This window comes from Rousettus aegyptiacus, unplaced genomic scaffold (genome assembly GCF_014176215.1).
Source record: "Rousettus aegyptiacus isolate mRouAeg1 unplaced genomic scaffold, mRouAeg1.p scaffold_m13_p_5, whole genome shotgun sequence".
Taxonomy (NCBI): domain Eukaryota; kingdom Metazoa; phylum Chordata; class Mammalia; order Chiroptera; family Pteropodidae; genus Rousettus; species Rousettus aegyptiacus.
The window spans coordinates 86,779,219-87,067,576 of NW_023416308.1; the positions used below are offsets into that span (position 1 = coordinate 86,779,219).

At 41.2% G+C, this 288,358-nt stretch overlaps 3 protein-coding genes and 2 pseudogenes across 3 annotated transcripts; 3 read left to right on the forward strand and 2 right to left on the reverse strand.

The window, feature by feature from the left end:
* Positions 1–4,309: 4,309 nt before the first annotated feature.
* Positions 4,310–23,237, reverse strand: LOC107508019 (calcitonin receptor-stimulating peptide 3-like). The gene is made up of 6 exons (XM_016139499.1): positions 23,230–23,237; positions 22,358–22,452; positions 21,468–21,599; positions 7,021–7,176; positions 5,946–6,003; positions 4,310–4,420 (listed from the first exon to the last, which is right to left on the reverse strand). Exons 2-6 carry the CDS (start codon positions 22,441–22,443, stop codon positions 4,310–4,312), a joined length of 543 nt encoding a protein of 180 aa, XP_015994985.1. The 5' UTR covers positions 22,444–22,452; positions 23,230–23,237.
* A 60,926-nt stretch (positions 23,238–84,163) lies between these two features.
* LOC107508021 (calcitonin gene-related peptide 1) lies at positions 84,164–89,025 on the forward strand. Its single transcript, XM_036221640.1, is given in 6 exon segments — positions 84,164–84,226; positions 84,228–84,350; positions 85,437–85,531; positions 85,781–85,918; positions 87,952–88,136; positions 88,715–89,025. Coding segments are annotated over 5 exon segments (579 nt in total). The 3' UTR covers positions 88,112–88,136; positions 88,715–89,025.
* A 9,861-nt stretch (positions 89,026–98,886) lies between these two features.
* On the reverse strand, positions 98,887–99,607 carry LOC107508018 (annotated as a pseudogene).
* An 11,789-nt stretch (positions 99,608–111,396) lies between these two features.
* On the forward strand, positions 111,397–224,300 carry INSC (INSC spindle orientation adaptor protein). The gene is made up of 13 exons (XM_016139568.2): positions 111,397–111,463; positions 141,484–141,584; positions 163,027–163,372; positions 164,690–164,742; positions 165,906–166,029; positions 177,378–177,491; positions 183,770–183,895; positions 200,866–201,037; positions 203,795–203,973; positions 212,386–212,452; positions 216,569–216,724; positions 218,217–218,293; positions 223,651–224,300. The coding sequence occupies exons 2-13, from the start codon at positions 141,529–141,531 to the stop codon at positions 223,777–223,779; spliced, it is 1,599 nt and encodes a 532-aa protein (XP_015995054.2). The 5' UTR covers positions 111,397–111,463; positions 141,484–141,528; the 3' UTR covers positions 223,780–224,300.
* Positions 192,492–192,610, forward strand: LOC118603368 (annotated as a pseudogene).
* Positions 224,301–288,358: the final 64,058 nt, after the last annotated feature.

Genomic DNA, 288,358 nt, shown 5'->3' on the forward strand with positions numbered 1-288,358 from the left:
CAGTCATGCAGGCATTGGGAGATTGAATTCTAGGCCAGAGAAAATTGTAAGTGCAAAGGCCCTGAGGAGACTAGGAGTGAAGCAAGGAATGGGTTAGTTGGCAAGAAATAAAATCAGAGAAATAATGTGGGGTCAAATCATGTAGTGCCTTTTTGGCTACCATAAGGACTTTGACTTTTACTCTGAGTTAGATGCGGAGACTGTGGAAGGTTTTAAGGAGAAGATAGATATGATATGACTTATATTTTAAAAGGATCACTTTAGAATTGTCTATACAGTGAAAATAATAGAAGTAGGGAGATGCATTGGGAGATTGTTGTAATAGTCCAGGTAAAACATGATGGAGACTTGGACCAGGATAGAATTAGTGGATATGGGGGAAAGTGATCAAATATTAGTAATCAAAAAAAAAAAAAAAAAGAGAGAGAGAGAGAAAGAGAAAGAAAATAAGCAATGTATTTTAATAATTCAACTTAGAAATCTGGAAAGGGACCAGCTAAACTAACTTTTCAACAATCACCTGGGAAAAGAGAATAATTCAGTGGGCGGGAAAGAAATTAGTGAATTAAAAACAGAAAGATAGTAGAATGGAAAAATAAATACTAAAGCTCATGTTTGAAAAATCCAATAAAATAGAAATTTCTGGTAGAGAGTGAAGAAAAGAAAGAGGGAAAATATAGATTCACTACATCCAGAGTGAAAAAGAAGATATAACCTCGAATATCATATTTTAAATTATAATGAAAAAGTACAATTTGCTAATGCATGTAAAAAAATTAAAATAAGTTTCACAAAAGTACATGTAAGTCAAGAATAGACAGAATAAAAGAAATAGAATATAGTAGAATAGAATAACCATAGCAGAAATAGAAAAATGTTAAGAATTGTTATAAAAGGAACTCTGTGGGACAGTTTTACAGGTGAATTATGTAAAGTTTTAGGCACAGATAGTTTCCATGCTATTCACACTGATCTAAAACAGAAAAAATTAAAAGTTTGCCAACTTATTTGATAACATTGGCATAATTCTAATAGTAAACAACAATAATAATACAAAATCTTAAATAAAACACAAGTATATTGAATTTGAAAGTATATTTAAATACATATTCTTTTACCAAGTAGAACTTGTCAAGAAGCAGTATAGTGATTTAAGAGAGCAGACTGGAGCCAGGTAGCCAGGTTTCTATCTTGAGACGAATCTGATAGCTGTATGGCTTTGTTCAACCAATTTAATCTTTTTGTATCTCAGTGTCCTCATCCATTATATGGGTGTAGTCTCTGTATGATGGTTGTAAAGATTAAAAGAGTTAATTCTGAGAAGCATTTATTACAGTGCCTAGAATGCTGTAAGCACTCAAAAATATTAATTGTTATTATTAGTTTCTATGTTTGGAAATCTATTGTTTGTATTAGTAAGATAAGAAGAAAAGCCATTAGATAATCTTGCTAGATAGCAAAGATATTCTTATAAAATTTAATTTTTATTTCTGACTAAAAAAATCTTAGTATACAATAAGAAGAAACATACTTTCTTAAGATGATAAAGAAGCTCCAACTGAAATCAAAAGCCTATTAAAGATGTCTATTATTACTATTTTTTCTCAATGTTGTCAAGAAGTTCTTAATACAAAGCACAAAAATATGAAATAAAATTGACTATTATTTACACATGGTACAATTGTGTACCTGAGAACTCAGTGCCAATCAAAATTCAAACAGGATTTTTAAAAAATTGATGATTATTCTAACTTTCTTCTGGAAGAATAATTTTGTGAAAATTGTTAGGAGCATTTTGTAAAAGAGATATGAAGTGACTTTGCCCCACTGATAATTAAACTGCATTACTGGGGCATAGACATATCAATAGAGGGGGAAAAAAAGACCAGAAGAGGATAGGTCAGCATTTGTTAGGATAATGTTTCAAGTTAATGTGGGATGTGTTGGTTCATTTAATAAATGATTGGAGGAAAAGTAGGAAAATCTTACTATTAATAAAATCTATCATTCGTTTGTAAACATTATATTGTTTCTGAAATCTATTATATTTTCAGGAGGTATTTGTAGAGCCAAGTTTGGACCACACATTTTGGAGGTGGTTGTTAAGAAGGGTATATTAATTCTATAACAAGAATTCTTGATATACATACTTCTCCCAGCAGTTCTGTCAGTTTTTAACCTAATTTGAGGACATGTTTTTAGCTGCATATGTGTCCATGATAAATATATCTTCTTGACATTTTGTTCCTTTACCCATTACATGACACTTTTCCTTTTCAATTAGGTTTTATTTTGGTGTTGATTTCTATTTTGATTATATGTTATAAAGTTACTTCAACTTATTTTTGTTCATATTTGTCTTATATCTTTTAGTACCCATTTCTCTAAACCAATTCTGAATCCTTTTATTTAAAAGTTTTCTCTTGTAGAAAAAAAACATTGCTGGATGCTTTAAAAAATGCAAACTGATAGCCTTCGTATGTTTATTGGTGACTTAATTAATTTACAATTATTTTAAAGCTTTATGAGCATTTACTACTGCCATCTTTTCTCAAATAGTGCATTCACAGCATCGTAGGGGTCTTTTTCTTCCTACTTTCCATTGACCAGATTCTCTTCGATATTTAAAGTTAATTTATTTGTACTTAATTTTATGGTCGTTGCTGTAACATAAGACACACATATTTATGACATTTATTCCTGCTGAACATGAATACAATGACTGTCCATACATACCAACTTCCAGGCTTAGAAATGATACCTAAGAAAACAAAACCTTGGAAGATCCTGCCTACATACCTCTCTTCTAGATCTCATTCCCATCCCTCAAAGTTAATCACCTTTTTGAATGTGCTGTTTATTCTCCTTACACGCGGCTATATATTTTTTCTACATATGTAAATATCCCTAAATAACAGTAGGTAACATTATTCATGTTTTAAAATTAATGCAAGTTGTGTCATCAGTGTATATACCATGCAAATTGTTTTATTTTAACTCAACATTATATGTAAGATTTATACAGGTTGTTACACACATTCGTACACATTCTTATGTAATATGTAGTATGTATTCATTATAGAAATTACACAATATATATAGCTAAGGTATATTTTCTAGTTCAGCAGCAGGAGACTGGAACCGAAACAAAATGAACATTTCTTAAGATAATATTAAGGACACAAAGTGTAAATGAATTCATAAAAAGAAATGAGTAAATATGATAAATTGACCATTGAGCAAGTCAATTTAGAGCCCAACATCTCAATAAGAGAAAACACAAGCTGTATAGCAAAAATAATTCCATCACCTAAAGCCCCTGTACTAGGCTGCGCTGGAACTGTAAGAGTACCACAGGCTGGCTGGCTTAAGCAGCAGAAATTTATTTTCTCTCAGTTCTGGATGTTGGAAGCACAAGATCAAAAGTCCCATAGTGTTAGTGTGTAGTAAAGTCATTTCCTGTCCTGTAAAAGGCTTTCTGCTTACCATGTCCTCAATAGCCTCTTCTAGTATGTGCCTTTCCTCTCATTCTCCACCTCCTATGGCTCCTCCTTTTACAAACTCATCTAACCTTAGTTACCTCCCTAAAGGTCCTATAGCCCTACATAGTCACATAGGGGGCTAAGGCTTCAGAACACGAATTTTAGGGAGACACATCCACTCTATAACATTCCCAAATCATATATACCATTTAGCTATTGCCACAACATTGTTACGTAAAAAGAACCTCAAAATCTCAAACACATTTATTTATTTTTCTTGCTCATGGGTATGTGATAGGGATAAAGATGATCTGAGCTGGTGTTGGCTGCATATGGATCCAGGCTGCAGGTCAGGCTTAGGTACACAAGTCTCATTTTGGAACCTGGGCTAAAAGGTCAAAGGACACCTGAGGCATGTTCTTTTCAGGGTGATGGCCAAAGCTCAAGCATACAAACTCAACCACATAATATACCTTTCAAGCTGCAGCTTGTGCCAGGTCTACCAATCCAAATCACATCACTTGGCCAGTCCCCAAAACAAAGTGGCAGGGATGTCAGGTAGCTACAGCATGTGTAAGCATATACAATACTCCAGACTAAAATTGTCTTCCTGTTATTTCCCCTCCAGATTTGAATTCACCCACCTGGCCATAGATACCACTCCTAGAGAGCACCCTGCCAGGCTGTTTTTTTTTTTTTTTTTTTTTTATTGCAGGAGAAGAAGAAAAGCTGGTTATCTTACTCCAGAGAAGGAGAAATGTGAGGGTGAGAAGACTGGTCAAACTGAATCTATAGTCCTTGTGGAGGCCTTGAGGTAGGAAACAGAGTCACCGATAACCGGTGGCCATCCCAGAAGTCTTCAGGTATTTGAGCGATTCATTATCCAGGTGATGCAACTCCTGGAGATGAAGGTCCTTGGGCAACTCAACCTGAAGAATCTTAGGCCAAGAGGGAATCTGAGAGTTGACCACAAACATAAAAGAGAAAGAACTTCATTCATTCAATAAATATTTATTGAGTGCTATCTCATACCAGTCATACTGTTTTGTCTGTGGGGCATTCTGCAGTTATGAAACAGTCATATCCCTCCCTGTTCATGTGGAACTTACATTGTTTATAGGTTGGGGTACAAACCTTATACCAAATAAAGGAAATTACATATATATATATATATATATATATATATATATATATATATATATGTATGAAAAGAGGTAAAAAGTGGCAACGAGAAAAAAATAAAGCAAGAAGAGGTTTAGGGTGTGTTGAGAGGGTGGGGTACACATTCAGAAAGATGTCCAGGGTAGGTGACATTTCATTAAAGATCTGGGGAAAATGGGGCCACGGGTGGGAGCATTTTGTACAGAGGTACAGAACCAGCATGTGCAAGCACTTGAAAGGGTTGTGCTGGGGGATAGGGGATGATGAATAGTAATAAGGCCAGTGTGTGGGAGAGCAGAAGAGGCCAGGCAGGTAATGGGGCAGGCGGTGAGAAGAGAGGAAGGGAAGATCAGCTCGGACCTTGTGAGCCATTGCAGTGCTCCGGGTATTTACTGTGATAGGCGATGGGTCAATGCAGTACTTTGTGCATAAGGGACACATGGTCTGATCTACTTTTTAGGCAAATGTTGGGCTCCAGTGTGGAGTCCAGACTGAATGAGAGCAGGGGTCATAATTCTATGTGCTCCTGAGGAAATAATTGGGGTCAATGGATGGAAGGGGCTGCTCTTTCTAATCAAACAATCCCAGTTAATTCACTGCGTAACAGTGAAACTGACTGCCCGGGAACCCTGGGAGTTACAGGCAGCAGCTGGTCACTGGCAGTGCCAGCAGATGCCAGGGACGTTGATGCTGGGAAATTCCTACTTTGAATAAGGCGTTATAGCCAATGACACCTCAGATTTCTTCCAATACCAAGCGTCTGACTCCCCAGCATGCATCACTTCAGTCACCCCCCTGTGAGAATATAACTCCACAAATGCACAGAGTTTGGACTGTTCTGCTCATTGCTTTCTTTCTCGTGCCTCACATAGTGTCGTGAACATAGCAGGCATTCGGTATTTGTTAAATGTATGAATGTTTTCGTTAACTTACTATAGGACTTTGAGCAATGTACTTTTCTTCTCTCCATGTCGGAGCGTGAAAAGTTGGCTTGGATGGCATGTGATTACCTTTATAGGTCTGACTGTCTGTGATCCCATTTCAAAATCTAAGCCATCGTTTCTAAGAGGTTTTGCAGGCTATGAGTGTATGGAGGGTGTTTACCGGGAGGAAAGGGAGGCATGGGTAAGGGCAAATCTGAGTTCAGGAGAAGTGAACAGATAACCTTTGGAGCTGGGAGCCTGGGGATCTGAAATAAATGTGAACTGTCTCTTTGAGATGCACCATGTTCTGATTGCGATAGGGGATATTTACTAGAATCTGAGGGTACAGGATCCTGGGGACCCATCTCCAGCATGTTGCCTTTGCCTCGTCCGAGTCAGCCTGGTCAACAAAGTGTTCACAGATCCCTGTGGCTCTCCTGGGAAAAACAGCACAAATAGCAGCAGGGATTCCTTTTCAGTTGTATCAACTTAAATTTTTTATCGTTATATAGCTCATGGATGATGAAATTTCTTTAAAGAAATGGTTCCATTTGTCCACAGACACCCAGGAGGCAGAAAGGTCATGTTTCCCTGAGGTTTAGCAAAATTGCCAACATCAACAGGTTGTCTGATAGGGCCCAGATTTGTTACCAGATATGCCATTAAACATACTGTCCCAATTAGTGAATACGGAATAAATATAAAAACGATCCACACTAGGTAAATGCAATAGCTTTATTATTCATCTAGCTTTAATTTAGTTTAAAGAAAGAACTATTTCAATATTAAGCAGCATGCATACATATGTATCTTCCATGCTTTTCTCTAAGTTGCTTTTATTGTCAATTAAAAGTAGAGTTCAGCTTCATGGCGATCTAGGAGAAAAAAAAACAACAGCTAAAATTTAGTTACTTATCAATTGTGAGGCTATTGACATAATATCTCATTTACTCTTTACATTACTACTAGCAGAGAGGTACTATTATTGCCCTTGATTTACAGATGGGGAAAGTGAGGCTCAGAGAGAGTATCTGGTCCACGGCCATATCAGTAGCAGAGGGCAAACACAGTTCTTGACCCCAAGTATATGCTCTGAACTCAGATGTATAGTCCAAAGGGTAGGGTCATTACCTTTCAAACACAAATGCTAAAATCATCACAATCATAACTGCAGGGACCAGTGTTTTAAATAAACAGGATCTATATTTTCTGGCAGATGATCTCAGTGTCACAAGGAGACACTGGAAAAACAGAAATGAATCCAAATTCTGAGGGTTTCAGCTATTGGGACTCTGTCCTTTTCCAGACACTGGAGTGGGCACCTTCCCTGGTGGACATTTTTTTACAATATGGGCCCAGGAAAAGTTAGAGTGTGGACTACACCCCTGCAAACCATCCTCCCATCCCACAGTCCAAGGGCAGTCACCTTCCTACAGCAGTCTTTAGCTGCTCACTTCTCATCATCCCTGCGGCGACGGCCAAAGGAATTGGGGCCTAGTTTGATGGGCAGGAAGCCTTGCTTCAATAAACTCCCATATTTGCTCAGCATATCTACCAGGTTATTGGTCACACAGGTGGCAGTGTTGCAGGCTCTCTTCTGGGTAGTGATGCTGATTAATAGGATGGAGAAAAAGAGAGGAACTGTCAATGAGAGGTTGAAGCCCTGGGGGAGGAGAGCCCACCCCATGGGACCATCATGGTAAAATTATTGCTCTAAGAGGGGCCAATTAACCGTATGTCTTTCACATCAACACAAGTATCACAGCAGAAAAATCATAGACTATTAGGGAAAAAGGCATTATCACTTCCCATAAATATTCCGATCAGTGTCCCATAACCCAAAGGTGGTTCTGGTGACTGGCCATGGGACATAAAGCTATAACAGTCCATCTTTCCTGTATAAATAAACTAAAAACCAATGAAAGCTTATGACTGGAAAGAATTAAGGTGTCACATCCAAGACCATTCTTAAGTACCTAGAAGTTACATCTCATTCATGGGCAACAAGCGCTTCTTAGGAAAAATAAAATTACTATCTTATTTGGAAGAGGATGAGTGTTTGCATTATCAAGAACCAGAGGCTCTTATGTGATGCTTAGCACATACCTGTTCTTGCTCTTGAAGTTGGTCACAAGGACCACCCACCATGCCCTGTGTCCAGCTACCCTGGAGCTAAGGATATATCTAAGCACAGATTCCTGAATCCATGAAGCCTGGGACATGGACCAGAGCTTTTTAAAAATCACAGCTCAATGCTTTTTAGAAATACACCTTTTTCCCCCAATGGCAAGCACATTCAGAAATGCTGTGGAGCTCTGCTGTGAAATCCTCAGACACACTCAGGACATGGAAGGAGGGCATGCCCTGTTCTGGGCAGGGGCAGAGCCTTACCTGGAGTCCTGATTCTCCCGGTTGCCCAACACCTTCTTGATGAATTTCATGAAGGATGAGTTGTTCTCCTTAAGGGGTTGATTAGTATCCAGAGCGGTCTCCTTGGTCCGTAAGTCCGAGCTGGGGAAGGGAAGGAAACCAGATAGAGGCTCTGAGCTACTGCCTACTCCCACCCTGGGGTAAACAGCCAGGTATCCTGGTTTCTGCCACTTCCCTTGAGGATGTAAAATGATAAAACTTACAAGTAGTACTGAAGTTAAAAGGGTTTCAGTTTAATAAATATAGTCTGTACTAGAGTAAGATTAACAGATCACATATCAGATTTAATAACTACAACTATATTAGCAAAATAGGTTCCAGAACTGAATGCAATTCATTTCTGAGATATTTTGGAATTAGGTAAATGGGCTTGCTAAATACATAAAAGTTTGGTAAAAAAGCAACAAAAGCATTCTGTGAGACCCAATGAGCAATGTGAAATTTAAAGTAAAGAATATTATATAACATTAGTGTTTTTCAATTAAGTGCTACACATCTTTATATCAGAAAAAGATATGCACACCCCTGTCTGTCCCCCAGCCAGTGTTAAACATTCAACAGAACACAATTCAGGGCACAGAACAGTATGATCCCGGATATTGGGAGGCGAGTGCACCCCTGGAAAGGCTGTTTTACCGGAATGGCGCTGCCTGGAGGATGCCCATGTGGTACAGGGCCAGGAAGCCAAGTGCCAGGAAGGGGGAGAACTTCCAGAAGCCCATCATGCCTGCAAGGGAAAAATCAGGGCATCATTTACACCATTTGAAGTGATATGAACCCACAGGCCTGGACTCTGATCCTGCTTTTCTGCAACTAACTCCCTGGCCCAGTGGTTTCAGGCTGGTCACTTCATTTCCTTTTACCATCTCCCCCACCCATCCAGCCTCTAGCACCACCACCCCTATCAGTGAAATGGACTGCTGGAAGATCCAGTGAGCCTGCAGCTTGCCTGGTTTAGCATAAGTGGAGGAGTAGTTCTAGAACAACCCCAACAATAAAGAGGTCTCAGTCCACAGACCCCTTCCTGCCAACCCAACCCATCGACTGTCTCATAACTTGTTGACCAGATCTCCATTGAAGACAGTAACCAAATGGCCCCTCATCACAGCTGCTCTCATAAGGTAACCCAGAGCTGTACTCTGGCACTCTCGCTCGCCCCTCTGGGTGAGGGAGGAGGACGGGGAGGGAGAGGGAGAAGGTGAGGGGAGGGAAGGGGAGAACGTAGATGAAGAGAGAATATCTCTGTGGTTGGAGTCTCTGAGAAGCTGAAGACCAAATTCTACTGCTCCGCACTTTGGCAAAGAGTCTCCTGTAAGAATAAAGCTTAGCAGAGTGTTAAATACGGACTCAGGACTTAAACTGGGGTTGCGGTGGGGTGGGGTGGAGGAAGCTCCCAGAACTCACAACTGGGGCTTGCATTTAATGGCTGCCAACCGTAGGTCTTTGTGCCTATTTACCACCCACTTACTCTGGGAATGGTTCCGAACCAATTTCCAGGGACCGCTTAGGCAAGGTACCAAATCCGTGAGCGCACAGTCTGCAGAAAGTTACTCCTGCGTCCTGCTCTACCCGGGATACCTAGGGAGCTCCAGCAACAGAAATCATAGGTCTAAGCTCGCATGCAGCAAAGAAAAGGAGAGACCTGAGCCTGGCTTTGCCCGGGAAGAGTGCAACAGGGAGTCCCCCAAGTGAACTGTCCCGCGTTACCTGGGATGGGAGACTGAGATGGATCAGAGACTAATAAACATGGTGTGATGAAGCGACCCAGACAGAAGTGGACAGAGACTCTAAGACTGTCAGCGAGATCAACTAAGAGTAATGGAGAGAGGCTGTGGAGGGAGGGGAGGGAGAGGAGAAGAGGGAGAGATAAACAGAATCACCCAGCTAAGCAGGAGTCTCAGGGGCTTACCTGGCAGCAGGTAGCAGGTGGCTTGGAGCTGAGGCAGTGGCTGCAGCGGCAGTGTTCCTGTCAGGCAAGAACACTGTGGAAGTGGCTCCGATTCCTCCCAGCACCAGCAGCTCTTCTTATTCCCGCTGCCGTGGGTCTAGGGTGGCCCAGGAGCTCCAGGCAACCAATGAGAAGAAAGATCCGGTGCCTTGGCTGGATTGTGTCACTCACTTACGTCCAGAACCTGTAGGATGCAGAAAGATCATCCCACACGTATTTGCATTGAGGTCATTAATGGAACGGGGCGGGAGGAGTGGTGGGGACCAAGAGGAATACCCATGAACTGAGCAGGATCTTGAGGACTATTTGACGTCAAAGTAAATTATATCTGTTCAGTTATATTCCATTTTGAAGGTTTTAGACATGTGCCTCACTCCATCCCCAGCCAGCCGCATGGTCTTGTAGGGAAGGGTCCAGGATCACAGGGACTTTTGACTCCCCCCAGTCTGACTCTAGACCCCCAGGCAAGTGAGGCTTGGAGAATTAATGTGTAGCAAGCAATGCGGATTCTGTGCCCAAGAAGGGTATCTACTTCAGGCAGCTGGAATCACCCACAGAGGAGCAAGGCTCATTGTGGGAAGCAAGAGTTGGAGCTGGGAGCAAGAACTTTGCCAAACTGAACACAATTCCAGCTGTGCCAATTTCAGGCAGTAGGATTATGGGCAAATAACTTCACAGTGCCTCAATGTACTCATCTTTAAAATGGGGACCGTATTTCCCTCCTGAAGGAATGTCGAGATTAGTAATTTGCCTGGCCCCTGGCAAGGTAGAGATCCGAAAGAGCTTCCTAGTCCACTTAGGGGATTCGTTACCATCTTGATCCATACTTTAGGATTCTCCGACTTGTGTGGCAGCCTAGACTCCCAACTGCATAGTACATCCAGTTGGGAGTCTAGGCTGCCACACAGGTGCCTCCCCTGCTTCCGGTAGCTATTGGTCAAGATGTCCCATTGGAGTGCGCTTGCGGACCTGCGGCCACATCCCCCGCACTTCAGTTCTCCGATGGAGAGCAGGGCTGCATTGACGGAGCTGAAGAGTCCCTGCAGAGACTATGCTCACAGTCACTTCCAGTCATACTCGTCCACACGCATAAACTCATTACTGTCTCCAGACACGTGCCCACTCCCCAGAGCACAGGCACTCGCAAACCAGCACTGGCGCGCATGGGCATATGCCTGGGTTCACTCTGAATCGCGGCCCCAGCGTGCCTCCCCGTCTCTCGTGTGGTCACATCTACATACCAGCGTGCCGGTTGCCTGTTCCCATCACACCTGTTCTCACTGTCAAGAATAAGCGTGCTCTGTGCTGCATGACACTCAATTATACATCTCCTCGACCGTGTTCCACCCTGCACGACCTGTTTCAGGACCCCTCAGTCTGAGCTTTCCGCTCCAAGCTTGCCTGGAAGATCCCACGTGCCGACTTGGTGCCCTCAGCCCGTAGAGGGTGAAGAAGCTTCTCACTGTTTCCAGGATCTGCGGGTCTGAGCGCGCAGCGAGCACAGCAGAAGTATCAGGGGACTGTGAGGAGCAGGCAAAGACCCCAGCTAGCTGATTCTCCGAGAGAGAGAGAGAGAGAGAGAGAGAGAGAGAGAGAGAGAGAGAGAGAGAGAGAAACAGCCTCCCGCCTGCCCCCGCGTATCCCGAATGACCCGACTCAGGGGGCGGCACTCGAATTCTCAGTCTCCAGAAGCCTCAACTGCCTCGCATCACATCGCTCCCCTTCTAGGTTGGCGGCCTCCCTACTCAGGGTTGCCTGACTTCCAAGATGCCCTTATTCAACTTTCCTTTTAAACTTGTGGGGCGCCTCTTCCACAAGCGAATAAAGACTTGAGATGAGAACTGGGTGTGTAAAACTCGCTCTCCGCAGGCACACTGGCAAGGCGGCGGGGGAACCCCGGGAATGGAAGAACTGCAGGTGCCCGTCAAGTACACAGGCAGGGGAGCCACGAGAAGCAAGAAACCAACAGAGCTCAGAACGGTGGCTCCTGAGCGCCGTGTGTCCTGGAGCCTCAAATCGGATGAACTCTGCTGAGACCCAGTTCCGGGTTTTGGAACTCAGCAGTTTGGGTCCCGAGCCCTGACCCAAAGCTTTCCGTGCAGAGTTGCAGGGTCAAATTGTAAAAGGAGGCAGGCATAGTGGATACTCTGTCGTGTAGAAATTGAACACTGCCACTTGAGGCTCTTGTAGGTGAGTCTCCTCTCAGGTGCCAAGTACCTTTGAGGAAATACTTCCACTTTCAAAATGAGATGTCTAACATATGAACCCCCTGAAATCGTTTGTAAGTATATGTGTTTGTAAATTGCATTTTCCTGGCCAGAACCATAGCTTTCACCAGCACAATGATGACTGCAAAATGGTTAAACAATGACTTCTCTAGAATCCAATTTCACAGACTTGTCACTTTGTGGACTCAGATGTCTACCCCTGATAGCCAGGTGTGCCTTGATCCTTCAAAGTCAACGTTTATTCCCCACTCCGAAATATTTGGTGCTTACAAACTATGGTCGAAATATTTGGTGCTTACAAACTATGGTCGAGTAAAGCATCAATCAGGGTTTGCCCTGAGAAGGTGCAGAGTAGCCTCCAGCAATTGTAAGCTTTACTTTAAAGGTCTCCCCAGATAGGGAGGGACTGAGAGGAACTCATTCATTAAGCAAGCACTCAGAATTTGTAAAACTGCTTCCTGCTGATTTAGGATCTGGTTCTTTGAGAAGGTTAAAAAAAAATGACAAAACCCTGGCTAGACTCACTAAAGAAAAAAGAGAAAGGACACAAATAAACAAAATCAGGAATGAAAGAGGGGGAAATTATGACTGACATTGCAGATACACAAAGGATCATACAAGAATACTATGAAAAAGTATATAACATCAATTTAACAACCTAGTAGAAATGGACCAGTTTTTAGAAAGATACAACCTTCCCAAACTGAATCAAGAGGAAATAGAAAATCTAAATAGACTGATCAGCAGTATGGAAATTGAATCTTCAAAAACCTACCAAAAAGTCAAAGTCCAGGACCAGATGGCTTCACCAGTGAATTATACCAAACATTCAAAGAAGATCTAATACCTATTCTCCTCAAACTCTTGCACTGAATTGAAGAGGAGGCACCACTTCCTAACTCATTTTATGAGGCCAATTTACCAAAACCTGGTAAAGATAACACAGAAAAAGAAAACTACAGACCAATATCTCTCATGACCATTATACAAAAATCCTAAATAAGATACTACCAAGCCAAATATAGCAACATGTTAAAAAGATTATTATAAAAATAAAAAAGAGAGATTATTCATTCTGGGCTTCATTCCAGGAATACAGGGATGGTTCAACATACACAAATCGATTAATGTGATATACCACATAAACGAATTAAAAAATAAGAATCATATGATCATATCGATAGATGTAGAAAAGCCTTTGACACAATACACCATCCATTTATGATCGAAGCAGTTAACAAAATCAGTACAGAAGGAAAGGCCATATGGCATAACCTCAGCTAACATTATACTTAATGGTGAAAAACTAAAATCATTTCCTCTAAGATTAGGAACAAGACAAGGTTGTCCACTATCACCACTGTTATCCAATGTAAAACTGGAGGTCCTAGGAAGTGTAATCAGGCAAGAGAAAGCTATAAAATGCATCCAAATAGGAAACGAAGAAGTCAAATTGTCACGATTTATGGATGACATGATTCTCTATATGGAAAACCCTAAAGACTCCACAAGAACACTATTAGAAACAATAAGCAAATACAGTAAAGTTTCTGGATACCATATCAATGTTAAAAATTGCATCGCATTTCTATACTCTAATAAGGAAGCATCAGAAAAAGAAGTGGGGAAAATAATTCCTTTTGCAATTGTAGCAAAAAGAATAAAATACCTAGGAATAACTTTAACGAAACTCCTGAAGGACCTATATAATGAAAACTACAAGACCCTATTAAAAGAAATCGAAGAAGAGACAAAGAAATGGAAAGATATTCTGTGCTCTTGGATTGGAAGAATCAACATAGTTAAAACGACCATATTACCTAAAACATTTACAAATTTAATGCAATCCCCATCAAAATCCCGTCAGCATTTTTTAAAGAAATAGAACAAAAAATTATCAGATTTGTATGGAAGCACAAAAGACCTGTAATTGCTACAGCCATCATGAGGAAAAAGAACGAGGCTGGAGGCACCACTCTGCCCGACTTCAAATTATACTACAAAGTGAAAGTAATCAAAACAGTATGGTACTGGTAGAAAACAGGCACACGGACCAGTATGGAGGTTCCTCCAAAAACTAAGTAGTGATCTACCATATGATCCAATGATCCTTATATTGGGTATTTATCCCAAAGACTTGAAAACTTATATCCAAAAGGATATTTGCACATCGATGTTCATAGCAGCATTATTTACAGTGACCAGGACATGGAAGCAACCGAAGTGTCCTACGATAGATGATTGGCTAAAGAAGCTGTGGTACATATATATGATGGAATATTACTCAGCCATAAGAAGAGATGAAACACTGCTATTTGTGACAACATGGATGGACCCTGAGATACTCATGCTAAGCAAAATAATCCAGAGAGAAAAGATTGAAAATCACATGATATCACTTATATGGAGTATATAGAAGCAACAAATGAACAGGATAGCTACTCATGGACATGGACAATTGACTAGTGGTTACTAGAAGGTAGGGGGGTGGGGAAGGAGGGAAGAAGTGGGGAAGGTGGGAAAGGGAGTAAATATAGGAGGTTTGGGGCAGGGCGAAGTGGGTAAAGGGCATCAAATACATGGTAGCCAAAGGAAACTGGACTTGGGTGGTATTACACAATATAATAAATAGATATCAAATTATAATGTACACCTGAAAATTATACAACTGTATTAACCAATGTTACCCCAATAAACTTAATTTAAAAAAATAAGAAAGAAAAATAAAATAAAGAAATCAAGGGGGAGAAAAAAAAACAGAAATAAAACATAGTAACAACTATATTCCTATCAATAAGTACCTTAAATGAAAAAGAATTAAGTGTCCCAACCAAAAGATAGAATGGCTGATAAGATAAGAAAATAAGAGCCCTACATACAAAAAGGAAGGAGATGGAAAAAGATATTGCTTTGAATGATCTAGAAGGTATTTTAGTCAGACACAGAATGATAAACACTGTATGATTTCACTTATATGTGGAATCTAAGGAATAAAAAGAACAGACTAATGAAAAACAGACTCACAAATATAGTGGACAATTTGGTGACAGGCATGGGGGAGGTGAGGTTGGGGGGTGGAAGAATGGGGAGAAGAGTAAAAGAAGCCCGAATTAGTAGCTGATGGATGGCCCTGGGGATGGGGAGCATGGCATAGGGAATGCAGTTAACATTACTACGCTGGCTAGGGGGAGGGTCAGGGGAGGGAGGAGGCAATGAGGGGAGCGTTTTACGAACTACAAAGATGTCTAATCAATGTACTGTATACTTGAAACTAATTAAATAATTATTTAAAAAGAAAGAAAGAAAAAATTCTCTTTAAAAAAGATTCGAAACCTTCGTAGAGATGCTTATATACCCCTTTTCATGGGATGTCCTTCCCACCTCCTCAATATATATCTTTATATATATATAATACTTAGCAATGTTATGTATGTTTTAAAATTAATATAAGTGATACAATCTGGTCTATATACTCTGCAGTTTGCTTTGTTTAATATTCAACATTATATGTGAGATCTATACAACTTAATACCTAACCTATATTTATATTCACCATTGTGTAGTCTATTGTATATCAGTTCTAGAAATAAAATGTGATCGATTTATCTAAGGTATATTATTCCAGTTCAGCAGCTAGAGACTGGAACTGAAACAAAATGACCATTCCTGAAGGTGATCTTAAGGAGACAAAATGAAAATGAATTTGTAAAACAAAGAAAAGTAAATTTGATAAACTGACCATTGAACAAATTAATTTAGAGCCCAACATCTCAATAAGAGAAAAAACAAGTGTATAGTAAAAATAATTCCATCAACTAAAGCCCCTGTACTAGGCTGCGCTGGAACTGTAACAGAGTACCACAGGCTGGCTGGCTTAAGCAACAAAAGTTTATTTTCTCTCAGTTCTGGATTTGGAAGCACTAGATCAAAAACCCATAGTGTTAATGTGTAGTAAAGTCTTTTCCTGTCCTATAAAAGGCTTTTCTGCTTGCATGGAGAGAGAAAGAGATCTTTGGGATCTCTTCCTTTTTTTTTATAAGGACATCAGTCCTATCATATTATGGCCCTACCTTTTACAACCTCATCTAACTTCAGTTACCTCCCTAAAGGGCCTATATCCCAACATAGTCACATTGGGGGTTAAGGCTTCAGTACATGAATTTTAGGGAGACATTTGCACTGTATAACACTCCAAAATCGTATATACCATTTAGCTATTGCCACAACAGTGTTACGTGAAAAGAACCTCAAAATCTCAAACACATTTATTTATTTTTCTTGCTCATGGGTATGTGATAGGGATGAGGATGATCTGAGCTGGTGCTGGCTGCACGTGGATCCAGGCTGCAGATCAGATTTAGGTCCACAGGTCTCATTTCGGAACCCGGGCTAAAAGGGCAGAGGACACCTGAGGCATGTTCTTTTCAGGGTGATGGCTGAAGCTCAAGCCCACAAACCCAGTAATCACATAAACGCATTTCACGCCTCGACTTGTGCCACGTCTACCAAAATCCCAAATCACATCACTTTCCCAATCCTCAAAACAAAAGGGCAGGGATGTCAGGTAGCTACAGCATGTGTAAGCATATATAATACTACCATGCCATAGTGAAGAATCGGAAGCAATAATTCAGTCGGCCACAGCATATATTCTCGAGCTCTGTTTGGCCTGAGTTTTAAATGGCATTAAAAGTCTTTCTTTTGCTGCAGTGAGCCAAGTGGGTTGTGCATGAAGCCTGATGCTGCAGCCACACCAAAATTTGGTCTCTCCATGTTGTGCTTTGATTGCCTATGTACTCCTTACATCAGTTCTTGGGACTCTGAGACGGTGCACCCTACTTGTGTTTTGACGGTTCAAACTGATCATACTCTTTCACTCTTGGAGCTCTGAGTCCATTGAGAACTAACCAGAATTCTGATGAGAATTCAATACAGTATTAGCTCTCTAATTGGTGAAGCTTCCTTGGACTCCAGACCAAAATAGTCTTCCTGTTATTTCCCCTCCTGATTAGAATTCACCCACCTGGCCATAGATACCACTCCTAGAGAGCACCCTGCCAGGCTGTTTTGTTTACTACAGGAGAAGAAGAAAAGCTGGTTATCTTACCCCAGAGGAGGAGAAATGTGGGAGTGAGAAGACTGGTCAAATTGAATCTATAGTCCTTGTGGAGGCCTTGAGGTAGGAAACAGAGTCACTGATAACTGGCGGCCATCCCAGAAGTCTTCAGGTATTTGAGCGATTCATTATCCAGGTGAGGCAACTCCTAGAGATGAAGGTCCTTGGGCAACTCAACCTGAAGAATCTTAGACCAAGAGGGAACCTGAGAGTTGACCACAAACATAAAAGAAAAAAGGATTTCATTCATTTGATAAATATTTATTGAGTGCTATCTCATACCAGTCATACTGTTTTGTCTGTAGGGCATTCCGCAGTTATAAAATAGTCATATCCCTTCCTATTCATGTGGAACTTGCATTGATTATAGGATGGGGTACAAACTTTATACTAAATAAAGGAAATATATATATATGTGTGTGTGTGTGTGTGTACACACACACACACACACACACACATATATGATAGAAGGTAAAAAGTGGCAATGAGAAAAAAATAAAGCAAGAAGAGGAGGTTTAGGGTGTGTTGGCAGGGTGGGGTACACATTCAGAAAGATGTCCAGGGTAGGTGACATTTGAGTAAACATCTGTGGAAAATGGGGCCACAGGTAGGAGCATTTTGTACAGAGGTACAGAACCAGCATGTGCAAGCACTTGAAAGGGTTGTGCTGGGGGATAGGGGATGATGAATAGTAATAAGGCCAGTGTGTGGGAGAGCAGAAGAGGCCAGGCAGGTAATGGGGCAGGCGGTGAGAAGAGAGGAAGGGAAGATCAGCTCGGACCTTGAGCCATTGCAGTGCTCCGGGTATTTACTGTGATAGGCGATGGGTCAATGTAGTACTTTGTGCATAAGGGACACATGGTCTGATCTACTTTTTAGGCAAACGTTGGGCTCCAGTATGGAGTCCAGACTGAATGAGAGCAGGGGTCATAATTCTATGTGCTCCTGAGGAAATAATTGGGGTCAATGGATGGAAGGGGCTGCTCTTTCTAATTAATCAATCCCAGTTAAATCACTGTGTAACAGTGAAACTGACTGCCCGGGAACCCTGGGAGTTACAGGCAGCAGCTGGTCACTGGCAGTGCCAGCAGATGCCAGGGACGTTGATGCTGGGAAATTCCTACTTTGAATAAGGCGTTATAGCCAATGACACCTCAGATTTCTTCCAATACCAAGCGTCTGACTCCCCAGCATGCATCACTTCAGTCACCCCCCGTGAGAATATAACTCCACAAATGCACAGAGTTTGGACTGTTCTGCTCATTGCTTTCTTTCTCGTGGCTCACATAGTGTCGTGAACATAGCAGGCATTCGGTATTTGTTAAATGTATGAATGTTTTCATTAACTTACTATAGGACTTTGAGCAATGTACTTTTCTTCTCTCCATGTCGGAGCATGAAAAGTTGGCTTGGATGGCATGTGATTACCTTTATAGGTCTGACAGTCTGTGATCCCATTTCAAAATCTAAGCCATCGTTTCTAAGAGGTTTTGCAGGCTATGAGTGTATGGAGGGTGTTTACCGGGAGGAAAGGCAGGCATGGGTAAGGGCAAATCTGAGTTCAGGAGAAGTGAACAGATAACCTTTGGAGCTGGGAACCTGGGGATCTAAAATAAATGTGAACTGTCTCTTTGAGATGCACAGAGTTCTGATTGCAATAGGGGATATTTACTAGAATCTGAGGGTACAGGATCCTGGGGACCCATCTCCAGCATGTTGCCTTTGCCTCGTCCGAGTCAGCCTGGTCAACAAAGCCTTCAGAGATCCCTGAGGCTCTCCTGGGAAAAACAGCATAAATAGCAGCAGGGATTCCTTTTCAGTTGTATCAACTTAAATTTTTTATCTTGATAAAGCTCACAAATGATGACATTTCTTTAAAGAAAGGGTTCCGTTGAGGCACAGCATCACCATGTGACCACAGACACCCAGGAGGCAGAAATGTCATGTTTCCCTGAGGTTTAGCAAAATTGCCAACATCAACAGGTTGGCTGATGGGGCCCAGATTTGCTGCCAGATAAACCAATGAGACACGCTCTCACAGTTATTGAATACGGAATAAAATATAAAAACGATCCACACTAGGTAAATGCAATAGCTTTATTATTCATCTAGCTTTAATTCAGTTTAAAGAAAGAACTATTTCAATATTAAGCAGCATGCATACATATATATCTTCTATGCTTTTTTCTACGTTGCTTTTATTGTCAATTAATAGTAGAGTTCAGCCTCATGGTGATCTAGGAGAAAAAACAACAGCCAAAATTTAATTACTTATCAATTGTGAGGCTATTGACATCTATTGTCTCATTTACTCTTTACATTAATACAAGCTGGTAGGTACTATTATTACCCTCGATTTACAGATGGGGAACTTGAGGCTCAGAGAGAGTATCTGGTCCATGGTCATATCAATAGCAGAGGGCAAACACAGTTCTTGACCCTAAGTGCATGCTCTGAACTCAGTTGTACATGACATCTTTATGTATAGTCCAAAGGGTAGTGTCATTACCTTTTAAACACAAATGCTAAAATCATCATAATCATAACTGCAGGGACCAGTGTTTTAAATAAACAGGATCTATATTTTCCGGCAGATGATCTCAGTGTCACAAGGAGACACTGGAAAAACAGAAATGAATCCAAATTCTGAGGGTTTCAGCTATTGGGACTCTGTCCTTTTCCAGACACTGGAGTGGGCACCTTCCCCGGTGGACATTTTTATAATATGGGCCCATGGTGGGTTAAAGTGTGTACTACACCCCTGCAAACCATCCTCCCATCCCACAGTCCAAGGGCAGTCACCTTCCTACAGCAGTCTTTAGCTGCTCACTCCTCATCATCCCTGCGGCGGCGACGGCCGTAGGGAGTGTGGCCTATGCCGGTGGGCATGAAGTCGTACTTCCATTTACCCCCACGTTCGCGCAGCTTGTCTGCTAGCTTATTGGTCACACAGGTGCCAGTGTCGCAGCCTATCTTCCGGGTATTGGTGCTGATTAAGAGGATGGAGAAAAAGAGAGGACCTGTCAATGAGAGGTTGAGGGCCTGGGGGCAGGAGAGCCCACCCCATGGGACCATCATGGTAAAATTATTGCTCTAAGAGGGGCCAATTAACCGTATGTCTTTCACATCAACACAAGTATCACAGCAGAAAAATCATAGACCATTAGGGAAAAAGGCATTATCACTTCCCATAAATATTCCAATCAGTGTCAGATAACCCAAAGGTGGTTCTGGTGACTGGCCATGGGACATAAAGCTATAACAGTCCATCTTTCCTGTATAAATAAACTAAAAACCAATGAAAGCTTATAAGACTGGAAAGAATTAAGGTGCCACATCCAAGACCATTCTTAAGTACCTAGAAGTTACATCTCATTCATGGGCAACAAGCGCTTCTTAGGAAAAATAAAATTACTATCTTATTTGGAAGAGGATGAGAGTTTGGATCATTAAGAACCAGAGGTTCTTATGTGCTGCTTAGCACATACCTGTTCTTGTTCCTTGAGGCTGGTTAAGGACCACCCACCATGCCCTGTGTCCAGCTATCCTGGAGCTAAGGCTACTTCTGAATTCATAAAGCCTGGTGTGTAGACCAGAGCAATAACCACCACCACGGCTCAGTTCTTTTCAGAAATACATCTTTATTCTCCCATGACAAGGCATCTTGGGGAATGTCAGTATATTGGTTGTGATATCTCTCCAAGCCACTGGCCATGACCCAATTGCAGTATGAGAGAATGTGTGAAACTTGTAGTGGTTCTACATGTATGTGCCAGACACTTATGTACTCATATTACTTCACTTAGATCTGAAATTGTCCAGGCTGCAGGGAAATGACATGACAGATGGTGACATACTTCCGTGGGCATTTACACACAAGGTTATACCTGTGACGAGTCACTTAGAGCTGGGGCAGGATGGGCAGGCAAGAAGGTGGCTCACACATCACAACAGCTTTCAAAATTGGATTTTTTATTTGTGATATAACTATAGTCTCTCCATCTGACCCTCTGTCTTCGGGGGAGCCTCAGACCTGTTGGGCCCCAGATCAGGGTGAACAGTGATAGCCTGCTGATCACCTATCTAGTTGTATTCTCTCTACCTCTCAGGATATATCTGCCTGGACATGAGTAGAGGGAGGGAGAGGATACCCTCTGCTGAGCAGGTACAGAGCCTCACCTGAATCTCCCTGTCTCCTGCTCCAGCTCATGGATCTTTTTCTGCGCATAGTCCCTCACCATTGCAGCCAGTAGGAGGCACAATTCCTTCTCAGTGAGCGAAGCAGAATCGAGGTGGCGAGACGAAATAGCCCTAGGGAGAGGAAGCAAACCCAATACAGGCTCTGAGTCTCTGCCTACCCCATCCTCAGGATAAGCAGCCAGGTTTCCTCATTCCTGCCACTTCCCCTGAGGATGTGGCCACATCTTCAATCGGTGGATAGAACATGAGGCCAGTGTCTTTCCCAAAATGTTACTTGGCCAGGAGTAAGGCTCTTTTCAGATCATGAATTGCTTTGCTGGAACTGGATCATACAGGCTTGTCAAGGCTTATGGTGAGATTTTCAGGAATTTTATGTGGTCTGTGTAAGAGCCATTATTAAAAATTAAATGATAAAACATAATTTGAATCAGAAAAATGACCCAGTCCAACAAATATAAATTGTATAAGGGTGAGAAACTACATGAATCGGTCATACATTAGAATTATTAATAACAAATTTATTGGCAAAGTAGTTAGCTGATTGGATGCAATTTATTTCTCAAATTATAGTTGAATTAGATAAATAGGTTGCCTTTGGATACAAATGTATCCATAAAAGGCAACGAAAGCATTCTGTGAGGCTCAAAGAGGTATATGAAACAATAAAGAGCATTGTGTATCTTATTTCTATTTGTAAATTGTGTGCAACACATCTTCATATCATAAAAACTTATCTGCAGGCTTACATACATACGGTTTTTTCCCAAAGAGTGGCTGTTAAATATTCAGTACATCATAATTTAGAGCACAGAATTGTTTGATTTCAAACACAGTGGGAAGAGATTGTGCTCCTGGCAGGGCTGTCTTACCTGAATGGTGCTGCCTGGAGGACACCTGCCTGGTACAAAACCAAGATACCAAGAGCCAGAAAAGGGGAGTACTTCCAGAAGCCCATAATGTTGATCTGCAAGGAAAAAATTACGTCGCCCGTCCAGGAGTAATACATCCTAGGTCTCCGTTGAGGACAGTCTTGGATCACCCTGTCACAACAGCGTTTTCCTATAACGCGACTCTGAGTGCGGGCTTTTTTTTTGCTCATACTTAGTGGCGCTGTAGGGAAAGGTAGGTAGAGAGGGAATGTCTCTGTGGATGAAATCGATGAGACACTGAAGAACCCAATACAGCTCCATCCTTTATCAAAGAGACCCCTGCAGAAACAAGCTTAGCAGAGTCTTAAATTGAGACCCAAGACTTAAACAGGGAAAAAAAATTCCCAGAACCCACAAATGGGGTTTATGTTTAAGGCTGCCTGCCCAAAGTCGTTGAGGCAGATTGCGAAACAATTTCTGGGAGACCACTAGGCAAGACACCAAATTCGTGAGCGCACAGTCTGCAGAAAGCTACTCCTGCATCCTGTTCCGTGCACGATGCCTAGGGATCTCCAGCGTCAGAAATTGTAGCTCTAAGCAGCAAGAGACAGAGACTGAAGCCCGGCTTTGCACAGGAAGAGGGGATCAGGGTGACCCCGGACTGAGACTGTTCAGGGTTACCTGGAGTAGCAGTCCGGGATGAAGAGCAGACTGACAGAGACGGCGAGTGAAGAGCCCCAGACAGAAGTGGACAGAGACTCTAAAGATTGTCAAGGAGATCGGCTGAGAGAGTAAGGGAGAGAGAGAGATGGCGGGGAGGAGAGCGAGAGATAAGAAGAATCACCCAGCTAAGCAAGAGTCTTGGGGCTTACCTGGCAGCAGGTAGCAGGTGGCTTGGAGCTGAGGCAGTGGCTGCAGCGGCAGTGTTCCTGTCAGGCAAGAACACTGTGGAAGTGGCTCCGATTCCTCCCAGCACCAGCAGCTCTTCTTATTCCCGCTGCTGTGGGTCTAGGGTGGCCCAGGAGCTCCAGGCAACCAATGAGAAGAAAGATCCGGTGCCTTGGCTGGATTGTGTCACTCACTTACGTCCAGAACCTGTAGGATGCAGAAAGATCATCCCATTCGTATTTGCATTGAGGTCATTAATGGAACGGGGCGGGGGGGAGTGGTGGGGACCAAGAGGAACACCCATGAACTGAGCAGGATCTTGAGGACAATTTGACATCGTAGTAAATTTTACCTGTTCAGTTTCATTCGGTTTTGAAGGTTTTAAATATGTACCTCACTCCATCCCCAGCCAGCCGCATGGTCGTGTAGGGAAGGGTCCAGGATCGCAGGGACTTTTGACTCCCCCAAGTCTGACTCTAGACCCCCATGCAAGTGAGGCTTGGAGGATTAACGTGTAGCAAGCAATGCTGATTCTGTGCCCAAGAAGGGTGTCTACTTTAGGCAGCTGGAATCACCCACAGAGGAGCATAGCTCGTTACGGGAAGCAAGAGATGCAGCTGGGAGCAAGAACTTTGTCAAATTGGTCTCGATTCCATCTGTACCAATTCCAAGCGGTAGGATTATGAACAAATAACTTCTCAGTGTCTTAGTATAAAGGTGACCCTAAACACGGGTTTGAACTACGCAGGTCCAATTATGCTTGGAATTTTTTCAATTGATCCCGCGAAGTTCAGTTGTACTCTTCGGTATAATTGACCGTGGTTCAACTGACCTGCGCAGTGTATGCATGCGCGCAGTTCGAACCCGTGTTGTTCAAGCGGCGACTCCAAGGTTGGGAATCTGAATGTGCGTAGGGCCGACTGTAGTTATACATGGAGTTTTAACCGCGTAGGAGGTCGGCACCCCTAATCGCCGTGCTGTTCAAGGGTCAAACGTACTCATCTTTGAAATGTGAACCATATTCCCATCTTGAAGGAATGACATGATTAGTAGTCATATACTACCTACCCCCCGCCCCGCCCTCAGGCAGATTGGGATGTGGAAGAACTTCCTGGACCATGTAGAAGTTCCTTAAGATCGCGATCCATACTAAAGGATTTCCCATCTTGTGTGGCTGCCTGGACGCGAGCTGGGTGGTCTGTCACGTGGGTAGAAAGAGACAATGATCCGCTAAGTCACATAGGGAAGGAGCGAAGCATAGATGCTTAGCCAGATTCCTAGCAGCCCCTAAGCCCTCTCCTTTTCTACCCTGCCATCCATCACCTTTTACATAGCTGCCTGCTGGAGCTCTATGCCCAACTGTCACTGCTTCCGGTAGCTGTTTGCCAAGGTGTCCCAACGGCGTGCAATTCTGGACCTGTACCTTCATCTACCGCACTACAGTTCTCCACTAGAGAGCAGGGTAGGCTTGATGGAGATCGAAAGTCCCTACAGAGACGAAAACGCAGCCACTTCTAGTCTTACTCTTCCATACAAACTTGTTAATTGCCCACTCCCCCAAAGCACAAGCACTCGCAAAACCATACTGGCACACAAGGACATTCGAACAGGTTCATAACAAATCGCACCCAAAAAGTGTGCTTCGGTGCCTCTCATGCGGCCATATCCACAAACCGGCGTGACGGTGACCTGTTTGCATCATACCTGTCCTCACTCTCAAGAATAAGCGTGCTCCATGACACCCGATTATGCAGCACTTCGACCCTCTCAACCGGTTTTAGGACTCTTAAGCCTGAGCTTTCCGCTCCGAGCTTGCCTGGAAGGTTCCATCTCCTGGCTTGGGAACTCAGCGGGTCGAATGCAGAGAAAGCAGCTTCTCACTATCCCCAAGATCTCTGGGACTTAGCGTGCAGCACGCGAGCCACAGCACCTTGTACAGAGGGTCCCAATGCGGCGAGCACAGCAGAAGGATCAGGGGGCTGTGGGATTCAAGCATGGACCCCAGCTAGGTGGTTCTCCCAGGTGGAAAGAAATTAGCCCCGCATGCGCCGTAAGTGACCCGACCCACCAGTCCTCACCCCAGTCCTCAGTCTCCAGAAGCCTCAGCATGTCCTAGGACTCATCTGCCTTACATTGCTTCCCTTTCTAGGCTGTTGGCTTCCTTGTTCAGGGACACCTAACTTCCAAGATGCCTTTACTCAACCTTCTTAGTAACTCGTGTAGCGCCATTGCCACAGGGAATAACAGCTTGAAGCTAAGGAACTGGGTGTGTGCAACTTGCTCTCCGCAGGGCAGACTGGCAGGGCAGCAGGGACCCAGAAATGGAAGAACTGCTTGATGGAGCACAGGTGTGCATCGGATAAAGAGCAGGGAAAGGCAAGTGAAGCAAAGGGCAGGGCTCAGGATGGTGAACTTGGGGTTCAGTTGTCCTATAGCCTGGAAACACACAGCTGCTGTTGAGACCCACATCCCTAGCTTCAGATCTCAGCACTTTGGGTTCTGAGCCCTGACCCAGGCTTTTTGTGCAGAGTTGCAGGGCCAAATTGGCAAAGGCAGCATACTAGGTACATTGTGGCATAGATATTGAGCTTGGCCACTTGAGGCTGTTGTAGGCAAGTCTTTGCTCTCAGGTGCCAAATACTAGAGATTTCTAACATGTGAACCTTCTGAAATCATTTGTAGGGGTGTGTGTCTGTAGATTGAATTTTCCTGAGGGAAGAATATTGTCTTTCACCAGTGTAATAAAGACAGCAAATGGTTGAGAAATGACTATTCTGTAAGTCAATTTCCTGACCATATCCCTTGAGGGGCTCAACTCTACCCTTGACAGCCTTCAGCTTTCGAAGCCAACATTCATCCCTCGCTCTGAAATCTTTGGTGGTTACAAACCAAGGGCTGGTGGTGTGGGGCAGGAGAATCTGGGTCCGCCCCCAAAAGGTGCTAGGGTGGCCCCTCTGCAATTTTAAAGTTTATTTTAAATGTCAGTCTCTCCAGATAGGGACGGAATGAGATTAACTCATCCCTCACGCTCTTTTAATTTGTAAGAACTTTCTCAAGTTGGGGGGGGGGGAGGGCGTGAGGAGATTTTAAAAATTCTTTTCTTTGGCACTTAGCACCATATCTGGAACACTAGTACACACTCGGGCAATATTTGTTGAATGAGTGGAAATTAATTAATTGTGGCACATTTACCAGCCCATGCCACTATTTCAAGGCTCTAAGTCCAGGATGCAGAAAATCTGCACCTAGTTAGGTAAAGCAGCATTCTGCTTGGATTCAGAAATTATAAGCACAAACATTTCAGTGAGACTCCTCCCATTGTACTTAGCACAGCAAGGTTGGTCTCCTGATAGAAGTTTCCAGAAATGAGACAGGAAAACAAGGGTAACCGGAGAGCTCTTCTGAAAGACTAGGGTCTCCTGGTGTGAAATACAAAACCATTCCTCTGAACCCATCCCTAATTTACTGAGTTAACTCAAGGATGTTTAGACCTTGGCATGTGTAGATTATTTAGATCGCTTCCAGCTATCTCAGAAACTTCTCTGAATTTCAGTACTTGAAACAGAGCATGATCTAGTGATATTCACCAAGGACAATATGAATTTTAAAATAGTACTTGATTTATTTGGCCCTTGATTTCACAACTGTTCAACCTGGAAATTCGTGTCAGTTGTAAACAATTTAGTTTAAAAAAATGTTTTCAACATTTTGATAAACTCTAACTGTAATATTTATTTCCATTCTTTTAAGTTAGATTTCTGTGTTTTTTTAAATTTAAAATTTTTTTTAAAGATAATTTATCTGAGTGTTCCAGTGTCCCATATCTGGCTGAAAATTCTTATGTAAGTTTCAATGCAATTAAGTGTTACACCTAAAGACTTACTCCTTCAATTCTATACAATTTGTGCGTGATATAGACTCAAGAAAAACAACAAATCTACAAATAAAACAACTGTAGTATCAGTAACAACAACAACATAAATCCATTCTCTTCTGCCTAGGGGAAATTTGGAGCTGTTAAATTAACTGGAGAATTTCAACCGAAAATTGATTCTGCTGTGTTTCACATGTGACTTTAGAAGTCATAATAAATAAAAACAAAATGGACTAAAAAAAAATTCAGCAACTCTCCCAGGACTCTCCAAAGAGGTGAGGACCTAAAGGGCAAATTGCTGCCCCCCAAGGTTGGAAAAACAGGTGAATATAGAAAATAATGGTTTATGGAAGCAGACACTTACGAGGGCAGACCTTACCTGGAACCAGTGGCAGAGTAGGAAAATCTGAATAATGTAACTGATTAATTCCTCAAGCTCAGTATGGACAACTCTGAAAATTAAAAATTCCTGGGGCACCTAGTCAAAGTTGAGGGCTAGAGGAGGATATATTATAAGAGATTTATTTATTTATTTATTTTACCTCCGCAAGCTCTTCCATGTTCTTATAGTAAATATGAAGGGAAAATCCAGCAGGGGGAGGAGAAAAGGAACCATTTTGAAATAGACCAGAGGATTCTGCTTTTCTTAATAAGGCCAGCCCTCAGGAGAAACTAGTTAACCAGAGCCTAACCTGCTGGGGTATTAATTATCAGAGCCTAACAGACCTGGGGTAAGGAAAATTCCCACTTTTATCCAGTTCTAGCCTTCCAAGTAGGAGAAAGGAACTCTCTAATTTTAGCACACTCTAGCCACCTAAGGTGGGAGGAAAAAAAACAAGAAACACTTGTGAAGTTTACAGTCCAGACTCATACACTCATTGAAGACTGAGGCCTTCGATGGGCTTATTAATATGCTGAACACAGCTGAGGAAAGAATCTCCGAGCTTGAGGATTTTTCAATATAAACTTCTAAAACTGAAAAGCAAACAGAACAAAGACTGAAAAAAATATATCCCAACAGAACAGAATATTCAAGGACTGTGGGACAACTATGAAAGGTGTAAGGTGCATAATGGGAATAACAGAAGGAGAAGAGAGAAAAGAATAGAGAAAATATTTGAAATGATAATGACTGAGAATTTCACCAAATTACTGTCAGATATCAAGCTGCAGATTCTGGAAGCTCAGAGAACACCAGTCAGGATTAATGCCAAAAAATGACAACTAGGCACATCACTTTTTAAATGTATAAAACAAGGAAAAAGAAATATTCTGAAAGAAACTCAAAGAAAAAACACTTTTCCTATAGAGAAACAAAGATAAGAATTATATCCAAATTCCTGGAGACCATGTAAGCAAGAAAAAACTGGGATGAAATATTTAAAGTGTTGAGAGAAAAAAAAATTCACTAACCTAAAATTCTGTACATTGTGAAATTATTCTTCAAACAGGAAAGAAAAATACTGTCTTAGACAAGCAAATGTTAAGAGAATTTGTTGCCCAGTAGATATGCCTTGCCAGAAATGTTTTTTAAAAAGTTCTTTACAGAGAAGAAAAGTAATAAGGTCAGCAACTTGGATCTACATAAAGCAGAGAAAAGCATCAAAGAAAATAAAATAGAAAATTTTATTTTTTAGATTTTTAATTGATCCAACAGATAATAATTTGTTCAAAATAATAATAGTAGTGATATATTCAATAATGTATACTTATGTATAGCATGTATCTATATATAAATGCTTAGGTATGATATATATAAATAAAATGAATGACAGAAATGATATGTAGGACAGGAGGGAGGAATTCAGATTATTTTGTTACTTTAAAGTACTCATACTACCCATGAAGTGATGTAGTGTTATTTGAAAGTGGACTTGGATTAGTTGTAAATGTATATTGAAAATTCTAGGGCAGCCACTAAAATGATTTAAAAAAGAGATAACCAATGTGCTAAGTAAGGAGAGAAAATGAAATTATATAAAATGCTCAATTAAAACTACAAAAGGCAGAAGAAGAGTGGAAGACAAAATAAGAAACAAGAACAAGTGCAAAAAATAGAAATGGTCACAGATATGGTAGATATTAATCTAACTATATCAATAATCACTTTGAATGTCCATGGTTTAAGTGCATCAGTTAGTAGAGAGAGATTATTAGAGTGAATAAAAAATCAAGACCCAAGTATTTCCTGTCTGCAAGAAATTCTCTTTAAATATAAAGACACATACAGATTAAAAGTAAATGGATGGAAAAAATATTTACCATGCTAACACTAATTGAAAGAAAGAAGGAGTAGCTATAATAATTTCAGACAGAGCAAACATCAAAGCAAAAAAAATTATCAGGGATAAAAAAGGGCGTTACGTAATGATAAAGGTATCACTTGTAAAAAGGACATACTCCTTAATGTGTATGTACTTAATCACAGAATGTCAAAATACATGAGGCAAAAACTTATAGAACTGCAAGGAGAAATAGATGAATCCACTATCATAACTGGAGACTTCAACACCCCTTTATCAGAAATGTACAAACCCAGCAGGTAGAAAATCAGCAAGAACATAGTTGAACTCAACAATAGCATCAATCAACTGGATATAATTGACAACTATAGACTCCCACATCATCCAACAGCAACAGAATACACATTCTTCTCCAGCCCACATGAAACATTCACCAAGATTGACCACGTTTTGGCCATAAAACACACCTTAACAAATTTAAAAGAATAGAAATTATATAATATTTGCTCTCAGACCATAATGAAATCAAACTATAAATCAGGAACAGATAGATATTGGAAAATTCCAAAATACATGGACATTAAACAATACACTTTTATGTAACACGTGGGTCAATGAAGAAATCATAAGAGAAGCTTAAAAATATGTTGAGCTAAATGAAGTGAGAGCACACCTTATCAAAACGCAACTATATGACATTTTGAAAAAGACAAAACTAGGGAGAAAATAAAAATAATGAGTGATTTCCAGGGGCAAGGGTGGAAGGAGGGATGAATAAATGGGGAAAAGGATTTTTAAAGCAGCAAAAATACTGTTTGATACTTTACGATAGATACATGTCACTACACATTTGTATAAATGCATAGCATATACGACAGCACGAATGAACCCTAAGGTCAACTATGAACCTTAGGTGATTATGATATCTCAGCATAGGCTCATCAATTGCAACAAATGTACCGCTCTGGCAGTACATTTGTCGATCCTGGGGGAAGCTATGCCTGTGTGAATGCAGGGAGAATTTGGCAAAGCTCTGTACCTTTCTCTCAATTTTGCCGTTACCTTGAAAATTCTCTAAAAAAACAGTCTTGAAAAAATATATTGTATTTTGTAAAAGGGGCAGAAATCAAAAATTTCCATCAGGGATATTACTGATGAACTGTGGGAAGAGATGTGAAGCTTCTGAATCATTTCCCTAAAACATGTTTAGAGTTTAATAAAGCCCCTGCAGGGGAAGGAGGGCAGAATTGGCTGCCAAAGACAGGCAAGAAGTGAAACCTGCTGGGGATTTTGCTGAGATCTTTAAACAGGTGGATCTCCATAAACATTAGAGGAATAGAATATCAATGTTTTGTTAATAACCTAGGTATAAAATTATCTGAAAGATGTTTCATGTGAAGTTAGTATGAAAATTTATATATAAAGCAAAGCAAAAACAATATATATTACAACTATTGAGTTCCAGCTATATGCCAGTCACTACATATATAGTATCTCTCATAATCCTAACAGTTTAATAAAATGGGTATTATCTTTGTTATATAGGCAAGGAAATAAGGAATTTGCCTTAACTTAATTAGGTTTTCCATGTGCCTTTGAGGGTCTGAGATACCTGAACGTGGCTTATCTCTCTGGCTACAACTGGTAAAACGTCTGGTCCCTTGGCATTGACTCAGAGGGAGACATGGGCATCTCTGCCTGCTTCAGGGCTAATGTGATTTGTAGTGGGAGGCTTGATGACCAGGTATAAGTAATTTACAATGCCTAGCCCAATCTTTGGAAGATTGGCAATATTGTAGCAAGAAAATAAATGTTGGTGCTGCCATTTAAGATAGGTCAATTGCTAAAAACAAACAAACAAACCTATTCATAGCAACATTCATAAAATAACAATTTTAAGGACTTCAATTCAGTGTTCAAACAAACACAAATCCAAATGACTACACTTCTTGTATTTTGCATTATTTGTTGTTTCACCTTGTCTGAAATTGTGGTTTATTTTGTAGAGTGTTTCACTTTGCCAGTGAATGGGTGGGGCAGGGGGGAGAGGGGTTATTGGAAAGAGTGCTGGGAGTCAAGACATAGGGTTCTAATTCCTAGCCCTAACACGAAGGGTGTGGCTTTGAGGAACTCATTTGGACCTTTATTTCCACATTGTCAAACAAATCTATTGAATTGAGAGGTCTGACATTCCTTTCTAATTCTGATATTCTACAAATATGTGCTGTAAACTTTATGCAGAGTTCACAATACTTTTTAGGTCACTATTTGACTTCCTCCACTTACTATCCAGTGCAATCTCTCCACCTCCAGGTCCTCCATTAAATCACATACTCAAAGTTCCTTTTGCTATGTAAAAGTAATACATTCACAGTTTCCAAGGGAGCCCTCCCGAATATGACTCATGTGGCTGTGTGCATTCACTCCTCAGGCAGACTGTGTCTAGAAATCACGAAATATTATGTATAAGATGTTCTTCTCTTACCAAATTTCAGTTTATCAAGTGTCCTTCAATATTTCCATTCAGATATGCTACAGAAAAAGGGAGCTACTGAGCCAACTGGTGTCACATTTGATGAAACTCCAGTAGGGGTAGGGAAAGCCATCCTTTACCATCACATAACTCCAGGCCTTGGTAGGTGATTATGATGCTACTAAACCCTAAAGTGGGTGCTTGGACTTTGAGCTCTGTGCCTTAAATGCCCCTATTCGACTCCTTTGACAATAATGAAACAGCAAGGCTTTTAATTAAGTAAGCACTAGAATAAAACCCACCCGAAAAAGCCTACTTTATTTTTTGTTTAGCCTGTATCCAGTATTTAGAGACTGCACTGAGGTTGAGCAGGCAATAAGGAATTGTTAAAACATGTGGGAGTGCACTTGAGTTCTGGAACTTTCCACCTCCCCAAGCCTGGGGAAACTTCCTGGTGTGTTTCTAATCCCAAGAGCATGTGATGGTTATTCACACTCTGGCTTATGGGGCTCTGATGTACAATTTTCTGCCCCCTCACTGGGACATAACAGTTGCCTTTAGAGCCTAGAATCAAGGACAGACACATCAGTGGATTTTAGGTCAGACAAGGAATAAGAAAGGCATTTATGGCAGAAGGAAGGAAAGGGATTTCGTGTCCCTGGATTTTCCTGGCCTCTCATTCTTGGAAAATGAGAGGCCCTAACTGACTTTCCTGCAGAGTGGAGTTGACTTGCCCTGAGGCCTGCTCTTCCCATTCCATAAGCACCTTCTTTGCTGTAGGTGCCAGGAGAAGTTCCTTGCAAAGTCCAGGGGCCATTTTAGGGTGTCTTCAGCTGTCAGGGAAAGAACTGGGTGTGATGAAGGAGGCTGGTCACTCTGAGAGGTAGATGGACTCAGCCGGCAACGTCAAGGAATTACTCCATGGGTTCCTCTTAGATGATTAAAATTCTCCCTTGGCTCAAACTCACAGTTATCCAGAACTCCTCTTCTCTCCTGGCTGAGAACAGTGTTCCTTGAAGAAGAGGGATAGAAATAGGAATCTTGCCACTGCACCAGAAAGCTGCTTACAGAGACGACTCCTTTAGGGCACTGTCTGGGAATCAAAAGGTGCATTTAAGGGGATTTCCTCTATAACTGGAGTCTACCTGGGATTGGGAAGAGTATGGCCTTGGGGTCTTATGCAACTGGATTTGAATCTTGGTTCTATTGACCACTTACTGTTCTTGAGAGGATAATAACCCCCCTGAGCCAGAGTTCCTCAACTAGTAAAATGGGGATTATAAAAACTACCTGGCAGGAGTAGAGATACTTTATATTAAAGACCAGACACATTGCCTGGTATAGAGCAGATACTTAAGAGTAGTGGCTATTACTGTTATTATTATAACAAAAGCTTATCCCTTCAAGTTCCAAATTATATTAGCTTAATATAGTACATTAAATGAAATCATGACACATTCCTCTGTTTTCTTAGAAGCAGGCTATCTATGTCTTTAAATCTCTAAGTAAAATCAGTTGTCAAGGCTACAACAGGATGAATCTGCCTCCTCCAAACCTCGGAGATCTGCGGCTAGCCATGTTGCAGCGTCACTGCCCAGCAGGATTAATGACAAATTATATTAAACACCTACACATTGTCTGGCATGGAATAGGCATTGTTCCTATACTCCTACACTCTTTAAAAACAATATAGTGAATGTAATTTTAATCTTTTCTTGAAGATTCATTGACACTATTATAAAAATATTACTTAGTGTGTTGGCATAAATATAATGCTGTTCTCAATAGCCCAAAACTAGATAATATCACACTTTCTTTTTGAGGTCCAATTCTAAATAATGTAGTGGTTGTTCTGTTTTATATCTTCTCACCAGATTGTCAACTATTACTTCTTGCTGGTGTCTTTGTAACTCTCTTTTGCAACAATCCACCTACTCCCATGCAGAATGATGTGGGAACAACAGGCCACCGAGTGCATAGACATTGAATGTAAACCTATACAAACTGGTCGAGAACTATAGACAGGGTAATTTAGGAAAGCTACTAAACTAATCTATACTCAAGAGAATCGAAACGAAACTTGTTAGAATTATGTGTAAACACAGAGCACATAGATAAGAGTGAGCATTTATGAGTCATGGTCAGGAACTTCATGGTCTTTTATAACAATGACTTCAACTAACTTGTGCTCAGAGAAACACTGAAAATAGTCAAACAAGTTAGAGCTAAGCATTAATGAAGAGCCACAAACATTGAGTGGGAACAGTGACGGTCACTATGGCAGTAGTGCATTGTTGTGACACGTATTTCAGTTATGCAGAGGCAATTTTTTTGGTCTTTCTTCTCAGCCTTGTTTGGTTGAAGAGAGAACTGCAGGAAGGGATGCCTGACGAATGGGTATTTTCATAGCTTCTTTCAGGAGGCAAGTCATGGTGGAGACAAAGTGCGTGATATGGTAAGGGCTCAATGATCCAGGCAGGCTGTGATCTTGTGAGGATTGTCTCCCTGGATAATAGGACTCTGAGGACAAGAATATATTTCCAGAAAAATATATAGTTGGTCCTTGGAGCTTTCAAACGTAGGGAGCCCACAAGACACTTCCACCTGATGCTGCCTCTCGATATGAGTCCTGCAGGGTAATTCCCAAAGGGCAAGAAAGAGGCTCTCTCTTGAGCACTGCAGTACTGTTCTCTATTGAAATTGTTGCCATTCTGCACACAGACATGTCAGAGCCATGAACGGGTATTGACATCTCTCCAGGCACTCATTCCAGCCTTCATAACAAAGAGGGGATCCCTGCCATGCAACGGTGAAATCCTTCACTTTCTGTTCCACCAAGCTCCCTGTTGTGATCAAATCCATAGACAAACAACATTGATTTTTTTCTGTCACCCTAAGAGTAAATACAGTGAGTAATTTCTCTTTGCTGAGCAGCAAAAGACCATGATAAATGGTGACAGGGAACAGCCCTGTGTTCTGAGAGACTTTTAGTGATTCCTGAGGACCCTCACTGGCTATCCCCGGGGGGTTGTGGGGATGGGGGAGGAGCCATCTCATCAGTGCTCTTAGTTAAATTGGTTGAGTCATGGATCTGGCTCTCCTTTGCCAATGTAACCAGGGGAAGAATGCCAACAAAGTAATGCTCTTTAATTCAAATGAACTGGAGATTACTTACAGAATAGAACTAAATCTTTTTTGAAATTAAAAAATGATCCGACCAAGGATCCTCTCCAGATGGATGACTGTGGCTAGATTAGAGTCTACTTACATGGATTTCAGGCAAATATGACCTCAGGATTATTCTTTTTGGATCATCTCCCACCTCCCACTGTCTCTCTCTTCACCTAAGGTCCGATCTGAATTATGTTCTCATGGGAATTTTCTAGTCGCCTTACCCTAGGCTATTATTTGCCATTTTAACAAAGTCTCGAAAAAGGCCTTTTCTTGGAATATCAAGCAGCTTGACAAAGTGAAGAAATCTTCATTTGATATTATTGTGTAGAGCTCTGTTATTATATAAGCCTCTATAATTAATTGTCACCCAGACAATTGACTATATTAATTCATGAACATAAATAATTTGAGCTCAATCAGCTTAATGAATCTAGCTTTATTAGTAGGAATGTGTTGCTGAAGATGTCTAAATCTCACTGAAACCATAGTCTGAAAACCCAGGAAAAGTTGACACCTCCTAGTGGTCAAAATATCAAAGACAAAAGTAGATATATGTCTTCTTTTGTTTAGGATGCTTTAATAGAATACCATAGTCTGAGTGGCTTATAAACTATAGAATTTATTTCTCACTATTCTGGAGGCTGAGATGTCCAAGATCAAGGCACTGGCAGATTTGATGTCTCGTGAGAGCCCACTTGCTGGTTCATAGGTGACTGTCTTCTCACATGACAGAAGAGGCAAAGGAGCTCTCTGGGGCCTCTTATATAAGACACTAATTCCACTCATGAGAGCTCTACCCTCATGACCTATTCACCTCCCAAAGTATCCACCTCTAATACCAACACATTGGAGATTGGGTTTAAACATACGAATTTTGGAAGGACATAAACATTCAAATTAAGCAGCATAGACCTATGGGAAAATAAGAACAAAACCAGTTGGGTAATCACGGGCTATGCCTAGCATCCCAGTGGAGCTATTAATACCACGTCTTTCAGTCTTAGAAAGATACTAGTATGGACAATGTCTCAGTCCATTCATGCTGTTACAACAAAATATCACAGACTGGGTAGCTTATCATCAACAGAAATTTATTTCTCACATTTTTGGAGTCTGGAAGTTCAAGATCAAGATGCCAGCATAGTTGAGTAAGAACTCGTTTCCTGGGTAACAGAGGACTGTTTGTGTCTTCACATGATGGAATAAGCCAGGGATCTCCCTGGATCCTCTTTATAATTCCATCCATGAAGTCCCCATCCTCATGACTTAAGTATATTCCAAAGGCCCCCGCCAACTACTATTATTACATTGCACATTAGAATGTCAGCATATGAATTTGGGGAGGAGTGGGACACAAACATTTTAGATCATAGCAGACAAAAATTTCTATTATTGCCTAATATACCATTATCTGTCTAATGTATATGGTCAATTAGTAGAAACTCTGTGAAGGTATCATCATTAGACGAGGCCTAGAACTATAGAAGATAGAAAGGATAGACTGCATTGGAGATGGAAGGAGGAGAGAAGACAGACCCCATAAGTAGATAAAGTTGCTGATATATAATCCCTTTCTTTAGTCCCTATGCAACAGATCACACCTCTGACATCTGACTTATGAGAGGTGTGTAAAACGTTTGAATGAGAGTGTATCATTTGTTAAGATACATACATTGTTAACATTATTCAGACTTTACCAAGTGTAATTTCTTAGCTGTTGGGAATAAAGAAATGAACAAGAAACGGATTCTGCCCTCAGGAAATACTAGAGCTACCTCAGCATGTATTAACAAGCCCTCCTCAACTTCGGGGTAATTTTCATAAGCCCCAATTACAGGAAAACCTGACTCAAATCATTTCCCTTAAGCACTCTATCATATATTCAGAAATTTTTTTTTTGAACTTTTGATATATTTATAAAAGCAAAAGAATCTCAAGATGAAATGGAAAAGTTTCAGGAGATTATCTAGAACTTTTTCTGTCCAATGAACTTAAAATTTTCTGTATCAATATAAATGTTCTGTACTTGTACTATCCGATGCTGTAGACACTGGCCACATGTAGTTATTAAACACTTGACATTGGCTAGTAGGACAACTGAGCAATTGGTTTTTAAATGTTATTAAATTTAAATATAAATTGTCACATAACTAGCAGGTACCATTTTAGACAGCACAGATTCTAGACCTTTTTTGCTTTGACTGAAATAGTCAAAGTTTGAGCTAATTTTTTGTTCTTTTCACTTGATGTTTGGCACTGTAGGGATATATAACATATATCCTAAATTAAAGTGGGTCAATAACAGGAAATGGTAATTCACCAATCTCCATAGTCTATGGTAGAATCTATCTATTTATTCACTCAGTCGAAAGAGATTTATTGAGCATTACTGTGTGCTGGGCACAGTGATGGGATATGATGTACGTGGACTTGCCCCTGAGGAATCACAGGGTCTTAGGATAAATAATTCATCAGCACTGGTTATAGCATCATTTGGTGCCTGTGTTGGTATATTTTTTCCTAATCTCCTTCCCTTTCTCAGATACCAAATCTGATGTATCAGAAACTTCTGGCTGCTTAAGCCTTAAAGTAAACAGAGTTCAGGCAATATCTCTGTATTGTAAAAAGAAGACTTCTAATGTCCTGATGTGACTGAGAATATAGAGTATTTAATTTCCTGTCCAGTAATGAAAAATATTGAGAAGCTCATGCAGGAGAGAGTAAGAGACATATCTTGTGCAGATTAAACTCACTGGTTAGGTGTTATTTACAGAAATAAGTAAAAAAATTTCAAGAATATGACAGGGATTTTATCTGTTTTCTAATACCTGTATTTTGGAAGAAGATGTGATGATACTCCAGAGAGCACAGCAATTTGCCCTCTGGAGCCATCAGACATTGTAGATGTGATTATTTAGGACTACTTAAATATGGTCATATATCTATACCTTTCTGGTCAATCACAATTTCTGGTTATTCTTTTTTAAAAAGGTTTGTTGTTGTTATTCATACATATATATATGTAACTCATGTGTCTCAAAGTTATCCAGCCTCTTGGGGTCATTTTTTAATTTAATATAAAAATAAAAATGACTTAAGCTTTTATTCTATATAACAGGATGTTCTAATTTTAACATGCCCTTCCTTTTTAGTTTAACTTCATTTAATTCATTTTTTCGTATTCCATAATCATGTTCCTTAAAAGGATTAGTAAAGGAGAAAGAAGCAATCACATCAACACAAATCCACCTGAACAGGAGGATTTTGTTAATTTTTTTTAACGGGTTCATTTTACATATACTTCTTTTAATCTTGCTCTTCTCACTTAACAATACTTAATAGTAATTCTTCCAAGTCACCTGGGAAAACATCCAATTCATTATTTTTTAAGGTTGGATAATATTCTATAGCAGAGGTTCTCGAAGTTAATAATACCTTTACTGGGTCAGTAATCCCCACTCCCAGCCCCCAAGGGCACCCACAGGACAAAAGAAAGGAGTTACACTTCTACTTATGAAATAGTTAGGTCTTTACAACTTAAAGTATTTATGTTCCAGCAATTTAGCAGCCATTAGAAATAACAATACATGTAAATTGGAAGAAAATGTAGCATTTTTATTTAATTCTAAAACAATCACAATTATTAATAGTTTACATGTGACTTTGGGTATTGCACAACTTTTCAAATTTTGAAATCAGATCAGACATCACTACCTTCAGAGTCATTGCCCATTCCACATTGATGTGTGTGTGCGTGTGTGTGTGTGTGTGCGCGCGCGCGCGCGCGCGCATGTGCGTGATATTTTATATCACAGAAAGTGCCAACTTCTTAAGATATAACATTGGTAAAAGGAAAAGAACATGATCTAATTATTGAAACTAGCAATTACCTCACGCTGTAAGTAGTTTATGCAATGTCCGACAGATGTCAAGTATTAATGTTTTTGAGAAAATTTTAAGAATCTCATGGTGCCCCTGTGAGTTTGCTGCAGTGTTCCAGGCCCCATCTGTAGGCAATTTGAGAAATATAGATCTATGGTATGGATGTTTAAATATTTTAAACTCTTAAATAATTAAATCTTAAAAGCAAAAATAATATGGAATACTTGAGTTTTAGCTGTATCTGTCCTGTTCATGCAACATCTAATTTATAGGTAATGTTGTTTGGATCTCCTTTTATTTCCTTAGCTTTAAGATTTCTATTTTCCTTTCTATTCTGCTACTTTATTTTTCATTTAGTCTGTGTACTCTTGTTTTAGCAAATTCATGTTTACTGAGTAGTTCTAATTTGTTTCTATATCTCAAGCTTTGTTCCTTTTTTTCAGATTGGATTCTTTGACAGTTCTTGCTTACTTTCTGGATTGTTTATTTTCTTTGAGTGAATTCTTCTGGGTATCTCTCTCACAATATTTGAGAATTTTCTTCCTCTTGACTGACATTTAAATATTTCTTTCCATCACTTTTCTGAAGCCTATTCATCCCTTGAGTCTTGACCTAGATGTTAGTTAGTTAAAGAAGATTTCTTTTATTTTCCAACGTAAATTGGTCTCCACTGTTATTCTTTCTCCCAGAAGTCTGATCTTCCCCCTAATATCATTTATTAGAATGTATGATTTTGACCATGATTTGAAAAAGAAAGCACCTTACAATTTTGAAGTAATTTCCTCCCTTCCCACAGAAGGTCTATTAGTGCCCTCAAAGTTTTTTTTTTAATTATTTATTTATTTATTTATTTATTTATTTATTTACTCATTAGTAGTATCAACCTTGTAACCAGCTTGTTACCTGTTGAATAAAAAATAATTACTGTGAAATTTTCAACTAATCTTAAGAAAAAGTAGCTGCTTTATAAACCACACAGATGACACAGCTTGTTTAGAGCATGATTAAATGTCTAGGTCATTGGAAGGTTATTAATTCTGATGGCTTCTTTGCTTAATCCTTTTAATTAAAGCTCTTACCAAGCTAAATGATCACCTCAATACCACTTAACTAAAGAGTGTTCTCAAAGCATCACAAAAAAGATCAAAAGGATAAAGACTGATGGATAAAACAAACGCATGTGTATATGTAGGTATATAACTATTTTTTTAATTTTGTGCTTATTGTCATTAGCACAGCTTAAGAGTTGTGGACCAGATAAAGCATGATAAAAATTTACATGCTTGAGGAAAAGACATTAAAATATCTTTAATGATATATCTCGAGCCAACAGAAAAGAATTTGAAGACTAAATGCCAGATTCAATCAGGCAGAAAAATGATTATTTGACTCCAACTTAGATAAAACGTTTCAAAATACCACCTACCAAAACTGACTCACTATAAAAGAGCTGTACATATCTGAGGAAAAATACAATTATTTTGGAAGCAAAGAATATCTTTTATTTACTATGATTCATTCTTCTTAGAGCAGCGTAAAAACTTTTGTGACGCAAAAAGTGTTATTTGAAATATTTGGTGCTAGTATTGAGAAAGTAAATGTCTAAAGATTGTATTAAAAAAATCTATGGCGAGTCAATGAATTTCCAGTTATCTGTTTTCAACAAAATCGAAAAAGGATCTAATCAAGATGCTATCTTACAGATCATTACAAATATTTTTGAAGCTAGATTGCTAGGTACTTTCTGGCATTTAACTTAGAAGTAGTTCAAAGAATTGTGATACTGCTGCGACAAAATTTCTTCCATTCCCACTCATTTTTTAGACGTGTCTAAACTTCAAAAATTGAAATAGAATCACTGCTGAGCATTTTTACATTTTAGTAAAAAGTAAGAATGGTTCATAGATACTGGAACCGATGAAAAAATATCCTATCCATATTGTTAAGAGATTCATTTCCAGTAAAAATTTACTTTTACATTTAATAATTTTTTAAAATGTAACAAATTTATAATGTTTAATGAATTCTATTGCTAATAATATTTATAATGACAATTTATTTTAGAAGAAAATTTTATACTAAGAGTATTATAGATGCAGGAAATAAAAAATATATTCATCTCTTTTTTTCAGAGAATATAATGGGCAAATAAAAGACACAGGTATAAAATGTAATGCGTTAGGATAAAATTCAAGCAAAGAACAATGTAACATTTCTGATAGTTAAAGAAGAGTCTGTTCTCTTATTTTTTAAAATAGATGATGTCTTTATACATTGCTGTGGTATCTAGATTCCAATGGCTATATTTAAAAGAGCAATTTAATAGCTTAAAATGTCAATATTTATGATCTACTGGAAAATACATATTTTACAACTATTTATACTTATGAGAAACATTTTAGATATGACCTAAAGAGGGTAGTGAGCAAAACTTTGACAATCATTAAATTAAGCTATATGGATGTGTAATACTTAGCTTGAAATTTCTAATCTGAAAAAGAAGACATAATTATACCAAATTTATAGGACACGCCTGTTAAGTGTAAATGCAAAAGTCCTAGCATGGAATAAACTCTCAATAAATATTTGTTCTGGTCCTTCTCATTGGGAAAGACTGGCGTGCGCCCAGCTCCAGGTCCAATGAAAGGGGCTGTATGTCAGCAGATCTGAGAGGGGTACGGCATAGGCAGAGAATCTAAGAAACAAAGGGACTTATCTGAGTGCCAAATTTAGTGGAGGACCATAACAAGAGACAGAGCAACATTCCGCCCTTCATATACATTCTATGTGTCTGGTGCTGTGTGTTAAACCCATTTCAATTGTTATTTATTTAATCTTACAAAGAAATCTATGCGGATTTTATTATTATTTTTTAAATATCTATCTCCATACTGCAGGCGAGAAAACAGAGCCTGTGGGGCATGAGTAATTTGTCCAAAGTGAGGCAACTAGCAAGTTTCTGAGAGGGAAATCAAATCCGGGTGTTTGTCTTCAGACTTAGTCCTGCCTGACTTTAAATCCATGTGCTTAGTTTCTGCTGTACACGCTCCTTCCTGAAAAGGCCATACAATAGAAGACCACGAGATTGGCCCTCACGATTCCCTGCTTCGGCCTCTGATTCTAGGATATCAGACTTTAGACTGGAGAAGAGAAGGGAAAAAATAAAAATACAGATTTTATCTTTTTTATGTTGGAATACGAGTGAAAAGATAATCAATAAATTCTGTTTTTTTTCCTCCACCTTGTTAGAAAAATATCTCCATAATTTCTAAAACAGAAAGAAAACTAGAGCAGGGTAGCAAAAGATATTACATGCAATCAATCAGCAGTTCTGCTGGCTCTAAATTCCAAAATAAATCCAGGACCACTTCTCTTCACATCCTCAGCTGCCACCCTGATCTGCACCAGCTCAGTCTCAAACCTGAATAATGACAATAGTGTCCCAACTGGGTTTCCTGATTCCACTCATACCCCCTACCCCAACACACGTAGTCTACTTGCAAACACAGAGTGATCCTATAAAAACGTAAATCATATTATGTTGTTCTTCTATTTAAAATCTTTGAGTGGAAGTCACAGTCTTTAAAAGGGCTTGAAGGCCTTACATGATTTTATTCCTGATATCTCTCTAACTCTCACCTCAGGACCTGCTCCCTTGCTCACTTAGCTCAGCCAGCCATCTTGAAGTTTCTCAAGCATGCAAGGCATACTCCCATCTCAGGACATTTGTGCTTCCCCTCTCCCTGCCCAGAAAGCTCTTTCTCCAAATCTCTGTATGACTCCTTCCATCACCTTCTTCAGTCTTTGCTGAAATGAAACTTTGTCAGTGAGACCTTCCCTGACCCACTATAAATATTTAAATTGTAAGTGCAATTTATTTTCCCTTTATTTTTTTCATAATACTCATCAACACCTGACATCCCACATGTTTTACTTTTTTATTTATCTTCCTCCTCTAGCATATAAAATGGTAGAAATCATTGTGAGTTTTGTTTACTGTAATATGCCCAGAATACACCTAGAATAGTGTCCGACATGTGATAGGTGTTCAACAGATGGGCTGATTGTATTGAATGTGTGAATAAATATAAGGAAAATAATTCAAAGGAAAAATAAAGAACGATCTTTATGAACCAAGTAGAGATTTATGGGATGGATACAGCAACAAAAATGTGGCCAAATGACAGTCTTTAATGAGTATGTTTGAAGGGTAATAATAAATCAATTTCATCTTGGAAAAAGTCTTCCAGTGCTTTTCAAACTCTGCTTTGTGGAAAACATTGGCTCAGGTAGATGTTAATTCATGTTTCATGAGGATTCTGTAGTCAAATAAGCTTGGAAAAATTCTAAGTACCACATCTGTTCTTAGAAATCATAATGACATTAGTATATTAAAGACTGGAAAAATCTAAATCAAAATGTAATCTTAAGTTTTGTTAAAAGGGAGGAGGCAAACTTAATATGCAGAATGCTTTTTTCTTCATCTTTAAACATTTTCCACATAATATTAGCTTGTGAATATCTATTATTTAGGCACACATCAATTCTCTGTCCTTAGTGACATCTTGCTAAATGGACTGCGTTTCAGCAGAGTGACATCAGCAAGACAGTGGAATTGTGACCTCCTGACTTTCCTGCCTCTCATCGAACATACAGCTCCACATGGATGACTTTCCTCTGAGAGAAACTCAAAAACTAGTTGAGTGACTCCTATACAATGGGTGACAGAAAATACCCCCGTGGAAGTGGGCAGGAAAGCTGAGACTCATGCAATAAACCCCTCACTCTTACAATTGTTAGAGAACCTTCCAGCCCCAGTTTCTCCTTGAGTGAAGGGTTTAGATCACAGGTCTACTGCTCTGACTTTTATCTCGGAGAAGCAATGGGGCTCACCATTCATGAGTTCCCAAGAATTACATTTAGCAAAGAGGTGGTTTTTAAGTGGGTGTGGACGGTTGCTCGGAGGACCAACCTATAAGGAGCCTAAAACATCCACAGACGATTGGAAATTTGGTGCTATTCATTGTTTCCCACTACCAAATGAAAATTGTGGAATGTGCATTGTTCCCACTCATGCTGAAGTAGATAGTGCCCCCTAGTGGAATTTAAAAAATGCCTTTCTTGCTGGTTTCGACCTACTATAACTGCACTTGCTACTTAATTTTAATTTCCTATAAATTAAATACAATTTCAGATTTCATTTCTAAGTTTCACCAGTCACATTAGTCATGCGGCCAATGGTGATTGTACTGGACAGCATAGATATAGAACATTTCCATCATTGGATGTCACGTGATATAGGCAGTGCCACTAAGCCTGAGCCAACATCTGACATGCCCCAAGTCTATTGTCCTGGCCAGCTGAAATTTCCAAACCACTAAAATACATGGCATTGTGCTTTTTACCAGGAATAAGTGATTTATTTTGTTGTCTAGTTTTTCATGTCTTTAAAATATCTCTGTAGTAGTCAGTTTCAGGAAATCACAATTTCAAACATTCTAACTTTAAATAAGCAAAATGTTACAAATAAGTTTTTGGCATAAATAAACGAACTACTTTTTAACTAGAATAAAAATTCTACTCCCACTAAATAATACCAAACAATTTTTAAGTCTTGAAGCACTATTACATTTTTAGCTTCTGTGTGTTCTCCATCTTATCCCTTTCTGTTTGGTGTCTATCTTCCTCAATGACAGGAAAAATTAGGATGCTTTACTGAGGTTTCAGGCTTTTATCATTTCCAGGAATCCAAGTTATTCACTAAAGCTGTTTGGAAAGCATGTTTTGTCATAGACGATCCATGGCATTTCCCCTGCCCAAAAGCTGAGTAAGCAGCACAAGAAAATCAATGAGGATTCACAAATATTTGTCTTATTTATGCTGGTGATGATCACACCTGTAGAAGAAACAATAGGTAGGCAGTCACCCATGCCCTAGAAATTCTCATTAATTAAAAATCTTTTATTTACTGTTGTACATTCTTTTTTGAATCCTGGTCATTATCCTTTGCATACACTTCCTTCAAAATCAACCTCAAATCTTCCCTCTCTTGTAATAAAAAAAATATTAAAAGTGGAGTCACTTTTTCCTTAAAGTGTCTCGCTGACTGAGGTATATTTTTCATGCTTATGTTAAATTACATTTTTCCACTGCATCAATTCATTCTATTTCTACCATAAATCACAGCATGCAAAATATTCCCAACAATGTATAGTCACATAATTATGTATTTTACATATTAAATCTTTTACAAAATACTTTTTCTATACATATTCATTAATCTAACAATTTTTCTCCTATTTTAAAGTAATATTATTTCCTCTTGACCAGCACTTTGAAAACTGATATTTTTTGATCAGGCCTTGGGGAAAATGAACACAAATAGAGGCTTGAGAAAAAAAATTATCACTTAATAAATCAAACATTAAGACAAATAAATGTAACATTTTGCAGTTTGGTCTCCAAAAGCTATCTGTACATAATTGCAGAAATGTCCAGAGAGTTATGGCTCTGTAGATGCTTTTGTGGAAAATATTTAGTAGTTTTAATTACTCTTGATTTTAAGATATGTCAACAATGTTTCAGTGTAGTAGATGTCAGCGAGGGTGACTATCTGACTATCTTCTTTCTGAGAACAACAGTAATACACAAGGCTAGACCTATGATGGTCATGTCTGAAACAGATTAATTTCAGCCAAAATAAATTACTTGCAGCCAACTGGCCCTGGTGGCTCCTGATAAAGACTGGCTGGCCATCGTCTGTTTCTAGGATTTGTCACCTGGAACTATGGGAAAAGACTTAGTAGTTTCTGTTACTGAGGTGTGAGATAGGGCACCTCTTAGTACCTATATTTCCTGGCTCTACAGCCCTGGGAAAATTCAGTCCAGAAGGAACTAGTTTTTGTTCTAGTTGTCCCGCAGCACTATTTGTCTTTTCTGTGTGGTTAAATAAGATTTGTAATCTCAGTTATTGTTCTCTGTACAAACTTCTTTTCAAATCCTTTCCTTTACTTTTATCCTTAAGAATCCCTTATATTTTCAATAAATCTTTTTTTTACTTAATCTCACTTCACCTGACTTCCTATCATCTGCAACTAAAGTTGAGACCAAAAGCTGTTTTCAAAAGAACTAATTCTATCTTAGTATAGAATATTATTATAAGTATTTAAGACAAGATAGATAATACTCGCATTTTATTCTAAACTGTAGCATTATATCATCGATGGTGAAGATATTCAAAGTTACATCATATGAAAGAAGGTCAAAAAAATTGGAAATTTAATTTAAGGAATGGGAGACTCCTCTGGGACAATAATAGCCTGATATATGGCTATTAGAATTTATTTTATACTATTTCAAAGGACCTTAAATTATCAAAAATTTATCATGATTTCCATGCTTAAATCTTGTCTTTAGAATACTTCCCAAGTGGTTTATATCTGACATATTTTTGACACGTCCATGGATTCAACAGTTATTATTCAACAAATAGACACTGTGTACCCACTAAGCGCTGACTGCTGTACTAGAAATTTGTGTTGTTGCAATGAGGAGAGATTTGTCTCTGCTCTCATGACAGCAATGGTCTCACCGAGAATTTAAACATTCCGTTTGAAACATTCCATTGTTAGACAATTCAGACAATTCTCTTTGGGACCAATGGAAAGAAATTGTGGGAATATGAGGTTCACTTGATTTGTTTGAAAATGGCTAGATATGAATGAGAGTAGATATTTTGATAACTTTCCAGTTCTGAGACTATATGAGAATAAGGACACTCCATGGTTCCAGTAGTTTCTGATTTTTCGGCTGCAGACCCCAAAGAAGCCAAGAAATTATCTCACAGAGTTCAGGGGTCCAAATGTGCTTCAATAATGATTTTAAATGGAATAAATATTATCGTCACTACTGTTATGTAAGTAGCCGTTGAAGTTTGAAATTTCATTAATTCAAGCATTCGTCCATTAAATATGTTTCATTGGCCCAGTAGGTCTCAGGGACTGTGCTAAAAGCTGGGGGAAAAAACGAACAAAAAATATTCGGAAAGACTGGGAATCACTGTTTCATGCTAACTGCAATACTCAGCTTTAATTACTGTATGCTTTCATCAGAAAAACAGATGGCAAATCCATTATTCTGTAGGCTTTTTTTTTTTTTTTTTTTTTTTTGTGAAGGGAGCAGCCTGGACTTTTACATGCAAAGTTAATATGCAAGTTATTGGATATAAACAAGTTTTGTGATTCAGGACAATTTAAAAATTAAAGAATTTTATCCTGACCTGCGTTTGTGAAGAAAATTTAATTTGACTAAAAGTCGCATTATTTTGTTATGTTCACACACACACACACATACATTTTTTTTTTATGGCAGTTAATTTAAAATGAAACAGACCTGTTCAAAAATAATGAGATGTTTGTTCCATATTAATAGTACTAGAACAGACCACAGAAAAGAATATGTTAAAAGCTCCAGTAACCTTAGAATCCTGTGGTTGCTAATAATTTCAAGAGACTGTAATCCTAGAACATACAGTATCAACATGAGAAAAGGGAAGATTGAGCCCCATTCTTTGCCCCTTCTTTTATACAGTGTTAATAGGTAACAGCAATACTATAGTTAGAGACTCGGTAGCCAAATTATATCCTAAAATTAAAATAGTTAAAACTCATGAATGCTGTTTTTTTAGTGCCATACAGTGGACATAATAGCAATGCCTTCTTCTAGCATTCCCAGTTATACTGATAAAATCAAAATCTAATAGATAATAACTACGCAGTTAGGTTAAAAGACAAAATGTCTTCTAGGCTATAAACAAATAAATAAGCACTCAAGGGTATTAATATACTTAAAAGAAGATTGTATCAAAAGAATGGAGAGGGTCGGCACAAAATAAACATGGAGTCAAAAAAAAAAAAAATAAAGATTTCGGTTCCATTTATCCAGGACTGACTAGGAAGTGAAGAGAGAATGACTCTGAGGAAACACTAAAACTGGAGAAAAACCAAAATGTTCATTACTTTTATATCTATTGTGGGATAGAGATTTTTTAATTAGCTTTTATCATGACTTGAATGAAATCTCTCTCTTATTTATCTCTGTGCTTGCCAAGTAATTTTTAATTTCTAAATTTGCCTCTTGATTAACTAGCTGCCAAGAAGCAGATACAAGTATCTTATTCACAGTTGCAGTGTACCCTCCACTGTAAATTAATATATTTTCATGGAGTTAGAAGATCTGATCAGTGCCTCATAGCTGTTGTTTTTACTCTAAATTTTTAAATTTGACCTTCTGGCTTCCATAGCATTTATTGAGAATTTGAGGTCCACCAGCTTGGATTTATGGATAAAATCAATTTAGGAAAGGAAACCACTACCCTAAATGATAATGCTATCTCATGAGACTGCCTAAACAACTAGTTCTTAACTCCAAATAAATTCTCTCCCACCAACCTTCAAAATGGTATTTTGACCTAACCCTAAGTCAGATCGTTGGGAAAGTGAAAGAATAGTCTCTCTTGTTAGTTGATTGCCAAAAACAAAACAAAAACTAAAAAAAGTTCTCTTTGTCTTGATTTGTAGTTTTATCTCCACTCCACCTATGAAAATCTAATTCTGAACTATTATCTATCTATGCATAGATGATTCAATAAAGTATGCATCTCATTGAGAAGAATTGTATTTCTGCCTTATAGATGCCGCTCAAAAACTCCCAGATTTCAAACATTTATCTTTAGTGAACTGTAGGAATTTTGTTGTTAACACTCTAAGTGGTTTGATAAGGTGAATTAGGAGCAATTAGGAACAATAAGTAAAAATATTTTGAGGATCTTTCTCAGGCTTAACCTCATTGCAAATCTGACTTAAATTGTATGATTACAACAGATTATCTATAAACTAAAGTCCGGCTGTGATGACGTATGTTGGATCTAATGATACATCTGTAAAAAAAAACTTTTAATTTTAAACAATATACAGGACGAGGAATGCAGTAGAGTGGGTTGCATGAATCAAGAAACTTAGGGGTGTTCTTTTTGTTGAATGTTTGATGTATGACATGAAGGAAAGTTAAAGGCATAAAAAATTCTAACAGTAAGAAGCTCAGGTATCTCACTATGTCTAGGTAAGATTAAAATGATAATAACCCACTGATTAAACATTCAGAAGAAAACCATGTTATTCAGTAGAAAAACTAATTTCCTGGAATTGAAATTATTGTCAAATATCTTTTCTTTAATGGATTTCATTTTCAAAGGTGAAAAAGGTTCTTTGTTTGTTTCTGATTATAAAAGTAATGGGACTGATGGGAAAGATGGTGGTATAAGTGCGCATTTATCCGTGCATAATATTTACTGAAAGGAAGCAAAAGAACCAACAAAGAAAAAGAAAACTTCATTAATGCTGAAACTAGAGCAGGTTTCATCTTCATAATACAATGTCTGGATAAAAGATGCCAAGGGCAGACACTTGATCCCCTTGCTCAAAAGCACAGTGGGCTCGGCTGTGGAAAGTGGGCAGAGATGGTGCAGAAGAATCCCAGTGGTACTTTTTCGCTAGAGGAGAAGATACCAGTGGTATGAGTAGATTGCAAGAAAAATGGCGCACATCTTTTTGTGGAGTGGAAGGGATGCTGGAAAGCAAACTGCATGGCTAAATTGTACCATTCTATTTCTCTGACCTAACATCCTAAGCAGTAGAGATCTATAGATAAACTGTTATTGGAGCTGATCAGGAGTAATAGTATTGACTCATAAAATTAAGTGTGCACTAATGATTAAAGAGAAATTTCAATATTTAAAATAGATTCTATATCAGAAGTAGTAAAGTAAGTGCAAATTTGAAGGAGTGCCCCCACCTCCCTGGAATGCTGAATAACACAAAATGGATGACAATGAAAGATTTTTAGTAAATTCAGAAAGAAAATGCAGTCAAATTTCCCAGACTACAATTGTACATAGTCACAGCTCCCTACGCATCCATTCACCCATTTACCACAGAAACCTAAGAAGTAGAAGAGAGAATATTTACTGTAAAATCTATCTCTTTAGTTCTAGTGCTAATGAAAATATGAAAATAATGTTTGAGTAAATATGCTCGAGGAAGGGAAGTCAAGGAGATTCTTTCCATACTAATCTGGAACAAATATTAGGCTTACATTTATAAGATACATGTGCAGGAAAACACCTCCATGCCAATAAACATTTTAAAGCAAAAATGATTAAGGGGACATTTTATTCAACAGATGGATGAAAATAACATTCTAGAATATTTACTCTAGGAAACAAAAAATTTTAACTGTAACCATTTTGTGCTTTCAAGGAAGTTAAAACAGATTCAATTAGGACATTTTACAATAGAGTAAAATGAAAATGCTACTAGAAAACTAAGGTAAGAAAAAAAGGAAGAAAAAGATAATCTTCTAGACATCAATAATATTATACCAATGTTAATTTACTATTTTTGATGTTTATGTAAGTGGTTAACATACATAAATGATAAACAATGTGTCTAGAACACTGAGATAGAGTAGGTACTCAATAAATATTTGTGGAATGAATGAATCGATTTCACCCATAGTTGTGTGACATAGTGGTATGAAGTGATCATTAGAATTATGCAGAAAGCTACTTAAAAATACAGGAATCTAGGTTCCCCCTCATCTCAATTAGAGTCTCTGAGAAAATGACAGTTGATAACACAATAGTACTGAAAGGCTTCAACACTTCTTAGCCCATAGAAGATCTTAATCATAAAATTAACAAGCTTAATCTAATATAGTGATTTTTCTTACATTTTTAAAACTGCGGAATTTTTTTCTTCGAATAAATTTTATATAGATTCTCAAGAATTAAGAGAGGCAGTTCTGATACTTGTTATGTGGCTATCGATTTAGCAAATGCATTCTTTTCATAAGTAAAGAGCATCAGAACCAGTTTTCATTCATTTAAGATGAACAATAGTTTACATTTTTGAACATGCTCTATGGTCTGTACCTGCCCTCTGTAGTAGCCTGAAGGTATCTGAGCATCTGGACATTCTGCAGACATCAAATTGGTTTGCTCTCTTTGTGACATCATGGTATTTGGCCCTGATAAGCATATGTGCTCCAGAGGTAAGAGATAAAACTCTATAAACATCCAAAGGGGTGCCACACTGATAAAGTTTTTAAAGTCTAATGATCTGATACAAACTTTGGTATCAGACAAAATTGGATTGAGTTCATGTTCCATTATTTGCTAGCTGAGCATCTTTGAAAAAGTTCCTAACCTTATAAGTCCAAGGAAAGTTTAAATGATTCAGTTTATGAAGAATTTAGAGTGGTGCCTGGCGTATGTTTAATTAATGTACATGATATTATTATTACTCATTTTAGGGACCAGAATCTTGACTGCAATTGTTATTTGGGTCCAGCCAGTCCAGAAATCTATTTATAATAATGTATGGTAGCGTTCGTTAACTCAGAATTCTGAATAATAAAAAAGACTAAACTGAGAATATCTGAGCTCACATTATGGAAAGGGAAACTGGAGTGAGTTTAATTACATGGATGACTTCAGGATGATTTATTATTTATTGTTTATTATTATTTTAAATTTAATTTATTATCACCCATGCATCTTATCAGGAAGGATGGAGCATTGACTTTTCTCTTCTTTCCTACTTTCTCCTCATAGCAGGAGGGAATTATCTGATGGATGTAACTTCGGAGAATTATAATGACAGTCTGACTACTTTAATAGGGGCAGGGTCATTGCAACAAAAAGTGGGTTTGTCTCTCTTGCACTCTTGGGCTCCTTGCAAATAAAGAGTCAGCTTGTGGAAAGGATGCTGAGCCCTGCCTGAGGAAGGCAGACCAGGTTTCTACTCTCTGGGTTTTGGCTTCCTCATCTGTGCCTGGGCAGTTGAGTTAGTTTAATCTTTCATCTCCAATTTTGGAAAAATGTTTATTTTGGCCTCTGATCCAAACCACTTTCTCCGATATTTTTTAAAAGGTTGATTGATATTTTGACTTAACTCAAACGTTAATTTATGACAATGGTTACTATAAAATGAGATTCTGATATTCATTTCCATTATTTTAGCTGTTGATTGATTGATCATTCATTTATTTATTCACCTATTCATACATTCATTCTGAATATTTATTACTCAATATATATTGAATTTTTATTATGTGTCAAAAACTCAGGTAGGCACTGTAGCTACAAAGTACACAAAACAGACTAAAATCCCCTCCTTAATGAGATTTATATTCTAGTAGAGAAATCAGACCATAAGAATATAAATAAATAAAACATAGACGTGTATAAAATAAAATATAGGTGGTATTGAAAAAAAATAAAGTAGGAAAAAGGCTAGGACATGTTAAGTGGGATGGAGTTGAATTTTGGATTGGGTAGCCAGGGAAGATGTCATTGAAACGGTAAAGAACAGAAGGAAGTAAAAGAGGAAAGCCTGAGACTACCTGAGGGGAGGGTCATGATATACACTGGCCAGAGATAAGAGTGCGAGGAGGTTATCTGAGTGGTTGGTTAGAACTTTGATACTATGAGTGCAAGGGGGAGACTTTGAAGGGTTTTGAGCAGAGGAATGATATGATATGTCCTACATGTTAATAGTGCACAGAATAGGCAAAATTTCTCCCTCTTCACAAAATTTACATTTAAGTAGAGGAGGCAGACAATAACAAAATAAGTAAGATCTATGGAATAAAAGGTGATAAGTGCTATTAAGGAAGAATATGGCAGGGAAAGAGGACAGTATGGCCACAGTATTGAGAATAGAATGTTTGGGGCCCTGGAGAGGGTATGAAAGTGGATGTAGGGAGACAAGTTAGAGGTTGTCACAGTCATCAGGTCAGGAGATGGTGAGAGTGGGCGGGAGTAGCGTGGTAGCAGTGGAGGTGGTAGGAAGAACATGGCAGATTCAGGAAATATTTAGTAGGAAGAGCCAACCAGCATTTGTTGATAGATTGGATATGTGATGTGAGATGAAGAAAATTAATAAGGACTACAAGGATTTTTTTGGTTGAACAACTAAAAAAATGGAGCTACCATTAACTAAGATGGGGAAGACTACGGAGGTTTGGGAGAACTTTGGGAGCTCATTTTAAACCTGTTATATTTGCAGCATGCACGAGAGGTTGAGGGAGCCATCTGGCCTTAAGATACAAAAGTTGGCATGGAACTTTTCTTTCCAGGTCATGCTTCTCTTGAACCATACTTTCTCACTGAGAGGCAGTGAAGAGCATTGAGTTTGCCGTTTGATAACCTGGGCTTGAGTCCGGGTTCAAGACTCACTAACTCTGTGCTCTTGGGCAATTATTTAACTTCTCTAAGGCTCAATTTTGACATCAGTAAAAGTGAAAATAATTGTTTAATTCATAAAATTGTTGTATGAAATGAGTTCATCCCTCTCACGACCTTGGTGGTGTGCCTGATATGAAGTAAATATTCAAAACAAAAAATTTTAAAAGTTATAACAGCAGTAGCTAACACTTACATAGCACTTTATGCCAGGCACTCTTCTAAAAACTTTATGTATATTAACTCATTTTGTCACTTATAAAACCCTAGGAGACAGACACTATTACCTCATAATAGCATGCAGGTGGAAGCTAGAAGGTTCAATTTCAGACTCTCTGGCTCCAGAGTCCATGCATTCTGGTGTCTCAGAATTCTCAGAACATGTTAGCTATGGGTATTATTTCCTTGGGTTTTTCTTTCCTTGTGTTCGGGCATCCATTCTTAATCTGCTCATGAACCTGTTCGAAGTTCACTTAGAGTCCAGTATTTGTCAATTTTACTTCTAAGTACTGTTACCTCCAATATACTTTGCAAAGTATAAATTCTAATTGCCCTAGAAATGACCTATCTCTCTACTTGCCAGGTCCTGCTGTTTCCTGTCCTTTAATTTGAGCACTTTGTCTTCTGTATCTGGCTGATCAGCATTCTGCCCTTGCAGTAGCAACAGAGGGATTCAGCTCTGTCTCCTTCAGTGGGAAGAGTTGATTCGTGGTTGAGATGCCATCTCCCATGGCTGCTGCCACTTGGGGGCATTCTTGTTTTACCATTTCATGTTCCTTCTTACATGCACAATAGTCGCATAGCTAAATGGCAACTCAAGTATTTGGGTTTACTTTTGTCACACCACACACATCATATATAGTACATATTATTTCTAACAGATACTTACAAGATCCTTATCCAGAATCTTATCAGATAAAATATGATATTTTAATAATTTAGAATTTTTTTATAATTTGTAATGTATATTTTATCTTCACTTATTCCTTATGTGATGCCTTTTTCTTCTTTATGTACAGCTGAGTTACTGACTATATCATTTTCCTTGTCTCTAAAGAACTTCTTTTAACATTTCTTGTAGGGCAGATCCATGGGCAACAAATTTGCTCAATATTTCTTTGAGAAGGTCTTTATACCCCCTTCACTTTTGGAGGGTAATTTTGTAGGGTACAGAACTCTAGGTGGTTGAGTTTTTTTTCTCTCAACACTTTAAATGTTTCATCCCATTCTCTTGTTTGCATGGTTCCTGAGAAGTCGAATGTAATTCTTATTTTTGTTCTTCTATAGGTAACATGTCTTTTCCTTTTGACTTCTTTCAGAAAAAAAAGTTTATCTTTGATTTTTCTTTGGTTTGAAAGGATATGCTTAGGTGTAGGGTCCCCTTTCCTCCACTCCCCACCTCCTCCCGTTTATTGTGCTTAATGTTCTCTGAGATTCCTGGATCTGCAGTTTGGTGTCTGATATTAATTTTGAAAAATTTTCAGTCATTATTCTTTCAAATATTTCTTCTGCTCCTTTCTCCCTTTCTTATCCTCTTGGTATTCCCATCAGGTATATGTTATACCTTTCGTACTCGTCACATGGTCCTTGAATATTCTCTTTTGTTTTTTTCCAGTCTTCGTTCTCTTTGCTTTTCAGTTTTGGAGATTTCTGTTGACATATCCTCAAGCTCTGAGAATTTTTCCTCAGCTTCGAACATGTCCAAGTTCATTAAAGGCATTCTTCATTTTGTTAATTGAGTGTTTGATTGCTAGCATTTCTTTTGGTTCTTAGGACTTCCACCTCTTTGCTTATGTCGCCCGCCTGTTTTTGCATTCTGTCTACTTTATCCAGTAGAGCCCTTAACATATTAGTCATAGCTGTTTTAAATTTTCAGTCTGATAATTCCAAAATCCTTCCATATCTGCTTCTGATGCTTGCTCTATTTATAGTGTTTTTGTCTTTTAGTATGCCTTGTAATTTTTTATGATAACAGAACATGATGTACTGTAAAAGGAATGGCTGTAAACAGGTCTTAAGTAATGTGGTGGTGAGTGTGAAGGAAGAGAAAGTGTTTTATAGCCCTAGAATTAGGTCTCAAACTCTTAGTGAGCCTGCTTCTCTGGACTATGAACTGCACAAGTGTTTCTCAGTTTTTTCATTCCCCCTTATATAGAAGAGGGTGATTGGAGAGAAAGGCTAGTGCTGACTGTAGTCAAGAGTTTCCCTTCCTCTGGGTCAGTTAAATTCTTTTTGTTTTTAATTAATTTTTTTTTTTACGGTGACATTGGTTAATTAAATCCAATAAGTTTCATTTTAACAGTAAAGCATATATATATTTACACTGTTCACTTCCCATAGTTAGATTTCTTTTTGTCACCAGATATTTCTGATAATACTCTAGCATATTAGGCTCTGGTTAACTAGTTTCTCCTGAGGGCAGGCTTTAAGAAAAACAAAATGATCTGGGGAAATGAAATGGTTCCTTTCCCCCTCCCCTTTCCAGAAGCACAAGGGGATTTTTCTTAAATATTTACTGTGAGAGCCTGAAAGAGCTCCTGGAGGTAAGTCTCACAAAATTCTTCCCTCACTTCCCCCATGGCTGGGTCCCCCTGGAGTTTTAAACTTTCAGAGTCGTCCATATGGAGCCTTCAGGAAGACATCAGTTACGGTTAAGGTTTTCCTCTCCCTGGCATTTGTTCCCAAGGTGGTTTCCTTTCTGAGTCTCTTCTGGTAAGCCATGACTCCCTATACTCACCTACCTGTCTCTCTGTTAGAGGCAGCAATTTGCCCTGTTTCTTTACTTGTTTTATGTATCCTACAGAAGTTGTTGATTTTCAGTCTGTTAAGATTTTTACTTAGTAGGATAAAGTGGCAACTTCCAAGCTCCTGATATGCTGAACTGGAAACCAGAAGTGGCAATCAGTAACTTTTAATCATGTGAAGATTCTAAATATTTAGACTTAATCATAGTTTATGCACAATAACAAAGCAATGACTTTAATATGTATTTCTAAAAATATTGAACTCTACTTTTTATAAGGAAAACTCCATATTACATAGTTAATTGAGAGTAAAAGTCTATTCTTCCAACTCTGTAAAAAAATGATACAAACTATAGGTTAGCAAACTATGGTTCATTGGCCAAATGCAATTGCCTGCTGCTTGTTTCTCTATGATTTGTGAGCTAAGAATTCCTTTCATTTTTAGATCGTTGAAAAAAATCAAAAGATGAGTGGATTTTGTGATGCATGAAAATTATATGTAATGCAAATTGCAATGTTTATGATTAAAATTTTTCCGAAACACAGCCAAACTGTTTACATGTTGTGGATGGCTGCCTTCACACTATAATGACACAGTTGACTAGTTGTGACGAAGACTGTATAGTTTGTAAAGCCTAAAATATCACTACCTGTCCTTTGCAGAGAAAGTCTGTCAACTCCTGAAATAACTAATAAGCCAGGGATGCCACAGGTATCCTTGGTAAGGCCAGAGTCCTAAGTCACCTGGTTGGGGTTTGTTTGCAGAGTCATCATTTGACTTTGGATGCTGACTGCAATCAGAGGAGACAGTCAGAGAAAAACATTCAGCCTAATCCCATATAATACTCCATTCTTAACTTAATATGCATTTCTTTTGAAAACAAGATGGGTCTTATCAATTGTTGTTTCAAAAACAAAACTGACATTAAATGCAGAATTGTGTGTTTTTGTTTTTGTTTTTAATTTTTTATTTATTTAATTTATTTCTTTATGCCTACAGCACCTGGTCATCCTAGGTAGTCTCCCATCCAAGTACTAACCAGACCCAACCCTACTTAGCTTCCGAGATCAGACTGGATTGGGCTTGCTCCGAATGGCATGGCTGTAGATCAGAATTGTGTTTTGAAAGCCTAAGTAAAAGAGGATTTTTTTCCAGAATAAAATTTATTTTGTTATTTATTTTTCTCATTATAAAAATATATATTTAGTGTAAAAGTTATAAGAACATAAGGAAGTGTAATATAAAAACCAAAATCATCTAAAATCCTACCTCTCAAAAATAACCACAATTTGACCTCTGTTTGTCTTGTGGCTCAAGAGAAAGAGCTGATATTTATTTTTCAGCTTATCAAAGGAGATGGCTCACTTCCCTACCCTAAAAGGGAGCTCACTGACTGCATGTGGTCAAGGGTTAGTTGAACTCTGTGAGGCTCCAGTCACTGAGACTCAGGTGGGAAGCCAGTAGGCCTGGCTGCTGTCTAGACCTCAGGCAGGTCAGTTAATATCAGGGATAACAGCAGAAAAATGCTCTACAGAAAGCATTGCATATGTATTCATTCATGTAACCATTCAATTAACTGGTTAGTGACTAGTCGCATATTAGTTTCCTATTGCTGCTGTAACAAATGACCTCAAAGTTAATGGCTTAAAACAATACAAATTTATTCTTTTACAATTTTGGTGATCAGAAGTCTAAAACCAAGGTGTCGGAAGGGCTGTGTTTCTTCTGGAAGCTTCAGGAAAGAATCTGTTTCCATGCCTTTTCTAGTTTCCAGAGGTCAGGTGTATTCCTTGACTATGGCCTCTTTCTCCATGGTCAAAGCACATCACTCCAACATCTGGTTTCATGGTCATGTCTCTTTTATTTTTTCACTGTTTCTCAATATCTTGCCTCCTTCTTATAAGAACTGTTGCGATTACACTAGGCCTACCCAGACAACCCAGGATAATCTCTCTACCTCAAGATCATCAATTTAATGACACTTGCAAAATCCCTTTTGCCATGTAAGGTAACATATTCACAAGGATTAGAATATGGATGTCTTTGGGAGACCATTATTCTGTCTACCACAGTATGTGAATACCTGCTTCATTTCTGATACTAAACTGGGCTCCAGGAAGTCAGAGATAAATGAACATGGCCCCTCTCCCTTGAATAGCTGAATTCCAGATCAGAAGAAGGAGCTTGAGTGAAGAAAAGGCACAGAAGAGGAAAGTGAATAGTGTGTTTGAGAAATGATGATCAATTCAGCATTTGGGAAATTTTGTATGTTAGTGCTCTTTGCCTGAAGTATTTGATACCAACTTGATTGAATTTAAACAGAAGTGTTTTTTTAAAAAGGATGTAGAATGACATATGAAACCCAAGGTCAAAAGTGCAGCTGGGCAACAGGAAGGCCTGGCTAGAAGCTGGAAAGTAGATAGAAACCCATGCAGTTTCTCTTCATGTATCTACTCCTGGTGTCCAGTCTATCTGTCTAAAATACCTTGCCATAGCTCTAGAACTTTGCTTTTTTTTTTTTTTTTAAATACATTCACCTCTTTGCACTATTACAAATTCTTAGGAAAGAGTCCAGTTTACAGTTGACTTTTGGGCCAATTCACTCTGACCTCACTAATATCACAGAGTGATATCACAGAGAAACTCTCTAAAAAGTCTTCACCTTGAGGTTTGAATATCATATTACATTGCCATGTAATGATTTTTTCCTTCTCAAGGGAAGGCAGGTCATTAATTTATTATCGTGCTTCTCAGATTATGGAAGGCCTAAAGTCATAGGACAAATGTCACTGCACACATTATAAAATATATAATTGCTCTGAGAGAAAATAATGTATCCTAATTTTATTCCTTTGTTTAGGAATTCTGCTAGCTCATCTTATTGTACATATATATGTCTCCCTAATCCAGTGGTTCCCAACTGGGGAAATTTTTATAAAATATTCATGTCCATACTCCTCCCAAGAGCAATCAAATCAGAATCTAAGGTGGGAGTAGACATCTCTGTTTAAAAAAAAAAAAATGCCCTGGATGAAATGAGTAAATGTAACAACTGCTTAAACCAAATAGGTCTGTAGTTTGGTTAATGGTATTGTACTGATGTCAGCTTCCTGGTTTGCTCATTGGGGAAAGCTGAGGAGGGGTACAAGGGAGCTCTCTGTACTAGTTTTACAACTTCTTGTAAGTTTAAAATTATTTAAAAATAAAAATTGAAAAACCAAAACAAATGAAAAACAAAGAACCTCCTCTCTCCTCAAATAGTTATCAGTCTGACAAAGTTATTTTCAAAAGTATTATAAACAACAACATGCTCTAGGTGACGATGAGGAAGACTGATAGTGTCTGCCTTAATACATTTAGAGGAAATGTTTTTCTTTGTGTATGGTCAAAGCGGATTCCCCTAATGAGGACTTCAACCAAATAAGGTTTCAAAGGGATTAAATTTAAGAGAGTATAAGGGTGGAATTTACTTTCTGCTTTCAATATCAGGGGATGTAACAAATGGTCAAAGCACCTCTTTTATGGGGTTGTAGAAATGACTCAGAAATGCCCTATATAGATCCTGGGCCATAGGCTTCAGATACCCCACCCATTGTTATTTGTCCCCAACACGAATGAACAATCCAGCTTAGAGCTCACAGGCTGCTCGAATAACTGACATTTTCTGTCTCCAGGCAGTGTGCTGAATGTTAATAAGTGATACAGATTATACTTAATATGGAGTAACAGGGCACGTGAAACCCTCTGCTCTGTTTTTTTAGTCTTAGTGTTCTAAGATTTCCATCTCAAAGCAATTTAACAAATCAAAGAGTAATCAAGCTTGGAAAAAAGGAGTCATACTCAATCTGGGGGTAATTCTCAAATAAAAGGAAATTTTTTGGGTGAAAGAGACATTTAAGAAAGTTATTTTGAACTTGAAAAGTAATAATTTTCATTTCTAATAGAGCTATAGATATTAGAAGGGTTCTTTTTGTATTAGATTTCAGCCTTTATAAGCCAGACGTAGGTACAACTATTTAAGTGCCTTAGCAGTCTTTTTGTTATAAGTGACAGAGTATAAAAGGGGAGGGGGAGGTGGAGATTTATTGATTAACTGAGAATTTGAAGGCATTCTTGCCTTCAGGTATGGCTAGATTCGGGTTTGAAGCAATGTCATTGGATTGACTCTGTTTCTCTACTTAACTCTGCTTTCTTCTACATTAGCTCCTTTCTCAGTAAAGTTTTCCTAGTGTGGCAAGTATATATGCCGGTAACACCAGGTATACATTTTCCTTTCAGCTAATGATCCCCAAAGAAAAGAGCAATGTGTTCCTATTGGCTTCAGGCAAACTCTCAGGAGTGGCTCTCATTGTCCTGGCTTACATCACATGTTCATCTCTGAAGCAATCACTGTTTGAAGAGGGATGGGAATGCCTATTGGTCAGGCCTGAGTTATATGCCTACTCCATAACCAAGGTGTGAGGTCGGCTTCTCCAAAATACACATGGACTGAAAATGGAGCAGAAATGGTTCTCCAAAGAGCTGCTGGTCATACAGAAGGTGACAGTTCCCATTGGAAGAGGCTCATCTGTGGGGATTGGCTGTAACATTAGATATTAGTAAGTGAGTGTGGCAGGGAAGTGATGGTGGATGCCCTGGGTGACTAATAGGTCTTATTTGTGAACATTCATGAGAAACTTCCCACCCCAGATTCACAGCAACTTCCCTTGCCCCTAAAATTTTTTGGAGGCAAGAGAAGTTGTCTATTTTTTGGAGGCAAGAGAAGTTGTTTATTAGCATATGAAGAGCCTGAGAGGCATGATTTGCTTGGGTGAAATAATAAATATAAATCAAAGTGGAAATTCAAAGTCAGACGTTGTATAGCTGGGCCTACAAGGGAATCGATTTGCATTAAAAAAATTCATTTTTAATGTTTGCCTATCTTGTGCAGTTTCTTTTATCTTCTATACACTACTGTTTGGGAAGAGGGAAGCTGGTTTCTCATGGTGGAGAGTGGCAAGTTAGTGGGGGAAGAGAAGGAGGGAATGTGGATGGAAGCTGGAGAGAAGAGGAGCAGAGAAATGATGTGTATTTAGATCTAATTGAACTGTTGGGTTCATGAATGTTTATGAATAAGTGTTACACAGCAATAAAAAGTTTTAAGATGTTGGTCTTTAGTTTGTTTGTTCATCCTTAATAGTTTTCCCATGAATCGTCCATAGGCGGAAATGTTTCCACACATTTGAAAAAGCACCCCAAACAAGCATCATGTGCTACTGCAGTTGAGATAACGATGAGAAGGGATTCTTGGAGAGCTCAACTTTTGAGAGGCAGGCAGAAAGCCAAAACTGCAATTTGGTCTCAAAAATAGGATGTCAACAGCATATGTTATACCATATGCTATACCATGCTGAAAACATTTGAATAACTTAGAAGACTTTAGGAGTTTCTAGATAGATGATCTTTTAGGAATTTACATAGATGGTCTTTTGAGATAAATGTAGGGACCTATTGCATTCTCTTTCTAGGATCGATTACGGAATCAACATTTTGAAGAAGGATCAAGCGACTCTTTCTAGCACTATTTGATGGGTTTTCTCGGGCACTGAAATAGATCCATTTCACCCCCAAAATGTCCTCCACCCTTTTAATAGGGTTCTTTTCAAGCATTTCCAGGTCAGTAGGTGGAGGAAGAAGCTTATTTTCTGGGAAGATTTTGTTAGTAGAGCTAGGGTAATTCTGGGATTTAATGGATCCTTTTTAGTACATATTCCGTTGGCTACTTATTTAATGTTTTAAATCTTTGGTTGATTTAAGAAACAGCTGAATTTGGTAAAAAGAGAATAGAAATGGAATAGAAGGATGAGAGTTCCTTTCTTGGTCTTACCATATACTAGATGCATATCTTTGGAAAGTTAGTTAATGCCTTAAAGCCTGGATAGTCTAAGCTGTAAAATAGTATAGTAATACCTACTGCGGAGGCTTGCTTTGAATATTAAAGTAAGTAAAGAGACCTGCAAAGTGCCTGGAACATTTTAGGAAACAAACATGGACAAAACCTGTTATGAGATCATAGAAACAGTAATCTAACATTTAGCTGTAGCACAGATTCCCACAGGTCTATCTGTGGCTTGGTCTTTTTGATGAATTTCCACAGACCCAGTGATTTACTATATGAAGCCCCTGAGAACTGCGAGCTCAAAGAGGCTTTCAGGAAATATATCCACCACAGGATTTTAGTAGCCTGTACATTGTCCCAAATCTATTTAGTCAGGGTTAAAGATGCTGGATCATCAATCTGAATATAAATACATACTTCTTTTTTAAAACCCTACAGTCAAATTACAAATTATGACCTATAAATGAACCCAGGGCATTTATACTTCTTCTTGGAAGATTTCCAAGATGCCATTAAAGAGACTTACAGTTATTGGTGAATTTAAGCATTACCCTCCCCTGACTCACCATGCCACAGTATAGTGGTTAAGAATTGATTGGCTTGCTCTAGATGAGCCATTGAAAAATACTGCAGAAACCACTCAGGGAAGGTGGATATAATAATGTGTGCGATCTTATTATAGATGGCATTTGTCTTAGTCTGTTCAGGCTGCCATAACAAAATACCATAAACTAGGTGGTTTAAACAATAGAAGTTTATTTCTCACAGTTCTGAAGGCTGAGAGGTCTAAGATCTAGTTGCTGGCAAAGTAAATTTCATTTTGAAGCCTCTTCTCTTGACTTGTCAGTAGTCACAGTCTTGCCATGTGCTCACATGGCCTCCTCTTAGTTTGGAGAGAGAGAAGAACAGAGAGCAAACACTGGTCTCTCATAGAGAAATTAAGCCCATCCTAAAGGCTCCACCCTCATCATCTCATCTAAACTGAATTATCTCCCTAAGTCCCCACCTCCAAAACCATGACATTAGGGGTTAAGGCTTCAACATATGAGCTTGGGGTGGTGGGGACACAAACATTTAGTCTTAATAGCATTTATTAGTATCAAGAGTTGTGTAAAAATATGGTCATAAATCCAAAAGACACATAACTTCTTGAACTTGTTCATCCCTCCACTGCAAAATTAGCTGATTATCTCATTAAGTCATCTTTCCTCTCTCCCAACCTAAGTAATTTTAAAACCTCGTCTACTTTGTACCCAGGGAATTATTTTAGAATTTACCTATTAACCACAAGTTACTCATCACCACGTATTGTGGTTTTGACTGACAATATTACCATAGTTTTTTGGGGAAAGGAAACATAATAATTTTGTAATAAATAAATATTTTTGTTAATAAATATAAATTTTGCAACATGTTTGAAGTTGTGTCTTGTAGGATTATCCCACATGAAATCTATAAAAATGAAAACTGGAAGATAAGAATTTATCAGTATTGGTTCAGCATTCTCCAAGGGACACAAACACTATCTAGCAGAGGATTTTGATCAAAGAAGTAACTTTCATATAGAGCAGGATCTTACCAGGTTTTGCCAGTGAAGAGACGAAATATCCCTGTTGGCCATTAAATTTATTGTGCTTCATTTTTTTCTGCTCATTTACTGAGAAAGATCCTAATAACTAATTTAGTTCTTCAGGTAACTTAATGAGGAAAGTTGTCCAGAAAGTGATAACTATACTTAAATAAATTTAAAAAAAATTCTGGACCTTAGAGGAAGGTATATCTTTCATTGTAAATTATATACATCAGCTTTTGGTGAGTTCTATTCATGGAGCTCCATTCATGGAGTTAGTTCTCCAAGCCTGGTCAACTCTGGGTACACTGAAATTTTTTTTTTTTTTGAGGTTTTAGATTTTAAAGTGTAGAATTAGAGCTTGGATATAGAGATTACACCAAGATACTGACCACAGTGAGACCTTGCTTGAATTACCAGTATATCCATGTCTCTACTATCTTCTCACTTGCCAAATCTGAATGGGCATGCCAATTGTCACCTATGCCAGCTATTGTGTTATCTTCATACATACAGGGAGTTATCTCCCCTTCACAAGCTCATAGAACAGCTCTTCCCCAAATGCTGCATATTTGGCAGCATATGCAGTAACTGTGCCAGAATGCTGTAGGGCATGAGTAGAATTATATTTTCAGGATCTCTGATCATTTCTTCATATGCAACATCCCACCTACTCAAAGAGTCTACACAACAGCTTGGTCTTAATGAGACATATTTTACATCAAGAATCAGCGAAAGTTTTCGGAAGCTTTAAAAAAGTCTGAAAACAGTTGTGTATCCATCCTTTGAGTGCAAAGGGATACCTAATCGAGTTACAACACTGTGCCCAACAGGCCTGTCTCACCAAGCACAGTTTTACAGCACTTGAGGTTAGAAACTGTTCTGGAAGAACACTCTGGCTAAAAACTTTGAGGCAAGTTTAGTAAAAGGTGTTTTCATTTATTCACATTGCCAATTAGACATCCTGGTAGTTTTCTAGCCACTAAACCATTTACAGATATTCTTGATTGGCTCTTTTTTTCCTAGGTCTTTTCACACTTTTTCCTATTTTGTTAACAGGATCTTGCTGTAGGTATAGTATCTGTAACTCTTCAGGGTACAGGTTCCATTGAACTGTATGCATTAATATAATCTTCCAACTTTAAACAGACCTTTGTCCTTATAACAGCTGTTTCTATGAATATTTCATTAGTGAATGTTTACTAGTAGCACTTCTGAGTCTCATTTTATTTTGAACAACCTTACTGTCTTCTATTGTTACTAGATTTAAATATTTTTTCTTTTAAAACTCTGGCCAGAGACCATCTTTCAGATATGCTAGGAATTTATAGGGGTAACTTCTATAGATTTTCTCTAAGTTGAGATGTCAATGATGTCCAGTCTGAGTATTATTGACATAAAATAACTCTATAGAAACAATAATTCTTCAAATAATGGGATAGTGAAGTGTTTAAAGCACAAAAAGGTAGAATTCAAGGATCTATCTTCCAAATAGACAATATCCGGGGTGACCAAAATATCCTTAAATACAAGCATATTGACTGAAGCCCCAGATCTCAGGTTGCTCACTGTACTCTCCCTAAAATGTCAAGCTGAAGTCCATCATGGTATTAACATCATCTGCTATCTGGTGATAAATGCCCATCCTGTTGAGAACTAGAGAGTCCTCTGAATACTTACATATTTCTGCTTATGAAATTGTTCAGTAGGTATATTCAGATCTTTGATCCAAATGCTCACATAGCCTTTATGACATATTACTATAAATTTCTCTGCGGTTTGATGTCAATCAACCCATACCCTTCAGTTTTTGTCATGGAACCCATTGTTCTTCTGACAGTTCAGATATCTCCTTGTGGTTCCCCAGGATTTTATGAGCTCCACAGTAGATCCTAAGGTTGTGGAGACAGAAAGCACAAGTGGGTCGCTGAAAGTAATGGCAAGAGGTACCAATCTTATTTCTACTTCTTAGCTGAATTTCCTAGCTAATGAGGACACAGCACAACATATAAATTGTTGGCTTGATACATATGTTGCATCCTGGAGGACAACATCCAACTAGGCAGAATATTCCTGAGATGGTACCTTATCTGAGTCTTTGACAAGTCATTCCACCATTTCATAAATTGAATACTTCCGGGTATGGGTACATGGAAAGCCAACTGTTGCATTTTCTTTGAGGTAACATGGATATCTTGGTCCCAAGCAATGTTGTGTGGAACACAATATCTATAGATAAGAAATTCTTAAGTCCATGAGAAGAGATGGTGAGTGGTAAAAGACAATTCATATCCATAGTATGTATCAATTTTGGTAAGGACAAATAGCTATTCCCTCTAGGGTATATGAGGTAGTCTCTGGATCCTAAAACAGATTAACCCCATAAGATTATACTAGTAAAGTGAAGCAGCCATTTGCTAATCTCAATACCCAATATCTTGCTGTTTTGCATCTCAGTTAACCACTGGTAAAAGAAAGCCTCAGTAACTGTGATGGTCTGTATGCAAGGGGTCATCACCACCCTGCTTACCACCTCCATGAAGTACCTATTGCTTTCTGATTAATAAATAAATAATCAAATACCAAATCCCATTGTAAGGTCTGTTTTCCCAGGGCCACTGCTGAATCTATCTTTGCATAGTTTCCCTAGAAAACAGGATCTGAAGCAAAAACTTACATCTTAACATGTTAGAGGAACTTTTAATTCCAAGAAAGTAGAAATGAAGGAAAATAGGAAGTGAGGCAAGGGAAGGAGGGAAATACAGAGGGATGTATTACTGAGCTGGCTACCTCCTCAAAGATAACAAGCTGATCACTTGGCTTCATAAGATGTCTTCAGAGAGGCCAAATAAGCTCTTATTGTACCTTTGAAGCAGTCTGTGGTGCAGGGACTGGCGGGAGGTTGGGGAGGAAGAGGGAAAGGGGAATAAATTTATTTGCTTTCACCTTCTTCTCTCAGTGGTTAAGCCCATCCCAGGAGACATTATTTCTGTACTTCTGGGTTGCATTGCCTCATCTCTCCAGGCAGCCTTTGGGGAAGCAGAGCTTCTGTTGGTCCCTTCTCAATCAGCCTTATGTCTGGGTCCACTTGATCTGTGTGTGTGTGAAGGAGAGAAGCAGCTTCAGTGACCTGCTCTGTGACCATAGGACCTGTGTTACGCTGTGGTTGAGGGTGGGTACAAACAATGTGAAGCGGGTGTGGTAATAAGAGTCTGGGATAATACATAAACTGAGTCTGGTACTGGTATGGTCAGAAAATAGAGATTTGCCTCAAACCTATACTCCAGTAAACTCTTCTTTGCCTGGAAAATTCCACAGGAGTAATCAAGAATACATTTGCAGCATGAATTCTCATAAAACATTTATATTTCTTGCTTTCTCTAAGGCATCTAGCAAAGTGCCTGCCACATAAAAGACTCTAGGCAATTTGGCTTTAGAAGCCTTGTAGTTCTTGCAAACCCATCTTTAACGTCTGGTGGACCCAGCAAAAAAATTACCACATTAGTCTATGGAATTAGCTTTTCACAGAGCATACATACCAGGCAAGAAAGTAAAAACAGCAACAACAAAACCCGAACACTGTTTCTGACATTTAACTTAATTACCTGCTTTATCTCTATAACTTAAATCTCAACCTACTGGAAATGAATTTTAACCTTTTTGAAAAACTTTATTATTCTTTTTCTTTGAACATATAGGTATTTAAACTATTTTTCCTAGTTAAGACAGGATGTTTGAATTATGTCTTTTTATAATTCAAAGCTGTTTAATTTTGAATTTAAAACAGTCAGGAATACCAACTAGCTCAGATTATATGTTCAGTAAGTACATTTACATTTTCTTTGTGGGGAAGAATGGGGGTTGGGGGATGGTATAAGGTAAGAGGCAATCCAAAGAGGACTAGAGATACATTGATATATTTTTCAAATTAATTTTTAGGGTTTTTTAAAAAAAATTTTAAATCCGGAAATCCTCTATTACAATTAATTAACATATTAAGATTATTTGCCAGCATTGATAAGTTAGTTTTTTCAATCGATATTTTAGGTGCTTGAATTATAGTTTTGTGACATTTACCCCACACCAGTAAGTTATATTTTTTTGAGAATTCATATATCAATATAAAAACAACAATCATTGAGATGGTTTAGTTAAAAGTGTCAATTATATGCAATAATTCTTATTAAATAAAGATCTTCACTATTTTTTCGGAGTTGAAGATATATATGGATATATAAGGGGATGCCTGCCTAGTCTGCTCAATTAGAACACTAGTGCAAGAAGTAAGACCTCATTTCATTCTGTTCCATTCAGATATTACTGGTAAACAACATTTAAAAGGTTTTTAAAAATATTTTTTTCTTAATAAAAACAACAAAATTTTATTTGTCAGGAAAACCTAAATAAATGAAAATGGGAGCTATTTAGAATTTGCTTACATGTTTATTTTATATGTGTGTGTGTGTTATATACTAAATGTAGTTTATAAGATAAATAACATATTCTATATATTTTTGATATTATCTTAGGTGACAAATACTATTTAGGCACTTCTACAGGGTGTATTGAGGCTAATTATCAATACACTCTCATCAGGGGATTGGTGAAGCCATTGACCAGAATTGTAAAAATTGCACATTATTTCTGATCTTTGTTTGGACCTCCTTGTATTCCTTTTCAGGTTAGAAAACTTCATCCCATGTCCTATGCCTTAGACTGATCCCCTAATCCCTCAACTGCCTATTTCTTGGTACTATTGCTAACCTCTGTCTGTCTGCAATTGCTCAAAGTTCCATCCCTGATGCAGAGAGTTTATCAGCAACAAATTTATGCAGTACAGGAGATGAGACTTTGGATGTTCTCCACTCAACTGTCTGACACATATGTCCTTTGCTATGTGCCACCACTGCGGGGGGGGGGTGTTTTTATAATTTTTCTATTCAACATGTATTTATTAAGCGTCCACTTTATGCCAGGGTTTGTGATAGGTGCTGAGAATGCAGAGAAGAGTGAGAAATTCCTAAAACCTACCCTCTCAGGCCTTATACTTTAATAAATGTATGGATAATGAAAATAAGGAGTTACAATAGTGAATGCTGGGATAGGGGAACCATATGGTGCCTTTGGATTAAATAACAGGAAGGGGGAATCATGGCTGGCTTTATTGCAGAAGGACATGTGATATATGAAGGAAGAATGTGAAGGAGTGAACTAGATGTGGAGCATTTTATAGTTCTCAGAGACTTAAGTAATTAAAGTTAGGTTAAGTGTTGCATGAAAGAAGCTCCTTTATTTAAGGTTGTCCCTGTCACTTAATAAAACCCAGTTTAAGTGCCAGCCTCCATGTCAGATGAGTCTGATTTTTGTTTGTTATTTACATAAAAATTAATCACTACTTTCAAAATCAGCAAATATTTATTAAGTGCTTGCTATACTCCAGAGACTTTTTACGAACTTGGTTCACATTGGAAAAACAGGGAAGGATCCTTGCCTGGAGATCTCATATTCTAACTGGGTGGGAGGGGGACAGATAATAAACAATAAGCATTATAAATAAATAAATTACATGATATGTTAGAAAGTGGTGTTATGCAGAAAGAAAAAGTGTAGACAGTTTAAGAAAAATACGTGGCATGGGGACAAAAATTTCTACTTTTTATGTTTAATTTTTGTTAGATGATCTTGGGTTTGTATCCTAGATTTTACAGTGATTATTCTTTTACAGGGCTTTTAGTTGTAGACAACAAAATTCACTAACTCATTTAAGTGGAAAAGTGTTTGTTAACAGAGATTAGGTAGGTTAAAGAAACTTTGCAAAGGCCAAGGAACCAAGCTGGGTTACTACACAGCTAAGAATACAACATCTTGGAGAAATGCTCAAGCACACACCAGGACAATTCTAGGGGATTCCCACTGCCTCTATTGCTGCTGCACCTTTGACATGGGGGACCAGCAGCTGAACCACCACATAGCTGCTCCAAAAGAGATGTGTGCTTCAACCAGGTACAATCTCTGTGCAGAGTAGCTCCTCCTGTCACTTCTGCTTCGGAGTGTTGCTTGTGAGAATGTAGACTGCACATGGAGCCCAGTTTCAAGGGGATCTGTGTGATGTAGTTTCTAATTTTCAAGCCTCTATGACACTGAGTGTTATATCAGAAAAAAATTGAAGCGAATATTGAATGAGCCAATTTTCTTTATATGTCACAGCTAGTTATTAGTCATGTGACCTTGGAAAAATTGCTTTATCTTTCTTAGCCTTTTTTCTCATCTGTAATGTGGGACCGGTAATGAGACATATCTTATAAGGTTTTGAAAATTAGTAAAATAGATAACAAATGCTGTGAAGATGAACACAATAGATAAATGCTACTAGTGCTTTGCTTAGTTGTATGAAATTGTGAAATAAATGTTGTCTTCTATTGTAGCTATTATTATTACGTGACCCTACCTCATACAAACTGCATGCCCTGGGAAATAACTAATCCAGTCTGTCTTTGGGCTTTGCTGTTGAAATACCTGTTTTGTACTGAACACACACATTACTTTGCCAAGCCCAAGGTGCATTATTGGTAGACAGAATAACAGATTGGGAGTGGAACAGGAAAGTGTGGGCAAGACTTTACAAAATTTACAAAAACTCCTGACTGCCTATTTAGCTTTCTAAAGTTTAATCATGAGCTCTTTAGTCTTTTTGGTCTCTTGGGTTTTGTTCTTAGAGTTCGTTAAGACTTACAACAAAACCATTAACAACTTCTGTCTTATTTTTCTGGTTTCCTACTTTAATTATGAATGCTTTATGGTAGATTAGTCTCTCACTGCACAGAATTTATCTTAGTAGCATCTGTCCTAAGAGACTACCTTAGAGGTCCTGGAATTGTCATGCTCCTCTGAACATTTGCCAGCTGTCAGCTCCTATTGGGTCCTTTTAGATCTTCTCCCTGCAGACCACCACTTTTTTTTGCTAATAGTTATAACTAGGGACCAGAGTTTCAGGATCCTAATTTAGTATCAAATTAGTAATCTCATTGATTCTCTTGTGACCCAGCACTTAGTACTAAACTCTTGTGTTGGTCCCCATGAGTTGGCTGCCTAGCTCTCTATTCCATTTTAGCACCTTCACAGTGGGAGGGGTAATTCACAGTGGGAGGCAAGGGTGGACTTCCAGTTCCCCAGTTTTCTGGTTGGGTGTTGAGGTAGGATCCATACTCTATGACTTAGAATATTTCAAACTCTTGAGTGGTCTGTTCCCTCCACTCATGGATTCCTGGTCACTGTGTTTTCTGAATGCGATCTGACACCCGGTGCTAATGGCTTCTGGAATTTAAAATCGGGACAGCGTCCTCTCACAGACCACTAGGTTGAACAATCTAGCACTTCTCTGCCAATCTCTGCATTTGGACTGTATTCTCCCAACCTCTACATAGAAGCCCTCTATCCCAAAGGTCCCAGCCCACGTTTCACCAGGCTTATGACCAAAGTGAAATCTTTATGAGCACCCTATAGCAAGTCTTATGAGAATGAGATAAAAACTGGATACATATCTTTGGAGGAAAGGGCCAGAAAGAGGAGATCTTCGTTTGCGTCATCAGTCTGCAGTGCCAGCCCTGGTGACATCACTGTTCAGAATTTGATGTACAGGGAAATTTGTGTATACAGCATCCCTTCATCTTTAATTTTCAAAAAGGATTTATTTTTATCCCCCAAATATCCTTCACTTTATTTATCCTAAGGAGCCCTGCTTCTTTGGCAGTTTTCCTCTGGCTACATTAGTTGGAAATCTCTCTGAGCTCCTCTCCTTGGCTGCTGATCCCTGTCTGACTGACGGCATCTAAGTGATGACCTCCCTCCGGGAATAAGCAGAGGGATTTCTGAGGAATAACTAAAAGTCTTTTAGAAAACAGAGCCTTCTTCCAACCACTTATAATTTCCTTCTGAGTAGTCAGCAAAGTGAAATAGCTCACAGAAATGTCTCTCCTTGTATTTGCCCTTCATGGACCAGCCGACCATTTCTGTCCATTATATAGGACTGTTTGGTCAGAACAGCAACTTAGAGATGTCACCTTTTCATTGAAGGGTCCTTTATTTAATATGCAAAGTAGACGGAAGCATGTAGAAATGTCAGCTCAGTATGAAAGGATTTTTCATTGCAGTGTGAATGATGACAACATTTTTAATTGAGAAGAGCATTGCTGTGCATGAGCCAAAAGACTCTTTCTCTGGCTATTGGGAACTATTTCCTTCAGGACTCATCCCACCAGCTTGTCATCAGGTGAGAGTGTTTTTTAGGCTCCGTGCCAGTTCTTGGACAGTTGAAATACTTGCCTGGACTCTGGCTGCTCTCCTCACAGTGCTCTCTGAAAGAGTCATCCAGAGTGACTCACATAGAAAGCTGTTACTTCATTTTGTTGACTTCCATTGTGTAGGCTGAAGGTTGTGTTTAGGTGGGAGAGAGGAAAATAAGGACCAGAAACAAGGTGGCTAATTGCCAATCTCAATTACCAAATGGCACATGAGAACATTGAAGTTCCTAATAAGGAAGATAAGGTGAGGGCTTTGCTCTCTATGGGATTACTTTTGTAACAAGGTACTTGTGAGTCATAGCTGACCTGGAGATAGGCACAGTGAGTTCAAGGAGGTTGATGAATGACATGAAGATTTGTCAATAAATAACACTCCGGGGAGAAAGGTAAGGGGTAACTCGAATAGCTACTGAATGGAAGGCAGTAACCTTGAGGAATTCCTACACTGAGCATTTGTCTTGATGCTGGTATAGTCTAGGTATAGTCTAGGTGTGAGTTGAGCTCTACAAACCCCCTGCCACCCCTACAACCCTTTAAAACCCCTTACAAGATAGAGTGGGCTCAAATCCTCATTTCATGCCTTATAGTCTCTAGGTTCCAGCTTTTGGGTGTGTTCTCTTTGATTTCGCCTCCTGTGGACCCTGAGATAAAATTTAACCCCTTCCTTGATTTCCTTGAAAATATCTCGAGTAACAACAACAACAAAAAAAGTAGTTAAGTTTATTAAAGATATAAGGGTAAAAGGAGAAGTCACACCACAGTTTGCCAGGTAAATAAGCTAAATTTTTATATTAGGCATTTCTGTTCTTTTCAATTTTTTTTTGTTCCTCACTTAATCCTCTAAATATCAAGAAAGATATTGCTCTTCACTCCTGTGAGTTCTGGGGCTTCAGTGTCTCCTCTTTCTCCTTTCACTCATCGCTTCCAGGCTGCCATAAGGGAACTTCAATTTTTATCTTCTCTTATGTAGACAGACAGTGCAGTTTTCCTAACTCCATATCACAAACTTGGATATCCACACCTACCAAAGATCCAACAAGGCAGTGGTGATGATGAATAACCAAAGCAAACTAGCAAATGAGCAAACAAAAAAAAAAAAAAAAAAAGAAAGAAAGAAAAGTTGTTGCACCACTATTATTCATTTAACAAATATTTACTATTTCCTGAGTGACTACTGTGTCTCAGGCACTGTCCATCTCTAGACAGAAATTTGCATAGTGTCTTCACTCTCTCTGGATTGGTACTTGCTTTGTTTTGCCCTTGGACCAAGACTTTGGTTAACTCTGACTCTTGGATCTGACAGTCCATTCGTTCATTCAATTCTAGAAGATAAACATCATTTCTGACCCATGTAATCTACCCACTGTGGAGAAGTTGTCGACCCAGGAGAAACTGGGCTTTGGTTTTGGGACCGGAGGGTACCTCTCTGAAAAGTTCTAGGATGCTGCTATGGTTTCAGGTATATTCAAGAGATGAAAAGAGATAATCACAGGAATGTGATGGTTCATAAGGAGCTTATTTGCTCCTCTAAGAGCCTTCTCTAGGACTATGGCTGGGTACTGGGAAGATTATTGTGGCTTCCTAGGGTTTGTTCTACTCTCCGTGCCTATTTGACATGGTTGAGCTTATGTGATCATTTACCGAAAGCTTCCTGCTTCTCCTTAAATATCTACAATTGCTACGAGAGAGGCAAATAAACATAAATGTTTAAAACTATGAGCTCGAGAGTTAGACTGTTTATGCTTAAATCCTAGGTGACATTGGGCTGCTACTTAACTTCTCTATAGTCGTTTTTTTTTTTTTTTATTGGAAAGTAAGGATAATAGTATAACAGTATCTACTACATAGGACTGTAGTAAGGTGAAATGACTAATTTTATGTGTTAACTTGACTAGGTCACAGGGTGCCATGTATTTATTATATATTATTTTTTGGTGTGTCTATGAGGGTGTTTGTGGATAAGATTAATATTTAAATTGTCAGACTGAGTAAAGCAGATTGCCCCCTCCATGTGAGTGAGTCTCATCCAATCTATTGAAACCTTAATGGAATAAAAGGCTGAGTAAAAAAGAATTCTCTCTCTATGCTTGACCATCTTCAAGCTGAAGTATCAGTCTTCTTTTGCCTTTGGCCTTGGATCAGACTGGAACTATTTCATCTGTTCTACTGGGTCTCAGGCTTGCTTACTACAGATCTTGGACTTCTCTGACACCTAAATTATATATATATTCTCCCATTGATTCTATTTCTTTGGAGAACCAAGATTAATATATAGGATTATATAAAATGATTAAGTAGAACTTTTAGCATACTGCTGAGTGTTGCAGAGATAAATATTCATGTGCTTCTGTGATTCTTCAGATATTTATTAAGCTCAACCTTCGTGGTGGATACTGTTCCAGGTTCTAGAGATACAGTGGTGAACAAGGCATTCAAAGAGACTATTACCAAGGAACTTACATTCTAGTAAAAAAAGACAAATAATATACAAATGAGTATTATTTAGAAATATTTTCAGAGAATGATAAGTTCTGTAAAGGAAGTAAAACAGGTTGTCATAAAGAGATCGAATGAACTTCTTTAAATAGGGTGCTCATGGAGAGCCTTTTAAAAGTAGATTACATTTGATTTTTAAGTTTAAAATTGAAGAGTAAGGAGCCAGCTACCAAAAGAGTAATGAGGTATGTGACCGTTAGGTAGGGACAGTATCATAGAAGGAACAGGACTGACAGATAAGATAGATGTTTCTTGGCAGGTGAACAAACTAGTGCAGAGACTCTGGTTGGGAAAGATGTTGATATGTTAGTTCTTGGGCTTTTCAAAAGGCTAGTTTGGCTACAAAGGTGAGGGAAGACTGGCATTAGAGGGTACCAGAGAGGGTAGATAAGAGTGAGACCATGACTATCTTAAAAGGTATGGAAAATATTTTTTGTTTTTATGCTAACTATATCGAGAGTTGTAAGAAGAGAAGAGATTTGATAGGATCTTTGGTTTTAAAAGATCTCTCTGAGAGTTATGTGAAGAGTGGATAACAGAGGCAATAACTAAATCCACAAAACTAGTTAGATGACTGCTAAAATTGTACAGGCTTGGAGCAGGGTCTCTTATTGCTGTGGTCTGAATAGTTGTGTTCCCCGTCGCCCAAATTGATCTGTTGAAATCTTAATACTCAGTGTGAATGTATTAGAAGGCGGGGCCTTTGAGAGGTGATCAGGTCATGAGGGCAGAGCCTTCATGGGTGAGAGTAATATCCATATATAGGAGACCTCAGAGAGCTCCCTTGTCCCCTTCTGCCATGTGAGGGTACAACAAAAAGTCTGCAATCCAGAAGAGAGCTCTCCCCCAATCATGATGGCTTGATCTCGGGCTTCCAGCCTCCAGAACTGTGAAATATAAATTTCTATTATTTATAAGCTACCTATTCTGTGTTATTCTGTCATAGCAGCTTGAATGGACTAAGACACTAGTGGAGACAGAGAAAAATGGGTAGAACTGGGATGTGTTTGGGGTGGAGAGAGCAGTTTATAGAACTTATTGGTAGATTGGAGATAGAGGAAGGACAGGGAGGAATTAAGGATGATACCTAATTTTTGAGCTGAGCGCATTGAGTTATTGGTGCTGTCATTTATTATCATGAGTAAAGTGAAGGAAGAAGAGGTTTGAATTGAAAAAAAAAAACAAAATTCCTTTTGGAATGGAGTGAGAGAGGATGAGACACCCAAGTGAAGCTGAATATGACTTATTCAACACCCATTCGAACCTTTTCTTGGAAGCCTTCCTCTAGAGGTTAGAAAATTTAAAACATGTCTTCTCGGGTCCTATTAAAGTTAGAGTTCCACAAAAAACTAAGTTCTGGCAATCAGAGGCCATTCATGGACACTTAGCAGGCAAAAGTGAACACTTTAAGATGCTGTCTGTATGAAAGGAAACTGGATATTCTGGGGCACCAGTCACCTGGAGTCAAAATTGCTATTGGTGAGCAGCAATGGACTTTCTATTCGAACATTTCCATGGTGTAGTTGGTTTCTCCTGGCTCTGTCATTCCTGGCTGTATGACATCCAGACCCCATTCCCTGGCCTTTAAATAAATTCTGTAAGCTATTCAATACCCTGTAACAAATACTGTCCTGTTTATATTAGCTTAGAGGGTTCTGTTATATGCAACTAAGCACCCTGATGAAGACAATGTCAAATGGTAATTATTAGCATTATTACTAAGAATCATTCTGCCGTCTCCCATAGTCTTCCACCCTTTCAGCAGTGAGTATGAAAATTTAATTTTAACCCATCAAGGTAGAGAGCTGAAAACACCCATACACAAAAATAAGCCTGATACAATTATCTTCAACAATAAACAGAAGAAATTTCTCAGTAATTTCCTTGCCAAGATGCTAGGTTTGAGAAAACAGGGTCTACTCAACAAGAAATAACAAATGAATTCATGAAAACTAATAAATCAGGATTAGGAACCCTTCCCCTCACATCGACCTTCATGTAGCATTAACGAGTCTTCAGCAGCATGTCCTTGATATTTGCCTTTGAGCAGAGGGCTTCTGTGTTGGTTTGATTTATTGCAGCAAGAGACTAGAGGACACTGATTTCCCTGTTTGCCTACTGATGAAAGGGGCACTGAAGCAAACTGGTTCTAGGACTCAGGGACTGCCAAAGGGCTCTCTAAATACATTAAGAAAAGATCTTAAGAATCAGGTGGGTAGGGATAGCCAATGAGCTGACATAAGCATTTTGTAGCCTGTTTGCTGACTTCACACAACATATGAGTGGGAAAATTATTCCTGCCTATTTCTAGGGACATTCATTAAGCAGTGACCAACTCCAACAATATTATGAGCTATAGCAGATTGTTTTAGTGCCCTACAGGTATTTTCCATTCTCATTCACACCTATAGCTTTCTACTGCAAACACATATGATGCTGTGCCTGGGAATTTTCTCTAGTCACAAAACTTGGTCATGCAGGACTGGCAGGACGTGCTGAGGAGTTAGCACCTCTAGGAACACCCCTCCACTGGTGAAGAACTGGAGTTAGTGGATAAATAGCTTAATCATTGGTTATGTGGTATAATTCTGAAGTTTTCTCTCTATAGTGTCCCAGATGGTCTCCAGCAGGATAAAGCCCCAGCTGCCTGCAACAGTAACCTGCTTACTATCATACTATGTAATAGTTATCCTCCCTTCCTTGTTTCACTTCCCTGCTCCCTAACTGGTGCGACTCCCAAATAAATTCTTGTCTTAGGTTCTGCTTCTGAAGAAATCCAATGTAAGACAATCATTAACATTTACATACCACTTACTAGTTGTCATGCACTTTTCTAAGCACTTTATATTCATTACTTATTTAATTCTTATACCAGCCCTATGACATAAATAATATTATTATTCCTATTTTACAAAGGAGGATACTGAGCCATGGAAAGTTCAAGTGATTCGTCTATGGTCACAGAGCTAATAAGTGTGAGAACTAGAATTTGAACATCAGGCAGTCTGGCTTCAGAATCTATGCATTTAACTGCTACTCTATACTGTAGATGGACTGTGATGTCCAGTACAGTAGTCACTAGATAAATATGGCTATTTACATTTAAGTTAATTAAAAATAAATTAAATTAAAACTTCAGCTCTTTGGTTGCACTTGCACTAGCTATATTTTACATGCTCAAGAGCCAGATGTAATTGGTAGCTATTGTATTGGATAGTACATTTAGGAAACATTTCCATTATTGTAGAAAGTTCTATTGGACAGTTATGCAAGACTTTCTTTTAAACATATGATCCGTCTCAAAATTCCTTAACCAAATAGGAACACATTTATACAGAAACATCCTCTGTCTAGGACAAAGTTGAGGGCCAGGAAAGGTAGAAAAATGTATTAGGGCTCGTTAATATTATTCATTAGAGAGACACTCAGATCCTTCTCCTAACCCTCCTTATTTCTGATTTGCCTCAGTCAGTTCTATTGTTCATGCTTCTATTGTTTTCCTGATGACATCAAATTAGCAGGCGAAAATTCAGGTAGACTGGGCCTCAAGCTAGAGGCGGACAGAGTAACAGAAGAAACTATCAAAAACGAAAAATATGATCCTGAGGTCCAGACTATGAGGATCGTATGGTTAACTGAGTATGAATAACTAATACATTAGTATGAATATAGAAGAACTGAAAACGATAGACCAAGAGCTCAAAGCACAGTGGTTGAGTTCAGCAGGTGTGGCGGTAAATAGCCCAGCCAGCTCAGGCCCTTACTCAGGACAGCACTGTGACTGATGTTCTTTGGATGATAATAGTGAGTCATCCAGAGAAGGTTAAGAGGGGACTGTCATGCGTTTTAAAAATGGTTTCCGTCCAAAATGGCTTTTAAAAAGGTGTGTTTTCCATTTTAAATATGTTTTGGTTATCTGGGAATTTACCTTAGCAAAACTCTCATTTTTCTGAGAGTGTTGAATTCAGGAGATTTTACTCTAATTAGCTTTACAAGAAAGTTTTATTTCTATTTCCTTTGCAGCGTGGAACAATGCTCTCAGACAGGGAGGAGAGTCAATTTGGGTCCTGGGAGTCTGAGCCAAGAGAGAATTTTAATCATCTCAGAGGAACCCAACCTGAGTAATTCCTTGACGTCATTCACTGAGTCTGTCCATCTCTTAGAGAGACCAGCTTGGGTCTGGGCCACCACGCTTTGCTCATTCTCTGGCAGGTACAAACAACTCTAAAAATATTCTCTAGAAGGGACTTCTGTGGGTTAGATGTTGGCATCTCATTTCTCCTGGGTTTGAAGAAAGAAATCTTCAGAAAGGTGGCCTATGAAGGGGAGTGGGAATTAGCTGAGGTCAAGTGCCCAGTGCACTGAGTCTAATTTGAGGGCTCTGAAAAGATGGTTTGTATCTCCAATGCTTTAGCCAGTCTCCTTCACTGATTTACCAGAAGGAAAAGCGGTGTAAAGACATACATTTATACTACAAACTCAAGTAGAGCAGGGAAAGCCATCAAGAAGCAAGGGTCCCACACAAGCTCAGGAATTTGAGCAACTGGTAGCCTCTGTTGGTGGAGTTACAGGATGGACTGAGAATTGAAGTGATTGTAAGCTTTTAAAAGGAATAGTTAAACCCAAGATTTCCTCCTAAATTCTACACAGTAGACAAGACTAGAGGATTACCATATGAATGGTTGAACTGTCAGCCTCCTTCCTTACTCAGCGGCTTATACTCAGCCCCAACCCCCACCCCATGACCCACACAGGAGGTTGGAAGACTCCTCTTAAGGCAAAGAGAAGCCAAGAGAAAAGACTTAAAGCTACTTGTGGTTTATGGTCCCCCCAATAAAATGACAAGGTTGTTTTCCATTTAACAGTCTATATTTAGGCTCATCAGTGAACAACTCTGCCATCCCCATCTTCTGATTAGCTGTTTATTACCTCCCTCTTAAATAAAAATCAGCCATGGAGAACTAGAAATTTGAGGATAGTCTCTAATTTGAGAAGAACAAAACAAATAACCCATGTTTAACAGTCTCAGAGAGCTAGGAGAAGATATGGCACCCATTAAATAAAAACAGGAGCGTGTACAAAATAACACAGAATTATAAAGAGGCTCTTGGAAATTAAAAGTATCATCAAAAGAATTTTAAAAACAAGGTAAAATTGAAAACAAAAAACCTCTCGGGAAGTTGAACGAGAGAGGAAGAGAGAGAGAGAGAGAGAGAGAGAGAGAGAGAGAGAGAGAGAGAGAGAGAGAGAGAAAGAGTTAGTTTTGAAAATTATCAAAGATATAAAGCAAGAAAGTTTCCTCAAAGTGAAGGACATGAAGTTCCAGATTGTAAGTGTTCTATCAGTACTTAGAACAATAAATAAAAATAGCCCAACCAACTCATCTATTATATTTTAGAACTCTGACAAAAAGTTTCTGAAAGAGAAGGAGAGGGAGAGAAAGAAACAGAGATCCTATACTAAATAAAGAATAAATGGAAATGGATTTCTCAACAGTCACACTGGAAATAGAAGACAATGGAGAAAACTTTTAAAATTCTGAGTGAAAATGATTTTCAATCTAGAATTTTATTTCTAGAAAATTTATTGTATAATAGTGAATTTGTTTCACAAAAGTAAGAGAATAAACCAAAAATGAACAAATAGAGCATAGAAAAATGAATAAACCAGTGATGGAAAGAAAGAAAATTAAACAAATGAAAAGAGAGGGAATTACTAACAACAAAAAAAAAATGAAACAAATGTACAAGTAAATGTAATTAAAGTATAATCTATGGCTCAGCTGGGGGTAATATTTACATGGTCTTCATGATATGAACTCTGAATATCTAGTTGACAAATAGATGATATTACTATATTGAGAAGATGTGAGTAGGATAGAGATACGTTTATTTGGGCAGAAGGTGATATTCAAGTGCTCTTGTTAAAGACATTATTACAATATAAGCATTATGAGAGTTCCCCACTCCCACTGTGAACTGATAGTGCCTAGAACAATGCCCCACACATAGTAGGTCCTCAATAAATATTTGTTGAATTAACAAAACTTGCCCTAAGGAATAATTCTCTTAGGAAATTTGTAAAGAAAACAGAGTCAGTTACAGTAAATAAAAATAAACTTAAAAGTTATAATACCTAGAATGGTTCAAAAAATTTAAGACTATCATTTTCAAAATTTAAAAATAATTACATAAAATAGTTAAACCCAGCATCAAAACATTTGAGACAAATTAAAAAGAGAAAGATACATCTGAAATATGATATTCTCTGTAAATCCTTATGCTAGATTGATTGGGGATGCCTTGAAGCTCAGAACAGTTTCAGGGAAATCAAAATGTAATTTTCTCGGTTTTGAAAGCAAATTATTTTATTGACTTTTTCTTCCATTCCCTCACTAATATAATACAAAGATGGGTTGAGGAAAATTGCTTTGCTTTTCAAATTGCTGGAGAAGAGAAGAGAAACCCTCAGTACTTCCTCTCACATTAGCTTCCAGAAAGTTTTCACTAGGACACAGATTCCTTTTGTTAAAAAAAGAAGATGAAGGAGAAGGAGGAGGAGGGGGAGGAAGAGGGGAGGGAAGGGGAAGGAAGGGAGGAGGAGGAAGATGATGAGGAGGAGGAGGAAAAGGAGAGGGAGAGAAGAGGAAGAGGAAGAGGAAGAGGAAGAAGAAGAAGAAAGGAACGAAAAAGAAGATAGAGGCATAAATAAGATGTCCGCATTGGAGATAAAAACTCCATCAGAACCATGCCGCATCCTCCGCCTCCTTCCTCTCCCGTCGTATTCCTCCTTCTCTTCTTCTTCTTCTTCTTCTTCTTCTTCTTCTTCTTCTTCTTCTGTTTCCTCCTCCTCCTCCTCCTCCTCCTCCCCCTCCTCCTCCTCCTCCCCCCTCCCTCTTCTTCTTCTCCTTCTCCGCTTCTCCTCCTCCTCTTCCTCCTCCTCCTCTTCCTCCTCCTCCTCCCCTCCTCCTCCTCCTCCTCCCTCCTCCTCCTCTCTTCTTCTTCTTCTTCTTGCTTTTCTTCTTCTTCTTCTTCTTCTAGGAGGAAAAGATGTATCTTTGGATGAATGTCTGCTTTTCCATCTAATGGATCTAAATTGGATCTGCAGTCAACTCAACTTGGCTGAGAATTTACTGCTGACTCTTACTGTAATGAAACCATAGAACTGTTCATTCATTCATCATCGCACACACTTCTCTTTCACCTACCATCTGCCTACTATGTGCCAGATACTGTGCAAAGACACTAGAGGAGGAAGAAGATTAAGTCAAATAATTCTGGGTGTTCGGAGTTAAAATACCCGGTCCTATCAGAGCATCAAGAAGATATTCAAATCAAGAAACCAGGTATATTCGTGTTAAGCTGGGTCTCTGGGTCGGGCGAGCATTCTTTGTTGTCAGAGGACAGGGTTCTTGCCCCCATGGCCTTTAGAGAAACTTTAGCCAACTTCACCCCAGGCAGGAGCTCTGAGCTGGACTGTGGGCCACCCAGCGCGTGTCTTAGGAGCTGATGGCACAGGTAGGAATTGTGCCCTCGCTCCGTGGCAGCATGGCTGTAGGTCTCAACACTTTAGAAAAGTCCTTGTGACAGAGTCTCTGGAGAGACTCCTCAGCCCAAGGGTTCAGAGTTCTTCCCAAATTCATATTTGTGGCCTCCCTCTGGAGAGGCCGAACCGAAACCGAACTCCTCCAGCACTCCCCGCGGGCTTTCCCGGCTCTGGGACCCCCTGAGGATTTCGTCGAGGCTAGGGAGCCTGGGGCGCTAGAGCATGGGGCCTTCCAGACGTTCTTTCCCACTCTATTCTTCCCCCGCCCCCTCCGATCCCCAGCTACATCCCAGCATCCCCAGAGCTCAGTGGAGAGTGATGTGGCCCAGAGCTGCTGGAGCGGGCTGCACCCCCTGCCAGACCTAGAGGCGGCGGCGGAGGTCCCGGAAGAGGCGTGCAGAGGGCAGTGACATTAGTTAGGGAAGTGCCTTTTAGCTGCGCCTTTCCATTCAGCAGCTCCTTTCCAAGGTCAGATTTGGGGAGAGGGACGCAGAAGAGTCCTCCCATATTTGCAGGGCTTTGAGAGGAAAGACCTCCTAGTAAAGGCTGCTTCCGTGTTCTTAGTTGCATCCCAAAGCGCGTCTAACACTTTGGGAGCAGAGAGACTTTCTCACTATTATAGAGAAACCCCTTAGGGAGCAGTGCTGTCATATATGGGGTTGTGAAGGTCCTGGGAGTCCTCCCGTCCCGCCTCGCGTTTGCCACAGCCCGCAGCCACGTTCTGCATGTCGCACAGCCTCTGAGCACTGTCTGCTGGGGTTGCAGGCCCAGCAAGTCGCCGGAGTTGGCGTAGGGATCCTTTGAAGGGTGTTACCTCAAGTTTCTACTGCCTAGGTGCTGGAGGGTAACTTGTCTTTGACCAGCAAGCAGGGCCCTGCCAACGGAAAATGAGACCTGGAGGGCCTAAATAGACACCCCCGATCTCTTTTCTGACCTGCACAAGCGATAAGCACCTGCTACAGGGAGCCCACGAGCCTCTGGCTTCGCCCTCTGCCATGCACCCCCTCGGCGAGGCTCAGGAGCTGCTGGTGGGCGAATTTGGGGCATAGCCACCACGCCGCGCCGACCTAGCCTGAGGCCCTGGAGGGTGGGTGGCGCTTCCTCTCTTTTCTCCTACTGCCTCTACCCTCCAGCCCACTCTACACACTTTCAGCCCGAGCTGGGATCTTTTCCCGCCGCCCAGGTGTCGCGGGCGCTGACAGCATGGACTCGAGAAACAGGCTTTCCTTAAGAAAAAAGAGAGAGGCTGAGTCGTGCGCAGGGATGTGCGTGTGTCTATGTGCGTTTTGGGGGGACACTGTATACCCCTGTGCATATAAAACATGCTTCTTTCTGAAAGCAGAAACTCCCCGGTTGCTTGCAGCTGTGGACGAAGTTGGGTAGGTGCGCACGCTCATTTGCAAACAACTGGCGAGGGCCTGTCTGTGGCGGTGAGTATTGGCTTATCCGCCTGGGGCGGAGGGAAGAGGTTGTCCTTTTGTGAATGCGAAAGGCAGAGCAATATGGCTGGGATCCAGGTATGTGAGTGTGGGACTTGGGCCAAGAGAGAAGCGCGCACCCGCCATTCTGTAGCTTCGAGTGGTGCATGTATGAGAGTCCGAAGGCTTCCCTCTGGGCTTGCAGCACTCGCTCTCCTTGGTGGGTAGGTGCGGGACCCCGGTCCACTCTGCAATTAAGCGCCTCAGGGGAAGTGGGGCCGGAGTGTGGGGTGAGACCAGTAGAGACCCGGTACAGGCTGCCCCGCCCAGCAGCTTGGCAAACAAACTAGAGGCACGCGGCAGCTGCGTAAACCAGCTCCCGAGCAGCAGTGGAGGGTCCCGGGCTGGGGGCGGGGTGGGGAGGGGTGGGAAGGATGCTGAACCCTCAGTCGAGGATTCGGGGATACTAGAGGGATGCCTAACCTCTGTGCAGGCATTGACAGCTTAATTCCCTCCCTAGTCGTCTCATCCACTCCTATCCCTCCCAGAGGAGTGAAGCAAATGAGGCTTGACTGCCAGACTGGAAGCAAAACTTCTTTACCAGGCCCAGGGACCCAGAAAGTGGTGGAGAGGGGAGCAAAAGAAGGGGAGGATATCTCAGGAGCACCCCATCTTTCAATGCCCCTCTCCCCCACTATCCCTCTCTTTTGCTGTGGGCTGTTTCAGGAGAGATGGACTACTGTTTAACCTCAGGGAGAGTCCAGGTGGCCGGGCAGGGGTTCTAGAGTGGCAGGACAGGTTGGAACCCAGAGTTCAGGCGCCAAAAAAATGAGAGATGCTCTGGCTCCTCGCTTTTTTAGTGCCACCAAACTCTCCCTGACTTGTCCCCACTTTCTGGACGTCGAAAGCTCTCCACCCCCCTCCCAGCCCTCACGCTCTCCAAGCAATGACCTCATTGCAAACAACAGTCTGAGATGATGGCTCCCTCCCTAGTGGACGGGTGCCGGTAGCTGGAGCAATGACGCAGTCGGAGCTGGGTTGGTCCTGGCCACTTTGGATTGGCCGCGCGGGCTCGTGGGGACCCCCTCCCTCCCACTATCACTGGAATAAGAGCCAAGAGTTCCGCAGGGAAGACTCCCACAGCAGGCGTTGTGTCCATCCGGGGGGACCGGCTGCTAGAGTTCTCCAGCACCTCACGTCGCCAGGTGAGGAATTTCCCGCTCCGTGACTCTGGTAACTTGCTTTTGGATTAGTTCATCCAGTTTGCTCATTTGCCTGCCTTTCTGCCTGCTTGCCTTTCCTTTGCCTCTCACAACCGTCTCTGTCCACCTACAGCCAGGTGCTCCTAGCTCTCTGTCCCTCTGGGGAGGAGGGCGGTGGTTGGGGCTGTCAGTGCATTTTCTTCTAACTAGCACCAGTGGAACCCCAAGCATCTCTAGGACTTTGCCTGGGGCCTGAAAGCTCTGCAAACTCAGATCTGCGAGTCTAGGACCTCTGCGCTGGTGCCCGTCGGCGTGCAAAAACCTGCTTGAGTTTGATCTGCGAATGCCCTGTGCGTTCTGTGTCCTCAGGGATCACGTTTGGTTCCCGGGACGGTTCCCTTAGCCTTCCTCTGTGGGGTTTCCAGCCCGTGAGCATCTCTGGGGGCATTGGCGCGGACCTGAGGCATTGCAGTTAGTGGACTAGAACAGTGGGCTCGCCTCCGGGTGCTGGTGCCTAGTACCTGCTGCTAAACTGCGCTCCAGTAAGCAGAGACCTGAGACCCCAGTAACTGGCACGTTAAAAATGTCCCCAAATTCAAATCCACAGACTGAGATAAGTACTGCTTTTCCAATTTACCTTTCCTGCTTGCCTCTCCCCTGCATTAGCGGTAAGTTTAGCCGTGGGGAAGGTGCTCCTAGATTCTCAGTCCCTGAGAAGACTGGAGCAAATGGAAGAGAAGTTACAGCAGGGTGGGTCCGCGCCTGATTTCTGCCTAGGGCAAAAGGGTGGGTTTGTGTGCTTGTGCACGTTGTGGCTTCTCTCAGGCTTTTCACAGAACAGAAACAAAATCTCCCCACCCTTATCTCAGGACATTTGTTTCTGCTCTACAAAGCTATCCACCGCAATATATATTTTGAGATTCACAACAGCCCATCTGACAAATGAACCCAGCGGAGACATGTGGAGGTGGGGGTAATTCGCCTGAAGTCACAAGGCAAATTTGGCAGAGGCAAGACTGGAACCTAGGTCTGTACGTTCCAGGCCGTGCTTGCTCTGAGTCCAGCGGTAACGTTGTCCTCCCTTTACAGAGAGACATCATGGGCTTCTGGAAGTCCTCTCCCTTCTTGGCTTTCAGCATCTTGGTCCTGTGCCAGGCAGGCGGCCTCCAGGCGGCACCATTTAGGTGAGACGGCCTGAAGCTACTACAGCATTCTCCTTCCACTACCCCTTGGATCTAGCAGTTCTGTGCCTCTAAAGTCACAGCAGCGAGGCTCGCAGTGAATCAACACCCTAAGGTGGACACTGGCCTCGAGACTTGTCTGCTGGAAATGGGGAGGGAAGGGCATATCCTCAAGGGAAGTTACAGAGAGCAGGAAGCCTAAGCAGGGTGCTTAGGGACTCTGAGCCTGGATTGTTTGCTTCACCTCCCTAGGTCGTCTTTGGAGAGCCTCCCGGACCCGGCTGCACTCAGTGAGAAGGAAGGGCGCCTCCTACTGGCTGCACTGGTGAATGCCTATGTGCAGAGGAAGACCAATGAGCTGGACCAAGAGCAGGAGACAGAGGGCTCCAGGTAAGGCTCCTTAGCCGCCCTGGCATATCCAGGAGGACATATCCTAGAGAGATAGGATAATGAACATCTGGCCAGGAGTCCAGCAGGCTGTCGTTGTTCACCAGGCCCTGGAGCCCAGCCATTCTCAGGTTCCATGGAAGACAGAGGTGCAAGGGCAGCTGGAGAGGCTGTGATTAGGCACATTAGAAAGATCCATTTCAGAAAGCTGTTAGGAAATGAAATGAGGAGGTGTGGAATCGCTTGCTCTAGGAATTGGTCTTGTCCTACTGAGGAGACCTCCAGGATTGAATGAATTAAGACCGGTAAGTGTGAAGGTAGCAGATAGACCCAGTATATCTCAGGATGTTTTAAAAATTTAAGCTGCATATGTTGTTTTCTCATACTGCAAGGAGTCTTTATTGCACATTTGCAAGATGAACGTGAAGGCCCTACAGAGGGTGGGCTCAGGTAGAGCAGTGCCTGAGGTAGGTCTGGGGCTTTTAGATGTGTAGGATCTGTGGAGATGTGCATGTTGTCATGGGGCTGGGGAGAGCACCCTTGCCCAGCCCCTCCTCCCTGTGCACCCTGAGCTTGGAGCCCATAGCAGCCTCTGCTCTGGCCCTGGCACTGCGTGGCAGAGGTACAGGCTGCACCTGCATCTGCCCTGACAACCTCTCTGCAGAGCACGAAGGACTGAGCAGCATGATGAAGGCCAGCAAAAGTCACCCCTTCCCCACCACAGCCCTTCCCCACACTGACCTGACTCAGCATGTCTCTGAGTTCTAATGGAGGATGTGTGACCCGCCCTCTTGTCTGCCCCTCCTGCCCTGGCTCTAAGTGATTCCTCGCTGATATAACCTTCTGCATGACTGCCTCCAAAGGTGCATGGTATTGTCTGGCATGTCTTTTCCCTGCAGCCTGGACATCTCCAGAGCTAAGCGGTGCAGTAATCTGAGTACCTGCGTGCTGAGCACATACTCGAAGGACCTGAGCAACTTTCATACGTTCTCTGGCATCCGCTTCGGGGCCGAAACACCTGGCAAGAAAAGGGATATAGCCAGCAGCTTGGAGAGGAAACCCTACCCCCACTTTGGGGTGCCCCAGGATGCCAACTGAACTCTTTTCATTCCCTCCTGATTTCCTTTCTTGCTCCCATTGATGAATTTAATGCATGCAGATTACACTCTGATTGCTCTTCAAGCTAGTATTGGCAGCTTTGCTTATGATAGAGAATGTCGGGGACCTCAAAATGGCAGGAGAGAAAGCAGGACTTATAGATCAGGTTAGAGATCAGAGAGAGTGAAGGAAGCTTCTTGAGATTCCAGAGGATTTCATGGCGGAGCCCTCTAATTCCTGCTTCATCCCTCATGCCTCATCCTTAATGAATAAACATACTTTCTGAAAGGATTTGCACTGTAGTGGTCATTACCATGGTTCCTGTCCAAGGCTTGAGAGTACCCAGGGCTTGTGCTTAAAAGTAGCCTTAGCCTCAGGGAAGCTGGATACAGGGCTTGGTGAGTGGTACCTGGGAACCAGCTCAAGCATCAGAAGCAGGTGTGCTGAGGAGCAGGTAAGCACTACTGGGAAAAGATTCAGCAAACCCTGTTCTCTGAGCCTCTTCCAGGTAAGAATTCAGGGAATTTTCATTTTCTTATGGTAAGTAACTTTCTTGGTGCTCATGACTGGGGTGTGGCTTCTCTACTCTTCTTGTATGTTTTGGGGTGGGGCAGGGCCTTTGCTGAGCACACTTTCCTGGTCCCAAAGGTATTATATGTAAGGGATGATAAATGCAGGGGTTTCAGTACATGCCCCAAGCTTTGGAACTGGGTTTTTTTTTTTTTTTTCCCCCATGATGGTCTTTGGGCAAGGCTCCTAGCAAAGCCTGCCAGGCCATTTCTCCTAACAGCTTTGGTAATTGCATTTAGGAGAAACACTTATTCTTAAGTGGTATGTCAAAGAGCTACAATTTCCTTTACGAAGGTCCCATGGGGTAGGCTCCTGCCCCCAGCCTCTAACTGACAAGCCTCCTCTTCTTTCTCCATCCTGCAAATCAGCATCACTGCCCAGAAGAGAGCCTGCAACACTGCCACCTGTGTGACCCATCGGCTGGCAGACTTGCTGAGTAGATCTGGGGATGTGATGAAGAGCAACTTCGTGCCCACCGACGTGGGCTCCAACGCCTTTGGCCGTCGCCGCAGAGAACTTCAGGCCTGAGCCACTAAATCACTCCAGGAAGAAGGTGATTGTCCTTGTCCTGGTGAATGGGAGGGGAAGGGATTTAGAGGTTACCATCTACAGTTTGAAACCCACTGGACTTATGAGGTTCTTCAGGTCCTTCTCTCCAATTGCATTCTCTTCCTGAGTAGTGAGTTCCTTCTACAACTCAGCTTGAAATCAGAAGACTAGGACAGGCTGCAGAGATGCAATATCATCTCTCTAAGAAATGAAGCAAATAAACAAAAATGCTTGCTGGATTCAGAAAGAAAAGGCCTTGCAAACCTAAGTCAGGGCCAGTCTTCATTAATGAACTCAGAAAGCCCTCAACTCTTGACCAGTGTTCACAGGTTCAGTCCATAGGGCTGTAATTATAGTACTACTGCTAACATTAATAGTGACTGTTGAATTGTTTTGATTATCATTTGCTTCAAAAGTGCTTACATCTCATATCTGTCATTTGTAAATACTGTTTGGTTAAAGAAACATTTCTGTAAATTCATGTTCTTTTCAATAATAATTGTGATTATTCCCTTCTTGTCCTTCTTATTCTTTTCTTTCTCCTCCTTCTTCTTTCTCTTATAATTATTTTTTAAATTTCAGGTTACCGTGAAGCTGAACTCACCACTTCTATTAATTTCTGTTGACAACCACTTAGTGAGAAGGTCCCATGGAAAACGTACATGTTTGCATCCTAATAGATACTGAAAAACAAAGCACCTTTATCATGCAAAGCGAATGAAATTGAATGCAAAATAAGCTAAGTCCATATTTGTTATGCATCTTTTTTATATTAGATTTTCTGTGCAGTAAATGCGATGGCATCTCTCATTAGCTTATCTGGTAGCAAATTGGTTCTTTGAGAGTTATCCTGTGATCATGGCAGCTTTGCCAAACCACAGGGTGACATGCTTCTTGTGGTCTCTGAGGTCACACAGTGATGCTATGTCTTGTTGTCTAAGAACATGATTGTATAATTTGTTTAAGGAAATGTCAATATCGCGCCATTTGTGAACTTCATCAAGATTAAAAACGTATTTTGGATACATGTGTTTCAAGATCATGGTGGTTTATTTCAACTTGCTTTCCTATGTAATAATAACAATTGTTGATATTTTTTGAGTGCTTACTATATATAGGCCAGACAATGTTCTAAGTTAGTGTTTTACACCTATGAATACATTTATTCTTCATGACAACTTTATGGAGTAGATACTATTATTATTTCCACTCTACATCTGAGGAAACAGAGGCACAGAGAAGTGAAGTCCAAGGGCACACAGATAGATGGTAGCAGACTCAGGTACTGGTTTCCAGAGCTTGCAGTCGAAACTACTGTACTTCATACTTCTCAACAGTGGCTCCTGATGTTTTCCAGAGAGAGACCTGTGAGCCATTCTTTAACAAATGGACAAATTTAAACATAAAAATGCAGTCTTAATAGAGTAAAATGAATCCCTTCTACCCATTACTAGGTGATATCAGCTGAGTGTGTCCCCTGCCCCCGAATTTATATGTCGAAACTTGACACCAAAGTGATGGCATTAGGAGGTGGTGATTTTGGGAGATGATGAGGTCATAAGGGTATCCCCTCACCAATGAGATTGGTACCTTTAAAAATGAACCCCCAGAGAATTTCCTTGCTCCTCATAGTGTGAGGTTTCAGTGAAAAGACTGCTGTGAATGAGAAAGTGGGCTCCTTAGGAGACCCGGAATTTGCTGGTGCCTTGATCTTGGACTTCCCAGCTTTCAGAGCTGTGATAAATATTTATTGCTTATAAGCTACCCAGTCTGTGGTATTTTTTTATAGTAGCCCAAATGGACTAAGATGCATACTTGGCTTCAACAATGATCTATTTATAGTTAATGTTATATCTATGAGCCATTTATCCCCCCCCACCACTTATTACATCAACATATCTGTAAATAGTTCCCCATGTATCTCTAAATGGGAAGTACTCTTTAAACATAATCACAATCCCATTTAACAACTAAAATAAATTAACAGTAAATTCTTAGTTCTTTAATATCTCACATCTAGTCATGGCTCAAATTCCTCAGTTATATATATGTATAACATATACAAACATATGTGTTATATGTGTATACATATACATACATGTTATATATGTATAACATACATATGCATATATAAAATACATACAAAATCAGAGCTCAAATTAAATCTTCACGCTGATATGTTTTAAGACTTCTAATCAACAAGTTCCTCTTCCATTTTTTTTTCCTCCTGCAATTTATTTGTTGGACAAACTAGGTTCTTTGTCCAAAGACTTTCCCACATTCTGAATTTTGGTGACTATATCCCTGTGGTGAGGTTTATCATGTTCTTTTATCTTCTATAATTCTTGTGAACCAAATTTAGAGTAAGTGAGGGGAAAGAGAAGTAGGAGATAAGGTCAGAGAAGTAATGCTGAGGACAGATCAGGGAGGGCTTTGTAGAGTATAGGAAAGACTGGCTTTCTATCAGTCAAGTTCTAGTCAATAAAACAGAAAAAACATCAGTAATTTTAACAGACACAATGATATAAGAAATTGAGTAGAGTGCCGAAAAGGCAAAAGAGAACAAGAGGTAGTGCAGAGTTAGAAGGTGAAGAAAGCAGCTAAGGGAACAAGGGAAGAGGTGGAATTATTAGATCTAGAAACTTGGGAAGCATTCTCAGACCACCAAGAAGGGTATCTTTGAGAAGGTGCAACAGGCTCTTCTAAAAGTGTGTCAAAACAAAATAAAATTGGATACTGGACTCAACTTCCTGGCCAAGGTAAAGAAATTCTGTGGATGCTGATAGGAACAGAAATCAAAATAGGAAAGAACAAGTTTCTTTTTCTTCATGGCTTCTTATCTCTATTTTAGAACTCCCATTTGGCAGAGCCCCACTTGGAGAGTCACTTGACCAATGAAAATGTGATTTGCAGAGTCCCAGCCCCAGTGTCCTTTTTTTAAACACACAATTTTAAATTTGCATAGAGAAAAGTCTGTTTTTTTCTGTATATTGTTTTATGAGTTTTAACAAATACTTTGAGTCATGTCATCATCACCACAATAAAGGTACAAAACAGGTTCATCCCTCCCCAGAAGTCTCTCATTCTTCTCCTTTGTAGTCAATTGCCCCCTCAAACCTTATACTCTGGTAGTAACTATTATATTCTCCATTCCTATAGTTTTTTAAATATAATTATCTGTTTAAATTGAGATATAATTGACATATAACAATGTGTTAGTTTTAGTTGTATAGCATAATAATTAGATGTATGTTGATATTACAAAATGATTACCATGATAAGTTTAGTTAACAACCATCATCACATATAGCAGTTACACATTTTTTTTTTGAAGTGCACAACACAGTACTGTTAACTCTAGTCACCATGCTGTACATCACATCCCCAGGACTTATTCACCTTAGAACTTAAATTTGCACCTTTTGATCACCTTCACCCACTTTGCCCCTGCCTTTTGCAATCACTAATTTGTTCTCTGTTTCTATGAGTCTGTTTTTTTCACTTTTTTGTTTTGATTCCACATATAAATGATATCATACAGTATTTGTCTTTCTCTGCTTGGTTTATTTCACTTAGCATAATGTCCTCAAGGTCCATCTGTGTGGTAACAAATTGTAGGATTTCCTTTTTTTTAATGGTGAATAATAGTCATATATACATATATATAGAAGTTACCACAGGGATGGATCTTGAAAGCATTATATATGTGTGTGTGTGTGTGTATTCATCAATGGACACTTAAATTGTTTTCATATCTTCAATATTGTAAATGATGTTGCAAGGAACACGGGGGTGCAGATATCTTTTTGAGTTAGTGATTTCTTTTCCTTTCGATAAACACCCAGAAGTGGAATTGCTAGATCATATGGTAGTTTTCTCTTTTGTTTTTTGAGAAACCTCATAGTGTTTTTCATAATGGCTAAACCAGCTTACATTTCCACTAGTAGTGAACAAGGGGTCCCTTTTCTCCATATCCTTGCCAACATTTGTTAGTTCTTGTCTTTTTGATAAGAGACAATCTAAAAGGTGTGAGGTATTATGTCATTGTGGTTTTGACTTGCATTTTCACTGATAATTAGTTATGTTGAATTAGCACCTTTTCATGTGCCCGTTGGACATTAGTATGTCTTCTTTGGCAAATGTCTCTTCAGATTCTCTGGATGTAGTTTTGTCTTCTTCAGAATGTGTGTAGTTTTGAGTTTGACTTCTTTTACTTAGTATAATGCATTTGAGATTATCCATTTTGCATGTATGAATAGTTTCTTTTTATTGCTGGGCAGTATTACATTGTATGGATGTACTACATTACGGGGATGTTTTAATCCATTTATCTGTTGAAGGACACTTGGATTCTTTCCAGTTTTTGGCATTTATGAATAGAGCTGCTATAAACTTTTGAGTATAAATTTTCGTGTGACAATAAGAATAGTAGGCTTAAGAATTGGGGTTCCCAAAAAGCTACATCCATGTCCTGATCCTTGGGACCTGTAAATGTTACCTTATTGAGAAAAAGGGTCTTTACCAGTGTAATTAAGTTAAGAATTTTAAAATGAAACCATTCTGGATTATCCGAGTGGGTTTTAAATCCAATACTATGTTCTTATAAGAGATGTACAGAGAAGATACACACAGAGGAAAAGGCGATGTGAAGACAGGTAGAGAAAGCCACAAGTTACTGTCAGAAACTGGAAGAGGCATGGAGTGGATTCTCCCTTTGGTCTCTGGAGTGGGTATGGCTCTGTGGTCATCTAGATTTTGGACTTCCAGCCTCCAGAAAGAGAATAAATTTCTGTTGTTTTAAGCCACCAAGTTTCTGGTAATTCATTATGGCATTACTAAGGAAACTTAATACAATAAATTTTCATTTCTTTGGAGTGCGATTGCTAAGTCATTTGGAGTGAGATTGCTGAGTCATTTGGCAAGTGTATAATTTTTCCCTTAAAAAGTCCTTTTTTTTTTTTTTTACAATTACCTTCTAATCTCTGTTCATATACATTTACATTTTTGATAATTGCTATCAATAGTCTATATGCAGTATTATATATTCTGCTTATTAATGCATTTAATATAAAAACATTTGTATTGCTTGAGTAAACAGTAAAAAACTAATTACGGAAACTTTGAAAAATCAAGATATGAACAAATATTTTGATAAGATTAATTTTCACCTCAATGATTTGTTTTTATTGCCTCCCTTTTACATGCGTATTTTATACAGTTCTATACTATACGTATTATGTTGTACTTTTTAACAAAGACTATTTTTTTAAGAGCAGTTTTAATTTACAACAAAATCGAGAGGAAGGGACAGACATTTCTCATATACCCTCTGCCTCCACACATGCATAGCTTCCCCTTCTATTAACATCACTCACCAGAATGGTTTGTCTGTTTGTTTGTGTGTTTATTTATTTATTTATTTATTTATACCAAGGATGAACCTACATCGACACATCAATAATCTCTCAAAGGCCATTGTTTACCATAGCGTTCACTCCTGGTGTTGTACATTTTATGGGTTTGAGCAAAGTATAATAACAGATATCTGTCATTATAATATCTTAAAAAGTATTTCACTGCCGTAAAACTCTTCTGTGCTCTGTCTGTTTGTCACCACACGCCCTCCCCACTGGCAACCTCTGATCTTTTTATTGTTTCTACAGTTTTACCTTTTCCAGAATGTCATACGGTTGGAGTCATATAGTATGTAGCCTTCTTAGATTGGTTTCTTTCATTTAGCAATATGCACATAAGGTTCCTTCATGTTTTTTCATGGCTTGATGGTTTGTTTCTTTTTTGATGAATAATATTCCATTACCTGAGTGTATTGCAGTTTAACCATTCACCTACTGAAGAACATCTTGGTTGCTTCCAAGTGCTGGTGATTATGAATAAAGTTGCTACAAACATCTGTGTGCAGGTTTTTGTGTGGACATAAGTTTTCAGCTCCTTTGGGTAAATACCGAGGAATGTGATTGCTGGATTGTATGATAAGGGTATGTTTCATTTTGTAAGAAACTACCACACAGTCTTCCAAAGCAGCTGGTACCATTTTGCATTGTTGTTTCACATTCTTGCCAGTGTTTAGTCTGTTAGTGTTCTGGAGTTGTAAGTTTCTAATAGGTGTGTAGTAGTATCTCATTGTTGTTTTAATTTGTATTTCTCTGATGGCTTATAACATGAATCATCTTTTTATATTTATTTATCATCTGAGTATCTTTTTTTGGTGAGGTGTTGATTAAGGTTTTCGACTCATTTTTTTAAGTTTTAAGAATTCTTTGTATATTTTGTAGTATAGGTCTTTACTAGATGTGCCTTTTGAAAATATTTTCTCCCAGTGTGTGGCTTGTCTTCTAATTCTATTGACATTGTCTTTGGTAGAGCAAAGGTTTTAATTTTAACGAAGCTTAGCTTATCAATTATTTCTTTCATGGATCATGTCTTTGGTGTTGTATCTAAAAAGGCATTACCTTACCCAAGGTATCTAGATTGTCTTCTATGTTATCTTCTAGGAGTTTTATAGTGCGTTTTTACATTTAGGTCTATGATACATTTTTGAGTAAATTTTTGTGAAAGGTTTGTGTCTAGATTCATTTTTTTGCATATGGATGTCCAGTTGTTCCAGCGCTAATTGTTGAAGAGACTATCTTTACTCCATTGTATTGCCTTTGCTCTTTTGTCATAGATCAGTCAATTGTGTTTATGGAAGTTTATTTCTGAGCTCTCTATTCTAGTTCATTGATCTATTTATCTAGTCTTTCAATAATATCACACTGTGTATTATTTCAACAATACCACACTATAAAGCTACTATATCTTTATACTGCCTTTGTTTAATTAAAAATATTTTTAAAATTGTAGTTGACATATACTCTTATATTAGTTTCAGGGGTACAACATGGTGATTAAAAATTTGTACACCTTACAAAATGATCACCACAATAAGTCTAGTAACCATCTATCACTGTGCAAGTTATTATGATATTATTGATTCTATTTCCTATGCTACACAGTATATACTTATGACTTATTTTATAACTGGAAATTTGTATTTTTTAATTCCCTTCCCCTTTCTCACCTAACACTCCACACCTCACTCCCTTCCTTGTGGCAACCATCAGTTTGTTCTCTGTATCTATGAGTTTGTTTCTATTTATTTTATTTTTTTCATTTGTTTTGCTTTTTAGATTCCACAAATAAGTGAAATCATATTGTATTTGTCTTTCTATGTCTAACTTATTTCACTTAACATAATACTCTCTTGGTCCATCCATATTGTTGCAAATGGCAAAATTTCATATAGTAAGCCTCAAAATCGAGTAGTGTCAGTTCTCCAACTACATTCTTCTTCGAAATTTTGTTGGCTATGTTGGATCTTTTGCCTCTTTGTATAAACTTTAGAATAAACTTGTCAATATCCATAAAAATGTCTTGCTAGAATTTTGATTTGTATTGCATTGGCTCTGTAGATGAATTTGGGAAGTACTAACATTTGACAACATTGAGTCATGAACACAGACTCACTCTTCATTTATTCGGTTCCTTTTTGATTTCATTCATCAGTTTTGTAGTTCCTCATATAGATCTTGTATATATTTTGTTAAGTTTAACCTAAGTGTTTCATTTGGGGGGATGCTAATATTGTGTTTTTAATTTCAAATTCCACTTGTGCATTGTTGGTATTTAGGAAAGCAATTGACATTTGTATATTAACCTTGTATCCTGCAACCTTGCTATAATTGCTCATAATTTCCTATTTTTGCAAATCTTTTAGATTTTCTGCATAGACAACCAAGCTTTCTCTGACAATCCGTATACTTTTTATTTAATTTTCTTACCTTATGGCATTAGCAAGGGAGTCCAGCAAAACATTGAACCTCATCTTTGTGGGATGCTTTGAGTTTCTTTGTGAGAAAATTTCAAGTATACTATTAGCTGTAGGATTTTTGTTCATAGTCTATCAAGTTGAGAAAGTTTCTCTCTATTTCTAGTTTACAGAAAGTTTTTTATTTAAATCATAAATGGGTGTTGTTTTTTGTCAAATGCTTTCTCTGCATCCATTAAAATAATCATGTGATTTTTCTTCTTTATTCTATTTTTGCCATGAATACCTAGAATAAATTCCACTTGGTCATATCGTATAATTCTTTCCATACTTTTATGGATTCTATTTGCTAATATTTTGTTGAGGATTTTTGCATTCACGTTCATGAGAAATTTTAGTCTGTATTTTCTTTTCTTGTAGTGTCTTTGTTTGGTTTTGCTAGTAGGGTAATGGTGGCCTAATAGAATAAGTTAGAAAGTATTCCCTCTTCTATTCTCAAAAAGAAAGAATAAGGAGTTGGTATAATTTCTTTCTTAAATGTTTGGTAGAACTCTTCTGGGTTCGCCAGTTTCTGTTTTAGAGGGTTATTCATTATTGATTCAATTTATTTATTAGATCTGGGCCTCTTCAGATCCTCTATTTCTTCTTCCATGTGTTTTGGCAGATTGCGTCTTTCAAAATATTTTATATAGGTTATCAATTTGTGGGCATAGAGTTGTTCAGAGTATTTCTTTATTATCTTTTTAATGTCCACAGGATCTGTAGTGATGTCACCTTTCCCATTTCTGATATTAGTAATTGATGTCCTCTCTAAAATCAACTTTTGGTTTTATTGATTTTCTTTATTAATTTCCCATGTTCAATTTATTGATTTATGGTCCAATTCTTAATATTTCTTTTCTTCTAGTTAATTTGCATTTAATTCGATTTTTTCATGTTTTCCAAAGAAGAAACTTAGATTATTGATTTTAGATCTTCCTTCTTTACTAATATTTGCATTTACTGCTTTAAATTTCCCTTTAATACTGCTTTCACTGCATCCCACAAATTTTGAAAATTTTCATTTAGTTAATAACATTTTAACATTTCTCTTGCAATTTCTTCTTTGACCCATGAGTTATTTAGAAGTGTGCTGTTTAATTTCCACATAGTTTTGGATTTTCCAATTTTCTTTCTGTTATGATTCCTAGTTTAATTTCATTGTGGTCTGAGAGCAAACACTGTATGATTTTTATTCTTTTAAATTCATTAAAGTTTGTTAAGAGGCCCAGAAGAATGAGATTCTCCTGTTGTTGAATGAAGGGTCTATAGATGTCCATTATATTCAGTTGATTGATAGGATTATTGAGTTAAACTATGTTTTCACTGACTTCCTGCCTGCTGGATTTGTCCATTTCTCTGGCTGTTTTCAAAATTTTTTCTTTAAGTTTTATTTTATACTGTTCAATTATTATGTGTTTAGGTATAATTTTCTTTGATTCTAGTTTTCTGGTTGAGGTTCTCTGAGCTTATTGAATCTGTAAATCTATGTTTTCCATCAACTTTGAGAAGCTACTAGCCATGAATTTTTCTGTGCCAATATTTTCCTTTTTTATTAGGTCTCTAGTGACATATGTTAGACCTTTTAACATTGTCTCGCAATTTCATTCTAATTTTAAAGTTTTGTTTCTTTATGTTCTTTAGGCTAAGTTTATTGACTTATCTTTAAGTTTAATGATTCTTTTTTGTCATCAACATTCTTTTATTGATCCTACTCAGTGAAAATTTTTGTTTCAGATATTCCATTTTTCAATTTTAAAATTTCTGTTTTTGATTTTTAAATAAATTTTATTTCTTCATAACAATAGCTATATTTCCATTGATTAAAAGAACATTCACTATTACCTCGTAGACTATGCTGTTCATGGGTTTGTGGAACTTACATTACCTTTGAACAAAATATCAAGAGACAAGAGAGAAAAAAAGAAATTCCTCACATACCCTTTGGCACTCAAAGACCCCCTTCTATAGTTCTTTTTGTCAAAGATACAGGTTTTAATTGCCTGCACTACTGCCATCACGGTGGCCATGCAGCTGGCATTGGAACTGAGTTAGAAGAAAAAAAAAGAAGAAGAAACAATGGCGATTCTAGATTGATGGGCTCTTCTTCTTGTATCTCTGGCCAGGAAGAGGGGGATTCTCTCAGGGTTTTGTTCTGTGCCCACTGCATAGTTCCATTACGAAGATCACACTTGGGGTAGATTTAGAAGATAAAAGAGAACAACAAACAAACCAAGAAACTTACTGGAATTTTCTCATTCTTGTTCCGTCCTTAGTACCAAGCTATCGTTTATTTTCAAGAGTCCTGAGTAGACCCTTTTTATATTTTGTCTAGAGGTTTTCACTGTAATCAGTGTGAGAGACCAGTTGTAGTGGGCTTACTTCACCTTGGTCAGCACATTTATTTACCCAAATACAATTAAGATAGACTATTGTACTAATAATTTTAATACTTGGAATTATATAAGGTTTCAAATAAATCAGAATTCAAAGAAGAAATCATAATGAATAATTTAAAATATTTAAGAATAAATGATAATGAAAATACCTCACATCAGAATTCAGAGGTGTGGTGAAAATGGTGCTTAGAAAACTTTATAGTCATAGATAATAATGTTAAAAAAGGAAATTGGGTAAAATTTAATGAGTTAAATTGTATGTATGTATGTATGTGTGTGTGTATTTATTTATTTATATTTTTTAATTGAACTCCATTTATTAAGTGATCTCATGTGTGCAGCTGCTGTGTGCCAGCTTGTTCTTAAAACATAAAATGTTCTTCAATGTCAAAAGTTCCAGGGCAGAAGGATCTTCCAGGTAGCATGCCAACAGAACAAGAGACTCTGGTGATGCCAGTTTCAATGATGGTGCCATCCAGAGAGGGAGAGAGTCATGACACATTCAACCGCGGCTTCCAGAGATTTTGAAAAAGGAGCTTTTGGGAGATCAGGCTGCCTGGCATTTTGATGCTGCCACTGTGGGCTTTGTATTCCAAAATGGTGTTGGGAGGTAGGTTAAGCACTCGCCGAAGTGTATCCCGGATTCGGGCTGTGGTGGCTTGGTCGCTGGCAATCTTATTCTATATGGAAAGAATGTTTTCCTGAAACGGGACGGAGACCACAGCTCCACAGCCCCACAACCATGAGCTGCTCCAACACTGCCAAGATGTGAGTCTCATAGCAACGGGGGCCCAAGCCCTTTTTTAGCCAAGTATTCCCCTTGCCACCATTTTTATTTGCATCATTCTCCCACATGGTTTTAATTTCTCCTTTGAAGAGACAGAAGTCACTGTGGCCTATCAGGTCCCCAGGACGTACCATTTGGCTGTCAGGTGCCCGGGACGTACCACAGTGGCAAAAGCGCCCATTAGTTTAATGCTTGTAGCTCTGTGAGCTGGTGCGACGGGCCGGGGGTTCTCCTGGAGTGCCAGAAAGTGTAGTTGCACTGTAGGGGATGCTTTGCTGGTCCAGGTACAACAGCCTTCCTCTTGCTGCTGCTCTGACTCTTGTCTTGTTCCCTTTTTTCCTTCTCACCATCTTTCTGTGTGCCGTTTTCTTCATTCTGATCATGACCCCGCTATCTTCATCTTTCAATGCATTGAACTTGTTCATCGTCTCGTCGTCTCCCTAATGAGCTAAATTTTAAATTGAGCACCTAAAGTGAGGTGTTTAATTTTAGAAATTAGGAAAAGAAAAATAGAGAAAACCCAAAGAATGTGAAAAAGCGATAATAAAGATTACAAACAAATTAATTAACTGTAAGATGAAGATATAACAAAGAGGATCAATACAGCCAAAAGTTTGTTCTCTGAAAAAGCTAATGAAATTGACAAACTCTAGTAAGATTGAGCAATAAAAAAGCAGACGCAAATAATATCAAGAATAAAAAAGAGAACATACCCGTAGATATAGCAGAGATGAAGCGATAGTAAAAGAATACTACAACTATCTTTATGCTAATAATTTTTATAATGTAGATGAAATAGATGAACTCCTAGAAAATATAAAGCCTGTCAAAATGCACTTGAGTAGGAATGGAAATCCTGAATAATTATAAAATATATTGAATCAGTTTCGTAAAGTCTTATCTCAATGACAACATAGACCTGTTGGATTTATGGATGAATTCTCATTAGTATCACTCAACTCTCAGACAATGAGCTAAGGGCATAAAAATTTTTCAATGGCCCATGAAAATGTTTGAGCTTTCAACTTATGTTATTGGCTTCAAAATATGAAAATGGTAAGAAAGATTTAAAAAATGTTTATTTAAATATCTACATGTCCATTGGTCTACTCCAACTCAACTGTTATGTAGTTGCATATAAATTACATTTATGTGAAATGCAGATGTATTTTAATATGATGTGGGGCGAAGATGTCAAAAATAAAAGTAGGGGCTTGGAAGCATCTGAAAATACCGGGTCTCTCCCCCAAGTCCCTCCCGCTAGTTGCAAAGCAGTCCCTTATCCACCAGAGGGAGCACCAAGCAGGCTCTTTAGCTTGCTTTGCCAAGACTCTTTCCTCCCGGTAGAACCCGGGCAGATCTCCCAGTTCACCAATCTTCATTCTCTTTGAGCCACGGTTTCCTGGCTTGTAAATTTGCATAATGACACCTCTTTCACTGAGGTGAACCAATGTCTTACTAAAGGCATTCAGGATTCCAGGGGCAGATGGAAGTCTTTAGGGAGGAGGGAGGCTGGAATGTTCCTCTCGTCCTTTGACTGAGAGGCCCGGGACTGAGAAGAGGACAGCTGTAAAAAGATTTATTCCGTTGCCTTCTTGACTTACTCCAAAGGACAAAGGCTGGGGCAGAGATGGAGGAGCCTGGGAGTGGGGGAGGCGCTAAAGACATGAATGGGGATCTCTCATTTTGACACAGGACTGCTCTTCTTCCAGATCCTGTCTTCCTCACCAAGATTTGTTATTTCAAAATGCTTTCTGAGCTCAGGGAAGACTTAGAAACATCTTGGTTTGAGTTGGTAGGGGCGGGGTTGTTGAAGACAAAATTAGAGAAGTTTTATTGAGTCTTGAACTCAATATCAGAGGGATGGTAGGTTTTTTTTTTAATTAAAAAATTAAAAATAGTCATGACGATATAGAATATACCATGGGGAATATAGTCAGTAGTATTGTAAGAACTATGTATGGTGTCAGATGGGTACTAGATTTATCTGGGTCATCACTTCATAAGTTATATAAATATCTAATCACTGTATGGTACACCTGATACCAATATAACATTATATGTCAACTATAATTGAAAAAAATAAAAATATAAAAGTGAAAAAAACAAAAATCAAAAAAAAATTAAATAACTTATTTTCCTAATTATAAAATAAAACTACTCAACATAGAAAATTTATAAAATATGGGAACGTCTTCCTTTCCCAAACAAAGCGGATGGTGTGTTTCTTAGTTATTTCATCATCCAGAGAAATCTACAATTAATGGTTTAGTGTACGATTTTTCTTTTATATCTTATGCACATATTTATAAAGGTATATCACACCAGACTACTTTGAAAATTACCTTTCTTCAGTGTACAGCTTTCTGTCACTTCATGTTCTTCTGCTGCATAATTTATGTCTCTTTCACATCCCACTGAATAAATGTGCCAGAGTTTATTTAATCAATCCCTTATATACATATAAATTGTTTCCAGATTTTTATTATTGTAAAAATGTTGTAATAACCATCTTTGGAGCAAAATTTTGCAAAATATTTATATTTATTTTCTTTGGGGAAATTTATATAGATACGATCTAGGATCATCTTAATATAATTTTAGTTTAACGCAATACCATTTTTAAATCCTTTTAAAAAGTGGGATTGGAGAGTTGAAGAGTAAATGTATACATAATTTTGCTAGATAGAGGCAATATACCGTTTTGCATTCTTACCAACTATGTGTAAGAGTTCTTGTTACCGTCAGCTTCACCAACTAGACATGCTGTCAAATTTCTAGATGACCAAATACAAGAAGGAGATAGATGAATATAAACAACGGACAGCAGACACAGACTCAGAGGCTCAAATATAGGGGGAACGAGTAGGAAGAGAAGTGCCAGCTCAGTGTGGGAGAATGCTTTCTGACAGAGTGGTCTAATAATGGCATGGGCTTCTCAGAAAATTATAGGCTGTCTGTCCCTGGAGTTGTTCAAGGAGAGGCCAGATAACCGTTCAACAGAATGTGGTACAGAAAGTTTCAGCAACTAGGCATCTGAACCAAGAAACTTTAATGCCTGGAGAAAAACATGCAACCATCCTGATTAATTGCCTCATTAAAAATCCATGAATTAAGACACTGGACCTTAATTAGGCCTTTATTGCTGCCTTAGTCCATTCACCCAAGTGTTTACTTCTAGATCATTAGTCATCCCTTCTTCTCAAAACTCCAACATCTCCTCCACCATCCTTATTCTCAGCCCTTGACCTTGCTTCTTATTTCACTGATAAAATGACATCAGCCAGAAGAGACCCTCCACAGACTCTACTAAACATTACTGGTATACTCTTCTCCCACTGGTTGCCATAGATGAACCTTCCATGCTGCTAACTAAAGCCATTTCTTCCATTTGTGCACAGGATCCTACACCATTTCCACTACCATGGGCATTGCTCCAGCTGTTTTCCATCTATCTTTGCCCTCATCTCCTCCTACTCCCCCATGCCCTTGTTCACACTGCTTCACCTCACCAGTCCACTTGCTCAGACACCAGGTACACTCCTGCCTTAGATCATTACATTGTTTACTTTGTTTTCTTGGAGAGCTCTTCTCACAGATAACCATGTGCACAGCAGGTAACTCCTTTATCTCCCTTTACATTGACTGAATTAAAAAGCACAATCTAACTATAGGCCCTTTACAAGAGGTATCTAAAACAGAAGAATACAGAGAGATAAAAAGTAAAAGAATGAACAATTTACCATGTAAACAGTAACCAAAATAATGGTAATGTTCTATATTAATTTTGAATAAAGTTAACTTCAAGGCAGAAGGATCAGAGAGATAGTGAGGAGGATCTTACAATAAAATTTAAAATTAGCCAACAGGATGTAAAAATTCTAAATGTATATTCACCTGACAATATGGCCTCAAAATAGATTTAGCAGAAATCTACACTTATAGTGAGATATTTTGACACACCTCTAATTAATTATCTCCTAGTATGGGAATGGTTTATTTCTTTCTCTACTATTAGACTGTGAGCATCCCAAGGTCAGAGATTATCCTGATCATGGCTGTATCTCAAGTGATGTGCACAGTGCTAGGCACGGGCAATGTTTTCTGTACTAAACTTCCTCTAGCAATAGCGAGGTCAAACTATGTTCTGAAGTAGCACATTCTTTGAGAATGGTCTTACTCTCTGAAGGGTCTTAGTTTTCTGCGTTGAAATCTGTCCTCTCTCTTCCCCACAGCTTTCCTAATGTGTCTTCAGCATGGATAGATCCGGGAGAATTTCTCTCCATGAAGAATGGGTATGTCTGAGGCCAGACCTTTTAAACCATAGGTAAGTATTAATTGCAGAGAATTTAAAGTAGATCAGTTTTTTTTTTTTTTTTCCTTACAAAATCCTAGGCTGGGCATGGTTTCTATTAGAAGAATCCTTTCTGGTAATTATCCATCCATCCTCAATAATGTATCTTGGCGTTGGCATTAAGAGTTTTCAATTATTTAAATTGTCAGAGTTTTCATCTCCTGGTGAAACATTTCTGGAAGCTTCTGTGGCAGCTCTCGTGTGTGCTTGATGGCATAGCTAAAACTCTTGCCTCTGTCTTTGGTAGGCTCTTAGCCAAGAGCTGTAAATCTGGAGCTATCAAGACCATTACAGCAAGTCGGGGGCTTTCTGGAGGGTTCAGTGCATCTACAGAAAGACTTAAATGAGGGAGGCTGTGGGGATTTAGAAAGTTTGCAGGTCTTGGCTTTTCTCTGTGTTCTGGTTGTTTTCCATTTATACTGGGCACCTTCCCTCATCCCGTTTCCATCCTTCTCTGCCTTGTTCTGTGTCATTTCACCTGGGCTCTCTGGCTGGAGATGAGAGGGAAAAGCAGGGAGAGGTTAGGGAATTTCTTCCCCGCTTTGGTACCATGGTTTTGAGATCACCTCTTCTAGATTTACACCAGAACACCAGCAAGCCATTTTTCCCTTTGCCCCTCTAGACTTGGAGGTGGTAGGTAATAACTTCCTACAGCTCTCTGTCCCTGGGCCCCTCAAACCAGTTGTTATTCTCTTAATCCTGAGCGTAAATAGCCCTTTATTAAATTGTCTTTGAAGTCCCATCTAAGTGGACTTCTTTTCATGCTGGGATATAAAATTTTATAGAGTGTGCATTCTGCCTGAAAGATGACCCCTTTCCTTACGTTATGAGTTTTTGTCAGATACACCTGGGAGGGCTCTTGGACTAGATCTCAGGTGCTATAAACTCCATGACTCAGAGAAGGAGTCGAAGAGGTTAGAGGTAAGCCTTAGATTCTTATCTCCTGTGCTATGCTCTTCCCACTAACTGCTGGGCCTCCTCTTGGTGCTGTCTTCACTGAAGAGACGTGGAAAAGGGTTACTTTCCATGGATTGCCTCGTTTATGTCTCACCACAATCGAATGATGTAGTTATCACTATCCCAGCTTTAGAAGTGAGGAGTTGGGGGCTGAGAGAGGTTAAGTAGCTCTCCCAGGATCACACAGCCAGTGAGTGAAGATCACGGTCAAGCCCAAGTCTTTCTGACGCCAGCCCCATGAGTTTCACAGGTGTACAAGAACGCAGGTGCAGAGGTTCACCTGGGATAGGAGGGCATACACCTGCCCCTGAGAGAAAGGAGATTCTGGCTTAGATCAGGTGGTGGGGATTGATGAAAGGGTCCTTTTCTTAAGCCGGAAGACAGGTGACTTGTGGCAAATAGGAGGAGTCAAAGTAAAAGCAGAATTGGCTTAGGGCAGACAGGGCTAGTGTACAGGAAAAGTCAATACCTGCTAATGTAGTAAGTAATGGTTGTTTTTATTATTATTTTGTGCCTATCCCCAAAACTTCACTTCTTCAATTATCCTCAAACCTCATCTTTATCTCTGAAAGTGGAAGCACAAGAAGCAGAGGAAATGCAGACTCATGCTAGAGAGGCCAAAGTGGCTTTTAGAGCTAGGCCCTTGGCAGGCCTCCTTCCAGAAGGACACCTGAAGCTTTCCCTAAGCCGGCCAGAGCAAGCTCCTGAGAATCCAAATGGCCAGGGAATGCCCACAAGTCCCCCCCTCAGTTAGGTACCAAGACAGTGACAGAAAAAGCATTTCCCTGGCATATCTCTGCTCTTTTTGGAAAGATGTTGCCTCTTAGACTTTGGAAAGAAGGTCTCTTTCTTAGCTCAGGGTGTATGGCCACTGCTCAGACTCCTGAGATCCCCCCGGAGTGTGAGGTTAAGGAGGCTGGCCAGGACGGAGTGTGGCTGGCCACACAGCTGATACTGGCCTGACACCCAGATGGCCTTTCCTCCTAAGCTGAACGGCCTTCGATTGTTAGGGAGGCTATCACTCCTCCCACTAGAGTGGTGGTCCTCAAAATTTAGCAGGCATCAGAATCATCTGGAAGGCTTGCAAAACACTGCTTGCTGGACCTTAGCCTAGAGAGTTTTTGGTTCAGTAGTTCTGAGGAGAAGGCTGGAGAATTTACATTTCCTATACGTTCCCAGGAGTTGCCGATGCTGCTGGTCTAGGATCACTCTTGGAAAACCACCACCTTGGGAAAGTGCATACCTGCACACTGGCTCTTTTACATCCTGTCTGAGGGCTGGATGTAGGGACAAGACCTAGGGACAGGAATCTTAGGTTTTAAGTTCCACTAACTTGCTCTGTGGCTATATTTCTGAAGGTGACGAGTAATGGAGAATGGCTTATTACTTTAAGTAAGACAGGGAATTTTGGGGGAGGATGCTTGGGAACCTCTCTGAATTCAATGAAGAGTTGAACAGTTAGGGTTTGGTTAGGGCAGAGCAGCCCTGGGGCCCTCAGCACTGGAATTTGTGTACCTGCTGTCCGGGGTACTCTAGACAGGTGATCTGGCCACTAGTAACCTCTAGTCCAGCTTATTCAAATTCCAAATGCTGATGAGAGGTAATCTGATTGGCCCACAAGGGTCGGGACCTTCCTGCCCTTTTGTGCTTAGCCAGTAAGCCGCAGCAAGTGTGTGGTGGAGAGGATGCAGGAAAGGATCCAGAAAACAGACAGGGCTGACCAGGCCCCACCACCCTGAACTGAGCTGCTGTGATCCTACACAGAGCCTACCAAGGTGACCATGACCAACATTCTTCTTATCACTGGGCCTCAGTTTCTCTATCTGTAGAATGAGGGTTTTGGGTTAGAACTTCAACCCTGGGTCAGTGTTTCTTTCTTAAAATGGGTCTGCATCATAATTGCTTGGGATGCTTGAAAATAGAAGCCTACATGCTGCTAAATGGTCCATGACAGGTTTTCCAAAGCAAAGCAAAGCAAAGCAAAGCAAAATAAAACAAAACAAAATGCCCTGATTTGAAATGTTTGCCCAGTTTTGGGGGTGTAAATGATTACTCCCCCATGGTGGCCAATTTCAAACTAGCAAAGTAAAATTGGGAAGAGAGGTGCACCAGGCTTCAGCTTACCACCTATCTACAGAATCAGAACCTCTGAGGGGCCTGGGAATCTGAATTTTATCCCAGGGGCCATTCTGGTAGATAATAACATTACAGAACCTCTGCACCAATAGAACTCTGAGAACATTTCTGGTCCTTACATTGTCTCATTCTAATTATATTCCAGGTTCTCACACTGGCTCTGGGATTTAGGGAAGATTTTCCCTTTTGAGAGCCTTGCAGAGGAAGGCCTGGAGAGATTGATGGCCCATTGCCCAAATGCATCAGTGGTGTGTCTACACCAGCCTGTTTGGTACTCTAGGACCAAGTTCACCTCTCCCTGTCCTCCATGAGTGTTCTGTTCCACCATCACTCCTGGAGGCAAAGCAGCAGCATCTTGATGTGCATGTCTCAGGGATGCAGGAGGGAACTGGGGGATATGATGTCATAGCTGTGGGCACTGGGATCCTGGCCTATCTCTCATCTCTCTGGGTGGACTGGCCTTTCAGCTGCTATCATGAATTTCTGATCTGATATCACCAACCCCAGGACTGAGCCAACCTGGTCATCAGCTATTTTTGTGCAGGTCCTTCATCCTGATGACCTTCTCTGAGCAGTCGGAGGACAGAGTGGAAGACGCCCTCTCCTACTTGAGATGTGGTGAGACAGAGGAAGCCATCACAGAGCTCACAGGAGACCCACCAACAAACAGCAGGCTGGTGCAGAAGCTGGGAAGAAGGAGGCTGGGGAGCAGAAAGGACAGACTACTGACAGGAACGTAAATTCTTTCTTTAGGGAACTTTCAGAAGAAACTATTTGCAGTATGAAGGTAGGTTGCACATTTAGTTTTGAGCTGGAATGACCTCTGACTTCTTATGCTATGAAGGTGTGATTCTTCAAGCGTGACCCCTAGACTAGTAGCATTCCCATCTCCCGAGAACTTTTTAGAGATGCAAATTCTCAGACTCAGAATGCCCACCCCCTTCTTAGAGCCATTTCACAACACAATTCAGGTTCATTTGTGCGGGTTAAGCAATCTTCTTTCGAGAAACTCTTTTTCAGTCCAAATGCCCCACAGGGCTGTCATGTTGAGCTGTCCTCAGAGCACACATTATGTCAGCAGAAATAATCAGGGAATTCTGGGGTGGGGCTGGGGGGTGGGAAACTGGAGAGACTAAAGAGATCATCCTGGATACAATCTAGTGGCCCTGCCTGGGAGGAGGTCCAGGGCCAGAACAACTTCTCCTGGGAGATGTCTTGCTTAGTGTGGAAACTTCAAGTAGAGGACTAGCTCCTGGACTGCTAAATTATTTTCCTGTCTTCTGCAAGTCTGTACTCTCAATTTTCTGGGCTCTGGATTTTCCTACTTGTCCTCCATCATGGCCCTGCCCCATATTCTACCCTAACTCCCTCTTCTACCAGAGTCTTGCCATTATTCTGCAACATGGCTCTAGTTCCCTCAATGGAGGGAGTATGATGCTCTGTATCAACCAAGGCTTGGGCTCCCATGCCGTGCCTGGGTCTCGTTCAGCTCCATCTGGGCCTGGAGGCCGGACCCCTTCTTGGACAGCCCCTAGACAGTGCCCGGGGCTTCTGATGAGCCCCCTACATGATCCCTCCAGAAGAGTGCACCTGTGCCTTCTTCCATTGACCATGTAGGGTCTTCTAGGCAAACTGGATTTGGAGCCGAGGCTGGGGGTTGACTATTGACTTGCATGGCTGAACTGTAAACCTGAAATCTTCCCTCTACTTGGGCCTGAATTTGTCTTACAGTGACTTGTCAAGTTGTTGGAAGTGGGATCAGCTATTGGGAGGGATGAAGAACATGGAGTCAGGCTAAAGAGACCTTTTTCCGGGGCGGCTCTGGACCATTCCTGAAACTTCTCCTCTGGTAGAAGAAACTATCTGAGTGCGTATGCATGAATCTCTCTATCTGTGTACCTCTCTGTTTACCTATGAGGGTTCCCATGCATACACGTACGCAGTCTCTTTTCATCTCACAAGCTGCGAGCCCACAGGCAGGTGATTTAAATCATTCTACTTCCATTTTCCTTGTCTGTATCACAGCAATAATAATAACTTCTACAAATAGTTACTATGGTGGTGAAATGAAACAATGTACGTAACCCCTTGGCATAGTTTCTGGTGTTCATACCTTAGGCTATTATTACTAAATGCCTTATGTGAGTTACTTAGCCTCTGTGCTTCAGTTTTCTTATGTGTAAACTGGGTGTAATACCAGAACCTAGTGTTGTTGAGAGAATTAGAGAGGTATCTGTAAAGTACTTAGGTTCATGCAATAAATATTAGTGATTATAATGCTTATTATCTTTCTGTGTATGGATATGTCTGGGTGAGAATCTCTGAGTGTGCATGTCTCAAGGCAAGTCTGTCTGCTTGTATGTGATTGTACATATTTGTATATGTGTGCATCTGTTTTATATGGCCAGGCAGGCCTCCTGTCTTTGGGTGGAGTTTGCTGTTGGCCCAAGCCTGGACTCCCTGAGCCAGCCACGGCCGGCGCCAGGGATGGAATTTCCATTAAGAATTAAGCAGGACAGCACTGGGAATCCAGGCAGGCTAAGGGGAGGGGGTGGGGGTGGGGATGATACACCAACTCCGAGCTCTCTCAGCCAGCCTCATTTCTGGTCTGCCTTGGAGAAGGCCTCTGCCACCTTTGCCTTGAGTTGTAGGTCTTGCTGGGGTCATGGCCCAGAAGGATGGACAAGGAGAGAGAAGTTGCCCCTATGGACCTCAGTAGGGAAACTTGGAGTTGCTGCAGCCACGATTGGAGCCATGAGGCAGCCTCCCGAGAATGGAGAGGCAGCCAGCGAGAGTATAGGCAGCTGGGGCCTATGGGGCCGACAGGAGCCAAGAAGGCTGGGCTGTGCAGTAGGTATCTGGGAAAACGCGTGTGCGTGTGCGTGTGCGCGCGCGTGTGTGTGTCTACGCCTGTGTTTTGGGGAATGCAGGTGGGGGACATTCACGCCAAGTGTTCTAAGGGAATACCTAGCAAACTAAGTCTGTTTCTCTCTTGTCCTGAAATCCTGGCACAGAATTTGGTCCTGGAAATAATAGATCTCTGAGGCTTTTTGCTAATATTCATCCTGTTTATGATCTAAGCCTCATTCCATTTCTAGCATACTAGAAAATATCTTAGCTTTCTAGGTACTTTTACATTCCTAATCTCATCTCATACTTTCAACAACCCATGAGCTAGACAGAGACTATTATGATCACCAGTGTAAATATGGGAAAACTGACCCTCGGAGAGGTTAAGTGACTTGTCCGAAGACACACAGTTAGAAAGTGGTAGAGGCAGGAGGTAAAGTCAGGTCTCTTTGCGGACAAAGTCCATACTATTATTATTACATTACCTGACCTACCAGAAAACAGACTCAGAGAAAGGATTCTGCAAACTTTGCACATTTGAGGAAGGCCATGGCTCCAGAGTTAAAGCCTAGCCATATGGGTATCTGAGGCCCAAGGTCTATGCCTGGGCCCTGAGACAATCTTTGTTGAGATGGGAAATGAAACTCCTCTCAAGGGACTGGGGAGTAGAATCAGGCTGTCCCAAGATGGATGGAGGGTGGAATAGTACCTGGTTTGTCTGAGAGAAATGATTTGGGCACCCACAGAGTCAGGGGTTCCCAGTGAGGTGAGGCAGTTGAGTTAATGTCAGGAACTGAAATGTGCCCAGGGCCAGGGAGCAATAGTCATTTTTAGTCAGGGCCTGAAAAAGGGAACAAGGATATTAGCCTCAAGGAAGAGAAGGACCTCGGAGTGGTCATTGTGTCACAGAGATGGAGCTGGCCCCACTCCCCCTGAACACATACCCTGAGCATATTGACATAATTTGCACAAAGGGGATTTAAGTCAGATGCTAAGGAGAACTTTCTGCCAATGAGAGGGTTCAAACTTGGGAACAGGGCTCAGAGGAGGCTAGGGGCTGCCTTTCCTATGTGATCCTCAAGAGTGGGTAGAGGCCCTCAAGCGTCCCCTCTCCCCATTAATGGCAAGGAGGAAGGAACTGGATGGAATGACCTTAAAGCTTCTTTTCAGTTCAAGAATGCAACATTCCTGAGTTTTTGGGTAGGAATCAGCTTTCCTCTCTAGACTTAGCCATTTGACATAAAATAGTCCAGAGGAGAAGTTTGATGTGCCCCAAGTTAGGAGTCTCAGCTACCACCCTCTGTCATGTTTGACAGGGCAGTGATATGAAGATTGGCGATCTTATGTGGGCAACTTAGGTTCCAAAGGGAAGCACCTGTGGTGAGTAAACCAAGTCGCATTCCAGGCGTTTGGGGGCTGCTCAAAGTTTGGCGGCTTCCTCCGCAGAGCATGTGAACCGCGCCCAAACCCCTCCTTATTTTGTTTCAGCTCCAAGGGAAACGATCACCACGGCGCATTCCCTTCTGCTCCCCAGATGTTGGCATGCGGGGCGCATGTGGGCACCCAGGCTACGATGGCTCAGAAGCTCCCTGGTGCTTACCCGCGGTGACTCCCGCCTACCCCGGGGTGAGCCAGGTCTCTAATTAGATTTGACCGCGTCCCCATTCCAGCACTCCCCACAGAGCGCTACGTTTCCACTGCCGGGGGTACCAAAATAGCCTTGCGGCCCGACTGAGACTCCAGGCAGCAAAGGCTGACGCGGGACAGAGGCTTGGCAGGGAGCTTGCTGTTATTGAAGGTCCTGCAGAGGCCTGGGAGCGGGCGGGCGGGGGGCAGAGCGGGGCGGGAGCGCGGGCCAGCGGACGGCCCCTCGGACTGGGCCCGCCGAGCGTGCCGCTTGCGCGCGCGGCCTCTGGATCCCCAGCTGCGCTCTGCCACCTCTGGCCGCTGCACGCTACCCCTCTAGCCCGCCCGCTTCCTCAGAGTAAGTAGACACAACTCTGCTGACTGGATTTAGGGGCCGGTGCTGCACCCATCAGCCTAGTTGGGGATAGAGCGTGTGTGTGACTATTTGGATAGTAGGTGTTAAATTAAGTGTGTCAGTGTGAATGTCAGGGGGCGGGAGTGTGTCTGAACTGATGAATTAGTTTATGGAACTTTCTAGCACATGTCTCAAGGTGTGAGCGTGTGTGGGAGAGTGTCAGTGTATGTGGGGACTAAGGTGTAGGTAGGCCTGGAGTGTGCCCATAGGTGGCATGTGTGTCTTTGTAGCCCTGAAAGCTTTGCGTGGACCTTGTCTGCTCCTATGGAAGTGAATTCGTGTGTTGGGTAGGAAGGCTCCATGTGGGCTGAGCAAGTGCATGTACACATGGATAGATATTTGTGAGTCAGCCAATGATGTTAGATGGGAGATAAAGACTATTATGTGAACTTAGACTTTCTAGGGTGACCTGACTTGTCCCCAGCTGGGGTGTCTTCTCTGTAGGTCATAAGGCTTTAGTTTCTTAGGGCTGCAAACAGGGCAGGAACTCAGAGCCTTCACCCAACACTGGAGTGAATGGGGCTCTGTGTAACCCCAGCTGGCTGGCTAGGGTGGGGAGACAGCTTGGAGGGATCCAATTGTCACACCAGAAAAGGCAGGAGGACAGTTAGAGAGGAGAAACAGACCACACAGTCGTGCCCACCCCCAAATACAGGGCACCCACACCCACATACTCACAGCTGCTCATGTGTATACTCATTCTTGCCTACACATGCCAATCTTGAATGCATTCCCTCTCAGCACAACTATGCAAACACTCACGTACTTTCAACATTTATACCTGTGGATGATGATATGCATGCAACAGTCACCTACATGTGTACAATATGCATATACGTAAGCACACACCCCTGGCTTGACCCACTTTCAGCCTCCAAACCCCCATTTTAGGTCCTCTTTAGTCCACATATGGCACCTTGGACAACGAGTCTAAAAATCTGGCTTCAATAAGGAATATCTTAAGTCAGGGGCTTTGGCTGGGGGTCAGGGCAGATGGGGATACAGTGCCTTTGGGCTGTTGCATTTGATCTGGAACCAAGGCTGCCCGTGGAGCCTGGGGCCTCAGGATCTGGGCCTTAGAAGCAGCTTTTGCCCTCTTTCAAGTAAAAAGGCCTGTCCTACAAGGCTGAGGCAGAGCTCACACCTGTAATTTGCTCCAGGCTCCAGTTTATACTCTGGATTCCCCCTTGCAGCAGAAAAGCAGTGGCCTTCTGTGGGCTGGGGCCCCTGCGGTCTTGTGACAGGGAGGAGCAGTGAGTTGTACTAGGCCGATTCCTTCTCTTAGGTTTTAATCTATCCTATCTTGATTCTCCGATGTGTAGGTGAGACTGAAGAGCAGGCCTTTGCTTTGCTCTTCTCCCCTCGCCCAGGGGTTTTCTCTTTTCTTGACAGAATCTTGTTCTCCCTGACCTCCTTGCCCAGGGACTCCTGGGGACACAGTAAACAGTGCTTAGAAAAGTAGGGGTCCTAAAACATAAGTTAGTTGTTGTCATCATTTTTATCATTGCTTCTAAATCTCTCCCATCCTGATCATTCTCCTCTGGACAGGCTTCAGTAGGTGCCCAGACTAAATGTACTCCTTCAGTTGGGAAGTTAGAAAGATGACATTGACTTCTATTTCTTGAGCGTTTATGGTTTGGTCGGAGGAGTGCCTGAGCTCTCACGCTACCAGCTTCTGTAATGCAGGGGAGCAGATGGGCTTCTGCAGTTTCCTAAGAGAGCACTGGGATTTACCTTCCCCTGGCCTGGTTCCCGGCCCTACCCTTGGAAATGGTTAAATAAGGGCAGGCTGTGGTCAGCTTGGCAGCCTTCTTGCAGAGCAAAGGTGGCAGGGGAAGGAAGTCTGTGAGCCTTCCATAGCCTTCTATTTTGTGGGGGCCCCCAGCCACCTTAGCATTTAAGAAAGGCTCTGGAAAACTGGAGGAGTCTTGGTGACTCAGTTTCAGGCTGTTTCCCCATTTTTAAATTAATCAAGTGCATGTACCTGTCAATCAGAATTTTAGAGCAACAGTAAGGAATCAGAGCATCAAGGGCAACCCCACTAAGTTAACACAGATAGTGCCAGTGTAAGAAGAGAAATCAGACAACAGAATAATGATAATAAAACAACCACCGTTTATTGAATCTTTACTATATGATTTATTTCATTTACTTTTTACAAGAACTTTGTTAGGTTAATAGTCTACAACCCCGCTGGTTTTTTGTTTGTTTGTTTGTTTGTTTTGTTTTGTTTTGTTTTTCTGATAAGGAAATTGTGGCTTAGAATGTTCAAGGGATTTCTACAGGTCTGTGCAATTCCCAAGCTCTTGACATAATCTTTCCCCTTGTTACTGAGCAGCCAGAGTTCCCCTTCTTACTCTGGCTGCTCAGAACTCTCTGTCCATCATATTGCTTCATTCTAGTAACTATGTTAATTGGAACTCTGGCTTTGACTTTTAATTTCTGCTTTAAGAACTTCATAGTAGCACATCCTTAACTGTAAACTCCCACATCTTTTGTAGAAAGATCAGAATAAGTGAATGAACAACCAAGAACTGCATTCTATTGGTCTCTTAGGATGGGAATCATATTGCATGGATTTTTTGGGACATCTCCAATTTCAAATATTTTATCTAGCTTTCAAACCATATATCTCAATTTTGGCATCTATATCTTGAGACTCTGACTCATGACCATTTCTTGGGGCTTTTCTTCCTAGTGACTCTGGGGGATAATGCCTATCTCTGTGTTGGTTCAGACAATGGGGATTGTTGAGAATGAATTGAGCCATTGATAAACGCCCCCTGCTCTGAGTGTTTCAGCTGCCAGCTCTTCTATGTCTCAAAAGTGCGAGTGTCTGGGTGCCTGAAGGAGTTTGACCCCTGCCCTAAGCCTGGCCCTGACCCCTTGGCCACCTCTTCCTGATAGTAACCCTGCCTAGGCCCAGGGCTCTGCTGGGAGGTCTGTGTCTCTTGGACGTCAGCTCTGCTTCCCCTAGTCTGGATTACATAGTCTCTGATCAGAGATGGAACTTCTGGAGCCAAAGCTTAGGACAAAGAGAGTGGGCTTTGGAATGTAGAGACACACAAGAGGGGGCTTTTCTGCCCTCTACCCTGGATCTACAAGGCCACAGGATAGTGTACACTCCTTTCTCCTTCCCAATAAGGGGGTCTCAAGTCTGCCAAATGAGTCATTTGTCACCTTCTACCTGCAAGAGATGCGGGTCACCAGGAGCATCTGAATATAGGGCAAGGTTCTGGCCATATTGCAAAGTTGGTGAAACTTCTAATTCATTCCAAGGAGATCTTACCCTGTCCAGGGCTATTAATATTTGGAAAGGGGAGCAGAGGAGGGCAAAGTTTAGCACTAAGGAGTGCTTAGAAGGACTCTGATGGTAGGCTTTTAGGCATTGTATTGGGATTCTGCTTCTTGGTATACAGTAGGTCACCCACGCTGGTGGCTGTTGCCCATGTTTAAGACTAATCCTTCCACAAGTATTTGATTATAAAGTGAAAAGGAGGACTCATTGGCCTGAGGTCCTAGGAAATGCTTGGCATTGGGTGATGAGCTGTGGGTTGGTGCAGGTGGGGGTTTCCTCCTTTCCAAGTAAATACCATCTCAAAAAGGTAACACTAAGACTTGATTTCATCTCTGCTGAGCATTCTGGTTGTTCCCTGGACTTAGGCTCAACCAAGTAAAAACAGGCTTAAATTCCAGCAAGAGCATATTGAGTGAGATGGTCAGAACTTCTGTGGGAGAAGGCTTACTCACATTTATTTACCATGTATTAGAGTGCTAACCTTTTTGTTAGGTTTTTTGAACCTTTTGTTTCCTAAAACCTCCAGAATAGCCCTGTGAGACAGGTACTACTTTTACAGATAGGGAAACTGAAGCACATGAGGTTAAATGACTTGCTTGAGGTCCGAGCCAGTGATGATTCCATCCCAGGTCTGATGCCAGAGTTTGTAGTGAGTGTCTACTGATCACTCCCCCAGTTCAAAGGCTTAGAAGCAGGAAAATCCACCCCTTTGGGCCCACTGGGGAAGGGCTGAGAGCCCAAGGACCTGAACATCATCAGCAACGTTGACGTTCCAGCCTGAGCGGAGACCGCTGCTCTGTGGGAAGCAGTGGTGGGGAATACCTCCTGGCCTGGGCGGGGATCCCTTACTTCCCCCTCAGCAGCACTGAGCTTCTGCGGCTTCACTTCTCCTCTGGAACAATCTCTATCCTGGAAATGGAGCCTTCATCCAGACTCTGTGATCCAGCCAGCCTGATCTCCCCTCCCCCAGCTCCAGGGTCTCCTCAGTGCCAAGCCCTGGGGGAGTCCTGGATCTTCTGAGGACATCTCTGGGCAGACCAGACCCCATTTGGCATAATGCAGCGTCTGTAAGTGTCAGCAATTTGGCTAGGCAATTGTGTGTAGTGTTCAGTTTCTGCTAAAGAAATGGAGGTTTTGTCTTACAATCCAAATATACTGGGTTTGGAAGCCATATGAAATGAAGCCTGTGGTCAAAGGGTGTGGGCTGCATTCTGGGCCTGTGTGTGGTACTGGTTTAAAAGACACTGTTGAGGGACAGGATAATTGACTAAGGCCCTCTCAGGTCCTCTAATGGAGGGTCAGAGGTAGCCTACATATGGCAATGTGTAGATAAAAGACCATGGGCTTTGTAGATCTGTCTGGATCTGACTTGGAACCTCAGTTTCCCTGTCTGCAGAATGGGGTTCCTTATAATGCAGTAGTGATGCTAGAACAAGCGTGTTTATTTGAAGCGTAGTGTCTGGCATAGAATAGGCAAACCACAAATGGCATATCTTTCCTCGTTTTTCCACCCATATTCTGGGAAAGAACACTGGGCTGATTGTCAAGAGATCTGGATTCCAGTTCTAGCTCAGCCTCCGAATACAATGTTATCTTACCCTCTCTGGGCCTCACTTTCCTTGTGTGTAAAATGAAGGAAAAACTAATTTTCCTCATTATTCTGTATTTTTTGAAGATAATGTAGAACACTCAAGGCAGGGACTCTCTTGGAAGATACAGAAAGTTGTTCGAACAATATAAAAGTGACAGATCCTGTCTGTGGGACAGGATCACAACAGGTACTGGATGTATTGGTATATCAGAAGAGGAAGTGTTATCCCCCTTGGGGCAGTCAGAGAGGCCTTCCCAGAGGTGAAAATTCTTTGTCTGGGTCTTGAAAGATAACAGGAAGTTTCCAGGAGGATAAGAGAAGGGCATTCTAGACTGAGAGAGCAGCACAGGCTTAGGCACAAAAGCGTTGCCTAATGTGGTATACTTGGGGGACTTTAAACAGCTAGTGCGACTGGAGCGTGTAGTGTGGGTGGTCAGTAGTGATGAAAAAGGACGAGATGGGAAATATTACAAAGGGCTATTGATGGATCACTAGGCCTTAAAGGCTTTGCTGAAGTTTGGATTTTTATCATGATAGTTATGAGCAGCCACTGAGATATTTTAAGCAGGAGAGGGTCACAGTTAGGTATGAGACCACTCATGCATTCAAAAAACAATTTTTATGTCACTTTTGATTTTGATATATCAAATTAACAAAAATTTGCAAGACTGGTTAAAGAAATCCCTTTCTATCCATATCCTTTAATCATTTATAGGACACTCCATTTATTTTATTGCTTTCATTGCCTTTTTCTCCAATAATATAAAAACACATTGTTTTTATTTATGTATGTTTTAATTGGCTATATAATTTTTATTTTATTGTTTGTTTATTACATTTATTGTTTTATTATAAATATATAAAAACATAAAATATTCATATTTCCGATCAATTTAAGAGTAAATTGGAGATGTGATACCTCTTCGCTCCTAAATACTTCAATGTGTATTTTCTTACAAGCAGATATTCTTACCACAGTACAGTTCTGTCCCAATAATGTCTTTATAGCTCTCCTAACTATCCTAACCCCATTCAGGACCCAGTCCACACTGGATTTAGTTGTCATATCTCTTCAGTTTCCTTTAACCCAGAGCAATTCCTCTGTTTTAGTTTTCATGACCTTTATGTTTTTGAATAGCATGGGTGAGTTATTAGGCTGAGAATCCTTCAATTTGGATTCATCTGATAGTTTTGCGTGAATGGATTCAAGGCATGCATTTTGGACAGGAATACAGTTGAAATGAAGTTTTATTGGCAAGGATAGGATGTGGAGATTGCCCGAATGTTGGTGATAGAAGCTTTCATCACCCGCTTGAAGTGATGTTCACCAGTTTCTTCACTGTAAAATTACTATTTTTTCCCCTTGTAATTAATAATTTGTGCAGAAATGCTTTATGTAAATATCTTGCTCCTGATCAAACTTTCACTCACTAATTTTATCATCATTGATACTTTTGAATCCATCATTTCTTCATTTGTTAGTTGGCATTCTACTGTAAGAAAGATCTTTCTTTTCTTTCTTACTCTCCCCTGCCCCCTTCTTTTTCCCTTCTTCCCTTATTACTTTCATTCAGTGGGTCATAATACATTTGTGTATTTTGTTTAGATGTTCAAATTGTCCCAGAGTTGATAGTGGGAGGTTCTGCTAACTGGCTCCTGTTTCTTTTGACTTGTCCCATGTTCTCTGAGCACTCGCTTCCTATATGCTGTAGCAGGATGTTCCAGGATCATTTCATTCTTTCCTTGCTCAGCCATGAAATTAACCATTTCTCCAAGGAGCCCTAGATCATTTTGGTGGAAAATAATATTTAGAAACTGAGATCTGGGCCTACATCTGCTCCTTGCTTTTGGTCTGTCGTTGCTTCTATACCATCTTAGGAAACAGAGCTGGACATATATGTATATGTCCAGATTTATTTCTATAATGTAAATATAACAAATTATTATATGTTTTTAGAAAGTAGATACACAAAGTAACTGAGATGTAGAGTAATAGGGTGGGAGTACTTTAGATTGGGTGGTCAGGGAGGGACTTTTGAAAAGGCGATATTTAGAAAGATCTGCAGTGTGGAATGGATGGATTGGGAGGAGATAGAGCCAGTAGATAACCAAAAAGGTTTGAATTAAGACAGAATGGAAAAGAGGTAGAATAGGATGACCGAATGCAGAAAGTCAGGGAGATGATGGAGTCAAAGGGACTCCCAGATTGACTTTTCCAAGGCCTCTCAAACTCAGCATGTCCAAATCGGAATTTCTGCATTCTTTCTTGGCACTGTCCTATTAATAGATGGTTCTTGTCGGGTATTTTGTTTCTCATTGAATGGCTTCTTTTTGTCTTTATTGAAATATAATAGAAAATTAGTTGCTTGTATTTACGTTGTACAATTCATGAGTTTTTTTTTTTTCAATTATAGTTGGCATACAATAATATACCAGTTTCAGTTGTATAGCATAATGATCAGAGATCCACGTGACTCGTGAAGTGATCACCCCATTAAATCTAGCACATTATTTATTTATTATTTATTACAACATTATTAACCATCTTCCCCATGCTACACTCTACATTTCCATGTCTATTCTGCAACTATCCATTTGTACCTCTTAATCCTTGCCTTTTTTGTCTCCCCAACCCCCTCCCATCTAGTATCCCTCTAAATATTCTCTGTATCTATGAGTTTATTTCCACTTTTGTTGCTTTTGATTTTGTTCTTTAGATTCTACATGTACATGAAATCATGTGATATTTGTCTTTCTCTATTCAAAGCATTTCATTCAATGCAATGGGTCCATTAAGGCAATATTTTTTTCCATCCCCTTCCTTTTAGTCTGTGTGTCTTTTAATCTGAAGTGAGTCTCTTGTAGGCAGCATATGTAGGGATCTTGTTTGTTTTCTTATCCATTCAGCCATCCTATCTTTTGGTTGAAGCTCTTAATTCTTTTCCATTTGAGGTACTTGTTGATAGGAATGTAGTTGTTATCATTCTTTATTCCTGTTTTTGATAAATATTTTTTCTTCTTAAAGAAGTCCCTTCAACATTTCTTTAAATACTGGCTTGGTGATGATAAATTCCATTAGCTTATTTTTGTCTGGGAATCTCTTTATTTGTCCTTCAACTCTAAATGATAGCTTTGCTGGATAAAGTATTCTTGGTTGTAGATCCTGGGTTTTCATCACATCAAATATTTTGTGCCAAGCCCTTCTGTCCTGCATAGTTTCTTTTGAGAAATCAGCTGCCAGTCTTATGGGTGCTCCCTTGCAGATAACTATTTTTCTCTTGTTGCTTTTAAGATTCTCTCTTTGTATTTAACCTTTGAGATTTTAAGTATGATGTGTCTTGGTGTGGGCCTCTTTGAATTCCTGGATTTGGGGACTCTGAGCTTCCTGGGGCTTTATGTCTATTTCCTTCACCAGGTTAGGGAAGTTTTCCATAATTATTTCTTCAAACAGCTCTTCAACATCTTATTTTCCTTCCTGGCACAGATATTTTTACCTTTAATAGTGTCCCATAGGCTCCTCAAATTATTTTTATAATCTTGGCTTCTTTCTTCTTGCCATTCTGATTAAGCATCCTTGGCTTTTCCATCCTCTAGATAGGTCATGTGATCTTCTTTATTCACTTTTTAAATTCCATTTAATATATTTCTCCTCTCAGATAATGTGTTCTTCATTTTTGACTGGTTCCCTTTTATAGTTTCCATTGCTATTTTTATGATTTTTTATATCTTTGTTGAAATTCTCACTGAATTCATGTATATTTCCCAAAGTTCATTGAGCATCTTTATAACCAGTGTTTTGAACTCTGCATCTGTTAGATTGCTTGATTCCATTATTTCTGGATCTCTGTTCTATTCTCTCATATGGTTTCTGCTTCTTTGTTTTCCCATTTTGGCTGTCTTTCTGTGTCTGTTTCTATGTACTAAGCAAAGCTCTGAAGTCTTTCAGTTTTAGTAGTGTGATTTGTGTAGTAGGTGTCCAGTGGCAGCCCTGAGAGAGGTTCAGCTGCAGGCTAAATTTAGCCCCAGCCTGTGCCTGTCGGGGTCACCTGTTAAAATTCAGCAAGCAATCCACAGATGCTGTGCTTATAGTTGCCTCAAAAGGCCACATCAGAAACCAGGGCCAGTTGTCACCAGTGTGAGTCTAGGCGCTGCTCAGCAAGGAGTATCTGACCCACTGAGGACACACCTGGATGTAGCTTGGGTGAGGCCATGAGTTGGGGAATGCGGGATTTCAGGGAATTCTTTGGGTAGAGGGTCGGACCCCTGTTATCAGTTTTATGACCTCTCAGCTATGGTAGTGCTATGTCTGCACACTGGGAGAGGGGAGGGCTAAATAGAGGAACTATGGATACCGCTGGCACTTCTGTACAGAGTGAGTCTTTACTCTGGCCCTCACTCCAACAACTCAGGGTCCCCCTGTAAGTCCCTGGTACTCCCTGTGCAGCCGAACTGGCACTGATGCTCAGAGCAAGCAGATCCGTCACCATGAAAGTCTGCTTGCAGCCACAGCCCCTTTAAGAGGAGTCTGCCACTGCCGCTGCTACAGCCTCTGTCTCAGCCACTCGAGACCGGGCAGCTGGGCACTTATGCCCCATCCTACCTTCTGCTGTTGCAAGGCGATTTCTCAGATTTCTCCCTAGTTGTATGGCTTGTTCATCTAGATCTCAGGTGATTTTTCCTTGCTGTTCACTTTTTGTTTCTGTTACAACTTTGATTTGGTCACCAGAGGGATGAACAGAGCCTCTATCATCTATGCCATTTTTTCCCTTGCTCCCTCATTGAATGGATTCTTCATCTCTGCAGCTGTTCAAGTCAGAGATAGCTGGCAGGCATCTTCAACTCCTCTCTCCCTCAAAAGCCCATATCCAATCAATCCATCACCAAGTCTGGTTGATGTTCTCTTCTAAATCTCTCTCAAATCTATTCTCTGTCTCCACCAGCATCATTCTAGTTCAAGGCACCATTTGCATCTTTCTGGGGTACCACAAGAGCCTCCTAACTGATCTACCTATAACCATACTGGTTCCCTCCAATTTGTTGTCCACGCAGCAGCCAGAATGCATGTCAAACCATAACCTCATCATGTCGTTTCTCTCCTTAAAAATATTTCAGTTGCTTCCTGTTGATTTTAAGATAAAGACCAACTCTTTAATTAGTCCCACAAGGTCTTGTTTGTTTGACCCCTGCTGCTGTCTCCTGCATCCTCCTGCCCAGCTCTCCCCTTGCTCTCTCTGCTTTTACACTGGCTCCATCTCAAACCCCTGGGCTTGTCAGACTCTCTCTTGCCATAGGCTTTGCTTTTGCTGTTCCTCTGCCTACAGCATGCATCCTTCACATCTCTGCCTACTGAATTCCCACTTATCTCTCACTTTGCAGATTAATTGTCATTCCCATGACTGCCACAATTAGATCAAATCCTATTTTATATGGCTTTAAAACACCACATACCTCCTTTAATGCTTTATCATAGTTTTAATTTTACATTCATTTATACTTATAATGTGATAATTAGTGCTTGTTTTCCTGTTTAATGATGAGCTCCACGAGGGCTGGGACCATATCTGGTTTTGCTCATTACTTTATCTTAGCAGGTAGCATGTTACTGACACATGCCACGAATATCTGTTGGATGAATGAATGAATGAAATTTTGTCAATGGAGCAATCAAATAGATGATGGTATCATTCTTAAAAATTCTAAGGAATTCATAAATTTGGAGAGGAAGATAATAATTAATTTTAGGACATGTTGCATTTGAGGTGCCCATCAGCCACATGTCTGCCCCCCAAAGATTTTATCATCTTCTGGGCAAACAAATTAGACTGTCATTCAGAAGCTTTGTGAGTACTGGTGATGGTGATGTTTTAGATGATTCTAACAAGCTCTCTGGAGGAGGAAGCTAATTTACATGGTATCCTTGAGCTATGGCTTCTTCATCTACCCTACCCCTCTGGTTTGTAGAGGATGCCAGAGATCTGAGGGGCCTACAGGTTTTCCTGACTTGGCTCCTTGGCTGCTCGTATGAAGACTCTTTACAAGCCCTTATGAAGGTTCCTTGAAACTCGAGAGTTACTTGCATGATTCATACTGGTCAAGAGTTGCCAGCCACCTCCTCTCCCAACCTTCATCGCTAGACATAGACCTAAATGAGAATTCAAAGAGAAGACCTTACTAAGCCCAGTGAGCCATCCTTGCAAAGATGCTATAAGCACTAGGACAGAAAGACTAGTCAGTCACCCTAACTCACTCACTCTTGATTCCTCACTCATTCAATTATCTATTTTGCCTCCACTTAGTCACTTACCCTCTCACCCATCTAGTGCCCACTTATCCATCCCCAAACAGGAATTTATGGTGGATTTATAGCGGGACTCCAAGCTAATAAGTCATCCTCACACCCCTCTCCTTCATCCTTCTTTTGTATGGTCCTCACAGCCCAGAAGCCCAGGTGAAAAGACCATTGGGATGGGGAGATGAGAGTGTGCTTGTTGAGTGCTGGGCCATGTTTGAGTGCAGGTTGTTAACAGGAGGAGAGGGAGACCAGAATCTGCTACACTGATTACTCTTATCTCGTCTTCTGCTTCTCTAGCATCCTGTCCCCTTTTTCAGTGGTGATGAGAGCTTAGGAATTAGGCTTCTTGATCAGATCAATAGAAGATGGCAGCAGGGTTCCGCAGAGGTACTTGGGGCTCAGGCCTGAAGGAGAAAGAGAAACACAGCTTCCCATGAGTTCTACCACGGAAACGAGGATGCTTTTGTTTCCTTCATTTTCTACTAGGATTGCACTTTTAACCCTGTGGAATTTGCAGAGAGGCTGGGGGAGGGTGGGAAGAGTGGGGTTTTAAAATGTAGCCTTTAGAAACCAGGCAGTAGACTAGTCCCGGCCTCACCCCTCCAGAAGGTTTGTCATTTACAAAGAGCCTCCCAGAATGTGTGCTGTCCATCTGTCACAACGTGGGGCAGGCATGGAACTGAACAGACAAAGGGCAATGGTAGCTACATCAGATAAGAGCATCTTGGAAAAATGCCCGAAGGTGCTAAGGATCTAAGTTACAGACTCATTCACTCATCCCCTCCCTCCCTCATTCATTCAACAACTATCTACTTAGCACCTACTCTCTTCCATGCATTGTTCTAGGCACTGGGGAAAACAGCAGTGAGAAAAACATGGTCCTGTGTAGAATTAGCTTTCTGGTGTGGGGACACAGTAAACAGGTTGATATTGCAGTATGGTGCTGAGTGCTCTGCAGAAATATAAAGAATGGTAAGGGAGTTCTAAAAGTTAGAATTGTTTTTTTGTATGTTAATGGTCAAGAGAGTCTCTCTGGTATGCAAATATTTAAACAGAGATCAGGGGGAAGGGAAAGGGTAAGTTCTGTGGATGTTTGAGGTCAGAGAGGTCAAATAGAAGAATAAAGACAAAAGCCTTAAGGTACTTTTGAGGAAGAGCATGAAGGTCAATATGAGTGAAAAAGGAGTCCAAGGAGTCGAGGTTAATTCAATAATGGGGGCAAGATCAGGAAGGCTCTTATAGGTTATTTGGAGAACTTTGTCTTTTAATTCAAGTAATATGGGTGGACATTGGAAGGTTTTGCTTAATGTAGCTTTTTTTCCCTTAAACATTTGTTTGACTATTAGTACTTTGAAGTCAATTAAAAAAATGCAGAAATTATAAATACATGAGAAAGAGCAACTCACCAAACCTAATCTAAAAAGGACTCCTGAAATTTTTTCTAAGATTGTATGTAGATTTCAGTTCTGCATTTCCTGTAAGTTGATCCAAACATCTGGAAGATGATGACTAAAACTTTTTGCATCTTTGTATTTAGTTATCACTTGATGTAACAAAGCATATTTTCATTGAAAAAAAAAATACTCTGACTGCTATGAAGATAATAGATTGCTGAGGGGGAGGGGAGAAATATAAGTTAGAAGCCTATTATAGTATGCAGGTAAAAGATGGATTTATTTTTTCATTTACCCATCCATTTCACTTTTTATTCTACCTATGTTTATGCAATCCTGCCTCTGTATGACACCCTTCATAGCTATTCATCCATTCTTCTGTCCTTCATTACTCTGTCCAGTTATTGTTACTGCTTTTGAACAAGTCTTTACCTGCTACTTGTAGTGCATTATGACAGATGCTTGATCTAGACATATTCTTCTGGGACTTTGGCCCTAGCAGGAGAGAGAGAATGCACCCATGAGAGGTCACCAATCAGTTACAAAGCTGAGCAGGTCCTGGCAAGCCCAAGGTGAATGGTTCAGCACTTTAGCATTCTAGGTGCCCTGTGGTCTGGGGGTCAGAGTAAGCTTCCGGGAAGAGGCCATATCTAAGCTGAATCTTGATGGGTGAGGGCAGCAAGCTAGTCCTAAAGAATAGTAGGGAACTTGCTCTGAAGCTTGAACTTAAGGGACATGTTGGACAGTAAAGGATGGTAATGACAGAGAGGTGAGGCAGGCTGGAAACAGGGTCTGAAGAGTCATGAGCACCAAGCTCAGGAATTCAAACCTGAATTGAAAACCACTTGTGAGATAATAAGTTTTCAAGATGTTATAATGAGAGATATGTTGTTATTAGGAGAGATAGGTGGGGGCCTGAGAGGCCAGCAAGAAGACAGTTGCCTGTGTAGCAACCCTTCTTGGTCTATGGCCAACAGGGGACCTGAAGTTGGGGTGACTGTTAGGGTGGCCCCCAGATGCACAGTGGGCAGGGATGCAATAATGTGAGAGCTCTAATGGCTAACACAAGCAGTGGGTGATATGAATGGCTGTTTCTGGGACAAACCTCAGATGTCTGCTGTAACTTGAAGCCATCCTTGAGCGAAGAACGCAGGGCAGCCTGGGTGCTGGGCAGAGCAGAAAAGAGCTGGAGTTGGCCTCTGGACATGAATGATGCTTTTAGAGGCTCCTGGGGAGCAGATCATTGGATTGTAAGAACATTAGATTCAGAGTAGGAGCTCATCTAATCCAGCTTTCTCTTCTTATAGAGGGGAAATTGGAAGCCCAGAAAAAGGACATAAATTGTCTAAGGCTGTATGGAGAGCTTGTAGCAGAGGAAGGTCAAGCATTTCATTTGCACTCATGTTGGAGGAATTACTATGTTTTATTTAATTTTGCATTTACATATCTTTTTCAATGGAAGAGGAAATTATAAGAAGACAATTGTTTAATTTATTTACTTCTCTATCATCTAGCTGGGGCCTGTTGCAGAACAGATGCCCTCTTGACCCAGACTAAGGCTAATGTTAGACTGATCTCAGAGGGGACCAGATGTGGAATCAGAAAGAGCTGCCTGTGGATAGAGGTAGAGCCTGGCTCTGGATCTCTCTTGAACTTATACAGCCTGGCTTGTGACTATTTCTACCTCAATTATACTCACATCCCTTAGGAAAGGGTCACTAGGAGCGACAAATGTGAGTGAATAAAGGGGACTGCTGCCACAAAGCGGCCCCTTGAGAAGGAGAGGACACAGGTGTGGGTGAGAGGCTGGTGTGTCCTATACTTGAGGCCACTGCAGGAGATAAAGTCCTGGCCCAGCTCGAGAGAGAAGAGCAGCCCACAGTGTGTTCCACAGCCTCCAGATGGGCACTGAGATGCATATTTGGGATTTAAGTCTTGTTTTTGGTCTAGCTGAAGCTGGGTCCCTAGGACTTTACCAGAGCCACTTATTTGCTCCCCTGCTGTCCTGAGGAGCTGAAGCTTGCTTCTTTAAGAATAGGTCCTGTTCTCTTTCCACAGCATGCAGTGGTTTGCGACTTAACAGCAGGACTTCAGATGGAATTATCCTTTTACATGCCTCTGTCCCCACATTCAAGATCCTAGTCGGGAGGGCTGAGTTGAAAACCATTTCCTAAAAAGTCAGAGGGATTTGGGGCTATAGACCCTGCCAGCCCAGGTTGAGTCTGCATCAGTGCTAGATGGGTAATTGGTTCTTAAGCTCTTTGTCAACATGTCCTGTTTGTCTTGTGCTTTGGAGTTGGCAAAGGGATTTCTACATGGAGGTGAATGAGTTATATTCATAAGTAAACTGAACTTTTAGACACAGGAAAATAAGGGCCCCCGAGTTCATCGTTCCTCAGGGAACGTCCTGGGAGAGGCAGTGGTATTTGCCAAGGTAACATTATGGACTAGGCCAGGTTCTGGACAGAACATGAGAGAGAGGAAAGAAAGAATTATGGTTCTCATCTGGGTTCAGCCACAAATTTGCTCTGTGACTTGAGCAAGTCGTTTGTCCTCTCTGGGTCTCAGTCTCCTTTGTCATAACACATAGGGTTGAAAAAAACAATTCCTGAGGCCTGTGCCCCTGTAACATTCCAGGTTTTCTGCTTATGTTACGCTAACAGGAATTTTTGGTTAGGACCTTAACTTTCAGATTTCTATCTTGGTTCAGAGCTCATTTTTCAATTTGCCCAAAATTCTCCCTTTATAGATTTATTTTTGGGGGGTATTTTAGGAGACCCTTATTTTTATAGATAATATTGCATAACAAAAATCTTCTTAATTTTATGACTGCATATAGAAATACAAAGCAATATCATTTCCATTATTATATTTCAGTCTTTACAACAATTGTGCCAGATAATTGAAGATATATTATCTCCACTCTGCATGTGAATCATCCTTGCATCCCAGGGACAAATCTCACTGCATCATTCAAGCTGAATTCAAAACATCACATTAAAAGGATTATATTCCAGATCTTAATTAACCTCCCCTTTTCAATTTTCAGAAACTTTTTCATTTTGAAAAACTTTTCCATCTTCTTGTTCTGGAGATGGGCTGGACTTTTTGTCTGCAGTAGGGAGCTTTTAGAGTTTCGCTCTTAGCTGTTAACTCTCTAGCTGAGATCCGGTACATCTTTGCTTTGGGGCTAGAAGGAGCCTCAGGGGCAGGATTATGTGAGCAAATGTCATCATAAACAAAATTTTTTTTCTTTTTTTAAAGGAACTCTCCCCTCATATATCAGGCAGAGGCAACAGTGGACATTGCCACCCCGCTCACCCAATTCACTTTCTGCTTCTGGTTTGGGATATGTGTGTGTGACTGTCTCCCTCTGTTTCCCCCTCCTCTGTCATTAGTCAAGTGTCCCCATTTTTTTTGGTTTACTTGGGGCCTGCTCTTCAGTTCTCTCAGTTTATTCCAGTTTATCACACTATATTTACTATTTGAAATGAAGTCTAACTCTCTAGCAGAAAAGTCCCCTTAATTTCTTTTTCTTTTTCAGGAATAATCTTGATTATTATACATTTCAGATTCAACTCATCAAGTCCTAGGAAAAAAATATCATGGGGATTTGATTGGAATCACGCTGAATCTATAGATCAGTTTATGGTGAATTGATATTTTCTTGACTAAATACATGAAATACCTCTTCATTTATTTTGGCCTTTTAAAATATCTTTTAATAATATTTAAATTTTTTCTCAATAAGAGACTTGCACATTTGAAGATTTATTTTTATATACCTTATATAGTTTTGTTGCTCTTGTTAATGTCCTCTTTCTAAATTTCATTTTATGTTTGTGCCGGTATCTAGGACTATACAGTACTTAACTTTTGTATATTCATTTTTAGCCAACTCTTTAAGCCCCTTTAGGAATTAAAATCATTTATTTGCAAATACTTTTGGGTTTTTTTTTTTTTTTACATTGACAATGAGGGTGATTTGCTAGTCCATGCTACATTTTTATAAGAATTAGAGAAAAAAAAAAAAAAACATGTCCGGGAAAACACATACCCAGGAAGACTTCACTTGCCAAGTGGACTACAGGTTTGTGTCTGGTGGACTCAGCCCTGTATAGGGTGTGTGGCTGGGTGGGCACAGCAGAAGATGATTTCAGACTCCTCACTTCCTGGAGCTGTGTGCTGTTGTGCACAGGCAGATGTGGCAGCCCTATGGAAAATCATATCAACTGCAAATAATGACAGTTTTGTTTATTTCTACTCTTATACATTTTATTTCTTTCTACACTAGCTAAGATCTGTAACATAATAATGAATAGAAGTTGGTGGGAGCTGACATTTTTATTTTATTTCTGATCTCACAGGAAATGCTTTCAACATGTCATCATTATGTATGCCATTTCTGGCTTTTTTTTTTTTTAATAAGTGCTCTTTAAGTAGTTTAAGGAAGTTCTCTTGCTTAAAGTTTGCTAAAACGTTTTATTATAAAAGGCTGTTGAATTTTATAAAGTTATTTTTTTCATCTATTGAGATGATCATAAGTTTTTTTTTCTTCTTTAGCCTATCAATGTAGTGAGTTTCATTAATCTATTTTCTAATGCTAAGACAGCCATATATTTTTAGGCTAAACCTAACTTGGCCATTATGTATTATGCCTTTCATATATAGCTGGATTCTGTTTACTCATATTTTGTTTAGCATATTTTCATCTATGTTTATACGTGAGATTGGCCTATAAATTTCCCTTCTTGTGTTCTTGTTTAGTTGCAGTGTGTAAAATTACATCAGTCTCATAAAATGAAGTGTGTTTTCTCTTTTCTTATTCTCTGACAGAGTTTGGGTGAAGTTTATCTTTTCTTTGAATGATAGAAACTCATCTGTAAACTTCTCTCTGCCTGGTGTTTTTCTTAAGGAAAGATTTTCAAACATTGATTAATTTATTCACTGGTTATAGATATATTTCTTCTTGAGTCAATTTTGATAAATTGCATTTTTCTAAGAATTAATAGTTTATGATTTCAATGATATTGCATAATCTTTTATTTCTACTTCATCTGGAGTAATACATTTCCTTTTATTGCTAATATTATTTGTGTTTCCTTTTTACTTTTTGATCTTTTTTTCTGATCTTACGAGAGGTTTAGCTGTTTTATTTATGTTTTCAAAACACTAACTTTAACTCTATTGATCATTTCATTTGTTTTGTATTTTTATTCTTTGCTTGATGTTTGCTCCTACATTAATGTTTTTCTTCCATTAATTTTCTTTGGAATTCTTCTCTTCTTTTTAAAATTTCTTATGTTATTAGAAGTTTAACATTCTTCTAATTTTCAGATTTTCTCATTTTTTAATTTAACACTAATTTTTGCTCTTAATTTTAGTTATCTATATGCCAAATGATTATTGTATATGTATTTTCATAATTATTCAAGTTGGTTTCTAATTTCTGTTATAATTTCTTCTTTGACCAATTATTTTTATGTTTAAAATATCAAAATGTATGGGGATATTTATATTGGGGTAGAAATTGCCATGCATAGATGTATAGGAAACCAATTATTTGAAATTTGCTGAGGCTTGCATTAAGATCTAGACACTAGTCATTTAAAAAAAAATTCATGAATCCTTGAAAAGAAAAGAATGTGTATTTCTGATAAGTTGTGTCTTGTTCCATTCATAAACATTAAATCTAACAATTATACCACTCATATATTTTATATTTTTATAATTTTCTGCTTGACCTATTAATGACAAAATTATGTTGGAGTATTCATCTATGATTCTGTACTTGTTCATTTCTCCTTGAAATCTTACCAGCTTTTACTTTGTATAACTTAAGGCTATTATTATTATTAGGTGCATCTTATTATTATATCTTATTTATGGGCTAAACTTTTTTATTATTTACGTAGTAAATCTATAATGTTTATTGTCTTAAAGTTTGTTTTATAATATATAAATCCATTAGCATCAGAATTTTTTGGTAAATATTTATATGGTATATTTCTCATAACCTTTAATTTTAAGCTGTTTTGTGTTTTTCATTTTTTTTGTTTGTTTGTTTTAGAGATATTTCTTGCAGCCAGCACATAGCTCTATCTCACATGCTCTCCCTCCCTCTCTTTGTCTCTCTCTCTCATGCATGCTTTATAATCTTTGGTTATAAGTGGCTAGTTTAGTTCATCTCTCTTTAATGTAATTACTATTTTACATCGATACTCTCCTTTTCACCCTTTCTTTCTTTTTTTTTAATTACTCACTTATTTTTCCCCTCTAATAATTGAAGGGTAATGTGTATTTCTTTTTCTATGTATATTATTTTAGTTGGTTACCCTAGTTATTACAGCATTAATAATAATCTAAAAAGGTTAAAGTTAATTTCATCTTTATTTCTTCCTCCCAAAATAAAAGAAACTTAGAATACTTAAACTTACTTTAGTCATCGCTTTCTGAATTTACTTACAGTATATTAGATTTCTTTTTTCCTTATCCCACAAATGAGGTATTATAATCATTTCTTATAGTCAAAGTTTGTTTGAATTTACTCACATAGTTACATGAAAGTTTGCTCATCATTTTTTCTTATATCCCAAACCTTCTATCTGGCATTACATTCTTTCTGACTAAAATAAGTCCTTTAGAATTTCCCTTAGTGTGAAATTTTTACTTGTAAATATGCTTTTATTTCACTCTTATTCTTCAAAAAGAGTTTCTCTGGGTATTGAACTTTAGAACAATTGTTTTCTATAATTAAATATTTTCTCATTGTCTGCTGACTTTTATCATTGCTATTAAGCCATCACCTGTTGATCTAATTTCTCTCTTTGGTGTTCTTTAGTCTAATGAGCTGTCTCAGGTATATCTTTTGTATTTTCCCTGCTCAGAATTCACTAAGATTCTGGATTTGAAAGTTGTTTTGCCTTTCAAAAATTCCAGGAAAATTTTCAGCCACTATTTCTTTGAAGATCACTCTCCCCACCCCCACCCCATATTCTATCTCTTATCTCCCTTTGGAAATATTATTAAATATTTGTTAGACTACTTTCTATTCCTTAGCTTTAGTTCTCTCTTATTTTCTCTCCCTTTGTCTCTTTGAGCTGCATTTTGGGGTAATTTCTTTTGTTCTATCTTTTAATATGCCAGTCCATTCTTTAGTTGTGATTAATCTGTCCAAGGAGTTTTTCATTTTAATTATTATATTTTTAATTTATAGAGTTTAATTTGATTCTCAGATCTTCTTGGCTGTATTTCATAGTCTTTATTCCTTGAAAATGTTTCCAAGATTCTCTTTTATTTCTTGAAACTAAAGTCTTTAATTGAGTTTTTATTCCCCTTTACAAATAATGTGAGGCCAAAAACCTATATGAAGGTCACATTGTGATCATTCATTCTTAAAAGAAATTCGAGTTCCCTGTATCCGGCACCAAAGTTGGGACAGACATCTTTTCTAATTGTTTCTCATTTACCCTTACACTGAGCTTCTGGTCTTTTAGACCCCTATTTGACTTTCCCTAGTCCCTAGGCTTTGTCCCTAGTCTGCCCTGCCCCATGCACACGTGAAACAGAAGCTTAGGGAATGCAACGTTCAGCAGATGTTCTCAGGGCAAAACTCCTTTCAACTCTTCCTTACTATCCCTGGCTCCTGTTTTTGCCTTTTGGGCTCTCCACATTTCATTTGTACCAGCTCAGTGATGCATTTAAAAAACATTAAGAGCATCTTTATCAATCCTTATGAAATATTACCAAACATAGAATTTCTGCGTGAGTTTTCTCTATAAGATGAATCAATTGTCAAGTAAAAATCAGGTGCTAAAAATATAGCAGCATGGTACAGAGTTCCTTAAAGAGAGGGTATAGTCTTTAATATCTCTCAACTTAGTTGTATACCTCAGCCAATTACTGAATCTCTCTAGGTCTTCATTTCAACATTTTTTAAAATGGGGATAATAGTAGTATTAATTGTTTTGGGTTTTTTGAGAAATTATTTACATGAAGAACTTAGAGAATGCTTGGCACACAGTGCTCAATAGTACCTTTCACTGAATTTAAGATTCTGTAGATTGTAAGGTGTCCTTTTACTTCATAGGAAAGAAAATATGCTTCAGTTAAACTATGAATCAATACCAAGACGCTGTTGACTGAACCATACATCCTAATTTCAGTTGTTAAAACACAAAAAAAATGCAACTTAGGACCACTTGACTGTGGTAAATTTTAGCTGTTATTGTGAATGGTGCATATGCACTGAGAAAACATTGGTTGAGAAACAGAATCTTAGTCTCGGAAGTGATAGGACTTTAAATGTTTGTAGGTATCTATTTCATGCCACCATCACCTTATCAACTTCTGGACCGCAGCTGTACTGTGCAAGAATTAGAGTCAGTGTCCAGAGGGCTAACTGTCAGTAGATGAACATAATATCCCACCCTCTCCTTCAAGACTGAGAAAGGAGAGAAAAAGAAATGATATTTATTAAGAGACTTCAGTGTCTAGCATCCCTATGGGTGCCTTAAATATAGTGTTTACTTCAATCCTTAGAATTAGTCAGGTTAATTAAGATTAGTTGTTCTAACAAACAAGCCCCTAAATATTAGCGGCTTAGCACATTATGCTGATTTCTTGCTTACTCCACAGACTGTTATGGGTTGGATGGTTCTATTTCAAACTAGGATTCAGTACTCATCTTCTTCTATCTTTTGGCCTTGTCATGTTGTGGCTTTCCAGTTGCTCTGGCATCACTCAGTAGGCGGAAAGAGAAAGCAGGAGGGGCCAAGGAAAATGCATACCCTCCATCACAGTAGAATTTAAAATTGTTTAAGACCTCATAGTTTTATTTATTCCTAGGTAACTTTTAGAAGTTACTATAGGTTAGCTTGGTTAGAGAAAGCCTCCCAGATGAGGTATGGTTAGAGATGAGTCCTAAAACAATGGTATTACAGGGAGATAGAAAAAGAGAATTGAGGAGATTTCGGTCAGGATGTGCTGGGGTTTCATGACCAATGCACAGAATTATGAAAGGACATGCTTTTTGGAGAATCATGGAACACTCTGTTGGGGAGTGATCAACATTTATTGAGCTCATATACTGTGTTAGACACCATGCAATGTACTGTTTGGATGCTACTGTGACGTATGACATACGAGACATAAATGAGCCTTGATAAGACAGCTTTCTGTGAAAGGCCTGTTTTTCAGGTCTGACCCATTCTGTACCCCAATTAATTAATTCAAATGGTTATGCATTAATCATGTGGCCCATGTACCTGACACCATGTCCCAATGTAAAAGATTTTTTATCTGAGAATGTTATGACAGTGACAGTAAGATTTGTTGAGATTGATCAGGTGCTCACATTTTGGGTTATTCTATTTACATACGGTGACCCTAGAATGGGTTCTTGTTCTCTGTCTTTGGTTCCTTTTCATTTGTGTGCTGATGAGAACCCTTCATCAGTATGCCTGAGCCCAGGTTCTGGTTTGGTCTGGATTCTCCTTTGAATGCCCCTTAATTCTTAGGTCATACAGGATGTGAGTGGGATGCTAATTATTTCTTCAGGGCCAATATTATTAATCACAGAAAATATCTTAGAGTTGTTATTTGTGCTTATTCAAAGTGTGGTCTTTATGTACTAGATTTTTATCAAATCTCTTCTATGGAAGGGTTTTCTTCTCAATGTATTTAATTTTTCTACTTTTTAATCTCCTTTGGTGGGAAGCAGCTCTTTGGACCGACATGAGGTTTGGATCTTTCATTGGGCACAAAGATGGATATCATAAGACTTCCTGTGTAACACCATTAACTAGCACCCTGGGTCAAACTAGCTTATGATTTTATTATTACACTTGCTCATGTAAGTATCAGGCAGGACACATGATCTTATCGATTCTAACAACCTGAGAATAGGTTCTTTTCCTGTTTTCAGATGAAGAGGATAGAGGTCAGGGAGGCCCAGTAAGAGGCGGAACTGGGATTAGAATCCCAATCCTGAACCTTGGATTTCCATGAGTTTATCATGCTACTTTCCAAGTGGTATTGAGCAAACTCCTGTTTGGAGGATTCGAGAAGGAAATAATATCAGAGAATAAGGTTGGATTATCGTGGCTGTTGATGTAGCACTAACATCTGCTCATGGCTTTAGAAATAAGAGAAAATTATATTTATGAAACTACAAACATTGTATAGTTCTCTGTCTGGTGTTTGCTTTCCCAAAGGTATATAGACCCCTCTCAACCTGGGTCCTCATCATGACTCAGAGAGGAAAATAGCTTGCCCAGTATGACCTCTGATAGTGATTTATGAAAGAGGATGTATCCAAATTTTTACCACATTGGAGCTATTCAATTTTCTCTAATGGCCCTTATCTGAGAATTATGTCTATTCATGGCAGCCACAACCAGTAAGTCATTAACTTAAAGTATACTTATTGTTAATTTTAACACCCTGGGACCTGGGCCCAGTGAGAGTGGGCTCTCACTTTTGCAAATCAAAGCTGAGGAACATTCAAGTAATTGGCTAACATTTACACTGGGCAAAGTTAGAAAGTAAAAGGGAATAACTTAAAAGTTAACGAGTAAAAAGCAGTTGACTAGCTGGACATAGGTCGAGAGGCTGCAGAGTGGCCTCTATCTGGCTGCCTCCCTATTGCTAGGCAGTGTCCTCACCAGAAAAGAAACAGAACCAATCCTTATGTTGAGCATCCTTGTGTGCCAGGTACTTCGCAAATGTGATCTCACTGATCCTCACAGTGTGCCGTGAGGAAGGAACAATTATTTCCATTTTATCTTTTATTAATCCTTTAAAATTCCTCTTGAACCTGAGCAGGGCTGAGGTGTGGGTGGGCCCCTGTACCTTATGCACAGTCTTTCTGGGATATCCAGACAGGATTTTCAGGGTTTTCAGGACAAGGGCCAGCTCTGTGGATTCTCAGGTCTGCTCTGCCTGCTTGCTGGGCTCTGTCGCCTGGCAGCTGTGAGGGACCATTGGGGCTTCCTTCAGGGAGCCAGAGCTCTCTATATTTCATGAGGCTGGGTCCGTTCAGCAGGGCTGGGTGACTGCTTGCTTGATTTCTTGCACCTCCCCTGGGAATGAGGGTTCTTAAAGTATCTAATTGCTGCAGGATGCTGGTCACCATAGCTAGCAATACTAAAATATCTTTGATGACTATTGCCACCCTCCTACAGGTCAAACAGAGGTCCAGAGTGGGGGTAAGAAAGGAGGCTTGTTATTACTCCCCAAAGCTCATTGCAGCCCTCCCTCCCACCCCCAGATCCCCACCTCTCCAGCACCAGGCTTTTGTGGTGCCCCTTGGAGCTTGCATCTTTCTCTTAAATGAACCTCTGCCACTGGTCTCACTCCCTGAAGTCCATCCACTCTATTGGTCGTGGTGGGAGCTGAAATTCTACTTCAATCACTTTACTCCCCTGCTCAAACACCTTCAATGGCTCCTTACCACCCACAGCATAGAGGAGAGTCCAAAGGACCAAATTCATGTGCAGGGCCATAGAGACACCTTCCCTTCATCTCTCTGGGAGCTATCTGGGTCCCTGAATATTTGCTACATTTTTCTGGTCTCCTTGCCATGGTTCACACTACTCTCCTGGCACTGAACATCCTTGTCCCATCTTTAGCTGGCAAAATCCCACCTTGCATTAAGGCCAATTCAGATGTCACCTCCTCTAAGAAGTCTGCCCTACTCCCCCAGCTTAAAGTGACCGCCTCTTTTTCTGCATTGCCATGCCACTGGGCTAGTTTCCTCTAAATTCCACCACCAGCCCAGCATGCTCCAGCCTTCTAGAAACTTCCATGCTCATGATCCAGTGCCTTTTACGTGCTCTTCCCTCTGCCTGCATTCTCTTCCTTCCAGCTCCTTCTCCTTCCGCTATTTCCACATTCTTTTGAGCGTCGGCTTTGGGATCACGTCCTGAGAAACTTTCCCTGACCCCTTTTCCCTACTTTCCATTCTTACCTAGTACTGCTTGAAAGCTATCTGGACCTCCCTTAGCATCTCCTTGGTTACCTGTTATTGCAATTTTCATGCAGCATCAGGACTGTTTGTTGACCCATCTGTCTGTCTGTCTGGTGAACCTAATGAACACAGAACTCAGCGGGGAAGAGGGAGGCCGCCCAGCTGGGTATGGCCAGTCAGTGGGGACTACAAGAACTCAGGAGGGACAAGTGCCTTTGTCTCAATGAATGTTAGAGTGCAGAGCTCTTTCTAGGCAGCATGTATAGTTGCACAAGGCCCTCACACGATCACCTCACTGAGTCCTCATAGCATGATGAAATAGGTGTCTCCATCTCCCACTACCAGTGAGGTAGTTGAAGTTCCTTCAGCAAGAACCTATCCAGTCATTCAGCAAGTGTTTATTGAGCTGATGGTTACTTACCAGGCACTGTGTCAGGAAGGGAGCTAGGGGGATATGGCAGTGAGCAGGACAGACCTCTAGACTCTGCCCCTGTGACCCTCAGGGGAGAAAGACATGAAACTACTAATTTTACACTTAATTGTTTAATCACAGTTGTGATAAATTCTATAGGAGGAGAAATAGAGAGGGGGTAGGAGACCATATAATGAGGGACTTAAAGTGTCATGTAATGAGGGAACAAATCCCCAGGTCTCATTCCACCCACACCCACCCACACAACCGTGTCCTACCTAGCGCTTCCGCCGGAGCTTAACTACTTTCCACAATATTTACTGTCCTGCTCCTGTTGACAGCCCTAATGGGTTCTGCCGATTAAACAATCCCAGCTGTGCCTTCAGCTGTACTCAGATTGGCCCATTAGACAATGGCGAAAACTGTCCTTGCTCCTGGTTCTAATTGAATAATTTACTGTAAAGAGCCTCTATTTCCTCCAGAGACCAGGCTAGCTTGTTAGCCAAATGGAGGTGAGCAAGGGCTGCCTCTAATGGGGTGCAGGAGAGAAATGAGCTGTCCAAATGAGCAGTTGTCCCAGCGGGCATTGAATTAAACCAGAGACAGTTAAGCCTTCAAGTTTTTCTTGTAAACTAGCCCTCCCGGTGGGGAGGTGTAGCCAAGAGCTCTGCAGAACCAAAGCTGCAGGTTCCGGAGTGGGACTTCCAATAAATTAGGAAGGCCCTGGGGTGGCAGGGAGGTGGTGGAGTTTCCTCTTTCCTGCTCACTCCTGCGTGTATCTTTCTCACCTCTTTCATGAGCAAGGTAGCATCTCTGCCCTGAGATATGCATCTCAATTTCTTCCACGAAGAAGGACACTTCCTATTTGAGGCTGCCCTGTGCCAACTATGTGATATGATACGTGATATGATATATATTATGTTGTATTATCTATCAAGGACTTTTGTGAGTGATCTCATCTTAATCCCCATGAAGCTCCTGGGAGGCAAGTATAATTGAGTAAAACACTTTCACGGGGGATGATGATTTCCCCAAGACCATGTACTAATGAGACACAGAGTCGAGATCTGAATCCAGATCTGTTAGACTCCAAAATTTAAGTTTATTTCGCATTACCAGTGAGGACAAATAGCATGGAGCAAAGGGGCTACCTTGAACCCATTCTCGGCTTCCTGACATGCTGTGTAGCTTTGGAGGAGTTCTACTCTGAGTCTCTGCTCAGTAGGCGGAGTCCAGCTTAGGGCAGTGGGAGGGCGCAGATGCAAGAGCAACAGGCCAAGGGGACTTCCCTGTGGGCTGCACACTCGAAACAGATCTCTTTAAAGCTAGTGATACTGTGCGCTTTAGCTGGAACTGTGGTGTCCCTTCTCCCGATCCCCTTAGAGTCCATAATTCTGACCATATGACTCTCGCCAATGGAATGAACAAGTGAGGAACAGAACAGACGCCCTCACTATCTGTGCCCCTCTTTCTTCTACCATTCGGGTGCAGCTTTTGTGCTTTGCTTCATTTTTCCGGGGACCGTTCTTCTGTCCTCTGGCTGTATCACTCACTGAGTGCTGGCCCTCGATGAAGTTGGAGCGCTCACAGCCTGGGCGGTGGAAGCAGGGGGAGGTGCTGCTGAGGGCAAAAAGAGCTCTGTGTCTGCGAGGGGTAGGGGCTGGGTGTCACCACCATGGAATGGAGTCAGGCTGCCTGTTAGCAAGTGCTGGACACATGTCGATTGTTTGTTGCTTTCGTCATCTTCATTTGTTCTAGCACCTCCCCTCCAATCGTAAAACCTGGATGCTAGTCCTTCATCACCTACTAGCTGCGCATTCTTGGGCAATGGACACACTTCCATTGAATTTCAGAGGTCTCATTTGTAGCAAGGGGATGATGATAGTATTAAATGAATTATACTATATGAAGCATTTAGAAAAGGACCAGGCACATTGTATACACTCAATAAATATTAGTTGTTATTATTATTATTAGAGGTGCTTTATAAACATCAGCTGGGTTAAACTCTTGGTACTTTACCTTACAGATATTCTCTTACCTGCTTCTCATTTCCAGTGAATATGAGCTGTAGCTCCTCCAAGAGCTAATCTGAATCATAATCCTAGCTTCTACTGTACAGGTCATTGTGTAGGGTCCTGTGCCCAGTCTCACATGGAGCAAGATATGATTTCAGACATCAAAGAGTCTTGTCTCATTCTCAAAAAGAGGCAACAAAAATAATACAGTTTGCGAATAGGGCAATGGTTCATATATGGCCTGGATGTCACCAAGAGGCCTCCGCAGCCTCTGGCAACACACGGGATCACATGAAACAAAGTTTTGTTAGCTGGCAACCTCTACTGGCATAACTATTGGGAAGCCATGGATAAATAAGGACCTCTCCCTAGGGTGCTTTAACAAAGTCGAGATATGTTAGGTTTATTGCGTTCACCTCAGCTAAGAGCCCCGTGGTCCCTAACAAAAAGGAAACATTGTTTGGGTGTGACTTGTTCCTACTGTGCTCTAGCTGGCTTCTTGTGTTCACTGCATCTGTCCGAAGCAGATCAGTGACTGGGAATCTGTTCTAGAATTTCGTTGTCACCAAGCTGTGTTTCTGGAATCTACCTGTTAGTAATTCAGATCATCTGCTTGCATCCAGGCTTCTGTTCGTGACAGCCCTCCCCTTCTCTGGGTCCTTCAAATAAATACAATTCGACTGGATCCAGAGGTTCCTCCGACAACCTAGGGCATGCTTCACCTCATCACAGAATACTAACTGGCTCACACTTTAAAGGACCTTGAACTTCCTTATTGTCTCTGTCTCCTTACCAGCCTTCAGCTTTAATTTTCTCTTCAGCAGTGTTTCTCTGTGTCTTTTCTTCTTCATGATAAAGACGGAGGTAAAATAAGATCTGCTTGTTCACTGTGCTCTGAATACGTCATAGCATTCACTCAGAGGAGTTAGTTTTGCCCTTTTTGGTTCTTTAGTCAAACATATTAAAAAGGAAACAGATACCTCATTTTGTTATTTCTAAGTTTTTCTTTTGCGCCATACATTCAGGCTGCTGATTCACTGGCTTCCCAAAATATACTTTTCAATAATGATAGAAATAACAATGCTGATACTACTGACGCACACTGTCATTTTGCTAGGTGCTTCGTATGCTTTATCTCATTTTCTGCATCTTCCTTATCTGATGATGGGGCTGAGCATACAGCAGACTCACAGGACATAATAATAATAATAACAGCTTCTATTTATGTAGCTCTCATCCTGGCCCGACACTTCCATATTCCTTATCTCACGTCATTGTTACAAAGTTCTGTAAAATAGATATTATTAGTCTCAGTTGCAGATGAAGAATTAGAATTCAAATAAAGGTATTAAAAATTCATTCCACTCATTTTTTCAACAGGCACACAGAGTGCTTTGCTAAGTGTCCGGCTCTTTGCTCAGTGCCAGGAACACAAGTGGTTCCTGCTCTCAAGGGACTCAAAGCCTGATGGAGTCCACAGACAAGGAAAGTGGCAGTGAGTCTCTGGAATTATCTAAAGCCCTAATTTATTCTGGGCTCCTGCCTCTCCATACTTTTCAGATTGACACATTTATTTTTCATTCTCAGCCTCATAAGGAGTACTTTATGTCCAGCCACATCACTATTAAAGTCCTCTTCTGTTCTTATAAGGGCCACTTGTAATCATGGAGTAAGAGTTTAATTTTTCCTAGCGTATCTTGCCCTCCTTCGCTGTATCTTTCCACAAGTTCATTCTTGTGTTTTCTCTGAATGTCTTGAAATCTGCTGTTCTCAAGCTCAAGGCGTGCCTGGTGACAGCCAACCCTTTCATTTATCACTTTACCCAGGCAACAATGACAGAATCTTTACTTTCCTAAAGAAGGGCTTCTTTTTTGACTTAACAAAAAAGTTAGCAGAGAAGCAGGAATGGGGAATGGACAAAGCAAGGCAGGAGGAGACAAACAGGTGGGCAGCTGTTTTTATGGAGGAAAAGGATGCTATTGTCTTGGTCCAACCTATGAAGCACAGGCAAGCCAAGTGTCTCCTTGGTGCTGGGATTGGAACCCTTGGTTCACCTTTATCAGTTAGGCTGCTTTTGTCTGTACAGAGCCAAAATCTTCACTTAAACATCAAGAACATCATTATTTTACATAACAGACAGCCTAGAAGTGGGCCTCACTCCAGGGTTGTTTCAGTGGTTCGGTGATCAAGGACCCAGATTTTTTTTCTCTGTGTGTCAGCCATCTTCTCCAGCCAGGTCCTCTCTTGATTGTAAGGTGGTCTCTAGCAGTAATGAAATTATCTGCTTCCTTGTTCAGGTCTAATGGGAGAGATACTGTTTCACCTTGTGGCTCACTGTTAGGAGAAAGAAAATTTTTAGTAGAAGCAATTCTGTCATGGCTCATTGGTCTGAATTGAGTCATCTGCCTATTCCTGAACTAATTACTGACAGTTTGGGTGAAATTATGTCATGTGAAGTGGAATGGATTTGGGCAAGCAACCGTCATGCCCATTACAGAATCACATTTTCCAGGCATAATCAAAGTGAATAACCCAGTGCTGTGATGGTATATAGTTACAAAATTAGCATGTAGGGTTGCCAGATTTAGCAAATAATATAGGATGCCCAGTTAAATGTGCATTTACATACTTTTTAAGTGTCTGAAACCATAGATACTCTTTAAGTATAAGTTTTTCCCATGCATTATTTGCTGGTCTGTGTGTACCGGTATTTGGTACAAAGAAAAATGAGTCAGGGACATATTCGACATTGAGAGATAAAAGATTGTAGGATTCATAGTGAGCTAGGGACTTAGAACCGAGATCAAATATGAGTTCTGCATTACTTGTGTGAGGACGATGGAGTGTAAACTGGTTCAAAAAGCAGGGACGGGCTAGGAGGCCATTCCTCCACACCTGCCTTGACCCCTTGTGACCAGGGTCCAAAAGAGAAAGTGATTACACGTCCTTTCTTGGGGCCCTCACTGACCCTGTCCTGCTTCTCTTTCCAGGGCCCCGACCGCTGTGGGCAAGCTTTGGTGCAGATTGGGATCAACATGATGGCTCTGCCAGGAGGCCGCCACCTAGACTCCCAACCCGTGCCGGGTCAGCGGTAAGTCACATAGCTGTCTCTCAGGGCCAGACTTTCCCCTTCTGGACTTTGACTGAGGCCCAGCCCTGGGATCCTGAGACTATAGGCGGCCTATTCTAGCCATGCACTGTTCTGGGGAGGAAGCTTAGGACGAGATATTGGGAAAACTAGGTTCTTTCAGCAAATACGGATGGAACTGGGCCCTGGGACATGGAAGAGTCAGGCATGTCCTATCTTTCAAGGAGCTACAATCTAAGATCCAGGCAGACAATGAGGCAAATAATCGAATGGAGTGTGCTGCTAAGATAGGAAGCCCAGAGGAGGGTCCTGATCCTGTCTAGGGCTGGACTCTGGGGTCACTGGGCTAGGGGTCCTTGGGATTAATAAAGGTCCTTTCTGAGACTCTTGGAAGGGTCAGTCTACCTTTCGGTGCCTTCACTTTCTTCAAGAACACCAGGGAGAGAATTGATCACAGAGATGATCCTTGGGAAATACTCATTGCCCTCGGTTGGGCAGTAGGGGGCCAGGGCATGAAGGAGGGCTACACTGAGCAGAGGCGAAGCCCAGATAATGAGGTTAGAAAAAGGAGAGACTTGGAGACCCCAGAGGTGCCTTCACACAGGACGTGGATGGTGCTGGAAGCTAGAACCAGAACCAGAACCAAAGTTAAAAGTATGAGGGCAGCATATCTCTGGTGATCAAACGTCCCGATTTGCCCAGGATTGTCCTGATTTGGGCACTGATAGTTCTATGTTTTTGGAAACTCTTCCATCCTGGGCAATCTGGGAAGGAAGGTCACACTAATGCAGTTTGTTCTACAGAGGAACTTTGCAACCTGAACACTCAGGGCTTCTTCCTAGCCTCTTTTCTCTTTCCCTGAGACATTTTGATGAGAAAAAAAGAATCCAAGTAACCCTTGCAAAACTGTTAAGTCTTTTTTGTTTTGTCTCTTATGTATTGCATGTGTCACTGACATCTTACCTTTACTTTGTCCTTAACCTCCCACCTGAATATAGAAGATTACAAATGACTATATCATTTATTTCTATATTGTGTGTTTGGTCTTTAAGTACTTTTTTAAAAAAAATGTATGTTGCTTTCAAAATTAGAAGATAAAAACCCTAAATATTTGCTAAAAGCCTACTAGAACTGGGTTAACTTCTACGGGGACATCAGTCTGCTCCACCAAAGTCATCATTATAGAAAATGCTTTAAGGACATGAAAACAGTGCGTGCATGTTAATGAGGATTGAGAGCATAGAAATATAGATCAGAATTAGAAATGTAGATCAGAATTTCCTATGTAGCCTGATGCTGAGAATAAGGGATCGTGTTGGGGTCCAAATACCTTTCCACGTAATGCGCCTAAGGGAGAGGTCATGCTAATCAAAGCTGTCAGGGTGCATGAGAGTCCTCAAGATGGAAACTTGGCTTGGAATGGCCCATGGCTTTTTGGGAGATGAGCGTCATCAGTTTTGAACACATGACTGCCTGACTTTGAAGCCAGACTCTACCTCTAGCCGTGTGACCTGTGTCATTTCTTCAACCCCATCAGCTCCTTGGTTCCCTCGTGTATAAAACAGGGGTGATAATAATACCTACTTCATAGGGTGGGTGTGTGGATTAAATGAGTTAACATGTGCAGAGTGTCTGTCATGCAGTGAGAGCTACGTAGGGGGAACTACTGTTTATCGAGTGCCTGCTGCATGTCAGAGGCCCATTGTGGCACTTCAGGTAGGTGATCTTAGGGAACTCTTCCAGGAATCCCTCCCCGATCCCTCTTGGCAAGTGACTTCACCGGGAAAATAAATCACAGACGGAGACTCCCAGCAGCCTAATATATTAAACCAGGGGAAAGAAGAACTGATCTAGATGAGGTGGAATCAGTCTTCCCAGCTCATGTCCCAGCCAGGTCCATACCTATGTAGCCAGATGGGCAGCAGCAGCTCTGGCTCTAGTGCTTTGGGACTCCTCCACAGAGCCTCATGGGTCCTGGGCCGGTCAGATCAGAGCCTGGGCATGGGGGATCTATCATCATGGGGCAGTTTAGGATAGTGGTTAGAGGTGGGACTGCCTCAACTTTATTCTTGGTGCTGTTACTTATTAGCTGTAACCTTGGGCTTTAGTTTCTTCAGCTATGAAATGGGGATATTTACACTTACATCTTTGGGTCGTTATGATAATTTAAGATAACGTGTATAAAGCACCTGCCTGCACATAGGAAATGCTCTGTTACTGTTAACTTCTCCAGATGAAGAAGAGGTTTTTCAGAGCAGAGAATATGCAGCCAAGGTAGAACAGATCCAGGCACCTTTTCAGGCCCTAAGAGACACTGATCTCCCCCATTTCCAACCTCCTCAGAAGTCATAAGGGTAAAAGGAAATTAAATTACACAAAAGTGATTTAGAAATTAGATTTCAGTTACCTGTGGTCATCTGAGGCCTGAAAATATTAAATGGAAAATTTCAGAAATAAACAATTCATAAGTTTTAAATTGTGTGCTGCTCTGAGTATGCGTATGATTAAATCTTGTGCCTTCGTGCTCTGTCTCGCCTGGGACATGAGTCATCCCTTCGTCCGGCATATTCCTGCTGTAGACACTACCCGCCTATTAGTCACTTAGTATCCACTTCCGTCATCAGATTGACTGTTACGGTGCTGGTGTTCAAGTAACTTTTGTTTTGTTCAATAATGTCCCCAAAGCGCAGTAGTGGCGATAGCGTCAATTCCTATGTGCAAAGAGCAGCTGTGAAGTGTTTGTTGTGTGTCGTCAGGAAGTCCCAATGCATATGTCAGTCACCTCACTTCATCTGATCGCATAAGCATTGTGTCATCTCACATCATCACAAAAAGAAGAGTGAGTACAGAACAGTAAGATATTTTGAGGGAGGGGAGAGAGAACACATTCACAACACTTCTATTATAGTGTATTGTTATAATTATTATATTTTATTATTATTATTGTTAATCTCTTACTGTGCCTAATTTAGAAAGTAAACTTGATCACAGGCGTGTACGTATAGGAAAAAAACATAGTATATATGGAATTTGGTGCTATCTGTGGTTTCAGGCATCTACTGGAGCCTTGGAATGTAGCCCTGCAGATAAGGAGGAGTTACTGTATTTTTTGGAGGCAGGTTAGGGTTACTAATTGATATATACTTTGAGCTAATACGTTGAGAGGAAAACCCCTGGTTAACATGACTCCAAGAGTTCTGCTGGCCATAAACACGGCAACCTGAGAAAATGTTTGTTTAGAATATCTTCATTCTTATAGTTCTTATAGGACAGGGTGGGCTGCGAAGAGAAGGTGGCATTTTCTTTAATATATCCACAGTGTGGCATTGCCAGGCCTTCGCAGGACACTGGGGGAATGTGGTGCCTGTGCCTACCACCCTCTCAATCGTGTGTGTTCTGGGAGCATGGGCCATATTCACAGAGCAGGCTCATGTGTACTTATAGGATGTCAGAGGGGTTAATTTATCCAATCTGATGCTGCATTATGAGCAGACAATAGCAGCCACCTCTTCTTTCCTCTTGTTCTAAGCTGCAGAGGCCTCTTTTGTGGGGAATAAAACCATGGTTAATTGTCCCCAGATAAATAATTAATGCTAGATAATTGACTTCTTTCTGTTGTATTTTACTGAAACTCAATTTCACTCTGTAGTGCCATTGTTCACCTGAATGTACAAAGTAAATAAATGCTGTCAAGTTGTGCGAGATCATCCAGCCGCCTGGGTGAATCATATGTGTTAGGCCTTTGGTGTTCGAGACTCTTATGAGTAAAGAGAATCAGAAGGGGTTTTCTAGGTGCCGGCTCCTGGATGAGAGCAGAAGACAGGGAGCAACAGTGTCCCAGGCCAGGGGTTGGGGTCCTATGTTGAACTATCCTGGGCATTAGGAGGGACTGTGATGGGCTTCTCCTCCAACTGTATCTGAATTTTCCGGGAAGCTTTCATGTTTAAAACTAATAAAATAAGCAAGTCAAAATATAAAACCCTACTATTAGAAACTTTAATGTGGGCCTAAGTTGTTGGAAGCTTATGTGTTGGACTTGGGGTCAAATCTCAGCTCCATTTCCTACCAGCCATGTGCCCTTGGCTGCTCTTTAACCCGTCTGAGCACCACTTTTAAAGTCTAAAACAGGGCAGCAGAGATCATTGCTTTAAAAGGTTGTGTAAGTGCTAGGGTTCAGGAAGGGAGGTCAGTCTAGGGCCCAAAGGACTTGGCAATGCACAATCCACACTTCACCAGGCCATCCCACTGATAGTAACCAACCCTCCCTCCATCCCTCAGTCGTGGAAACATTTGCAAACTCAGGTCCAAATAGCTCCCTGGAGGTTCAAGAATTTATTGGTTTGAATGAAAAGGACAGGAGATTAGCTCTCTGAAGAGCAGAAGACTGTGGCTGCTATGTACCTAGCTGATTTTTTGTTTTCTTCTTGGGCCTCAGGGCTCCTATCTTTGCATTTGGGGTATTGATCCTCTCATTGCCTCTGGGCATGGTGGTGGTGCTGTTGGAACCTAGCCATGGTGGTCAGCCATCATAGTCAGCATGTTGGTAGCTTTCTACTATCACACACAGCTCTCATATTCTTCAGGGATCCTTATGGCCCAGTACTTACATTTAACTATCTCTGTGGATAGGTTCCTGCAGAGTGGGTTGGAGTCCAGTCTGAGGGACACACAGGACTGTGTCCAGAGTTGTCCTTACCTTCAGTGCATTAAGGAAGGAGAAGATGCCAAGGCCGCACCTGGCTGAGGGAAGGAAAGAGGAAGAAAGGAAGAAAGAACAGAATGAAGGTAAGAAAAAACAGAGGAACGGGGGAAGAAAGCAAAAAGGCAAGGAAGCACGACCGTACGAGGAGGAGATCGGCAGAAGCCATCAGACCCCCTCCCTTCCTTCCACTCCCTCCTTCCCTTCCTCCCTCCCTTCCTTCTTTCCTTCCTTCCTTCCTCCCTTCCTTTCTTCCACTACTTCTCTTAACCATAGATGATGTTGGGACACCTTGACATTTTCTCTCTAGGTTCCTGCCATGAGGGTGGGGATGCTGACTAAAGGACTGGACTTTACAACCCCCATAACAAAGTTGCCTCACTCTTTCCAGTACTTGCTGTAGCTGGGTGCTTTTACACACAGAAACTCATTTAGTCCTCAAGATGGGGGCTGTTGCAGGCAAATGAGGGATAATTGATTGGGTTCTCTGGGAAGCAGCCTTTGAGATGGAGTTCAGGATGGTTGTTAGGGAGTACCTTTGTGGGAGGAAGAAGAAGGAAGCAGGACTCTGTAGAGGGAGAAGGCTGGATGACACCCTCAGCTGACCTCATGGGAAGCTTTGCAATCAGAGTTGTTCATTGGCCAAAGTGGCCAGGGCCTTCATATCTCATTTTGATTTGTTGTTGGAGTGGGCAGCGCTAGGCAGGGCATGACCTGAGGTGGGGTGGCCATGAGACAGTATCTGAGGGCCTGATAGCTGGAGGCTATTAGCTAATGATACTTCCAGCAGCTGAAAGCAACAAGTCCTTCCTTAAAGGGGAGCCTGCAAGTCCTTCCTTAAAGGGGAGCCTGAGCGGTACATACAGTGTTCATCTCACAAGGGAATTGAGGCTGGAGAAGGTTAAGTGACTTCCCAAAGACAGAGCTGAAAAGCAGCAAAGCTCAATACACATTCCCAGCTGGTGCTTGAGACTGCATCCTGGCCAATACTTTATCCAGGCTGTTGTTTTCCACAATACTCTTGGGGGCATTATACAAACAAACCATTCACTCATTTATTCAGGTAGTCATTTATTCACTAGCCTTCAGCAAATATCTATTGAGTGCTGCAGATCATGTACCTCGTGTGTTGCTTAAGGAGACATGGGGGACCGGCGTGGGCATGGTCCCTTCCTTCATGAAACTCACCAATTTATCTTTTGACCTGATCCGGCCTGGATCTGTAGCAAGTATACAACTTAGATATTTCATTTGAGACCCTTCGCTGTGAGTGCAACACATTCTCATAAAGTTTCTGTTCAGCTTGGAGCCTGAGATGAGCCAGGGCTGGGTGCAGCTGCAGCTAGGGGTAAGCAGCCTCCTTGGTCTCCCCTGGCCTGCTAGCAAGGAGCCATTTAGCTTTCCTGAGCCAGTGGGGACCGTCGCAGGCCAGCCTGTCTCCACGTAGATAATGGCTTACATGTGTGCACCCTGGGTCTGTGGCTGTTTTTTCTGCGTCTGTGGTGAAATGTGCAGACTGTAATTGTCAATGAGATAATTGGGTATTTTTCTGTTGTTTGAAACCAAAAGGAAGGACAATCAAAGTTAGAATCAAATTCCCTCCCTTCTCCCATTCCCAAGAGAAATCCACAGAAACACAGGCGTGACCTCGTGAAGACAGAGGGACAATGATTCACCAGTTATTTTTAAGAAGAGAGGTTGTATTTAAATTCCCATGCAGTGCTAGGAACTGGGATCATAGAAGCATGGAATGTTGTTGCTGGACATTTCCTCAGAGATCATCTGTGTCATCTTTTCATAATCAGATGGGGAAACTGAGGCCTAGAGAAAGGAATGGAGCTCTCAAAATGCTCTTCAGGCCCTCTCCCACCCATTGTGGAGTCCTGCCTTCTCCACTGGGTTTCTTAAGCTCCTCTTTCCACTTGGCCTCCAGTAAGTACTAGAAACTCTATGTCTTAGCCCCAGTGGAATTCTCATTAGCAATGATCTGTAATAGACATCAATCTCATTCATTCACTAATTCATTTGAATGAGATTTACTTTGGACTGAGAACTTACTTTGGGCCAGGCCTTGAGTAGGACAATAATTATTTAAGTAAATATCATCTTTCCTACTCAATGATAAATTTCCTGAGGGCCAGATTAATTTCTGATTCATATTTGTGCTCTTGTGTTAGAATGCACACAGTAGGAGCTCAATAGGTGGTTGTTGAATGAATAAATGTTTAACGAATGTTTGATGAATGAATGACAAGTGGCTGAGGAGTCTCAGGTGACTGAGAAATTAAATAGCTTGCGTGTTGTTATTTTCTCCAGAACACTATTTCCAGCAAGCTATTCTCGTTCTTTTTGGTAGAAAACTGCTGCTTGGAGGGAAAGGGTAAGCTAGAGTTTTATCTTCATTAATTTAAATACTCTTTCTGAGTGAAAGGCAAATATTTAATTGGTTAATGGAGCTGGAGAAGACAATTTTTTTTCTTCTAAAGAATAGTAATGCAGAAATATATTTAGTCCTTGGTTTTAAATTTTCTGGACAAAAAGTCTTCAATTTCATCATTAAATCTCTCGCAGGAGATCAGAGTGCAGAGGCAAGCATCGACTAGGAGCCAAAGGCCAGACTGCCAGCCTGCTTGCCAACCTTCCTTCCATTTTCCTTTTTCCCCAGCCCTGACTAACCTGCTATGTGTTGTTGGACAAGTTTTCCCCTTCTCTGAGCTTCAGTGTCTTCATAAGAGAATAAGGATGTGGGTAAAAGTTTCTTTAGGGACCCATCCAGCTATATTATTCTAGGAATCTGTGAGTGAGTTTTGAATCTTCTGTTCCCTTTTCTGGACAAAAACATCTCATTTTAGTGTCTAAGGGCTGGGAAAGACATCCATTGATTAAAACAAGTTCTTCTCATTCTTTTCTATGAAATGCACAGAGGTCTAGTGTTCGCCTTGCAGCTGGGATGGAAACTGGATGACATGCTAGCGTGAGAGCCCCGTCCAGCATGGGAGGCTGTGCCCTCTTCAGGTTTTATAGCAGCCCCTTGGTATATTCAGAAGTGTTCTATGGAGCAGGTGGGGAATAGGATGCCCTGCTTCGATGGGATAGCATACTGAGAAACCCATAAATCTCAGCACTCTAACATGCGTCAGGATTTGAAGTCCCTGCTTTTGACTTCTTCTCCACCTCTCTGACTATACTTAGCAACTTGCCTTTTTCTCAACAAGTGGTCCTATGCCTTCGCTCCTTCGCACATGCTGTTTCTTCTGTCTGACACCCTCTCCTTTTTCTGCTGGAGAACTTGAAGGCATCCTTCCAGTGTTGGCCCTGGGAAGCTTTCTCAGATAGCCTAACTTGGGCTAAGTGTCCCTTCTCTGTCCCACAGTTCTTTTCTGCTTACCTCTAAATGCCATGTGAAGGACAGTGAGCCATCATTGCTTACTTATAATCATTCATTTACTTATTCAATAAATGTTTATCGAGTACCTGTGATGCGCCAGGAGCTAGGCTAGGTGGAGGGAATATGTCACTCTGCAGTAGAACATTCTGCCGTCTTGGAGATTATAGTCTTGCCATCTCCCCTCTGTGATCCCAGCACTTAGCCCAGTACCTCACACATTGAGCCAAAGTACTTGACACATCGACACAAAGTTTAAGGGCCATTACCAAGTGTTCTTAGCATAGTAAGGTGTTCTTTTACAGAGAACTCTCAACTTCACACGGCAGATGGAATAGAGTAAGGCAAAGAAATCCAAACTCTAAACTTGGAAAGAATAAAGTCTATTCTAAGGAAAAAGAGATTAAAGTGAGCCAATGAGAGTATAGGCATAGATTTCCATAAACTATTGACTCCTGACGTTTTGGGGGACACTGGATGCCAGGCCAGCAGGATTAATTGGGGATGAGGAACCGGTACTTGCAGCTGAGGGTCAGGGAATGGGTCTGCTGAGCTGGGAAGAGTTGTTTCCCTTTGGCATTTGAAGTGTCGGGCACAGTTACCTTTTCTTAGTGATGGGCTTTGATGAAAAAAGGGAGCAATCTAGGGGCCAACGCAGAAGCAGGGCAAGGCCAGTGAGAGAGCAGGGAGACCTCTTTGCAGCTGGAATCCCGAGGGGCTCACTTCCTACCCTCTTTGTGTGGTCCTCCCAGTTTCCCTGCTCTGGCAGTATTTCTAACTTGTCAGACACTTGTGATGATGCGGCCAGTGGGTCATCAGTTCTGTCTTGACTTTAAACAACATATAACCAACTCTCTTCCAGAAAAAAAAAAAAAAAAGGTTTGAAAAATGACTACACATACCATAGTCACAAACTTTAAAAGGACATCGATATGTCATATAAGGGCAGTCTAGCATAGTAGAAAGAGCCCTGGCTGTGGATTTGAGGGTTTGAATGTCAGCTAAATTGCTGAAGACATTGAAGAGCCTAGCACATTAGTCACGAGCAAGGCTCTAGTCTGACTGTCTAGAGCCTTGCTTCCACTTATCTACTAAGTGACCTTGGCCAAGTCACTTAACCTATTAGCGCTCAGTTATGTGACCTCATGAAATTGTTTTGAAGGTTAAGTGAGAAATTAAGATTGAATCAAGCCCTTAATACAGTGCCTAGAATGTAATAAACACTCAATAATTTTAGCTTTATTATCACTATTAGCAGTGAGGTCTTGGACAAGTTATGTAATGCCTCTAAACCTCAGTTTCACATCTATAAAATGGGATGGTAATTGCCAATCATCAATCGTAAGGGCCGATGGAGAGAGTGCTTGGTACAACAGAGGTTTTCTATTGTTGATAATCCTCCCTGCTTGCTGCATGAGTAGTTAATTCCTTCTGACTTTAGAAATATTTTAGGGAGCCGATTGTTTCATACTGCAATTCATTTGTCTGAGACTATGCTCCTCCCTTCTCCTACACCAACTCCACCCTGGGTAATTCCAGCTTTAAAAAAAATCATTTCAACAGTAGCCTGGTATGTGGAGATGATTGTGGTTACATCTGGCTTTGTGTTTAGAATCTGCCAGAGTCCAGAAAGCCCAAATTTGTGGCTCAGTCACCTCCTTCCAGATGTCCAGGAAAGCTGTCATCAGAGAACAAGGAGTAGGGTTACTCGGGAAGTAGGTATCCGCTTCTCTCAGGGGCTCTGCTGAGAACTGGGCAGGGTTTCTGTGAGCCCCACTCACTGTCGGAGACATCCTCCCTGCTCTCAGGGGGTGGGGGCAATATTTACAGCTTCAGGCTCAGATTCTAGTTCACTGTGGAGAGAGAGGAAATCCAACTCTGTCCCGGCCCCTGGTCCCTCCAGGTCCTTGGCCGGAGACCCTACCAGGGCCTGACTGTCGTGGTTTTCCACCACAAAGGAAACGTGATTCATTGCCAGTCTGTCTGTTTTGACCTTAATTTTCAATTCCCTTCCTCTGTGTGGGTAATCAGATTAGTCGTCTGTGCCTGCAAAGGAAAGATTTCACGCATAGGCAGATGGTCGCTCGAAGTTCATGGCTGACGGCAGTTAGACCGTTGGGAGTTGTGAGGTGCAGGGACAGTAGGCAGCCCCCACCGCACAGCAAGAGCTGCCCAGCTTAGCCATACTTTGTATATTGGGGTCAATCAGCAAGTCCAATAGCAGAGGCATAGCCCAGAGAACCAGAGAGCTAATGACAGAGAGTCAGGCAAGCTATGCAATTATGGGATGCTCAGTGCTAACACAGGCCAAACCTTAATGAGCCGCAGTCCCTAGACTCCAAAGCTGAGAAGAACAGCTCATTATGTGGCGGCACGGTGACCACAGCTGGGAGTGGACTGGCCTGTGGTGGGGCCATGCGGGGTTCACCGGGCCTGGAGCCCTCTCTGGTAAAGCTTGGGGCCTTTTTGATGGACCTTACAGGACCTGGCCCACTTCTGCTGCGGCTTCGTATATTCCACTTGTCATAGTGCCTCATTCTCAAACCAAGCAAAATAAAAGCCAGTTCCTCCCTAGATGGGTTTTATCTCTCAGCCAGGGCAGCACCGGTCACCCAGACTGGAAACCCAGGAGTCAACTTGATCTTTACCCTCGGATCCTCTCATCCCCCTCCCAGGCCATCCACGGCATCCTGTCCCACGTTACTGCCTTAGTCCAAGTTCCTGTCCTCTCTTTGTTCTATAACCATCATCTCCCAACAGGTCACCTTCCTCTCTAGCATCTAATGCTGCTCTGGTTCATTTTCTACTAACTCTCTGCACAGTTATGTCACTGCCCTGCTCTAAAATGTTTTCATTGGCCATACTGCCTTCGGGATTAAATTCAAATTTCTAATTAAGTGAAGATCTTTGATCTACTGGTTCCTGTCTCTCTCTTTAGGCCCCTTCCTGGCCACTCCCTCATAGGCCCTCAATACTTGAGTCCAATAAAACATCTTGTGGTATTGCTATTTTTATGCCTCAAGGCCTTTTCACATTTGTGTGGAAGTCCTTTTGCCCTTGTCATCCTGGCCAATTCCTTTCCTCTAAGAAGCAGGGCAAATGTCATTTCCTTTGTGTATATATTCCCAGGCGAAGTCAGACACCCCACCTCCTGTGATCCTAGGCTCTCCTGCTCACAGATTTTTGATGGCAGTGTGCTGTTCAGTTGATAAGAGCAAGGATTCTAGAGTCGAGACACTGGGTATAATAACTCCACAACTTACTTGCCATGTAACCTCTCCTGACAGAAGTAAATGAGGGTAGTAACAGTCTCTCTCACGGGTTTGTTGGGAGGACCAAAAGAGATATAGATTGGGAGCTTAGAATACTGGCTGGCTCATTGCTGGAACTCAACACATTAGCAACTGTTATAATTATCACCAGATTGGAATCCTGGTGCTTTTTTGTTTTTCTGATCAGGGTCTTGGCTGAGCTCTGGGATTTTCTCATGGTCAGCTTTGTCCTCAGCCACTAGAACAGATTGAAAAGTAAGTGCACAGAAAACATGGGCATCGAGGTTCCAGGCCCACCCCAGCAGACACTGGGTGTGGGACTTGGCAACCTCTCCAGGCCTCTGCCTCTAGGGGGGCCCTTTGGAGCGTAGCCCAGCTAGTGCAGCCCAGAATGAAGGATCTTTTGTTCCTGGAGTCTGCTGACAAGTGAGGACAGGTAATCCGTGATTAGAGCCTAAGGCTTGGGGGATTAACTGAGACCATGGTGGAGGAAAGTAGTCCAAGTGGTTGGGACTGGAGGCTGATGGGGAGTCTGCAACCTTGCAGGCTAGGTAAACTGGCTCTTGGCAGCCCTCTAGTGGTGACTTCTGTACTCTCCCCTGCATTTTCCAGAACCACACAGAGGTACCAAGATGGCAACATGTTAGACCTGTGAGTTCTCCTAAACGTACCACTTTGGCGAATGAAGAAAACTCTCCTTAAAGTATGAAGAGAACGGAATGGGGAATACAAAGCTAAATGCTTTTTAGTCTACACATCAGGTCCCATGTTTCTCCATGAAAGTTCAGGGCAAGCTAAAACTGAGTTTCGTGCATGTGAGAATGTACTTAAGATTTTATCTGACAGTACTAATAGAGCACAGCCTTTTATAAAGCAGTTTGAAGCAGCATTAAGAACATGGGGTCTAGAGTGTGATGGGCTGAGTTCAGAGTCAAACTTAGCCGCTTCCAAGCTGGGTGATCTCAGATAGTTCACTTAACCTCTCCAAGCTTCAGTTTCCTCATCTGCGAAAATAAGATAATATGAGGACTCTCCTCAGAGGGTCATTGTGAGAATTAAATGAGATAATAAATGTGAAGCCAACCACATGATAGTTGGCCCACCCTCAGTAATGTTAGCAATAATGATTATGGATTTTTATCTCCCTTGACCCTCACAGCAACCCATTGAGACAGACAGTACAACAGTACAGTACAACGGTACAGAGTATTGTTACTCCCATTTAATATATAATTCGGTTTCATAAATATATACTGAGCATCTTCAGTGTATGAGGTTCAGTGCTTGGATGACATACAAGGAGGATATGGCAGACACAAGCCTTACTTTGCTTATAGTCTAGTGGATAAAACAGATAGTAATCAAGTAGTTAAACGTTTGAGACTCGTGTCATGATGGGAGAAAGACAGGATGCTACTGACATGTGGGGATCATGGGATATGAGCTCGCCTAAGAATCAGAGACATCTCCTTTACAAGAGACCTTAGGGTTGAAATTTTAAGGATGCATAAGTGTTAGCAAGGTGAAGAGGAGATGGGGAGAGACAGATGAGCATGTGCAAAGTCTGGGGGGCTGGAAATCACAGCAGAGGGACAAAAGAACTCAGTGCGGCTGGGGTAGTGTTTGAAAATGAAAGGGGGAGTAGGTCAGGGAATGAGGCTCAGAGAGGAGACGTGTCATGTGCAAGGGTGCACAGCAATTAAGGGGTAAAAGTAGGAGGAGGTAACAGGGTAACAGATGGTGCTTTGTCATGAGGTGTCCTTGCTGTTAGTCTCATCATCCTAGTTCTCATACATATATTGGCAATGCATATATTCATGTATACCCTTTTTAGAGATTAAAAATGAGTCATTCCTGAGTTAATAAAGTCCAGGAAATGTAAGCAGTGCTTCGACTCTCTCTAAGGGCATCTAAAATGCCAGCATTTGACAGAGTAGAGATGATGAGCTCTGAGTCATTGAGAGGAGGCAGTTGTCAAATGTACACACTGGCTCGTTGGACTGGAAATAGTTACCTGGAGCCAAATTCATGTTCCTTGGTTTTCTGGAATAAACAACAACACACTCTATCAGGGTGCTGGACAGAATGGGGAGGCAGTGAGGGCTTTGGAGGTGTACATATATCTGAAATGTAGGATCGACTTTCTTATCATGTTATACTGAACACTTTAATTCACAGAAAATGTTATGGCACACATATGTCGACGTAGGTTGGAGGTAATGACCTGCATAATGAAAACAGGGACTTCTGGGTAACAATCTGAAAACTCTTTCTAGTGCTACAGCTTGGAGCAGAGGGTCAGTGCAGGAGATGGCAGAGAACACAAGACCATAGAGGGAAAGAGGCCAACCCCAGCGTGATAGGCAGATGCAGGAGACATTTTTCAGAGTCCATTGAAGGGAAGAAAGCCTCCTTCTGGTTCTGGCATTGCCCACGTGGGTCAGCTTCAAGTTAGGGACAGGATTTCTGTGAGCTGTCCAACACCATACACTGTGAAGGCTCTATACTTAAAATATGAACTCTATACTTAAAATATGAAGTTACGGATGGAGAGATGGAGAATTCTTTGCCTTTTACACAAAAGCCCTGATGCACAGAAAGACTTGTGACAATGCAGCTCAGTGTGGGATTCAGAAGTGGACCAGAAGTAGGGCAATGAAAACATCGGAAGATTTGAACAAGATCAGAGAAGCAATACTTCCTTTAGTCACAACCGGCTGGGGCTTTACCAGTACATTAGTGAGGAGGGGTTGGTTGCTAATTTCCTAACCTCTCTGTAAGTTATTTAGGCTTGTTACATAAATAATTATGTTAAGTTAACTGTTTAGTAAACAGTTTATAATTCACTGCATAGCAGAGGATAAGGCATTCTAAATTAATCTATATGTTGTTTTAACAAAGCCCTTAGTGAGAGCCTTCCAGGTAGGGTTGTAGAGAGGCGTAGGGTGATGTGGACCCAGATGACTTCTGGGCAAGATTCCTCAGATAACTCCAGAAGGGATTCTTCTGTTTATAGTGCGAAGCTCAGAGTGCTTGCAGCGGTTTCCAAGGTCTTACATCATGTAGCCCGAGTCCCTTCTCTGAGGGCACTTCCTACTCATCTTTCCCTTGCTCCCTCCACTCCAGCCCACTCATCTCTATACTGTTTCTCCAACAAACCAGGCGTACACCTACCTCGCACCATCTATTCCCTCTTCCTGGAATGCTCAGTACCCCTAATTTATCACGGTCGATTCCCTCACTCGAAGTGTTTGCTCAACTCTGATGTTCTCAAAGAGCCTTCCCTGACCACTTATTTACAATGATAGTTACCTCCCTGCCTCTTACATGAACAGTCTTGTCCCGTCTATTCTGACTCTACTTTTTAATAGAAATTTTAAGCTTTTAACATATACATACTTTTACATTTATTATATTTATTATGGCCTGTTTTAACTTGCTATAATTTATCCTCCACAGGGGCAGGGATGTTTGTTTTTATGTTCACTACTGCATGCCAAGCAGCTGGAACAGTTCTTTGCACATAGTAGGTACACAGGAAATATTTATCGAATGAATGAATGAACATTCAGAGTTACACTTGTGAGAGTATGTAGGCCGCCCACTCTGCATGCATGCTGGGAGTGCAGGGAAGTGTTTGGAATGCAGGATTTCTTGGAGGCTCAGTCTATGAGAGAGATTGGCCATCTTCAAAGGGAGAGACAGTGGACACATTAGACTCAATACATCTCAAACTGAACCTATCTTCCTGTCTTCTGGACTTGTGTCTCGTATTCATTCAGCTGCTCAAGTAAAAAATCTGGGTAACCTCTTTGACTACTCCCAGTCATTCATCATCCGTACAGATTAATATCCAAGTCCTGTTGATTTTATCTTTTTAATTATCTTGAATGATTATTCTCCAACATCTTTGCAACCACCATGAACCTGTAGAGAGAGGCAGGGTTCAGGAAAGCTGTTCTAAGTTCATAGAGCGCCATCATCTTTTGTTTTTCTGTAGGGTTCAAAACTCTGGTGCTTTGCATTCTGAGAGTTCCTGGCTCTGCTTCTGCCCCTCACAGTGATCTCAACATTCTTTGTCTCTATGGTCTCTGTCCTGCCTAATTCTTATTCTACTTCCAGAAGTTTCTTCTCAGTGTGGCACTTTGTTGTAGTTTCCTGTTGGATCAGCTTTGAGAGTTCATAGCAGATGCCTTGCACTTGCCCGATATTGGAGAGATGATTCTCCTCCTAGATTATTTTCAGCTTGTCCTACTGTGCTTTCCAACAAATACCCAGTGGCTACTTTGGGGTTCTATGTTCTCATATTCAGCCGAGGCCACCTTATTGCTTCCTTCTTCTTCCTCTCATGCAGATGATACCGAGTAGGTCCTGTAGCTTTGGATGGCTCATCCCCACCTGCTTGTATTTTGAGGTTTGTGGGAGATATTTTATCGTCTAGTTTTGTTGTAAATATTATCCATGGGTTTTGGTTTTGTTTTCTAATTGCTCTGTCTATTTTTATGTGGGGATTTGGAGAGATTGAAAAACTATGCTGCCACCTCTTCCATCTTTCTAGACTTTTATTTCTCTTAATTTAAGTAAGTAGGTTCTGATAATACAACTTCTTTCATTAAAACTGGTCTCTAATAATAACTAACACATAAACATTGCCTGTCAGGGATTGTTCTAAGTAAATGTAGTTATTTGTAAGGGAAGTGGTGACTGTAACAGCCTGAGACCTCTAGTGGAGTCCAGACAGAAGACATTACCCAGAAGGAAAGGCAGCCACTCCAGGTGGAACCAGCAGGACCTGTGAACTAGAGTAGCAGCCAGTGTAAGGGTGCTAAAGGAAGCAAAGATGACAGAATCATCCAATCATCCAGTGCCACCTTGTGGTTGACAACTAGTCTTTTCGGGAGGAATATACAGGAGATGAACTCTGGGGACTCCTGGAAGTACTTGAGACTTATGGTGCATCATGTTAGAATGCCAGTGAGGTTAGGTTACCTTTGTTTATGTCTGTCTCTCCTCTTCAACCATGTGAGCTTCCTAAGAACGGGCGGGGACCGCCAGCACAAGGCCTGACACATGACCAGCACCAAATGCGTTTCATTAAATCACGTTGACTGGGGACTGCCTAAGCGGCACTGCTTAATGCTTTAAAACTTATTGAACTGGTTGAGAATATTTTATGTTTGTCACTGGCACCATGTGTGGACACGCACTTCCCCTAGGAGCTCAGATCTCCCTTCAACCATTTTCCCAGGGTTCAAGTATATATACCCACAACTCACCAGAAAATCATTTACCTGTAAGTTCTGAGAACTGGGACAGTGGTTGCTAAGGGTCTAAGCTCTATCAAACCAGAACATTGCTTTAGTAGAATATAGGGATGCTGGAAAAATGCCTTGTTCAAAAGGTCTCTCTGGTTCTAGTGATAACTGCTTCAAATATTTCCTTTTAAAGCAACAAAAAAATTTTATTATCATGTGTTTTGCCCAACTCTCAAACTTTTACCATAGTGCGGGGAACTTAACCTATACTTTGCCTGACATCACAGCCAAAGACAGAATTTGTATCTCCTGAAATGTAGTCCCAAAATGGAGGAGGGGGTGAGTTTAGGGGGTTCCTATATACCAGGCCGGGGTACTCATGCTTATCTTGAGTAACACCCTGCAAGTTCAGAAAATATTTTCAGCTGGCGTGGCAAGGCTTCCAATCCATGTTTCCCAGGCAGCCTCTGGTTTACCTGATTCAATTAAATATTTATTGATACCTACTATGTGCCAGACTCTGTGCTGAGTGCTGGTGATGCTGAAATAAATCAGATTGTGCCTGCCTTTGAGGATATCTCAAAGTCTGCTGGAAGAGAGACAGGTGGAGAAACTGTATAGTGTGGTCCGTAGGTATGTGGTCTTCAGAATCAGACTGCGTTCAGGGAGTTCTGGTTCTCTTAAGTCATGTAAATCTTCTGCATCTTTGTATTTTCACCTGCAAAATGAAGACAATAAGGGTGTGCACTTAATCATGCTATTGTGACAATAAAATAATGCATAATAAGTGCACAATCCTTAGGGCACTATAAGAGTTCCATAAATATCAGTTATTGTTATCGATGGCTTTTGTCTACTTTCCCTTTTCCTGAGACTTCAAAACTGCTTTTTATCTTCTCTCTCTCTCTCTCTCTCTCTCTCTCTCTCTCTTTCTCTCTCTCTCTCTCTCTCTCTAGCTAAACACAATTAATGTCTTAATAGTTTAGTTGTAACTTGGGCAGCTTGGGTGCAAAGCATGCTGGGAGACGTTAGGCTGGGTGGGAGGTATATCCACGCCTTGAATAGTCGACCCATCTTGCCTTCCACCTCCTGGTAGGCCAGAAGCCCCTGATGTCCTCCCTTGTCTTGGTCAAAGTTGGCCTTGGACCTAAGTGGGATGTACCTGCATGACAGAAGCTGAGGACTAGCCACTGAGTGGGGTTAAGAGGAGGCAGAGATCCGTGACTTTACTCATCTGCTTGATTTATTCTTCTCAGTGTGTTTGGCTGTTGCCTGTGGAGAAAGAGGAAGTATCTGTTTAAACGAGCTCTAGAAATAGAAATTATTTTAAGCTCATTCTTAAAGTAAACCATATTCTTCTTTCCCCACAGGTGCCCCTTGTCCATCCTTATTTCTGAGGCTGTCACCCTGGAAGAGGCTCCTGTTGCTGGACAGCTGGGAGTGGGTGTGGCCTGAAAGCAGTAATTACCTCTCCAAGGGTAGGGGTCCTGCCCTGCCTTCCATAGCAGAGCTTTGGGCAGAGTCAGGGGCTCACAGCTTCCCTTCATCTTTCTGTTGTTCATAAGCAGCCTTTAAGTTCTTGCTTGGGAAAATGGTCCTTCCTGCCTCCCTTTGTGAGGCAGCTTCATCTTGCTCTCTGTTCCTCTATTTTTTTTTTGAAGGGTGGGCAGAGCGAGAAGCGGTAAAGCATAAAAATTAAGAGTAAACTCAAGTCAGAGAGACCAGGGTTCCAGTCTCGGTGCTACTACTTTCTACTTGGTGATTTTACTTCTCTGCTTCTCAGTTTCTTCATCAGTAAAATGGGCAATAAAAATAAGATCTAACTTAAACAATTGTTCTGAGGAGTAAATCAAGTAATTCTTGTGAAGCTCTAAGCACAGTGCTCAACACATGGAGTATACTCAATAAATGCGAGCCACTATTCTGGTTATTATTATAGGGGCTAAACTGTTATATGTGGGGAAGGGCAGCAGAGAGAAGATTTTTGAGTGTTTCCTTTTTGCCATGCAATGTCCTCGGCCATTTACATTCACCATTTAATTTAAAAAGGGATCAAATATGTGGTGACAGAAAGAAATCTAACTATGGGAGGTGAACACACAGTGTAAATATATATATGCCTTCCCGTTAAAGTGTATCGCTGAAACTTATTGGATATTGTTAACCGATGTCACCATAAAACAAACAAACGACAATAACAAAATGCTTACAGCTGGTTTTTCTTTTGATTTGGTGATTCATATTCAATAAATATTTTCATTACAAAAAATAATAATTTAATTCTTCCATTGACTTGGTATGGAAGGTTTTATTGTTATCTCTATTTTATAGATGGATAATTGAACCTCAGAGAGGTTAAGAAACTTACTCAAAAGACTAATGTATATTGTCGAAAGTCAGGATGCTGGTTATCCTGGTTGGGGAGCATCGGGGCACAGGGAGGCTTCTGGGATGCTGGTACTATTCTGTTTCTTTATCTGGCTCCTGGATACATGGATGCGTTGATTTTATGAAAACTCATTGAGCTGCAACTCGATTTTATGACTTGTTCACTTTTATGTCATACATTTTTTCAATAAAAATTTCAGAAACAGGAAAAAATAAATAGTAGCAGCAGTTTGCCCTTGGTCACACAGATTACAAAAAGCAGAGCTAGCTCTTTCTACCCCCACATGCTGACATGAGGCCTTGGGCTGCAGATGCTCCTCATATGCCCAAGGCCCTTACAGTACAACAGGCTATTCTGTCCCAAGGAAGCTCTGCTTCGAGCCCTGTTCAGGCAACTAAAGAGGAAGCAAGATCATGAACCAGTCTGAGGGCCTGACTCTGCCAGAGGGAGGCCTCCCTGAGGCAGCCAAGCACACATATATATGTATATATATAATTTTTTAAACAAAATATAATAGCTGTTTTCATGAAGAGAGAGGTAAAAAAGTCATTGGTGAGTTTTTGTTTTTAACAATTTAAAAGGCAATTGGCTCTAAGAAACCATGTGTACAATTTTCCTGGGTAAATATTATAAGCTTTTAGGTTAAAAATAACATTTAAAAGCCTAATAGTCAAGCAGTTGCATTGTTCAGAAAGTCCTGCTCTTTCTCAATAAATAACAGTAAGTGTGAAGACATGATCTTAACCTTTATAATTGGAGCAAGCCTTTATCATTTCAGTTCTTCCTGATCCATTTGCTCCACCTAGCTGGCCTCATCAGCGCCCTTTGTGTGCTGCCTTGACTCAGAATAAAAGCCAAGTCCCGACCTTGCCCTCCACGGCCTTACAGGTTCTGCCCCCACCTGCCGCCCTCCACTGCTCTCACTGCATGTCCTCCATCCTTCCCTCTGCCCGCTCGACCCTGGCATCTTTGCTCTTCCTCACTCATCTCAAGGATACTGGCACCCCAGAGCCTTTGCACTTGCTGTTCTCTCTTCCTGAAACAGTCTGCCCCCAGATATCCACAAGGCTTGCTCCCTCACGTCCCTTGAGTCTTGGCACAAATGTTTCTTTCTCAGTGAGCCTTCTCTGAGCCACTTATTTTAAACTGCGATGCCTACTCCTCTTTCCACTCCCAGCGCTCTCCTTCTTCTGTGTTCTTTTGTCTTTCATAGCGCTTACCACTTCCAACATATTACATGTATTGCTTATTTATTTGGAAAATTAGTTTGAAAGTTGACTGTTATCTTACTTCAATGTAAATTTCACACAGGAAATGATTTTATCTATTTGTTTACTATTACGGCCCAGAGCTTAGAACAGTAGTTGGCACAGAGTAGGTGCCAAGCACCTATTTGTTGAATGAGTAAATTCAACAAATTCGGTGGCGGGGGAGAGTGGTGAGGCAGCAAGCTTAGCGACAGAAATACTAGTTTGAGGACTGTTGCAAGCCAAAGGCAAAGGGACTTGAGCCCAGCCTTCATGATTAACTGTGCATGTCTTCTGTCGTAATCTTCAAATGATGTTGAATTATGTCATATTTAAGTTTTTTACTACTTTGTCTTGGTTCTTGAGGCAGATCAAAACTTCATGAGAGTGGAGGCTTGGCATGTTCATCTCTACTTTTCCTGCAGTGCCTGGCATTTATGTGCTGCTAACTATGAGGCACTCAACAAACTTTCGATGCTTCATCAATGAGGATGTTACTGAACTTTATTTGACTAAGTGAATTTTAAAGTGAATTTTACTCGATAAAGATCTCAGGATCTAATCTATATTCTTACACTATTGTACTAAATAATTTTATTCCATTACAAAAGTAATATACATGATCCCTATAGAAACTTTGGAAATTAGAAAAAAAAGTTGAAAAAATAAAAAAGTCTTTAGTTTCACCCCCCATAAAAGAAACACTAGCATTTTAATCTTTCCTTTAAATACTTTTCTAGCCACAGCTTTTTAATGTAATAGTAATAATTGTGTGTTTACATTTTTGCATACTGCCTTCTCCATTTTATTAGTGTACACATTTTTCTTTGCTATCAACTTTTAGAAAGCCTTATTTTAAACAAGTGCACACTATATAACCAAGTAGCTGTACCATAGCTTACTTAACAGAACTAATATTTCACATTTGTGCTGTATCTAGTTCCCTTTTATTGTAAAGATGATGTGCTATTTTGCAGACCTATTATAGCCTGTTATTTATCTTGTCATCTGCTTTTGTGCCTTAGTCTTATTACCTGTAAAATAAACATAATGAGAAGTAAGAGAATTAAGGTAAGTGAATGCAAGAAACAGTGATGAGCATATAGTAGGTGTTCAGTAAACATCAGGTGGCTTGGAACTGAAACGTTGGCAGTTGTTAAGTATTGATAGCCATCATGGTGCTTTTCTCTGGCTGCAGGCTGCACCTGATGCAGGTGGACTCAGTCCAGCGCTGGATGGAAGACCTGAAGCTCATGACCGAGTGCGAGTGCATGTGTGTCCTGCAGGCGAAGCCCATCAGCCTGGAGGAGGATGCACAAGGTGACCTCATCCTGGCGGGCGGCCCTGGCCCTGGAGACCCCCTGCAGCTGCTGCTCAAGCGAGGCTGGGTCATCAGCACCGAGCTACGCAGGATTGGGCAGAAGCTGGCCCAGGACCGCTGGGCACGTGTCCACAGCATGAGTGTGCGTCTGACCTGCCACGCCCGCTCCATGGTCAGTGAGTACAGTGCTGTCAGCAGGAGCTCCTCACAGGAGATGGACCAGGTTAGTTGCCCTGGGATGGGTGTTGGTGGGCACTTGCAATGGGAATGCCTTTTAGAAGAGTGGGTCTGAGTTGTGTGGCATCTGAGCTCTTCCTCCCCAGGGACTTCCTTCCTCTTCCAATAAAATGGGGAAGACGGTAAGGACCTTTATGGAGTATGTTCTCTGTGCTAAGATTTATGCTAGCCTTTTTATGCACATCTCATTTACCCTGCAAAACCCCTGAAGCAGACATAACTATGAGAGGCTCTGCAATGGTTACATATACCTACTTTCATGCCAGACTGCCTGGATTCAAATGTCAGCTCTGCTGTGTGACTTTTGCAAGTTGCTTAACTTCTCTGTGCTCCAGTTCCATCATCCTAATGAGTATAATAATAGTATTTATTCTATAGATCTGTTGTTAGGACTAAGTGAGTTATTATATGTAAAACATTAAAAACAGTTGAATAAAAATATTAGCTACTATTATTGTCCTTGCTTTATAGACAGGGAACAGAAACTCAGAGAGCTTAATAACTTGCCCAAAGTTATATAGTAACTGCTATAAGCATCATTCAACTGAAGCCTTTCTGATTGTAAAGCCCATGATTTCGATCTTCTCCAAGCCCAAACGAATCATTGAAAATCTCCCTTATTGTTTCTCTTTCTTTTGGCATTTACTTCCCGCTGTTGTGGCGCGATCAAATTTAAGACCCATGGGGCCAATTGAGATTAATTATGAGCCTTTATTAGCCAGCGACTGACTCTCTCCACTAGAGAATCAACCCGGAGCCTCCAGAAAGGATAGCTTAAAAAGCCCCCAAACCCCCTCTAGCAAGCAAGCAGGTTTACAGAAGTAGAGGCTGGCCATTAACCTATCTTCACGCGGGATAACTACACCCTTAACATTAGCATATCTTTGCACAGAGTATCTCCTAGAACTACACCCTGTTTAACATTAAACAATGGAAGCGGAAGTTGGCCATTTGAAAATTTTCCACCCTTAGCACCACCTTAGTGCTTTACTGTTTTCCTCACTCCACTTTGCAGACAGTAAACTTCAATTCATGCTTTGAAGCCCAGTTCAAATGCCCCTTCCTCTCTGAGCTTCCCAGATTCCCTGGCATAACTAACGGCTCAGTTTTCTTTTTTTCAACCTCCCAAAGCAGCTGCCGATGATTTCTTTTGCCACCATATTACACTGTGTTATAGTTTATGTGCCTGTTTCCCAAATCAGATGATTTAATTCTTCATCTTTATGCCCCAGAAGGCCCAGTCGGCAATTGATCCTCAACTAATGCTTATTGAATTGAATAAAATTGATCTATTTTTCTACAGATTGAGAAGCTGCTAATGGAGAAATGCTCAGAGCTCTCGGCAGTCACAGAGAGGTAAATCTGGACAATGGGTAAATCTGGACGGGGTCTGCCAGCTTGTTCTCAGGCAGGGGGAGGGGCTGGCATCTGCTCTCAGAGGAAGAGTGGGAGGGGGGAGGGGTGCTGGAGGTGATCTGAGAGTTTTCTTTTGCTGACTTTTATCGGCAACCTTGAAAGACTTCCTTGGGATTTTCTGCCCCATTTCCAGGCCTTAGGGAGAATGTAAAAGGCTGACGAGAGGCCCAGGCATAGGAAGAAAGGATTCTTGAGTGTTGGTAACAAGGACAAGGTTTCCCACAGCTTTGGGAGGCCCCTCTGATCCCCAAAGTCAAGGCAAGGTGAAAGCAGACACTCATACCCTCATACCCACGTACACATAGACAAGGATTCCACAGACACTCACTTGCTCATGCACAGATATATAAACACACACTCATGCAATCACAGAAATACACTCACACCCTCTTCTCTGTATCTCATACACATATACATACATCGTTTACACTCAGACACATAACACACTCAATCTCGCATGTACACACACCTAGTTATATGTTGACACTCTCGCTCACCCTTTCCAGCCCCCATGCCTGGGAAGGAAACTCTGGAACATAGCATCCTTTGGGGCCCCTGTGGGGTCTTTGGCCTTTCAGTGTAGAAAGTTCTCAGGCCATAGGCGTAAATTTGAGCCTGATCCCCAGCTGTTTTTCCTGTCTGGGGAGAAAATGCTTCTCCTTTTTGAACACTGTAGGCAGCCACCCCTCAAAGGGAATTGCCATGCACCTTTAGAGTGAGCACCGGCATATCTGACACTCCAGCACCCCTCCTCTGCAGCACCCAGCTCCCCTCCCCCACTCCTAGACCCTGGCTGTGATGATGGCAGGTTCTCCCAAGGAGAAGCCTGGAGGTAAGATTCGGCTGCTTTCTGATGGCCTTTCTTCCTGGTGACATGGAATGTTAGCTCCCATCTTAGGCCAGCGCGTATCTGAATGCTAGGAGGCCAACAGATGAGCCAGCTGTGGACTGCTCCATCTCTGACTCCTCAGGAGTTGGTGTTTTCTCTCTGGGCTACTTGCACCACCCCCAGGCCTGCAGCGGGCCCAGATCTGGTCCCTGCAATGCTCTGGGTTGACCACCTGACCCTTCTAGCGGCCCACCCCATGGTTTCTTTTTCCCAGGTGCCTCCAGGTTGAGAACGAGCATGTCCTGAAGTCGATGAAAGCTTGCGTGAGTGAGACCCTGAGCATGCTGGGCCAGCAGTTTGGCCAGCTGCTGGAGCTGGCCCTGACTCGGGAGGTGCAGGTCAGTGTGAGCTGGGCTGTGAAGAGTTGGGGTGGGCAGAAGAACTGGGTCAGGCTAGGGGAAGCTCTGAATGTCTTGGAAGACATTCTCCTCTGATCACCCAAGTGAACTCCTGCACTTGAGAGACGTGAATGTCAGAGGGGAGCAGGGACTTCCCAAGCAGTTAGTTTAGCTCTGTATTTTTTAGATACGAAAACTGAAGCCCAGAGAGAGCAGAGACTTGCCTAAAGTCACACAGCAAGGTAGTGACAGAGCCTGGCATCTCCGAATTGCATTTTCAGTATTGTCCCCAACACCTTAAATCTCCTCTATTGAGTACTGCCCACAGAGCACACACTGGATTTTTGTCATCCTGAAAGACTTAAGGCACCTGCAGGGAACAAGCTGATTCTGGAAATCCTGGTAATAGAGAAGAACCTAGAAAGACTTACAGTCCAGCTCCTGACTCTAGACAGGCTCCTGCTTGATTCCAGAGTGGGGGTTCTGGAAGTCCTACTTTCAAACTGTGGCTCACCATGGGACCTTGGTCAAGTTCCTCAACCTCTTAACCTCATTTCCTTCATCTATAAAGTACAAACCTTCCCCAGAAAGAAAGTGAGAGGACTAAGCAAACAACATATGGAAAGTGCCTTGTACAAAGTATGGGTTAAATACTTTATTTCACTCTCTTGCCTTTTCGTATTTTAAAAGCCTCCCAGAAAAGCAGATTCCATAAGGTTCCTATTATAAAAGGTATTTACATGTTATTTATAGTTACAGAAATATTGCGTTACATATTTGCCATTCTTTTCCCACCACCAAATAAAAGCCTTCTACAAATAACAAATCCCTTTCCATACTGGCTTATCTCCAAATTCAGCCTCTCTACTGAGGCCAGACTTTGCTTTCTCTCTTTCCTGTGTGGCTGGCTCATTTTGCACAGGCACAGAGCTTTCTGACCTGGCTCACCTGCTGCATGGTGCAGCTGGCCCCATGCATTCTCACCCTCCCAGTGCAGAAGGGTCCACTCTCCCTGTTTTGAGAGTGTGGGACAAGAAAACGAAAGGGCTAGGGCTGGGGTGCTGAGGCCAGCATCTAGAGCTGATGAGCAAATGCTGACAGTTACATGTAGGAGCAAGCTGGGACCAGTGTCCCAAACTGAACCATCAGGTCCCAGAGGGACTCCGTGGAACATGAGGGCCAAAACTGGGTGAAGAAATTGAGGGAGAGAAGGGTGAGGATATTGAAGTTAGCAGCGGAGAGGAGAGGAGCCTGGAGGAATTTTTGAGCAGGGGCACAGATGCCCACTGATGCTTTTCATGCCATTTATGTGCTCTCTTGCCTGGAAGTACTAAGTTCAATTAAAAGGGCTGAAATAGAAGAGTTGCACTGGATTGTAAACAGAAGCCAGCTGGGTTTGGAAGTAGCCATCAGCTCTTTTGCCAGGGGGTGAAAGGGTAGGGTGTCTTGTTGATGCTCTAGGTCACAGAATCCTGGGAAAAGGTCCCTGGACTGCCAAGAGCCTACTTGGCTTTTTGGGCTATGTATCTAAAGTCTTCTAAAAGGTCCTCACACATTCATAGTGTTTCTTATTTGAACTGTAGCTTCCATAGACGGAGATTTTACTGTGCTTTGTTCATGGGTATATATCTAGTGACTAGAACAGAACTTGGCATACAGTAGGCACTCGATAAATATTTACTTTATTTTTAATTTATTAATGAACAAATATTAAGCAGAATATTCCAAACTTATATAGTCATACATCTTTTTTATTCTTAAAAAGCACCTATTCACTTATTCTGGGATGCTGGTGTTCCATAAAATGCAATTTGGGAAACATCTTTTTCTTTCCGCTAGGGAGCCATCTAGGCTATTGACAGAGGACCAGTGCTCTTCCCACTTCCCCATGCTCCTCCGAAATAGTACATGGTGGAACGGTGCTTACAAGGGCAGTGATAATTTAGCACTCCTCTGCACTGATCTCCATTCAGAGGAGGTTCCTAGGAGGATGGGAAAGGGCTGAAGATCCAAGTATGTGGAAAACAGGTGGAGGAGCAGGGGATGTTTACCCTAAAGATGGAAATTCTGCTACCTCCAAAGTTCTGTGCTTTGGAGCCCTAAAAAGAAGAACGACCTCAGGTCCCTTGAGTGAATCTAAAGGACGTTCCACGTGAAAGGGAGTTTTCGAAGCAGTAGGGCTGCCCTGCAGTGGAAGGGGATGTTTGAGGAACTGCCCATCACTAAGATGGGGAAGACATCAGCAGTAGATGGAGGTTGGACTGAGTGACTAGCGAGTTCTTCCAATCGTGACAGTACACAATTCTAGGAATGGGGACGTTGTGGGGTAGTGGACTGAGCATGGCGTTTGGAGGCCTATCAGGGTTCAAATCCTGACCGTGCTACTTACTGCGTATGCAAACTTGGGCAAGTTACTTAATTTCTCTGACCCCCAGTTTCCTCACTTCTACAGTGGGTTGTTAGGATTAAATGAGGCAACACGTAAGTAGCTGGTGGCACTCTTCTGATTGTGTCACCTGCTCTATTCACCTGAGGCCAACAACAAGCTTTGCTAAAAGAACTCCTAGTCACCTAACCAGTTGTTTATTAAGATAGTTTAACTATTTGGTGGGCATGGAAACATTCAAGGCTTAAATGTTAGGAGCCACTGATGGGAAATTAATACGCGTTGGTGATTAGCTTATGTGGGAATAAAGGATTAGCCATATGGGTGGTGAGGGAGAAGACTTACAACTGATGTACTTGAAGATGACTCCTAGGGGACTCTCCATTAATCAATTGACTCTCACCTGTACCTTTGAATCCTTGGTTCAGCTTCATGTGTTTAGATGATATATTCATTCATCCTTTCGTTCTATCAATCAATTTTTATTTTAGTTTAAAATAGCACCTTTATTTTAATAAAACTGATTGGGGGACGTATTTTTGGCTACGTGGCTAAAAGAGTTTGTTAAAACTATATCTCACAGCTCAATTTCCCCTTCTCATCCCAGGCAGAGCTAGACAACTTCAGATCTCACCTGAGGGACAAGTACCTGGTGTGATAAAACCAAAGCAGAGGGACACTTTCTAAGAGAAGAGAGGCAGGCACCAAGCTGAACATACTCGGTTTCTTCTTCCAAACTCACTAACTCATTTCTACCTTCCTAGCGAGGTGACGTGGAGGGTAGGGAGTGAAGCCAGCAGAGGTGATGTTGCTGACAACCTTTCCTAGGAGAACAGGAGTGGGGACCAAGTATTGCCTTTTAGTAGTATACGGTTCTTGTCCTGTTATCTGTTGGCCTTTTTCCATGAGGCTATAGTCAGGCAGGAGTGGGGCTGGGCCCCTTTAAGGAGGAGGTTAGCTGCCTGTGGGGCAGTCCTTTCCGACCTTCATGAAGCCGTTTCCCCTACATAACACTCCTACTTCTTTGTGGATCCTTCTGGCAACTTAGACTTTGCTCCCAGCAGGCTTGGAAATGATTCATTATATTACATTCATTAAATTAAACTCTAATGAGGATTTGTAGCTAAAGCTCAAAATTTGCTTTCCTGACTTATTTCCCACTCTTGGATTTTGCTCAGCTATCTTGTCCAATATAGGTAATTAGAGGCTGCAATATGATTAAATGGCAACGTAAAGATGATTCAAACATCCCTGCCAGTTGAGAACTCTAAAGACGTCCAAAATTTTAATATAGTCTCTTGTCTCATTGTAAAGTTCCCTGGGAGAAAATAAAGTAAAAGAAAACAAAGTAAAAATAACAGCAGTAAAAAACGGAATTCCTTTATCCTTCGGAATAATTCAGGAATTCCAGGCAACATCTTGTCCCAGGACTTTGTCCTTGCTTCCAAAGGCCTTACAGGTAAAGGGGGTGGTGGCAAAACCACCTTGGATGCAGCTGTGGCGGGATGTCAGTCAGTTTATTTCCATTGTCTGTGGTTTATGAACAACATTCTCTGGGGGAAAGCAGCCACCATAGGTTAATTGTAGTCCGAGATTTACCAAATAAGGGAGAAAAATGTCTCCTTTCTCATAGAGTAAAGCCATTGATAGGCATTCGATAAGTTTTCATTTTCCTGCAAAGTTAAGCATTTGCAACTCTTTCACAAGAACTTGGTTGATTTGCATCCTATCCCATACAGCATTTTCAAAATTGCTTACTTTCTTGCTCCCCAATAAATGCTGTGTTTCTGTCACCCCAGGCTACATTGATTTGGGCTCCCTGAAGTGACTGAGGCTAGTAGTCTTCCAACTGCTTCAAACACATTACTTTCTCCAGATTCCCAGAGATTTCCCAAGAGAAACATGTATGATTTTAAGAAAATTAATTTCCAGATCTCCAATTTTTATTTTTTTTCCTAGAATGATCCTCCCAACACTACACAGAGTTTTTAATAGCCCTTCTATTACTTTCCAAAAGAAAGACATATGTATCATTCATCCCAAATCTTACAGTGCATTGCCTGGCTGTACAAAACCTTGGAATGGGAGTGGGGAGATCACACAAAGGGGAACCTTTCATCTATGAATTGTAAAACCTTCAGGCTTCCATGAACTGTTTTACACATGTTTCTGTTGAGAAAGGCATTAGAAATGGTATATTTTGCCAATGTGGGGATTTTCTGCATTCAGAAATATGATTGTGTGTGAGGTCTGGTGTGTGTGTGTGTGTGTGTGTGTGTGTGTGTGTGTGTGTGTGTGTTGGAAGGGTGGTTATAAAAGTTTCCAATTTATCTTACCCCTCCTATCTCCATTTATTCTCAAAATCGTGCATGGCTCTTGAAGGACATTTTCCTTAAAGCAAAGAGAACACAGGACACATCAAACTCTAAAAATGTCTTTTTTGGGCACACAATTAAATGCAGCAATTTATTTCAGCTACATTTCATATTCAATTCTATGTTATCAGCTGTAAAGAAAAGTGTCTTTGAAGAGCCAAAGACTAAATGATACTGAATCTTTTAAATGTAACTGGAATATTTTTGAGAATGACCAAATTTTTAAAGATATATTGGATACAAATTTTATGTGATGTTTTTTAGATTTGGTGCACATTATTTAAGAAGACGGTTAAAGGCTATTTTGTGAAAACATTTAGGAAAATATTTATAGTAATTTCTACTTCCTGTTAACAAAAGATAAAATTAATTGCTAGCAGCTGGGCTAATTAGATTTAAGCAGTAAATAAATTTTTCCTTCTTTAAATACATGGTGAAGTTTAAGCATGAGAGCTATTAAATATAACTGAATAATTTCTGATTTTTTTCTTCTCAAATCTTATATAACTGTTCCCTAAAAGGAACACCAGAGTTCAATAGATACGCACCTGTTTACTGAAGAAATATAATGCATTTTTATCATATTTCTAGATTTATATTAATTTACAATGTTAGTTACACATTACTTTGCATTATTAAAAATTTAGTAAATTGTTTGATCTTGGCTTTATAACATATACAAATAAATCAAATTTTACTTTAGGTCTACATTATTTTAATATTGATAGTTTTTAGCACTTTCTCTTAGAGAATGATTTCCATTAATTATTTGTCAGTGTTTTTAGCATTTCTCGAAACACATATCAAGACATTTTTTAATTAAAAATGAAGTCAGGTCTTTATTGATATAATGTTAAGTCAACTTGGCTGATTGGCTTGACAAAAAAAAACCCGTCTTTGCCAATTAGTTTATAGAGTGAGTATTTTCCACGAATTAGATAAGCAAAAGCTATAGCTTTAAGGTTTCGGTAAAACATATTTGAAACACACAAAAATATTTAATTTAGAAATTGTATTGGCAATGAAATTAATAATATTTTGACTTTCCTAATCCTTTCTGAATAATTTGGATAACCCAAGGTGCTCTAAGTGAAAGAGTAGTGGGTATAATTAATGGTTGGTTGATAAGCTTTGGTAAAGTACTTTTGGAAGTCTTCCCAGAAATTGAGATAATGAATGAATGACTTTAACGATTGGGTAATAAATGCTTTTGCAAGTCAAATGGTTTCCAATTCTTAGCTTTTACCAATGTAGAGGAGGACCAATTTAGAGGAGTTATCAGCTGGCAGATCATTAAAAATAGTGTTTGATGATAGATCACTATGTGATTATATAACTCAGAATATGCTCAAAGGGTTGAACGACTTGGCTATCTAAGTTGGCTATATAACTCCCATTTCTCTATATAGATTTATGGGAACAAGATTTGTCAGGATTTACACCTAAAAATATAGCAGTAACTCAATATTTAATCATGAATAAGTGAATGGATTAGAAAGCCTTAAAAGAATAAAAAGCCTCATTCATCTCATGAAAAGATCTATTTATAATAACATTTTAATTTTATAATTTATAATTATTTATTAAACTTATAATCTATGTTGTTTTGACCAATGATAATGATAATAATTGTAATGGTAACTCAACAAAGAAGAGATTATTCTTAAATACTGAGATCCTTGTAGTCAGAGGAAATAAAATTTCAAATTTCAATGATAAGTATGATAAGGGTGAATAATAAAACACTTTAAAACTTAAATGTGTTACATTAAGATAAAATTCTGAGGGAGAATTGGAATGAGAATGTAAGTTTAAGGATGAAAAGAAAAGATGAAAAATGTTTAATTGTTAAAAAAATAGATTATTCTTGTTTTTTTTAAATGGATAATGGTATCAAGTTGTTTTGATATTTAGATTTTATTGACTACATCTGAGTGATGCAATGGTTATATTTTTTTGTCAATATTTACAATCTGCTGGAAACTACATTCTTTCCAACTTTGCTTTTTAAACTTATGATAAAAAATTTAACCTGTCAAATTAAAAATGTAGAAGAGGTCATATATTTTTTAATATTCTTTTAGAGATTTATGAAAAAACAACAACAACAACAACAATTGACATAGGACACAAAGGCACTGTAGTCTCATGTCATGATGGCTACTGTCCCTTCCCCTAGCTAGAGAATTGCTTGGGGTTGAGACCTCAGTCTTGTAGGGAGGGTTTCCTTGTGACAGTTCTGAAGTCTGCCCCCTTATGGGCCTAGTGATGTCTACTCCCTCTGTCTCATGCTTCTTAGAACATTGTCTTTCATATCTTTTGAATATCTTAGCCTCAAGTAGCACTTCATCCTGCTACATTTTTTTTTTTTTTTTTTTTTTTGCAGTAATGAACTCTGCCTTCAGCATTCTTTCCTCTGCTCCTTTCAGAGAGACTTAGCTGAATTTCTAACAGTTTACCCTGCATTTCATATTAGTTTCTTTCCTTCTCTAACTCATAGAAGAAACCCAGTTGCTGGAACTGATCAGCTTTCCCACTTTGACTTCTCTTTCTTTTCTGGCATGTTCCTTTTTCTGAAAAACTCTTCTAGATTTTGGGATTTACCTTATCGAGAGAAATGAAATCGGTCAAGGTCTGGGTCTGCCCCAAACCTCTGGTTCTTAGAGACCTTATCCACATTTGCCTCCTTAAATTGGATACTCCCATTCAGGAGACATCTTCTCATCATCCTCTCTTGAGTATGTCCAATATTTCTGTGCTTTCCTCAGAGTCTTAATTCATTACTTTCTCCAATATGTTCTCTTAGGATAGAGGCAATGCTACATCCACATATTTGAAACATTTCACTAGGAAATTTATCTAGTAATCCTTTGTATATTTCATGCTGATCTCTATAGTCTTTTCCTGTGTTCCAGAATTCTATTACTGCACAACAAACAGTCCCAACAACAATTCTTTTTTATTATATCTCAAGAATTTGGAAAATTCTTCAGCTCCAAGTGACATCAACAGAGGACACTTGGTAGTTTTCAGTTGGCAGATGGTTCAGAGAGTCTTAGAAAGCTTCATCACGTGTATGGTACCTTGGGAGCACCTGAGAGCACTGATCAGGGATTCTACACGTGGCTTCTGCAGCACGACAGTCTCAGAGTTATCAAACATCTTACGTGGTAGCACAGGACTCTGAAAAGAATGTTCCAAGGAGCCGCAGTGGCAGCTTCAAGGTTTCTTCCCCATCTTAGAAGTCTCAGAACATCAATTCCACCAAGTGCTGGTTTCTATTGGTCACTGAGAGCAGCCCAGGTTCAAAAGGAGGAAAATCAGAACACACCTCTTTATGAGAGGAATAGCAAAGAGTTTGTGACCATCATTAATCTACCCCACCCTGTCAAATCTTCCCACCTTTACGGAATCCTTTCATATAGCTGGGCTAACCTTGCAATGTCTAACTGTGGATTCTCTACCTGAAGCTTTAGGAAGAAGCTTTACCATATTTTCCTGGCTCCTTCTGAGGAGCTCATTCCAGGCTGCTGTTTGAGAGTTTGCCTGTCTTGATAAATTTCATTGGGCTCCAGTTATTCTTTTTGGTTGAGAAACAGTCAAAAATCTATCCTCCTTTTCGAATTCCTTATTTAAAGCAGTTGAATTTCATGCATCTCCTTAACCTTCTTATATCTTTATCCTGATTTTCAATATCTCATTTTTGTGTTTCATATCTGCATGGTCTATCTTTTAAGAAAATATATCTGTCATTCAGCAAATCGGTCTGTTTTTCTTTATTTTGTTTGCATGTTTTTCAAGCTCTTCTCATGATATAGGGTGAAGTAAATTTTTGATACTTCTCTAATTCCTCATTGATTTCCTGAAAAAACTTGGTTTTAGAGACTGTGTTAGTTTGAAGTTGACACAAAGAGAATTCCGTAAGAGATGCCTGTGAAAGAAAAAGGGGAGGAAACAGGAGTAGGGGTGCAAAACTATGTTGCAACTGAGGAAAAAAGGAAGAATTGAGTAGAAAAAGACAGAATTTTCAAGTCGAAGTCACCTGTTCGAGGAGTGCCCTGTCCCACAGTCATGGATCTGTGCCAGTACGCCTGCTGTGCTCAGTCCGGGTGGGGAGCAGCTTAGGGGAAGTGCAGCCTTGGCAAGAACATAGTGATGAATCCAGAGCGGAAGCAGTTGAGGCTCTTGGTCAGTCACCTCTGCTCCTTGCAGCAAGAGCCCTGGCCACCAGAGGGCAGAGCACTGTAGATGCCAATGGACTGCAACTTGCTGAAAGCTAAGAGGCTGTTTAGCTTCCTTGGCTTGGTACTTTCATCTCCACTAGTCCAGCGGAGGTCCTGCCAACATTGGAGGAGATGAATTCACTGATGGTTGAAAACAGGAAGTCGGATCACAGGGTTAAGGTCCAACTCCACCAGGTACCACATGTGTGACCTTGGTTTGATTTCTTTGTCTCTTTCCTCAATTGTGTAATAAAGTTTGGACAAAACTTCTGAGGACCCTTCTAGCTCTGACGTCTTATGATATTTAGGGCCTTGATGATTTTGGAGAAGCTTTGATTTTACATCTTCCCAAATTTATGCCCGCGAGAAGGATACTTATCATTTGTCATTGTCAGAGAGCTGATTCACTGAGACAAATCTGGGGTGTAATTACAGTATATATGTGTATAGACATTAAAAGAAATTATTCTCAGACATAAATTGTCTAATAGTAGCAGGCGATTGCAAAAGACATTGGGTTTGAATTGTTTAATATAATGTTAATTTGCTTCAAGTGCAAACACTAATCAGGAACATTAGGTAATTATCATTTAGGTACAGAACCCCAATATACGAAATCTGCATTTTCGTGTGAGCATTAGTATCACTTATGTAACTGCTTCTGGTAATGGCGGGGAAGGATTCTAAGAAATACGTTCATTATAGAGATTCATAGTGACTAATCTCGATTGTTAATTTTACCTTTTATTGAATAACTTACAAGAGGCATCTATCAAATCTTAGGTATAATTTTTATATTTAATATAGTTTGATTAAATACACACTTTATCTTAGTGTGAGAATCCTATGAGTTTGAATAAAGAAGAAAAAGGAAGAATCATTTACCTTGAGCCTCAAACTCCCTTAATTTTAATCATTTTACAGATGGAGAAACTGAGGACTAGGGTGTTTACTTCAGTTGTCCAAGATCACAAAATAGAAACTGCTAACAATTTTATTTTGCTCTTCAGTTCCAGCTACCATTAGAAGTCTTTTATATATATTGACAACCTTAGTAGATGGGTACAACCACCATAAGAGATAGACACTGTTATGTCCACCGTTTTGCAGACGAGGAAACTGAGGCATAGAAGGGATAAATTACATGCTCCAGGGCACGTAGATGGAAGTGGCAGAGCCAGGATTTTCACCCAGGCGGTTTGGCTCCTGAATCCATGCTTTTAACCATATATACACTTCCTCATCAACAAAGTATGTTTTTAAAAAGGCAACCTTGGATAGAACTCAGATATTATTTCCTTTTAAGTGTCTTTTCCATAACACCAGAGTTAATTAGAAACAAATCCATTTAGTATTTCAAAATAAACATGGCAACCGAAATTGCAAAAGTGGCTGCTCAGAGCACCCATCTCTGGAGGTCTTACTTTCTTGCATGAGACCCCCAAAGGCAACTCTGCCCAACCTCCATCTCCACATCTCTCAGGAGAAATTCAAGAAACTAGTATTAATTAGCGGATAGAAATCACTTATAATCAGTGAATCATATACTTCAAAGTAATGACTGATTATCAAGTGGTTTCAAGATATGTGAAAAGCTTTTTCTCAGAAATAAGCTAAACTATTCTAGGAATAATGTTCTTATTGATAAATTTTCCATTTGCTTTTCTTCCTGGGCCTCCCTGGGTCCTATGTTCAGTCATTCCCAGCCCTCTCACCTTAGATTTAGCTATCCTTCAGGTCCTCAGCCTTGACCAGAGTGGCTTACCTTACTGAGTTTACCCGCTCTTTGACAGAACTCCCAGTGTTGCCGTTTTGGCTTGGCCAGACACCCAATGCAAATGTCCCCCCACTCAAGCAGTTAAGCCTCTGTAGAGTAGTGTTTCTCTTAACTCAACACCTGAACCCATCACCTAGCTGGAGTTTCCTGTTGGCTAATAACAACCCCAAATAAGCAAATTCTTTGGTCATAGCTGTAGCAACTCATTGTTTGTCAACTTGATGGTTTGTTTAGTTAACTGCTGGTTGCTGTCCTCCTTAGGAGTCAGTAGCACAATAAAAGGGTACTTGCTGAGACCATCAATGTTGAGAGCTGATTTTCCAATCCACTAGAGTAGGGCACATTTGTTGTCCATGCCCCAGGGGTTTGAAACAGTCCCATATTTCTGAAATGTAGTTCAGACCCCATGCTGACTCATGTCTTTCCCAAAGTTAGAACATCATCATCCCATAGCAAGGTGGTGGATGGGGTAGGATTATAGATTCTAGGGGCCTCTTAGAGCATGGACCCATTGGTATTTCATTAAAGAAGATGAGCAGAGGGTAGGTGAGAGGGAGTAACCAACAAAAACTGCTCTCTTTTCCTAGGCACTGGTGAGAAAAATTGATGCCTCTGACAATATCTACACCACAGAATCCACCACTGGGAACTTGTTCAGCCTGACCCAGGAGGGGGCTCCTTTGTGCCGTATCATAGCCAAGGTAAGTTTCATGGTTGGAGGCCAAAATGAGAGGCCTGGGGAGAATGAAAGGAAGCTGCTTTAGTGGGAACGGCTGGCTCAGGAAGTTGTCCTGACTCTTGATTTGCTTGTTATATGGCCTCGGAAGAGTGACTTCTCCTCTCTGGGCCTTGGCGTCTCCATCTTTAATAGTGGCCAGCCCTCTCACTCATTCCCTACTTGATGTCTCAGTGCCCTCAGACCTTCTGTCATCTTTCTTCATGTAAGATGTCTATTATAAATATCAACACTCCTTCCAGTCTCCACATATCCCACCAAACCCACACTGACTATATCTCCCGACTCTAGTTCTTGGCTGCATCCCAAAGATGCCTGCAGCCACTCCAATACTACATGAGAGGAAGACATAATTGAAAAAGACAGTAGTTTTCATCAGTTACAATGAAAGTTATAATTTGTTAGCTTCATGGTCAATTTGTCTCTACACTTGAAGTCTAAACAGTTAGGGCAAATAGAGGCAATTGGTAACCTGAGGATTTCACTAGGGTCTGTTTTGTTTTTACTTTTTTACTTGAGAAATGACATCACTACTGGGGATAGAGCCAGTTATCTAATTGGGAGTAAATTCTGTCCTTCAATAGACTTAAGATACCAGTCACAGGAAGATGCTCCAGCTTGGTGGGTCCTAGTCCTGACTCTGTATCACAACTGCTCTGGGAGTTTTTGGAAAACACCAATACTTTGGTTTCCACCCAAGGTTTACTGAGGTCCTGCAGTAAGACCTGGGAATTGACATTTGAACGAGCTCTACAAGTAACTTGGAGGCATGGCCAGACTATAAGCATCACTGATCTAAGTCCTAAAGGGAAAGGTATCTGGCCAGGGGAGAAAGAAAGTATACATCACAGCAATAGCTGACATTCAAATGTTGCTGTCCACTGTGCTTAATGCCTTACATACATTGCTTCTTTTCAATCACAAAACTATCCTTGGAAGTAGGTACCATGTTGTTCCCATCTGTAGTTGAAGAAATTATTCGAGGAACTTGCCTAGGGCCCCACAACTGGTGAAGAATGGAGTCAGAATTAGAACCTAAAACTTTTTAATTGAAATTTTGGTTCTAAAGCCCATGGTGGTGACTTCTGATTCAATCCTTGGGCTTTCAGGTTCTTGGGCCAAAGTGTGGCTCAGTTCTCAACCCTGTATGCACATTAGACTCAGGAGGGAGTTTTAAGAATTCAAATTCACGTTCAAATTTAATTGGTCTGGAATGTGGCCTGGGGTGATTCTAATGTGCTTCTTGGGTTGGGACCACTATCTCTCAGAGTGATTTAGGTTCGGTTTAACTTAGAAAGCTTGTGGTATTGTTGGGGCAAAGTGGGTGGAGAGGGTAACAGCAGGTCTGTCCTCTCCAAGGATTCTGGGATCCAGTCATCCAGCTTGATCAAGAGTGTTGACTCTGTAGGGGTCTGTCTTGGTGCTGTGGGAACAGAGAACTGCTCCAACTTGGTGCTGGAACTGGCTTAATGTCAGGTCAACAATTCATTTCAGATAGAAATTAGCTGACACTCTTTTGGAACAAGGACTGTTTTCTTCTTTCAAAATAAGTTGCAAATATTGGCTGGGTTTGGGTCCCAGGTGTGGATCTGAGGCATGAAAGGGGCAAGGAACTCCACTGAAAGTCAGCCTGGGGCCTGAAGTCTTTTAATGTTTTGGAAAGAACGGGCCTTAAAAGTTTCCTGGGAAGAAAACTTTGCTAAAGCTCTTTTTCTGTTCCAGGGACTGGGCATTCCAGGCTCTGTCCCCATGTGCTATAGGCAGCCCCTATTGCCTGCCTGGATTTGTACTTGGCTTTCAGAAAAGCTGAGGAGAGTCTAAGCCAAAGAGGATGCTAGTCTTTTCTAGGGAGCAGGACTTACCACAAGTTAAATATTGACCCCAAGCATTTCCAGTAGTAAGAGAGCAGGGCTGAAAGGCCTGGGCCAGGACCCCTCCTCAGCTCTTTTAACTATTATCCACCCCCAAACCAGCCCTGGGCTCTCAAGAACTGTAACCAGTAGTTGTTTAAAGATTTGGTTGGTCCTTTGAGTGTGGACATGGGCCACATACCATCAGAACTTGCCCAAGGGAATATGTATGTCTCATGGAATATTAACAATAACTATATGAAAAATGACTATTTTTGGTTGCTTTCAATGTGCCAGGGCCTGTGCTTGGCACGACCCATACGGTTATTGTATCTTGTCTACATGCACCTCTCTGAGACAGGTATCAGTGACCCAGTTTTACAGAAAAGAACACCAGGACTCACAGTTGCTGAATACATTGAGCATCCAAAACTTGAAAAGACATTTGTTCAGTCCTGGAGTCAATGCCGTTTCCATTTTACCAGCTCAGTTGGCTCAGAAACTTAGAGTACTTCCCTTTCCTGGTAAAGCTCCTTCTTCAATAATTCTGGCTCCCTCTTAAACAGGATTTCCTCTTCTCTGCTCTTGGTACCCCATGCAGTGGTCGGCTTGCTCACTTCAGGCCTGAGGCTGAGGAAGGCTGGCATTGGGAGGCATCAGCAGGTGTGGGGAAGAAAAAGGAGAACCTGAGATTTCTAAGCTCTAGAAGTTGTCAGTTTTGATGATGATAGTGGTGGTGGTAGCTATAGTAGTAGTAGAAATAAAAAAAAATAAACATCTATGTAGCGCTTGCTATGTGCTAGACAATGTTCTAAGGGCCCTCTATATAATAACCTATCTAAACCTCATCCTCTGTGGTAGCTGTATGTATCTGCATTGCAGAGGTGAGGGAGCTGAGACAGTGAGGTCACAGGCCTAGTAAGTGGCTGAGCTGGAATTCGAACCTGTCTGTGGGGCAGCAAAGGCTACGCTCTTAGTTACTGTTATGAACTGCCTCGTAGCAGCACGTCCTCCTCCTCTTCCTCCTGCCTTTCTTTTCCTTTTCAAACTTTTCCTCCCTTTGCCCACTTCCCACCTTCCACATCCTTCATTATTTACTGAGTCCTTTCTATATGTCAAGCATTATGTTAAGGTCTCCATTCATTATGTCGTTACTGCTTCTGATAATCTTAGGATGGTTATCGTTATAATTCCCATTTTTAAGATGAGGAAACAGAGGCTCAGAAACAAAGTCATACACATTCAATGCAGAACTGGGATTTTAACTGATCTGCTGACTCCAGAATCTTAATCTCAACTTTCTCATATCTTTGGTCTTTGGGAGAGAGTGGGCAGAAGGTCGAAGTGGAGAGAAGATTCAGTGATGGTTTCCATCTTTCTAGCCTGGAAGGTGGTGAGACTGGTTCCTCCAGTGGAATCACTGTTTGGGTATCTATTTTTGACAGTGACACAGGGGCTTGGAGTCTCTGGTATACCCTGCACATCATCCTCACTGTCAATGCTCAGGAAAGGTGCCCAACATTGTGACAGATGCAGGGGAGTTCCCCCAGTGGCCTTTCCCACCCACCTCTTTGGGGCTCAGTGTGGTCTGTCTTTGGGTCTTCCGTCCATCCGAGCTGCATCCATGAGACGATTTGACAGCCTGTCTGAGGCCTGTCAGCTCAGCCTCTTGGGTTCCTGTGCAGGCCAAGGACAAACCCAGTCTTCCCTATGGTGGTGGTAGCAAACCCCATCCCTTTCCGAGTGCAAAGCAAAGAAAATTCCCTTGTGCTTTGCTGAAATTACCCTGTACCCCAGCTCCTCTATGATTCTTCCCAGCATTGGTCTACACTCCCCACAGTGGCAGACTCCAGTTTTATGACAGCGTATCCCAAGTCTGTCTGAATAATGCACACTATATACAGCTGGGCTCTGAGCCTGGAGCTTTCTATAAAATTAAACAAGCTCCAGCCAACAGTAGGATTCTGCCAGCTCAGGCGATTCCCAGCTTTACGCTAAGATGAGTGCCACTCTCGGGTCCTCAATGAGGGTTTCAGGGTGGTCTATGCCACTAATCCATCTCACTTCCTCACTGCCTCCTTCCTCCTCTCCCTCCCACATATTTCAGCCCTCGAGACATCTTTCGTAAGGGTATAAGACACTCTTCTGACCAGGAAGCCTTCCATAGCCGCCTGACCCTCACTTGGCTGTGAGGCCCATTCATATACATGAATTCAGTTACTCTCTAAAAAGCTCGATCATGTGACTGTCATGACCTCATTTTGGCCAAAGTTAACCAGCTGCAGAGCCAGATTTGAACCAGAACCCCCTCAGTTTGGATTCAAAATTTCCCACCCCCTTCCTCTCCCAGTAACTAAAAATGCTAAGAAGGCCATTTTTCACAGGCTTGGGAAAGGATGTAATGAAAATGCAATGCAAATGGGTGCAGAGGCTTAAATATAGTTATGCTGGGCTCAGTGCTTCCTGAGCCAAAGGAAGGCTGCCACATCGATCCTTGCGCTTGGCCTGTGTTCTTTGGCACCAATTCTTTGCCATCGGTTCCAGATATAAATTCTTTCTTTCTATCTATTTATCTATCTATCTATCTATCTATCTATCTATCTATCTATCTGTTTGTCATCTATCATCTATCTATCTATCTATCTATCTATCTATCTATCTATCATCAATCTACCTATCATCAATCATTTATTTATATCTATCATCTATCATTGATCTATTATCAATCATTTATTTATAAAACCTATCTATTTATCTCTTTTATCTATGTCATCTATCTACTATTCATCTATCTCTAACATTGTGCATATATAAATAATACTTTGCTGTATATGATTAAATATAAATACACATGTATATATACATACATACATATAAAAACAGCTAGGTCAGGGAAGTCATCAATGACCAGCAGGGCTGGTTAGGGAGACTTTTGTTTCTTTTCTTCTCACTTTAAAGAATAATCTGATTTTACTTCAGTGACTCTCTTTGTAAGATCTTTATGTGAAACCCTCATTAGATGTCCCAGGAACGGTGGGAAAGTAGGAAGGCAGGGATGTAGGCCTGTGAAGGAAGAAATCAGAGGGGGTAAGTGCCTTGTCCCATGCCAGAGCATGATTTTATCAGAGTGATGATGTGCACTTAAAACCCGACGGCTTCTCTTTCATGCTTCTACAACCCCTTTTAGAACGTGTTCAAAGCGCCTGCTCTGTGCTCCTCTAAGTCTATATCCTCCCACCCATTTCACTGCACTTTATCCAGATTTTTTCCTGCTTTTAAAGTTGTCTGCCTTCCCATGACTCGTTTTGTCTGTCAGACCATGAGTCAGTATGGACAGGGACTGAGGCCACGTTACTTAGTGCCCAGCATGGTGTCTGGCACATAATAAGCCATTAATATTTTCTGGCTGCATGAATGAATTTACTAGCCCTGAGATATGCCCCCTTTCCAAACTACCCCAAAAGGAAGTAGGGATATAAGAGTTAAGAATCACACCTAGCTATTTATAAAATTTCAGAGATTATAAACTTTTCTAGGATTGGACATTTTCATCTTAGTCCTTATAGTGCTAAGCAGTAAAACTCTGAGGGTGAAAAGGGCCCTGTGCCTATCTTTGTGGGGTACCAGGGAAGGGATGGCCTGGGATATAGAACTTATTTCAGTGAGTCTGTTCTGGGCCATAGTGATTATTGCTTCCTCTTCCAATTGCTTATTCATTATTCTGTCGAGCTCACAGCTGCACCCCCAGAACATGCAACGGTGCCTGGTGTGTAGTAAGTGCTCAGTACATTTTCTGTTGAGGGTTCTCAAAAATCTCACCAGGAATGGTCAGAACTCACCTTCTTCTTATTGTAACATTGTCTCATTTGGGGGAAGAGACTGCAGTGGGCTTATTTAGAACCAGGGGTGGTAAGGTTAGAGCAAGTATTTCTTAGGGTCAAGTTCAGATCACTTGCTCACACATGTATTATGCCGCCACCCCTTCCAGCTCTCAAGGAAGGGGACAGGAGGAAACAGGGTAGAACCCCACATGGGGTATCTGGCTTCTGCTCTGGACGCCCACGGTGGTGTGGCTACCAGTTTTCTGGGTGCCAGGTTGAGTCACTTTTGTGCTCTGTTGGCTCTCTCACTTTGCTCTGAGAGTTAAGGGGGCTCCACTGATTTTTATAGAATAAATATGACTGTTAGGATGAGTGCACTCCTCACTCCCAGACTGCTGGGAAGCCTCCAGCTCAAAATAATCTTTATGTTAAAGTTTCATATTTTGAGGTGCCCTATTTCGCCACCTTACAGACACAACAGCATACCTGCTGAGGGATGTGAATTAATTTTGAGTCAGCCATAAGGAAAGGTCACACCATAAGGTCATGTGATATTTTCTTTTCCTTGGCAGGAGGGTGGAGTTGTTGCTCTCTTCAAGGTCTGCCGGCAGGACAGTTTCCGGTGTCTGTACCCCCAGGCGCTCCGCACGCTGGCCTCCATCTGCTGTGTGGAAGAGGGGGTCCACCAGCTGGAGAAGGTGAGTGTAACTGGCCGGCTGGGCAGCCTGCAGTCCGGGAACAGGGTGAGTAGGTGGAGGAAAAGCCTTCCTGGTGGCCATCTGGATTTCTTCATAGAGCATGTCCCTCAAGTCCCTCCTTTTCTTGAGCATCGTTCAGGTGAGGCTGCTGGAATCTTGACTATTGGAGTTAATGAAGATGTTAAGAGGACAGGAACTGAGAAACTAGGCCAGAAAGGCATGGCCCAAAGTGGCACGTAGCACTTCCTGGTGGAATGACCAACAGAGCCCAGTGGGTAGAACAGAGCAGGAGACAGGAAGTGGGGTGGGGAGTGGCGTCAAGGTTCAGGGCAGTTGGTCCTCATGGCAGGACTCTGGCAGAAGGTGGAGGATCCAGCGCCTCCGGGGACAGAATGGTCAAGAATAGAATGAGCACTGGGTGCATTGGCAAGCAGGTGGGGCTTCACCAAGACTAGAGACTGGAGAGCTAGGATAAGGGAAAGTGAAGCCTAAGTACGAGCATATGCCAGGTCAACATGGCATGGGGATGCGCCAGGTTAGAGGGAAGGTGGTCTTTGGTAGGACAGGTGCTTCAGTTCCAGGCCAACCTAGAGCAACGTGACTAATTCCAGCCACCACCACCACCACCCGACCCCGCCACCCATTCCAGGTTGTGGGGCTGAGGCTTCTCCTCCACCAGGACCTGAGTGGGTCTGAGCCTGCAGGTGGCTCCCCAGAGACGTTAGCCAGGAGGATTGGGGAAGCTAGGGCTGACATTTGGGGCAAGTTTCAAGGACAGATGCTGAAATGTTTTTTTGTGAAAGAGAGGTAGAAAGGCCTGGTGTATCCTAGTGACAATTGTGGTGCTTGCAAGGTTGGGGGTAGAAACCTTGAGTCTGTTCCTGTGACAGGTCTAAATGGGGCTGGGCAAGCAAATTGCTTCTCTTCCTCTGCATAGTGTGCCATAGCCAGGTCCTGGCTGCCCAGAAAACCTGTGCACCCTACCCCAGCTTCTTCATTTTGGTCTGGACTGCCAGACAGACGGCCATCTTACTTTCCACTCTACCCCTTTCCAAACCTACTCAGGCTACCAAACAGGGTCACAAGATCATGGGCTCAGAAGATGCTCTTAGCTAAGGATGGAGGAATCTGCTCATTCTACAGATGAGAAGGCTGTGGCTCAGAATGAGGAAGTAATTTGTCTGACATTACACAGGAGGTGGTGGAGGAGCAAATGCCAGCCCTCTGGACAGAGTGCCCCTTCCCAAGGGGTCGGAAGTCTTTGTATGTGTGTGCTCGCCTAGATGGCAAACTGGAGGAGGGGTCAGTGATGTGATAGACAGACAGACAGACAATCTCCATGAAGCAAATGAATCAAGCAAGTCCAGCATCATTTACTGAATATTCCTCTCTTCTTCTTTAATATGTTTTTCTTTGGACAGTGGAAAACTGGCCAGACATAGTTTGTTTCTCCTCTTCTTTCATGCTGGTTGACAGCAAGAATGAAAGAAGAAAAAAGAAGAGGCTAGAATCACCAGTCCTCCAAAAGCACTGGATTTCTTGGCTCTAGAGAGCTTGCAGAGCAGCAGGAAAATTTCAGTCTAGGGAAGAAAAAGAGCAAGGTTTTGTTGTTGCTGTTGTTTAGAACTGAAAAACTGTACAGGAAGGCTGGAGGCAATTTTTTCCATTTACCTTTCTGATGCTGCTTTAAAGCCAGAATATGTCTTTATCAAGCCAGTTGGGCCACCTGTCCTGGGAGTCAGACTCTGCCCCACTAACTAAGCCAGAGGACAAAGGGAACAAACACTCCATGCCTGAGGGCTTACTAAGCACCCTCTCACACACACATTCCTTCATTAACTCACCAAATCTTGTAAGGTGAGCACTGTTCACATCTCCATCTTGAAGACAAGGAAGCTTAGTCTCAGCAGTTTAAGTGACTTCCCTAAAATCACGAGGTAAGATTTGGCACTAGAATTTGGACCCAGTCTGCTTGATTCTAATGCCTTGCTGGTTAAATGCTTTTAGAGCACTGAAAAAGTCCCTGTAACTAAACCCTAGGCTACCTTGCTGCTACTGGCCAGTGTGCTGCTCCCTACCCCCAGGAGAAGGTAGCTCTGGGCATTGCCCTCTCCAGGTCAGATTTCTTTCTATACACTGTCAACTCTCATGCCTGTTCAGAGAGACCTTTCAGGAGCATCACTGAGTGGGAGCGAGAATTACCTGCGAAGAGCCCCTGTGTGGTCAAAAAGAGCAACTACACTGCACAGCAGCTACAGAGCTTGCAGAAGTGGCTCCACATGTGTTCTCATTTCATCTTATGCTCACCTTGAGTGTGCAAGCATCCCCAGTGTAAATATAAAGAAACCAAGGCCTAGAGAGGTGAAATGACTTATTGTACAGAATCACACAGCATGTAATTCATTCATTCAGCGAATATTTATTGACTATCTGCTATTTGCCAGGCACTGTTTTAGGTGCTGGGAGTACAGCAGTGAACAAAGCAGGCTAAACTCCTTTTCCTCACAGAGCTTACATTCTAGTGCAGGGGGTGGCAAGCGATGGCCTGTGGGCCAAGGTCAGCCTGCTGCCTGTTTGGGTATATATAGCTCATGGGTAAGAATGTTTTATTTTTGTTTGATTTTTTTTTTGTTTTTCATTTTTAAATGATTGGAAAAAATCAAAAGAAGAATAATAACAGTTGTGTCACATGAAAATTATGTGAAATTAAAATTTTGATGCACAAAATTTTATTGGACAGAGCCATGCTCATCCATTTAGGTGTTGTCTACATCAATAAAATTGAGTAACTGCCAGAGATCATACGGCCTGCAAAGTCAAAAATATTTGCTATCCGGCCCTCTACAGGAAATGTTTATTGACCCCTGTTCTATCAGGGAATGAGGATACCATGACAATAATGATAAACACAATAACTAACATATCAAATACTTGCTTTGGGCAAGTAATTTTTTAAGCCCATCCCATCACTGTCGTTTAATTGTTAATTCTCTGGTGCTGTTATTATGCCTACTGTTTATAGAAGGAAAGGAGACTCAGAGATCTGAAGTAACTTGCTCAAAAGCACACAGCTAATAAATGGCCTGGTAGCAGTTTAATTTCAGCTCTGTCAAGACAGAGCCAGCCTGGGCTGTGAACCATTATGCAGACCTAGGGCTGAAAGTTGATTCGGGAGGCCACCCTCTTTTCCTCCTCATCACACCACTTCCAAAGGTGTGAGGGGTTCTAGAGACACCCAGGAAGGGCCTAGGTGTCCCTTGCTCTCTGTCTCTGTCCCTCCCTCAGTCCTGACCACACCTGCCCCCTTCTGTGACCTGGGCTGCTGAGCACGGTCCTCAGCTTCTCTGGTGGGGTCTGCCATTGTCAGTGTTTAGGGTGGAAGGTGAAGTCCACGGACAGGCTGGATGGTAGTAACCGCAGCAGGACATGCATGGCGAAAGCCGGGTGGGGAAGTGCAGTGCCCAGGGGCTCTTGCTAGTTGCCCACTCACCAGGCACGTTCGTGCCCTAATTAGGTAATGTCAAAATCCCAGCTTCTCCTGATTTACTGGCCTGGCCTCCTTGCTGAAGCTCACTTAATTAATTGGCAATGAGAAATTGTGCTGGATTTGGTGAAATTCATCTCTGTCATGTGATTCCCCCTACTTCCCCTCAGCCTTGAAGAGGTTCATTAAATCATGTACAGACTTCAGCATTGGAGGTGTGGGCCTAGTCAGGTCACCAGATACTCCCATCCATCCCCAGGCCTGCTACGTGATGCCTCAGCTCTGTCAGGTTTGGGGCATTTGTGTGGTCATAGATTTAGTTGTGGTTTCCTCCACTCATGTCAAGTCATTTAGGCATCTGCTTCTTCATTCCTTCTGTCATCTGGTCAGTCACTTTTAACTCACTCACTTACTTGCTCACTCACCCCGTCCATTGCCATCTAATCACACTACTAATTCATTCTTTCGTCACGCTTTTGTTGTGAAGCAGCCTGGCCTGGTGGGGGAAGCATGGCCTTAGAGAGTCAGGCTCTCCTGGGTTGGAAGCTCACATATGAACTTGGACACGCTACACTGAGTAAGTTATTTAACTTACCAGAGGTGTAGTTTCTTCAATTAAATGGCATGATAAAATCCACCTCCCAGGACTGTCGGAGAAGACCAGATGTGCAGTAATATGGTGTCTGGCACACAGTAAGCACCCAATAAGTGGTAGCTGATATGATTGTAGCAAGTACGGTGCTAATTGCTGGGATTTTGAAAATCAATGGCCTCTGACTACTGTGGTGTCAAATGCTTGTTGGACTTCTCGATGGTCACTTCTTTAGGTATATAAATGTTGAATAATATGGTATACAGCTGAAACTAATACAGTATTGTATGTTAGCTGTATTTTAATAAAAATCTTTTTAAAAAATCATTGGCCTTGGGAAGATGACCATCTGGTAGAAAAGGCAGTGTTTTGGCATGCCAGCAGAAGGAGCTAGCATGGTCAAAGATGCTGCCCAGTGCGCAGTATGGACCAGTTGGGTACGGCTGGAGCACAACTCCTCACAACCTTTCCATTTTACAGATGAGGAAACTGAGGATTAGAGACATGTTTCCTCAGCTTATGAATGCAGGTCTTGTATTCAGACCCAAGTCTGTCTGGTTCTAAAGCCTATGTTCTTTACATTGTGCAACGCTGGGCCTTCTGAGGTGAGGACTGTAGGGGAATGGCTCCCTGGAGCCAGGCTTCAGTTGTTAGCCTTGGTGGGGAACAGAGACAGATACTCCCCAAAGAGGGGCAAGATGCCAAACACCGTAACGGACTCTCCAGAGGTATCCAGAGGATGCTTCAAGTCTCCATTCTTTCTTTTTAGAGGTCCGGTTCACACTGGGCCCCTCTCTCCCCACCATCATGTTCCTCCTGGAACAGCAAGTTTCAGGAAGTCCGTCCTACTTTCCCTGTGTCCTTGGCAGACAATCGTCTTTCATTCCCCAGTCCCCTGGCTGGGCTCTGGGGAGGAGAGACAAGGAGCTGTGTTCCCTGCCTCCCAGGATGGCTGAGCAGGGAGAGGCCTAGCAATACTGATGGTGGGAACACCTGTCCCATGGCCATCAGGGGCCACAGGCCTGTGGTACCACTTCTGCCTGGGGTGCTGGTTCAGGCAGCACCACGGAGGCAGTAGAGCTGGTCCCAGAAGGTCAGGGAGGAGCTCCCAGGCAGGCTAGGGGACAGTGGCCTCAGCAGAGGCAGCTGGCCTGGCCAGTGGGCCAGTAAGGTTCTAAGTCTTTTAGGAGTTTCACGTTCAGTGAATTGAGGAAGCCCCCAAAAGGAGGCAGTGTTCTCTAAGTCCACTTTAGAGAGGATGGAAGGAAGAAAATGAGGGCCAAGGAGAGAGTGAGGGCTCCAGAGCCACACAACCCAATGGGAGTGGATGGACCAATCTCTGTCTGGGTGGTCAGGGGACCTAGCCTGCCTGGACTGGTCAGAGCAGCCTTCCTGGAGGACTGGAGCTGGGAAGGTAGACTGGCATTACAGAGGAAAGACGGCAGGGTTTAGGAGAAGCCGAAAGGGGGCAAGGCAGCAAGTCATTCCCCTCTGAACCTCAGTTTTTGCTTTATCAAATGGGGAAGTGGCTAATGAGATGGCCAAGGCACTGTTTGTGCAGGAGCTGGGGTTGGACAGGGCCAGGGCGTAGGATGGGATTGGAGAGGCACTGGAGTTGGACTAGGGCCTCTGGTCCAGGCGGGAGGCTGGGGACCTAAGAGACAGGAACTTAGAAGTCTAGGGCCATAAGGGGTGTGGAAAGAATGAATTCTAAGCCCAGTGCTCAGACAGCCTAAGGAAACCTCCAAGAAAGTTCTAGTAATTGCTTCTTCCAGCCTCAAGACCAGAGACAATCTTGCTTTCAACAGAGCTTTCTTTTATTCCCATCCTCCTCCTCCTTCTTGTTTTATTTTTTCAAATAAGGATTTCACCCTTTGCTGAAGCCCAGGGGAGAGTTCAATGAAAATCGATGGAGAAATTAAAGAGGAGCAGGGGGGCAGGGAAGGAGGGCTCAATTTCAAGGCTGAGGAGAAAATCGTCAATGGCCAGAAATGAGAAAACTGCTGTTTGTCAACCTTACCCTCCACCCCTGTTTTTTTGGGGCAGCTTCTTGAGATTGAAATGCGCTGACATCTGAAGGGCCAAGCTGGAGACAGGGAGGCCTGGATCTGGCTACTGAAGTCACAGAGACCCTGGGCAGGAGCAAGTAGGGTACAGGGGCATGATGCGGAGGCTCCGACGCTCCAGCTACCATTTTACAGAACTTTCTCTCCATTGCCTGCTCCCTGTAGGGTTGCAGATGGTCAGAAATATGTAATATCTGCAGAGAAAAAAAGTTAACTGGTGTTTCTTATTCTTTTGCTTATTTGATTCTCACAATCATTTTGCAAGGAAGGCAGGGAGAGACGGTCACACCCATTTCACAGAAGAGGACGTTGAGGCTTGAAGGCATAGAGACACTGGGAGAGGGAGAGACAAGGCTGGGCTGAAACCCTATGCTTTTGCTTCTAGCCATAGGTTTAGTTTGCTACAACTCCCCCGCCCCACCCCCCCCCCCACTCCAACTGAAAGAGGCATGGTATGCAGACCCCAGGGCAAGGCAGCTTACTTGTCTTGACTGAGTCAGTTCTAATATGTAAGTAAGGCTGAGTGGGGAGAGAGGAGCCGTGATGCCAGGCAGGAAATCTTTGCTTAATTTGACTTGCAGCCCCAGGGGGAGAGAGAGAATGCCTCTGAATAAAGATCCCAGTTGCCTCCCAACCCCTTTCCGCTTAAGCTTATCAGTTTACCTCACCACTCATGCCTCCAGGCACAGGCTTTCAGCCGCCCTGGGAATAGGCTAGGACTCTGCAGAGAATCCTAGGGTGCCAGGTGAGCTGTCTGTGCTGTGACTGAAGGACAGGGCGACTGGAGCAGGGACGGCCATTGTCACCTTTCCCAGCCCAGCAAGGGGATTTTCTAAAGTAAGCGTGGCTCATTCACTTCCCCATTCTCAAGTCTCTCAACCTCATCCATCTGCCTTGAGGGAGGTGGTGGGGTGGTGGGGGTGGGGTGGAGTGGCGGGGCGTAGGTGGTGGGGAGTGGACTAAGGCTGGGGTGTGAAGAGGGGCAAACAAAATTAGGTATTCTGTCCTGTCTCCCTGGCTTCTTCTCGCGAGGATTCATGCTGAGATTGCAGGCCAATATTGTCCAAACTGAAGGAAGGCCCTGCTGGCTTTAGGGCTGCACCCCACGTGCAAGGTGCAGCCTGCGTTTGGAAACGCGTGCAGAGGTCGGGGCAGCTTGAGTCCCAGGTTGCAGTCTCAGATGTAGGCTCCAGGACCCCATGTTCTGTGCAACAGCGGCCTCTGGTGGACAGAAGCAGCAGCGGCAGCCCTACCACTCTGCTTGAGGCTGTTTTCTCCTGGGGCTGGGAGGCTAGTGAGCTCTGGCCAGGAATCAGGGGTCAGGGCCAGTGTGTCCTGTATGTGTCCTATTATGTGTGTTTTGGGGGAGGGGTTGCAAATTCAAGGCAACAAAGTATACTTCCTACTAATCAGGCTCTTTCGGGAGGAAGATGTGGATACATCTTGTAATCTAGTAGGTCTCCAACTTCTGGACTTCCTCTGCAAGTCTGACCCGTGCCTTCTTGGAACAGAACCCTTCCCAAACCTCCTACTTCTCACTGGAAAAAAATCTAAACCCCTCAGCCTGGCACTGAAGGTGCCGTATGAGCGAGCTGCCTCCAGCACATTGCCCTTTGGGTGAGCAGGCCTGGGTGCCATTCCCAGTTAACCACTTGCTTGCTACGTGTTGACTTTGCACCCTTACAGACCCCAGCCTCATCATGTGATGAGGTGGAATGATAAACCCTGACAGGGAGAGGGAAGGGTGATGAGAAAGAAAAAGAAATTTAGGACTCAGATAGGTAAGGAGTATGGAAAGACACATGCAGATAATAAACACACATCTTCGTTCTCCTTTGGGCTTCTTCAAAAATCCAAATAGGTAGTATATAGCTGTGAGATGACTGGACCTGCAGTGCCCTGATGGCGACCTGCCTAGGGGTACAGCGATTTCTAATTTTCATTTTTCTGATGAGTAATAATTGTGAGCATTTTTCCATATTCTTATTCACCATTTGGTTATCTTTTGTGAAATGTTTGTTTGAGACTTTGCCATTAAAAAAAAATGAGTTGTATGTCTTTTTCTTATTGAATTATAAACTTTAAAAAACATATCCTACATATGAGCCTTTTGTCAGTTATAGGTATTGAGAATATATATTTTCAGTCAGCAGTTTGCTTTTCATTATCTTAATGGTGTCTTCTAATGAATAGAAATTCTTCACTTTGATAAAGTTCAATTTATTGATCTTTTCTTTTGTAGTTAGTGCTTCTTGTGTCTATTTAAGAAATATTTGTTTTTCCTAAAATAATGAAAACAGTCTCCTATATTTTCTTATAGGAGCTTTATTGTTTTACCTTTCACATCTAGTTCTATGATCTATTTAAATTAAAAAATTTTAGATGGTGTTAAGTGTTGAGTGTTTTCCATATGATATCAGTTGAGTCAGCACCATTATCAAAAAGACCATCTTAGTCCATGACCATGCCACCCTGAATGTGCCAGACCCCATCTGATCTCAGAAGCTAAGCAGGATTGGGCCTGGTTTGTACTTGGATGGGAGACCACCTAGGAATACCAGGTGCTGTAGGCATTAAAAAAAAAAAAAAAAAAGCCATCTTTTCACCACTGAATTAAAGTGGTGTCTTTCTTCTAAGTAAGTGATATATTGTTTCTGGGCATTTTCTATTCCATTAATCTTTTTTGTCCATCCTTGTGCCAATATGGCACTGAGTTCCTGTGGTCTTTCATAATTTTTTTTTTATATTTAGTAGCATAAATCCTACAGCTTTGTTTTTGTAAAATTATCTTGATAATTCTAATTTTTTTTTTTTACATTTCTATATACATTTTAGAATAAGCTTGTTAACTTCAACAAAAACATTTGCTGAAATTTCAATTGGGATTTCTTTAAATTTATAAGTAAATTTTGGGATAATTGACATCATAAACACCATATGGTGCTCTAATCAGTAAAATGGATGTACTTCTCTACTTATATAAACTGTCTATAATTTTTCTCAGCAGCGTTTTGAGTTTTCAGTATCTACATCTTATACATCTATTTTAGACTTATTTCTAGGTATGTTTTTATGCTGATGTGTTATTTTTTATTTTCTAATTGTTGCTATATCTAATGACCTTGCTAAAATCACTTATTAATTTTAATGATATGTAGATTTTACTGGATTTGGATGGTGTACAGATGTACATGATTATGACACCTATGAATCATGACAGCTTTGCTTCTTTTCCAATCACCATACCTCTTTATTTCTTTTTCTTGTATTGGTGCATTGGCTAGGGCTAACGTAAAATGTGAAATAGGAGTGGTGAACGTGGATATCCCTGTCTCGTTACTGAATTCAGGGGGAGTGCTTTCAATAATTCATTCACTATTACACTATAAAGTGTGATGTCGCTATTATTTTAAAGGTCAGAAAGCTGAAGCCCAGGGAATGTAAGTAACTTGCTCATGTCTCCACGTCCATCCGTAAGCAGCAGAGCTGAGTTGTGAAGCCAGGCTTTTCTCACTCTTAAGATTGTATAACTTCTGCTGTGCCACAGGCCCCTCTAAGAGAGTGATTCTCCATTAGAATGACTTGAGGAATCTTTAAAAAATATCGATGCCAAAAACTTCAAAAATAAAGACTCCACCTCAGACCAATGAAATCAGAATTTCTGGTGGTGAAGCCTGAGCACTAACATCTTAAAACTTTCCTAAATGATTCCAATCATCTGAGAACTAGGCTAAAAACCACTGACCTAGAAGCACTTTCGGTACAATTCAGATCCCAACTGTGCCCAGCAGTACTTTGCTGGAAACGTGATAATTTTTTATCACCCCACGCCTAATAGTTCTAACCCGAAGGGAAATGAACTTGTTCTTAGTGACCTTTTGATGTCTTCTCATAAACTCCACTCCTCCCACCCCCAAATGTCTTCATAGCATCTTTTGACAATCCGCTTTAAGGAAAATCGTCTGCTTGACAGGGAAATTATTTTGTTTATGGTCTTAAATGATTCAATCCTTGACTTCTCTCCACCTCAGTTCAGCTCTCTCTACCTCACTGACTTGCCTGCCAAACTGGTTATATAATCTCTTTCATCCATTGTTCCATTACCAATTGTATTTATATTTGTATTTATCCATTTTGGCACTTAAGTTTTAATCTAAGATTCTTGTTTAAAATAGCAAAAGAAGTTGAGTGGGGTCTGGGATATATTCATTTGGGAGGAGGGTAATATCATTCTCCTGACATCTTGTTTTGCTTTCTGTAGCCTTTATTGAGCTGTCAGCTCTACCACCACTCCTTAAAGCAAATGCCTTCTTTTATAAAGCAATCCTTTAACCTCTTATATTGCTCACGGACTTTGTCCTGAACCTTGCCCTGATCTGGTTTGTATTCCACATTCAGATCCCGCTTCTGGCCCATGGGTTCATTTATTCCACCTAAAGCTTTGCCCTGTCCCTTGGCTGACACTTGTCTTTGTTTCCTTGGGCATGACCCTTGCTTCCCTCTCTGGCTATGATTACATTTTCCCTCTGGCTGTTCCCTGAGCAAACAGATCTATTCTGCCTGGACCCATGAGCAAGATTCCAACGGCTCTGTGGTTCTCACTTATCATTTTTTTCTTTTTCTTTTTCTTTTTTCCTGCAGAATTTAGGCATCTACATGGACGGAAAGCTGAAAGAGGAAATTTGAGATTCTTTAGGTCAGGCTCCCTTTCCTGCGGCTGTCATAACCACATTTGCATGATTCTGTTTAACTGTTATAATCCAGTAACCAATTCCTCTACTTTTTCCTAAATAACTAACATGCAAAAAGGAACTGGAAAATAGCAGACCGGCACCAGTGATATATTATGGGCCTTTGTATACTAGCCCATGTCCCTAGATATTCACATGCAAGTCACCACTGATGCTTTTCTGATAATCAATAGGAGAATATTGCTCATAAACCTGATGTGATGTTTACTGTATATTTTGGGTTCCTCAACTGTGTGGGTTCCATGCTGCTTCTCCCACTCCTCAGAGAGGATCTCAGTGTTCACCAGCTCTGGACACCCTCTGTGTCCAGACGCTAGGTGCATCCGTCCTGCTGCCCAGGTGATGACCTGGCCAGACCATCCTCGCCACCATTTGCATGCCCTCCCTTGAAGGAAGCTTGGCCTCAGGCCCAGGCCCATCCCACGCCATGGAAAAGCTAATTATCTATAAGTGCTTCCAGCAGCAGTTTCTTCAGGGATGTGAAAGTGCTTTGATGAGATTGTTCTCTTGGCATCATTAAGTTTATGACTGGAGATGGGAAGTGGGTAGTTTGGGGATGGAGATGTTCCAGAAATGGTAGCTGTGTTTGAGGAAGCTGGCCTCAGGCTGGGTTACTCTCGGGCCCACTGTAGGAGCTGAGCTGAGCAGCCCCCATTTACCTGGCCCACTCCTCATCTTCTCTTCATTGCCTTTCCCAAAGACCCACAGAAGGGACACAAGTCAGGAGCAGGGAGGCCGAGATGGGAGTCATGGCCCTGGCATTAACATGAACTTGCCGTGTGGCCTAGGCAATCTCTTCCCCTCCCTGGGCCTCTGATTCCTCATCATTCAGGCCACATTTCACAAGTTAACTGCTATGTGTCAGCCCTCAGCTGGGTGCCGGGGACAGGAGAGGATTCAGGATAGGAGCTGTCCCGAGCCACTCAACTCTAGCACAGGGATGGGCATACAAACTGGTAAGGATAATCTAACATAAGTGCTCTAGTTGGGGTCAGACCAGGGTGGTGTGGCAGCTAGCAGGACAGAGACCCTCTGTCTAGAGAGGCAGGCGCATGTTCCCAGAGGAGGTGGCTTCCCACCTGGGGCTGAGAGGGCATGAGGGGAGAAGACAGGGAAGATGGCCACTTCTTTTAAGTGAACTGGGTTTGAGGTGTCCGTGGACTATCCAGGCAAATTAGTTTTAGAATGAAACACAAAGAGATCCAGTAGCAGGTTTGGAATGTAGATATGATGCTCAGAAAGCAAGGACAGGGCTGAAGGGCTAGGTGCGGGGGTCCTTAAGTCCCCTTGGGTTTGGGTGCTATTGACTGAGATGATACAAAGTGGGATGACAGTAAAACTGAGCATAAGCCACCTTAGATGCATGTAAAGGAGGAGAGGCTAAAAGAGAAAATGATGACTAGTAGTTAGCTAGGGAGGAGATAAGCCCCCAAATTGGGGTATCATGGTGTCCCATGAAGGAAAGACGCCAAGAAGCAGAGAGTTGTCAGCGGGGGAAGGTGTTACAGGGGGACCAAGTAAGAGAGGGACTATGAGACTGGGCTCTGCACCACAGAAGCCCCCAGATCATTTTAAGCATGTCCGTCCGTCTGTCTGTCTGTCTGTCTCTCTCACACACACACATTATTTCTTGTTTCTCTATGTGTCTGTCTGTTTCTCTGTCTCTTATTTCTTCCTCTTTCATCTGTATCAGTGCCTAGTTCAGCGCCTATCACAAGGTAAGTGCTTTGTTCATGTTTGTTCAAGTACAAAGGACTACTTTTCTTTGTGTTCCCTTATGAGGGATTGTAATTATTCGTCTTCTTTGTCCTGGTCAGGAATTGAAACAAGAGTCACTCCCCTTTTAACAGTTCTAGTTCTGGGTTGCATGATCTAAGGATGTCGAAACAAGCAGGTAAACTTGTGGGCCCAAAGGAATGCAGTTCTCAGTGGGGTCTCACTGCCGGAGGAGCCTGCAGCAAGGCAAATTAGGACACAGGGCCACAGGGCCACAGGTACAGAGGAGGCGGCTGCAACCACCAGCTGGGGATGGGATGGAAAGATTGCGCCACCACGTGGCAGGCATTGTACACGCATTATCTCGGTTAACTTCCAGGATCTCCTGAGCTTTGTATTTTTATAAATACAGGCTCAGAGTAGGCACAAAAATCGATCAGCTAGCAAGATACAAAGGTGGGATTCAGACCTAGGTAGATGACTCCAGAGCCTGTGCGTATTCTGACGCTACAAGAATTGGTGCAGGTGCTGGGGAGCCCAGAGCCCGTGGTGCGATGAGCTGCCTGGGTTGGAGTTGCTGAGAAGGTGATGGATAAAGTGATCAGCTTGGGCTGGTGGCATCTTGCTGGCAGCATGCTAAGAGGCAGGTCAGTAGTGGCAGATCCATAGGCCTGTAAAATTCACCCATGTTACAGTCTACTATCCAATAGAAAAATGAGCAAAATGCACGAACAGGTACTTCAAAGGAGAGGCAATCCAAATGCCAAAAACCAAAACCAAAACCAAAGCAAAGCAAAGCAAAGCAAAGCAAAAACATATGAAAAGATTTTTAGCTTCATTGTAGTAAGTGGAGGCATGCAGATTGCAACAAAAAATTTTACACACCCACCAAAATCACAGACATTTAAAATGTGACAGTACCAAATGTTGGCAAGAATATAGAGTTAGGTGACTTAATACATCGCTGGTGGGAATATAAACAGGCACGACTATTCCCTAGAGCAATTTGGCAACACCAGTAAGATGAAAGATGTGCAGACTCTCTGAGCTGGTAATTTCCACTCCTAGATTGAGACCCCCATAGAAATTGGCATGTGTGCCCCAGGAGACACTTAGAAGAATATTTATCGCAGCATTGTACATCATAGCAAAAATGAGAACCAACCCGAATGTCCAGTCACAGGAGAATGCATAAATGAATTCTTGATTCAAGTGCAATTGATTTATGCAATGAAATACCACCACACAGCAGTGAAAATAAATGGACCTCAGCCACATGCAACGACAGGAAGGGGTTTCCCAGACAAATGCCGACTGGGGGAAAAAGGCAAATACGTGTATGCAGTACAATCCCATTTATGTCGAGTTCAAAACCTTGTGAAATGAAACAATATACACATGCAATAAATTTCTAAAGAAAACAAGGGCATAACATGCACACAATTCAGGAGAGTGGCCCCTTCAGCAGGGAAAAGCAGAGGTATGAGATCGGGAATGGCGTACAGGGGGGCTTTCTGGTGTTCTTAATTCCTAATAGGATTTCTAGACATTAAGCATATACGTATACATGTATAGGTGTTCATTTTTATTATTTTAATACTTTTTAAATTTGCTATATGTATATATATATATATATATTCCTTCTTTTGAAGGGATAGTGTATTTCATAATTAAAGAATTACCAAAAATGATCTGAAGAATATAAAACAGAGTGAGATAGTAGCCCGTTGCACAGACACCACAGATCCTCTTCTCTGGGAAGCCTAGGGGCAGAGAAGAGATCAGAATCCACATCTAGCTGGGGCCAGGGTCACTTTCCTGGGTCGGAAATCTGTGGAATTCATGTTCCTGAGCTGGTTGTTTGTCCAAAGCTGCCTTTTCCTGTAGCGGCCTTTGCTCACAACGTCCCCTCCATCTTTAGCCCCATCCCTCTACCTTTATTATTAAGGTGTGTCTTTAAGTCTTTGGCCAAGTTTTATGCTTTTGCATTTATTCCCCATTTACCAAAAACTGTTTATGTGCCAGGCCTGGAGCAACCACGAGTGAACAAGCTGTGGTCCCCAGGCTTGCAGAGCTCCCTGGGGAACTCGGGAGACAGACGGAAAAAGGAGCAGAGAATCCCACTACAGTGGGGCTTCTTCAAAGTGCTGGTGCATAAAGTTCACTGTGGACTTTGTTAAAAGGCAGATTCCAGGCCTCCCCGGAGTCTAATTGAATAGGTCTGGGTGGGACCCAGGTGTGTGCTTTGAAGAAACCCTCAGTGAGGTGGTATAGCTGGTCCACAGATGGCCCCTCTCACTCTCCTTAAGAAACAGAGCCCATGAGTATGACAAATGCTATGATGATATGAGGATAGCAGATGTGCTTGGGCATGAGCTCCAAGGAGGGCCATCTCCCCAGCTGGGGTGTGAGCGTTAAGTCTGGGCAGCTTCCAGGAGGCCTCTCTCTGGAACATTCTTATTGAAAGTCAGGTTGTATAATGGTTATTTGTGGGAGAGTCCTCTGCCTCTCTGCCCCACTGCTCCAGCATGACCCCCGGCATATAGTACGTGTTCAGGGAAATCATGCTCAGCGTGTTTGCCGAGCAGCATTTTGAGCTGGGGAGCAGCATCCAGGCCTTGGGTGGCACCAGGCCCTTGGCCTCAACTTCTTGGCCTCTCTAGTGTGTTCACAATGGCCCATCTCCAAGCCTATATTGGGGACTAGATTTGGGTCTGGTTTAGGTGTGATCATTGTTCCCAAGTAGGTGGAGGATGTAATTCCATCTGCATTCAAAGCGAGATTAGGGAGACTGGATGCTTGACATATTCCCCCATTACAGACCTTGTAGCTTCTTAGTTACAGCCTTGGGTGGTACTGGAAGGAGAAAACGGATGAAGGCCAGACAAGCCTAAAAGGTTTCTCTTGTTGGCAATAATAGGGCTGTTTCCTATTTCTAGTCTCAGAGCAGCTCCCCTTCCTTCTCTGGGCCCAAGTGAGGCCCCTCTCTGAGGGCCTGTTAGTCAAGCACCTGGCATGACTCCAGTCCTGCCAGGGACTGCCTGGCTGCTGTTTGTTCTCTTTTATTAAGCACATCCAGGTGAGTTTTATTGAGGACAGTTCCCTGGGCTCCTGTTTCCACATTTGTCTCTTTTGAGTCTGAGATTGCCAAAGGCTTTCACAGCTAATGGACCTTACAGCTCCCTAGAGCCATTTCAGGGAGGCTCATAACTCAGTAGTAGTAATTAGTCAAACAAAACACAGACCTCTGGAGACCCATTGGAGCTGAGTGGCAGGAAGTGAGGGCGTAGGGACAGGAGCCTCAGGCCTATGGCAGGTGTGAGGAGCATCTCCTCGATGCACCTCTCCCTGGTGGTCCCAGGCATCATCCCTACCTCCCGCCCTCCCACCCCCGACATACTCATAATAGGGGAAGGACTCCCTGGTGGTTGGTGGCAGGGTGCTCAGGCGGGCTGGTGTCCTGGGGTGTTCTGAGGGGCTGTAGTAGCTCTGCTGAGATAATCTTGACAAATGACTGCTCCCCTTTCTCCAAAAAGTCTCATCTGCTAACCCCTGATGGAGAAAGAGGAGTGAGCTCAGGTGAAACTTCTCAGAAGACAGTATAATGTCCTATTCAAAATCATGGGCTTTGAAGGTAGACCTTTTTGGTTCAAATCCCAAACCAACTACTTTTAAAGTTTATGATCTGGCGCAAATTAATGAATCTTTCTGTGTCTCAGTTTCTTCATCTGTAAAATGGTGATAATAATAACGATGACCTCGGAGGGTTATTATAAGGATCAAATGATATACGAATATAGGCACTGCACTTAGAGCGGTAGCTGGCACATACTAAGCACTCAATAAGCAGAAGTTATTATTATGCTAAGAACTAGTCTGACTAGGGCAGAACTGGGAACCTGAAGTCGTTATGCGGCATTCTTGCCCCACTGTGCCAGGTCGTTCCTCTCCGATTGGGCAGAGAGAGGCCTCCAGGGGAAGCAGCCCTCTTTTCACGGGGGAGGATAATGGGAGAAGATGGGGAAGGAAAGATGTGGAAAGAAGAAACAGAGTTTCAGAGCGGCTGAGTGATGAATGCCAGGTCATACAATGCACGGAAGAGGGAACCATGATGGGAACTTGGGGATGTGAGATTTCTACGTGACTAATAATTCTGCTACTTGTGGTGGATGACCAGGGTCTAGCCCCTAGATCCTTGGCTCGATGCCTGCTCCCTAAGAAACCCATGGGTAGTCACTAATCTCTGCTAGAGCCAAAGGATAGGCCCCTGGAATCATTGGGGCCCATGTAGGGGGCCTCGATTCTCTGTCTTTGTCTCATGACTTTTATGACTTTCATTACTTTCCTCTGTCCATCTGCAGGTGGATGGTGTTCTGTGCTTGGCCGACATCCTGACTGATGACAGCCATTCAGAAGCCACACGGGCTGAGGCTGCGGCCGTGGTTGCCCAGGTCACCTCCCCACACCTGCCCTTCACTCAGCACCTCACCAGCTTCCTGGAGAGCATGGAGGAAATTGTGACAGCTCTTGTCAGTGAGTCACCTGGGTGAATGGGGACTGCGGAGTGAGGGGGGCCATCTCACAGTTGTCTTCAGGAAGGGTCAGGAAGACCTCACTGCACCACACATCTCTCCTGCACAGATAATCACATCAGCTGAAACTCCAACACTGAAGTATCAGAGTCAGGCTTCAACAACTCTGTTGTCAAGTCTTCTATTAAAATGCAGACAGCCCTCCCAGAGGAAACTTGGATTGAGGTCAAATAGAGATTAAATGGCCTTTCAAATCAGAGACTGGGACAAGCCCCAAGGAGGAGTGAGGCCTCACATTTTGAGGTATAGGTACAGGGCCAGAGAGACTGTGATGGGCTTTGCTCCTAAAACCTCAGTCTATTGTACCCAACGAATGTGGCAGCAGTGACTGGGGAAATCAGCTTCTCAGAGAGCACCGGTTCACCCCAACCTGCTCTCGGCAATCCATCATAGGTCTCAAGTCACTGGGCCTTGAAAGCATGACTCTTCTAGTTTCCTCTATTTAGACATATGTGCTCCTGGCAAGAGAATCCTCCAGCTTTCCTTTGCAAAACTATGGAAACTAGAACTCATCTGGATAACAATCCTCCCGAAACTTGTTTTGCAAACTATGTCATTCTTTTTATTGATGCTGGTCTGGGTTTCTGCTTCTACCCCTATCTCTGTCACTGTCTCTAGATCCATATCTCATTGCAACTAAATGAAAATTAGGTTTTTTGTTTTGTTTTGTTTTTCCTAGAAAATGTAAGGTGAGCACTAGGGCTGCGGATATCTGGAATGGTGTAAGTTTAGGCGGCAGCACAGAACACTGGATGGGGAGTCAGGACACTCGGGTTTGGAGTTTTGCATTTTCATTCATCCATTCCACAAACAGCTACTGACCAGCAGCCCTGTGCAGGCACTGTGTGAGGTTCCGCCACTCACCCTGTCACGTTCTAAAGCTCACTTTGCAATATTCCTAATATATAAAACAGTGGTTCTAGACCTGTTTCTCTCATGGGTTCTTCTAGCTGTAGAATTTGAAGATCTGCAATTACTTTGACATAAAAGGCATCAGTTAAGTTGACTTTATGGCTGGTTCTAGTCACTATGTCTGTGGTAGCACAGGCCAGGCTGGGAGAAATATATTTCCCAACACCCACATTTGTTTAAAATTAAAGAGGACACAGAAGCCAATCATTGAGATTCTTGGCTGGAGGGAACTCAAGAGATCATAAAGTTCAATGCCCATACTGTAGAAGGAGAAAGCTAGGCCCAGAGAGTTTGAGGGACTTTCTCAAGGCCACATAATAGTGTTGGGATTCACTTCTGCTAGGAGTCTTACACTCAGTCATCCCCTGAGTCAGGCAGGAAATGTACGTAAGTTGAAGAGGTCAGATGGAAGGAAAAGATAAGGAGATTTGAGTCCTATATTGAATTGAAAAACATGTGTAGTGACTAAGGGGCACTACAGTTGATAAACTCCAGTTGACAGTTGTCATGTGGAAAAGGCTGATTTTTAAAGATAAGGCAAAATCCTAAGTTTTATAGAAACTCTCCCAATTTATAAATAATAGCAAATAAAAAAAATCAAAACATATATAGTCCAAAGAACCTTTCTCTATTGCCATATGTCCATTCCTACTTCTTTGCCTGGACTGGATTTCTCCCTGGAGAAGAGGAGTCTCCCGATTTATTTTACTCTGATGAAGATGCATTGTGGAGTCTGCTGTGAGAGTCAGCAGATGGGATATATCTTCTGGGCAGGATGCCAGGCCTCTGTTCTTTGGTGGGAAATAGCCCTCCGATTTCTTGCCATTCCCTGGAAGCATCTATAAATGAGTCACTGGAATCCTCAATTTAATCTTCCTAACACATCCCAGGTGACTCAGACTGTAAGTGTGTACCAAAAAAAATGTGCACCAAAATTAAAAGGCACTTTGATGGTTGTGTTAATTGCTGTGTCAGCAGCAGTGACTGTGTAAGAATGAAGGTGGGTGTTCACACCTAGAAGAAATCTTGTAGCAAAGTGGGCCGGTTTAGGGTGAGTCTCACCCTAAACTCCAGATGTAAGGAGGAGCCCTGGAAGGGTTTGGCTGGTCCCAGTGGTCCCCTGCCCACCCCCATATCAGAGGATAGCCAGTCATTGGAAAAGAGGAATCAGAGTGTTGTTAATCGTATGCTGAATCTGTTGTCCCAGCCATGGGTGGTTGGATCAAGATTCTAAGTTGATCACACCTGGGCTTCGGGGAGCAGGGATGCCCAGAGGTAGACATTGCCCTCCTAATAGAACTGAACCTTACATCTGCAGGGGCATCACTGATAGCAGCTGAAGAGGTAGAGTCTTTATGTTTTACCTTCAGCCTCTTTCTCAAGGCAAATTTAGCAACAGTCTAGTATACATTACGGGGGACACAAATGGACTAGGAGCTCTTTCCTGCCTCAGAGCCTTTGTACATGCTGTTCCTTTGGCCTGGAAAATGCTCTTCTCCAAATATTCTCACAATTGCCCCATTTTCCCCGTAAGGTCTCAGTCATCACATTCTTAGGGAAACCTTCCTTATGTACCCATTGGGCTTCTAGTTATTCTCTTTCTTAGCATTTGTTTGTTTTCTCCCTCACATTTATTATAAAATTTAGTAACTACTTTCCTCATCTGTAAAATGGGTATTATAGTACTGGCCTGGATTTTCTCCCAGAGCTATTGGAGGAACCAAATGAGAAAACTAATGTGAAAGCACTTTTCAGTGAAGCTATTCTCCTCCTCTTCACCATCCAGAACTATGCCAAGAAGCCTCGTCTGGGGAAGTCTTCCTGCTGGCCTCTGCGGCCCTTGCCAACATCACCTTCTTTGACACTATGGCCTGTGAGATGCTCCTTCAGCTAAATGCCATCCGTGTCCTCCTGGAAGCCTGCAGTGACAAGCAGAGAGTGGACACACCTTATACCCGGGACCAGGTGAGAAGCTCAGGAGGGACCTGGCACAGGGTCTATAACCATGAAGACAGAGGTTAGGAGACCGGGGTACAGGTCCTAGGCAAGACAGCATGGCCTGGCAGCACATTGTCAGTTCTGATAATGGCATTCTGTAGGAAGGTAAAAAAAAAAGTGTTTTTAATGTGCATCATTGCCTTTGGCATGCCTTCATGAGCTCACTCTTTCCCATCTTAACCATTATAAACCTTTCTCTATTTCCATTTACACCTGTCCATCCTAGGAGGCAGAGACATAATAAGAAGTTCCCCAAACCTCCTCTGAAAGTCTGAGTCCCATTCTCGTCGTGACCTGTTTGACACTGTACCCTGAAGTGAGTTTTTTCTTTTCCCTGCTTCATAAAGACAGGGGCTTGAAGCAGAGCCTTGATCTCGGGCCTCAGCTCCTCTGGCTCAATGTTTGTCTCTTTGAGCTCCATGTAAAGTTTTGTTGGAAGAAACTGGATGGCACTTTATTCCGTTCTTTCTTATCCTTGGAATCACTGGCCATTGCCGCTTCCATTCAGAGAGAATTTTCCAGCATACGTGTATGAAGATCCTAAAAATATTGCAAGGCTGGTAATATTTGCTCCATTTTATAGATAAGAGTACTAAGGCTCAAGAGGATGTCTTCAAAATGATAAGATTGGTAAGTAGCTAGCTGACATTTAAATCCTGGCCTGACTTAGACTTTGGTCTTTGACTCTTATCTACTGGCATCTTTGAAACTGAAGTGACAGTAGTACTATACCTGAAGAGTCAGAGAGACTGAATGTTGATGCTGTCTAGGCTGTTTAATTCATTGGGTGACTTTAGGCAAGTCATAGCCTCTTGAATGTTGGTGTTCTCATCTATTAATTGGAATATGAATATTTACCTTGCAGGGTTATTGTGACAATGAGTGAAATAATACTTGTAAAGGACCTGACGTAATGCTTACTCCCTACTAAGTCCTCAATACATGATGAATATTATTAGTTTTTAAACTTGATGCTCTAAGAAAGAGCATGAACAGTGAATCAGACAAAGTCTTCAACTTGGCCTTTCAAGCCATGCATGATATGGTTCCTGACTTCCTTTGTAGCCTAATCTCTTTCTCCTTAGAGTTGGACAAGCCCGTCCACCGCCTCCCTCTGCCCCCTCTCCCCACTGCCCCATAGAAACGAGGTGTGACGGTACAGATAGACAAAGGGTGATGGCCCACTGAGCTGGCCATTGGCCCACTTGGTGTCTGAGGGGAACATGTCCAGTGTCCATTGCAGTCACAGCCCTTAGCTACGGGGAATGAGTCTGGAAGGCCCACCTTGTATGATGTGCCTGGCTCCCGCCGTTCTCTTCTTCAGCTAGACACCTCCAGTTGCTGGATCTTCCACCTACCTGACATGATTTTAGGTCCCTTCACCTTCAAGCGCCTCTCTTATGTCATATAAGATCCAATAGTGGAAAAATAAGAACAAGAATTTTGGGGTCAGATGACCTGGGTTCAAAGCTCCTCCTCTATTAATAATCATGTAACTTTGGACAATGCATGGACAATGCAGTTAGAGATTCATCTGTGAGTGGGGGTGAATAATATATGACTCATAGAGTTGAAACAAGAATTAAACAAAAAATGAATGAATATTACCTCTTGGTATAGTTCCTGGCACAAAGAAACTATGAAATAAATAGAAGCCCCTGCCAATGTTATTATTACTATTGGTCTTTGAATGTGCGGCACGCAGCCCTGAGTGGAGGACCACTGGAGTGGGATTTTCTTATCTGTAAAATGGGCATGGTTTCTTCCAGCTTAGACATTTTCTATGCTCTCTATACAGAGACCATTTTTTCATCGTGAGGAGTGACTGGCCCTTCTTGAAGCCTCATTGATTCCTAGGAAGGGGGGGCTTAAGGTGAGGAGAAAGTGTGGTCAAGTTCTATGCAGATAGCAACTCTTTCTGAATCTTAAGACAGGAGATTTCCTGCTTCACTCCTCAACCACCTTGTCCCCCAAAACCCATATTCTCCATCCCTCTTCTTCCCTCTCCCCTTTCCACCTTTCAGGTCCGAGCCAGGCACGTCTCCCACTGTCCTCAGCATGGCTTCACCTTCTGCCCTGACTCAGAGCAACCACTTAGCTAGTGAGAGTACACCCATTAAAGAAACAAATGGCTCTTTCCTGTGGCAGAGGGAGGATTAAGGTGATCAGAGAGCTCTCTGTAATGAAGACAAAGAAGATGAATTAGACTCTGAAGTATTCGCCACCCCCTGAAACACTTAGGAGATTAAATGCCTGTGAAGCTTCCGGTAATGCATCTGCCAATGACGCCAATGCTGTGCGGAGCCTCTTGGTCTTGGATCTAAACTAGGTCCATCTCTGTTTGGATATCTCAGTGAGAACCTCTCCATCATCTCGGCAAGCTGAGTCCACTTAATTTGTCCAACAGAAGCCTTGACGGCCTGGCTTGTCCTGTACTCACCTTGGGATGTGAGGAGGGGCGAGGGCAACATTGGGCTTGGGCTTTCTTCCTTCTCTGCCTGTCTAGGGGAGCCGATGTGATCAGGCATCCAGAACTCCCTGGTAATAGCCATCTGTGTGGCCCGCATTTTCGTGCCCAGGAGGTATGTTCTAGGGGTCGTGCTGCCCAGGGCACCCAGCTGCAGGTGTGACATAAGGCAGTGGGAAAGGGGCTGCCTCGTGCTGGTATACCTCACCTCTGCCCCGCCTGTCAAGCAGCGACAATGTAGGGTGAAAGGGGCCCGGTTTTCTTGTCTAACCCATAACGGAGGCTTTCATTGAGCATGACTTTTATGGCCTTTAGAGATTAATTGCTTTCACAGAGGTAAGAGGTGTCGGTATACACTTCCCATGAAAACACATCATCTGCTTGGCATTTTAGAATGTCCAGATTTTATAGCATTTTTGAGACCTCACTATGAATAGCATTATCCGAAGTCTTTTGATCAGAAATGTCAATTACTAGGGATATAATTTTGGCTCACATTGCAGAAGCCCTCTATAGTTTTTAAAGTCCTATCATACACATATATGACATATACGACATAGTTGAAACAGTACAGGCTTTGGGTTCAGACAAATGTGAGTTCAAATCCCGGATCTGCCATTTCCTAGCTCGGTAACCTTAGACAAATCACTTAACTTCTTAAGCCACAATTTCCTCATCTGTGTACTAGAGATAATAATATTTTCTCCCTCCTATGTCACTATGATGATAAAATAGCATAATGCTTATAAAGTAGTTAGAACCAAAGTAGATACTCAAACATAAACAGGGCAGGGGTCTCTGATAGAACCAGGAATTGGGATGGATCTGAGATAGGATATTTGAGGCAGGAAGGTAGGGCCAGGAAAGGCAGTTAATGTGGTGATGAGTGTAATGTGGTTTGAGCCAACATGTGGTATGTGTTGTTTCAATCTGTGTGTAAGTATATGCAAGTTGTGTATGTGTGTGTATGAGACATGATAAAAACTATAAGCCATTTAAAATAGGGGGCGTGTTTATTTGCATATGAATATATATGTAAATACAGCTATCTGGAGAGGCTCAGAGGAAACCAGAATTATAACACCCAGTTCCTATCTGCTTTAGAAATCTCTCTCGACAAAGCCAGAGGAGAACTAAGCACAGAGAACATGGTCTGGCATTTATATGCTCTCAACCCTGTGTGGCTCGCACCCCGACCTTACTGCAATCCCCAGGGACATTGTTTGGCCTGGTTCCCCAACAGCTTGGGACCTACATCTAAGGCATTTTTGTGGCCTTTATGGTTCTCTCTAAGACCAAACCCCAGCCCTTCATTCTGTCTCTTTGCTAGTGAGGAAGGAAAACCGGGCTGTTAGTGAGAAGCCCTCAATACCAGAGAATGAAAACAGTGGGTTCATCTCAGGGCCTGGGCTGGTGCCCCTCTGGTTTCCACACCTGCCCAGCTCTCTCAACTACTGGGGCCCCCTGACCATGCCTGACAGAGCGGGTGAGAGGCTCAACACAGAGAGGAAGAGGAGAGGGCTCGACCTGCTCCGGGCTCCTCTGGCCTTGGAGAAGAAAGCCTGTTCAAGGAGACCACATCCTTCCTCTCTCAGACCCTTTTGTCCTTTCATCCTTGTCCTGATTCCTTTTGCTCTCTGGTGGGGGAAGTGGTGTGTGAGGAAGATAGCAAAGGCAGAGACAACCAACAGGCTTCCCTGTGAGAGACTGCAAGGGATTTTGCCGGCTGGCCTCAGGGCTGCAGCTGACAGGGTTACCACAGTTTTTAAAATGTTAACACAAGGATAATAGAGATTTAAATATTCTATCTAGCAATTAAAGAGTAATTCTAATTACAATCATGTGAATTGTTGGCCTTTTTATACTAATTACTGCATAGTATAAAAGCAATCATAACTTGTCATTAAATATGTGTCAGGTTTTCTGTGTTTTAAGTTCTATTAGATCAGAGCACCTGGCTCTCTTTGGGTAATTCTCACTTACGTTTTATAGGGGATGGTTTTCAGCCTTAGTTCACACACAGCACATTAAAGGGGCAGAGGTAGAGACAGCATGTGATTGCAGGCAGACATTGCTGGGGGTGTGAGACGACCCTGGTTCATGTCTTAGGACCGGTTGTGGACAAGCGTTCCCAGAGCCCCTTCCCTGGGCCAGTGTCATCTTTTCCCTCTATGTACATGCTGACATCAAAAGGTCTTGCCAACCTCCTCCTTACCACACAAGGGCCACTTATTCTTGAACCAGTGACATAGGAGGCCCCCTGCTATTCACCTCAATTTTCCTAAGGTGATCAGTCAATCTTTGGGATGCCAAAGGGAAAATGATTTCAAAAGGCCACGGAAGGTAATGAGCACAGTTCGCTGGGTTCTCTGCTGAGAAGGGCTCCTCCTGCTCCCTTTGGGGATGATCTCACGTCAGCAGCACACGTGGAAACGCTGGGTACTGCTTTGCTTAGTATACCTTGGCACACACAGCCTTTCAAGGTCTGGGTCCTTTTCAGGCTGTTTCCTTCGGGCAAGTTATACTCATTTCATTTGGAAAATGTTCTGCATGCTTGACAAAACGTTAACTCATTCAATGCTCATAACGAATTTATGAATTATCTCATATTGATCTCCTGAGGTAGGCCAAATAATGCATCCCACAAAGATGTCCATGTCCTGTTTTGCCAAACCTGTGAATATGCTACGTTACGTGGCCAAAGGGATTTTGCAGATATGATTAAGCTAAGGATCTTGCTATAGGAATACTATCCCAGATTGTCCATGAGAGTCCAGAGTAACCACAAGGATTCTTACAAGAAGGTAGGTGGGAGGGTCGGGGTCAGAGACTGAGATGTGATTGAGGAAGCAGAAATCGGAGCGATGTGGTACCCAGAGCCAAGGAATGCAAGCAGCCTGTAGAACCTGGAAAATATGAGGATATGGATTCTACTACACTGTGCTGCCTCACCTAGGGCTTCCCTCGAAGCTTACATCCTGAAGAGGGAACAGTTCCTTTTTACTCAGGAGGAATAAGACTTCATTGAAAATCATCAGAGAGGATTGAATTAGCCTGAGCCAGGGGGAAACGGTCTGCCTGTACTCTGTCCCCTGATAGCATTACTACTGTCTTGTAGCCAGTGAGGTAAACCAGTCGTTCCTAAAATCCCAGCCCTGGGCTTAACTACAAGAAGAAACTTTGATTCCCCTTCACCTCTACATTACAGTGTATATAAGGGACTCGAAACAGGGCATAATTGGCATTTATTCAAATTGTGCTTAATTGAATACTTCATCTGCACCTCAGAAAACCACATGGGGTACAGGCTCTGTAAAGAGGAAGTAATTTTCATTAACGGGATCTAAATTAGTCTGACACAAAGACCTACCTGTGCCTGTGACACAGCTAATAATTGCCGTGTAATGAACCCGATGCTGCAGATGAAGGTTTCTTATTCCTTTTTCATTTTGTCTTTCCTTCCTTCCTCCCTCCTTTTCTCCCCATCTCCTCCCCTCCCTTCCTCCCTTCCTTCCTTCCTTCCCTTTTGGATCTGTATGTCAAACAAGTGTGTTTTCAGAGAGGCCAGGCCGGTGATGGTTGGAGTATAGCGGCCACTGCGTGATGGGAGCAGAGGCCGTGTTCCCTGCTACTGCTAACAGACCAGAGAAAGTAAAATGAATTGTAATCTGACATGAACTTGGCCTTGCATCTGTTTCCTCATAAGACTGGGTTCTGCGCCCCTTGGGGAAACCTTACTTTTTTTTTTAACTGCATCTTCAATTTATACATTCCCTTTAACTCCTTCTACTCAGCCTACAAACACTAAGAATCTTAAAGGGGTGGGGGAGGCTTCCTAGGACTAACTCTCCCTTATTCTCAATAATGTAGGGAGGAGGCAAGATAATTAAAATGTTAATTAAGCTTCATTCAGAGACTGCAAAATGCTGATCAGCCCGGCAGCCAGGCCTGGAGGACACCTTGAGAACAAAAGATTTCTACAGGGATTACTAACAACTGATTATTCACTCCCCACACCAGTGGAAGGGGAAACAGGAACAGCAGAGCCTTTAAGTGGCTGCCCTACACAAATAAAATCATTCATTCCCTGTGGATAAAACCACGGGTCCTATGGATTAAAGGCTGGGAACTGCCAGCAGGCCTTTTGCTCTACATATTCTTACCTTTTCATGTTACACACTCTTCTCCTTCCTCACTGTATGTCTATATCAAAGGAAATGGGTTAACAAAGTTTTTTAAACAATCACTCGCAGGAACTAAAAGAATGATATATAAACTGAATTCCCTGAACACCTGGCCCCTCTCTACTTAACTATCTTTCCAAGCCTCTCTTGGTCCCTCTCCCTCTCTGTCTCTGAAGGGAGACCACACTCTATCTGCGTGGTCTAATAAACTTTCCTTTTGACTCTAACTTTGGCACGTGTGTTGAATTCTTGTTCTTCATTCTGCCAAAGGACCCTCTTCCTCCCTCGGTGCAGACTTGCCTTTAAGGTAAAGCTTTTGGGGTATTCTTTTGTCCCTCTCTGGGCAACCCATCCCAGTAATGTTTACCTAGCCAGGCCCCTGCCCAGGTGTTAGCTGGAAGGCGACGACACTTACTGGTAGATACCACAGCAGCCTAAGATGGAGATTCATTTCAACATGTGTTTGGTGGGGAAGAAGGGAGATAGATTTTCTATTTATATGGCAACTTGCTTTGTTTAAAAGATTTGTTGCAAGTATTTGTTATCTAGGGTAATAAGCCAATATTGAACCAATTAAAATCTAGCCAATACTCTTTCTTAGTAAATATCACATTACTATCCAGTATTATCCAGTTTCAGAATTTAAGCTGCCTAAATTGTCCTCAAGAGACTGTCAACTGCCACCTCAGAGGTGGAGGCAAGTTCTCCAGTTACACTGTGCCACAAGAAACCTTGAGAGAGAGATAGGTCTGCACCAATTAGAAGTGCTTTTTATTATTATTTTGTTCATTCCAATTACCACGTGAGAGCACCGTCTGCTTCCCTGGAAGTGAGTGGATTCTCATTTTGCTGGTTTCGTCAGGAGCAGTGTCGTGGGTAGTATCTGAGTTAACAGGTGCCAAGTTTCCAACATTTTCCAGTGGTGTTTTGGCACCCTGTGCAGTTTGGGGTCTGCAGTGGATCTCTTGATAGTCTATTCCTTAATCCAGTTTTGTGCTGTGAGTTCTCTCTGCAACCTTGACTAGGCCAGGGGGTACAAATGGGGCGGGCTATTGGCTGCCCAGCCCATGAGGTTGTAACCCAGGCTCACTGTCCACCTGGTGTGAGCGTTTCTTTACTATAGGCAAAGGCCTTCAGTGACGACCAACAAGCAAGGTCTGCTGGATAGAGACTTGTAAAATGCAGCTAAGCATGAACTTTCTCATCGGATTCCACCTAATACCTGATGCTTGGGATATCATACTGCCCTTCTATTTTACTCATGTTCTCTAACTTGACCTTAGCATCCATTAATTTCAAGTTCAAAGTAAGGTAGAGTTTAGTATCAGGGCAAAAGCTAGAATGGAAGGAACCCAATCCAGGGCTAGGGCTAGCCAGGAACCTACCAGTTCTGTCTGCATTTCAGGGCCTGGAGCCAGAGGGACCCTTCAGAAAGATGATGGGACCCCCATCTTCACTCAGGGGACACTATTCTCTCCAGTAGGGCCCTGCAGTTCATCCCAGGGCCATGTGCTGATGAATGGGCATCAGGTCACAGGTCACAGGTCACACATCTGTGGGGCAGGAGCCCATGAGGATGAAAGAAAATACCATGGAAGGATGGGCCAGGTGGACAGTAAGGAGTCACAGGCTAAAGGAAAGCTTTGTAGCCCCTGGCCCAGTTGTCTGTAGAGAGCACCTTTTGGCTCAGGTGTGCCCATTTTCTTAGCTTCTCATTCTCTTTTCCAGATTGTGACCATCTTGGCAAACATGTCTGTCCTAGAGCAGTGTGCCTCTGACATCATTCAGGAGAATGGTATGTATTTTCAGGAGTGTGCATGTTGTATGGATTATTTAGCTATACAGGACCACGTGCCTTTGTGTTTGTGGGAAGGCCTATGTGGAGGTATGTAAATTTGTACCTGAGGGTCTCTACAATTAAATGAGCATATGTACGTGTGCTTATGTGTGCAACCGGGCCAATACGTAAATGTTTGCTTGCTTTCGTGGGGCTTCAAAGCTAGTGGGAGACAGTGAACAAGAAGATAGAGGATGTCAGAAGGTGATAGTACCATACATAAAATAAAGCAGGGGAGGGTGTCAGGTAGACCCAGTGGAGGAGGGTGACAGTTGCTATTTTCACTATGGTGAGAAGAGAAGACGGAAGTTTCTTGTTATGATCCAAAAAGTAAAAATCTACAAGGGGATGTATCCCAAATCATTCCTATCCTATTGGATTTGGCCTCGGTAGAAAGCTGAAGTCCCCGAGAAGTAAGGGAGCATGTCGGAGCAAGCTGGATCCTTTTACCCCTCACCTGAGAGCATCTCTTTCCCACTTGCTCTCCTGTGCACCAAGGTTCAGGTTTCGTTGGCCTGAGACTAACCTAAGCAGTCCCTGCTGGAGGACCAGCCAGCTACCTTACAGCTGGGAACAGAGTAATGAGGGCTTCCTGTTTCTGGGAAATAAGGGAGTAATTAGCAACCGGTTGGAAACCACAGACGCTAATGAGGATGAGTGAGCTGGGAGCCGCAGCCAGCTGCCTCTCTGCTCTTGTTAAACCTTCTTCTCCCAGGTCGCCCCGCTATTTTAACAAGCATATACATTTCCCATCTCCTATTGCTCTATTACTAATTGAATGACATCATTTTGTGTCAATTCTGTGTGACTGAGTTAATAATAAAAAACTGTCCTGAGCCATGTGAGGCTGGGAGTCTGAAGCTGTCATCTGTGGCATGTTACTTCAGGACTTGGAGCCTTAAGCTCAAAGTGGTCAGCAGGCCAATGGATCGGGGATTCGAATATTTGGCATCTGTAGAGGATTTAATGGTTTGCAAAATGCTATTGATGGACTCATTCAGTCAATAGTTGTTGAGACCTACTGTGTTCCTGGCATTATGCTAAACAAATGAGCACAGAGGTAAATTCTTGCCTTTGTCCTAGAGGATATCACAGTCTAGAAGGATAGCTGATAACATGGCAGAAGTTTGACATCTATAATAAAATAATGCAGCAGAGGGAGGATGGGATAATGGTTAAGACTGTGAAAACTGGAAACAGACTGCTTGAATCCTGTCTCTGCTATTTATGGGTGTATGACCTTTGCATTTCCATCTGCAAAAGGGGAACAATGTAATACCTGCCTCTTAGGGATGATGTGATGATTAATAGAAAGCATGTTAGGAGTGTGTCTAGCACAGAATGAGAACTGTGCTAAGTGTATTTGCTCTTTCAGGAAACAGGGGCAATCTCACAGAGCTCAACCGAAGAGTATGATGAAAAGGCTATTTACAAAAGTAGGGCAGGACTTCTGGAGTCAAAGGCCACAAGAAGACAGTTGGCCTCCTGGGCTGGACAGGGCATACCCTAGAGGACAGGCTGGGCTTTGAAAGGCTATCTTCTTACCGGATTGCATGAGACTCTGACCTTCCTTGCCCTGCAGCCTGGTGATTTTTTTTCCCCCTCTGTCCTGTCTCAAATTGTGTGTGAATGTGGTGATGGGGGGCGGGGGTGGGGAGTGGGGGGTAGGGGTAGGAGGGGAAGAGGTGCTAAGTGAAGGGGACAGTACTGGGAGGTCAGAGACTGTGGCTGCTGGTCATCCTCACACCGGAAGCAGGCCAGAGCAGCCCAAGCTCTTGTCAATCCACAGGCATGACTGTCCCCCTTTTAGCTAGTTTTGCTTCTCCCTGAGTGGCTGAAGCTGAAACGGGGAGTGTTGGGAAAGAAGACTAATGCTGGGGGCTGGTCTCCAAACCTGTAACCCCCCACAACTTTCAGGCCACATCTCTGTCATTGAGCCTGGCCAGAACTTAGGAAACACATTCTGGATTTTCCTAGGCAGCTTCAATTTTATAGCATTTTATCTTTTTCTAGATAAGACTTTAAAGTATATATTTAAAGAAAACTTAGTTTTTATACATTCACATTCATTCCTTTGATAGTCATCCAATAAATATTTGAGCTGATTACTATTATGGATACTTCAGACATATACATGCAGGAAATAGACAAAAATCCTTGCCCTGTGGCACCTACCTGCTAGTATATGAGAAGCTATTCTTTTTCAGATTCTAGGTGCAAAGCTGGGAAAACAGCTTCTTTATGGGAACCTTAACCAGGATTGATCCAGTCCCTGCTGAGCCCAGAGTTAGTAAAATCTCTTAAGCTTGTGGTACTTTCTATAGTTGTCATTTTCGTTCCTCCTGTTCATGTCCCCACAGAATATAATGTGCATATCATAGGACATTAACAGCCATGACCTTGTCTTAGGGACATAGTGGCATAGGGAGCCTGAAGACTGCATTTCACTCAGTGATCAGGGAGAGGTTTTGGGAGAGAAGCACCTTGCCCCAAGGTTAGAGTGTGCGGTGGCAGAGTTAACAGGGCTAAGAAAGACAGGGCCTGCAGAGTCCTTTGAGCCTGTAGGAGGGAGATATGGGGCACTTACTTACCCACTTCAGCAGAGAAAGAAATGGCCCTTCCCCAGGACTGAATAGTCTTAGGGTCCAAAACTAACTCACAGTCTCTGTGCATGAGGACATAGGAGAGTTAGAAATTGCATCTGGGTCAAGTAAGATTCAAAGAGTCACTTGTCGGAGGCACTGAACTGGAACTGACTCCCTGTGTGAACTTGAGAAACTGTTCCTTTTCTCCAGACCTCAGATGCTCATCTGTGAAATGAGGTAGAGGGAGGGATTGGGCTAGAAGAACTCTAATGGCTCCACGGTCTAAGTTAGAGGTTGCAAAACTAGATGCCTACAGGACCCAGACAGGCAATTGAAATGGATGACGTGGGCTCAGCAGGGACTGGATCAATCTGACTTAAAAGATTAAACTTATAATAAGCTTCAGCAAATTGTTGTCATGCCAAAGTGTGGGCTCAGTGTTGTCAGATCAGGCAGTAATTTCTTAGAAGCTAGAAGTATGGATTTTATGGAAATCTTCCAATTTTCATATTAGCAAAAATTTAATAAAATGTTTTAGACACTGTGTGAAGCAATGAAATAAAGCAAAATGCATCTGTGGGCCATGTCTGGTTTCAGTTCCAAACTGGCAAGTGCCACTGGTACAGGAAAGGGGGTGTCGGGGCTGGGGCAGTTAGGGAATACCTCCCACAGAAGATGGACTTTTACTACCACCTGCAGGATGAGAACCACTTAGATGAAGAGTGAGAGAGAAAACCACATCTCCTGCAGAATGAGATGGGCAGAGGCACAAGGTGGTAGTGGAAGTCGGTGTAGGTTTGCCAGACAATCGGAAGACAGATATGCTTTTAGGGAAGAGTGGGAAGGTTTCTCAACTGACCAAATTCAGACCTAAATCTCTCAATCCAACTTCTTCAGGCTCCTCTAGTGCTTAAATCCCTTCTAAAACATTTGATCTATTGCTTATCCAGACTAGGTTGGGGTCACCTCCCACCAGGGGGACTCATCACTTCTGGATCTGACTCAGGAGCAGCCGGCATCGGAGGTGAAGAGTTAATGGAGAATAACCAGATTATCTGGGTTTTGATACCAGCTCTCCACCTCCTTACTGCATGTCCTGGGAAAAAATACTTCATTTCTCTCTGGGCCTCAGAGTGTATTAAATAGTACCTAGTCCACGAGGCTATTGGGAGGTTTTAGGAGATCATACACTTACTGTGCATTTAGCATAGTGCCAGGCACATAGTAAAAGCTCAGAAATAGCATTAAGAAAATTAAAACAGATGTCTTCCAAATGTCCCTTCCAAGGATAGTGACTTGGTACCTGCAATCAGAAATACCCACAGGGCGGAAGGAGAAGAAGTGGCCTTATCCAGTTTCCATACTGTGGTTGCAACCCCCTAAGTCATTCTGACAGCCTTTGCTTGAGCCCTGCAGCCATGCATCCTGCTGGCCCCAAGGGTGTCTCCTGACTGTGGTGACTACCAACTGTTCCTCTTTTTCCACCCAGGGGTCCAGCTTATTATGGGCATGCTGTCTGAGAAGCCAAGGTCTGGGACCCCTGCTGAGGTGGCGGCCTGTGAACGAGTCCAGCAGAAGGCTGCAGTGACCCTGGCGCGTCTCAGCCGAGACCCAGGTGTGGCACGGGAGGCTGTGCGACTGAGCTGTAAGTGGTGCTGGCTGGAGTTGGGGCTTGGGAATGGGAGCAGCCCTGATTTTGCAGTGGTGACAGAGGATTCAGAGCAAGAGCTGGCTGGGGTGAGCCCCACTGTGAGTGCTGGGAAATGCTGGGGCAGAGGCCCAGGATGCAGCCCCTAGTCTAGTTTATAACCTGGGGTTGAAGCAAGATAGTGGAAGGGCCTGGAGAGGTTTCAGTTGGCCAGAATGGTGACTCACCTGCAGACTTTCTGTTCATTATGACTCCATTCACTCATTCATTTTGTCATTCATTCACTCATTCAGTTATTCACTTACTCCTTCATTTATTCATTTGTTCATTCACTCATTAATTAATCCTTTAGCTTACTCATTTGTGAACTCATTTATTACTTTATTCATTATTAACTAATTTGTTAATTCACTCAGTAAATCGCTCATTCATTTAGTCACTTATTTACCCAGCAAAAGTTTTCACATCGCCCACTCTATACTAGTTTCTGTGCCGAATGCTAGGCATATAACACTGACTATGACATTGTCCTGACCACAGGGATTTCAGCCCTAATGGGATGGCAGATATGGAGAGAAACATTTGCACTTGAATGTCATAGAGTGATAGTCAAATCATGGCCATAGCACATTTAGTAACCTACATTTATCTGGGTTGAGTCAAAGAGTGTTTTAGCAAGAAGATGAGTCTTCAGCTGTGGTTTGAGGTGTTATTCTGATGTGAAGGCTGAGAAAGGGTGCTCCAGGTAGAGGCATGAGAATGGGCCTGGCCAGGTCACCTACCGCACAGACACAGGGACAGCAAGAGGTGGTCCTGGGACAGCAGAACCTTCCAACTTTGTAAAGACTTTATGGAGGCTAAATATACAGAATGATCTGTACTGTATACCATTTATTATTATCTTATAATGAGGTTTTTTTTTTTTTTTGAGTGAAAACTCAATTTGCATTCAAAAGCAAAGTCATTTATTTAATTTTCTTTTGTAAAGATCTAAACAACATTATCCTATGCAATCTGTGGTTTACTGTAGTTTTAGCTATAATGTATTTTCTGACCGATAGGCAATTGGGGGGAAAAAAAGGTACTGGGCAGTTACACTGGTAAAGATATAAACATGAAACATAGCTCTGGTAAAATCAGAAGTACCTATGCAGAAGTATCTTTCAGAAAGACCCATACTACCTTCTGCTGTAATTTTAACTGAATTCAGTCCTGGCAAGTATTCAGGCACTTCCAGGCTTGGGTTAGATGCCATAGCTCATCCTGACCTCACCAGGGTCTCTTTGCACCTGAGGGAGCAGCAGGTTTCCACCACAAGCTCCTCCAGCTGCATTCAGCCCCCCTTCCCAGCTAGTTGGGCTGATGGGGGCTCTGGGAACTACTTGTCCACACAGACCTCCATGCAGAGAGCTGTGTGTGAGAGAGGGGAGCCCCTCTGACTTAGGCCTGGGCCCCGTCCAGGGCTTGAGGTTCCCCATGTCTCACACAGGTATGTCCCGGCTCATTGAGCTCTGCCGGTCACCCTCTGAGAGGAACAGCAGTGACGCCGTGCTCGTGGCCTGCCTGGTGAGTTCTCAGTCTTCCCCCAGATTTCTCTCTGGGCTTTGGAATTGCAGACCAGGGGCCAGGAAAGCTGGCTATGCCGTGGCTGGCTTGGGTAAGCTGTTACACTTCTCTGGGCTTCAACTTTTCTCTATAAAATGGTGATAATAGTCATACTCTTTCACTTGATTCATAAAATTATGAAGAAAATTACATGAGGTCATATATGTGAAAGATGAGGGGCTGGGGAACCCCCTCCCCCCATGCTTAGCAACCATGAACCTTTGAGGTCCTAGGAAATCTTAACAGTGACCAAGACCAGAGTGGCTGGCTGGAGGAATGCTAGATGCTGTTAGTGACGTCATTGTGCTTGCAGCATGTGGGCGCTAGGGTATAGAAGTCTTCTGCCTTTTCCCAGCTGGATATAGTGAGAAAAGCTTTCCTTTTTTTTGGACAGAGCCCCTCTGCTGGTGCTCTTCCTGCTTTGCAGCTCTCTCTTCCTCTGTTGAATAGGACCGGAGACAATAGGACAGGACAGAGAGTCAGCCAACCACCAGGATCTTCACCCTGAACCAAGCAGGTGCATCCTGGGAAGTCCCCACTCAACTTCTTGATGCTTGGGGCACTCATTAATTCATTCAGTAGCACCAAATGGGGAAATGCATGCGTCCTCTCTCTATTCCTTCCTGCCTTGGCTGTAACTAATCCCAAAACAGAGCAGCTTCCAGTTGGAAGCATCGAGGAGCAGGGAAGTCATTGTATAAACAGGCCGTTTCACTTCCAGAAGGGAGCGCCAGATCCTTAATTGGTCCTCAAAATATGCAAGACAGAAGTGATGGACCTAGAGGTCCCTTAAGCTATTTCACAGTAAAGCCTCCTCCTCACCTGTCTTTTTTTTTTTTTTTTTTTTTTTAACTGAACTCACCTTATTTCTGGAAGCTTCTGATGGGCACTATATAGTGATAGGAAGAACAGCACATTACGGTCAGATACACCTGTCTTGTTTCTGTCATTAATGAGTTGTGTGACATCGAGTAGTTCCCTAAGTGCTATAAATTATATTCAGTAAATATTTACTAAGTGATTCTATGTACCATGTACTCTTCTAGGCTACAGGGATATTGCTGTGAGGGAGGAAAAAAAGATAAATCTCTGCTCTCATGGGGCTTTTATTCTGGTATCTACAGAACAACCTTAACCTTTTTGGGGCCTTTGTTGGTCTGGTGAAGCTTATGGAACCTTTCTCAGTATAATGTTTTAAATGCATACAACAAAATACATAGAATTTAAAAGGAAACCAATTATATTAAAATAATTTTTAGAGTATTTAAACATGTGATATATATTATAATGTATTGTACTTTCTTTTCTAAATCAATACATCAAATAAGAGCTACTGTACCCTTGACTGGTACTGAGTGTCAATGATATTTGAAAGTATCTACAACAACTGTCATAGGATATGAAAGTACGTGATTTCTACTGGTGAATAAATCACAGGGATTGCTGAGACTTTGGGGTTTGTTGCTACATTCGCAATTGAAAAAAGAGGCTAAGTTTCAGGTAGAGGTTGCTGAATGTAAAGATGTATTTTTTTCATCCAGTTTCACAGATCTTAATTCTGTTTGGCCTACTAAGTCAAATGGAGAGACATTAATAGTTGGCAAACACTTAATAATTGGCCCCAATTACCATTATCTTCAAAGCTAGGACAGCCAGCAACTACCTGACACTGACTAGGCCCTGAGGAAAGATTGGAAAACTATAAAGCTCCATTTGGATATGTGGGTTTGTTATCATTCCTTTTGCATTTTTATTATTAGTTTGAAGAACAGCGCACAGAAGGTCTTGGACATTATCCTTGATCTCTTAAAGGATTTTCCAGTCAAAAAGGGATTAAATTTCTCCTTGTAGATGAGTTGCTGGAGGCTGAAGAGAGCTCCTCCCTCCCTAATCTACCCTCCATGTGACTGCTGGGCTAATTTTCCTTATGTTAGTTTACAACGTTGACACTTCTATAAACAACCCTCGCATGCCTCCCCATGATCTATGGTCTACTGTCCATGTGCTCAGCCCTTCGCTTTGGCCTCTGACCACCCCTGGGCTCCGAAGGCTTCCCACTGCCTCCAGGCCCTGTCCAGCTTGGGCCTTTGCCTCAAGCCAATGCCCTTTCTATAGCTCTGCCAAGCACCACCTTTGAGGCTCAGATAGAAATCTCTGTCCTCCATGAAGCTTCCCAGGAGCTCCCCATGCTCAAAAACAGGGAGCAAACAGTGTGCACCTGGGCCTGCTGGCTTGGATTTTGTCTTCCACGGTAGGAGGCGAGTTGTTAGCCGGTGTTCCACATGTTAAAAGGGGAGGCTCTTAGAATTCAAGCACAGGCCTGCCTGACATTGCAGGTCTTGACTTTTGACCGGGCCATCTCGTTTCTAGCCATGCTTTCTGCCCCCATGTCTTATGGCCCAGGTCTTGCTACCTTTGCTCATGGGGGCGATTTATAGGTCACTCCCCCACCTCAACCTAGAACCTTCTTAGGGTCAGGATCTTTTTATTGTTCTTTGTGCCTCCATAGGACTTTGGGTTCAGTAACTGTTTCTGGCCTGGCTGAGGGACTTAGAGACTTATTTCCACCATTGGCCCCACCCGCCACCACAGCCCCTGGTGCCACTTGGAGCCCAGCTGGGTGGATGGAGTGAAGGCTACCTCTCCTGCCCATTTCCAAAGCCACCTTCTTAGTTTCAAGCCTCTTCAGGTGGAGGGAGGACATTTCAATTATCCTCTCCTATGTCCGGAAAAGTGGCAGTGCAGATTTCCTCTTGAAAACAGAATTGATTTTTCCTTAATGAAGTGGCTGTCGATGGGCTGCTAGGCTTGTTTCATACGGGAGTGTTTTCAGACTGTCTGGGCATGAGATCTTGGGATGATTGGCTGTTAACCCTTCAAGGAAAGCAGAGGCCAATAGAAAGGCATCAGAAGGGTGAGGGGATCTTTGAGCCCAAGGATACTGAGGAGGGGGTGCTCCTGATGATTTGGGTTCATGTCCTTCAGACCTTCTGGGGACCCTGGGGAGATAAGGGTGTCTATTCGCCTCTATGCTTTTACAGGTCAGTTTCTAATTCTCTCTCTCTCGTGTTTTGTTTTTGCTTTTCTCTAGAGGTTGCCTCCTCTTTTCGGAGTTTCTCTCTCCTTCTTTCCCTTTCCCCTTCCTCCCCTTTTTTTATCCCCCTTAACCCTCTCTCGCCCCCTCTCTTCCCTCCTCATCTGGCCTCCTCACCGCCTCCTATCCCTCTCCTACGATCTTCCCGACCCCCAGGGTACTCTATTTTTCTTTGTTACCATCTCTCTTTCCATCTCTCTTTCATGCTTGTTCTAATTTTTTTCACCGGTTTATCTTTCTCTTTGTTTCTTTATTTCCTTCTTGTTTTGCTGTTGTCTCTTTTTCTCTGTCTCTCTGCTTTTCTCTTCTACCTCATTTTCTCTCTTCATGGGTCTGTTTTCTAATTCTTTGTCTCTCTTCCTCCCTCTCTCCCTCTTGCTTTATTTTTAACCCCCATGATGTAAAATCCTCACATCCTCATCTACTAACGATTCCTGGCTTCTTTTTACTGTGACAACTCAAGGGTAATGGGGTTATTTCTCCCCGATGGATCAAGAGGAATCAGAAAGTGCCAGAGTCTGCCTCTTTAGCCCTTGGAGAAGTCATACCCTGGGAGAGGTAGGACACGCTAGTTAGAAACAACTCTCCTGGAGTCTACCTTTTGTCACTCATTTTTCAGACCCTGCCCATGTGCCCAGAGACACATATCCCTTCTCCTTTATCCAGCCTGGAAATGGCAGCACCTTCTAATTTAATGACAAACTTCAGCCATCCTCTGTTCGCCAACTTGGAGATTTCTCAACAATAGGTTACTTCTCATGTTTAGGTAATGAGCTCTATGCCTGCCTTGTACTCAGGATAACCTAGTGTCCTGTGTTTTCAGAATCCTGACTGTGTAAAGGTATGAGAGCCCTGGAGCTGAATTGCTGTGTTTTCTAGGGAAGTCCACTTTCCTCTCTGAGCCTTGGATTTCTTATTTCCAAATCGGAGATCATGATAATTACCTTGCAGTACACTGTAAGGAAGTGTCGGCATTCCTTCTTCTTTGCTTCCTCTGCCATTCCAAGTATTACCCTTTGTCTTTGTTTCCCAGGGAAGGACATCCTTAAAGCTCCCACCTTATTTTCTGATGCATACAGACTCTAAAAGGGGAATTAATATTCATCGAGCACTTAATATGCATTGCCTCAGATAACCGTAAAGAGGTCTAGATAGGTGCACAGCTCACGTTTGCAGTTTTAGGTAGCTCTAACAGCAAGACTGAATTATAAAGCATTTTGTTTGTTTCACAAACATTTCTGGAGCCCTCTGCCAACCCCTGTTCTACCTGCTATAGATATAGAGGAAAAAAAGAGTCTCTACCCTTGAGGAGCTCAGAGTTTAATGTGGGAAATAAATACCTAAAAACAATTGCAGTCAAGTGTGAGAAGGTTGAGGGCATCCCAGGTACTGTGGGTGCACACGTGAGAGAGGGGCCGCCTCTGCCTCAAGGAATCAGGGAAGGCTTCACGGAAGAGGTGACAGTGCACCAGGACCTGCCAGATGAATGCCAACTGCTGGCTAGAAAAGGGTGAAGAGGAACTTTGTGTCATTAAGAAGAGCCGAGCAAGGGCATGTGGGCATCAAATGGGAGAGCATACTGAGAGAAGAGTGGAACACTCAGTGTGTGGAGACTTGGGCGGTGGTTTCATTCTCCCGTTCCTCTCCCGTTCATCCCCATATTGGTGGCAGAATCTCCACCTCCTTCAACTTTGTGACTTTCTTCCTCTCTCTCTCTCCTCCTTCCCATCCCATAGTGCTTTGCTCAGAACCTTGCTGAATTTATGGATAAATCAACATCCCTTGCAGTTCTAAGTTTCCTCTAGGGACCTAGAAGCAGGAATATAACTCTACCATTGCTTCCGGCAGTTCCAGTCTCTAAGATAAACAAATCTTGAACTTAAATATGTCACTAAGTTGACCAGATTCTTAAAATGACAGATTTTGGAAAAGAACAGCTCCTAGAATGACTGAAAAACCAAGATAGCAAGATAATTATTAAGATCATGAAGACTTTCAGATGACATTCACCACAGTGACCAAGGTGCAAATGAAACCAGGTGACTAAGTATTAAGTTTGCTATGGTGACCAAAAGGACCAGATCACTAAGATGTCAAGGTGATGATCAGCTCAAATTGCCTGGTAAATGAGCCACTTCCTGAACTCTCCAAGCAGTTGAAAGAAATACATGCAGCTGAGCAGGGCTCAGTCTGACCGGTGTCATTTCTTCTGTTTTCTCCCCAGGCTGCTCTGCGTAAATTGGCTGGGGTCTGCCCTGAAGGCCTTCAGGACTCTGACTTCAAGCAGCTGGTCCAGCCCCGGTTGGTGGACTCTTTCTTACTCTGCAGCAACATGGAGGAGAGTTTTGTGTAGCAGGTGTGGCAGAGGAAAGGCATTCAGCCCCATCCTCATGCCCCCTCTGAGCACACACCTATGAACACACCTGACTACACATCAGCCCCCTCACCTTCTTATTTATATTTAATTTATTTTTTACATGAAATGTACAGAGGGTTAAATACTCTGGCAACATCATCAGGCAGTCTGTGTTCCTTGGGAGTATTTTTTTGTTTTTATTTTTTGACTTCTGTGACTTTCCAGTTACAGATGTTGAAAGGCATAATGGCTAATATGACAGATTGTCATGGGTGATTTCACTTTGTATTGATTTCTCTACTCTCACTATATAACCTTGCCTCATTTTTTAAAATGTAGGAACCAGAGTATTATAACTGCCCAGCAGTTTTTTTAAAGTTGAATTTGCTCTTTCTAAAAATTTTAAATGAATTTCATAGTTTGACGGAATATACTAGAAGAAAAGTTTTATTCTTTAATAAATGGAATCATACAAAATATGCTTGGATTTTCTGTTTAAATTATGTCTTCGACTCACTTCTTGCTTCCCAAGATTTCATGCCACAAAAAATTCCCAACTATTGAAACTGCATAGAAGTTGTATTGTTTTCATAGATATATAAATGGGTCAAGTTCTGAGTGATTTAATGAGGAATAAAAAATATTTCCAAAGTCCCCAGACACTCGGTTTCTCTTGGCTTCTTTGCTTTTGTGTAACCTCTCGGTGAACAGCTTCCTCAAAAGTATACTTGAAAGTAGTGGTGATGCCAGCTCGCAAAGGACAATTGTGAGGATTTCTTCTCAATTTCACATTCAATGACCTTATGTTGGTAGCTTGAAATTGACAATAGTGTAACTATTTACACCACAAAAATTGGTAGATGCTACAAATCAGAGCTTTGTTATTTTTTTCCAGAGAGCTCATTTACCAATTCCATTGCTTGAAAGTATCACAAAAACCTGTGACTCCTTCTGAAAGGTTTAATATCATCATATTGTGATATAACTTTATCCAATTCAAGAAACCTTTCTTGAATTCCATAACATCAAGACGCTAAAAAAGAAAAATCACATGACCATATCCATAGATGCAGAAAAAGCATTTGACAAAATGCAACACCCATTTGTGATTTAAAAAAAAATCAATAAACTAAACATAAAGGGAAATTTTCTTGATTTGATAAGGAATATCTACAGAATACCAAGAACCAACATCATACTTGAAGCTTTCCAACTAAGAACCTTGAAGTTTTCCCAAAAGATCAAGTACAAGGCAAGGATGTTTCTTTTCATCACTCCTTTTTAAATATCATACTGGAGATTCTAGGAATTGCAATAAAACAAGAAAAGGAAACAAAATTTATACTGATTGGGAAAGGAGATGAAAATATCCTTGTTCTCAGAGGACATGATCGTTTATATAGAAAATCTGAAAGAATCAACAACAAAACTCCTGGAACTAATAAGCGAAGTTTTAGGATAGAAGGTTCATATACAAAAACTCACCACTTTATTATATACCAACAATAAAGTGGAATTTAAAATTAAAAACATAATATAATTTACCTTAGCACCCCCAAAATGAAATACTTAGGTATAACTCTAACAAAATATGTACAAGATTTATATGATAAAAACTATAAAGCTCAGATGAATGAAATCAAGAAGTAAATGAATGAAAAGCTATTCCATGTTCATGGGTAGGAAGACTCAATATTGTCAAGATGTCAGTTCTTCCCAACTTGATCTGTAGATTCAATACAATCACAGTCAAAACCCCAGCAAGTTATATTGTATATATCAACAAACTGATTTTAAAGTTTATATGAAGGGGCCCCAAATAGTCAAGGCAATATTGAAGGAAAAGAACAATGTTGGAAGACTGACATTACCTGATTTCAAGACTTTCTATAAAGCTACAGTAATCAAGACAGTGTGGTGTTGGTCAAAGAACAGAAAAATAGGTAAATGGAACAGAATAGAAAGCCCAGAAATATACCCCCATTAGTCTACTCATCGTTGAGAAAGAAGCAAAGGCAATACAATCCAACCAAGATTGTCTCTTCAATAAATGGTGCTAGAACAACTGGAGATCTGCATACAAAAAAAAAAAAAAAAAAGAGGAATCTAGACAGAGATCTTATACCTTAGTGAAAATTTACTCAAAATGAATCACAGATATAAATGTAAAATGCAAAACTATAAAACTCCTACAATATGACAGGAGAAAATCTAGATGACCTTGGATATAGTGATGATTCTTTAAATACAACACCAAAGGCATGAACACAAAAGAAATAATTAATGAGTTGGTCTTTATTAAAATTAAAAACTCTTGGTCTTCAAAAAACAATGTGAAGATAATTGAAAGACAAACCATAGACTGGGAGAAAAATATTTGCAAAACACACATGTGGTAAAAGCCTATTCTCCAAAATACGCAAAGATCCCTTAAAAGTCAACAATAAGAAAACGAACAACTCTATCAAAAATGGACCAAAAACTATAACAGACACCTCACCAAAGAAGATATACAGCTGGCAAATAAGCATATAAAAAGATAGTCTATGTCATATTTCATCAGAGAAATACAAATTAAAACAACAATGAGATATTACTACACACCTATTAAAATGGCCCAAATCCGGAATACTGCAACACCAAACACTTGCGAGGATTTGGAACAACAGGAACTCTCATTCATTGCTGGCAGGAATGCAAATGGTACCCACCACTTGGAAGACAGACAGTTCAGTAGTTTCTTACAAAACTTAACATATTCTTACCATATGTTCCAACATTTGTGCTCCTTGGTATTTATCCAAATGAGTTAAAAAATTATGTCTACACAAAAACCTTCACATGGATATTTATAGCAGCTTTATTTATAATTGCCCAAACTTGGAAGCAACCAAGCTGTCCTTTAGTAAGAGAATGAGTAAATAACCCAGACAATAGAATATTACTCAGTGCTAAAAGTAAGTGAGCTATAAAGACATGAAAAGACATGGAATAGCCTCAAAAACATATTAATAAGTGAAAAAGCCAATCTGAAAAGACTACATGCTGTATAATTCCAACTATATGACACCCTGGAAAAGGCAAAACTAGAGGTGGTAAAAATATCAGTAGTTGTTAGGAGTTGGAGTGGGGAGGGATGAACAAGCAAGCAGACCACAGAGGATTTTTAGGGCAGGGAAATATTCTGTATGGTACCATAGATACAAATTATTATACATTTGTCCAAACTGATACAATGTACAACACCAAGAGTTAACCATAATGTAAACTATAGACTTTGGGTGATTATAATGTGTCAGTGTAAGTTTATCAGTTGTAACTAATGTACCATTGTGGTGAGGGATGTTGATAATGGGGGAGGCTCCTGTATGGCAACAGGAGATATATGAGAAATTTCTGTATTTTTTATGCAGACATAAAAAAAAAAAAAAAGTAAAGTCTGAATAGTAAAAAAAAAAAAGAGAGAGAGAGAGAAAGAAGATGGAGGAAGAAGAGGAGGAGGAACATCCAAGACTACATGGACTGAGCGCTTATTCAAAGGCATCGGAACACAAATGACACAGGGAAGCTTCCTCTTAAGGAAGATCCTCTTAAAATGGGAGCATTCTGCCCTCGGGGGACTTGCGGCTTCATCATGTCTTTCATTATACTTTTTCTTCGGCTATATTAAAAGTCAGAATAATTACTGCCCCTTTTAATAGTATCTTTTTGTAACACCCACAGAAAAAATAACGTGAAAATATGATATTGCACAGAAACAAAATATTATTAGCAAAAGAAGAAAGGGGAGAAAAGGAAATTGAACACAGAATGGAAAACTCATGGCCCAAACTTGTAGGGTCTTTTTTTTTTTTTTTTTTAATAATGTTATTCAGAAATGTGGAACTTTTGAAAGAGCACATATAAAAGAGGACTAAAAGGATGACATTGAGCCACAGATGGAATTTACTGTTGAAGCCTGGAGAAGGTGGGAGAATGTCCTGCTCTCCCTCTCTAGGCTATAAAAAGGAGGGCAGACAGGATGGATGACTCGGCCTCATCTGATGAGATCCTCAAAGCTCCCCCCACCCCACCGCCCCCAATCTTAAAGCCTGGAACGTGGACTATGTACTTGGCCGTATCTGTGAGCAGCTGCTGGGCTTTCAGGGGCTGCCCCAGCCAGGATGCAGGCCAGAGAACCCCACTCTAGGCCCAGAATGAGAAAGAAGTGAAGGAGTCATTCCTTAGCTCAGTGGCTCCATCTGAAGTTTTCCCCAAGATCGGGGCTAATGCTAATCTTATTTAGTGGTTGCCTCTTGCATGCAGTCATTTAACCATGAGTTAGTTACCTCTCATAATTCTCACATTTGTGAGTTAGTTGCTATTATTAATATCATTTATACCTTTATTACAGATGGGGAAACTAAGGCTAGCAGAGGTTAAGTAAGAGCGTCAGAACCAAAAAGTTAATACCAATATGGGGATTAAACCCACCTCTCTCTGACTTCGGAGGCTAATTAGGAAGAAAGCAAGCACTTAGCACCAGATACTTACTGGAAGGTAAATTTGGCTCTGGATCTATGTTGAGCCATCATCCCCTAGCAAACATATCATGAGGGACTGCTCTGGGCTCAGGAAAGCAAAGTAAAAATGACTAAGTGCTGTGATTACCTGTAAATTTAGGCTGGAAGTTGTTGGGTTAGTTGTCAGTAGGCCAGTCCCCTTAGAAAAGCTGTAAAGCATGATGGTTCAAACAAATATGAGCTCTGTAGCCCATCTTGGTTGAATCCTGGCTCCGCACTTACCGTGTGACTTTGGGCGTGGTACATAAACTCTCTGTGCCTCAGCTTCTTCATCTGTAAAAGGGGATTGATGATAGTGCCTTAATGATAGAGTTTTAGGATTAAATGTGTTAATACATGGAAAAGGCTTAGAATAGTGCCTAACAACAAGTGCACAATAAATGTGGCTACAAAGTCAACCAAATCCCACCTTTGTGTCTATTCAGCATGCCTGGTCTTTCTTAATGGTATTTCAAGTGTAGACCATAGTGTCTTAAAAAAAGAGACTTTCATCCTGAGAGGGATATAGAGACCATCCAGTCCCATCTCTACACCTTGCACTTAGGAGTAGAGTCTTGCCTAAAAGTACACAGTAAAATAATGGAAAGGCTGGACTTGGATCCAAGAAATAACCACTTGCACCATAGCTGCCATCTTTCTGAGCACCTGCTCTATGCCAGGCACTGTAACATGCGTGAAATGATTAAATTTCTAAAGTGACAGTGCTAAATTGTTATGAATCTCTTTTTACAAATAAAAAGTGCCCCTGAGGTTCAGAGAGACTCTCCTTCTTGCCCTATATCTTATAACTGGTAACGAAGGACAGGATTTGACACCAAAGCCCACAATCATTCCACTTTGGTTAACACAGGTTTTATTTATTTTAATTATTATTTTAAGGATTAACTTAAATTTATTAATGCCAAGTAAAGGAAGTTAACAGTTCCTGACCCTCCAGCTGTATCCACAATTTGGGTTTCATGCAGGTTTTAAATGAGTATTCTTGTATGCATAAGCCCAAACACCATGCTTGATCTTAAAAAATAGCAGCATAGCACTTTGGCAAATCTTGAACTTTTTTTTTTATTTGAAAAAAATCATTTGCATTTTTAAATAAATGATTTTTAAACAGTGATACAAAATCTTTAGTTATTCATTTGTTAAAATTGGTGTAACAGATATGAAAATTATTTCAGGAAGAAAGAGAACTAAGAATGAGACAATGAAATTAAACTTAAATACTCAAAATAGAAATCCTATATGATTTTTGATTAATACCATGAAAATCTCTAAAATAGCTACTCCTTAGTCTGGTTTCAGAGTAAAGCATCAAAGACACATCAAAGTAAATGCTATATGTTATCAGTTTCATTTTAAAAGTAATGACAACCTTTGGGAACAATAGCTTTAAAATTTTTTTTTAAAAGAGATTTCTGATGATCTCTTTTGTAAAGATTTCATTTATGTCCACAATCTTATAGCATCCTGCCTTATGATTTTTATCCATGGTTTATCATACAGCTTTGGGAGCTGGGCTAAACCTGACTAGTAACAGAAATTGTTGTGTGTGTGTGTGTGTGTGTGTGAAGAGAGACAGAGAGAATCTCAGACTTGAGATCCTCAAAGGAAAACATAGAGTCCAAATAGAAATTAATAGAAAAATCCATAAAGGCTATTTGCATATTTCCAAAATTTGGCATCACACAGAAACAAGAATCTTGTCAGTTTACCTACATCAATTACATGGCGTTTACATTAAAGTCCATGGTCTCTCTTCACCCTGAGACTGACTCAGTCACACTGCAGACTTATTTCACCATCAACCTATAAAACAAAGTCATTTCTCACTTTGCTGCAGGCCATGGTGACCACAGATGACAGCCAGGACACTACTGTGAGCCAGGCTCCTCAGGTTTCTGCCCTCAGGGAAGGTCGGGAAAGAGAAGAGCTTTGGGGCATTTTTCGGCTTCACTTTTTTCAGGCTTGGCTGCTCTCTCTGCTTCCCGCTGTGCGGTGCTTTCTGCTGAGTCCAGGCGTGCCTTGAGGTAGGAGGTGGCAGGAGGTGCATGCTAATTTTCAGCGGTCTTTGAAAAATTTATTCTTTAGACCTCAAACACGTTAAAATTTAATTATAAACGTATTTTACTTCTATAGTACTTCTAAAGGTAAAAGTTCATCTGGGGTGTTCCATTTAGATGGTTTGTCTTGAGAAGTGCTTCATATGCCCCCTCTGAGGTAATTCCCTGCCTCATATCAGGTTATCACTTTCCTTATGGAGGTCCTTGGAAAGAATTTCCAAATTTTGCAGAAGACATTTTCAAGAACAATGTAGCAGGCAAAGAAAGTAAAGATCCTCCCTTAAAGTGTACATCCGACCTCATTTTCTACCTCCAGAAGACCAATTTCATCCGATTTTCCAGCATTGTCCTCAAGGGCCTAGGATTTGAAGTGACATAGAGCTCTGCCACAGGGGATCTTCAGAGGGTAACAGAAAGGGAGGTACACAGAGGCAGAAGGTGCTCATGGATGCCAAATTTCACACCATCTAAGAGGAAAACAGTGGCCCTGGGCAAAGGCAGTCAACAGCTCTCTTTCTGAGATTCCTCCTCTGGAAGGCTCCCGTCACTCCATTTATGTTGGCAAATATGAGTCAAGTGACCAGTGGATGTCTTCACTTTCTCTAAGAACTTGCCCAGGACGGCCATTTCCTTGTCTATCTCTCGGCATCTGCGTTTGACGGCCTTGTGGAGTACTTGCATGTGCCAATGGGCCTTCTTCTCCTCCCCGCGGTTGGCCATATGAGCCCACCTCAGCCGTGCTGTATCTTCTCCCTTTAAGATCAAGACTTCTTTCACATTGCTGGATCTCGGGTTAGCCATGGCTGAAACCTGGAATAAGGGAGAGGCCAGATAAACGGGTGAGGCACTGGGCTGTGCACTTGTAAGAATTCCTGGGAGGCTTTCTGTAGCTTTCAGGTTACTATTTAACTCCCCTTTGCAAGGTTGGCTGCTCACTGTGACTCCTGATCAAATGACAGTGGGGTCAATCTCCTGTCCCAAATTCCAGTCCAGAAGAGTCAGGGAGTGGGCACGCACCTCATACCTGGCCTCTGCCTTCCTCCTACAGGCCCATCCCACAGGCTGGGGACATTTAGTTGTCATCCCAGAACTCTCTCAATCCAAACTCAAAGTTTTTATACTTGTCAATCCATTAAAATATCTTTGTTTCTTAGTAATATTCCCCAGTAGTTAAGTGGCTCTCCTCCTGCTGCCTGAAACGTCCTTACCAAGGGAAACTGCTGAGGCCTGAAACCACGAAATTGCAGGATTACAAAGTGCAATTAAAGACCCACATGATCTTGGCAAGAACTAGAACCAGAGAGCTCATGTAGGCCAAGCCTAAGACTCATGCATCTGTTATTATTTACTGACCGGATGACATTTTGAACTTTGTAGATATTTTTAATTTTAGTATAGGGAGAATAGTGGCACATTCATACACTGAAGTACTACAAATGAAGTAGTATAAGTTTGTCATATTGATACATCTCAAAAATATATTGCTGAATAAAAAAATGTTATGAAAGATACATACAGTATAATACCGCTTATATAAAAGTTGATATACACAAAATAATACATAAGTTTGTTGGGAAATCGTGTAGTAAAAGCATTGACATGTGAATAGTGCCATGGGTTAAATTTTGCTCCACCCAAAATTCATATGTTAAAGTCCTAACCCCCAGTTCCCCAGAACATGACCTTACTTGGAGATAGAGTCATTGCCGATGTAATTAGTTAAGACGGGGTCACAGTAGACTAGGCTGGGCCCCTAACCCAATATGACTGGGGTCCTTATCATCAAAAGGGGAAATCTGGACCCAGAGACATGCACACAGGGAGAATGCCACGTGAAAAAGGAATTATGTTGCCACAAGCCAACTACCCAGAAGCTAGGAGGGAGGCCTGGAGCAGATCCTTCCACAGGGTCTTAAGAGGAAGCATGGGCCGGTCCACACCTTGATCTTTGACACCTAGCCCCTGGAACCAAAAGACAATACATTTCTTTTGTTTAAAGTAATCAATTTGTGGTACTTTATTATGGCAACCCCAGGAGATTAATACAGGTGCGAAGGATACACATGGAGTTAAAAATAATGCTTATCCCTGGGGAGGGAGGGTAGGGAATGGGATTGAGGCAGGAACTTTATTTCTTTAATAATTAAAGAAATAAGTAATTAAATAATAATTAAATAAATAATTAAACAAAAGATCTGTAGTATGTACAGTAAAATGTTGCTAGTTATTAAATCTGGGTATTGAATATATGGTACTTGTATATTATTCTCTGTACTTTTCTTAATACGTAAGGCATCCTAACACGAATCATTAGTGTTTCAGCACACCTAAAACGAGCATGATACATTGTTTCTGGTTGCTTACGCTAAAGCTGTAATAAACCCAAAGTCCTGTTCCATCTTTGGTGATAAAAGGAGAGCCTGCTAATAAAGGGAGATGCTGAAAATCAATCTAAATGGGCTATGCAGAGGGAACTAGATAGCTGGCCTGGGTTATGTTTATTTTTAGAAGCAGCTACCTTGTCATTTGTTCATCCCTTCCAGGGTCTTTATAATTGAGACTGCATCATTCATTCTGCTTTGGAGTTGAGATGTAAGGTCAGAATTTTCTAATTAGAGGAGTAGATCCTTAGGAAAATTATTATGTCTGAAGCTAAAGCTCATACAATACCCTATTTAGAGACAGCTCTCTACGGCAGTGGGCGATGTAATTTGATGTGTTAATACTCTACCTGGAAAGACTCAAGAATTCACACTGACATCTGGTGGACCCTTTGAATACTTCCTGGTCTAAGTTAGAACCAGAAATTTTGAAGCAGAAAAACTCCCAAAAGGCCACTTTAGAAGCTTTTTGCCCTGGGGCGTTTCTGGCAGCATGCTGAGACATGCAACTTGAAATCAAATTTAAGATCTTTTGCTCATTGCACACATTTAGCATAATATATCCATGGCAGAATGAGGCAGGCCATCTAGGGTATAATTAACAATCACTATTCTATGACAGTCTCAGCAACACAAATGCCAATTTGCTTGTCAAATTCCAAAGAAAGAGGAAGGGGCCATGTGGTAACCATACAAAACAAAGTCATTGTATTCGGGGCCCAACTCAGCAGTTGCTCTGTCCTTGTGCAGCAGGAAAGGAAATCTTGCCAGATTCTGGTCCACTGGGCTCTAGATGTAAGTTCACGGCCCAAACATCTCTCCAGAATCAAATTGCATTTCAGCTGGGTTCTGTGGAACTTTGGGGGAGTCAGTAAAGATGTAAATGGAGATCCAAGAAACAAGAGGCAGGTCAGAAAACTGGGACACCAAGGTCCTTTGCTTGTGGCCTGCTGGATAAATGTCAGCTGCAAGCTCTAATCATTAGATTTTGTTGTTGCTTAATAAAGACAAGAAAGTGAATTATTACCTAATACCTGCAGTTTGTTTGACAGAAAAATTTATTTTCTAGGAGTGGGATTATCTTTAAAAAACAATGAAAAGAATTCATCATATTATCAAGTTTGAAAGCTACTTCTGTAGATAATAATAAAATTACTTTTTTCCCCCCGAAAAGGCACGATTAGTCATGACATAACTAAGTTTTTATCTCTCCCACACTTAACCAATATAGGAAAGAATTGTATGACTTGAGTTGAAATGGATTTAAAAAAAAATTTCACTCATTTATCTATTGTGGGATAAAAGTCATTTTACAGACTCTTTATGTTTAAGAGACAGGATGAAAGAAGGAGAAAAGCATTTATTAAAGTGCTAGACACTTAACATGCCTCCTTGGATTCCATTCTTAACAGATATTATCATGCCCATTTTACAGATGACATACTTTGTCTCAAAGAAGTTTAATATTTTGCCCCAAATTTCATGACTAATAAGTAGCAAATCTAGGATAGGAACCCTGTTTTATTTGCCTTTAAAGCACATGCTCTCTTTCTTCTATAAGATTGTTTACCTTTAATTATAATCAAGAGGTACAAAAAAATTATCAGATTCTAACTAGGTTTCTTTTGTATACCTAAGCAATTGAAAATATACGTAATTCTTGTATTCAGACCTGAATCCCTTCTCTGTGCTCCAACATGGGAATCAGAAAGTAAAAATGGCAGAATGAGCAGTGGGAAATAAGCGAAGGCAACAAAGGTGGAGCTTTAGTTTTATAGCCAAGGTAGACAGAAATTCAACAGGCAGGGGCAGTAGAGGGGAGCCTTCCTAGGCAGGCTGACTGGGGAGGTCTGGGCCACACCCCCACGAACCTGAGTCCTGCTCAGCTCTATCCTGTTACATGCCAGAAGCAAATTTCTAACCTGGTCTGCTCTCCCAGGACACAGGGTGGTGACTATAAATGTTGCCCGGATCCATCTAAATACTGTACTACTCACTAGGTAATTTAAAAGACAGTAATAGAATTGAGAAACATGCTCATTATAACATGTGTGACCTAATTTATTCATTTCACAAATGTTTTATTTAATATCTCTTTTTGATGCTAGAGAATAGAATGCAGGTATAGGGGCCATCTAGATATAAATATTAATCCTGGTTCAGCCACTTATATAATCTAACATTATTATTGAATATCTCTGTACCTTATCTATAAAATTAGAATAATACCAGAATCACAGGATGGTTGTAGGAATTAGAAATAATTTATGAAATATGTCTAATATAGGGCCTAGCACTTTGAAGGTACAAATCAAAAGGCTAGTTATTATTGCTTTTTAAAATTTATATATTTAAAATGGTTATTGTGTTATATTTATGCAATAGAACTTGTGCTAGACCCAGGGACAGAAAAAATGAAAGAATAGGGAACTTCCCCTGCCTTTGAAAAAGACACATCTAGAATTGGAGCCAGATACATAAACTCATAAAGGTGACAGGATAAAGTAGGTACTATGACTGAGGTAAGGGCAAAGTTCTCTGGAAGCACCTGGTACAGTTTATTGTTAGTTAGCTTAAATATGCCTATATGTAGAAAGCTACAAATAATATAGGGTTTAAAGACATTGGAGGGCTAGTGCCTCCAACTCACTAAGCTAAAACCTTAAGGCAGGAATTATTGGGCTAAGGATGGAAATTAAATTTCAATTTATGTGTCACTTTGATGATTGATAGCGGCTTCCTGCACGGCTCTATTCGTGGGAACTCTGATAAGAGCAGGATAGTGTGTTCTTATTGCAGAGGCAGTATACCCAAGTGGTGAAGGGCTTGGATTCTGGAGCCAGGCTGTTCTGCCACTTGCTTAATCTCAGATAAGTTTCTTAAATTCTCTGTGCTTTAATGTCTTCATCTGTAAAATGCTAACAATAGTCATACCTGCATCATGGAGTAGTTAGGATTAAATGAGTTAATTCAGTAAAGAATTTAGAACAGTAACAAAATTAGTTATTATTATTGTTATTATTTTCATTACCGTTAATTAGTAATCCCTGCCAGTGGTGAGGCAGGGAAGAGTAATGAAGGAAATGTCAAGTATTCACCATTTATTCCTACGGCATTGTTAACTAGTTCTGATCTAAGTTCTCTTCTGCCATATCCCGAGTTTGGGTTTTGGTTTTAGCTTTTCGATTGTCAGTTCTTTCTATACCCCTTACTCTCCCACGTTCCATTTTGGCCTCAGCTGGTTGATACCACTTTCCTACATCAGAGTTGATATCTAACAGCAGACTTATTCTTTTTACAATTTTTCAAAGTGCAGTTTTCAGAGTACAGAGTAACACAGTCTCAACCACAGAAACCCCGTTACCTTTGTCTGTACCCTTCCAGCCATTTGGTACCTAATTAAACATTTATTTTGCATTAGATACTTTATTATACACATCATCTCTGGTATCTGACAAAGTTATATTTACAAATGAGGACATAGGGGCTTAGAGAATTTAAGTGGTAATTCACTTACAGGTGGAAGATCTGGGATGTAAACTTTGGTTCCCAAGTTTGTGCTTCTTCCTTTCTTACCACATGCTGCATTCTGAAACCTACCGTTGTCAACACTTGGTTTTGGCACAGATTAGGATACAAAGCTCTGCAGTGTTTGTCCCATGGAATATTGGGAGAGATGAGAAAGGTAACAAGAAAATGAGGCAGAGCTCCCAGAAAAGAAATGGGCAATTAGAGATCAAGTGTGGCCAGGTACTACCATGTAACACAGTTCTGTGTCAGGTCTGGGAATCAGGCCAGATTGATTTGGGTCAGAATTGGGGATGGTGGGGGGTGGTGGTAGTGGTGAAGAAGGGGACAGGTAGGACCAGTAGCTCGAAGCAAACAAGGAAGCCTTTCCTAATTACTAGAGTACAGGATGGAGCTCCCAACTTGCTGGGTCCTAGTGCCTCAGAGGTACCCAAGAGAGAGGAACAAGTGGGTGGTAGCTTGTCCTCTCCTTGGAAAATTCATCTTGCAGAAAGAAAGAGCTCTTGGAACTTCCATTTCTAGCAGTGTGCCAGATATGAGATATCCTGATTGGCCCTCACTGAAAACAGTGAATAAATTATAGACAACGTCTTATTAAAGGCTCTAATGAACTGACAAGAGAATAAGAAGCTATGAATCAAGGGAAAGTAGAAACCCAAGAGGCCGGCTTTTACTAGGAGGGCATTTGCTAAACCAGATGAAAAGAAGCAATGGATTTCAGAGCTTTGCATAGTACTGCTGAATTAAAACCAAGTCCAGGGCCTAAAGTGGAGAGTCTAAAGGATTACATCCTCAGGATAAGGATGAGCTAGGAATAAACCCAAACCTCCTTAGGAGGCTGAAAGAAAAACTGTCTGTCTTGATTCTTGGTATCAATACAAAAGGAAATTTGTGCCATAGGATGGCTCTCACATGAATTTGCATCCTGAATTCACATCATTTGGGTGATTAAAAATAAAACTGCAGGCCAAGGATTTTGATTAAAGTGGTTCTTTAATCAAATAAAAATATAACTCTCTCTGGAAGAAAAAATTTCAAAGATCTCAAAGCATTTCCACAGATAAAATTCCAAAATATATGAACTTATTAAAAAAAAACTCATGTGAAACAAAAGAAAATAAAGTATTCTACGAAAGAGTCAGAAGAAAAAAATAGGACTAGACCTGCATTGAATATAGATAGCTTAATCATCAAATACAGATTATAAATAAGAATATTTAATATTTAGAAAAATAAAGAGGAGTCACAATATTTGACAGGAATAAGACTATTATAAATGATCATATGGATTTGAAATAGAGACAATAAAACTTTTAAAAATAATAAAAGATATTGAAATAAGAATTCAATAGGTGGTTTTAAAAGTGGATTAGAGGAAGCTGAACAGTAAGTGGATAAACATGAATATATATCTGACAAGAGTATACATCTGAGAGTCTCTTATGGACAATATGAAAGAGAGGTTAAGAAAAATTAGATACAGAGTCAGTAGGTTTGATGTATTTTAACTGGAATTCCAGAAGAGAAGGAAAGAGAGAATGGGGTCAGGATCATTTTTAAAGATGTCAAGTTTCAAAAATTTCCGACACTGATAAAAGACATTACTCCCTCATTCAGAAACTCTAATAATATTCTAAAACAAAAAGGAAACACCAGCACATCAAGAATACAGATCTAAAAGGTAGGCAGAGAAAAAAATTTCAACAACAAAAATGAAAGCCATAAGTGAAATGACATTGTTAATATACTATGTATTAATTTTCTATTGCTGTTATAGCTAATGACTACAAATTTAGCAACTTAACATGACACTAATGTAATATCTCATATCACAGTTCTGTGGGTCAGAAGTCCAGGTTGACTCCATGAATTTCTCTGATCTGAGTTTTACAAGACTGAAACTAAGATGTCCACCAGCTGGCCTCTAATTGGGAGGACCTGAGAAGAATCTATTTCCAAGCTCCTTGTGATCGTTGGTCTAATTCACTTCCTTGCAGTTGTAGGACTGATGTTTCTTTGCTGGCTGTCAGCTGGGGGCCACCCTCAGAAGCTAGAAGTCTTTCTCTGACCTTGTGCATGGGTCCCCAAATCCCAGAGCCATCAAGAGAGCCCCAAAATCCCGTGCTTAGAATCTTTCTGTCTTTCTCTTTGCCACATCTCTCTTCTTCCTCTTCTGATGCATATCTCTGACTTCAGGCATGTAAATGTTTTTCAAAAGCTAATGTGGTTAAATTGGAATTACCTGGATACTTCAGGATAATCTCTCTTTTTAAAGCTCAATAACCTTAATTACATCTGCAAACATTCTTTTACCATGTAATGTAACCTATTCACAGGTTTCAAGCATTGGAGCATAGACATTTCTGAGGAAGGGACATTATTCTGCCTACCACATACTGAGAGAAAGCAATTATTTGGAAATCTATTTTCAAGAACAAAGGGAGAATGACACTTTTAGATAAACAATAACTATGAGGGTTTGTCATCAAATAGCTGTCATTAGAGGAAATTCTAAAGAATGTGTTTTAAGCAGAAGTGCAATCCTGGGAGGAAGGTCTGAGAGAATAAAAAATAAATAAAATAGCAAATATGAGGTACATCTTAGGGAATATTATATAAACTAACAGTAAGAATGTTTTATGTATTAAAAAATCTAAAAAAATATCTGTCAACAATATGTGTATGTTGGGTGGAATGAATGTGTTCTAAAGTCTTTGGATGTGTTTCTTGGATATAAATAGACTTACTGTAAAGGATATATATTTCCAACAGAAAACCTCTGTAGTGTCTCATTGTCATCGATAGAATTTCTTTCTTGTTTTATCTGTATTAGGTTTTAAAGTCAAGGTTATGCTACCCTCTTAGTAAAAGTGATATGTTTCTTTCTGGAATAATTCTTAACATAAGAATATTTTGAATTATCAGGAAACTAACCAATAAGACCATCTAGTGTTCTTTGAGGAAAAAAATTTTTTAAAGTACCAATTCACTTTATTTAAAAGTTATCGGACTATTTAACGTTTAAATTTTTTTCTAGAATCTATTTTGCTAAATGATGTTTTTGGAAGATTTTGTAATTTATGTTTCAATTATTTATCGGCATAGAAATGTCAAAATATCTCTTTATTATCTCTTAAATTATGTCTTAATCTTCATTTCTAGTATTTTTGAGCTTTTAGTTTTTGTATTTTTTTATCAAGTTTGCCAGAAGTTTGTGAATTTTATTAAAGATTATATTCATGGTTTTGTGTATTCTCTCAATTTTTTTAAATTTTATATTTCATTAAAAGTCCTTTTCGTTCTTTAGTACGGTATTTGAAGATATGTTTTTTTTTCTTTTTCTTTCTTTTTTCCTTTAACTTTTAATCTTTCCGTGTCCTTATATTTCAGCAATAGCTTTTTGTTCAGTCATCATAGTAAAACTTATCTAAAACTTTGAACTGCGTGATGTCTTATGTCTAAATAAATTTTCCAAAGGTGTGTGGTCTTCTCAAGCTAGTAGTTTCTGCAGGTACTCAGGAACAAAGTTCATCAGATCTGACACCACAGACAGATGTTTGTTCAAGTGCTGACATGATTTTCAGGAACGGAAGGATGTTCCACCAGAACATAAGGATCAAAATGTTTCTTAGATGTGGACAAGAAGAAGTGAGAACCTACCTGAGTTAATTTTATCCTTAGAAGCAGATGACTTGTATTTTTGGAAATGGGAATAAAATAGTTTAAAATTAAGACTTTTCTACAATGACACCAAGAACAGAGCACACACAGGGCAGTTTGAGCATTGCTCATCATAAAGTAGAAAAGGTCCCAGAAAACTGGTGTATTTTTCCTATATATTCCAGAAGTCTCAATTGTAACTTCTAATCCACTCTCCCAACCACTTTCTATAATTTTTCAAGTTTCAAAAAGAGAGATTTCATTTACCAATTGTCATAATTGTTTAGGCTCTATGTGACATTTCAGTCACTTCATTGCTCCATTTTTATTTTACTTTTTAAAATGTTTTATTTTTTCATTATAGCTGACATACAATATCATATTCATTTCAAGTGTACAATATAGTAATTAGACATTTATATAATTTATGAAGTGATCACCTTGATAAATCTAGTACCCGTCTGACACCATACATAGTTATTAAAATATTATCGACTATAATCCTTATTCTGTACTTTATAGCCTCACAACTATTTTGTAATTAAACATTTGTACTTCTTAATTCCATCACCCCAACCCTCCTCCCATCTGGCAACCATCAAAATGTTCTCTATATCTATGAGTTTGTTTGTGTTTTGTTCGTTTATTTTGTTCTTTAGATTCCACATATAAGTGAAATTATATAGTATTTGACTTTCTCTGTCTGATTTATTTCACTTAGCATAATGCCCTCTAGGTTCATGCATGCTGTTGCAGATGGCAAGATTTCATTCTTTTTTTTTATGGCTGAGTAATATTCCATTGTGTATATTCTTTATCCATTGATCAATTAATGAACACTTAGGTGGCTTTCACATCTTGGCTATTGTAAACAATGCTACAATGATCATATGGATGCATATGTCTTTTCAAGTTAGTGTTTTGGGTTTCTTCAGATAAATGCCCAGAGTGGAATTACTGAGTTCTTCTTTGTCTCTTGTTACAGGCTTTGTTTTAAAGTCTATTGTGTCAGGTATAAGTATTGCTACATCAGATTTTTTTTCCATTTCCATATTCACAAAATACCTTTTACTTTCTGTGTGCCTTTCAAAGTGAAGTGAATCTCTTCCAGGCAACATAGGTAAGGGTCTTATTTTCTTATCCATTTGGGCACTCTATTTTTTCATTAGAGCATTTAATCCATCTATATTTAAAGTAGGTGTTGATAACTATGTAGTTATTCCCATTTTATTATTCATATTTTTGAAACTTTTTTTCCCTTCTTCTTAAAGAAGTTCCTTTAACAATTCTTGTAATACTAGTTTGGTGGTGATGCACTCCTTTAGCTTTCCCTTTCTGGGAAGCTTTTTATCTGTCCTTCAATTCTAAATGTTAGCTTCGCTAGTTAGAGTAATTTTGATTGTAGATCCTTGCATTTCATCAGTTCGAATATTTGTGCCAATCTTTCTGGCCTGCAAAATTCCTGATAAGAAATTAGCTGACAGCCTATGGGAGCTTCCTTGTAGGTAGCTGGTTTTCTCTTGCTGATTTTCAGATTCTCTTTGTCTTTATTCTTTGGCATTTTAATTATAATGTATCTCAGTGTGGGCCTCTTTGGGTCTGTCTTGTTTAGGACTTTGTGCTTCCTGTGTTTGTATGTCTATTTCCTTCACCAGGTTTGGGAAGTTTTTTCTGTCATTATTTTTTCAAATAAGCTTTCGACTCCTTTCTCTTTCTTCTCCTTCTGGTATCCCTATGCTGTAAATCTTGGTATGCTTTCTGTTGTCTCAAAAGCCCCTTAAACTACCCTCACTTTTTGGGCTTTTATTTTATTTCATTTTATTTTATTTTTTGCTGCTTTGATTGGGTATTTTCTGATACCTTAGCTTCTAAATTGCTGATTCGATCTGTTTCATCTAATCTACTGTTGATTCCCTCTAATGTATGCTTCATTTCGGTGATTCTATTCTTCACTTCTGATTGATTCTTTTTTATGCTTTCTATCTCTATTTTTATGTTTCCTATCTTTTAAAAAATTAATTAATTTTAATTAGTTTCAAGTATATAGTACATCGATTAGACATCTATATAGTTCATAAAATGATCCCCCCAGTTGCTCCCTCCTTCCCCTGGCCCTTCATCTAGCCAACATAATAATGCTAACTGCATTCCCTATGCTGTGCTCCCCATCCCCGTGACCATCCATCAGCTACTAATTTGTATTTCTTTAACCCTTCACCCCATTCTCCCAGTCTCCTAACTCCCATCCCCTCTGTCACCATATTGTCCACTATATTTGTGAGTCTGTTTCTGATTAGATTGTTCTTTTTATTCCTTAGATTCCACATATGAGTGAAATTATATGATATTTTCCTTTCTCTGTCTGACTGAAATGTCTTCTAGGTCCATCAAGGCAATATCTTTTTCCATCCCCTTCCTTTTAGTCTGTGTGTGTCTTTTAATCTGAAGTGTCTCTTGTAGGCACCATGTAGGCGTCTTGCTTTCTTATCCATTCATCTCCTGTATCTTTTAGTTGGAGCACTTAATTCTTGTCCATTTGAGGTACTTGTCAATAGCAATGTAGTTGCTACCATTCTTTATTTCTGTTTTTGATACATGTTTTTCTCTTCTTAAAGAAGTTCTAACATTTCCTGTAATGCTGGCTCAATGTCAATAAATTTCTTTAGCTTATTTTTGTCTGGGAAGCTCTTATCTGTTCTTTGATTCTAAATGATAGCTTTGCTGGATAAAGTATTCTTGGTTGTGGATCCTGGGTCTTCATCATATTGAATATTTTGTGCCAAGCCCTTCTGTCCTGCATAGTTTCTTTTGAGAAATCAGCTGCCATTCTTATGGACATTCCCTTATAGGTAACTATCTGCTTTTCTCTTGCTGCTTTTAAGATTCTCTCTTTGTATTTAACCTTTGGCATTTTAATTATGATGTGTCTTGGTGAGGGCCTCTTTGATTTTGGGAACTTTCTGAGCTTCCTGAGATTGTATGTCTATTTCCTTCACCAGGTTAGGGAAGCTTTTCATCATTATTTCTTCAAATTGCTGTTCAACATCTTGTTTTCCTTCCAGTATGTTGATGAGATGGATATTTTTACCTTTAATAGTGTCCCATAGGCTCCTTAAATTATTATTATAATCTTGGCTTCTTTTTTCTTGCCATTCTGATTGAGTGTCTTTGGCTTTCCCATCCTCTAGATAGGTCATTTGATTTTCTTCTTTATTCACTTTGTTTATTCCATTTAATATATTTCTTCTCTCAGATAATGGTTACTTTTATAATTTCCATTTTTGTTTTTATGTTTTTTTATCTCTTTATTGAAGTTCTCACTGAATTTATCTAAACTTCCTATAAGTTCATTGAACATCTTTATAACCAGTGTTTTGAATTCTGCATCTGTTAGATTGCTTGACTCCATTACTTCTAGATTTCTGTTCTATTCTCTCATATAGTTTCTGCTTCTTTGTCTTCCCATTTTAGCAGGCTTTTCATTTGTTTCTATGTATTAAGCAAAGCTCCTAAGTCTCCTGGTCTTGTTAGTGTGGATTTATGAAGTAGGTGTCCAGTGGCACAGTCCTGAGAGGGGTTCAGCTGCAGGCCAAATTTAGCTCAAGCTTATGCCCCTCTGAGGCCACTTGTTAAGATTCAGTGAGCAATCCACAGATGCTGTGCTTATAATTGCCTCGAAAGTCCACAACAGAAACCGAAGCCAGATGCCTTCAGTGTGTATCTACGCGCTGCTCAGCAAGGAGCACCTGACTTGCTGAGGATGTACACAGATGTGTCTTGGGTGGGGCCATGAGTTGGGAAAGGCAGAGTTTCAGGGAATCCTCTGGGCAGAGCAACCTCTGTTTTCCAGTTTGATGAGGTCTTGGCTATGGTGGCGATAGGTCCACACACTAGGAATGGGGAGGACTCAACAGAGGAACAATGGATACTGCCAGCACTTCTGTACAGAGTGTGTCTTGCCTCAGCCCTCTCTCCGACAACTCAGTGTCTCCCTGTAAGTCCCTGGTGCCTCTTGCATGCAGTTAAACCAGCACTGGTGCTCAGAGCAAGTGGGTCTGTCACCATGAATGTCCACTTGAGGGCACAGCCCCTTTAAGAGGCATTTGCAGCTGCTGCTGCCACAGCCTCAATCTCACTCAGTTGCTAGGGACTGAGCAGCCCCACGGGACGCCCCATACTACCTTCTGCCATTGCAGAGTGATTTCTTAGATTTCTCTCTAGTTGTATGGCTTGTTGATCTAGCTCCTAGGTGATTTTTCCTTGCTATTTGCTTCTTGTTTCTGTCACTACTTTGATTTGGTCACCAGAGGGATAAATAGAGCCACTACCATTTATGACATATTTTCTCTCCTATGTTTCCCATTTTTTTTTTTTTGTTTATGTTCTCACTGAGATCATTGAGCATCCTAATAATAACCAGTGTTTTGAATTCTGCATCTGGTAAATGGCCTGTCTCCATTTTGTTAAGTTCTTTTTCTGGAGCTTTGTTTGGTCTTTTCACTTGGAACATGTTTCTTTGTCTCTTCATTTTTTCTGCTTCCCTGTGTTGTTCCTATGTATTAAGTAGAGCTGCTATGTCTCCCTGTCTTGGCAGATTGGTTCTATATCGTAGGTGTTCTGTGAGGTTCAGTGGTACAGTCCCCCTGGTCACCTGAGCTGGGTGCTCCGGATATGTCCCTGTGTGGGTTGTATGTGCCCTTCTCTGTAGTTGAGACTTGATTGCTGTTGGCATGTCAAGGAGAGGGATTGACCCTCAGGCTGATTGGTCATGAGGACTGGCCATGGCTATAATGGAGGAGCTGTTGTGTAGGGTCTGACCCTACTGATCAAGATTTGCTTTATTGGGTCTCTAGTGCCTTCCGAGTCTGCCCTTTATGCGTGTCATTTGTGGAGGTGGTTGGATGGAGTTCTGGTGTGGTCTGAAGATGGTCACTGGGCGTGTTGGCTCTGGGGCCTCTTGGGAGGGTCTCTGTTGCAGGCCAAGTCGAGCCACTATTTGTGCTCTGCCTGGAGCAACTTGATATGAGCTACAAAGCGATCTGTACATGATTGCACTTGTGCTTGGCTTGTAGGTGCCCGGAAGTGGCTAAGTTGTGAACTAAGGCCAGCTGCTGCTAGTGCCGGGCTTTGGGCTGCTTAGCAAGAAATATGGGTCACACTAAGGCCAGATGTTTCTTATTTGGGGTTTTTGAACCTTTGAGAGATTTTAGAAAAGTTCACAGGATGAGCCACGATAGGCTATTTGTATTGAAAAGCTACTGGAAGTGGCTTGGTTGAGCCTGCAAGTTTGGGGGAGGGGTAGATGGGGTTTTAGGGAATCACCAGTGTAGGCCCAATGGTGTTAGCCAGGGTAATAGAGACTGTTATGGTGCCCAGCTTTACATGCAGGCTGGGTTGTGAGAGGGCTCAACAAAAGAATGATGACTTCTGCCAGCAATTTTCTCTGGGAGAAAGCTGTCCCTCAAGTCCTCACCCTGGAGCCAGACAATTCGGTTCCTCCCTGTATGTCCCTAGTGCCTTTTGAGCTGCTGCCACCCAGCACTAGAGCTCAGAGTAAGTGAATCTATCAGCAAGTAAGTTTGTGTGTGGGTCCCTTAAGAGAAATGCATGGGATTCCAACAGCTCTCCATCTCACTCAGTCACAATCTCCACTGGTTTTCACAGCCAGAAGTTATAGGTTCTTCTTTTTCTGGCCCCGGGACCCTGGGCTGGTGAACCTGGTGTGGGGCTGGGACCCCTTACCTCCCAGGGGGCACCTCTGCAGCCAAGATGTCCCTCCCGATTTTCAACTGCCACACCTGGGTGTGGGAGAAGCCTTTTCTTTATCTCCATTCCTCCTATCAGTCTCAACTTGGCTTCTTGTGTATATCCTTAGTAATAGGACTTCTGTTCACCTAGGCTTCATGAGATTCACAATAATAGTTGTTCTGTAGTTTAGTTGTAATTTTGGTGTGGTCATGGGAGGAGGTGAGTACAGTGCTGGGCTTTGAGCTGCTTTCTCATTACAGCATTTTAAGAATTATCTTGTAACATCAACCTAGCCTTTCTGAGTAGTGGCCATGGAAGCCAAAATGTGTATGTGTACAGCATGTACACTGTTGCAGTTTTTCTTATAGCTTTAATTTTTTGAAAAAATGGCAGTTGAAAGTAATTTCTTGAAAAGATGGCAGTTGAAAGTAAGAATTATCCTAAATACCTATATTATTAACTTCAAATTGATACAGAAAATGTAACATCTGTTCATCATGGAGCAATACAGGGTAATCTGCAATTTTTACATTTTTGCATTTATTTGAATCTGAATTTCTTGTGATAAAATATCCCAATTAACAAGCAGTCAGTGCGTGTGAAACAACGATTCTCTACTCAGTGTGTCAACAATTTTGTCTTCAAAGGTATAGATATTTCATTAGCAGTTATTATTGTATCAATAGAGTAATACTTTTTCCTTCCAGGTGCTCAAACATTTAGAATACTCAGTTATTCTTTTGGAATGGATACTACTTTGATTAAATTGTTGCCTATTACATATTAAAGTAGCCTATTGAATATTCAATTAGCCACAATATGAGACTTCATGGATTTTTCTACATGTTCTAAGCCTTCCTTTGAGGCACAAATGTCTCTTTTTCTAATTTGTAATAAATGACCAAAGTCTCGCCACCATCTTTAGGCACTTACAGTATAATGGTTTTAGTTAGCTTCTCCATTCTCTGGAGGCCTTTTTCTTATTCCTCAGCTGTGATGTGGTGCTTCTTTTTTTTCTATCCAAACTAATTGGAATTCCTGGTGTCTTTTGGATTTTGTTTATTTTTTAAAAACTTCTCAAAGAATTTTTTTTTATTAGCAATAGTTAGGAAGACCCTACTGTTTAAAGAAGAGTTTGCAATGGACAAAACAAATCATCTTTGAACAGCATCCCATGTGACATCTTCTCATTTTTCTTTTTTATTTAAGTCTTTGTTGTTCAGCTCCATTGGAGGCAAAGTTTTGCTCATATAGCTAAGATCTGTGGTTTTCCAGGGATAGGAAAAACAGTGTTTCCACATTATTGATCAGATTGGCTTTCTAAGCCAATTTGGACTTGATTCTATGGCAAGTTTCTTATGTGACAGTTCACCTTTCTCTAAGGAAGCTTTTTCATCACAGGTACTCCCTGCACAGGTGCACTCTTTTTTCTATCTCCACAACTATTTCAAATAGAATTAGATTGGTCAAGTCAGGGCCACTGTATTGTACATTCTCAGGGGGCTCTATTAACATAGTAGCTTAGTTAAATGGTGTCCTCTGGGGTTTCCTACACTGCATCCTTGGGGCAGGTTATCTTCAAATTCCCCAGTGATAAACTGTTGACTATCTGCATGCATAAGATTTTGCAAATCATCATTCTTTTGCATAATTTATCAATCTTGAGGTCTTTTTAACTGGGACCTGATTCTTCCTTTTTATCATAGCCCATAGAAAGTTTAACAGAGATCTGCTTATCTCCAACTTCCATTTAAACATCTACCTTAGTTCTTTTGACATGTTTTTTCCTTACTACTCCCAGAGAAAACTTTATAAATCACATTCAAAACATACAGTTTGAAAGCTTAGTTTGAACTAAAATTTAAAGAAAAAGCATGTCCAATGGTGCTAAAACTGTTCCAGTCCAGGGACAAACATGGAAAGGCTGCAATTTATTTCAAGCTTTGTAATGTTAATACAAATTCTGTCCCTGGAGCCTTGAACCCATAGCCTGAGAGTAAATACCCCATGTGGAGTAGCATCTCAGTTTCAGAGAGCCCTATATGGCATCTTGTTCTATTATTGAAGGTGTCTCTTAACCAGAGATGCTTGTTTGATTTTTTTAAAAAATAAGACTGACAATATTGGTCTTTAAAAAGACCTGGTCTATTTACATTTATTGTAACTATTTATTTCTACCACCTTATTTTGTGCTTTCTATGTGTATTAACTTTCTTTTTCTTCTTGCCTTTTTTCTTGAATTGAGTATTTTTCCCCTTATTGTGTTTTTCAGCTTTATTTATTTCTCTTTGTTTAGTAATTGATTACCTTTGAAATGTATCATTCGTGTTTAACACGTCAAAGTAAAAAAGTAAACATTATATTTATCACCCTCCCAAGTATGATGAGGACCTTAGAATATTTTAACTTCAATCAATTCATGCCAGACAATTGTTATTATTTTAGGTATATTTATTCTCGTTTGTTTATTTTTTAATCCAAAAGATATTATTATATCGTTTTATATAGTTAAAATTTGTTTAGATCCACCTAGTAATCAGTTTCTATGCTCATCATTCCTACTGGCATCTCAGACATTTTATCTTAGATAACTTCTGTAGACAATTTTTTGCCCCAGTCTACCAGGAGACATGTACAAGAATGTATATAGCAGCACCCTCTATAATATCGCAAACTAGAAACAACCTAAATGTTCATTCAACAGTATAATAGATAAATAATTTGTTATATTCCTTCAGTGGAAATCTATAAAACAGTGAAAAATCGATGAACTCCCACTGTGCAGAAAATGAATAAATCTTAGCAAAATAATATTGAGTCAAATAAGTCACAAAATATATTCATCCATTTACAAAGAGTTTTAAAAATGTATAACTGAATACTTTGTTGTTTAAGGATACAATAATATGTGGTAAATTATTAAAAAAATAATAATAAATACAAAATTTAGGATGACAGTTACCTCCAAGGGGGAAGGAAATGGGCTGGCAACTGAGAAGGGCACATGTAATAGTAATGCCCTTTTTCTTAAATTCACTGATGAGTATAAAGGTGTTTGCTCTATGGCAGAGACATTCCATCTATTCCCTCCCAGAGCTACCCCCTCTTGAAGTTTGGCAAGGTCACGAGACTGGTTCAAGCTTATGAACTGTAGGCAGAACTGGTGTGTGTGGGGCGGGGGCAGGGGGAAGGGGAAGGAAAGGGCAGGGGGAAGGGAGAGGTATTTCTGGACCAAAGCATGAAAAAGTCAGTGTGTGACCTCCAGCTGACTCTTTCCCTTCCATGACTTCATGTTGAGATGGAAGAGCCGCAGGTCAAAGTCGCCTGGATTGCTGAGTTTCATTCTTGTCAGGAGTTCCCCTGGGTAGTATCTGGATCAGTGGTGGATTTGAGAGAGGTAAGAAATCCGCGTTTGTTGTGTTAAGTCACTGGCATTTTAGAGTTGTTTGTCACTGCAGTATAACCTAGCTTTGTGGACTATTATACATATTTTTTTTTTTTTTTACAAATATTCTTTTGCATTTACTCTGTATTTAATAAAGTTAATTTAGAAAGCCTACACTTAAAATTTCAAATAATGTTAAAAAAATAAAGTAAAAGCACCATATAAGACTTGGGTATAAGTCATAACTATTTCCAGATTCTTCAGATCTGAATGGTAATAAAAATTGATATGGTGAACTGCTGACCTCCTGTTAGGTCCAGGGAAGAGTGAGTGGGACAGAGATAAGCAGGCATACATTAGAATCAGCTGGCTGGCCGTGGCCAGAGATAGCCTTGCTGTCCTTGGCCTACTTTGCATTATTATTACATTTTGCCACCTATGTAGGTACAGGCTCCCCAGTGAAGTCGAACATTCCGTAAGGCAGGGATTATGGTGCCTCTCGCATATCCCTGTCATCCCCATCCTGGTTCCTGACCTCTAAGTGACCCAGAAGTATTTGTTGCATTGAGCTCCAGAAACCTACCTTTTCTCTTCAGCATCAATTCTTGACAGCCACCACATCCGCCCTGCATTCTCCCACCTTACCTTGAACCTTTGGTCTGGGGGCCTGCAATACAAGACTCAAGGGACACGGTTTTCTAAGAAAAGCTGACTTCTCCAGCAGGGGTATTTGCCAGCAGGCGGATGTCATGCGAGACAGATTGCAGACGCCTCGCCTCCGTGGCCATCGGAATCAGAAATGCTTGCCTGCCAATCAACATTACGGTGAAGAGCTGTGACATGACAGTTGTCTGACTTGTGTTAATACGTTCTAATCTTGCAAACTAATTTTGATCCCCCACTTGGCCGTCCTCGCATTGTGTCTGGCCTGCCAGGGCTTGTACCATCCATCAATCTTAGTTAGTGGTCTGCTCCTTCTACACTATAACTGGTTCCACTGAGACACCTATAACCCCTTTGACAAAGCTTCCTTTGCAATCAGCCCTGTAAGAATGCTGTCATCTTGTTCGGAACAAAGATGCATGTCCTTGTCTAGGAGGGCCAACAAATGGCCATTGACTGGTAATGTTTTTCAGGACGGCTTTTTCAGGGGAAAAAATTCTGCTGAGCCAGTGAAACATGTTACATTTGTTGGAGTCAAACTCACCGACCTTTCTTTGGACTTAGTTTCCCCATCTGGACGTAGTGGACTGGGCTACATGCTCTCCAAGGTATTTCTTGTTTCTGAAATCTGAGGACTTCAGTCTGTCATTCTGTGGTTGCTGATTCTCCTGTGGTTGCATAGAAGCATTGAGGACTACAGTTCTCCCCTGAACTTGCTTGTATTATTTTTTCTCTCCTGTGATAGTAATTCTCTCAGTTCCCTTTAGGTTACTGTTTTAACATTTTTGAGGGGCACGGGGAGCTACAAACTCCTTAAGAATCTGAGGAAAGATATAAACTTCCTCTCCAGAAAAATGCACTAACATAGAATTTGTACTTAAAATTTCCTGAGGTTTGTAATCCCTAAAGTCTATTCATATTTCCTAGCTTGAGAGACAGTAATTTTTATTTATGCCTTGATTTTATATTACTCTGCCATTTACTTTATTTTTAAACTTACAAAACACTTTAAAGACTCTTTGTGTGCTTTTCTTCAACTTACTCTTGAAAAATTTCAAAACTGCTCTCCAAATACCTTGTAACTAGAGTTACCAATTGTGACATTTGCCATTTTCTCTCTTTTTCTTTCCTCCTCCTGTCCCCACTCCTTCTCTCCTTCACTTTTATCTCTTTTTCCTCTTCCTTCTTCTTCTGACTTTTCCTCCCCTTCTCCCCTCCCACCTTTACTCCCTTTTCTTCTGAATCATTTGAACATAAGTTACAGAGATCGCTTAAATGCTTTTCAAATGCAGGTGGGCTATACATGTGACATTGGGGACACAGATATCCGTAACTGTTTTTGTCTGGGAAGTCCTTGTGGAAAAGAATGAATGACTTTGGGGCTACCGTACCCTCAGACCTAGCCTCACCTGGCCCCTCATTGCTCATGGGTGAAGTCACACAGTACGTGCATGACCAAAGAAAATCCATCAAATGTTGTCTAAGCAGCTCCTATACACAGGCCTTATGCTGAGTCTTTGAAGATAAATGAAACCCAGTGTCTTCCCTGTCCTTGTCACTGTCTTATGGGATGGAAAGACACTTAAATGCGACAGAAAGCAGCCTTGTCTAGTGCCACGTTAGCATCCTTGATAATGGCTATGGAGAGGGAGAAGAGAAAAACCTTTCACAGGGGGTGGGGGTTGGTAAGAAATATTATAAAAGGGGTGACATTTACCCTTGTTCTTGAAGAATGGGCACTTGGTGTAGGTTACAGTGTGAGCAAAGGCAGGAAGACAACCTGGAAGAGAGCATATAGGAGCAGTGAGGACTATAGTTCCCCTTTGGACTTGTTCGTATTATTTTTCCTCTCTTACTGGTCTGTCTCTTTATGAGTCCATCACCCTCCCCCCAAAAAATGGTCTTTGTGGGGAAGTCCTGAGAAGAACTGGCACTTTCCTGGAGGTTTTTTTTTGTTTGTTTTTTATTTTCCCTTTAATAATTTAGGGAAGGAGCAGTTTTTTTCTGCTCACATAATCCTTGGGTAAGGAGCAGATGCTATGTGTGGCTACCACACAGCCTGGCCATCCCCTTCTGGGTTTGGCCCGGCTGCCTTGGCCAGAGCTGCCTGCCGTGAGTTCACCAGTCTTGAAATCTGTTGAAAGGCAAGGAGCTCCTGTAATTTTCGGATAAGCCACAAGAGGGGGAAGTATGAACACAAATGGAAAAGAGAAAAGAACCAAAAAAAAAAAAAAAAAAAAAAGGCAGCTGGGAAATGAACAGCTTTTTCCAAGGCCCTTGTTCGCGGTGCCAGGTTAGTAGTTTCAATCTGTTCTGTCTCACTCTGTTACTGTTCTTTCTCTGCCCCTTTCTCACTTTGTCTCTCACTTTCTCTCAGGAATTTCTTTGGGAAAAATGCAAATTAATTTCGCTGCCTCAAGTTCAAAAATCGATCATGCAATTCCAGTGTGGGGAAAGTCCAAGAACTGAGGGGCTTGACTTTAATATTCATATCAGCTAAGGGGGAGTTTTGGCAGGTATACTCTTTTGTCCTCACAAAAACAAAACTGAAAAACCTACATGAAATCAGTACAGTTTTGGTCACAATGCAAAGAGCTAATCATTGCAGCACCCTCCCTGTGCCAGGTACTGTTCTAAGTGCTTTGCATGGATGAACTATTAACTTTCCCAGCCATCTCTGAGGCACAGTATTATCACCATTGTATATGAGACACAGGGAAGTCTAAGAGCTTGGTCAGTGTCACACAGTTAGCATCAGAGCTAAGATTTGAACCAGGCAGGCAGGTTCCAGACCTCTCCATTGTAGCTGGATCTTAAGATTAATGCATAGTGTTCCAAACAAGGAAGATAGTGCCCCTAATACAGCTTGCCACAGTCAAGCGGATCTGGATGCATATTTTAAGAGAGCGAGTTGATACTGGGTGCTGCCCAAAAGAAAGTAACCAGAGTGATGGAAATAAGATCAGATGAGAGCAGTAAACTCAAGTGAGGGGGCCTAGTCTAGCAAAATAAAACAAAACAACCTGACAGTGGAGGCCAGAGAAATTGTTTTCAAATATTCGTAGAGGGTCTGAGATCTCTCTTTGTTCTTGGAGGCTCAGTGATTTTCACCCCGAGGCCCATGGAGCTTTTCTGGGCAGGGAGAATGATCTCTGGCTTATTTGGTCCAGGCTTTCTGATTATCCCCAGCAAGCAGGTATCCCATGGCCTGGGAAGGAGATTGGCCTGGGGTTATGCAGTCCCTTTGTCTCTCACTCAGCTGTCCAATAAAGGGCTCACTTTCCCAAAATATGGGATTATGTCTGTATACATCACTGATGAAATGCAATTCGAGATTTAATCATCTATTATTACAGACATACCAGGACTATCTTTTTCTTAAGAAATAATGTTGTTTTATTATGAACACGATGCATATTCAACATAGAAAGTTTAGAAATTACAGAAAAGTGTGGAGAAAGATATCTCACATCGTCCCATTGCCCTGAGAAAGCCATGTTAACCTTTTTTAAATATTTCCTTCTGATCCCTCCCTCCCCCGCTACTGCCCGTTCAGAGCATATATTCTTGTCTACACTTTTCTTAACTGTCCTAAAAAGGGTCCTTCCTGGAAAAGCCATAAAGAAAACTCAGAAAAATGTTGCGGTCCATTATGAAGCACGAGCCAGAGATCCCTCCAGGCTCAAAAGAACATCTCTGGTAGAAATATTTCCAAATCATTCTGAAAGAGAGCACTGATGTGATTTCTTCTAGGGTCTCCTGTAGAGGGTGGGGATTTCTTAGGCAGAGGACAGAGTATGGAATATTCAGATTATGTAATATCGGGGAAAGGCAACAGGAAGAGAACGCATTGCCTAGAGGCTGTTGTGGGCCAGGTGCTAGGCTGGGCACTTTACTCATTTATTAATTTATTCAAGAAATTTCTGAGTGCCTACAGTGATGAGTACTGGGGATGTAATGAAGAGCACCTTGGGCATGATGGGTCCTGTCCCAAGAAAGGAAACAGTCTGAAGAATGAGGCTGGTAGTAATCAGTGGAGGAAACAACCTGAACAATATAAGCGGACCTGGTCTAGCCTGAGGCAAGAGTGGGTGGTCTGGAAAAGTTTGCCCTAAGGGAGGGACTAGATCTGAGTTCTAAAGACTTCTTTTAGTCCTCCCACTCTGCTTACAGCAAGGATACTACATTAGCTGTGGGGCCCAACTTCTCAAGGACTCTTAAACTTTGAAGATCCTGATATATCTTTGATATTCCCACACAGTAGTGAAAGAAACATTAAAAAAAAAAAAACAATCAAGAAGAAAGAAGATATATACCGTGATAGAAGCATAAATAAGAACTGTGGGGTTCCAGAAGAGGGTACAACCATGTCATGAGGGGTAGGTTATGTTTGATGAATTTTGAAGGATGGGTAGGAATTTGTCAGTCAGAAAGTTTGGGGAAAGGCAATTCATTAGAGAGAACAACATATGAAAAGGCATAGTGATAGGAGATAATATCATATGCTAGGGGAAGAGGGAGTAGTAGAGTAGAGAGGGGTGGGAGATGGAGAGCTCGGGTAACAGGAGGTATACCTGGAAAGATAGTTTAGCTTCAAGGTAAAGATCTTTGGACATCAGAGTAAGAAGCTTGAACTTCTATTTGTGAAAAAGAGGGAGGTAGCAAAGTTTTTATTTTTATTTTTTTGCTTTTTAAACTTTAATTTCTTTATTACATGAGCAATGTATATATTTTTTTGAAGAATTAGACAATACAGATAATAAACAAAGCCCACTACCAAAGATAACTACTGCTAACAATTTGATCTATGTCTTTTCAGAATTTCCTGTTTGTCTATCTCATTTTATCCATCTATATTTTAAATAAGAACATTTTATACGCATCATTACTTATTTAGTTTTATTTTAAAAAATAATAGAAGACAGACATTTTTTCATTGCCAACCAACATATTCCCTGGTCTCATTCTTCTTATGACTGCATGATATTTTATTGCATGGATGCACATCTAGAGTTTATTTACCCAGTCTTCTATTATTGGGAATTTGAGTAACTTTCATTTTTTTCCTATTGTGAGTAATTCTGTAACAAAAGTCTTTGCAAGTACATACGTGTGCAAATTTTCTGATTCCCTCCTTTGGCTAAATCTACAAGAGTATAATTTACAGCTTCTTAGCATGTTGGATATTTAACAATCCAGGAAAAAATTTAAACAGAGAAGCAGCTATAAGATTTTTATGTATTAAGGTTACTCTGGCTGCTGGATATTGGGAGAAGTCAGAGATGAAGCTGCTGCAAGAATCTAAGAGAGGAGTGATGAGAACTTGAGAAGAGCAATGAGAGAAACTTAGGAGATAAAATCAACAGAAACATTTGTAATTTGATATGGGTGAGATTTGGGGAGTGAACATGTAAACTTTTAAGAGGAATATTTTAAGGCAGTGATATTCTCTTCTTTAAAAAAATGGAGGAAGAGAAGATTCATGCCTACTAGCGTTATGGGCTTAACTGTGTCCCCCTCAACTTCGTATGTTGAACTCTTAACCCCAAATACTTTAGAATGTGACTGCATTCGAAGCGAGGACTTTAAAGAGGTAATTAAGTTAAAATGAAGTCACTAGGGTAGGCCCTGATCTGATATCCTTACAGAAGAGGAAATTGCATGCAGTTGGATACAGAGGGATGACCATGTGATAACACAGGGAGAAGATGGCCACCCACAAGCCAAGGAGAGAGGCCTCAGAAGAAACCAGCTCTGCCACCACTTTGGTTTCTGACTTCTGGCACCCAGAGCTGTGAGAAAGTAAATTTCTGTTGTTTAAACCCCCCAGTTTGTGGTATTCTGTTATGGCAACCTTTGCAAACTAATGTTGCTGGAAAACAAAAAGAAGGAAAAAGAGGGTGAATTGTAATTTTTTAAAACATTTTTTGAATCCTTCATCTATACTTTGTTCTTTGCTACTAATAGGTTTGTAACATTTCTTCAGAAAATGGTATAATCAAACTTTGTTTACTAAAGATACAAAAATAGTACAACTAATCAAATCAAAATGGTGTTATCAAAGGAATTTCCATTAAGTTTTCTAACCATTTACTAGATAACACTCTCATTTGATTAATTTTTTCTTTTTTTTTTAATGAGTAATTGATCTTTGTAAATTTTCTGCGTGTTCCCAAGGTTAAGTGTTTTAGCCTATAATTATCCTGCATTGTGTTTGTGAACCTCCAGACAAGCTGCCCTCCATTCTTTGTAGACAATTTCAGCCTTGGGTTTGTTTACCTGTGATCATTAACATATTTAAATGCAACTGCAGAGTTCCGATGCTTAATTTCAAGTTGATATATTGAAATGTTTCAAGAGGAAATTAATGTAGCTGATAAAATAATTTCTATAATTTTCAAGAACTTTAATAGTGTATGTAAGAGTATAGCAAGAGCGTTATAGAATTTAGTTTATGATATTATTAGAAAATTATTTATATTGAGCTTGGGTATTTCTGTTAAAACATTGCCTGAAATGTTAGCAGCCAGGAATACCTTCTAATTGCAGTTGATATTGAGTAGAGTTGAAGTCTTAGGACTGGGGAAGCATCCTCACTAACTTCTCTCTACTTTCTCTGTGTGATGGAAAGTTTATACAGGACTGAGGCTCTGGTATATCTATGACTTAAGTTAAGGACCTCAGTTTCTTACTTTAGGTTGGTTCCATTTCGCTAACATTTTCTCTTAATGTCAGGTTCTCTCCTGGGCACTGGCAAAACCAAAAAAAGATGTTACTCTTTCCTCAAAGAGCTCACAACATTACCAATACTTTATTATTTCCCTAATTGTGCTCTGCAGAACATGAGATTTGGGTGATACTCTATAGAAAAGATGTTTCTTGATCAATACATGTATCTTACATACATGCCATGTATTCTATCCCTTTCTTACAGTCATACTACATAAGAACATACTAAAGTTTCTATTGTAAAGATACATACTTAACACTTTCTTGATCATATATCTAGAAACACCCCAAAGAATCTACTGAATCATCTGAGCTGATGGCACCTTCCACTTCTGGGATTCTGCTGCCTTTGGTGGTCTTGGTAACTTTGTCAAGATTACATGTCACCTCATCTTTTGCCCAGTGTTCTGGGGTACTCAGTTATGCAGCAAGTGTTTATATAAGCCATTTTTTTTTATAAAGACCCCAAGGGCTTCTTTGAATTCTTTACCTGTTACAGGAGGTTTTATTGTTTCAAATATTGCTTACAGTCAGTGCGTCACTGGCTGGGAATCTTTGGTTAAACTGAGATTTCACAGTAACAGGAACTGAGTTAGTCTCTGGGGCTCATTGTGCACATTGTTGGTTGAGTTTTCACTCAGGTTTACAAGGACAATTATAGTCTTATTGGTTTTAACTTCTCATTAGATGATGGACTCCCTGAAGGCAGGGGCTGAGGGGCTGAGGTTTCTTTTTCAATCTGTGCTGTTCGCTTGCCCATCACTAAGTCTCCTCCTTCACTAAATTTCCTCTTTCTCTCTCTGTAACATAGACGATTTTCCATCTTTGGTGTCAAGTACAATTTCTTTCAAAGCTGTAAGTTGGTGGTTCCTGCCTGTATGAAAGTGACATTAGGTGTTCCTCAAGGTCACAGCATCCTTTCTCCTACCACTTTTATCTTCAAGCTTAGATGTCCTTCTTCTCTTGATTGAAGGCTAGGTGGAAAAAAGCTCTAGAAAACCTTAGACTTGGCCAACTTTCGATTTACTCAGCCTCCCTATGATTTGGGAATGTTATTTCTTGTTGTGTTTCTTGGATCCCAAGGCCCATTCCTGCTCATCATCACCATTCCCTCCACTCTAATGTGAATAACTTGGTGAATTGTTTCTGAGCACTGTTCTAAGGGTAGTGAAAGATGATGTAGGAGAAATTAGATTTCGAAACACTGAGAACTAATAATAATAAATATTTGTGTGTGGGTATCAGGTTGTTCTTTCTTCTCCCTCATTAACTCATGCTTTTGTAGCTATTTCACTCTGAAACGGCTCTGCCACGGGAGGCACATACAAGGCTGAAGCAGACATCACAGCAGATCACGGAAGTGCTAAGATAAATGTGCAAAAGGGAAAAGATGGGGGATGGATGTGGACAGAAAAGATGGTGCCCAGCGCAGCCTGGGCTTGGGGGGCATTTGGAGTTAGTATCTTCTTTAACGGAATCTTCAAGTAGGAGCGATGCAGTTGTTCTATAAATAGGTAGATAATAATTTATAGTAAATAGTTTAGGCTTTGGGGACCATGTAGTCTCTACCACAACTGCTCGACTTTGCCACAGGAGCAAGAAAGCAGTTATAGACATTATATAAACAAATTTTTGTGGCTGTAGCTATGCTCCAAAAAAACTTTATTTATGAAAACTGGTAGATGGATTAGGCTTGCACGCCATAGTTTACTAACTTTTATCTTAAAGAATAGTAATAGTAATAAATAGCTATATACTGCTTACTATGTGCCAAACACCATGCACACATACGCACGCACGCACATGCACACCCATGCACTCGTTAATCCTCACAATACCCCTATGATGTGGGTATCATAATCTCCAGTTTAGCAGAGGAGTCTGAGGTATTAACAGGTTAAACCTGCCTAAAGTGAAATAACTGGTGAGCTGGGATTCGAACTCTAGGTTGGCTCTGGGGTCCATGCCCTTAACAACTACTCCTCGTTGGGCAAGAGTATCGGGGAGTGAACATCTAGGCAGAGGGAGCAGCATAAGTAGAGGCCCAAAGGAAAGAAACTTTATGAAGAATGCATGGAGAGCTAGGTGGGAAGCAGAAAGTGGCAAGAAATGAGGTGAGAAGGGCCAGATGGTGGGGGGCTTTGAATGCCATGCTGACAAGTGAAGGTTGTTAAATATACAAGGCAGCACCAGCTCCCCGGGGAAGAGGTAACACATTATTCTGAGATTTGACCCTTCTCGCTTACATTTCTGCAAGTAATGCTTTGTCTGAAAGGAGGCTGGAGTGAGTGCCAGGTTCCTGCAGAGGCAGGCAAAGGAGCAGGAAGGAGAGTCTTTTGTTAGATAGTGGTTTTACTAAGGGCCAGCACTGTTTGGGGGATAGTCTGACCCCAGGAACTCTTGAAGGGTGGGAGGCAGTCTCAGCAGGGTTTCCCTGGCCTCCCTCCCTGGTTGCCAGCCTGTTTGCCTTGGCAGAGATAGAGTAGCACAGTTAGCCCATAAGGCCAAAATTTCTCTGCCAGACGCAAAGTTTAATAGTCATCAGAGCCCCATAGCTGGGGAGAGTTTATAAATTCCCATACTTATTACACGCAAGGCACAAGGCTGTTTATTGAGATTTTTTTTTTTAAATTAAAGCTCCAGTTCAATCCCCACCCTTAACATTACCTTACTGAGTGAGTTATTTCTCTCTCATTCTTTTTAATGGGCCACAGTCACCCTGGTCTCTTGCCTCAGGTGCAGTGAGAGTTCTGCTGGAAATAAAAGTGTCCAGCTTGGAAGGCAGCAACCAGCTGCAGGCCAGGCCGGGCCAGTAATTGGCTGAGATGATACTGGAAGCTCAGCTAACAGCTCCAAATTGGTCCCTAATCAAGTCCAACCTGAGAGCTGCTCACTTCCCAGGGCTGCCAATTTTCTTCTTGGAGATAGAGCTATTGGGCAGGATTCTGGGCTGCCTGTACAAATGGCTCTACAACGATGGGTAAGGGCAGGAGCACATACCCTCTTCAGAATCCATTAGAACATGTCACCTGCTTTATCCTGGTAGAGATTCGGCTTCACTCATCTCTTGGTTTCCTGGTGCCGAAACTTCAGCCTAGCTTTGGGAAACTCTGGAGAAGCTGGAAGTCTATTCAATGCCATTGCTACTGGTGATTGTAATAATCACCTCGTTCCCCCTTGTACTCGAAGTACATCAGAGGTCTCTCCACAGACATGGACCTCAGGACAATTCAGGGTATTGGCTCAGCAGGTGTTTTATCCCCTATTTTGCAGAGGAAAGAGAAATCTTTATTGTATAGATGAGAGAGAATTCTCCATATGGGGATAAAGAAACAAAACCTCAGTGAAGTCAGGCAACCTGCCCAAAGTTTCACAGCAGATGGTCCTGTGTGGAGCTAAGACTAGACTCCAAGGCTCTGAGCTCCTGGTCTGGGCTCTTTGTCTTTGGTGTTTTACTTCCATAAGAACAGACTGGCTTGTAGATTTCTGGGCTGGTGTACTCTGGTTAAATGCGTCCGGGACATGGTGGTGGACTGTGGAGAGGTAATGACATCAGAGGTCAGGGTACACGGGTGTGTAAGGAGTAGAGAGGTGGGCACTATTGCCAGGCAACTAATCCCACACTGCCCCAGTTAACGAGGTGATGATGGACCAAAGAGGACCTGTATAATACCAAGACTAGGTAAGAGTCCTTCACTGTTTCTAGGGCTCGGGGGTGGGGTGGTAGGGGAAGGATTCCTCCTTTTCCTGCTGATTATCTTCATCTAGTTATCTGGTCCTCACCACAGCACCAGGATGCCCCTTTCTCCCAGTTTTCAGTCTTGTTTTGTTTACCTCAGGAACGAATCTTCTTGTAGATTCTCCCCTTCCTCCCCTAGGTTGCCTTAGCATCAGCTTCAGATTCTGAGTCTTGGAACACAGGCCCAAACAGTAAAAATCAATGTACATTTACTGATTTCTTGATAAAGGGAAACTTGTCCTAGGTCTTTACATTCATTAATTCATCTAATCTGAGAGGTAGGCTGGTGCTGACTCAAGCTCACAACTTCTCAACTCAGCTTCCAGTGATGCCATGTTGGTAACTTGAAGCCAGCTGCAGTGAGTATTTACACCACAGAAACCAGCAAATGCTGCAAACCAGGCCTTTTTTTTTTTTTTGGTTCGGAAAGATTTTTTTAAACATTTATTGCCACACTATTGCAATCCTCTCCACAACTCAGAAAAGTGTTGCTATTTTCACTTTGTAGATGAGAAATGGAGACTTAGTGAGCATAATTAATTTGTTCAAGGGCACTCAGCTAGCAAGTGGCAGATTCAGCATTTGAACCAGCACCAATCTGATCCCAAAGCCTTTGCTCCTTTTATGCTACTCCATTTATGGTCCTGGTAATGCTTAAATTACATGTTTCAGAGATTGGCATGCTATTGGGCCATGTCACAAGCACAAGACACATATATTTTGACAGCACTTCTAAATGTTCCGAATACTTTTGTACTCATTATATCACTTGATCTTCACACCATCTTGTGAAGTAGGTGACTATCATTAATTCTACCTGAAATTCAAGAAATCGATACTTAGGTTAAATAAATGTCCCATGGTCATATCTATAACAGACAATAAATTTGAGGCAAGGACTCTTGTTAACAAATAGTTGGTTTGGAGATCTTTCCGTCATGCAATGTGGCCTCTCACCTTCATAAAGCAGAGCCTAATGAATAAAACACATCACTGAAATAGAATTTTTATTCTCTTTCTGCTTTTTTGTTTTTAATATGGGGTATAGCAACAAAACAGCCTTATATTAAGGAATTTGATATTAATTAGTAAGATTAATTACTAAGAAAGAAAAGATAAATGTTAGATTCAGCCCATATCTAAGTAATTCAAATCTCTATCTCTTTCAGTCCTAACCTGTGAAATGGTAGGAGTAAAGGTAAAGGTGGCAAGAAAAGGGAGGCCGATGGGAGAACTTGGATATTCAAGGTTTCTGGAATTTCCCCCACTCGTTTTCCTGCATAGTGAGACTATGTTCAACGAGATCATTTCTATAAGTAGTTTCTTCCTAGAAAGACTTTCATTTACCAGAAAACATATCCAGATGTTGTTCCAAACTCTACAACTACCATGTTTGAAACAGAAGGATTTTCTCTTTAACATTAAATGAGGAAGAGCATTAAAGAAAGTCCCCATTAGGTATCCGTGGGCTCCTGAGGAGACCTTTGGGAATGGAGTCAAAGAACACAGCTGTGGTTCTGCCACCGACAGACCCTCTGTGTTACCTTGGCCCGTTCACCTTGGTTTCTCTGAACTCTTGTTTCTGCCTTTAAGAACACAGGTGAATAAATTAGGCCACACATATATGTTTTAAGAATTAAAGGAAATGGGATAACTGATGCAGAAGTGCACTGTGGGTATTCAATAAATATGTTTAATAAATGTTTTTCAAATAAATAAGCCATTCCATGCCTTGCTGTTGAGGAGTAAGCTCTTGACTGTTCTTTGTCAAAAATCCACTTGGCATGGCATAAAACGGTTAAGTTTGATTCAGCAATCCAATGATTGTCCTCTTTTTCGCAAGCCTGTTTACGGAATGAGGCCATTCTACTGCCACCTCCCTGGTGGCATGGTGCCCAGTTGCTTTCCCTAGGCAATGGTGTGAAAAAGATTTTAATAGTCAGTCATGCCCTAGAGTGGGCAGAGCTTATAATTTTCCATGACTTGCTATGCTCAGCCCCAATTACTCTTGATTGAATATATATATTTTTAAATCACCTCATTAATAGTGGTGCTTGTGATTTTGCCTTCTATTTCGAATAGAAATCTACTATTTTTCATTCAATGGTTTCCCAGCTAAGTGGAAAAAAGACAACCAGGATAAAATAGACCCACTGAAAATAGTTTATGGAGACTATGGGCAGGAAAATGTTTTCAAAACTAATGTCAGTGACACAAGGGAGATAACCTATGGGCTATTTTCTTTCTTCCTACTGTCTCACTATCACACCTATCTATCTTAGTCATTTTGGTAATCTTTTAGCCCATTAATTATTTTATTGGTGCAAAGAAGGGAGCCCAAGAGCTGGAGAGAAAAGAGATTAAGAGAGTTAATGGATATGAAGTGCTTACAACTGTGCCCAACATGCAGAAATAATTTCATCAGTGCTCAGCCACAAGGATCTCCACTTTGAACGTGAGTGGACAGGCCTTCTGCAAATTGAGATATTGGTACAGTTTGTCTTTTGGCCTTTCAGCTTTCTTTCTTTATGTTTTCTTATGCTCTACCTCTTCCAACCTTAGTGAGGTTCCTTAAATGCTCCCCACATCCTTTCCATAAAATTCTGCTCTCAGGAAAGGCTCTGATGGTTTCATTCTCAGTGAATTTTAAAGGAAGGGTATTGTTCTATATGGGATGGGGTTGGAGCCAGAGAGTTCCCTTTATAGAGCAAATCTCATTGGAGTTTCAAGCCCAGGGGTAGGAATTCACTTCTGGGAAAGGAAGAAATAATTTGGAGAATGGAATGGGAGTTACACAATTTCACTAGTCACTGCTGATGGCCCTGTGTCCTGGGCAGGTCTCTCACTGGATCAATAGGAAAGGAAACAGCATGAAACAAGGTCAGCCCCCAATGCCACATACCCCAGTGGTCTCAGTACCTGGTGAAACAATATATTCCTCTTCTAGGTCTCAGCCAAGTAAGATGCCTTCCTAGTACCCATTGGATACCACTAGAGACTTGCCATCTTTCCGTTAGAGCTTTAGAAACATACACCTGCTACAGTGTACGAGCAGATCGTATCTCCTAGGCTTTCTGGATTCTGCATCAGACTGGAAGAAACACTCTTATTAGGACTTCATCATGCAGCAATCCCTCTGTCATCAGCTCTCCAAATAAAAAATCAGTCCCAAGAAGGTAGCAGATGAATCTGCCTTCCCAGCACCTCTCAGGCATGAGCGTGTACAATTTGCAGGCTCAGCGTCCTTCATCCCTATGTCAACCCCTATGCCAGTGGGCTCAAAGCCACCAGCAAGTGGGGTCTATAGTTACTCCTGCTTGCTGCCAGAGGTTCAGTGTTGCCATGGATGCCCATCTGGGAGCTCTTGATGGGAAATTGGAAGTGAACTGAGACCAGATTGGAGCTGGGAAAAACAGACCATGACATCTGCAGAGTCTGGTTGCAAGGAGCGTAGAATGCGAAATACTCAGAAGGACACAGGTTCTGGAGTTAAGAGAACTTAGTTAAAATCCTGGCTATTCCTAACCCATGTGACTTGAACAAGTCTTTTCATCACTGTGGACCTCACTTTTACTTATTTGTGGCATAAGAATAGTTATCTCTGTCCTGACAACACCCAACGTTTGCTTTGAGCATCATATGAGATCCTGGCCTGATGTTAAAATTAAGGGGGAGTTGCCCTTTGGCCCTGAGCTTGAATTATCCAAAGGGGTTGCAGAAAATCAGCTGACATTACCTGAAGAGCAGGGAGAGGATGCACTTGACTGGCTGTGCTTCTCTCCTGTGGAGCTGGGCACAAATTGTCTAGGGAGTCTGCCATGGCCCCAGGTGAGATTTGCAAAGATAGGACCCTTGGGCTGCGTATAAGACCAGACTGTGGAGGGGAAATTGATAGAAATTACAACTGACAGGTCACAGATTTAAACATTTATTGACTCCAGCTAACTATGCATACTTATTCCAGTGCTGCATACACTGACTTTGATCTCACGCACACACTCTCTCAAGATGTCACAAATACTTGGATATTACACACACTCAGCCTGTTACACAAACACACCCATGCAGATGTTACACGTAATTTCTCAGATGTCGCCCACACTCACTCAGATGTCATCCTCAATCACTCACTCGTTCTGTTCGGCTTTATGCCGTCCTTGCTATTATTCGGTTACATGAGATGAAGCCCACTTAAACTAACTTAGGCAAACAGAGAATTTATTGGGAAAATTAAAGCTGTGTCACAGAACTCGTGCAGGTTTTCTGGGGGAGTCCGGAGCCAGGCCATGACTTTTCCCCTCTCTTTTTCAGGAGGGTAGTGGCAGCATAGGCTCTGCCCTCTGCCTCTCTCTGAGCATATGGTTCATACTTCAGTTTCTCTGGCCAGTTTTCTTTTCTCTGTTTGAATTCAGGTCATCAGAGCTGTCCCTACGAGTTAATCCAACTTTTATTTGTTATTTTTTAAATATCATATGTAGTCCACTTGTCTCTGGTCTCAGAGGCTAATCATAGTCTACCCATCTTCAAATTTTTTAATGTACCCTTACGTGTTTTTTATCATAAGGGAAAACTGGGAGAAAAAATGAAAATCAGCAAAAAGAAAATTTACCTGTTGTAACACTCAATGATAATGTCCATGAAAATTTTACTTATTTTCTTCTCATCTTTTTTCCTGTGTAGTTAATTTTATAGTTAATAGTCATATGAAATAGTATAATTTATAAATAACACATATAATAACATTTTACATCTTCTATAGAAATGTGGTTGCAGATAGCCCCCTTTAAGCACATGCTCTCAGGTAGGCTCATCAAGGCTCTGGTGCCTTAAGATGGGGCCCTGTCCACTTTGGTCTCAATGAAGGACACAGGTCTTAAAGTATCTAAAGTAAACTGTGTTTGACTAGGTTGGGGGCCCCTGCCTCGGGTATCTTCCTTAACTGTCATTGACACACCTGCGTGCCCTGGAGTACAATTGACATTCATCCCCACACTATTTATGATTTGAGCCATTCCTGGCTTTTTAATCAGAAGTCCAGGGCAAACTTAGGAAACACTCCACAATTGTATGCCACATTTTGTGGATTTGCAATTTCTTTTGGAGGAGAGACTCCACAGCTTTCATCTCAAAGGTATCCATGATTCTGGAATGTCAGAGTCCCTTGTTCACCACCAATGGCAGAGATTTTACCAGCCTGCGGGAGCCTCTGCTTTTCTGGTTTCCAGCCAGCCCAGCCCCAGCCAGGCAGAGCAAGCAGCAAAAGAAACCAGTTTATCCCTCCTTCCTCCAGTTTTTTTAAAACTTTTGTTTTCATTTTTGAGGTCTGATGCACATTATTCTAAACTGTTAAAAGGGGTGAGAACCTTCCCACACAGAAGAAAATGGGATTGGTATGCAAAATAGGCCCAGTTTTGAATAATTAAATCCGATTTGCATGTTCAGATGAGCCTGAGAGCCGTCCTGGCAGCCAGGAGGGAATTCATATGCAGGAAGGTGCAGGGTGGGGTACCCAGTGGGGGAGATTAAGCTCCCCCAGGAACCTCCCCTGCCTTTCTCAAGTCAACACTTTGGAAGCTGTGAAAGCCCTGGGAGACGGTGAATTGAGGCCCAGGGAGGGGAAGCGTCTCACTCAAACTCACACAGCAAGTTAGTGACAGGAAATATTACATAGTGGTTAATAGCAGGACTCAGGGACTCTTGGACCACCAAGATTCTAATCCTATTACTTATAGGTTATGTGACTTTGGCAAGTTACTTAACCTTTCTAAGCCTCAGTTTCCTCATCTGTAAAATGGGGACAAATAATAGTATCTACTTTACACCTTGTTGTAAGTATTCAATTCAGTGTGCCTGATGTTTGTAAGCACAATAGAAATGGTGATGGCTCTTTATTTGGCCCTTATCATCAAAACCCTTCTCCCCCTCCTCCTCATCATCTTTAATTAAAATCCAGATTTCTTTATTAGCACAATTTATGTTCATCAAAGGCAATGTAGGTCTTTGGTGAGCTTTAGTACCTCTACCTGCTAATTACTCTAGGACATTATTGCCAGGAAACAGCGATAATAATAGTAATAATAGTGGGCTCTCCTTCCCAGGTTCTTTGCTAAACACTTAACAGATCTCTAGGCCCCTTGTGTTACTGATTCACACAGAGGTCCTGGACCCCAGTGTTGAGGATAGAGAAGAGGTGCTGTCTTTTGAGATGGGGCCTTCTCAGAGCGTCTGACCAGCAAAGATCAAGCCTGACCAGAGCACGTGCCCTCCCTTCAGTCCCACTGCAGAGAAGACCAGTCAGATCACAGCAGGGCTCAGCGCTGGTCTGACTGCCTCATGCTCTGCAGGTCTGAGACCCACTGAAGCACATGGAAGAGAATGGAAACCACCAGCAGACCCCAGGTATGCATCCCGAGGAAGAGCTTGTGTCCTCATTGTTTCTACCCTCTGAATGGAAAGAGGATACCATTGAGGAAGGGCTCAGTGTTGGACTAGTGGGTAGAACCTATAGAGGGACAGATTTTAACTCTAGTTTAATTCTGTAGAACAAGAATTCTGCAAAGCTAGACTATACCTCATTGAGATGTAGTCACAGCCACTGAGAGCTTTTCAATAAAGGCCTCTTGGTTGTTGCACAGAGGTTAGCCAAGATGATGGTTGAGGTCCATAGGTTCCTCGGAGTTCTGTTCTAAATTTTAGGCCGGATGATGAATGAGGCTCTCTTGCCTTCAGGTGGCACAGAACTAGATCTTCACTCCACCCTCTTTAAGACACAGGACAACCTAGCCAGGGAACTAAATGGCCCCAGTAGCCCACTACAAGGAATAATCAACCCTCTTTTCTGTACCGTGAACTCCACACTATAAGAATTTTCCCAGATGTGATAAGTTTAGACTTTTGTGGATCTGAGGACTTATTCTAGGAGCATAAGGGAACAGAAAGAACACTGTACTTAGAGTCAGCTATGCTGCCTTCAGTTCCAGCACTCCCACAGTTCTGTGGCTTTGGGCAACTTGCTAAGCCTCTCTGTACCTCAGATTTCTTGGGATCATGTTACCCACTTGCTTGCTGCATAATAAAGTATAGAGATTATGCTTGCATGGTGCCTGGCACAACATAGGTGAATTCTATAATGTTCATTTATTTACAAAGTTACCTTACAGATGTGCATATTTATAAGATGGTTGTGCAAACTAAATAAGATTACACATTAGAAAGCATAAATGTCACTTTCCTTTCTCCAAGCCCTTTTGGTGTATCGAGGGAGTCTGCATCCTCTGATGCATCATTTTAAGTAATCTAATATTGCCAAGCTTTGCTTTCAGAAGCCCTATTTCTGCCAGTCCTGAGAAGCAGGGCAACCTGGAACTAGGATGCTGGCGGAGGATTGGGATAAATGCAAAGGGAAGAGAGTTTCAATTAGTGATGACATTGCTTGCTGACTGATGTGTGGGAAAAGTTTATGCATCTGTTGTAAGACCTTTGGTCTCTGGAACCCTGGGGCGATTTGTTTTTCTGGAAGAAGTATGCAGAAGTTGAGTGAGAAGCAAAAGAAATGTCCTTACCCTTTACTACCCAATTTTCCTCTGCTTTAATTTTCTCATCCCTGAAATGGAGGTAATAAATTCTACTTCTCAGAATTTTGATAAGGATTCTATGAGATGGCTGGTGTAAATATCTAGCCCAATGCCTAGCTGGCACTTAGTATATGTCTGTGAATATAAACCTGCATATTCGAACTTTCTGGATAGCCAGAGGCTAACCCTTTAAATATTCAAATCTTTAAAAAATTATTTTAAAAGATTTTTATACCTGCAGATCTTAATACATTTCTTCACTAGAGGAAACTGAGTATGATTTAACCTTTTCTTAAGGACTCAGGGTCAGTATAATCTTTTCTTAGAGACCTTTGGGAAGATGGGTAAGGTTGTGTACCTCTATAATAAATGGCCCCAGAACAAACTTCTGTTGATGTATCTACAAATAATAGCTTTCTTTACAGATTGATTTGACTGCCTCACCTCTTCTGTAGGCTGGGAAAAGAACATCCAAGAATTTTGTGAGTAAAATGAGTTTCCAAATGCCTGACAGACCTCCTGTGGATAAAGTATAGGGTTTGTGACAGTGCCTTTGGCTGGTTCTCATATCAATTGTTTTCTTTCTTGTATCCAAACGTGCTCTGGATACACGTAGTGTAAGTTATGACCTATCCTCCAACTGGAAACCAAATTGTGCAATCTTACACTGCTCTGATATAGCTTAACTGAGAGCAATGCTTACTTCTTGACTTAAAAAAAGAATCAGAAATTGTTCTTTTGCATCCATGCACATGTGCACAATTGTATATGGCTGAGATACAGCTAGGTTCAGAAGTTACTATGTTTTGGTTGACTTGTCTATATCTGTCAATCTTACTAAAGGAAGATTGTTTGGAAATCCCCAACTTGCAGATTCCTAAGCTACTGAGCTTATGCTCAAAATCAGAAGGTAAATTGATCTTCCATTAGCCTCTGGGAAGTTATGTACTTCTGTAAATAAGAACCTCAGGCAATCATGGGTACTTGAAATCTTGACTTGAAAATGTGGATTAGATTAGAAATGCAAGTTACAGATCTTTTAATCCGGAGTTGCTGCCCTGAGTCTTACAAAGTCATGCCCCGTTACTCTCTACTGGAATCATTCACATCCAGAGGAATGGGGTTTGGTTTTTAGATAGTAGTTCCTGTCAGAGGGTGCTATGATTCTCAGACATTGAGGCCTGGGTATACAGAGTTGCATGCACCCATGTGTTGCTCAAAGTGTGTGCACGTGCGCGCGCGCACACACACACACACACACACACAGACCCTAAACAAAATCCATCTGCCATGTGTACAGTACACATATGCACACAAAGTCGCCAAGGTGCATCCTTTTCACCTAGATGCCTTATTTGCCTGGCTTACTCTTCCTGATGGCCTTACCTTATATCCTACTGCTTCTGAGAATCTTTCTTAATTTATCTTAATTTATGTTATATGTCCCTGCCATGTACACCAAAAATACTCTCTCTTTTTTCTCATCTTAGCACTTAGCATGCTTTACTGTGATTGGATATTAATTAATATGTGGAGTCCCTCACCAGACATTAGCTCCCTGAGTGGAGATGCTTTTAAAGATTTTATAACCGTTGTAACTTCACATTGTCTAGTACATAATAGGTACTCAATAAATATTGGATGGAAACAAGAAATAGTCATACAAGTCCAAACAAACCCATAAAATCACTCCCATATACACATTCTCAGATATTAAATGTATACATAAATATGATATATGTGCAGAGAAATGAGCTCACACACTGTTATGTGCCCCCCTTTCCCATCCCCTCAGATCCATGTGCACAAGGCAGACACATACTCCCTCAGGCACAGAGATGCAAACAAAAATCAGGCCCACCCGGGTACTATCGCACACATACCCACAAGCAAAACACACACACATACACAAACATACGTGCACTTCAAGGAAGATATTTTCCTTGCACTTGTACTGACAACCTGTGCATGCAAATTGGATTTTCAGGACGTTCTAATCCTTTGTTGACATTTATTAAGACAAAACAGAGGTGGGCAGACACAGCCTTTTGGCTGGGCGGATGTGTTTTTGCTGCGATGTAATGTCAGAAACTGTTGATGCAGAATTAATGCTCACTTTTACGAGTTTATCTTATGTCATAGAGTTGAAAAAAACCTCGGTGTAAATATTCATCATATGGCTTAATTGGTTTGATGTTCCGTAGCAACAAGCACAGCACCAGACGCTTGCTACAGAGGCCTCCGCGTTGTTTCAAAGTCTTTATTATTATGACAGCAAAGTCTTGTTCATTAAAGTTTCACAATCCATTTTCATTAGGTTGAAGCTGAGTCTGTAAATGAACAGTTGCTCTGAAAAATCAAGCCCTCACAGTTCTCGCTGGGGAGGCAGCGCGTCTGTATTAATTATCAGGACGCTGGTGTCGATCGACGATGTTAATTGCACTGATGGCTCGTTATTTGGGGAATTGCCATGCATTTCATGCAGGGATAATAAAAATGAATTTTTAAACAAAGAGACTTAAAATAATATCGAATCTGCAGAGAATACCAACATCAAAGGCTTATCTCAAAGCTTTGAATTTTATCTTTGTGGTCCAAAATGTTAAAGAGGCGCCCGCAATGCAGTTGGTTCCAGTTTGCAGTGAAGGAAAACAAAACAAGAGTTAATTAACTGTTATTACAAACCTTTTCAACTTTAATTTGACTTTCAAATATTAGCATTTATCTATGAACTGTGCTTCTGGGTTTGACAAATTAGTTTTCACAGAACAAGTTTAATTAGGCGTCATTGTGCTTTTATGTCAGTTTTCAGAGCTCCAGACAATAAATGGATTAACTTATTAAAAGTCATCTGTTTAAAAGACTTTGTCGAATGGCAAATGGGTGGGCAAAGTTGCTTGGCTCTGCAAGGAGATGGGGAAAATGATATCACTGGTTGGACATCAGGGGGTTGTAGATCACGTGACAAGAGGATTGGCATTTCTACCAGCTGAAGCCTACTTTTGGGGCACCTCCACCTTCTTTCTCCCCCCAGGTGGTAATGGATCTATGATCATTATACCAACACAGTGCTTAAGAAAATTGAGTTGAGAAAGAGACTATCTCTATTGTAGAGAAAGGAAATGACATGGAGGAAGTGTTTATAATAGTGTTAAGATCTGTTCACATGGCAATTTGCACTTGATTATGTTATTATATTCCATGATTCTCCAATTCAGAGGTCAGCAAACTTTTTCTGTGAAGGATCAACTATAAAGTCTGTTTCACAACTGCTCATCCCTGCCATTGGAATATGAAAGCAGTCATAAACAATAGGTAAACAAGTGGGAGTTACTATGTTCCAATAAAACTTTATTTACAGAAACGAGTTGAGGGGCCATTCTTGTCCTGGAATCTTGGCTTGCCGACCTCTGTTCTAGTTGAATGTCGTGTGTTGACCTGTCTGTACCAACCAGAATACGTTCAATAAAAGGGAGACTCTTCGCCAATTTTCTCCTAAAAAATACCCACAGTTTTTCATTCATCAAACAATTTTCTGACTTTTACCTAAGGCACTAGGCATATTTGGACAAAGAGAGATGATTTTTTCAAAAAGATATCCTGACCTCAAGGAGGTCACATTCTTATGGTGAAGCTCTTTCTTTGGAATCTGCTATTATAGTGCTAAGATCTATTTATTTTTGCTTGTTAAATTACATGATTAATCTGTCAGAGACTGAGTTTTTATGACACTGGGCCTGAGATTAACATGTAAATGCATATGTGGAAGGCAGCCATTTCTTATTACTATCTTTGCCGATCTATTTTTTCTTTTTTAAAAATTTATTATTGTTATTATTATCATTATTATTGTTATTATTACTATTTATGCCTACAGCACCTGGTCTTCCTAGGTCGTCTCCTATCCAAGTACTAACCAAGCCTGACACTGCTTAGTTTCCAAGATCAGACATCGGGCTTGTTCAAGGTGGCATGGCTATAGACCATGGACCATGGCTCCATTGGGGCATGAACCCAGGAACTTCTGCATGTAAAGCAGACATGCTAACTGCTACACTATGGAACCAAGTCCATCTTTGCCAATCTTCCTAGTCACTCTGCAAAGCAGTCCATGGAAGAAGACACAGTCACGAAGGTCAGTTTGATTAGCATTAGTAGGAATACCTATAAATAACGCTCCATGTTATACCAAGGGCATTTTGGTCCTTGGAGTGCTCATGGTCTATAGAGAAGACAGACCTATTAAAATGCTATAATTGAGGATGTGCAAAATACTATGAGAGCAAAGAAGAGGAAGAAGCCTTCGGTACCTACAATTAAGTGATTTTAAGATGGGTTTTAAATAATGAGTAGGAGTTTTCCAGGCAGTGAAGTGAGGGTAAAAAGCATATCAAGTAGAAGGAATAGCCCGTGCAACATTCTAGTCATGAAAGATCGCTTTTGATATGGCCAAAGCATGGGCCTTGTTAGGGAGTGTGAAGGAAGTCATGCATTTGCTCCTTTCACAGTATCTGGTTGGGGCCTCACACTTGCCGTTCTCACTCCAGAAATGATCTTTTCACAGATATCCGCATGGCCTTCTCCCTTGATTCCTGTAGCTCTCTCCTTTAATAGCAGCTCCTCAGAGAAGTCTTCCTTGAGCACTATATTTCAACTAGCATTTCCCACCCTATCTCACTGTCCCTTTGCCAGGCTTTATTTTCTTCTTAGCACATATATCATTTGGTGTGTTTTGTATTTCATATGTATTTTGTTTGTGTCTCCTACCTAGAGTGTAAGTTCCATGAAAGCAGAGGCTTAATCTATGGTGATTTTTATAACATACCCAGCACCTGGCACATCATCTGCATGGACTAAGTACTCAGTAACTCATCAGATATCTATGTACCAGGCATTGGAAGCAGGTAATGCTTGCTCTGAATATGCTCACCATAGTTTAGTCACAAAGCAAGTGGTTGCAATGGAGTATACTAAAAGTTAGAACACACGGTGGCCCTCAACACCAAGTTAAGGAGGTTGGCTGTTGTTCCATGGGTGCTGGGGTTGCCACGGAGCCCTTCTAGATAGGGGAGGGGCAGTACTGGATTAGTATCTCTGGTCATTTCTCCAGGGACCATAGCGAGCTAAGAGAAGGTATGTCTGTCCAGGCAGGTATCTGAGTCGCTCTCCTCAGTGCAGCCTGTTAGGGCAGAGCATGCTGTGGCCTTGAGGAGTGCCCTGGAAACTCCAAGATGCTTATTACTGTGACCCCAGGACTCCACACAGAGGCCCTGGGTGTGGAGGCTCAGGCCAGTACTATGGTGAGCAAGGAAGGCAAGCAGGGTGTAATATTGAAGGAAACACTTTCTCTTAGGTGCTGGGCCTGTACCTGCATGGACCTGAGAGGGACCACCTCCTTATATGTCACTTTCTAGGTTTTCTTCCTTCCTCACCCTAGCCCTGGGGAAGTGGTTGATCTAGAAGGCTCACAGACTAAGTGTCAAACCTTTTTGTCTCCTGTTCAGAATGAAGAATGGCATCTGGACTTGCTTGAGTTCAAACCATTGAAAGAATAATAGGCCCAGGAGGTTGGGGTCTTAAGAAAAGAGAGGGGAAAGGAAACAGATTCCATGGATCCAGGTTCTAGTCTGAGGGCCATTGTTGTTCCTACACACCTGGCTTCTGCTTCTCTAACTCCCTACTTCTGGACAGTGACCCTGTGTCCCCCTATAGGTTCAGCCTGCCATTTTTATCCAGACCAATGGGCATACCAGGTAGGCAGGATTGAAATAGTTTTGGTTCACCTCTGCCCTTGTTGGACATTGTGAGCTTCTGGGGACTGTGCATGGTCTCCCTCCTGGGGTTCTCTTCAGAGCCTCGGCCTGCTTCTCCTCTTGCTTCCTCTGCTCTTGGGTTGCCTACACACAGGTCTTGGCATTGGTTTAGCTGGAGGCCCATCCTTGGCTCCCTTGAAATGGGCCGCCATCTTTGGGTCATCCTTCCTGAGGATAGCCGCCCACCTGCCTCACCCTGTGTGCTGGATTTCCCTCCCCAGGGCTGGTAGCTGTCCTACTTACAGGTTTTTGTAATGTTTGGAGACTTCTGAGCCTCTTAGAACATGAATCTCACCTGCCTCAGAGGCCAGGTCCTAAATGTGTCCAGGATCAGCCCACAGTTCCCTGCAGACCTTCGTGAGCCCTGGGAAATACACGCTAGTGTTATACTCTGGACATGAGAATTATAGTCTGGCCATAACACAAAGGCGAACAACAGGAAGCATCTTGAGGATGAAATGGAGGTGAATGAACAAAACCATAGGCAGGCAGTCACTAACTGTGCTTGGGATGAGTGGGACTGCCTCCCTTCTGGCCTCCCATATTTAAGATGGCCTTGCATACATTTCCTGTTGCCACTGCCCAAGAGGTGCCTCTGTGAGAAGAAAAACAAAATGATTTTATTTTGTCTTCTTGGGAATCTTTTGAAGATAAGCTTATTATTCCCATTTCACAGATGTGAAAACTGAGGTTGGGAGAAGTGAAATGACTAGGGTTAGAGAGCTGGTCAGTTGCCAGTCTGACCCCAAGGTCATGTCCTTTCATGGCTTGCCATGCAGACTGCACCCTGGAACCCATATCAAGAGGGATTCAAGCCCAATACTCTCTAGGGAAGCTAAACTAAGGCACCCTTTTCTCGTTACCTTGTCATTCTCAGGAAAGACAATGATGGCTTGGTGCATACATGCAAATGACATCCAGTTCTCACTGCTATATCCCTGAGCACAAGCACTTGTTCATTTCTATAAATGTTAACATATCAGGATGTATTTTGACATGCTACTAAGATAAGTGCTAGAGCTGACAATAATAATGTATAATTTATGTCTCTCATATTACCTTCCCATCACTGTGCTTACATTATTACATAAATTAGTTTAATGTATCTGACATTCATCAGATAATTTAAGCATTTGTTCTTTTGTTTCTGTCTCCTGCTTGCAGGCTTCTAGGCTGCAGATCATGGCACCATTTTGGCACTAATTTGCAGGAACGCTGAGAAAGTTATGGGAGACTTTCCTGACACGCATAGAGATCTACTTTCTGTATAAGAAACTGGGCCATAAGGAGCAGACAGCCCTGCAAGAAGCGCTTACCTTGAAGGTAAATTTTTAAAATGGCCATGGATACTTCCCATCCCAGTATGTACAGCCCCGTCTATTATGGTATTAGAGTTCCTCCCATCCAGAGATGGAGTCTCTTTCTCCACCTTCTAAATCTTGGATCAACCATTTGTCTGACTTTGGCTAGAGGGACATTAGGGAACTTGTGCACAGTGACTTGCCCCCTTGCTACTTTTGGAAATATGTACTTACCATCATGTGAACAAGGCCCAAAGAGGCTACAGGATGATGAGACCCATGGCTCAGTTACATCCTTTGCCCTTGCTGATACTCAAGTCAGACATGGAAGTGAGGCCATCCACTTCTAGCTGACTGTAGGCACATGGATGAGCCCCGCAGGGGCCAGCAGAAGAACCGGCCAGCAGAACCCAGCTTAAATGCTGATTGACAGTATTCTGAGCTAACTGCATGGTTGTTATTTTAAGCCGCTGAGTTTGGAGTGATATTACACAACACAAAGTGACAGATAGAAGACTGAGGTTGATTGATAGGGGAGTCTTATCTACAGTTAGAGACAAGGACACATTTCTTGACTTACTGCTATACCTCCAGGTTGGGTCAGGCAGTTAATATACATATTATCTCCTTTGGTCCTTATACTAGATAAATTATTTCCTTAGTGAAGTTGGCACTTTTATCATTCCTATTCCAGAGTCAAGGAGACTTGAGATTCAGAATATTGGTTACTCGCTCAAGATCTCAGAACCTGTAAGTGATAAAGCCAGGATTCGAACTCAGGTTTGTCTGCCCGAACACCCCAACCCTGATCATTAATTGGGATCTTTAAAGGAGGAGAAAAGTTTGAAGCGATTAATTCTGTTTGCATTTTTTCCTGGTGAGGAACATTCATACTACAACTCCAAGTGTTTGATATGATAGTCCAAGGAGCATTAGTACCATTCCATTTGCAAGGCTTTTTCACTTGTACTATCTCATTAATTAATTAACCTAACCTATGGAGTCAGTATTGATGTTTCTTTTTTATATAAGGCAAGTAGGTTCAGGTTAAGGAATTTTCCCAAAGCTAGCAGGGGAGCCAGGGCTTGAGTTCAGAATTCCTGAATCCAAAACTCATGCCTGCTCCCCTGAGCCAGGCACCTGTATTTCCAGTTTTCCTAGTGGAACCTCAGGCTGGATGCTTAACTCTCAATAATCTCAGAGGTAAAGACAACAGATTTAGAGACACTACCTGTGTTCAGGCCCTTGCACTAGGCCCTGGAAGGTTGCAGAGACAAATGTGGTGTAGCCCCTACCCTCGCAGAACTTGCTCTCTGGTTCAAGAGGTAGCACTGAGCAGAATGTAATATCTGGGTCTATGCTATGCTGTTGTATGGTGGAGTGTTGTCACATGATCTGTTGTGTCAGCACCTTCTTTTCAAGTGATACTAACACCTATCCACTTAAATAAATCAACATGTCCATTTTCACAGTCAACGCTTATGATGCGTGGGTGCCTCATGGGACCCCTCCAAAGTGCATCATTCTGTTTTCATGTTCACAAGTGTTAAGAAGCAGTCGAAGATTTAAAACAGAAATGTCCAGTATTGGTAAAGACCTGGAGAAGCTGGTAGAATTTGTAAATTGATATAAATTTTTCTAGAGGGCAGTTTATATTAGGTAACCCTCAAATTCTAGGAATTTATTCTAAGGAAATCACCTAAATGAGGATGTGCAAAAACTTAACCATGATATTTTTTTATGATGATGACATTTAATTGAAAACATCCTAAATGTCTAATAACAGATATTGGCTAAATAAAATATGGTACATCCACACAATGTACTGTTAATCAGTGAGTTAAAATGATATAGTTGATAAATAACATGAGATCATTAAAAAAAAAGGCAGATTATAAAAAGAGTATTCCAGTCTGAATTCATGTAAATTAATTATGTATAGGAAAATTCTTGAAGGTTATATACTAAAGTAGTAACAATGGCTATTTCTGGTGGAGAGACTAAGAAGTTAGGAGTATTTATCATTTTTTCTATATGTTTATTGAATTTTTTTTCATTTTCTTCATTAGTGGTGATACCCATGCTCTAGTTTTAAGTTCCATTGAAGAGTAGATAAAGTATTTAAGAATTTAAGAGAAACGCTATCAAGATTTGTGGACCAATATATCATTCTTTCTACCTTTACTACAAATCTATCTGGGTTTCTTACTCACAGAGCTTATTTTGATTCAAAACAGATCTGACTATTATTATTTAGTGCAAACAGAAGAGGCTTTGGTGTCAGACAGACATGGGCTCAAATCCTACCCTCCTACTATGTGGACAAGTCACATAACTTCTCTGAACATCCATTTATTTATCTGTAAAGTGTGAATATGCAACTTACTTGCAGCAATGTTGAGAGACTTAGACACACGGTGTGTAAAGAGCCAAGCACAGTACCTGACATATAGTAGGTAGTCAATAAACTATTACTGTATTGTCATTGTTTTGGTATCATTGTTATTGCATAAAGGAACCAGAGAATATGGATACTGTGCCCAATTTTTTTCTAGTGGGCAGATTAAATCAGCAATAGAAATGGACTTTTGCAGGGTCCCAAGGGTGGTAGGAGAATGCTGGTTGGCTGTTGAGCCCAATGTACCTCCCCTTGGCAATGGCATTTTAAACGGGCTCCAACACATCTTCCAGAGTTCAACCTAAAACATTTCCACTCTGGGAAAAAGTATATTTCCTTTTACAGCTAGGTCAGGATTATTACCTTACATGTGTAGTGAAGTACATCATTTGCCTGCATTATAAACATGGTGCCTTGCTCTGAATGCCTGTTCTGATGGCTGATGTTGGTAATTGATCATGGTGCTCTTTCCTACTCAGCTGAAGCAGTCTTCAGGAGTCTTCTCAACACTATGTTTCTTGTAGCTCTTGACAGTTAATAAGATGTGGCAAACAAAACACAACCCATTTGCCTCTTTTGGATGAGAGCCGGGTTGGAGAGAGAGGGTGGTGGGGGTTGAGAGTTATCTATTTCGATCTCCTTTCGATTTACTTCTGGGAGGTTAGAAGAAGAGTTTTTCCCTCTTTTAGGCCTCATTTTCTGCATCGACTCAATGGAGTTCTAGGAATAGATCAAGGCTCGCGATAGGTTTTCTTTCATGAGTCTACTTTGATGAATCAGTGTCTCTACAAAGAATATTTTGTATGAAATTATTCAGAGGCTTCATTCAGACTTGGCTAAAGTGAGTGATGTGTGGATTAGCAATTTCCTCTGTGGAATGAAAGGGGTTGCAGCAGTGATAGGTGTGCTAGGCATTTGCCATTCCTGGATTGGATGGTTTTTACTCGCCCTGAATGTCTCCTTTTCTAGGATACTGAGGCCCAGAGGGGAAAGTGACTGGTCCAAATGAGTTTATGGCAAAGTCATGACTTGGGGCTCGGCTCCCTGTTTGGGATTTGCTTTACACAAACAAATTCAACATCAAATCTCTGTGCAGTATGGGTGTTCCTCAAGAGAAAATACAAATTCTCGGTGAATGAGCGATGTCAGTCCTTCCTTCCTTGGCCTGGGACTGAGCTTGGCTGCTTCAGGGGACTGTCTACCTTGCCTGATAGCCCTGACTACAGCAATGGGCTCTGGAGCTGGCGGCCAGGCTGCTTCTCCAGGCTGCTGGAGTGGGGCTATGGGGAAGGGGTAGTGGGGTATGTGTAGGGGGTGCGGAGTATGTGTGTATGTGAGGGTTCTCTCTGGGGAAGTAAGTGATTAGACTCCAAAGTCTTTCCCCTGAGGTGGAGTTGGGGGGTGGGCAGCATTTCCCAGAGTGGGGCTTTGCCTAGGCAGGGGGCTCAGCTAAGAGCTACAGGGAAGCAGCAGGGGCTCCTTAAATATGCAGAGGGAGCAGCTGCCTTTGATCTCTCCTGCAGCAGAAGCAGCTACTCCCTGCTGAGCTGGAGTGTGCATGTGTGCTTGAGGGTGGCATGTGGGTGTGCATTAACATGTAAATGAGGGCAGACTGGACTCCAACATGTACATGGTGCATGTATGTGTGCATCTACAAGCACTGCTACAGGTTTATATGTGTGCGTAGTACATGCTTGCATATGTGTGCCTGTATGCATGGATGGGAGTTACCAAGTGTGTGGACATGTGTATCCCATGTGGTCTGTTGGGCTGAGCACATGTCTGCACATTAGTTTATCTGAGATATCTCCATAACACAATAGTATTAGCTGCCCAGCAATCCCCATTTGGGGCAACTTATTCACAGCATTGCTTCTGGTGCCACCATAGGAGCACACCTGGTCCTGCCTCTTGGCCCAATGTAATTTGTCAAAGGATGAGTCATTTTAGTCCTCACTCACCTGGTCACAGATGGTCGAGATGTGATAGATTGTAGTACTACTCAAAACTTGCAATGCCTCCTTTCCCTCACCGATGTCAGGAATGGCTGAATGACTTCCTTTGGCCAACGGAATGAGAGCCTGGGTCACACGCCACAATTAAGCAGAAGTTCTAAGAGCCAACGCATGGCTTGCCACCTCTTGTCTTCTGCCATGAGACTTGCGGTATTCAGAGAAAGGCCGTTTCAGCATCCTAGGTCCCAGAAAGGAGACACCACAAAGCAGAGCCACAGCCAGCGGGTGGTAGAGACATGACATGACGCAATTAAATAAACTTTGTGAGAGTAAACCATGGAGATTTTAGTTATCGTTTTGTTTTGCTTTGGTTCCTGTAGCATAACCTATTTTAAGCTGACTAAATAAATGGGCACTGGGATCAATTGTCCCGTCCCCTGAATTTTTGGTCTTGGAACCAGAAAGCACTTGTAGTAATTTCTGTCTACTGTGACCTATGCCTAGAAGTCAGGAAATGTGTGACTATGTTTCCCATACATTGATGATGGTCAAATTTCCCACATAAAGGCCGTATTTACACACAGGCTTTTTGTATGAAGCCATCTCAGAGAGAACTAGAGACCAGAAAAATAGAGACCAAAGTGGGATATGAAATTGATGAAGTCGTTGGTTCTGAGTTCGTTTATTCCTGAGACCCGATTGCATCCTTGCTCTGCTGCCAGCTTTGTTGTCCCACCTCATCTTGATTCTATAAACAACAACTTGTCCTAATTGAAGCTCATATGAGTTGGGTTTATATCACTTGCACTAAGACTCTAATGTAATATGCATGATTTTGTATGACTTTACACATGGGCACATTACACTGCTTTGTGTTTGCATGTATATTTGTGTGTATTCATGTATGCACTGATATTGTGGAATATGTATATCTGTGTATCCTTGTATGTCTATGTGTCCTGGTAATCCTATGCAGCCATGTATGTATATTTATAGTACATAAGTATGTGTGTGGAATGCCTGGCACATAGTAAGTGTTCAATAAATATTTTTGGAATAACTATGCTGTACTACAAGAGAATGTGTGCATATTTGTTGCACAACCAGTGACTTAGAAAGAATAATGTGAGGAGTAAGGGTTAGTTATACGTGGCAGTGTTCTGCTGGGACATGTCCTGCTGTACTTGGGTACTGGGTAGGAACTATCCTCATACTTCCATTCTTTCAAATGGTTTATACATTGGCATTTCAGGTTGCCCCCTGAGCTTCTACCTGTTTGGGCTTCATCCCACCTTGATCCCTGGGCAGGGAGTAAACCAGCCCAAACCCACCTAGCCTGTCTCTAGTGGTGTTGGGACAGCCACCGTAGAGGTCCAGGTAAGACCAGGTATTCCAGAAACAATTACTTAGGTCCAGAGTCAGATTGGCTGATGTCACTCCCAGCCCTCTGCCGGAGCTCTGGGTCAGGTGTTCATTGTTGTAACAGGGAATTTTAATCAACAGACTTCCTACCTTTGACTTTGGCAGTTTTATGTTTAGGTGGTTTAATGCAAACTTGGGACTTGATTTTTGCTATTTGCACTTTATTGTCATGTGTTAGGAAAATATTTTGAATTGGTGAGGTGGAAAGATTAAAGAGACAGCAGTGAAGGGCAGTGGAGGAGAGATGGCAAAATTGCTACAAAGAAGAAAAGCATCACACTTGGGGGATTTCTGAATGAGAACCAGGTGCTCCTGGACTTGAAGGAGCGTTAAAGATTAGCTGGTCAAACCCTACCCCTATGCTCAAATTCTCTTTGTAAATATTAATTGTAATGACAATGACTTTAATAATAGCTACTATGTTGAGCTTCTACCAGGAAGTTGTTCTAGTCAGGCTTGATAAGTTGCAAGGAATAGAGACCCACCCAAGATAGCTCATCTCTCCTCTCTTCTCCCCTTCCCTGCCTTTTCTTCTTCCCTCCTCCCCGCCCTCCTTTCTACTCTCTTTTCCTTCCTCCATCTCTCCCTCTATCCCTCCTTCCTTCTTTTCCTACCCTCTCTCCCTCCCTTCCCAGTGGCGACTATAAAGAGCTCTTTGTTATTACTTACCATCAACCTGTGTCTTTTGTTCTGTGTTATCCTCTTGGGTCAATGCAAAACAAGTCTAAATCTTCTTCAGTGAGGACGCCCTGCAGAGGTTTGAAGTCAGAGGTTGTAGCCCCTAGACTGGCATCTTCTCCAGATCCTTTAGCTTTGACCCTTCCTCCTCTGACCTCATTCTAAGCCCTTTCCCTATCTTGTCTTCCTCAGACTAATCAAGCTTGTCAGATTTCTTTCTTTAAGCGTGGTTCCCAAATCTTGACTCTTTTCTTTCTTGGAGGATGTAATGAGAGCTCAGCTGCAGCTCAGAGATAAAAACACACTGCAGGAGTTCAGGAGAAACTCATTATGACTCAGTTGTGTTCTTGAAACATTTCTAAACCCAGTGGAATCTTTGTGAAGAAGAGTGCCTGAAATTATCAGGAACCTTGAAGTCAGTCAAGATGATCAGTTATCGTCAGTCCTGGAAAGTTCATGCAGTTTAATTAAATTCCTTTGGCAACATTTAAAGCATGGATTTTGGAGTCAAGCAGACCTAAGTTTGGACTCCAGATCTATCATTTCTTAGTTGTCTCATTTAGTATTAAGTGATCACTCTGAGCTCCAATTTTTCTCATCTGACTTACAAAGGGCAGTCATAACTGACTCATGGGTTTTTCATGAAGATGAAATTGAACCACACATGTGAAACACTTAAAACAGTCCTTCATCCAACCAATCATTCGCTCACTCATTCATTCTATACTTTAAGAACTTTGGGGATTCACTGAGGAACATACAGGTTTTTGCTTGCCACATACTTAGCAAATATTGCCCTGCTGACCTCCCACGTGCATCTGTATACACAGAAGACAGTGCTGGGCAACTGGGTGTGGGTAGAGATATAAATACATGAATAGAAACTCTCAAAGAACTGAGGTTTCGGGAGCAGCATTATGCCATTATGGGACCGGGAAGGGGGCCGACCAAAGTTTTAAAGCTCGAATTAAAATTTGACACTAAGTCCTACAAAGACACTGAAAAATTGACTTTCTTTTTTGTGACCGGGATGTTGAAAGAAAACAGGGGTCTGAACTAGAGCAGAGAAGCCTATAATTATGTAAGTCAAATTTCCTGGATAGTCCAGCAAAGAGAGAGAACCTGGATCAGGAAAAATGGGTAACTTGAGTTAGCTCAGACTAGTTCTGCAGAAAAGTATGGGAAGGTCTAACTCTGGTTTGTGCGTCATTCATTCGTTCATTCATTCATTCATAAACATTTATTGAGAGACTGCTATATGCCAGGCAAATGCAGTGCACTGGTATAGATCTCTCCTCCTGTATTTTCACGATATAATGAGGAGAAATTTGCCATTACAACCCAGAACAATGAATGCTAAGATAGGGGAGGGTTATCACAGGAGCTCCCTATGTTATGGGAATATAGCAAAGGACCATCCTTTTCCAGCCTGTGGTTCTGAGCAGTGGTTCTCAACTGAGGATGATTTTGTTCCCCAGGAGACTTTGGAAATGTCTGAAGACAAAATTGGTTGTCATGAATGTGGTAGGGGCTTGCTTCTATCATTTAGAGGTTAGAGACTAAAGAGGGGGGAGAGGACTAGTACTGTTCTGGGAGTATTTTAATGTGGTAAAAGCATAAGGCATCAGGTAGAGAAGAATAAGAGGGGAAGACAGATCAATAGTAATATATGATCTGGGAGAAATATTTTACTCTTGGAGTTAAAAAGAAGACTCGGGTGTGTGGTTTAGACTCTCACAATAGCATTTTTAGGATATTTCTATTGCTTTGGACTGGATTGTGTGTCACTGGGATATCTGGAAGTCATGGCCTCAAGAATCATAGCCCATACCTGCCAGTGGGACCCTATGGGGCACAGAGGAAGCTTTGATATGAATACCCTTGACACTATGCACAACTTATTCCAAGGCCATAGCCTGGACATTGTCTCGAAGTTTGAGAATTTTTCTAGGATAATGTTGAATTCTATGTCCTCAACAAGGATTCCTGGGAGTTTCCCTGCTTGTTTAATGCCCGTGGGCCTCGGCCTTCTGGGTATGCTTAAAGATGATCTCAGAAGCAGCTAGTTCTCAGAAGAAACCTGAGATATGAAGAGAGGTGGTCACATAAAGGGGGTTCAAATGGAACCCCAGAGTTGGAAGGGCCTAGGCAGCCCTTTACTGAGGATGCTGGTCTAGCACGAGTGGGGTCATTAGGAGGGGGATCCCAGGTACCCTCACTGAGTTGAATGAAACAATCCAACGTGGAAACCCCCAGGTCTCCCGGCACCTGTTATCTGGGTCTGTAGATGTAGCAGATCAAAGAGAATGGAATGGCACAGGGACAAACCACCCACTGCCTGTGTCCTCTCTCCTTCTGCTTCCCTTTTCTGTCTCTGACCCTGACATTGTGTGTTTGTCTTTTTCTTTCTTCTCACTGTCTCGATCCCCTTTCTTTGCTGAAAGTGAGTTAAAGCCAGGTCATGAATGCCAAATTAAAGAATTGGATTTCATGCTAAATTTATCCATTGGTACACTTAGCAAAAATCTATCAATTTTTAGTTCCTTGCACAGTGAGTAACACATATTAAATACTCAAAAATATTTGTTAAAAGAATGTATGAATAAATAAATTTAAGTCTTAGTTTAGATGTCATCTCTTTGGAAAAAAACTCATGTCGACCAACTAATGGATGATAATCCTCTATTCCATGTTAATCTCTCTATGATTGCTTCATTTCATTTCCTTCACAATACTTAGAAGTATCTAAAATTATATTAAAATATTTTTTGTCAGTATGTGTGGTCTCTGTCCGTTCCTAGAATATAATCTCTAGGAAATCTGGGAATTTGATTCACCTCATCTCCCTAATGCCTGGGACAGTATCTGGTACACAATAGGCACTTTCAAATATTTACTAAATAGAGGGGTTTACTTGTTGGCTTCTCTAGATCAGGGGGTGTAATGAGCACTGGGGATTCAGAGATGAATAACATGTGGTTCCTGGTCAGAAGACTCTCTTATGTGAGATAGAACATTTTTGGCAATTTCTGGAAGTGATAAAATTGGAGTTCCACTTGAGGTTGAATCATCTTCCATCATGGAGAGAGTACTGGAGTAAGCAACCACTAACTGCTTAACAAATGACCCTAAAAGATCAGTGCCCTAATCCAATAACGATTCTATTTTTTCCTCTTCACAGTTTAATGAGGGTCAGGCAGTGCTTTGCCAAATGTTGACTTGGAAACCTGGACTCTTTCATTTTGTGATCCCATTTTCATCATTAACATATGGTCACCGTGAAATGCGGGGGAGAGTGGAAGATCAGAAGTGGGAAACTTTTATGGGCCACACTGAAAGTGGCATGCATGATGTCAGTCTAGATTTCATTGGTCAGAACCCAGTCATGTGGCCCCAACTAATAGCAAAGGCTGAGAATGTTATCTGTCTATGCATCCAGAAGGAAAAGAGAATGAATTTGGTGTTTGCACAGCTTTTCATTTTTGCTATACATAACAGGGAAGGAAAAGGTCATGGACTAAGACTGAGAGACAACTTAGAAGAATTCCTGAGAATAGGTACTAAGGTAATAGCAATGGCTATGGGGTTGTAAGAGAATTGGACGAGACAATTATCAAACTCAGAAGGTTAAAGTCATGTACTAATTAATGCGCTAGTATGATGAGTTCTTTAATAAAATTACCATGAAACTTGCATCAGAGATGCCTCCTGACTCTGCTCTTGCTTTGTCATTAGAAGTTTTTCTGAGATGGCATGGTTTCTGCTACTCTGTGAGTTTTGCCATTGATACAAAGTGACAAGGTTCTGTCTTATTGGAAGGATAATTGGAGAATGGACAAAGAGTGGGTTTGGGGGCAAAAAGATTGCCTAGATCATTTTCTGTGGTACTCTCATTCTTTAGTTTTTTTATAAAGCCTTCGACAAAATGAGAGATTGGCCATTATGTGCTTAATAGTGTGTCAGATGCTCTGGGGACATGAGAGGGGTAAGATATAATCTTAGCTCTCAAGTGACTTAATTATTTCTTCAGAGAGCTTCAAATAAGTCACGTGACACAATTATGGACCCCGAAGGCATCAAACTCTTGAGATACAGGTGCTAACTGTTGTGCGGGTTCCCAGCGAGGTGAGATAAGTATGGGCAGGTGTTGAAAACATTTCTGAGGGAGGTGTTGCTTGAGCTGGGTCTTAGAGTTTCCCCAGAAGCCACCATTTCCTTGTGTATTCCAGGGGGAACAGTATGACTTTGGAGTGAGATGGGCCTAGGTTTGGAGCTGGGTTCTATACCTTGCCACTTTTCTGATATTGAGTAAGGGTGAGTAAATAAGATACCACAAACACAGAGTGCCTGGCACAGAGATAAAGCTCACAAGGGGTAGACGCTAGCTTATAAGAGAATGGTAAATATATATTCCCTAAAGCTAGACTTCTTGGGTGTGAATCCCAGCTCAGCCCCTTACTTTCTCTGACCTAGGGCAAGTCACTTAACCTCTCTGTGCCTCAGTTTCTTCATCTGTGGAACAGGTATCATGATAGTGCCTACTTCACAGGGCTGCGGTGAGTGGTAAATCCATTAATATCTTAAAGAATATGTAACAATGCTATGCAAGTTGTAGTTATTATAACTATTAGAAAAGCAATTGTTTCACCTCCACACATGAAAAATAGTGGCATTTCCTTTCTTGGAGATCCACAGAATAATTCAGACATGTGCAGTGTGTTTTATTGTGTGTGTGTGTGTGTGTGTGTGTGTATGTTCGTGCACGTGTATGCACATCATACGTGTGTGTGTGATGGGAAATGATGGTCCAAACGATGGCACCTTTCTTACGTGGTGACGTTGACACATGCATTTTCAATTAAATTGAGTTCCCATTTCACTCTACTCATTTGGCAGCAACCACAAGTTCATGTAAAAATATGAATAGACGAGGGGAAGGTGCACAAATGAGGGTGGGGGTGGGGGAGTCAGAGAATCAATTTACAGTTTGTCAAGACAAGAGTATTAGTGCTTCCCTTTTATATAAAAAAATGCACTGGGTCTTTGTCTGGCATGGATCATAACAGCTATGGAAATCACATATTGGATACTTACTATGTATCTGGCATGTTGCTAAGTGCTTTATAAATTCATTATCTCATTTAATCTTCATAATACCCTAGTGGCATTTCAATGGTTGGTACCATATGAAAGAGCTTTAAGAGATTAACTGGACTTAGGTCACATGGTCAGTGTATGATGGAGCCAAGACTAAAACACAGGTTTTCTGACTCCAAAAGGTCATGGTCTTAACCAAGGTTGATTTCCAGCCAGGACACGCCAGGATGGCAGCACAAGAAGTTTAAAGTCACTGTCCTTTCTGATGGGTGGGCCCCCTGCCCTACTGGCTGTCAAATATTTCTCTATTGGTGCTTCTGAACTGTAAGACAATATAACTTCTTTATAATTGGAAGAAAGAGGAAAAAGAGACAAATATGGAATATCATCTTATAACCTATGACATTGATTTGAATCTAAAGGGAAGTAAAACTAAATTTGAAAATGAACAAGATCTTAGGAATAAAGTGGTCATCAAGTATGTTTGCAACATCTAATCGGCATGGTAGAAGAGTAAGGGCACCATAGCTGGCTTCTTAGACATACTCTTCCCTCTCGCAGGAGAAGATGCTATTGATAAAAGAGAGAGGGAGGGAGGGAGGAAGGAAGAAAGAGAGAGAAGAGAGCGAGAGCAAGAGAGAGAGAGAGAGAGATGTAAAATTAATCAGTCACCCACGATTTTCATATTCTTATCTCCTAGAGAAAACCTCTCCGAACTATTGTTAGTACTCTTGCTGTGTGTGTGTGTGTGTGTGTGTGTGTGTGTGTGTGTGTGTGTGTGTACTTTTAGAGATATATTTATATACTATGTCAGCCATAGGCTGAGGAGATTGATCTTAGAGATCCTATCCCTCAGAAAGCATTCTGACAATAATTCAATTACTTCTGTCAAGGTGTCCAATGAAGTTAGGGATATGCCACATCTAACTAGCTGGCTGGGGTTTAGTTCATTCCTAGTGAAAAAATTTGTCTAAGGGGAAAATTTGTTAGTGTGTAAAACTGAAAAGCAGAACTCATATAGTGTATAATCCTAACAATGCTGTATGAAAATGCAGCAAAAATAGAGTCAATTATACACTGTCAAAGCTTTTCTCTAAACAGCTGCCTAACAGAATATGACAATTTTTCCTACGATGTAGTCAAAAATAATAACAAAAAAACTTTCTCACAATGCCAACCACACAGGGCTGAATTCATCAACACTTTATTACCTTAAACTCAATTGTAAGAGAAAAATAATATGACGCAAATTGTCACTTTTTTCTTTTCCCGGTTTTGTTACAGTGATATATTAAGATTTGGGTGCCTGCTAGTGTGTTGTGATCCACATTTAATGATCTTAACAAGGACTTAGAAAGACATTGTTCATTTCTCTTGCGCTGTCCCTGAGTGGGGTGTTACATGAACAGTGAGACCCAATTATATCATAGTGTAATTTACAAAGGAAGAAAAAAAGTTCTTTTCATGGCGTGTTCCCCAAGGAGACTAGGAGTATTGTAGCAGTTTCTTGGCTCTGCTTTACAACAATATAATTAGCTATAATCTGAGCATTTGCATATAGTACATAGAGCAGGAGTAATTCTCGGCTTGCTGGGTTAGTATGTAAAATGGTCTTTTTAAGACAGTTGCTCTGATACACCTAATTTTACTTAGCACATTTGCATCTATGTTGTGGCTGATCATCACAAATGGAAACTGTCACTCTCAATATGGAAGCAAAATGAGGAAATACATCATAATGAAAGGTAATTTTTTTTTAACGGATTTTAATCAAAGGCCTACTGTGGGCTCAGAACTGGGACAGAAACCTTATGCCTTTGAGATAAAAGTCTAGACTTTATTTTAGTTCAAACTTTGTATAGCGTTTCAGCTAGGCTTACATTACA

Coding starts and splice junctions, on each gene's coding strand:
- LOC107508019 (XM_016139499.1), bottom strand. CDS start 22,443: ATGGGCTTCTGGAAGTACTCCCCTTTTCTGGCTCTTGGTATCTTGGTT. Junction 21,600..22,357: donor CTCCAGGCAGCACCATTCAG/GTAAGACAGCCC, acceptor TCCTCTCCCTAG/GGCTATTTCGTCTCGCCACC. Junction 6,004..7,020: donor CGCCGCAGGGATGATGAGAA/GTGAGCAGCTAA, acceptor TGTTTTTCCCAG/GAGAGCCACAGGGATCTGTG.
- INSC (XM_016139568.2), top strand. CDS start 141,529: ATGATGGCTCTGCCAGGAGGCCGCCACCTAGACTCCCAACCCGTGCCG. Junction 163,373..164,689: donor CCTCACAGGAGATGGACCAG/GTTAGTTGCCCT, acceptor ATTTTTCTACAG/ATTGAGAAGCTGCTAATGGA. Junction 212,453..216,568: donor TGACATCATTCAGGAGAATG/GTATGTATTTTC, acceptor TTTTCCACCCAG/GGGTCCAGCTTATTATGGGC.